The following is a 288,358-nucleotide window of genomic DNA, read 5'->3' as shown; positions in this document are numbered from 1 at the left end:
TTGATATCTCACTAGAAATAGTGTTGTAGAGACAGTGACAGTTACATCTTCACCCAAACTCTCTCACACAGTGTTGTGATGCTGAGCCTCTTCAGATGGGTAACTTGGAGATATGACATAGATTAGATTGCGAGGGAGGAGCCGAGGGCTGTAATGTTAGGCCCTGGGGGTGTTTCAGTGAATTCATTCATTGTTCCTGATTTCTGTCTTTGTCCTCTCCTCTCAGGTTGCTGCTCTTGTTGTCCTGCAGGATGCACGAACTGCGCCAATGGCTGTGTGTGTAAAGGGAATCACTCGGAAAAATGTAGCTGCTGTTCTTGAACAACAGGCCCTTCAGGGACAATACATGAAATATTATCCATATGTACTGTATTCCACAAGCTGCATGTCCTCAGTGTCTATATCCTGATAAGTTGTGTGTGTATCTGAGCCAATGAAAATGAATACATTATTTCCGAAATGGTATATTTTTTTGTGTAAATAAAAAAGTTTCTTCAATTCCTGTGATAAAAGTCATTCTTTTCCTTAATGAAATGACATTTCCAATGACTCTTCAACATCTGGGGAATGAGTTAGTTTCTAAACAGACCACATTGCAGAAAATGATGCTTTGACGTATATTACCATCTGGAGCAGTATGGTGGAAGAGGTTAAACAAAGTGACGATGGAGCAGCATGGGGAATGGTGAAGTGAATGATGTGATAGTTTTGTTGTTCAGTCGTAAGATTCATGTCATTGGGAGGATACTTAAATCTCCAACACCAAACCAGCAAATGATGGGAGATGAGATAATAAAGTGTCTGTCCCTATGTTGACAGAATAAATAATACCCCGGGGGCGCTGCTTACATCACTCACCTCGGTGAAGAGCAGTGGGAGAAGCGGACCTGCGGGAAGAGCAGTGGGAGAGGCGGACTTGCGGGAAGAGCAGTGGGAGAGACGGACCTGTCAGCTGCTCGGAATCGGCCCACGCCGAATTCGAAAGGAGACTGAAGAAAAACACGCTGTGACATCACAGGAAACCGGCAATTTGATTGGTTGAAGAAGAACCTAGCTGTTTGGTGAATATCTGGTGAGTATCTAATAAGTGTTTACGGTTTGGAATAAAGGAGGAATTGTCCTTTTTGGAAAGGTTTATTAAGTGGAATTTAAAAGTTTCATTGATTTTAAAAGTTTAAGGTTAAGTCATGTCAGGACAGCTCAGCCAAGCGGAATGCCCATCCTGTGGCATTTGGGGAGTCGTGGACACTTCTCGTGACTCAGACGAGCCCATGTGCAGGAAGTGTTGCCGGCTGCACAAGCTTGTGCTCTGCGTTTCAGAGCTTGAGCAGCGGCTGGAGTCATTGAGGTGCATCCATAAGGCAGAGAACTAGGTGAATAGCACATTGAGAGAGGTGGTCACACTGCAAGTTAGCTGCAATCAGGCAGATAGGGAATGGGTGACCGCCAGGCAGCCTAAGAGAGAGTGTAGGAGTCCCTAAGAGGTCCCGCTCACTAACCGGTTTTCCATTCTGGATATATAGGGGGGCGGGGTGATGGATCACTGAAGAAATGCAGCAAGAGCTAAGCCGTGGCACCATGAGTGGCCCAGCTGTACAGAAGGGGAGGAAGCAGAGTGAATGGGCAGTACCGATAGGGGATTCTTTAGTTAGGGAAGCAGATAGGTGTTTCTGTGGCCATCAAGTGAATCCAGGATGGTTTGTTGCCTCCCTGGTGCAAGGGTCAAGGATGTCACAAAATGGCTGTAGGACATTCTTGTTGGGGGGGGGGGGGGGGGGGGGAACAGTCAGAGGTCGTGGTCTATATTGATATGAACAACATAGGTAAGAAGGGGATGTGATCCTGCAATTGGAATTTAGGGAGCTAGGCAGAAAATTAGCAAGCAGGACCTCTAAAGTAGTAATCTCCAGATTATTCCCAGTGCCACATGCAAGTAAGTACAGAAATAGGAAGATAAGACAGATGAATGCATGGCTGCAAAGATGGTGCAGGAGGGAGGGCTTTAGGTTCCTGGGACACTGGGACGGGCTGTGGTGGAGATGGCAGCTGTACAAGCCAGACGGGCTGCATCTGAACAGAGCTGGGACTGAATTCCTTGCAGGTCGTTTTGCTAGTGCTGTTGGGGAGGGTTTAAACTAACTCAGCAGTGGTGTGGGAACCAGGAGAGAATATTAGAAAGTAATACGATGGCACACAGAATTTTGGGAGAGGCAGAGAGCACTTAAATAGAGAATAGTAAGTTAATAGGTGGAGTCAGAGTAAGGGAGCAATTAATGAAGTCTAAATGAGGATTACACAGCACACATGTGAATGCACAGAGACAGTTAATAAAATTGGCGAGTTACAGGCACAGATTGCCTTATGGGATTATGATGTTGTGGCGATAACAGAGGACTGGTTTAAGGACGCTCTGGGTGCAAAATATTTCTGGTTACAAAGCATTCAAAAATATAGGAAAGGGAAAGATGGTGGACGATGGTGTTTTTGGTTTAGGAGAGTATCGTAGTACTGGCGAAAGAGAATGTGTCAGAGGATTGAGGACAGAATCAATTTGGCTAGAGCTAAGGAATAAGAAGGGCGCAATTACACTGCTTGCAGTAATGGTTAGACCACCAGCTAGCGGGAAGGATATAGAGGAACAAATCTGCAAGGAAATTACAGAGAGGTGTAAACATCATTGAGTAGTCATAATGGGGGGTCTTTAATTATCCATATATAGACTGGATAGTTGTAGTGTAAGGGGCAGTGAGGGATAAGCGTTCCTAGATTGTGTTCAGGAGAATTTCCTACAGCAGTATGTGCCCAACAAGTCGGAGGCACTGCTCGACCTGGTTCTTGGAAATGAGGTGGGCCAAGTAGATCAAGTAATGGTAGGGGAACATTTAGGGTAAAGGGGCCATTGTATCATAAGGTTTAGGTTTAGGTGGAAAATGACATTGGCCAATCCAGAATAAGAATAATCAACTGGTACAGAGCGGACTTCAATGGAGCAGGAACGGAGCTGGGCCAGATAGACTGGAACCAAAGGTTGGCAGGAAAAATGGTAGCTGAACTATGGGCTACCTTCTCAGAGGAGATGGTTTGGGCACAGTCAAAGTATGTTCTCTCAAAGTGGAAGGATATGACAAACAAATCCAGAGCTCCCTGGATGACAAAGGACATAGAAATTAAGACAAAGAAGAAAATAGTGTGCTTACAACAGGTTTCAGGCAGCAATTGAGAAGCAAGCTGAATACAGAAGGGATGTGAAAAAGCAAATACAAGAAGCAAAGAGAGGTTATGAAGAAGGACTGGCAGCTAACATAAAAGGGAATTCCAAAGTATGCTATAAGCACCTCTATAGTAAAAGGGTGGTAAATGGAGTAGGGCTGATTACGTGCCAAAAAGAGGATTTGCACATAAAGGCAAGAGGCATAGCTGAGATGTTAAATTAATTCTTTGCATCTGTCTTTACCTACAAGGTAGATGCTGCACAGGCCATGGTGACCGAGGAGGAAACTCAGTCAATAGAAGGGTTTAAAATTGATAAGGAGGAAATATTGGATAAGCTGTCAATACTTAATGTTGATAAGACGCTGAGGCCAGATAAGATGCATCCAAGAATATTGAAGGAAGTGAGAGTGGAAATTGTAGAGACACTGGCAATAATCTTTCAATGTTCTCTGGATTTAGTGGAGGAGCCGGCAGACTGGAGAATTGCAAACATTATGTCTTTGTTCAAAATAGGTTGTAAAGATCCACCCTGCAATTACTGAACTTCGGTGGTGGGGTGACTTCCAGAAACAATTATTTGGGATAGAATTAATACTCACATGGAAAAATTTGGGCTGATTTGGAACAGTCAGCATGGATTCATTAAAGGAAAGTCCTGTCTAACTAATTTGCTGGAGTTTTTTGAAGAAGTAACAGAGATGGTTGGTGAGGGCAAGGCCATTGATGTGGTGTATATGGACTTCCAAAAGGCGCTCCATATGGTTCCACACAACAGACTTGTGAGGAAAGTTATTGGTCATGGAATAAGAGGGACAGTAGAAACGTGGAAACAAAAAGTTGCCTGAGGGATAGGAAAGAGAGAGTAATGGTTAATAGGTATTTTTCAGGCTGGAAGAAGGTTTGTAGTGGAGTTTCCTCAGGGGTCGGCATTGGGACCCTTAGTCTTCCTGATATATATAAATGATCTAGCTCTTGGTGTAACTAAATCATTAAAGGCGGCAGGACAGGGAAGGAGAGTTGTTTCTAAAGCATACAGTACTCTAGGCTTCAGTAATAGGGGCAGAGAGTACAAGAGCAAGGAAGTTATGATGAACTTATGTAAGACACTGATTAGATCTCAGTTGGAGTCTTGTTACAGTTTGGGGCAATATGAATGCATTGGAGAGAGTGCAGAAGAGATTTACAAGGTTTACAATGGATCAGACACTTCAGTTATGAGGAAAGATTGGAGAAGTTGGGACTGTTTTCCCTGGAGAGAAGAAGGCTGAGAGGAGACTTGGTAGAAGTTTTCAAAATAATGAAGGATGTAGACTGAGTATATAGAGAGAAACTGTTCCCGCTTGGAAACAAATTGAGAACCAGGGGGCACCGTTTTATTGTTTTGCAAAAGAAGCAAATGTGAGGGGAGAAAAACCTTTTTCACACAGTGAGTAGTTAGGGATGGAATGCACTGCCTGGATGTGTGATGGAGGCAGGTTCAATTGAGCCATTCAGGAGGGCATTAGATGATTATTTAAATATAAACAATGTGCAGGGTTACAGGGAAAAGGCAGGAGATATGCACTAAGATAAAATGCTCAGAGAGCCGGTGCAGACACGATGGGCTGAATGGCCTCCTTCTACACTGTAAGAATTCTGTGATTCTGTGAAATATCAATTTGAATATACCGGTCCCTCAACATCCAGGAGCTATGACTCTGTAATGGCTATCAGATCATGCATATTTATTAATATTTCTTCATCTGTTTCATTACAAATGCTACATGTATTCAGATACAGAACCTTTAGTTCTTTATTTTGAAACCTCAAGCCTTCTCTGCTGGTGCACTCTTCAGTTTATACATTCTGTCCCTTCCTGCCAAGTGCTCCTGCCATTATCTTGCTCTACTGCCTTGTCTTGTCTATTAAATGTATCACATCTTCCCAAATTTGATCCATTGCCCACACTACTTTGTTTAAAGCCCTCTCCACTGCCCTAGTTATACGACTCACCAGAACACTTGTCCCAGCTTGGTTCAGGTGAAAACTGTCCCAATGTTACAGCTCCCACCTTCTGCAGTACTGGTGCCAGTGCTCCATGAATCAAAACCCTTTTCTCCCACACCAAACTTTCAGCTATGCTTTTCACTCCCTAATCTGATTTGACCTATGTCAATTTGCTCGTGGCTTAGGTAGTAATACAGAGATTAGTACCTTTCAGGTTCTGCTTTTTAATTTAGCTCCTAGCTGCTCATACTCCCTCAGCAGGAACCACGACCACTGCAACCTACCCCTCTAACTGCTAGTTCCTTTCCAGCCCAGAGCAGTGGCCCAAACCCTGACACCAGGCAGGCTACACAGCTGCATGAACTCCGAGTCTGGGCTGAGGAGAATTGTGTCAAACCCCTGACTATACTATCCCCAGTTACCACTACATTCCCATTAACTCCCTTTGCATGAATGTCTTCTGTACCATGGTGCCATGGTCAGTTTGCTCATCCACACTGCAGCCACCATTTTCATCCATACAGGCTGCAAGAACACTGAACCTGTTGGACAATTGCAAAGGTGAATCTCCACCACTTTTACCTTCTGGGACCCCCATTGCTGCCTCATTCGCAGTCACACCCTCCTCTCCCTGCCACTGACCAAATCAGAAGACCCTAGGCTAACGGCCTGACTGCCTCCTGGTACGAAGTGTCCCTTTCTCCCTCCCAGAAAAAAGATACATTTACGTTTCATGTCCAAAATATTCGGGTGCACACATCTGGGAGATGTTCACATATCTTTCAGTCCTTGGGTGCATTATGATCGCAGTTCCCCAGAATGTAGATTTTCCCCATTAAACACATCAGTGATGAAAGAGTAGTCAATGCAGAATGTGGGGCTGATTAGGAACTGAAAAGCTAACCTTTTGCCTGGAGCCAGAGGACACGGTTAAGGTACAAGGTGTATTTTTGCCTCTTTGTTCTCTGTAGAGAAAGATGTTCTCAATGTAGCAGTAACAGAGAAGTTAAGATTGGATAGGAGAAAATTGGATAACAAGAATGAAAGGTTTGGCCTTCCTCAAGTTAGAAACCTTGAAGGGTGTAGAGGGGATGTAGTAGTCAACAATGAGGAGGATAATTACAGGCTCAAGGAAACAGAGTGGTAAAATGATCAGACATCTGAAAGATGAAATTTAAGGTACGGAAATGTGATTTGATAGACTTTAAACAAAGAATGTGGAGATACAATGTGAAATAAATGATTCAACTTTAGAGAGAGTGCACAAACAGCAAGCCCTGGGGGAGCAAGTTCGCAAATCTCTGAAGGAGTCTGCATTTCTGCAAATACTTCCAAAGAATATTTTAAAATTAACCTTAGGATGCACAGTCAACAGGTAGATGTGACTGGCTTACAATCAATTTCTGGTATATTTGACAGTAGCATGCTGCCACACTCGTGGATGAGAGGGTCAGCAGAACTGCCATTCATTCATTCACTCCAGCATTTCCAACACTGGTCTATCATCACATTGTTTAACCTCATTGACCAGACTGTGACAGATGTTAATGTGATTTATGTTATGCCATAGGTTTTAATGGTAGTGTTAGACTCAACACATTTCCTAGATCTTGTGCTGTTATTAGTACTATAAGATCAGTGTAAGTAACAGAATAACACTTATGACTGGACTTGAAATACTGAAAATTTATTTAACTCTTGATAGAAGATTCAGAATTTCAACAATATTCAGATATTTTTCGTTACTTTGTGTAAACAAATAATTCATCAGGATATAGACACTGAGGACATGCAGCTTGTGGAATACAGTACATATGGACAATATTTCATGTATTGTCCCTGAAGGGCCTGTTTTTCAGGAACAGCAGCTACATTTGTCAGAGGGATTCCCTTTACACACACAGCCATTGGCGCAGTTCGTGCATCCTGCAGGACAGCAAGAGCAGCAACCTGAGAGGAGAGGACAAAGACAGAAATCAGGAACAATGAATGAATTCACGGAAACACCCTCTATACCTTCCATTACAGCGCTCAGCTCATCCCTCGCAAACTAACCTGTTATCTCCAAGTTACCCATCTGAAGACGCTCAGTATCACAACACTGTATAAGAGAGTTTGGGTGAAGATGTAACTGTCACTGTCTCTACAACACTATTTCTAGTGTGATGTCGATAATATCAACACTTCCTGATGTAAAAGTAAGAAACTTGTTTAACCAGCAGTGGTCTTGTCTCCAGATTCTTGCGATTGGACATTGAATAAATCTGATGGGAATTAAATCAGGTGAAATCTTGGATCTTGTACGTTTCTATCGTGGTCCCCTCTGAATTCTGCCCAGAACTATCTGTCACATAAACACAATGTGAGGAGTTTTAAACTCTCCCACAGTTACTCACTTTTCCGGCAGCATCCAGCTTTGCTGCTGGGACATCGACAGTCGGAGCACCTGCAGGTGTTTTCACAGGAGCAGGATCCTGAAAACAGGAAAAACAAAGACACTGAGTTGTGGGAATAACCTGAAAAATGCCACCGCCAACCCCCGCACCCCGTGTGGAGGAGGTCCGGCTCTTCGTCACATTCTCTTCTCCAGTGACTTTCAGAAACAGCCTCCCCTACCTAAATAGCCAAGTGGTTATGGTACTGGGTTTGTAACCCCAAGATCAAGAGTTCAAATCTCACAATGGCAAACTATGAAACAATGTAACTTCATCTGAAACAGATGGAAACAGGTTTACTCAAAAGAGTATCAAGAGTTCAATTCTCACAATGGCAAACTATGAAACAATATAACTTCATCTGAAACAGATGGAAACAGGTTTGTACTCGAAAGAGTTACAATGCTGCAGCTCCTCAGTGAGACTGAGCCGGGACACTGTGCTGAAAGGACTGATACCAGTCACCACTCATCATCCAGGCACACACAGGGCTTCGAGTCAGACATTTCAGGAACGTCTTCAGCTTCGAACCGTCACCCAATCAGCGCTTCTCGATCTTGTGCCGTTTGCTGAATCGGAGCTGAGTTTTTAGCGGCTATCGTCAGAGAGCCGCTGCTCAGGAATCCGCCCCTCCGTCCTTTTCAGTGGTTGGCGGAGAGGAGGGCTGTGGCCGCAGGGGTGACCAGGATCGGGGACGTGCTGGGTGGCGGAGGACTGGGCTGGATGCTCCCGCAGGAGTTGGCGCGACGCGCGTCTGTGAGTGTCCAGGTCGCAGCCGATGCCATCCAAGACCTGAGAACGGTCGTGCTCGGACCCGACGTTATTTTGGGTCTTGAGGCGGCCCAGGTGCGCGGTGGTCTTCCGTCTGAGCGTTCCCCTGTTCGGACAGAATTCCACATTGGCCCCAAGCCCCGAACCCTCCCTCGGGTGCTGGTGCCCCGCAATATGAGCCGCCTCGGGGACATGCCCTCTGTGCCTTTTGGCACGGCAAAGAGGGGCTTTTTGTACGGACTGCTGCTGCACACCTTCCATTTTCTCGCCCTTGTCCGTCGCCCGGACACGCCTTGGCGTGCCTTGTTGCCGTCCGGCGGCGGAGGCCCCCGATGGGAGGCCCTCTACGGAGGTGTCCTCCCCCTTTCTATCGGGGACCTGGGTTGGAGGGTGTTGCATGCAGCAGTCCCTTATAATAAGAGGATGCATAGGTTCACGGACTCTCAGGACACGTGCCCTTTTTGCGGTCTTGTGGAGTCCGTGGACCATGTATACATAGGGTGTTGTAGGCTGCACTCCCTTTTTAGTTATTTGAAAAACCTTTTATTGATGTTTTGTTTGCACTTCAGCCCCACGCTCCTGATCTATGGGCACCCGGTGCGGAAGGGGGTCGGGAAGGAGGAGGACCTCCTCGTGAACCTGCTCCTGGGCCTGGCCAAGTTGGCCATTAACAGGTCCAGGCAGCGGGCGATCGACGGGGGAGTCCCGCCCGATTGTTTGTCCCTCTTCCGTGGCTACGTTCACTGCCGGATGTCCCTGGAGAAGGAGCACGCGGTGTCTGCTGGCACTCTCGAGGCCTTCCGTGCTCGGTGGGCACCGCGGGGACTGGGGTGTTTTGTTGACCCCTTTAATCACATTTTGATTTAAAGTTTGTAAGTTTCCTTTAAACTTTGTTCTTGGTTTTACAGCTGACCTGAATTAGGGGCTGTGCCTGATTTATCCCAATTTTGTTGATTTGGTTTTCATTTAAAAGATTATCAAGAGTTCAAATCTCACAATGGCAAACTATGAAACAATATAACTTCATCTGAAACAGATGGAAACAGGTTTGTACTCGAAAGAGTTACAATGCTGCAGCTCCTCAGTGAGACTGAGCCGGGACACTGTGCTGAAAGGACTGATACCAGTCACCACTCATCATCCAGGCACACACAGGGCTTCGAGTCAGACATTTCAGGAACGTCTTCAGCTTCGAACCGTCACCCAATCAGCGCTTCTCGATCTTGTGCCGTTTGCTGAATCAGAGCCAAGTTTTATGGGCTTGTGATCGTTGGGGAACCGGCTGCAAAATCAGGGAATGGGCGGGTCTCCTTCACTCACAACACGGCCCAAAAAGATTTCTTAGTGACACCAATTTCAATCGGGTCTTCTGTTTTTGTAAATATTTCCAGTGTGACTAAAATCAGACTTCCATCTATAAGGTGGACATATGGTCCTCTCCATTTACCCGGATCCACCCTGATCTCAGCAATGGGTATGACAGACAATTGGTTTCACCACTCACCGCCACATCTAGCTGCTCCAGATTACACATCATCCGCCTCTCCCCTGCTCCCTCAACACTGCTCACCATTCTAGAATCATCCTGAATACAAGAATAAGCCTTAGTGTATTTTTCTCCCAATAACATTCATCTTGGAGAACACACCAAGATATTTCCTTTCTTATTCATCCAAGAGATGTGGGCACCGGTGACAATGCCAACATTTGTTGCCCATCTCTAATTGCCTTGAGAAATTGGTGGTGAACTGCCTTCGTGAACATGTGCAGTCAATATGATGTAGGAACACCCACAGTGTTGTTAGGGAGGGAGTTCCAGGATTTGCCCAGTGAAACCCAACCTGAACATCAGTGAGCAGCTGATTGGTGAATAAGTGACCCATGATAGCACTGTCCATGTCACCTCCCATTACTTTGTTCATAATGAAGAACAGGCTGCTGGCACAGTGCTTAGCAGGATGGGATTTTTCCTGCTTTTAGCGTATTGGCCATTCTTGGACAGTTTTCTATGTTAACAGCTTGATGCCAGTATTGTAGCTGTACTGTAACTGAGCATTCATTATATGGTGAAAGTTTGGGAAATTTGGTGTCCAAATAAACTTGGGTGTCCTTGTTCATGACTTACTAAAAGCTAGCATCCAGGTGAAGCAAATAATTAGGAAAGCAAATGGTATGTTGGCCTTCATCTCAAGGGAATTCATGTACAGGAGTAAAGATGTCTTGCTGCAATTGTACCGGGCCTTGGTGAGACCTCACCTGGAGTATTGTGCACTGTTTTGGTCTCCTTATCTATGGAAGGATATACTTGTCTTAGAGAGAGTGCAATGGAGGTTCACCAGACTGATCCCTGGGATGGCAGGATTGTGTTATGTGGAGAGTTTGAGGAAATTGGGCCTGTATTCTTTAGAGTTTTGAAGAATGAGAGGTGATCTCATTAAAACTTACAAAATTCTTACCAGGTGTAACAGGGATGAAGTGGATAGTATGTTTCCCCTGGCTGGTGAGTCTAGATCCAGGGGACACTGTCTCAGAATAAGGGGCAGGGCAATTAACACTGAGATGAGAAGGAATTTCTTTACTCAGAGGGTGGTGAATCTTTGGAATTCTGTACCCCAGGGGACTGTGGAATCTCAATCATTGACCATTTTCAAGACAGAAATCAATAGATTTCTGGAGACAAATAACATCAGGGGAGATGGACACAGCAGGAAAAATGATGATGAGGTAGATGATCAGCCAGGATCTGTTTGAATGTCAGTGCAGGCTCGATGGATTGAATAGCCCACTCCTGCTCCAATTTCCCATGTTCCTATTCCCTGTGATCCTGTGTAATAGCATGGCTAGGGTTGTGATTGGATACAGAGCATAAGTCTTAGTGCTGCTGCTGAGATGTCATAGACTTTACTGTATGCAGTGTCTTTAACCATTTCATCATACTACGTGAACCAAATCAAATTGGCTTCAAATTGGCTTCTGTGATACTGCGGACTACAGAAGGAAGCTGAGATATATTATCTATTCAGCACCTCTGGTTGAAGATGGTTCAGCCTTGTCTTTTGCAGTAATGTGCTGGGCTCCCCAATCTTTGAGCATGGGGTCATTTATGCAGCCTCATGCTCCTGTTAGCTGTTAAATAGCCCCAGACCAGTAATGACTGGCTGTGGCAGGACTGCGGAAATTGAATCTGACCCATTATTTATGACATTGCTTTACTCTGTCCATAGAATTCACTAATTTTCTCCCTCAGCCACTTCACCGAGGGTCCTGAGTGATTTCAACCTCCATCTTGATTAATCATGTTCTCTCCTCTCAGTTCACTGACCTCTGATCCTCCCATAATCTCTCCCTCCATGTCAAATCCTCAATCCATGTTCACAGACACCGCCTTGACCTCACCATCTCAAAGGGCCTCAATACTTCCACCGCATCAATCCAAGACCATATCTGATCACTTGTTCAGCCCACTCCCCACCAATGTCCCCCTTCCCTGTTCCCCATCTTTACTTTCTGCTGTACCTGCCTCTGAAAAAATCTATCCAACAATTTCTTTAAGGCTGAAATTTCAAAATTCCAACTCTCCAGCCTTTGACCCTCCACTCGCCATGATAATGCTTCAGGGGCTGATTTGCTCACCTGCACTCTCACCTGCACCATTGATGCCTGATTCCCAAAAATTCCATGATGCACTCTCACTTTAGCTATTCCACCCAATAAGGACCTCACCTCTGTTCCTTTAAGCTCAAGGCACAGAGAGCTGAATGGGCAGGTGGGTAGCTGGTTTACCCATTCACCTCCTGATATTGCTGCAGGAAATTACACAATAATGAGTCTGTTAAAACTGTTCACTACTCCAGGGTCACCCCGGAATGTAAAGTTAACCCCTAACACCTGTTCTCTACCGCAAACCATATTTCTAAATCCCTCCACCTTGTCGACTCCACCCTCACCTCCAACAATCAGTGCCAAGAGCCCACTGACTTCTTTGTCTCAGAATGAGTGGGCCGAATGGCCTCCATCGCACTCTCTGAGTTATCTCATTAGATGCCTCTGCAGCTTCAACCCGTTCCACCAGCCCACCAGGCTAAAATACATCTCACTTATCCCCCTGCCCTCGCCCTCAACTCACATCATTTAAAAATCACATCCTACTTTTCACAATTGTTGCCTTATAAATTTCCGGTGAAGTGTCTTCGGAAATTTTTATGATACTAATAGCGCGATATAAATTGTTATTACCCAAGTTGTTGTTGTTGTCGTGTGCAGAAATTCAGCCTTTAAACTGACTGGAGGGTGCACACGGTCCAAAGATCCCCTGTACTCCTGGTTCCTCACACTGATCTGACAAAACTGATCAGTTCTCATCTCTCCAAACACTGGGGCTTTGAAACGTGCTGCCCATTGAATGCACAACATCAATGTAAACTCTATTAGACATCAAAACAGGTGAGAAACTCTCTGGGACACAGGATCTGGCAGAATAATGAGAAACCAGCATATATGCGGAGTGAATAGAGCAAATCAACCTTCAAACAGAGGGTGCAATCCTGGACTCCCCAACACTGTGGGGGTTAAACGTGTTGCAGACGCTCAGACACACGCTGATTCCACAGGAAATGTTGGGAAATTGCTGTCATTGATAAACCTTTTTGGGTCGTGTTGTGAGTAAAGGAGCCGGGTGCAATTCAAACTTTCAGCCGCTGTCTCACTTCGGTGCTCCGTGTGCATTCAGCCCGGACCGACCCGCCCCTTCCACGCTTCACTCACAACACGGTCCAGAAAGATTTCTCAATGACAGCAATTTCCACACATTTCCTGTGGAGTCAGCGTGTGTCTGAGCATCTGCCACACGTTTTACCCCCACCGTGCGGGTGAGTCCAGGACTGCACTCTGTTTGGAGTTTGATTCCCTGTTTTCACTATGGATATTTGCTGCTTTCTCATTTTCTGCCAGATCCTGTGTCCCAGAGAATTTCTCACCTGTTTTGATGTCTAACAGAGTTTACCTTGATAAAAGCAAAAAAACTGCGGATGCTGGAAATCTAAAATATACAAAAATACCTGGAAAAACTCAGAAGGTCTGGCAGCATCTGTGCAAAGGAGCACAGTTAACGTTTCGAGTCCGCATGACTCTTCAACAGAACTAAGTAAAAATAGAAAAGGGTGAAATATAAGCTGGTTTAAGCGGTGGGGGGTAGGGTGGGGGTGGGACAAGAAGAGCTGGATAGAGGGCCACTGGTAGGTGGAGATAACCAAAGATGTCACAGACAAAAGGACAAAGAGGTGTTGAAGGTGGTGATATTATCTAAAGGAATGTGCTAATTAAGGGTAGAAAGCAGGACAAGCAAGGTACAGATAGCCCTAGTGGGGGTGAGGTGGGTGAAGGAATAGAAAAAGGCTGAAATGTAGAGATAAAACAAGGGATGGAAATACATTTAAAAATAATGGAAATAGGTGTGAAAAGAAAAATCTATATAAATTATTGGAAAAAACAAAAAGGAGGGGGAAAATCGGAAAGGGGGTGGGGATGGAGGAGAGAGTTCATGATCTAAAATTGTTGAACTCATTATTAAGTCTGGAAGGCTGTAAAGTGAGGTGCTGTTCCTCCAGTTTGCGTTGAGCTTCACTGGAACAATGCAGCAAGCCAATGACGGACATGGGGGCATGAGAGCAGGATGGAGTGTTGAAATGGCAAGCGACAGGGAGGTCTGGGTAATGCTTGCAGACAGACCAAAGTTGTTCTGCAAAGTGGTCACCCAGTCTGCGTTTGGTCTCTCCAATGGAGAGGAAACTGCATTGGGACCAACAAATGCAGTAGACTAAGTTGAGGGAAGTGCAAGTGAAATGCTGCTTCACTTGAAATGAGTGTTTGGGCCTTTGGACGGTGAGGAGAGGGGAAGTGAAGGGGCAGGTGTTGCATCTTCTGCAGTTGCATGGGATGGTGCTGTGGGAGGGGGTTGAGGTGTAGAGGGTGATGGAGGAGTGGACCAGGGTGTAATGGAGGGAATGATCCCTATGGAATGCTGCCAGGGGGGTGAAGGGAAGATGAGTTTGGTGGTGGCATCATGCTGGAGTTGATGGAAATGGTAGAGGATGATCCTTTGAATGTGGAGGCTGTTGGGGTGATAAGTGAGAACAAGGGGGACCCTATCATGTTTCTGGGAGGGAGAAGAAGGTGTGAGGGCGGATGTGCCGGAGATGGGCTGGACACGGTTGAGGGCCCTGTCAATCAGTGGGTGGAAAACCACGGTTAAGGAAGAAGGAAGACATGTCAGAGGAACTGTTTTTGAAAGTGGCATCATCAGAACAGATGCGATGGAGGCAAAGTAATTGAGAGAATAGGATGGAGTCCTTACAGGAAGTGGGCTGTGAGGAGCTGTAGTTGAGGTAGCTGTGGGAGTCGGTAGGCTTGTAATAGATATTGGTGGATAGTCTATCACCAGAAATTGAGGCAGAGAGGTCAAGGAAGGGAGGGGAAGTGTCAGAGAGGGACCATGTGAAAATGATGGAGGAGTGGAAATTGGAAGCAAAATTAATAAAGCTTTCCCGGTCCAGACAAGAGCATGAAGCAGCACCAAAGTAATCATCGATGTACCGGAGAAAGAATTGTGGGAGGGGGTCGGAGTAGGACTGGAACAAGGAATGTTACACTGAACAATTGAACAATTTCCCCTTAAACTCCTCTCACTTCCTCCAGATAAAATGTGTAGCTATGGGTACCCGCATTGGCCCCGGCTATGCCTGTCTCTTTATGGGGTATGTGGAACATTCCTTGTAGATTCAGCAGCCAGGGGAAACATCCTATCCACATCGTCCCTGTTACACCTGATAACAATTTTGTAAGTTTTATTGAGATCACCTCTCTGGAGATTAATGAGATCAAAACTCTGGAGAGTACAGGCCCAGTTTCCTCAATCTCTCCACATAACACAGTCCTGCCATCCCAGGGATCAGTCTGGAGGACCTGCATTGCACTCTCTCTAAGGCAAGTAAAATCTTCATTAGATAAGGGGACCAAAACCAAAAGATGTACACAATACTCCAGGTGAGGTTTCACCAAGGCTCTGAACAATTGCAGCAAGATATCTTTCCTCCTATACACAAATCCCCTTGCAATGAAGGCCAAAGTACTATTTGCCTTCATATTTGCTGCATCTGTATGCTAGCTTTTAGTAACTCATGAACAAGGACACCCAGGTCTCTTTGGACACCAAATTTCCCAATCTCTCACCATTTAAGGAATGCTCTGTTACAGTACAGCTACAATACTGGCATCGAGCTGGTAATGTAGAAAACTCTCCAAAACGCTAAAAGCAGGAAAAATCCAATCCTGCAAAGCACTGAGCCAGCAGCCTAATCTTCATTATGAACAAAATGATGGGAAGTGACATAGGCAGTGCTATCATGGGTCACTTATTCACCAATCAGCCGCTCACTGATGTTCAGGTTTGGTTCCACTGGGCAAATCCAGGAACTCCCTCCTTACAGCACTGTGGGTGTTCCTACACCACATGGACTGCAAATGTTCAAGAAGGCAGCTCAGCATCACCTTCTCAAGGGCAATTAGAGATGGGCAACAAATGTTGGCATTGTCAATGGTGCCCACATGTCTTGGACGAATAAGAAAGAAAATATCTTGGGGTGTTCTCCAAGATGATGGTTAGTGAGAGAAAAAAGACACCAAGTGTTATTCTTGTATTCCAGGGTGATTCTGGGCTGGTGAGCAGTGTTGAGGGAGCGGGGGCGAAGCAGATAATGTGTAATCTGGAGCAGCCAGATGTGGCGGTGACTGGTGAAACCAGTTGTCTATCATACCCATTGCTGAGATCGGGGTGGACCCGGGGGAATGGAGAGGACCCTTTGTCCACCTTGTGGACTGAAGTGAGGTTTTAGTTACTCTGGAAATATTTACAAACACAAAGGAGCCGATTGAAATTGCTGTCATTGAGAAATCTTTTTGGGCCGTGTTGTGAGTGAAGGAGCTGGGTGCAATTCAAACTTTCAGCCGCTGAAACACTTACAGTGCCCCGTGTGCATTCAGCCCGGAGCGACCCGCACCTTCCCCGCTCCTGCAGCCAGTTCCCCAACGATCACAAGCCCATGAAACTCGGCTCCGATTCAGCAAACGGCACAAGATCGAGAAGCGCTGATTGGGTGACGGCTCGAAGCTGAAGAAGTTCCTGAAATGTCTGACTCGAAGCCCTGTGTGTGCCTGGATGGTGAGTGGTGACTGGTGTCAGTCCTTTCAGCACAGTGTCCTGGCTCAGTCTCACTGAGGGGCTGCAGCATTGTAGGGGAGGCTGTTTCTGAAAGTCACTGGAGAAGTGAATGTGACAAAGAGCCGGGTCCCCTCCACACGGGGGGCATTTCTCAGGGTTTTCTCACAACTCAGTGTCTTTGTTTTTCCTGTTTTCAGGATCTTGCTCCTGTGAAAACACTTGCAGGTGCTCCGACTGCCGATGTCCCAGCAGCAAAGCTGGACGCCGCCGGAAAAGTGAGTAACTGTGGGAGAGTTTAAACCTCTTCACATTGTGTTTATGTGACAGATAGTTCTGGGCAGAACTCAGACGGGAACACGATAGAAAAGTACAAGATCCATGATTTCACCTGATTTATTTCCCATCAGATTTATTCAATGTCCAATCGCAAGAATCTGGAGACAAGCATCCTGCTGGTTAAAGAAGTGTCTTAGTTTGACAACAAGAAGTGTTGATATTATAGACTTCACACTAGAAATATTGTAGAGACAGTGACAGTTAAATCTTCACCCAAACTCTCTCACACACAGTGTTGTGATGCTGAGCCTCTTCAGATGGGTAACTTGGAGATATGACACAGATTAGCTTGTGAGTAAGGAGCTGAGGGCTGTAATGTTAGGCCCTGGGGGTATTTCAGTGAATTCATTCATTGTTCCTGATTTCTGTCTTTGTCCTCTCCTCTCAGGTTGCTGCTCTTGTTGTCCTGCAGGATGCACGAACTGCGCCAATGGCTGTGTGTGTAAAGGGAATCCCTCTGACAAATGTAGCTACTGTTCTTGAACAACAGGCCCTTCAGGCACAATAGATGAAATACTGTCCGTATGTACTGTATTCCACAAGCTGCATGTCCTCAGTTTCTCTTTCGTAATGAGTTGTGTGCACTTATATGAACTAATGAAAGTTAATGAATTTTCTGTGAAATGATCATTTTTCTATGTGTAAATAAAGAAAAGTGTTCCAATTCCTGTGATAAGAGTCATTCTCTTCCTTATCAAATGACATTTCTAATGACAGTGCTGCATGTACAGAATGAATTAGACCACATTGCAGAAAATGATACCTTAACCATAATGGCCATATTACTATTGTGTGCAGTGTGGTGGTAGAACATAAACCATGTTGTGATGGATCAGTGTGGTGACCGGTGGAGTGAATGATTTGATTGTGTAATTGCTTCAGTATTAGGATTCACATTGGCCAGTTTGGTACTTCCAGTTTCAGTATTAAGCCTGCCAATGATGGGAGTTGGGAGAATAGTGCCATTCTTCCTATGTTTTGACTTGGGTGCTTCTCTGTCACATTAAGACATATCCCCACAGAAAGGGACAATAAAAAAGGAAAGTAAAGACTTGCAATTATCCAGGGCTTTTCATGATTGCTGGATATTTCAAAGCACTTTATACCTAATGAAGTACTTTTGTTGTAATGTATGAAATGCTCAGCCAATTTGTGCACAGCAAGGTCCCACAAACAACAATGTGATCATTACCAAATAATCTGTTTCGTGGTTTTGACTGAGGCATAAACATTGGCCAGGCCACAAAGCATAATTCCCCTGCTCTTAATTGAAATAGTGATCTTTTATATCCTCCCAAGTAGGCATATGAGGCCTCGGTTGAACAGCTTATCCAAAAGACATCTCCTCTGACAGTGCAATCTTCCCTCAGTATTGCACTCGAGTGTCAGCCTTGACTTTGTACTCAAGCCCTGGAGTGGGTCTTGAATACAAAATCTTGTGACTCAGAGGCTAGCGGGCTACCAACTGAACTACAATAAATGCAAACGTAACATAAATTCAAACTCTTGAATGTATTACAGCAAATAATTCAAATAACCCAGCCAATTTTTTTCAAAAAATATGTTTAATTCATAAGTCTTGTAGAAGTACATTACATAACAGTTCAAATTTGACAATACATAAAGTGCAATACAATTCAATTTCTTTCAATACAATACTTGTAATGTTGTGGTGCCACACTATACTCACAACTGCATGTTACATTTATGAGATAAATTGACATTTCATGCCAAATATTCTCTGGTGCTCACAGTTCAAGGTGCTTTTCCCTGAGTTCCAGACCCTCAGTGTATTATGGCAAGAGGCCTTAGACTGTGACCTTTCCCCATTGAGCCTTTGTGGCAGCTGCTCCAAGCTTTAGTGCATCCTTCTGCATATCATTCTAGACATTGAAATATGCTAGTCTGCAACACTCAATTGTAAACAGCTCTGTGGACTGGAAGACTGATGACTTTTGGCAGACCCTAGAGCATCTTTCATTGTGTTGATGGTTCTCCAGCAGTTGTTGATGTGCATCTCAGTGTGCATCCTAGGAACAGTGCATACAGTATGACTTGATTTTGAAATGATAATTTTTGTATCAGAAAATAAACTATTTCAATTGCTATGATAAGAGACATTCTTTTTGTTAAATAATGATATTTCTAATGAGAATTGAGATGCTGGGAATGATTAAAAGCCAAATTGCATAAAATGATGCTTAAAACCTTATAGCCATCTGGTGCAGTTTGGTGGGAGAGGTGCTTTGTGGTGCATGAACAGTGTGGGGAATGGCGGAGTGAATGATTTGATGGTGCCATTGTTTCAGCATTAGGATTAATATGGGTTGGGATAATTCATAGAGCTTCAACATCAAGCAAGAAAATAACAGAAGAGTTGGGTCCTAGTGTCTATTTTGTGATTCAGGGGAAGCTGTTCTTCCACATGATAGAGGGAGCCCCCATGGAGCAATGGACAATATATTCAAATTCTGAGACGTAGTAAAGTTCCGCAAATGTTGTAGCTCTTTCAAATTGGAGTGAGCTTTGCAGTAATAATCTTAATTACCAATGCCTGTAGAGCAGGGAAGCCAAACCCCTTTCTCTGCGGACCACTCCACTGGGGATCCTGGTTTCCTGTGAGCCGCATATCGACAAATACAATGACAAATATCAAAATTATCACAAATATCATATGCTTGTCTAAATTTTCTTTAAATGCATTGGTACTATTCAACTTGTGTGCAATGAAACATCTTCATATGTGACATAGTCCATATATAGTATGCTTATTCAATCACAGTGAAAGCTGCCAAATCTGCAAAGAAATTGACTATAAATAGCTTAATATTCAGACATAACATAGAAATTGTGTGTTAGTTTTGTGTGCATGTGTCTGTAGCGGTGTTGAGATAGTCACTACTAGCTATCGCAGTTTATATTCAACACATCACTAGTAAATACTGAGTTTTGAATATTGAGACTATCCCTCTGAGAGGGGCACACAGTTTTGATACTTGATGCAATGATGTTATTACTTTCTCTGGGCTACTCAGCTTCGCCTTGTAGCTTGTTTCTGTCTAATCATTGTTTTCCTATGGCAGTAGTCTCTTTATTCAATATTAACTAAAACTGCATGTTTGTCATTCTCTAGATCATGACTTTTTTTTTGACTCCCGCACTGAAAGACATTAGCAGTTAATAAGACCTGTGGTACATTTCACTAGTTTATTTCTGTTATGTTAATTTTCCATCTTTCAGTTTTGGCACTTTCTCTGCCTTACAGGCCTTCCTCTAAGATAATTTCATTTGCTATATTCTTATACCAATTCTCAAAACTTCCCAATTTGGGCAAGCAAAACATTACCTCTCATGTTTATTTTGGAAATCAAATTCAGCTTGGGCATACATGACTAATATTGACCAGCTGAGGTTTCAGCATGTTGATGTAGTCAGAGGCATCTCTCAAAATCACAGCAGAATCATTGAACTCATGTAAACCATCAATGGCAGGATTTAATATAAAGGGCAATATAAGTAAGATTGGCAGCTTTTGATAAATTTTGGGCCTGTATCCACTGGGAACTAAGATAAAGTTCCCTCTCCCTGCAGTTTATTTCATGTGAAACCCTTGGTTTATTGGCACTGTTACACATAGTGTAGAAGCATCTGATGCTTTGTCCTCCTTCAGCACCTCAGCACTTCAGAAGCACAGCATCAGTGGTCACAGATGCTGCAGAGATGGGGGCCAACCCCACCTTAAAGGTGCTGAGAGCACACAGAGAATATGAGAGAACTCTGCGGCACCTGCCCACTACATTCTGGCACCAATGACCAGCACTGCCGAGATTCAGGAATCAGTAATGTTTCGAGGGAGTTTGAGGCCAGACCATCACTTTGATCTAAAGGCTTCACAAAGCACAGGGAAGAGGCCCTGGACTGAGACACCTGCCTTTATCTTGTGCAGAAAGGTTTCACATCTGAGTGACAAGAACACTGCTCATCAGAACAAGGAGCCATTGGCAGGGAGATACTCTTGGGAGTTTATTGACAATAGTGAACAGTATGTACAAGTGATTAATACCAGTGCTCAGGGTGTGCAACTAATTCTTCTTAACTTTCCTAACTCTGCCGCTATGTCTTGTTGCTCCACGGACATCCACAGCAGACATGACCACGATGCCCTGTCTGTGATTACTTTGGCGGACGTCCTATGGGGGGCCGAGAATTGGAGGGCCCCAGCCTGCTTTTGGGGCAACGTTGTGCGGCAGTGGCACTCTCCTCAGCCTGTGGAGCTGGAGCTTCTGAGGTCACAGGAAGAGGGGATTCAGATGGGTTGGTTGTCACATTATAGGAAGGATGTGATTGCACTGGAGAGGGTGCAGAGGAGATTCACCAGGATGTTGCCTGGGATGAAATGTTTAAGTTATGAAGAGAGCTTGGATAGACTTGGGTTGTTTTCGTTGGAGCAGAGAAGACTAAGGGGTGACCTGATCGAGGTGTACTAGATTATGAGGGTCATGGACAGGGTGGATATGGAGCAGCTGTTCCCCTTAGTTGAAGGGTCAGTCACGAGGGGGCATAAGTTCAAAGTGAGGAGCAGGAGGTTTAGGGGGGATGTGAGGAAAAACCATTTTACCCAGAGGGTGGTGACGGTCTAGAATGCACTGTCTGGGAGGATGGCGGAGGGTTGCCTCACATCCTTTAAAAAGTACCTGGATGAGCACGTGGCATGTCATAGCATTTAAGGCTATGGGCCAAGTGCTGGTAAGTGGGATTTGATAGGCAGGTCAGGTTTTTCTCACGTGTTGGTGCAGACTCAATGGGCCGAAGGGCCTCTTCTGCACTGTGTGATTCTGTGATTCTGTGATAACAGACAATGTGCCAAAACAATGAATATAGTCCATATCAATGATTTCCATTTCTGATTGTGTTTTCTGAGAAGAGATGTGATATTAATCTACTGATTTCAGCAGCATCAACAACTTGCATCCATATAACACCTTTAATATATTAAAATATCCTGAGGCACTTCACAGGAGGGTTATCAAACAAAATTTGACACCAAACCACAAAAGGAGATATTAGGACAGGGAAAAATAGGAAGATTTTAACAAGTGTCTTAAAGGAGGCGACAGAGATAGAGAGGTGGAGAGGGTTAGGGAGGGAATTCCAGAATTTAGGGTTTGGCAGCTATAGGTATGATTGCCAACAGTGGAGAAACCTAAGGGAACAGAAATTGAGAAGCACAGAGATCTCAGACAGAAGTAGGGCTGAAGGAGGCTACAGGGCAGTGAGGGTCAAGATTAGAGAGGAATTTGAAAATAAGAGTGAAAATTGAGAATTTTAGTAGCCTAAATATAGTATCAAAATATCCAAAGTAATAATTTTGCTCAGGGTGTAACTTAAATACAGCACTTAGTATTGAAAGTGGATATTTGCAGGGTGTTGCATTATCACTGTGACTGACAGAAATTGCAGTTTAACTACAGGGCTGGGTTTTGGATCAGCAAAAACAGCTTGCATTTCTGGCATAGTAATCCTTTTTCAGGTAATTACCCTGCCAATGCGCATCTTCCTGCTGCGGGTTAATATGAAAATACATGCCAATTGAACAAAAGGGAACAAGAGCCAAATGCAGCCAGTAACCCTGCTTGTTGTAATGCTGACCAGAAATGGGAAGCATCATGCACCAGAGCAGAGATCAGAGCACACCACCTTGACTGACCCAAGGCAGACTCATATCAAGAAAACTTTCTAAAACCACTATATTACATTTTAAAACAATAAAGCGACTCTCTATGGTGACTAGGTTGGCATCTTTATGATCCAGTGTGGGATTAAACCAACACAGATTAAAAATGGTCTTTTATTCAATCGTTAGTGTTTGATGAGTCAGCTCATTTTGGCTAAGGGAGTAGTAGAAATGCCTTTAGGCCTTGGGCCAAGGAAGTAAAGAAAATCAGTCAGGATTCAAATCCTGATGGCTACAAGAGACCTTTATTGGGAAGTCTGTGTGTATAGCTGGGGGAAGACAGGGTGGAATTTGCCTGTGAGATTTCACAAGATAGTTATGGATGAGGAAGGCCATTTGACTCATTGAACTTCTTTCATCCAGAAAAATTCTACCATTCCCTCATTGCCACATCCAATTGTCTCTTAAATCTTTCCAGGATTTTCAATGCAATAATCAATTCCACCACTCTCTGTGAAGAAGAACGTTACATAGGATTGCATAGGATATATGCCACAGAAACAAGCCATTCGGCCCAACCAGTCCATGCTGGTGTTAATGCTCCATGCAAGACTCCTCCCATCATTCCTCATCTAAATCTATCATTGGAACCCTCTATTCCCTTCTCCATCATACACTTGCCTAGCTTCCCCTTAAATGCATCTATACTATTCACTTCGACAACTCTCTGTGATAGCAACTTCCACATTGTTACCACACATTGAGTAAAGAAGTTGCTCCTGAATTCCCTATTGGATTTCTTGGTGACTATCTTATATTGTTGGCCTTTAGTTATGCTCTTCCCCACAAGAGAAAATATTCTGTCTGTATCCACTCTATCAAAACCTTTCATATTTTAAAGATCTTCATTAAGTCACCGCTCAGCCTTCTTTTTTCATGAAAAAAAGAGACCCAGGCTGTCAATCCTTTCCTGATGGCGATACCCACATGCTTCCAGGATCATCCTTGTAAAGATACTCTGTGGTCTCTCCAGTGCCTCTTTTACCTCTTTATAATATGGTGACCAGAACTGTGCACAGCACTCTCTGATATCAGTCTTAAATTTATCATTACTGATTTGAACCTGTGTCTCATTGTCCTATTTTCCAAATTTAATTTAAAATTGTAATCCATATTTACCTCTCTCATACCCTTAACTATCTCATGTTTCTCTATAAGATCAGCTTGGGGATGTTTCCTTTCCAAAATGCACAGGACATGTCTTCCCTTATAACTTAGACCCTAACTCTGACAATCAGCTTTGTGATCCCTCCCTTCTCGGGCTTTAGTGCTTGAACGTCTCTCTTGCATCTCGTGACCAGCACTGGACACACATGGTGTGGTCTGATTGAGGCACTGCACAAATTCCTCTCATTCATGCTCTACAGTGCAGCATTCAGTGGGCTTTGTTGATTGCTGCTCTGGGTTGGTTAGGCTTGTTGAGATATGAGTCTATTATGACTCCTTCATTCAGCTTAACTTTTAGCTACTTTAACACCAGTCTTGGCGTATGTGCCCATTCAGATGATTTTCGTTACACTTGTCTGCATCAAATTCCATCTGCCATCATTCTGCCCACCCACATATTGGCCCAGGTATTGGGATAGAAAAAATAGTGACACTGTCCCCACTTACTGTTATTTAACTGCAAGATGGCTAGCAGTTAAACACAAAAATTGGGAAATTGCTGTCTAAGATGTCCTGCTCCTCCAGGAGCTGCACAATAATGGTGTCTCACTGGGAGATTCAACATTGAACCACATAGACAGCACAAAATTGCTGTGCATATGTGATGGATACACACTAAAGTCATCAGAGAAAGTTAACCTTGTCCATTCCAGTGTTAGTAATTTTTTAAAATGGCATGATAAGTCTTAATTACTTATGAGAAACCTCTCTGGTACTGAAAATTAACTTTCACAGCTGTAGAATGGAGATCTTGTGGCACAGTGGGTATCACCCCTGCTTCTGAGCCACAAGCTCTGGATTCCAGCCCTACTACAGGACTTGAAGGCCAAGAAAGGTGTGTTCATAATGTGGCTAAACAGGTTGCATATCAACCTGCAAATTCTTCCAACAAAGGCCAATGGCAGGTGATAAAAGTGGGAGAGATTCCTGGTCAGCCATGTGATGGAAAGAAAATTGTAGCCTCTGCCATTACTATTCATGGCTCTGGACTATAACATGCATGTAAAACTGTATGTTGCCACAGCAACTTGCACTCCTTGGGCAGCCAGTGTGGATCAGATAGATGCCAACAGCATGGAGTTCAATTCCTGTTTCAGCTGGTGTGGCTTTGGGACTTGCTCCTTGCCCTACTCGTGGTGGAGGTCTTGACACTGTTGGGGGGGGGGGGGGGGGGGGGGGGGGGGGGTGGTTTGCGTGGGGGGACCTGCCTTTGGGCAGAGAACTGAAGAAGCAGCTGTATAATCTCCTTCCTTCGGATTGTAATTTTTGTTGGAGATATAAAAGATTGAAAAATTCAAATTTTATGTTTACTTTTTTCTTTGTCACTTGTTTCTTCAGTCTTTCATTCTCTCACTTTATTTCACCTTCTGTCCATAATTTGGCATTGAATTAAATATTATAACTTACAGTTGTGTAGAAGAAAGCAGATCCCAAGACATAGGGTAAATATTATTGTTATTCAGTAATGTTTGTTTAATGTCACATTTTCATTCTTTTCAAAGAAGTGAGTGTGGAAAGTAAATAGAGAGCTAGGGAAAGGAAGAAGAACTGATGGTGACAGAAGGAGCCATTTGAACCAGTCAATAGCTAACTTGGATTGAGAGAGTGAAATCTTTAGGCACACTTTCAGCTTCAGTTATAAAGCACTTCACATGAGGACTAGCAGGATCACAACATGTGATTACAGTTTGAAAGCCAAATTTCTGATAGAAAGCAGGTCACACCCTATCTCTCTGTGCCAAGCACATTGAACCCACTTTGTGGGTGCGGTTTCCTGCTTCCCACACTAATGTGGGTGAATTGCAATATATTATTCCCTGCACGGGCCTGTTCATTGCACACAATGTGGGTGCACCCATAAGGTGCTCCCAACATTATATATGCTGTAACATGTTGAACATTTTCCTGACCTACACTGTCAAGCTTCACACAAGAAGAGTAGCCATTTAGGCGTGAGGGCTGAGATTTGCTATTTGTGGGACCTTGCTGGATACAAAATGGCTGCCGCATTTCCTTACAGTACAACAGCGACAACACTTTACGCTGTGAAGCCTTTTGAATGTCCTGAAGCTGTGAAAGGAAGTAACTAAATGCAAACTCTTTGTAAACTTTGCATCACAATCTACATTCCCAACTAGTATTAGTTATCGAACCAAGTCAACCTAAAATGTGAGTGAACCTAAGTTCTTGCTGTGTCCAACTAGTGACTAGATAGTGACTAGACATAGCAACTATCCTCTTCGGGATGAAAGGAGGAGACCCACTGCCCTGAATAATAACCCTGCCATGACAGACAAAAGAGGGTTGTGGGGGTTAAAGAGTTGAATATCGAGAATGCACCCATGCATCTGTTGGGCTCCTTTTTAACAATGGCGAATAACACTGTGTCCAAGTGACCTGCAATGGAGAGGTGGGATACTTTATTGAAGTATTTAAATCAGGCTGTCACAGTGCAATTGGGTATCTGATTTAAATTTCACAGCTGCTGCATGGATTTCCTAGTGATCAGGAAACCTGGCAATGAAAATAAGGTAGGAGCTGATGGTTCCTTTCTCAGCATTTCCTGTGGGCCAGGAGAAGCCCCCCTCAACGCCTCAAGAAAGCCTTTGGCAACCTCAACCATGAATGCCAGTCTTAAGTTTGTTAATTTGAGCAGAACATCTGTAGGGTCTGTGCAGGAAACGGGTTGCGCGTGGGTGAGATGACTATCAATGAAAGGATAGATCAAAATCACCCCTTTGTGGCAGACTTGGTAATATGCAAGCTAAGTCTGGCAGATTTGCAGGCATTGCTGCCCAACCTCGTTCATTCATTTACGTAGCCCCATTAACATAATGAAACATCCCAAGGCACTTCACATGAGCATCATCAAACAAAATTGGACACCGAGTTGCAAAAAGATATTGGGGTAGGTGTCCAAAAACCTGATCAAAATGGTAGGTCTTATGGTGTGCCTTAAGACAGGAAAGGGAGAGGGAAAGGTGCAGAGATTCAGAGAGGGAATTCCAGAGCTTAGGACCTCGGCAAGAAAAGGCATGGCTGTCAATGGTGGAGTGATTAAAGTTAGGAATGCCAAAGGGGTCAAGGAACACAGATACCTTGGAGGGTTTTGGGCCTGGAAGAGCTTATAGAGATAGGGACGGGCAAAATCATAGACGGATTGAAAACAAGGATGAGAATTTTAAGATTGAGGCATTGCCTGAATGGGAGCCAATGTGGGCCATTAAGCACAAGAGGAGAGGTAAATGAACAGGACTTGCTTTGAGTTATGATAAGACCAGTAGATATTCGTTTAAGAAGGTTTCCTGCACTACAACTGTGACTGAACTTTTACAAAAAACACTTCATTGGCTGTAAAGTGCTTTGAGAAATCTAATGTTTGTGGAAAGCAGTGTATTTTTTTCTTTTTTTTTCTTTTTTTTTTGAAAGTTGAGAGACCATCCCAGAGTGCCCTGGCATTGTCAACTTTAGAGGCAACAAAGGTTTGGATAAGCGTTTCTGCAGTGGATAAACTGAGGCAGGAGCATGGTGAGTGTTGTCATGGAGAAGGAAATAAGTGGCTTTGGTAAAGGCGAGGGTGTGAAGTTGGAAGCTCAGCTCAGGGTCAAATAAGATGCTAAGGCTGTAATGGGTTAGCTTCAGCCTTAGACCAGTGGCTAGGGAGCGGGAGGATGAAGGATAAACAAAAAAGTAGATTAAAATGAATCAATAAATTGTACAACTGGAAAAAAATACTGGAAAAGGTCTATTAGACTAGTATGAGGAGTGCTTACGCATTCTATTTTCTCATTGTTCTGCTCAGTGCAGATTAAAATTATTCATCAGAGCTGAAGTACAGCGAGGTCAAGCATTAGATACATTTTGACACCCCCTGGGGGCCAGTAGGACTAAATCTGGATACGCTTTAGTTAAGCTTCAGCCAGTGAAGTGCAAGTGTTTATGAGGAACAAATGGTATTTGGGTAACCATCAGTAAAGTACATAGGGCTGCGGTCTGTCCAGGTTTGGGTTTTGAGTGAACTGTCTGGAAATCTCATTAACATAAAGCGGATGTCAAAGTTCAAATGGTTTTAGTCCACATCAGAGTGGAGACAAAAAGCAAAATTCTGTGGATGCAGAAAAAGTTACCAGTTGACTTTCTGATGTGCTCTGGCACCAGTGAGATGGGTGTCAATCTGCACAAAAATGTACACCTGATAAGCTTTGGGGGTTGGGGGATAGGGTTATTTAAAATATACAAGTTGTTTTTAAAAATTGCTTCTTTGTTTTCTGACGTGGGGTCATTAGTTACTGACATTGTTAAAATCGTCAAGAAAGTTTCAGCAGCTGAGCAAGAAACAGAAGCTAAGCTATGGCCCCACCACCTGCCCCTGTCTCCAATCCACATTGGATTTGCATCTTTTGAAGATAAGATGAGAATGAAACACAGCCAAGCAGGCAGCTGAAGCTCCCCCACTTACCCTGATCCTGTTTGGAAACACACTTAAAGATCCGTATTCAGGTTTAGGACATTGATGTGTTATCAATTACAAGGAATTACATATCTATCGATCTCTGTTTTGATCATATTAGCCTTCACAGTCCCTTGGGGTAGAGAATTCCAAAGATTTACCACCCTATGACTGAAGAAATTCCTCCTCATCTTGGCCCTAAATGGCTTAGGTCTTATTTTGGGATTGTGTCCCCTGGTTATAGACCTCCCACCTAGGGGAAACAACCTCCCTGCATCTACCCTGTCGAGCCCCCTCATTCTTCTAAATATAAAGTCAGTCTCCTCAATCTCTCCTCATAGGACAATCCCGCTAACACAGGGATTAATCTGGTGAACCTTTGTTGCACTCCCTCTTTGGTCTGAGGTGCCATCCTGCAATAAGATGGTAAACAGAGGTCCTGTCTGCTGGTGATACAGATCTAATGACATATTAAAGAAATATATTCATTTGTATAGCATCTTTTGCAACCACAGGACATTCCAAAGCGCTTTATAGCCAATGAAGTTTTTTGAAGTGTAGTCTGCGTTGTAATGTAGGAAACACAGCAGTCAATTTGCGCAAGCAAGCGTCCAAAAAAAAGTGTGAGAATAGCCTGAAAATTTGCTTTTGTGGTGTCAAGGGATCAATATTAACCAAGACACTGGGTATAACTCCACTGTTCTTCTTCAAAGTAGGATTGTCCACATCCGCCTGAGAGAACTGGCAGAATCTCAATTTAACATCACATCTTGAAGTCAGCACCTTTGACTATGCAGCACACTTTATGCTGCACAGATTTTTGTACTGAAGTCTTGGAGTGGGATTTGAACTCACTATCTCTTGACTCAGCTTCAAATTAAAGCACCACCCATATCATTACACATTGCCTTAGAAACGAGTGACTTAGAGGCAAGAGTGCTACCAACTGAGCCACATCTGATACAATCACAAGTACTTATCCCCTATCCTTGTCAACATTCTTCCATAAATCATTCAGCTGGCCCATACATGCTAGTGAATTCATTCCTTGATCATCGACTCCTATGGGGCCTTCGCTGCAAGGAAGGTCTAGAAGACAAATTTAAATTACTAACTGATTTAAAATTCTCCCAATATCTTGAATTAATTGCAATGCCTGTAACAAAATTTTGGGGCACTAGAGATTGATGTGGGTAGTGCTTTCATTTGAAGCGGATCTAAATGAACGTTCTGTTGTCAGCATAGGTCAGTTGGTCCTGTGTTTGTGATGGTTCAAGTCCCACTCCACAACACTGGAACATTTCTGATAGAGGAAGAGTACTGATCGTTGGAGGAGAGATTAAGCCAAAGCCTGTCTGCCAATTCTGCTGATTTAAAATATCCCATGTCATTACTTAAAGGACCATTAGCTCTCCTGCTGTCCTGGCCCACAACAACCCTCCCTCAGCAAAACAGATGAACTGCTCAATTAAATTATCTGCTCTATATATCTACATAAAAATAATTTACAGATCAAAATTGGCAACGGAGTACCAAGAAAATCCTTGTAAAAATCCTAAAAATAATGACGCTATATTAAATGCAACTTATGTATTCTATGTCTGTATGACAAGAACTGGCCACGGAAAGTGCCTGAGCAGCTGGGATCAGGCGAGTGGCTCTGGGGAGGTTGTTTAGTGTTTGAAGCGCCCGGGACCCAGTTGTGTGGTGCGCAGGTCCGGCCGGAACATACAGACTGTGGCACCTGGGTCCAAGATGGCGGCAGTTGCACAGCAACGGATGTGAAAGTGCCCTGCTCTGGGATGTTTCTGGTTAATTACAGCAGCAGCTCGGAGGAGGAGGAGGTGGGCCCAGCCGGAGCGGGGCCTCGGCTCCGAGCAGAGGGAGCAGTTGGCGGGGCCGAGTGAGTAACTGAGGCCGGGATTAACAGAGGGAGAGCCGGTGTGTGCGCCGTTAGGAGATTTCCCCTGAGCCAAGACTGAATCAACATTACGCAGAATATAGAACACAAAAACTGACCATTCGGCCCAACCAATCGATCCTAGTGTTTATTCTCTACTCGATCTTCCCGCATCCAATTCCATTAACATATCACTGTAACTGAACAAGGCCCAGGTAGAGTCCCATGAGGGGAAAAAGTAGGACGACCAAATCCAAAGCTCCCTAGATGGCAAAAGAGATAGAGCGAACAGCGAAGCAGGGAAAGGGGTGACAGATATTAGGTGGATAATTCAAGCGAGAACCAGACTAAACATAGAAAGTTTGGAGGTGAAATGAAAATACTCTTGTCGGCGAAGTTGAGCCCCATGGAACGAAATAAACTGATGGCGTGGATACAAAGTTGGCTGAGTGACAGAGAACGTAGAACAATAGTAGGTAATTATAGGCCAGTTAGCTCAACATCTGTCATTGGGGAAATGTTAGAGTCTATTATAAAGGATGTAATAGCAGAAATACATAATATGATCAGACAGAGTCAGCATGGCTTCATGAAGGGGAAATCAAGCCTGACAAATTTATTAGAATTCTTTAAGGAGGTATCAAGCAAGATAGATAAAGGGGAACCAGTAGATGTAATATATTTGAATTTCCAAAAGGTGTCTGATAAGATACAGCACGTGAGGCTACTTAATAAGTTAAGAGCCCATAGTGTTGGGGGTAGTATGTTATCATGGATAGAGGATTGGCTAACTAATAGAAGACAGAGTTGAGATAAAGGGGGCGTTTTCAGGATGGCAACCTGTAACAAGTGGAGTGTCACAAGGATCAGTGCTGGGGACACAATTATTTACAATATATATTAATGACTTGGATGAGGGCATTGAATGTACTATCGCCACAAGTTTGCAGATGACACAAAAATAGGTGGGAAGGCAAGTGGTGAGAATGACACAAAGAGTCTACAGAGGGAAAAAGACAGGTTAAGTGAGTGGGCAAAATCTTGGCAGATGGAATATAATGTGGGAAAATGTGAGGTTATGCACTTTGGCAGGAAGGATAAAGGAGCTGAATATTATTTAAATGGAGAAAGACTACAGAAAGCTGCAGCACAGAGGGGTTTGGAAGTCCTCATGCATGAATCATAAAAAGCTACCATACAAGTTCAACAGGTAATAGGGAAGGCAAATTGACTGTTGGCCTTTATTTCATTGGGAATGGAGTATAAAAATAGGGAAGTCTTGCTAAAAGTATACAAGACACTGGTTAGACCACACCTAGAATACTGTGAACAGTTTTGGTCCCCTTATCTATTATACTGGCATTGGAGGTGGTCCAGAGAAGGTTCACTAGGTTGATCCTGGGTATGGAGGGATTTTCTATGAGAGTTTGAGTAGGTTGGGCCTATACTCATTGGTGTTTAAAAGAATGAGAGGTGACCTCATTGAAATGTATAAGATTCTTACAGGGCTTAACAGGGTAGATGCTGAGAGGTTGTTGCCCCTTGTGGGAGAGTCTAGGACCAGAGGGCATAATCTCAAAGTAAAGGGTCACCCATTTAAGACAGAGATGAGGAGGAATTTCTTCTGAGGGTAGTGAATCTGTGGAATTCTTTACCGCAGGAGGCTGTAGAGACTGGGTCGTTAAGTATATTCAAAGCTGAGATAGATTTTTAATCAGTAAGGGAATCAAGGGTTATGGGAAAAGGCAGGAAAGTGGAATTGAGGATTATCGGATAGCCATGATCTCATTCAATGGCAGAGCAGACTCGATGGGCTGAATGGCCTACTTCTGCTCCTATGTCTTATAGCCTTATAGTGAACAGTTGTTTCTCGGACAGGAGGAAGGTATCACCAGTGTTCCCTAGGAGTCAATATTAGAACCACTGCTTTTCTTCGTATCCATTAATGACTTAGACTTGTTTGTACAGGACTTTGCAAATGGCCAAAACTTTGAACTATTGTGATCTGTGAGGGAAATAGTGAGAGACCTTAAGAGAACGTATACCTGCTGTTGGATTGCACCGACACATGGCAGATGAAATTTAATGTGCAGACTGTGAAGTGATATGTTTTGTTAGGAAGAGTGAGGTGAGGGAATATAAACTAAACGGTACAATTCCAAAGTGGTTGCAGGAACCGAGAAACCTGGGGATAAATGTGCACAAATCATCGATGATGGTAGGGCATGTTGAGAATATGGTTAAAAAGGCATATGGGATCCAGGGCAAGGACTTTTATTAAACACTGTTTCGGCCTCAACTGGAGTGTGGTGTCCAATTCTGAGAAAGCTTTAGAGAGGGTGCAGAAAAGATTCATGAGAATGAGGGACTTGAGTTACATGAATAGATTGGAAAAGTTGGGATTGTTATTCTTTAGAGAAGGTAGGGAGGAGATTTGATGGAGGTGTTCATAAATCATAAGCAGTTTAGACAGGGTAGATAGGGAGAAACTGTTCCCATTGGAGGAAAGTTGAGAACCAGAGGACACTGACTTAAGGCAAAAAAAAGCAACGGTGACATGAGGAAAATCTTTTTTACGCAGTGAGTGGTTAGGATTTGGAATGCACTGCCTGAGAGAGTGGTGGAGGAAGATTCAATTGTGGCTTTCAAAAGTGAATTCAATAAGCACTCGTGAAGACAAAAAAATAATTGAATGGTTATGGAGCCAGGGCGGGGGAGTGGGATTAGCTGAGTTGCTCTTTTTTTATTCATTCACGGGATGTGGACTTCAGTGGCTGGGCTAGCATTTATTGCCCAACCCTATTTGCCCTTGAGCAAGTGGGGGTGAGCTGCCTTCTTGAACCGCTGCAGTCCATGTGGTACAGTGCTGTTAGGACGCAAGCTCCCGGATTTTGACCCAGCGACAGTGAAGGAAAGGCGATATATTTCCAAGTCAGGATGGTGAGTGACATTGAGGGGAACATCCAGGTCATGGTTCTCCCACCAATGTGTTGTCCTTGTCCTTCTAGATGGTTGTGGATTTGGAAGGTGCTGCCTAAGGAGCCTTGGTGAATTCCTGCAATGCATCTTGTAGATGGTACATGCTGCTGCAACTATGTGTCGGTGTTGGAGAGAGTGAGTGTTTGTAGATGTGGTGCCAGTCAAGCAGGCTGCTTTTTCTTGGATGGTGTCAAGCTTCTTTGTTATTGGAGCTGCACTTATCCAGGCAAGTGGGGCATATTCCATCACACTCCTGACTTGTGCCTTGTAGATGGTAGGCAGGCTTTGGGAAGTCAGGAGGTGAGTTACTAGCCGCAGGATTCCGAGCCTCTGACCTGCTCTTCTAGCCACAGTATTTATACGGCTAGTCCAGTTTGGTTTCTGGTCAATGGTAATCCCCAGGATGTTTATAGTGGGGTATTCAGCGATAGCGGTGCCATTGCACATCAAGGGGCAATGGTTAGATTTGCTTTCGTTGGAGATGGTCATTGCCTAGCACTTGTCTGGTGCAAATGTTACCTGCCAGTTGTTGGCTCAAGCCTGGATATTGTCCAGGTTTTGTTGCATTTGAACATGGACTGCTTCAGTATCTGGAGAGCTGTGAATGGTGCTGAACATTGTGCAATCATCAGCGAACATCCCTACTTCCGACCTTATGATGGAAGGAAGATCATTGATGAAGCAGCTTGATGGTTGATTGATGGTTGGGCCTAGGACACTACCCTGAGGAACTCCTGCAATGATGCCCTGGATCTGAGATGACTGACCTCCAACAACCATTTTCTTTTGCGCTAGTTATGACTCCAACCATTGGAGAGTTTTCCCCTCGATTTCCATTGGCTGCAGTTTTGCTAGGGCTCCTTGGTGCCACACTTGGTCAAAGGCGGCTTTGATGTCAAGGGCAGTCACTCTCACCTCACTTTGGGAATTCAGCTCTTTTGTCCAAGGCTGTAATGAGGTCAGGAGCTGAGTGGCCCTGGCAGAACCCAAACTGGGCTTCAGTGAGCAGGTTATTGCTAAGCAAGTGCCGCTTGATAGAACTGTTGATGACCCCTTCCATTACTTTACTGATGATCGAGAGTAGACTGATGAGGTGGAAATTGGCTGGATTGGATTTGTCCTGCATTTTTTTGACTGTACAGTACATACTTGGGCAATTTTCCACGTTGCCGGGTAGATGCCAGTATTCTCGCTGTGCTGGAACAGCTTGGCAAGGGGCTTGGCATGTCCTGGAGTACAAGTCGTCAGTACTATTGCCGGAATATTGTCAGGGCTCATAGACTTTGCAGTATCCAGTACCTTTAGCCGTTTCTTGATATCATGTGGAGTGAATCAAATTGGCTGAAGACTGGCTTGCGTGATGCTGGGGACCTCCGGAGGAGGCCGAGATGGATCATCCACTCGGCACTTCTAGCTGAAGATTGTAGCAAAGGCTTAAGCCTTATCTTTTGCACTGATGTGCTGGGCTCCCCCATCATCGAGGATGGTGATATTTGTGGCGCCTCCTCTTCCACTGAGTTGTTAAATTGTCCACCGCCATTCACGACTGGATCTGGCAGGAGTACAGAGCTTAGATCTGATCCGTTGGTTATTGGATCGCTTAGCTCTATCCATCACTTGCTGCTTATGCTGTTTGGCACGCAAGTAGTCCTGTGTTGTAGCTTCACCAGGTTGACACCTCATTTTTAGGTATCCCAGGTGCTGCTCCTGGATCCTCTCCTGCACTCTTCATTGAACCAGGGTTGATCCCCTGGTTTGATGGTAATGGTGGAGTGGGGGATATGCCGGGCCATGAGGTTACTGATTGCATTCGAGTACAATTCTGCTGTTGCTGATGGCTCACAGCGCCTCATGGATGCCCTGTCTTGGATTGCTAGATCTGTTCGAAATCTATCCCATTTAGCACAGTGGTAGTGCCACACAACACAATGGAGGGTATCCTCAAAGTGAAGGCGGGACTTTGTCTCTACAACGATTGTGTGGTGGTCACTCCTACCGATGCTGTCTTGGACAAATGCATCTGTTGTAGGCAGGTTGGTGAAAATGAGGCCAAGTGTGTTTTTCCCTCTTGTTGGCTCCCTCACCACCTGCTGCAGACTCCGTCTAGCAGCTATGTCCTTTAGGACTCGGCCAGCTCGGTCAGTAGTGGTGCTACTGAGCCACTCTTGGTGATGGACATTGAAGTCCCCCACCCAGAGTACATTCTGCGCCCTAGCACCCTCAGTGCTTCCTCCAAGAGGCGCTCAACATGGTGGAGCACTGATTCATCAGCTGAGGTACGGCGGTACAGAGGTTCCCTTGCCCAGGTTTGACCTGATGCCATGAGACTTCATGGGATCCGGAGTTGATGTTGAGGACTCAAGGGTTACTCCCCCACAACTGTATACCACTGTGCTGCCACCTCTGCTGTGCCACAGGACAGAACCAGGGATGGTTATGGTGGTGTCTGGGACATTATCTGTAAGATATGATTCCGTGAGGATGACTATGTCAGGCTGTTGCTTGACCAGTCTGTGAGACAGCTCTCCCAATTTTGACACTAGCCCCCAGATATAAGTAAGGAGGACTTTGCAGGGTCAACAGGGTTGAGATTGCTGTTGTGGTTTCCGGTGCCTAGGCCGATACCAGTGGTCCATCTGGTTTCATTCCTTTTTTGAGGTATTGTAGCGGTTTGATACAACTGAGTGGCTTGCTAGGCCATTTCAGAGGGCATTTTAAAAAGTCAACCACACTACTTTGGGCCTGAAGCCACATGGCCAAACCAGCTAAGGACAGCAGATTTCCTTCCCTAAAGCAGTCATTGGGGCAGTCTGAATTGGGGTGACTGTTGAAGGCATTCAGAATCTATGTTCCCAATAGAGAGGAACTGAAATCCCTCAGGAGGAAGGCAGAGTTTTTAATTAATTTTTGTGACTCACTGACTTCTGGGTGGGTTGCTGAGAAAATTCACGAGACCTGTCTTGGTAGTGTCTGCTATTTAACGTGTGGTTCGTGGCGTGTTCGACCAAAATTTGCCTGTTAATTCATTTTTACCTCATGCTAATTCTGGATGTTGGAGTATAGCATAGATAGTGTTGACATACGAACTAAAAGTAGGCCACTCGGCCCCTCGAGCCTGCTCTGCCATTCAATAAGATCATGGCTGATCTGATTGTAACCTTGGCTCCACAGTCGCGCCTACCCCCGATAACCTTTCACCCCTTTGCTTATCAAGAATCTATCCAGCTCTGCCTTAAAAGTATTCAAAGACTTGGCTTCCACCGCCTTTTGAGGAGGAGAGTTCCAAAGACTCACTTTCCTCTGACAGAAAAAAATTACCCTCTGTCTCAAATGGGCAACTCCTTATTTTTAAGCAGTGACCCCTAGTTCTAGACTGTTTGCTTTGCTGGTTTTTGTATAGTAAAATTTCTTTTCGTTTAAAACTGTGGATTCTTACGGCTTTATCATCTTAGTAAGCAACTGGGATTTCAAGTTTTGTCTACAACAAAAGTTACTGCTCCCCAACTGGATTTTAGCAAAATTTGGGGGTCTGAGACCTTAACAGGCAGTAGTTCTCTGCACTCCCTACTGCAAACCGGAGGATAGATAGAGAGCACATTGAGGGAAGCATATGTGTGTGAGAGAGAAAAAGAGATTACAGAATGAGTAAAACAAAGACGTGTATTTAAAAAAAAAATGTAGTGTAAAAGCAAGCAGTCAATTTTTATTTGAATCCTGTCTGGATTTTGCTTAGCACAATGCTCTACCGGTTGCAATTGATACGTGGCGTCTCCCAGCGATGATGCTTTGTTTTTAATTGGTGATACACAGAGTGAAATCCCAACAGTTGCCTGTCCCAGAGAGCGTAATGGGGATGTTCAAGGAATTGGAAGAGGAGCTGGATGACAGTATTAAACATGATGGCCGCATACGCAGTTTCCCGCACCAGCGAGGCAACTGGTCGACACTTGTGTACTTGGAATGTGAGTCATTGATCTTAAACTTCAGCAAATTTGGACACTGAAATCGGAAAACTATTAACGTAATTTATTGTGATGCCACTACAAAGTCTGAAAGGAAAGAAAGAACTGATTTACGTACTATATTATCACACCTTCAGGTTGTTCCAAGGTGCTTCACTGCAAACAAATTGCCTTTGAAGTGTAATCAGTGTTGTTATGCTAGCAAACATACCACAGTGAATTTGAACAGAGCAGGATTCCACAAACAGTAATGAACTGCATCGCTAGTGTCTTGTTTCTTTTTGCTGGCATTGATTGACAAAGAAATGCTGGCTAGGCCAAGAAAAGATTAGATTTTGGTTTGTCTTATTGTTAATGGACTGTGGATTCTTGCACATTGGGTAGTAGTACCTTTCTGAGCTGAGCAAGGAGAGATTTGATGTGCAAGTGGCTTTATGGTTAGTTGTCATTACTCACAAGGTAAAAATGGAGTGCAACTGAATCATCACAAAGAGAATATTGCTTCAGTATGCACAACATTATCTCAGTTATATCTATCATATACATTCTATCACATGATAAAACTATTCTAATGTCCTTTTCTCTGATATTCATATCAGGTCAATTTTAAACTTAACCACTAAAATCTCCCCGGTATTGAAAAAAAACTTGTATTAATATGCAGATTAGATAGAGAGAGCTCCAGAAGTAATGCTGCGAAGTTACGATTATTGAATATTTTATCTGTATTAACTTCATATTCATACTGTCCAAGGTAGGGTAAAAATTACATTTTGAGCAGCTAATATGACGAGTAGAGTTCACTTTCCTGAAATTATTTTCCACTAAAATAAAAGAAATAAACTAAAAGAAATATTGCCGCTCCTGTGTAAGTAATTCCATATTCCAAGGCTGATGAACGGATATTCTGCAGAACAGCCACAATGGAGAGTCTTAACCTATTTGCAGTGAATAGGTCAGGCTTTCAAAGAATCTGAGTTTTGAAAGAATTGTCAGATTTTAAAGTAGTGATGGTGTGATATGCTTACTGGTTTTACATACAAATGTGGTGACACTGTAACCTCTAACCGCCTGTAATCATGCTTAACTGAATCAAACTAAAACTATTTCGTGAAGTTTAAGATTTAAAATAAAAATATATGAATATCTTTTTGAAGGCGATGTTGCTTTTCCATGTTGAAACATTTATTTTTTATGACCTTAGCTATGTGTGGTAAATTGTTCGGGAAATAATTAGTCCAGGTAAAAGCTGTCTTTCGAAGAAGGAAGACTTTTTAGACTTTGTTTTAAGGCCCATGACCTGTTTTCTTGGCTCTTATTCAGCAGGATGTTCTCTTTATTGCCTTATGTTAAGTTGTTGGTGTGTCTGATTTCAGCCACTGGCAGGAGCTCTAACAAATGTCTGTTGTTTTAGCTTGATGCTGAATCATTAAGTTAAAGAGGAAGGAAACATAGAAAATAGGAGCAGGAGTAGGCCATTCGGCCCTTTGAACCTGCTCCGCCATTCATCATGATCATGGCCGATCATCTAACTCAATAGCCTGCTCCTGCTTTCTCCCCAGATCCTTTGATCCCTTTCGCTCCAAGAGCTATATCTAACTCCTTCTTGAAAACATACAATGTTTTGGCCTCAACTACTTTCTGTGGTAGGGAATTCCACAGGCTCACCGCTCTCTGGGTGAAGAAATTTCTCCTCATCTCAGTCCTAAATAGTCTACCCCATATCCTCAGACTGTGACCCCTGGTTCTGGACTTCCCCACCATCGGGAACATCCTTCCCGCATCTACCTTGTCTAGTCCTGCTAGAATTTTATAGGTTTCTATGAGATCCCCCCTCATTCTTCTGAACTCCAGCGAATATAATCCTAACCAACTCAATCTCTCCTCATATGCCAGTCCCGCCATCCCAGGAATCAGTCTGGTAAACCTTTGCTGCGCTCCCTCTATAGCAAGAACATACTTCCTCAGAAAAGGAGACCAAAACTGCACACACTATTCCAGGCGTGGTCTCACCAAGGCCTTGTATAATTGCAGGAAGACATCCCTGCTCCTGTACTCAAATCTTCTCGCTATGAAGACCAACATACCATTTGCCAAGGACCATTGTGCAGAAAAACACAACTGTATTTTCAAAATGTGTACAAAATTTCAATTTTATCACTGCTGAGGCCCATGAAGAAGATTCTCCTCCCTATTTGGCAGCTTGCGTGATCTCAGTTATAGAGAGCCCTCTCTTGTGCCTCCATTGGAAACAGTGAGTTGTGCAACTTCAGAATTGTTTAGAGGACAGCTCCATGGTGGCCCATGTTACAGTTTGTTCCAAAATTGTATCGAGAGAAAGAGAAGCTATTTGAAGGGTTCCATTGGCAACAATCACACTGGTGGTTTAAATAAGATGAAGAAATCTTTGGTGGGACAATTGTTTTTATTTTAAACCAAAATTACAGCACCTAGTCTTACCCTCACCTGCAACAAATGGATGAAATCTTATAGTGTTCATAGTGCGCCATGGTCAGTTGAATACCTTTTCAAGTCCACCCAGGTGATTCCTGAACGATAGCCACAAGGATTATTGTCATAAGAAGAGAATTATATATTTGCTGTGATCTGTGATGATATTTGATTATTTTCAACTAAGGAAAAATATATTAACTTCACAAGTTAAAACTGCTGTGGATTGCAATATATTTTAGGGCTGGTACAGGATTGTAATAACATTGAATGAGGAAGTTAATTACTGTGCAATAGCAGTTATAGCCATAACCCCCTCTGTTAGTAAAAGATTAATAGTAAAAGTGCTCCAAGCATTCTGATAGATGTATGACTCTGATTTTCCTATTGTTGCAATCCCATGGAGACCAATAATTTTTAAAGGAGATATGAATTTCCCAGTGAGCAAAGCAAAGAATCACACAAAAAGATTTCATGTTTTAAGACTTCTACTGTAACAAACAAACTAAAAACATCATTGACTAAAACATTACTTAATAGGCAATTAATGCACTAATCTACAGAAGAGGTATTCTCTATTAACTTCTTAATGGAACTGAAAACCTCATGCTACATTTATACATTACACCGCACACTTAAGTAGAAGTGTAACCTTGTGTTTAAAGTCCCCAAGCTCCTCCCAGCTTTAAAAAGATCTCTTCTCCCTGTCTCACCAAAAGGAAAATATTTTATACACTTGTTGCTGTGCGTGATGGTGGTAGAATTGGTTGAAACAGGGCTGCGACGTGAACGCTTCTACTTTGGCCCCAGACTATGCAACATCTCCTGCAATGCCTATCGCTAGAGGAACCCTGCACTGTTGCAGATCTTGCCGAATTCAACAACAAGGCGCACAAATGTGTCCAGCTCTGGCTGGGCCATGTATAGACCGTCCATAGACACGATAAGAAGACGACCAAGGTGAATCTTCCAGTGCCCTTTTTAACAAAGTCCTCTTTTGCTCAATCTTCTGTGCATCCTTGAATGGATTTCTAGTAGCAATGCTCCTACTGATGACTCTTTGGTCTTTAGCTCTGTACAAGATTTGTTTCTTTGAACAGGGGATTTGTCCTTGTCAACACCTGCTTGGAAGTTAACCCAAAAACAGCCCTTTCCTCCTCTGCGTGGCATAGCACCACCTGTTGTGGGTCTTCTTCCCCAAATCTCTGACTTTGAGAGTTGAGAGTCTATACGCAGCAAGGATAGTTGTCTCTCCTTTTGTGTTTGAGGTTAAACTTGCATCTTACTTTCAATAAGTTTTGACCTGAGCCCCTGTCCCCATGGCAACTAGTTCATGTGGACTTGCCTTCAGGCAGATTTTGTAGGAGGTCATACCCCCTTCTCCAAACTACTACATATTACTTTGAATTAAAGGAGATAGTTTAAAATATAACCATCTTATAAATTCCAACCTTCATTCTCTATGCAATGACTTCCTCATGTTGCTATTGGGGAAGGGGCCATGTACAATTCCCAGATATTCCCAGACAGAGAAAAAGAAGCCTATGGGAACCATCTCACACACCACCAGTGAAAGAGTACCAATATCAAATGCCTTTGGAAGAAGAGATGCTATGAGAAGAGTGTGAAATAAAAAGTCTCAAACAAGTTAAGGAGCCAGAAGGCAATGATTCCAATAGAAACAATCTGTGTTTTAGTTATGATTGTCTGGTTTAATGACAGGGCTAATTGCCCATGAATAATTTTGATTTCACTATTCTAAAAATATCTTGCGGTAAACTAACTTGCGTGATAGAGCATGCGGCTAATGAAAAACCGCAAGGCACTTGAGAAGCTGGTGCTTGTAACATATTTTTTAAAGGCTGCAAGACACTGCTTTTAAAGTCTATATTATTCTGGCTTCTTTCAGATTACCCTGAAGAGGAGTTTATGGAACTTATTGATCTGCTGCTGACCCATTTGCAGGTGCATAAGCTGCCGATGGCTCGGCTAGCAGAGTTTCATATCAGTCTGTCACAGACTGTGGTGCTGCGCTATCATTGGATAAACATCTTTGTGGAGTCCTTAAAGGAAAAGATGTCCTTCTTTGATAGGTAAGATTGAAGTTACTGTGCTATTGGTGCATCAACATACCTGTCTGAGGCAATGGATGGAATATGTTTGTTCTTTAGTAGTTATAACTGGTTAGATAATATCCATATGTTTGTTGTATTAATAACATGGTTAAAATACTGTTTGTGGTATTTTTAGTACCATCTTTTGGTTTCTGGTATGGTTTGTATAGTCCCTTCATGCAGGTCCTTGGTGGTTTAGTGGTTAGGATGTGTTGCCCTCACTGCTGCAGTCCAGATTCAATTCATGGCCAGGGAATTGCTTTACAAAGCTGTCTGATACTTAGAAATGTAGCAAACAGTGAGGAGGATAGTGACAAAGTTCAGAATGACATGGACAGACTGGTGAAATGGGCAGACAGGTGACAGATAAAATTTAAGACAGAGAAACATGAAGTAATTAATTTTTGGCAGGAAGAATGAGGCAAGACTAAATCATACAAAAGTGGGTGCAGGAACAGAGCAGAGCAAAAGTGGTGCATGACCACAAATCTTTGGAGATAGCCGGACAAATTGAGAAGGCTGTTTGAAAAAATACATACAGGGTGCTTGGCTTTATAAATCGAGAAACAGAATACAAAAGCAAATAAGTTACCCAGAGTGTGGTCAGAATGTGGAACTCACTACTGCAAAGAGTAGCTGAAGCAAATAGCGTAGATGTATTCAGGGGAAACTAGAGAAACACGAGGGAGAAAGGAATAGAATATGTTGATGGGATTAAATGAGGATGGGTGAGAGGTCACCCTTTTGAAGCCTAAATATCGTCATGGACCTGTTGGACCAAATAGCCAGTTTCTGTGCTGCAAATACTATGTAAGTTATGCTCAATCTTTATAAAGTACTGGTTAGGCCCCAGTTGGAGTATTGTGTTCAATTCTGGCACCACAATTGGAGAGGGACAGATATATTTACCAGAATGGTACCAAGGATGGGAGGATTTCAGTTACACGGAGAGACTGGAAGAGAGAAGTTTAAGGGGAGATTTGATAGAGATATTTAAAATCATGAAGGGTTTTGAAGAGTAAATAAGGAGCAAGTGTTTCCAGTTGCAGAAGGGTTGGTAACCAGAGAGCATAGAGCTAAAGTAATTGGCAAAAACACCAATGATGACATGAGGGAAATAAATTTTATCCCAAGTGTTGCTATGATCTAGAATGCATTGCCTGAGAGAGTGGTGGAAGCAGATTTAGTAATAATTTACAAAAGAGAACTGGGTAAATACTAGAAAGGAAAAATGCTGAGCTATGGGGCACGAACAGGGGAATGGGATCAATTGAATAGCTCTACCAAAGGCATAGGCACAGTAGGTTGAACAGCAGCCTCCTGTGCTGTATCATTCTATGATTCTCTTGTGTTTTCCCTTTCTTCATTTCTTTATAACTGCAGGAGAGGTGATCTCTATATGTTTAGAACTTTCTTGCAGTAATGTATGAATCTCTAAAGCTGGACTAAAGTGTCCAACTTGGCAACTGCTTCAAGAGCTTCCATTTATAAAGCGTCTTTCAAGTCCTCACATCCCAAAATGCTTCAGAGCCGACTAAATACTTTACTTGTGTAGTCACTGTTGTAATGTAGCTTAATAACATTCATGCATGGAATTTTTCCATTAAACTGCAGGTTCTACTGTGTTTCAGATAAAGTGAAGATCTATGTTAATCAAGAGAAGACCAGGTACGATGTCCTGTTATAACAGTGGTATAACTACACCATGCACAGACCATGCTCCCAGGAGTGCCTTTATATCTGTGAAAATCTACAACAGTCTTTGAGATTTGTTAAAATAACTAAACACCCTCCCAGTGACTATAACAGATTCTTTGGAGTCTTTTATTCTGAAGAGTTGTCCCTCTGATAAAATATTCCCTATGATAATTACAGAATTCCAACAGTGAAGTGTATTGTAGCTGAATACCATTAATGTATGGAACACTTCTGAAACTAGCTCTGTTTTCCTCTGAGAAATACACTCAACACAATTGTCCTGTTATCAGTTGAGTTACACAGCGCTCTTAAAGAACCCTGGCATAAAATTGCAAAGGACTGTCTGTGACCTGTTACAAAAGGCAGGGACTTTTGTCATGTAGTTATAATTTATATACAGTAAAAATAATTCTTCCCACCTTATTTTTCAGACACACGTGATTCTGATTCCTCATCGTTCTCAGTTTGAAAATGCATCTGTTCTTCAAACTCAAAATTGGTTTTAAAAAAAAAACTCAATATTAAACATTTTGTATCAAACCATTAATCTGAGGTTCTTGCACTTAGGCTCTGTTAATGGGAATGCCAAGATGTAATATGGTTGCCCTTGACGCACTGTAATTTATAAAATCACCGTTTGGGATGTTCTCAATACTAGATTAACCATCTCATGGTGGCCATGCCTCTTAATCAGCATTCCTAAGTGATTTTTAAAAATTCTTTCACGGATCATGGGCATCACTGGCTAGGCCAGCATTTTTATTGCCCATTCCTCATTGCCCTTGAGAATGTGGTGATGAGCTGTGTTCTTGAACTGCTGCAGTCCAAGTGGAGTAGGTACATCACAGTGCTGTAGTGTAGTCAAGTTTCCATGGTTAAAAATATTTAATTGAGCCAACTAATTTTGTTTGTGGTCCATGTGTGTGCCTGAGTGGAGGATGACACATTTTTCTGTGCGTCATCATCCAAAATGAGTCAGACATCCTATGAGGTATTGAAGAATTAGTCTGCGGTAGCTGCTGATTCTGGAAGATTATCGGATTGTAATGATGCCAGCCAGCTGTGCTTTTACTGAAATCGGGCTTTCACTGCTCAGTACCCAGATGTTCATATTACAAGACTGTGTCGGAGTTCAGAAGGTACAGCAGATCACAAGAACTAAACTCAATTAAACTAGGCTCATCTGAGATCGTCCATAAGACTGAAGTATGCTGAGGGATTTGGGGATTATGGTCTCCAGGTATTGGGAGATCTATAGCAGCTGTGGGCCTTTCCTATCCTATCACATGACAGCAAGGGCCAATATTGAAAGGCTTTTCATTTTGATCCTTCAGTAGGCCCCACCAATATTGTTTTTGAAGTTATAAAAGTTTTTCTAATTCTTACACAGGACCTTCCTCGGTTTAGAGGTTTCAGCTGGCAGCAACTATTTACTGGAAATGGTCAACGAGGTGGATAAATCTATGAAGGAGTTCAATCTGAAAACTTACCATAAGGTTTGAACACTTTATAATCCACGCTGTGTCTCAGAGTAAATCACCAATGACCTATTATACAATACACTAACTACTTTGCAAGATTTCTGGCATTTTAGAGCCACATTTCATAATAAGTTTTATTTGCTTTAGAGTGAATTCTCTGTTTGTACAACTTAAAATATTAGGATGCCGAAAATACTTGATCTTTCTTCCTAAGCTCACTTTTTTCTAAGATCTAGCCATCAGGGACCTGATAGGCCGAATAGTCTCCTTCTATGTCATAATGACTCTATGATTATACCCTCCTGCTAAACAAAATAGTGCCTTAGACCAAAAAAGTAAAGTACCTCATCGCATACTGAGTCTTGGTATGAATCAGATGCAAATGTTAACTGGAGTTTCACTAGCAGCTATTAATTCAATTACATCAAGGAGCAGGTTAGCACAGTGTCCTTTCACTTCTGGAATCATGACTTCACAAGATTCTATGATGATCACAGATGAGAAATGGCATTCAGTCTAATTTCTTTCATCCATAAAAAAATTCCTTTTTCACCATTGTAGCACTTAATTGTTTCTTAAACTATTCCATGGTTTTTTCCCCTCCATTTCTCTACATGGAAGTAAACCAGCACAACTTGCATTTATATAGTCACTTTAACATAAAGAAAGTTTCCGAGCTATTTCACAGAAATGTAATCAAAGAAAAAATGACAGAGCCAAGGAAGATCATATTAAGGGTGACAAAAAGCTTGATCAAACTTAAAGGAGGAGGGAGAGTGGAGAGACAGAGTCCATTCTATGTGTTCATTCAACATGTTTTGTTTACCTCTATAAGATCACCCCTCATACACCTTTCCAGGCTGAACTGCCTGTTTCTCCAGTTTTTCCTCATAACCCGGGACATTTTTCATTAGGGTCAGCCCCATGGTTCTTTCCTGCATCACCCTCCAGCACTTGATGTCTTCTGTGTGTCTCAGCAGCCAGAATTGGACTTGACACCCAAGGTGTTAGCTGACCAGAGCACTGCACATTTTGACCACAACTTCCTCTGACTGTTGTTTTAACTATGTAGTTAATTGATCTTGAAATCCTGACTGCTGGGATAAACGTGTTCTCTATCTCCTAATTGTAAGGGCTAATCCTTTGTGGATTAAGCTAGTGCAGACTCAGCTATTTGGCACAGATTGACAGTCTCTGAGGCATGTGGAAAGGAAATTCACAGTGGTGCAGTTGACGATGTTCCTCCTAGTTTGGAGTTGAGGCATGTTTAGACAATGTGAAAAAAATTACTTTTTATCTGATACAGGCACCTGACTACATCTGCGATGCCTGATGCTCATAGAGGTAAACAGTTCTTTCCTGATGCTAGTACCCTCATTTGTTATAAGCACAAAATATTCACTAAGGATGCAAAATGAAAATCCTAGTTACTAGCCTAATTCTATTGTGTGGTTGTATTGTGTGACTGTTTTCTCCAAGTACCCTCATTGTAGAACGCTGTGCCTTTTCTTCTGGTTTGCTTGTATCCCCATCTGAATTATCCCATGAGTGCTCAATTCTTACCATGTGGTAATTATTAGTTCTTGAAGGGTGCTGGTTGCTTTGGATTATATGACTAATGTTACAAATATTTTTGGTGGATTGCCCTGCTTCAGTAAAGAGCATAACAGATCAAATATAGAACAATCATGATCTAATTGAATAACAGAACAGACTTGACAGCCTAACGAGCACCTACAGAATCCATCTATAAAAAACACTTAAGTCTTGCATATGTCTCAGACACATCAAATTCATCTTTTGTAAATAATGCAAAGGAAGTTCTGCTTTTAATGGTTTCACATAGTAATGCTGTCTCTCATCTGTATAATAACTACCTCCTGAATTTTGACAGAAACCTTCCTTTCACATTAGTGTGGCCTGGTGCTTGGGGGATGCTACTGCTGAACTTGAAAAACACCAACAGGAGCTGCAGGTAGGTACTGAAGTACAAGAACATTAAGCCATATCTAATGTCAAAATTAAATTGTTTGCTGATTTTACTGAGGACAAGCATGTGATTCAAAATCACCAGTAGAATGCAACTCAAAGTTTCAGATTACCACAGCAAACTAGTGCGTTACTTTTATTGAATTCATAATTTCAACACATTTTTAAAGCCAGTTGTAATGAAACTATACTGGAATATACATAAGACGCAGGAATTCACCAAGGCTCCTTTGACAGCACCTTCCATACCCACGACCACTACCGTCTAGAAGGACAAGGGCAGCAAATAGATGGGAACATCACCACTTAGAAGTTCCCCTCCAAGTCATTCACCATCCTGACTTGGAAATATATCGCTGCTCCTTCACTGTCGGTGGGTCAAAATCCTGAAACTCCCTTCCTAACAGCATTGTGGGTGTACACACTCCACATGGACTGCAGTGGTTCAAGAATGCAGGTCACCCCCACCTTCTCAAGGGCAACTAGGGATGGGCAATAAATGCTGGCCCAGCCAGCGAAGCCCACATCACGTGAATGAATTAAAAAAAAATACACTCATCTGCTTCAGTGCCTGGGTATATTTATTGGATTGCCAGCAAATGCAGGAAAACTGGGCGGGGCATGGGAGCAGGTATCTGATCTGTCCATTTAAATTGACAAACAGGTGATTGGCATTACTTAGCTAGGACCCAGCATCCTCCCACACATCTATTGCTGGGTCTTGGTGTCCTAGTAGCCTTGGGAGTAGGAGTAGGATTAGGCAAATCTAGCAGAAAACAACTTAAGCTCAATTTTGAAGGCATTGTGGCATAGCCTTGAAGTGGGTGACTGATCTGTTCATAATGCCGCTGTTCCTGTCTATTGCCTTTGGCTTTTTAATGTGATTCTTTGAAATAATTCTAAATCTGACCTGCTAGAACATTGGATGTGCTGTGGTGGTTGTGTGATTTTTTTTTAAAGTTAATATCACTGGCGTTTTTTCGATCAGGGCATAGCGATAAATAACAAACTGTTAGAGTCTAAACCATATCTGACCTTTATAGACTGGAATTACACTAACTGGGAATGGATGTGCAAGTGTACAAGGGGTTATGTAATCTAGAAGTGGCAAGTCCTTGATATTTCAAAGTTATTTTTTTGTTTAAAAAAAAGTATGTATGGGGCTCATTCATGTGTGCACTGGGCATGTTCAATTTAAATTTTACTGAATGAAAATCTTCACATTTGTAAAAGCACACCCACATGTGCATTGTGTGCTACATCAGAACATAAGAAATAGGTGCAGGAGCAGGCCATATGACCCCTCGAACCTGTGCTGCGCTCTGTAAACATTGGCTGATCTTTAACCTCAATTCCGGTTCTCAAACAGTCCCCTTATCTCTTAATTCCTTTAGAACCCAAAAAAAACTGTCTATCTCAGTCTTGAATATACTCAACAACTGTACAGAATTAGAGACTTCTGTGATGGTGGATGCAAACTCAACATCGTTAGTTTTGTCAGAATGCATTAACTGATATTGGTCAAATTTATGTTACATTTTTAGATATTTTATTCACCAATTTCCCCGCTGCAAAACTATCAGTGCTTAAATTGGAAATGTTTCTTAATTGGAAAAGTTTGAAGTGTTGAATTAATATGAGAGCCTCAGTAATGTATTGTACTGTCACAGTGCCTAGTCCTCCCATAAGTGGCGTTGACCAGCTTGCATTACAACTTGACAAGAATTTTGTACAAGAATAGATATCTCTTATGAAATGGACTAGCAGTTTCATGCTGTTAGTAGTTCAATTATGAACGTTATTCCCACAGAGGTTTCAAGTACCTTAGCCCATTGAAATTGTGTTTTATTTATCTTTTCCTGAAAGCTCTTTGAATTGCAGAAATCATAGAATTATCATTAGATTTTATTCGAGCTGCGAATGCTGATAATAGGCTTGGAGCACATGGTTCTAACAAAGAGAGAGAATGTAACAAACCTATAAGAAATTCACTGATTTGGGGGAATATTTGAGCCTCAGTTGCCTCTGTCCATCAAAATGCCAGTCTTCGTAACTCCAGCAACACCCCCCCACCCCCCCCGCCCGAAGTAATTGATTGTTATCTGGGCTAAGGTTCCATAGGCAGCAGTTGCCACCTACTACTTTGTTCAATTGGCCAGTTTTCATACCTGAGTCTTCATGGCAAGGTGTTTGGTTGCAGCTGTGCATCACACTTGAGATTGATGCTATCCTCACCTAGTGCCTAGCTTGCCACTTACATGACAAGCGTTGCCAGACAGTATCAAGTAATGGCTCATTTTCCCTGTCCTATCCTAGAATGCAGAGGGCAGTTGTAGCAATTTTACTAAGACTAAGCACAACCTTGTGATTGAAATCGGGCCTTGTGTGACGGTTACACGTGACACTTTCTAAGGAATAAAAACAGAAATGCTGGAAATACTCAGCAAGTCTGGCAGGGTCTATGGAAAGAGAAACACTGTTAATGTTTCAGGTCTAAGACCTTTCACCGGAACAATCACCAGGTTGCGAACCTTTTTTTTTAAATGCAGTAGCTTTTTTTAAAAAAATTATTTCTTTTACCCTTGATCTGTTGCATGGAGAAGTTAGATAATCTTTTGTTGCCATGCATGCTGTTGATGCTATTTCATTGGGCAGCACAAATGATGTTGCTGCTTTGGGTCAGGAATCTTCCCTGTAGATTTCCCACCCTACAGCTCAAGAGCACAGAACAAGAATAGGGTGTTTTCCACTTCCACATGTAAACTACCCTTCCATGGACTTCACTGCATCCATTTAATCCGTTGAAAAAATTTTTTCAATCTGTGACCTAAAGGTTATTGCAAAACCTTCATAATTTAAAAGAAGCAAGAGGAGGTTTGCTGGACTTCAGCTGAGGAGAGGTTGGAAAAGTTAGGACTGTTCTCCTTGGAACAGTGAAAGTTTAGAGGTGACCTGCTAGAGGTTTTCACGATGATGAGAGGTTTTGATAGAGTAGCTAGAGAAAAATTATTCCCTTGGGTAAGTTTGTCACCAACTAGAGACCATAGATTTCAAATCATTGAAAGATTTAGAGGGGAGTTGAAGGGCAATTTTTTCATTCCGTGTTTCAGGATCTGGATGCCTGACCTGAAAAGGTGCAGAAACTGAATCCATAAATAATTTTAAAAGGGAGTTGAACAGCTACTTGAGGATGAGGAACTTACAGGGTTACAGACAAATAGTGAAATTGTGGGATTGAGGAGACCAGCACAGGCACAAGAAGTTAATTAGCGGCTTCCTGTGTTATAAGTTCCTATAATTCTATAAAGACTACAAATGTTCTTTTATCATCAAGTCCTGGTTCTTTAATCTATTCCTTGTGTCCAAAAAAAATAAAATTTGTTGGAAATACAATGCAGGAGAAATTTGTGAACCAATTGTTGCCCAATATGTATAAAGCAGACAAAATTGAAGAATTAAAGTTATTTTATCATGTGATGTTAGTAAATCAGACTTGATGTCGTCTTTAAACTTCATGCTGTATGTTGATGTTGTTTGCAGGCTATAGTGGATAGATTTGAAGACAGTGCCAGAATCCTCCAAATGTTTGCAGATCAAGTGCGGTGCAAAACTGGAAACAAGATTTTTTCCTTTCAGTTGCGATAGCAGCAGTTGCTGTTTTATTGAGGACTCACTAGAAGCTACAGCTCAAGCCAGGAGTATGACTGAGCAACCTTGGGAAGAGACTCATTCTTTCCCAGATTTCTGCTCCAGTTATGGAGAGGCAGTGTAACCTCTTGCTTGTAATGAATCATGCATTAAGGCTAATTCATCATTGCAGTGAGCAATTACTTTTTCAGAATAAAAAAACTGTACTTTTTAATGGAAAAGGATTTGAAGCATGGAAATAGGAACTTTGCTTTAAATCCACATCCAGAGAATGACTTTTAAATGGATGCACAGCAGCAGAACTTTCTCCATGTCAGTGGGGTGACTGAGCCTGTTACATTTACCACATGGACAAGAAGAAGGCTCTCCACCACCTTCTCAAGGGCAACTAGGAGTGGCCACTAAACCCTGTTATTGCTAGCGATGCCCAGGTCATGAGAGAGAATCAAAAAACCTTCAAAATAGTTGAACTTTACAACTTGTTTCTTTTTTTTCCATTTTTGTTTATTTCTGGCTTTTGTTTAGCAATTTTTTTTGGATTTTAATATTGAACTAAAAACGGAAATTATTAAGAATTTGGATCTGCAGTTTTTTCAGTATTGTGCTCCTTGCATATTTAAAATGCCTTGTTCCATATGGAAGCTTCGACTTGAAACTATAAAATTCCTGCTCAGCTTTTGTAATCTGGATATATAGCATTTTCTATTTTTCCCGTGATTATTTCTTTAAAAGTAGTGGGAATTTTGGTTTAAAATTAGTACTCTACATATGTGAAAGTGCCATATAAATTAGATCAGGGATTCATCTAAAAATGTAATATCAAAGCTGTATTTACACACTTAAAAACTGGGAATGTGACAATGCTGATAATTTGAATTGAAAGTTTGGCAGAGTTAAGGTTTGAGAATTGCAGTAGTTTTTTTTAGCGTATTTGTTGGTGGATGTATTTTGAAGAACTGTAGGCTATCAGTTCGGTGAGATCATTGCACAATACCGGCCCTGAATTTATGGGAAAATAACAGTGAGTTTAATATGCAGCATTGTTAGTTTGGTTTTAGAAGAAACAGCAATTTGTGGTGAGGGGGATGTGCTGGATGGAATTTTCCGGCCCCATTGGCGTTGGGTATCATGGCAGGTGAGGTGGGGGGGTGTGGGGGAGCAATATGGCGAGAAGGCCAAAACTTGTTTTACGCCGTTGTGAAACCAGTTTGAGATCATCCGCTCCACCCGTCACTGGCCAGCCACATTTCCTGCCGCCGCACATCGGGAATGTCATTTTAACATATTTGCATCTAATTATAAGTCCTGCCCGTCGGAATCATCTCCCCACATCAAATTTACCATCCATGTTGGCATCCTTGTTCTGTCACAGTGGATGGTATATGCTGAGCTGTTCAAATCCCAGAGGGAAACTTGAAACAACTGCCACAACTATTTTACAATAGTTTCGTGATTCATGCCCTGGATTCAGTAGTAATAAGACCACCGAGTCTTATGGGTTTCTTACAAAACTAAATTAAACCTTTATTAATTAAAAAAAATTATTTTAAGCACATATATATGTTTGCAAATTACTACTATGATAACTCCTAGCTCCCCTAGTTAATCTAACTCCTGGTTACACTTCTGTTAAGGCAACAGTAAAAACAAAGTAGATTTTAACAGACCTAGGCAAAGCACCACAATACCCTGGACAGGGATGTTCAAAGTGAGTTTTCTTAACTTCAGTTCTTGCAGACAGCAATTTGGCCACAGCGGCTGGAGGCTTTTCACACTTGTTAGATCTTAGAATGCCTTCCTTGCACAGAGCCTTCTCTCCTTTATGCATATTTTCCCCTTTGAATGCAAATTCCCATTGTTTCGCTATGTCTTTGGACTTTACCTCTCTAATAATAAATTCTATCACAGTACCAATTTTACCAGTAGTCTTTGGGAAAGATAAACACACTGTTTCTTAACTTCTCCTGGCTAGGTGAAACATTTCACCCCCTCTTTTGAAATCAAGCTACTCTGGTTTATTTAAAAATGCAAATGTTCCCTTTACACCTCAAATTCTAAAACTTCACCCATGTTTACCTATTTAACATTTCAAACCTAGCTCTCTTCTGATACACTAAAGCCTTCAGGCCAGCTGCTTTTAATTCAATTAATTCTCTTCCACCCACACACCCATAGACACAGACCCCACTATTACTCTACAATAAATTCCAATAACATTATGAAAATTATTATGTCTTCTTGACAGTGCTTCATGACTGCCTTTAAAAGGCCTGTGCATGGCAACCTGAACTTTGAGGGTACTCGGAGGTGAGTGCACACAACCTTGGGCAATGCTCATGAGCATCGCCTGTAGGAGAATGAGGAAGAGGCGCTGCACATTCGCGGGGGGCACAGGCAAGTCACTTTTTCCTGGCTGGCGTTCGGTGCGGTGCCGGGGTAAGGACTCCAGTGCGGGTCAGACCACGAGAGGCGGGGTGGGAGGTTGGAGGCAAGGCAGCACAGACAGACTGAAAGGAATACTCAAGCACATGCCAGAGGAGTGGGATAAGACGGGGGAGGTGAGGGAAGTGGCCATGTACTTGGAAAAGCTTGCCAAAAGTGAGCATCCTTCCACAGCTGAGACCATTCATGTGCAGCTCCATTTACATGCTTGGAGTCGGGCCTCTGCAGCTTTTCTGCCCACTCAAGCAACGCAAAAACATGTAAGTGCCACCAAATGCTCCTGAACTTTTCACCCCTCGGGCACAGGCTGCAAATTAACATATGTTTTAGGAGGCAGCAGAGCAATTGGCTGACTGGGCAAGTTGTACAATCCCCTTGCAAAAGGTGGCCAAGGGACACAGCCACTTATGGAGGTGCTCACAGCCCCTTGCAATGTCTTTATTACGGTTTGGACCAGTTTGGCCTGAGCTGAGAGCACAGCATGCAGTCCAGTGGCCAAAGCTACCACCAGTCGGCCAAATGGAGTGGGGCAGAGATGGATGGCGTTTCAGACAGCCAATGAACTCACTACACATTGGTCAACCAAATGGTGGTCAGCACACTCCTGCATGCTTGAAAGGGCCTTCAGACTTAACCAAGAGAGGTTCTTAGTAAGCCCATGCAAATCTATGTGTATCTCTCTTAGATCCTGCAGGAGAACATCAGGATCATGGAGTCTGGTCATTTAGTAGTATTCCCCTTGGGCCTACAGACCAGAAAAGAAGCAGAGAGTGGCAGAGGTGCCTGGCTCAGCAAAGGGAGGAGCATTTCCCTCAAGATGAAGGGGCAGCAGGGCCTGCTGAGCACATGGCTGAAGATCCACAGTGAGCCGTCGCTCATAGGTGCCTTACTAGATCCTGGGTCTATAGATAGCGCTAGTCATTCCTGCAGATAACTGAGAACCATTGTCACTGAAGACTGCATATCTAGGGAACTGGTCGGTCATATATGTTACCCGCTGCAGAATTTGGCACCATGGGAACATGGAGGGCATCCACTGCCAATGGCTGTGAAACTGATGGCAGCACTCAATTTTTATGCCATTGGTTCCTTCCAGGGCTCCACACAGGTGACCTGTGTGGGATTTCACAAGCCTCTACACACAAGTGTATCCAGGAGGTCAAGGATGCTATCTTCGTGAAGGCACAGAACTTTGTACATTTTGCCCAGGATCAGGAAACAAGAGCGTTGGGATTTGCGCAGATCTCAGGTTTTCCACAAGGGCAGAGTGCCATCGACTGCACTTGCGTGGCTCTTACAACGAGGCTCATGCCACAACCTATACTTTGAAGGAGCAAATGATAGGCATTTTGAAAATGAGGTTCTGCTGCCTCGACAGGTCAAGTGGAGCACTGCATTACAGTTGCCGGAGGGCGTCGCGCAGCATCGTGCTTGCTGCGCGTTCCACAATCTGTTGCTGCAATGGGGGAGGACCTGACCAAGGAGGAGGTGGAGGAGCTGCATGTACTGTCCGATGAGGATGTGGAATGGGATGATGATGTCTTTGAAGGCGAGGATGCCAGCGATGAGATTATCACACTGGCCAGATGAGGCTGGTGCACTTGGGAGGCCTTCATAGACACAAGATTTATGAAGGATGATAATGAGATGCAGTGAGGACAATTCTGTGAATGTTTGACTCCTGTGTGGCTAATGACAGCACACACCCTCAGTGCTCAGCTTATGTCATGGCGATGCAGCGGAGGCCCTAATAGTCACTAGATTCCAAGAAGATGATGCGACATGCAGTGAGGGCACTCCATAGGTCTTCACATTGCGGCCGGTGGGTAAAACGATCTTTTTCATTCCCGCTACTGCACTTTGTGCAAACCTGAACAATCCTGTCCACTGAGTTCAGAATTGCCATGAATATTAGCTTTGTGAATATGGGGATCGTGCCATCAATCTCCCTGTGTGTTTCAAGAAGCTGTTGGGTTTGCTATGTAAATACCAATGGTACTCACCACAGAAAGTTGGGGCCGGTATTTCACAATGTTATGATATTGTTACTGAGGAGATTTTTTTTCTGCAATGATATGCAGAACCCCAGGAAAGGAACAGTTAAAAGCAGTGGAGTTTCACTCATCAGTCGTAATTTAAAAACATTTTAATCTTTTTTCCTTGCTTTTGCTTTCTTTTTCCACTCCCTATCAAATCTTTCTTTCTCTCTCTCTATTTCTGTCTCTTTTTACCTGAACACAGCTTCCTAACTCCAAGAAATGACTCTACACTTACCTGTGTTAAATATCTGCCATATGTGGGTAATTCATCCAAATACACTTACAACCTTTTGTCTAAACCCCATGATTATTTTTGTATCACTTACAAATTAAGGATGGCTCCACTGTTGAAATTTAACAATTTCTATTTTTACAAAAGCAAATTTGGGACCTTTGAAACAAGTCAATAGTTTTCCATTAAACATTCTCCCTTTCCAATGGAACTTTCAAAGTATATCTAATGCAGTCATTACACTGGAGTTGTTGTTCCATTCCCGCAAACTTCAGAGTTTCTAGCAATAAGGTGATGAGGCAATCAAAACCTCCCATTCCCAGTCACAGGCTACCATTTTGAGTTGCTTGTGCTTTTGCATGCAATCCAACTGTGTGATTTCAAACAATCGGGTAATCAAGCAACAAATCTACTGTAAACCAGAGAGGACTCTATAATCATGCTAGGCAATGTATATCCAATTTGTTTACATAAGTTATCAGCAAGTGAAACACATTTTCTGGAAAGAAACAGTTCCTCAGTCCCATTTCTATTCAAATACAAGTGCTCTATATACGTCTAAATATAACTAATTAAAAGTGATGACAGGAACAAGGGGCCAGAATTTGCTGGCATGTGCCCAGTGAGTTGAATGTTTTTTCTTCACCCTTCATCTTGAAAAATCTTGGTGCCACAAATTGGTAGTGACATCAATGGGCTCTCTGGTACCAGCTGTCTGTCTCCTTAACCAATGTAATAAGGATAGAGAAACAGAGCAAACAATAAAAAAGGGTGAATGAGAGTCAAATCAGGTAAAGAAAAACAAAAATAAAGAGAGCGAAAGAATTGATTGAGAGTGGGAAAAAAATTAAAATGTCGTTTAAATTACGACTGATAAGAGTGAAACTCCACTGTTTTCAACTGTTCCTTTTCTGGGTGTTCCGAAGTTGCATGGTATTGCAGAAACAAAAATCTCCTCAGTAAAAATACCTTAACAGCTTGTTTCACAATGTTAACTAATCTGTGGGACAGCTCTCCCAATTTTGGCACAAGTACCCAGTGAGGAGGACATTGCAGGGTTGACTTGTGCCTATTTGTAAGATACAACTGAGTGGTTTGCTAGGGCAGTTAGGAACCAACCATATTTTTGAGTCTGGATTCACATATAGGCCAGGCTGGGTAAGGATTGCAGGTTTCCTTTGCTACACGACATGGTGAACCAGTGTGTTTTTATAACAATCCAGTTGTTTCATTTATGGTCACCATTACTGATGTTAGTTTCTTGTTCCAGATTTATTCAATTGACTGGGTTCACGTTTATACTGCCATGGTGGAATTTGAACTCATGTCTCCACATTATTAGTTCAGTCCTTTAGATCCAGTAACATTAATACTGTTACAATTTGATCATCCTGGGTAGATCATGATTTTAAATAAAATACAGTACATTTTGACAAGGTATTAATCAGATTTATTAAGGTTTTTTTCTGTGCTTTGGGAATGTTGAGCACAGTGACAGATTTGAATAATATCAGTGACTGGATAATTTCAATGAAATCACCAGGAGCTGCGATCACAAGGTAGTAGCTGAGTTTACTTATCTGGTTATGGGTTGGGCAGGGGGGCTCTTGACAGGATCTTCCCACTGTGAATGCATAAAATGTTTGTTCCATGAATATGTCAATAGTTAGCATTCAGTTGACCAAACAGTTATTCTGCGTGTTGCATTTTAGCTAAATAGCTGACCTTTTGCCATTGCTGCCATCTTAAATGGTTGGTTGATGCCTCGCGGCTATAGTAGCAGCATTCTCACTTCTTGAGTCAGAAGGTCATGGGTTCAAGCTCCACTCTAGAGACTTGAGGGCTATATCTAGGCTGATACTCCAGAGCCATATTGAAGGAATGCAAAAGAGTGCAATCTTTCAAATGAGTCATTAAACTCACTTGCTACCCTCTCAGGTGGCCTTAAAGGATTGCATAGTACTCTTCCAAGAAGAGGAATTAGTTCATCAAGGTGTCCTGGCCAATATTTATCCATCAGTTAACATTGTAAAATAAATGCTCTGCTCATTATCACATTGCTGTATTTGGGACCATGTGCAAATTGAATGCTATGTTTCCTATATTAGAATAGTGACCACATGTGGGTAGGAGGTGGGAGGGAAGAAACAACTTCATTAACTTTAAAGGGCTGTGGATGTCCTGAGGTCATGAAAAGATGCTGAACAAATGCAGGTCTTTTTATAGAAGCACACCAAGTAAAATACTTCAAATGGATGGAATAGAAAATGATTGAAATTAAAAATGTATGGAAAAAGTGGCAAGATTACATATTTTAAGCACTTGTTTTATGCTTTGTTTGTTTTGATGTTTCTTTATATAGGCTTAATCTCAAATCTGCTTCTCTGGCAGGTTTACAGCAAGGGTTTATTTCATTGTTTACTCATAAGTTTCATGTCATGGGTAATAACAGTGGTAACTTTTATGTTTGAAAATTTAAATTTTAAACAATTGGGCCAGGGCCAATTGCACTCCATGGACATTTGGCACTTAAGTTGCAGGAGAGCATTCCTCTCATAGGACGTTAGAATCTTATACCAAAATAAATCAGCCAGATTCAGTAACGTAAATGTGGTTAATTGGCACACAGCTGTCTTTCTCCCACAGTCTGAACCACACAAACTCCCAACTGTAGAAATGCTAGTGGGAATGGGCATTCCATAAGCTTGGACTGGCTGTATTGCAACTGATTACTGTGAGCATTCTGTGAGCTGAAGAAGAAGAGATGCAGAAATGAAAGGTCAGCTGAGATTAGAGGGAAAATAAATTGGATACAATATATGGGAACAATAAAAACCACAATTTATTATGAACTTGGATTTGGGTCATTCCATTCATAAACTCTCCAAAATATCACAATGCTCAACAGATATCTATCCTTCTGTTCACTGGTTGTTCTGACGTGCTTTATTTTAAACAATCTTTCACAGGAGCATAATTGGAAAAAATTTAACACTGAACCAAAGATGATTTTTGGCTATTGAGACACATGGCTAAGAACGGGAACATAGAGTTACAGTTTAAGAGGAAGGAGGTTCTTAAATGCCTTCACCTCTCTCTCTACTCCTCTAATAGGTAAATGCCAGCGATTAGAGCCTTAATTACTGAAGGCAAATAGGTGATGCACATGAGTCCAGGAGGGGGTTAGAGGTAGGGACAAGGCCACAAAGGGATTTTAACACTAGAATGAGCATTTTAAAATGAAGGTTTTAATCAATCCAGAGCCTATACAGATCAGCAAGCAAAGGGGTGATGAGGGAAACAGAACTTGGTGTGAGTCAGGCTTTAGGTAGCAGCGTTTTGCTTGAGCTCATGTTTATGGAAAGTACAAGATGGAAGGCAAGCCAGCAGCATTGGAATATTCAAATATAAGAATGAAAGTTCAACAGTAAATGGACTGAGGCAAAGACGGGTGATATTACAGAGGTGGGAGCAGGCAGTCTTTGTGATGGAGAGGATATTAGGGGACTGAAGTTGTGAATAGTTTGGCTCAGCTTGAGACAATGACCAGTGAGAGGCTGAATAAAAGTGTAGGTTAACAAGTACCAATAATGGCAGCAGTTAGCTTGATATAAGTGGCCTCAATTGCTCTGGGCTGAGGAGGAGAAATATTAATGACTTCTGTTGGATACTCCTGGAGTCTACATGTTTACACATGCATGTGAACTTAAGAAATAGGATCAGGCGTAGGCCATACTGCCCATAGTCTACTTGACCATTCATAAAATCATGGCTGAACTATTGCATCAATTCCATTTTCCCACCCCATCCCTATATCCCTTGATTTCCCTGGTGCCCAAAAACCTAATGATCTCACCATAAAAGCAAAATACTGTGGATGTTGGAAATCTAAAATAAGCGCAGAAAATGCTGGAAAAACTCAGCAGGTCTGTTAGAATCTGTGAAGGGAGAAACAGAGTTAACATTTCAAGTACGTATAAATCTTCTTCAGAGCCAACTAATCTAGTGATCTCTATCTTGAATATACTCAAAGGCTGAGGATTCACAGTCTTCTGATGAAGAAATTTATTTTCTCAGTCCTAAATGACTGACGTCTTATCCTGAGACTATGCCCCCTAGTTCAAGGATCCCATCTGGCTGCAAGAACCCCCCACACCCCACTCAAAAACCCTTTCACTTACTAAACTCACCTATGCCTACTTGGATAAGGCACTGGAAATGTGTTTGATGAGTCGGTGACTTAATTGGAATGGAGAAGCAAAAACAAAACACCCTATGGTTGAGCTAAACTCAACAGCAAAAGATAACTGAGCTCCTGTTGCAGTTTGGTGTGGGATGGTTGACAAACTCTTAATTCTTGTAGATACTCTAGCACCACCTATACAGTAGGTGCAATATTTCAGTTCCTGTAGTTCACCTCTTGAAAAACTTGCAAACTTAAGAGTCCACAGCAAAAGACCTGGGATTTACTGGAATTTCTTTTCATCTGAAATGAGTTTGGTGCATGTTCAGCTGGGCTGGTGTCTCAGTAATATGAGAATTTGGTCAGTGGCGTGTTAACTACAAGGTGTCACCATATTGTTTACACAAATGAGAACAGACATGTCATGGGTTAAGGTTTCATAGGATTGTCTGGGCGAAAAGCCAGTATTGGCTACCTGTTATCGATACTGCCATATTTTAGCTTGTTTGCTCCATGTCAGTTTTATGCAAGGCAGCAAGTTGGAAAACTAGCCCAAATTCTTTGGTTTTCTGAACAATTCTCTAATCCAAAAACCAAAGACGGACAACATCTCTAGCAAAGTTCACAGGCCCTTTAATTCCACCTAGGAAAAGTATGTCGGTAACTAATTTTAAATTAAAATTTTGAACAAATATATGTTTGAGTCGAGAAGTAAAGTCAATCCCGTCTTCCCACCAAACTTAGTTTTGTTAAGTGATATATAATTTATATCTTGGATCTATGCAGAGATGACACTTGTTTCTAAATGTGCAGCAACTTTATTTAGAGTTTTATACAATGCTTTAAAATGTCTACGCTATGCTTCAACTCAGCTTCTGTTGTCTGTTTACTTATGAGTCAACACCCAGGCTTAATCAATCAAGCAGTGAACACTACCACCTATTAAGGTTTATTGGTGAGGTATTCAACTCAAAATATATTTTCTTGAATTAAAAAGTAACCAGAGAGAATTTTAAAAATTACACATTAAGCCTTTCCAAATGTTTCAAAGCTGTGGGTAAATTATTTAATTTGACAGAATATCAGTGTTTCAGGATGGGGAGGGGAAAGATGAGAGAGATTGCAGAGCAGAGGCCATTCTGAACCTCTTATTCTGTGGATATTAGACAATTAGATTGGACAATCAATTTAGGTGGAAGTAGCACAGTTGGCCTCAGCCAAAGCTGTAAATCCTTGTAGTAGGCAGCTGGGGTTGCAGATGCTGCTCCCAAAATGGCATAAGGTTGCAATACTACCAGTTATAGCAGGATTACTCCAGCTTCCAGTGCTGACTGTACCAGAGGTTACAGGGTCAGTGCGAGGACATCACATATTCATGGGCCAGATGCATGTTGGAACCTGCCAGCCCACATAAGCTGCAAAGTCCAGTTCCCTGTGGTTGTCTTTTGCAGGCAGAGTGGGGTGGAGGTAGAGTGGTACCTGGTTCTTCCTTCACTGCCACCCAACCAGCAGAAAATTTTTGTTCCCCTTTAATTGGCACCATTTAAAAGGTTATTAAAAAAATTTAACAGTTTTTTAGCATTCCAGGCCGCTTCACTGCCTTTGCCCCCTCCTTGCAGTGGGGCCCACTTGCATCCTTCTAGAGGCTATTACGTCTCCTGTCACTGGGTACTCTGACTTCCAACTTTAGGCCATGTCACAGTAAGGTTAGGGAAGCAGGCAGTCAGGGTAGGGAGTTCCCACCTCTTCTGGTGATCGTGTATGAGGCAGATGGAGTTTCCATTGCAGACAAGACCTCCCAACTTCCCGCCGACTACACACCCAGAACCTCCAAGCACCAAGTTTATGTTGGATTACAGCCCATTTCCAGGTTCTTCCACTCTAATCCCTCCAGAATGGATTGGACGATGTGTGCAATTTTGGAACCATTTAGTTTGAAGTTAGCTGCTGTTACTCCCAATTAGAGATCGCTTCAAGGCTCCAAAGGTCATACAATTACCTCTGTGCTTGACCACACCAAATATATTAAGATTTTGCTTGTGCCATGGATTAACGCACTATCAAGTGATCAACTGTGTGAGGTTGGTGGAAAGTAAAGACCAGAGCAGATTTCCCTGTACTGGTCCACAAATACCATTGCCAGTCTCAGCTTGGTATTGTAAGCCTGAGTACTTTCAGGTCTTGGAAGCAGGTACCATGTGTTGCTGCCATGTCTCCTACAGATCTTCTCCCTGACCACACTCAGTTGTTACTGCAAAAAATCAGAAACCAGGCACACATATCCTCAGTGTGTTAAATCAAATTTATTATCCAGTGAAAAATATAACACTCTAGTAGAAACAGACACAGTGGTTTTTAGTGAAGCAATATTGGTATTTGTCAATGAGACATTAGATATTACCAGCACATTATCAGCAACAGAAACTAGGTATATAACTGTATAGGTAAAGGCAACAGCATTAACACACAATATAGTTACCAGCCTCTGAGGCACCAAACTAACCATCAACTCTTGCCATCACAAATTAATATTTGATTTTCCAACCCCCATCTTCTCAAACCACACACCACTTGCTTGCAGAAGGAATGGGGGTGTGAGGGAAGGGAAGGGGCAAGACAAGCTACCAATCAGCTTGAAAGTCTCTGCCCATTCACGAGGCACTCAATGGTTCTGCTCATTGGCTTTCCTCTGACATTTCCCACATCTCTTGCAGTACAGCTTCCATTGGGAACAGCAAGTACAGGGAATGGAGTGCTGCTGGGGTATGCATCAATAGGTTGTGAAGGTTACAACCAGTATTACCAATGGTCATTAGGAGTATTGCGTTGCAACCTTGAAGACTTCAGGAATCACACCATCAGAGTGGAGGACAAGGAACCAGCGATTGTGGAAATAGTTCATATCTGTAGCAGCTTGCGTTATGGCTGCATCCAGACTTGGCACAAAGTGGAATGTGCCACATATCAAAAATATAACCACATTAAGAAAATATTCATATCCATAAATAATCACTGGTCAAATCTGCTGACCAAATGTTTGGAATATTCCACGTTTACAATAATTGCACTATATATCAAAATATACCATTCAAATATTATATTTAGACTTATGAAACTGTTAACACCCAACATTTATAACAAACTTTCACACACGCCAGTCTAGGTTTTGAATCATCAGAACCTTTTTGAAAATGTAAACTAGACACCAAAGGCTTTTTTAAAAAAAGCGCAACTATTTCTTCAACCCCAGCCTGCCTTCACCTCTTTAGAGTGGACACACTACTCCTGCTTTTTAATGAATTGTCATTTAGGAACCAAGAAACTATCAAAGTTGAAGCCTGGATCTTGGTCCCTATCCCATTCTGGTCTTGGTAAATGTTGTCAACTCTACTTTCAAATTGTTCTTTGAGGATCATCTATACATGTCTAAGAACGGTGGGAGCAGGCAAAAGAAAGGAAGGAGCTTTGGTAACGCAAATCGCTCATCCTAGCTGAATGCTAACAGAGCAATCAATATCCTTTCACACTTTTCCGCCATCTCAAAATGGAGGATGTGCCTCATATATAATGCTAATCCTATTTTATGTTCTTTTTACAAATATGTACATGAGTCGGTTATTTTTCTAAATCCAGATGCAATTTTACTGCTGTCAGACCGTAACATGTGTCCCTTCCTCCTAATGCCACATCCCTGTAATTGTAAGTATAAAGCCACCCAGTTTTAACTACCTAGACTGTTGTCATAAACAAACCATGTAGGATTACCTCACTTACAATTTCATCTAATGAGCCAGAAAAGAGAAGGTGAGTGGTCAGCAGTTTTATAGAATGGGATAAAAGGATGGGGCATGAAGTGGGAAAGGAGAGAAAGTGGATAAAGATGTGCATTCAGGATTTGGGCAAAGGAGAGCTGGCAGGCAGAAGGCTTTGTGGGGAGGGGAAAAGGGGGAGGGGAAACAGTGGGAGGGGGGTGGGGAGTGGGGGGTAAGCAGAAGAAACTAAACAGATGGCCTCAACTTCAGTGACACAATCCACAAGTGAAAAAAGGCACAGATGTACACAAATCATTTATCAATATCTAGCACTAACAGAAACAAAATATTGCACAACCATACTCTAATATTTCTGGCTGGAAGTTGTGTAAAAAAAAAAAACAACTCTAACCACAGAAGCTATAAAGGTCAAAAGGACAAGATTTGATTTTCATAACCAATTGCGATTTTGCCCTCAGAAAACAAGGGACATAAAGTTCTGGGGAAAAGGTATTATTTTCCTCTATTTTGAATAGTGTTAACTCCAAATAGGTCCAGAAGAGGAGCATTCAATTTAGTGGAAAGCAAGCTCAAAATTAATGGCATAATCTGTCAAATAAGCTAATAAAGTAAAACAAAAATAGGGATATTCAAAACACAGTTTAGTTGCTAAAATGAGAGGGGTTATGGTACTAGTGAGATTGGCTTTAATGGGCTGAATGTCATCCTTAACTTTGCTTTAGTATTTAGCTCCACACAATTCCCATTGTCAGAACTGTTCCCTACATTTCTCTTGCTAATGTACCTGAATCCTGGTTTAAGAAAAGCACACCAATGTATTTAATCACACTATGCTTTTTGGTTCATACAGGATTGACCAAGGAAGTGCGTAGTGAACCTATGCTCTTTAACATGGTCTCAAACCAGGAAATGCAAAGAGAGTCTGCAAAATAATGTGCAAGTGCCTACTGAGCATGGCCAGCCTTATGATTGGTGACCACCAGGGTGCCATGGTCAGGGTGGGGAAGGCATCACAGTCAAGAGTAAGTGCATGAGTGATGGGATGTGTGTCAGGAGGTAGGGGCAGAATGGGGCAAACATCACAGATATCGGATGGACAGACTCTGCAGGGAAAACAGGCACAACCATTTAATTGATATCCATAAGTAAATACTTGCTTTTTTGACAAAGCATATCAAAACATTCCTTACATGTAAGATGATGGGAAAGGGGTGTGAAAAAAGGGGTTCTTCACAAAAACAGTTTGAGAACTATTGTCCTTTCAGAAGCAGAGATTGCTGATGTTTATCTTACTTTACTATCCATTAGCTTAAGGCTGCAGCCAAGTCCACTTTTAAGGAAGTGATGGACACAGTCAGACTGTAATCCTTAAATAGTTGCGAAGAATAAACACGGTTTGCTTCTGTTTAACGTCTCAAACTATATTTATGATGAATTATTGCTGTAAACCACCCCTGCAAATGCACCCCTCCCCCCCACCCCACCAACTAGAGGCTGAGTCAAGGTGTGCAATTGTTTTGATTTGAAGGGGTTTTGTTATTCTATATGTTGGTTACCGTACTCCCATTCCTATGTTCCTGCCTGATGCCAGGTCAAAACTGGAAAGACCCAAATCAAACAGCATTAACCCCATAAATGTGGAAAACAGATTACTTAGCATCTGTCTAGATGATATGTGCATGGTCCAGACTGACATGAGTGAGGGTTTCACTACTTGTAGCACCTCGGTTAGAGAAGGGAAATTAGTTGTACTGCTACACTCTTTTATGCTCCAATAAAACCAGATGTCAACGATTGTTCAAAATAGCTTCATTACACAGAATTCATTATGAATGCTCTGCCTCAGATCACCATAAAAATGTGGCAAGACTCAAAATGTGTTCTCTCGCTTTCAGGACAACTAAGGTGAATTCATAACAGAGGTAAATCAAATAGGACCTTTTTAATGTAGGATATTGTGGTGAAGTTGGACAGCATATTGATATGTTCATTTGAAGGCAGTTCCTTCATATAGACTTTGCCTTTCTGCTTCCCTGCCCATGTTTGGCACTGAAGAGCACTCACTAGGTTGACAGTCCCATCACCCTTTCCATATTGGACTTTGGGTTCCTGGTCAGGAAAAACGTCATAATAAAAGGACTCGGGTGTTTGCACTCCAGTTCCATATAGGCAGTGTATTGTTACCCCAGGGGCAGTCAAGTTGTACACCAGTGATTCAGTGTTTTGCCGCAAGAGCCAGCCATCTTTAAAGTTGATGTCCTGGTAGAACTTCGGGTAGTCCTTCATGGTATAATTGTATGTTGGTGTGGTGACGAATATTTTGTCCATTGACCAGGTGTTGTTGTAAGGAAGGAGCCAGTTTGTGGAGACGGCAGTCCGCTGCTGTTCGCGAATCTTCAGTGGGCTGATGACAGGAATTCGATCATTGTCTCCTATGAGGTGAAGCAGAGTTTAAACCTTTGCTTTAGTGCTCATCAAATTTTATAGCACAGAAACAGCCCATTTGACCCAAATGGGTCTATGCCAATACTTATGTTCCATAGGAATTTTCTCCCGTTCTACTCCATCCCACCCCATCAACATATCCTTCTATTCTTTTCTTCCTCAGTTGGTTATTTGGTTTCTCCTTAAATCCATCTATACCATTTTCCTCAACCTCTCAATGTAATAGCATGTTCCACATTCTAACCACTCTTGAGCAAAAGGCCTGAGATAACAATGTTTTGAAAAAAAATCAGATTCTCCTTGAATATAAAATAGAACTACTGAAGTTTATAACATAGAATGATGCCATTTGACCCAGGGTGTCTGTACTGGCTATTTGTTAGATTTGACCAATTCAAAACTAATCTTACGGCTCTTCCCTCTCCATAACAATTTCGGAATCAAATGCTTACCTATTCTTAATGGGCTCTGCCTCAATTATTTCCTACCACTTAGTGCCATCATTCCACCCCCATTACACAAGCGAAAGCAAGACAACTACATGTATGCTTCATTTGTAATGTTGTCAGTGAAGATCACCCTAGAGGTTTTTTACATTGTTGCGCTTGATGTGCCCCATGACCTACCTGTTGCCAACACTCGCAAAGTCTTTGACACGCCTCCCCAAGGAGCCCCCAGTGCAATGTAGCATCTAATATACTTGTCTTTCCACTCCTGGGGCTGATGGTTGAGGAAGTAGAGTGTGTAAAGATTTCCCATACTGTGCGCTATCAGAGCAATAGGGCTGCCATACTGTTTGTACATGGATTCAATCATCATCTGTAGATCTTTAAAAAATTGGCCATTTTCATCTGGAGAGAAAAACATAGGAGAGAACTCACTTGAGTTGTTCAAAAGGAAAATGAGATCGACATTTTCTTCACATGGCCCAACTGAAGAATCATTCGGCCCATTGTGTCTGCACTGGCTCTCCAAATGAGCAGCATGACTTAGTGTCATTGCCCTGCTTTCCCCCTGTACCCTTGTTTCTATTCAAATAATCATTTAATGCCCTCTTCAATGCATCCATTGAACCTGCCTCCATCACACTTCTGAGCAGTGCATTCAGACTCTTAAGCACTCATGTGAAAAAGTTTTTTCTCACGTTTGCTTCTTTTGCAAATCACTTTAAATCAGTGCCCTCTCGTTCTCGATTCCTTAATGAATGGGAATAGTTTCTCCCCATCTATTCTATCCAGTCCCCTCAAGGTTTTGAGCACATGTGTCAAATATCCTCTTAGCCTTCTCCTCTCCAAGGAGAACAGTCCCAGCCTCTCCAATCTCCCTTCATAACTGAAGTTTCTTATTCCTGGAATCATTCTTGTAAACTTCTTCTGCAATCTCTCCAATGCGATCACATCCTTCCTATAGTGTGGCACCCAAAACTGTACACAATACTCCAGCTGAGGTCTAATTAGTACCTAATATAAGCTCAGCATAACTTCCCTGCTCTGGTACTCTCTGCCCCTATTAATAAAGTCCAGAATACTGTATGCTTTGTTAACCACTCTCTTCACTTGTACTGCTACCTTCAATGACCAATGCACGTATACACCCAGGTCTCGGTTTCTGCACACCCTTAAGAATTGTACCCCTTATTTTATATTGTCTGTCCAAGTTCTTCCTACCAAAATGAATCACCTCATACTTCTCTGCATTGAACTTCACCTGCCACCTATTTGCCCAATCCACCAGCTCGTCTTTTGAAGTGCTATGCTGTTCTCCTCACAATTTGCAATGTTTCCAAGTTTTGTATCATCTGCAAACTTTAAAATTGTCCCCTGAACACCAAGATCTAGATCATTAATATATATCAGGAAAAGCAAGGGTCCCATTACCGACCCCTGGGGAACTCGACTACAAACCTTCTCCAGCCCGAAAAATATCTATTGACCATTACTCTGTTTCCTATTATGCAGCCAATTTTGTATTCACCTTGCTACTGTCCCTTTTATTCCAAGAGCTATAACTTTTCTCACAAGTCTGTTGTGTGGCGATGTGTAAAATTTTGAAAGACCATGTATAAAAAAAACACAAAATATGCTTTCTTAAAAATGTTTTCATTTATTCTTAGCACAGTAAAGATTAAATTGTTACTGTTGCAAATGATGTTAGCTCCACTGCTCTATAAAAATATGCCAGGCCAAATTTATACCGACAATATTTGAACAGTAACTTTAACATAGGATACATCCCATTGGTATTTCACTGTGGAGAAGGGGAGAAAATAGATTGAATGTTGAACTAGTTGAGATAGTTAGGAATGTTACCAAAAGCTTAGTCAGAAAGAGGAGTTGAGAAGATTTTTTAAAAGTGCAAAGGGAAAGGGTCTTTTAACTATGGTGGAATGAAGGGAAGCGGGTTTGTATGGTTTGGGGTGGGGGGGGGGTTGGTGGTGGGGGGTAGTGAGGGCAATGGAATTGAAGAGAAACCATTGCTGGAAATATACATGTAAGCTGTCACTGTACGAAGAATTGGGATCTTAGTACAATTTTTTAAGAAATGAAAGGCAGAGCAATGTTTCCATAAGAGTCAGGAGCTTGGTTTTTGTCAGGTTGAGAGCTGCATGTAGGGATTTCTCACTCAGAGAAAGGCTGGCGTAATGAATATGCTGACAGGGTTACAGGCCCTGAGTAAGCAGCAGGCAGAGGACGCACGCTAGAGAGAGAGACATGGGTTGGGGGAAGAGAGAGAAAAAGAGAGGGGGGTGCATCAGCAGGGGTGTGTTGAGTTTTGACCGTGGCAGAGGAAGGTACTGCGCTCCTGACCCTGATGGAAACACTGATCTGCCTTTCATTTCTTAAAAAATTGTATGAAGGTCCCAATTCATACAGTGACAGCTGACACATATATTTCCAGCTGTCCACAAACATGACCCAGACCTCCCTGTCGCTTGCCATTTCAACACCCCACCCTGCTCTCATGCCCACATGTCTGTCCTTGGCCTGCTGCATTGTTCCAGTGAAGCTCAACGCAAACTGGAGAAACAGCACCTCATCTTCCGACAAGGCACTCTACAGCCTTCTGGATTGAATACTGAGTTCAACAATTTTAGATCATGAACTCTCTCCTCCATCCTCACCCTTTTTTTCCCCAATAATTTATATAGATTTTTCTTTTCCCACCTATTGCCATTATTTTTAAATGTATTTCTATCCATTGTTTTATCGCTACCTTTTAGCCTATTTTGATCCCTTCACCACCCCACCCCCACTAGGGCTATCTGTACCTTGCTTGTCCTGCTTTCTACCCTTAATTAGCACATTCCTTAGATAATATCACCACCTTCAACACCTCTTTGTCCTTTTGTCTATGACATCTTTTGGCTATCTCCACCTATCACTGGCCCTCTATCCAGCTCTACCTGTCCCACCCCCTCCTTAAACCAGCTTATATTTCACCTCTTTTCTATTTTTACTTAGTTCTGTTGAAGAGTCATACGGACTCGAAACGTTAACTGTGTTCCTCTCCGCAGATGCTGCCAAACCTGCTGAGTTTTTCCAGGTATTTTTATTTTGTTTTGGATTTCCAGCATCCGCAGTTTTTTGCTTTTATCTATATATTTCCAGCAATGGCTTCTCTTCAATTCCATTGCCCGCACCACCCCCCACCATACAAACCCACCTTGAGAATCTTCTGAGGATTTATCTTCAGCACCCTCCCTTTTACTTTCTGCTGCTAAAGTGACAATCTGCTGGGGTCTAGGCATTTTGCAAAGGTACACCTGAGGATACAGAGATCCATCCCTCCCCCACTTGCCCATACTCCATGACTACAGCTCTGTTGCTGGATTGTTTTTCTGAGTGTTGAGCCTCACCCTATTTTCCATTTCAAAATACAGTAAGCCACATTTGAAGCAAAAGCCAGAATGAACCTCGTCCTCTATATAAAATGAGTCTGACCCATATATAACACAACATCTATAGGAATAACATGACCAACAACACTGATCTTATCTAACTGCCTTTGGACCATGCCAATATAATGGAAAAATCTTCATAATTAAAACATTCCATTATTTTGAACATTTGTAGCGGGAAAAAAAAATTTTGAATGGTTACCTCCGCCAAAATAGCCAAACTCAAGCTTAACATTACTCATTTATTATAAAATAATTGCCAGTTACAAATGTTTCTCATAAGGAATCTGTAAAGCATTCTAAATGGAGACCTTTCCATCATATCAGCATGGTTCAAAGGTCAGCCCACTAGGAAACTAGCACTGCAGAACAATGTAATATGTGAGAAATGTGGAGGTCGTGATGGTAAGAAAGGGTCAGTAGAGTGCTGCCCTGTCTATCGTGGATCAGGAATACAAGTACGCATCCACCAAATTGGACCAGGCTTGGTTCAGCAAATTCAGTCTGTGTGCCAAGAGTGTCATGGCCAAGGAGAGCGCATCAGTCCCAAGGTAGGTGTAAAAACTGTAGTGAAAGAAAAATTGTTATGGAAAAGACCCTGGAAGTTCACATTGATAAAGGGATGAAGGATGGCCAGAAACTAACATTCCATGGTGAAGGTGACCAGGTACTTGGCTTAGAACCTGGAGATATCATCACTGTGCTCGATCAAAAAGACCACAGTGTCTTCACAAGGCAAGGGGAGGACCTTGTTGTGCATATGGAACTGGTGGAGGCTTTCTGTGGCGTCCATCGCCTGATCACAACTTTGGATAAAAGAACTATAATCTTTACATCACACCCTGGTCACATTGTTAAACATGAAGATATCAAGTGTGTGCTGAATGAGGGTATGCCTATTTATCTCAGGCCATATGAAAACGGTCATCTAATCAGGAGGTCCTCAGGGGCTGCTATGCATGGCTGAGGTCTCTCTGCTCCTCACTCACTTTCACTGCAATAGAGAGGCATCAAGGGAGAGACTAACTTAGAAAGAAGCTGAAAAATTTGAGAGCTTTTCCTGCCATGAATTATATCCCAATTTACTTCTCCCACAGTTTACGCTGTCTCTCCACCAAATTCCATCAACTAATGAAAAAGGAAACCTGTTCCCAGATCTCTTCCAGTACACACATACCATCCAGATGTCTCACTGTCAGTCCCTACCTGTAGGCAAGTCTCTGCCTTTGCTCAGCCCCTTCCTCAATGACACAGTCAAAGCTCAACACATATAGTTTGGACAAATCACAGTCGCAAACCTGGGCTGAATCACCAACCTGCAACATATCCATTGCTTTATGTTCAGACTTGGCCATAAAAGGAACTCACTCTTCCTTTCAGAAACATCAATAAACTTGAGATCCCACATTTCTTTACTTAAGCTTCACTTACTGGGTGCCCGGCGCCAGTCATATGGAGCACCACGGACATCTTCGTCTCTTGAGTAGCCCCATTCCACCAGAGATTTCACCAAAGTGTAGAAGTAAATCCCTGTAGAAATAAGGTGAAAAGAGTGATGAAAGTGGGAGCCAGTCAGGTTGAGTGGAAAAAAGGAAAGTATTTCCTTGGTCATCAAGGCAGCTCACCACCACCTTCTCAAGGACAATTAGGGATGGACAATAAATGCTGGTCTAGCCAGTGTCACCCACATCCCATGAATGAATAAAAATAAACTTCCCCCTCTCAACTTCAACCCTTCATTGTGTCTTTCTCCAACACGAAACAGAAAATTTGAGAGAAGACAAATTGTGGAACACTCAGGGCATGGAGGGGTGGTCAGGATTATTTCTATTGGAGTTTAGAGAGGTTGTCACTGTGAAGGCCTGGACAGTTCCTTGGTGGAGATCAGTTTCTGGATTTGTGCACACGCTGCTATTGGCAGGAATCCAGGGTCAAACAGCAGAGATCAGCAGCAAATGTAGTTAAACCATACCTCACCTATAGAAAAAATAAAGTTGCTTGGTATGGAGCTGTAGCAGCAGAGCCCTTGCAGCAGTAACTTCTGAGCCAAGAATTTACACATTGGGCACAAAATACACTCACTTTACAAAGTGAACTCTTAAACTCATGTTTCCGCTCAAAATTGCTTGCATTTCATTGAACTTAAAATCTGCTGTGAAGCAACACAATCAGGCAGTGTTTTAGAATGTAATTGAAAAAACTTTTTGCATTACAAAATATTTCTCATGTTATTTAAGTTGTAACTTGGTGCAGTTTGATTAATGCAGCTGAAAATGGGTTTATTATAAAAAAATTCATTTTTCAAATCAGGGAGTCCAGTCAACACAAGTAACCCAATTTTAAATAACTAAAAGTGACTTAAAAAAAACCTATAGAGCACCATTTAACAGTTACATTGGTATAGAGCAGTCAGTATTAATCAGCACACTTCAGCTTTCTCTGACCTCCACTGCGCTGGGCATATTTTCAGCTTGAAATTCTTTGGTCTTTTGCACTGGTTTAGCCAATCTGATCAGTACAATGTAGCAGTAACTCCAGGCCCTGCACTTAAGCTTCATGGATACAATCTCAAGCACATGGGGCAAAGTCCACTACACTTAGTTGCTTATATTAGGTAGTTTGTTTCGCTTGTGTTAACTGTTGAAAGTGCAAATATGTCTTGAACTCTCTGCAACAAATTTTTTTTTCTGGATTTCAGTAATAATTCACTCTGTAAACCTACACCCCTAACAGTATCAAGTGCCAATACAATGGCCCACGACCATCGACCTGAAACATTAACTTGGTTACTCACCCCACAGATGTTGCTAGACTGGCTGAGTGTTTGAAAGATTCTGTTTCTCATCCCATCCCCGTGCACCCCCCCCCCCCCCCCCCCCCCCACCGAATACAATGAGGTTTGGTGCTGAGGATAAAGCAGTGAAATAACTCAATGGCCCAGATTTTGCTGGAAGAATAATGGTGAGACATCAGTGCTCACGGTTATTATGGAGTAACTCGGAGAGTAAACTCTGAACACACATGCAGTTAATCTTCAGAAATCAGGAAGTTGATGTTCGATCCATCCAGCTCCTTCATGAGCTTCATTAATGGGCACCTCACTGATTCAGCACACCTGAATTCAACATACATGAAGGAAGGGTGTGAAATTGCAATACTTAACCCACTACATATCCCACTAAACACTTATCCATTCAAGTGAATTTTAACAGCATAAGTCTCAATTTCTGCCAAATAATCTCACTGATGCTGAAAATTTACATTTACAAATGTAGAGTCTCATCCCTTCAGATTTTAATTATTGAGGATAATGTTTGGCAGCCAGCTGATTTATTTAAATGGAAAATTTGACAGGGGGAGGGATAGAGGATTGAAATATTACTCATTGCTCACTATTTTCATCTGTATTTTTCTATTGGGCCTCAGTTCCTTATGGAGTGTGTACATTGGGCAAAATCACTCTCACCTGGGCTGGGTGGGGGGCGGGGGAGGGCATGGGGAGAAAGGAGCTGGGGGGCTGCTATCATCTGGGCAGCTCATTGCTTCCCATTTCTGGTGTGTGCAAGAGGGTGTATACATTTATAACTTGAACATGGGTCACTAGTTTCAAACAATTTAATTCAAGTACTTTCTTAAATAAAAAGTTCCAAATTTTCATTTGGGTTATGAATGCAGAAACACCAAAAGTTAATTTGCTAATTACGCATCCACCAACTGCAGAGTTAATACTTGTTAAAAGGAGACCAGCAGCCACACTGTTAAAGTTATTAGTGCCTCTTGCATGTAATGAATAATTAAACGACTTTGCATTTTTAATTTTTTTATTTGCTTAACTAAAAGATTCATTGTGTTAAAAACTATTAGGAGTTTTGATAGAGCAGATAGGAAAGACTAATTCCACTGGTAAGTTGATCGACAAAACAGGGGACACAGATTTAAAATAAACTGGCAAAAAAGCCAGGAGGGAAATGAGCAGAAATTCTTCTTACTCAGCAAGTTATGATGGTCTGAATGCACTGCCTGAAAGGGCAGTGGAAGCAGATTCAATACTTTTCAAAAGGGAATGAATCCTTGAGGAAAGAAAAAAAATTGCACAGCTATGGAACTAATTGGCTAGCTATTTCAAAGAGCCAGTATTAGCACAATGGGTTGATTGGCCTCTTCCGTGCATTATGATTTGATGGCCGAGGGCTGCAGATTAGCTTGCGAGCTCCTGTAGTTTGGACGCATTCAACTGGAAGCCATGTCTGTAATGCATTTTGACAAGAATTATCTCCAGGCTCCTCCTGATGTTAATCTGTGGTTTGATGGAACTCTGGGATACAGCTACAAAAAGTTTTATTAGTCACAAGCTCATGATTTCTTCCACACCATGACACACCAGACATACTGGGAAGGAATTTATTTAAACAGAGCAACATCTGCTCTGGAAACATACAAAAGTGCTTCTCAAATAGACCCTTCCTATATCATTGGCCCAGTTGTTAATATATTTTTAAATAAAAAATCATACATTAACACAGCAGCACTAACATAGCAAAAACACCCCAAAGACACTTCACCAGAGTATGTTATTAGACCAATTCAGATACCAAACTACACAAGGATCTATTAGAACATGTGACCAAAAGTTTGGTCAGAGAGATTGGTTTTAAGGAGTGTCTTGAAGGCAAGAAAGGTAGAGAGCTGGAGAGCTTTCGGGGGGAACGCCAGGGCTTAGGGCCTTAGCAGTTGAAGGCATGGCTGCCAATGGTGGAGTGATTAAAACTGGGGGATGTACAAGAGGGCAGAATTAGAGAAGTGCAGATAATCTTGGAGGATCGTATGATTGAAGGGGTGAGGCCATGAAGTGTTTTGATAACCAAAAGATTAAAATTTTAAAATCAAAGTCATCTAGGTCAGTGAGCAGAAATGGTGATAAGTGAGCAGGACCTGGAATAAGTTACAAAACAAACAGCATTGTTTTGGGGCTCTACAAGGAAAGGGGAAATGAAGCTTTTTTTATATGGGGTTTAATGCCATGTTAGGGTATTTGCTCCCCACATCTGAGTTGGCAGCGGTCTGCACTAATTTACCTGGATGTGTACAGGCCTGGTCTCTTTAAACTGCATATACATGGTGGTTGACCTTGGTGAATTTGGTAAAGGTATCATGGGCCTGCTGCCATTGTGCAAGCACCAGGATTTGGCACCAATGAATGCAACATCAAAACTAAAACTTGCTTTTCTTAGAACATCATGTTGGCCACTGGGTAAGGCATGCCACACGGACAGAGTTGGATTAGAGTCTGTGCTGGGTTAGCATTCCTCAGTTGGGTTGTGGCTGGGAGTGCAGGGAAGGCAATGGGGTTGGGATCAGCCATGATCAAATTGAATGGCAAAACAGCCTTGAGAGGTAGAATGGCCTACTGTTCCTATCCTCCTACACAATGCAAAACCGTCCAACATAATCATAGAATCTTACAACAGAGAAGGTGCTCACTGGGCCCAACATGCGTGTGCTCAAACTCTGATATGGATAAAGTAATTTTTTTTTTTTAAATACAGGATGCAGCCATGGTTGTGTTGAGGGACAAGAGTTAATATGTGGTGCTAGGGCAGAGTTACTCTGTATCTGTACATGTTCCTTAGAGATGGAAGCGGTTGATAAAAAAAAAAGAAAAATTGTTAGATTTTTTTGTTCTGTTACGTTCGTGACCACAAAAGCATCCAACAGAAGAGGAAGCGAGATAACACCTAAAGTAGCCTCTCTGACAACAATGACAGAATTAGAACAGAGGGTCAAGCTTACAGATTCTCACGGGGAAAATTGCAGGGAATCTTACTCATATGTACAGTGGGCTGGTTAAACTCCATGTGGTGTTAAAAGCTTAACAAAAATGAGGGGAACTAAACTTACAACCATGTTTCAAAGTAAGGTTATTCCAATAAACAGCTGCTATTTTCAACATGTGAGAATGGATCTACTCAATTCTGACAGGGCATAAGGAACTTTAATAGCAATGACACTCTCAGGCAAACCATAGGTGTACATTTATTTCCATAATTATAATTGACTGAGAGAAATAGGTTTAAAATGCATTGAGGCACATGCAGAAAATGAAACTGAAATATATGAGTGCATGATGCAGATAAACAACAACACCATTTCTATCTGTGTAAGTAACTAGGTCAATCAATGCAGTACATAACACTGGAAATCTAGAGTTACAGCACAAAGCTCTTGTATTAGTGGTGCGATGGTGCTTTCAATATGTTTCTAACTGCCAATGTAGCTCTTTATATGATCCCTCTCAATTCCTTTCCTATCTGTTTCTCTAAGTCAGTCACCATCAATTCCATCTGAATCAGCTTTTATTTTTCTGGCATTGCTGTATTTAAGTCCCTCTATTCTGATTGCTTGTGTCCTTTTTCCCACAACTTGGTTTTGGTGGCAGCCTTGGCTCAGCAGTCACCGCTCAGTCAGAAGTTCATAGGTTCAAAGCCCACCTAGGGAACTGAGCCAAAAAATCTTCACTGCCACTTCAGTGCAGAACTGAGGGAGTGCTACCCTGTTGGAGATATTGTCTTTCAGATGAAATGTTAAACCAAGGCTCTATCTGCCCTCTCAGATGGACACAAAAGATCCTGTGGCACTATTGGGAAGTAAACACTGAAATTTGCTGGGTGTCATAGCCAATAATAACCCCACAACCAACTCTTGTGATTCTCTAAAATACAGTGCCTTGCATTCAAAAGTATTATTTTAGTGGCTGTGAAGTGTTTGAGATGCCATGAAAGGTGCTATTTATAAATTCAAGCTCTGATTAGCTCCTTTGGTTTCCCCTCCTCCTTGGTTCTTCTCCTTGAACCTTCATTCTTTGATAATGACCTTGGTCATTATCCCTTAGTCTCTGAACCCTGCCTCCACTCGTCCTTTGTCTTATACAAAATAAAACTAAGATAAACAAGAACTATGTGAAACCATTTCAGGGACCTCTGCAGTCAACACAAAAAATATTGAAGGGTGTCACACTTTGCTAAAGCAGCAGTAATCAGACAGAATTAAAAAAAACAAATGGAAGATTTCAAAGCTATAGGCCCTTTTCCAAAAAAAAAGGTCTTGCCCCATGTTAAGATTTTGCCAACTACGATACCTTTTACCCATGCCCAACACACAAGTCCATTGTCATTGGCAAACACTCACTCCTTATGAATGAAGACGTGAATTTATGAGAGAGGTAGCTTGGATTCTACCAGACAAACAATGGTCACCTTTATTGTCAGTGGTTCATAACAGAAATAGTCCTGGATCCTTTAGATCTCTTGACTAAATGGCATCAGATTCAAAGTGGCTCAGCCTGAAAACTATAACCTCAATAAAAGAAACTTTTACCACAAAAGTTTGTTTTAGCCCAGCGTGGTCCAAATCCAAGTAAATTGAGTTCTTCACCAGTATGTTCCAAATGGAGAACTTCAAACCACCATAGATGTCCCACAAAGATTTACACCTTAAATTACAAATTCGTATTGACAAAACTTACCAACAGTTCTTTTGCTGGGATCCAGGAATTCCAGTGGGTAGGTTTTGCCAAATCCAGGGACTCTCACATCAACTCCAGGTGGTGTTTCTGTTGTTTTAGTTGTTGTGTTGTAGATTAGCCTTCAAATGAAAAACACAAATATATAACCAAATTCTTATAGTTACTAGTTCCTTCTAATGCTTTTCTTAATTCATTCACTGAATGGGAGCATCATTGGTAAGGTCAGCATTTACTACCCATTCCCAATTGGCCTCGAGAAGGTGATGGTGAGCCATCTTCTTGATTATAACTGAATGGCTTGCTAGGCCATTTCAGAGACCAGTTAAGTCAACCACATTGTTGCGGGTTTGGAATCACATGAAGGCCAGACCATGTAAGGATGACAGATTTCTTTCCCTAAATGACATTAATGACTCAGGTGGATTTAAACAGCAATCGATAATAGTTTCATGGTCACCACTATTATCAACTTTCTATTCCAAATTTATTCCAAATTAACTGTGGTAAAGTGAGGTACCCTGTCCTTTTAAGAGAAGGCAAATGTACTGATGATGTGACAGCACTGATAAATCATATACATTGCGGGCAACTGGGAACTGTAGGTCTAGTTCTGGAGGTTTCTGAGTGAGCACGTATGATCTGGTGCTCTGCCCTATGACTCAATAAACCTTCACTGTTTATTCTTATATCAGTCTCTCCTTGTCATCAATTGCTGCTTGCAATCAATGAGAACATAGCAAGGCCTGCAAATAGAGTTACTTAGCCAACTAACTCATTTACCCAAAACACAAAATTAACTGAATTTAAAAACCCCAGTTGTCATTCTGGGATTCGTACTGTTATCTCCAGATCATTAATCGGGGCCTCTGGATTACTAGTCCAGTAACATTACTGGATTGTTACTGTACCCCAATGGGGTCACGAGCTCAGAGGCAGCAATGGCTGCCCTGGAGCTCGGACTGGACGCTAACAGCTCAGAGGCCCCTTTAAATCCTCGCGTCTTTTTCCTAATGATGGGCCTGACAGACAGATCTTTGAGGCCTCGTTGTTGCTGCAACAAAAAAAAGCCAGTGAAAAGATAAGTGTTTGTTATTTTTTAAAAACCCTACAGTTTAAACAATTCCCACCACACTAAATTTCCCCTGATCAGGAGCTAAAATACTCCCCCGGGGGTCACACAAAGTCTGAGGCATTAAAATAGAGTCACACTGTGAAGTAGTTTTGGAAGCACTGCCCTAGCATGTCCTTCTACTTGCTCCTTCACTCCAAGCTCTTGTTTCCTGCACAATTCTAAAGTCTGCAGATGTCTTTAGTCATCTGTGGGCAGATCAGATTGTCAAAGCAGAGTTGAATCTTTATCCTATGTAAAAATGAAAAGCCTGTCAACAGAGTGTTGCAGCCTAAGCTGTAAGTTTCTCGAGGGCATCTGCTCTCTTATTTTCGAAGGAAGTTGCACCATCGTACTTAACAAACCAACTTGGTTAACAGTCCATCGTAACCATTAAATGGGACCGCCTGTTCTGTAAGTCACATCCCACTTCAAAGTCATCTTCAGTCTCACTTGGTGCAAAGAGCTTCAAGAGTGCACTTTGGTTGGAGTCATGTCATCTGCTTATCCTTTATTAGGAACGTTCTAAAATCACTCCATAACCTAAAAATATAATTTTGATTGAAAATGTTATGCCTGGGAAGAGAGCTCTTGTATAAAATGCCACTGTTGAGGACAGCCCAGTTGCATTTATTCAGCCGCGATGTACAGCAACATTTCTCGGAGCAGTAAAGCCCCGCGTTTCGGGGGGCGGGGGGTGGGGGGGGTTATGTTCCCGCGAATTTTCGCAAAGGACAAATGGCGAACATGCTTTATAATGGGAGTGATTAGATAGGGCTCCAGCCATCCCAAAATTGAACTTTTAAAATTTTTTAAAATCATGTTTTCGAGTAAATTCAAGACAAAATCTTACTGGAGAAATTATTTGACAAAGCAAGAAAAAAAAGCAAGAACACATTTTTATTAAAGTGCAGTACTGTATCTGTACTGTAAAAATAGTCAGGAGTTGCTGTATCCTGTAAATCACAGCACGTACAGTTACCGACTACTCTTTTAAATGCTGGTTTTTCTTTATGTCAGAGCCAGTATATGTCCATGATGGTTAAATCGTGGATAGGTGAAAATTTGGGACCGCAACGGGCTATACTGTATACAAGGACTTTATGTGCAGGTAAACACATTTGTGAAAGTCGTCTCGAATGGTGTGACTTTACTGTACTTTAAAAAGGGGGAGAAAGGATGTGACCATTTAGGACATCAGCAAGTTCTTCGTCAGTATAAAGATGTTTCGGGCAGTCCTCCCAATTAGTGACATTACTCAAGAGGACGGCAGCACTGGAGGGTACAAAAAATTCCTACAGAAAATGCCCCCCTTTGTCAGCTCCCTATTATAATATAAAGGGTATTTAAGTTCAAAATGATGGCGCACAGCAGCGGGGTGGAAGAAAAGGAAAGAAACATTAATTAGGAACTACATCTCTGTCGATCAAAAATTCCAAAGCTAAGTCAGCAGGAGCTGACGACATAAGCCAAAACGCCATTGCTAATGATGCATTTAACGCATTTAACATTAAGCGCAGTTTACAGGGATGCAGATGTCAAATGAAAGATAAAATGACCTTATTTGTAATGTTCTACGCTGAGGAGAAATTCTTAGAGGATCTTGTCAGCGAACTGATTTGAGTTTAGAGGATCATTTATCAGGGCAAGGTTCAAGTGCAGTAATTTGGTGCAAGAAGACTAGACAACTTGCCGTGAAAAGAATTCAAACCACCTCGAAGTTCATAGAGTTGAACTAGTAAAAGTCTTTTCCAGGGCCTCATTGGTCCCTTCAATTGACGGGTGACAAAGAAGTTGGTCAGTGTTTTCTAGGTAAAGCCAGGTCAGGGTCTTGTACAACAATGTAGTATTTTTTGTTTTCTATTTGATCATTCTGGCAGTTCACCTGAACTCTCTACTTGCTTTTGTGATAGCCTCGTGGCTTGAATCGTGAATTTTCAGACATTCGTGCTCTATGAAACCCGGGTCTTTATGCCTTAGTCATGAGCCTTAGGTTTTATACCTTGCTTTGTATACACTTGGTTTGGCATTCGCCCTGCCCACCTGCATAACACAGATTTATCTTTATAAATGACGACTGCCAGAAATGGGCTCGTTTTCCCATCACATCTAATCCTGCCTGTAACCTATTCTGTTTATATAAAGGTCCTAGTACCAGCACAAATCCTCTGAATAATTCTGTACAGCTTTGTGCTTTTAATTTGTGACAATTTTATATTGACATCCAACACATAGAATATAGTTTTAAAAACCCACATAACAAATACACTGCACTGAAAAAAAATCATAATTTGACATTTTCAACTGATTTTAACAAGAGTATCTCAGCTCTGTTGCTCATAAAAGAACAGTTTCTATAATTACTTATCATCTCTTCTGATCTCTCAATTTGAGAACTTGACCTCCCCCCAACCCCCCCCCCCCCATTTCTTGAGAGTACACTCGGGTGATCATAGATCATGCGGTAATAAAAAAAAGCCCCTTGATAGGCCACAAATGGGACTCCAGTAACACAATGAGTCAGCTGTCTCTTTCTCAGGAAACTCAACCACTAACATCTCCTATGACTAGACAACTAATGAGAGTAAGCCAGACAGCACAGAGAACCAGAACAGAAAATGGAAATCTCTTAAATCAATTTTTAAGTGTCTCAATGTATCTTTTCAGTGCGAAACACAGAATTTGATGGTCCCAGAGACAGTTTCTTCCTTCCCCCAGTCATTGTTATAATTTCCATTGGTTTGTTCTGGATTCTCACTAGGCTTCAGTGGGTGTACTCTGCAGTCTTAATTCAGGAACTGATCTTAACCTCTCATTACAGGTTGTAGAACTATGGAAGCTTACAGCGTAAAAGGAAGCAATATGACCCAATTCGTCGTGCCAGCTTTTGCTAGATCAGTCTAAAACTAACATTATAATCCTGCTCTCTCCCCACAGTCCTGCATCTTCTGCTGCTTCAAGTATCTCTTTATCCACCCCCCAGAAAGATACGATGGTTTCTGCCCCACTCGCTTCACACACATGCACACACAATGATTAAATCGTTTCATCTTGAGCCCTTCCAAGCCTTTCATGAAGCAACAAAAGCCTGATTTTGCCCAATTCTTTGCAGACACCAGTTTCTTCATATCTCTTGCAAACCCAGTGACTCCAGCCTTAGTTCTTCCTTTGACATTTTTGCCTTCATCATTTCCTCTCAACTCAAACACAACACCTTTATTTGCTCAATTGTTGGATCTGCTTACAAGAAGTTCTTTCGTGTTCAAGTGCAATCATGTCCATTCAAACATACGAAATAGGAACAGGAGTAGGCCATTTGGCCCCTTGAGCCTGCTCCACCATTCAATAGGATCATGACTGATATATTTGTGTTTCGAATTCCACATTCCCATCTACCTCCGATAACCTTTGATTCCCTTGCCTAACAGGAATCGGTCTACCTCTGCCTTAAAAATATTCAATGATCCTGCCTTCACCACCTTCTGAGGCAGAGGGTTCCAAAGTCGCACAACGCTCAGAAAAAAAATCTCTTCATCTGTCTTATAAGGGCAACCCCTAATTTTAAAACAGTGCTCCACTCAACAAGACTCAACTCTAAAATCTTAGCATGTTCAAGACTGAATTGTTGCTACTGGCTCCTCAAGCATGTAAAGTGCACAGCTAGTTTGAGCAGTATTCATTATTGATGTACCATATATCAGCAAGTTATCCAATCACTCCAGTCAAGCCCTGTAGTAACTATCTATATCCATCTGCACTAAATTCTGTTCACCTGTTAGCACTGGTTTCACTGATTAACATTGGCTCTTAAACCCCCAATGCATCAACATTCAAAATTCTCACCCTTGTGTTTAAATATCTGCATAGCCTCAGCACCCCTTCCCACCCATCTAATCTCCTTCACCACTGTACCCAGCTCTGAACTCTACATTTTGGACTCTGGTCCCTTTTACATCCCCCACTTTCTTTGCAGTTTTGAGAGCTGTATATTAAAACTCCTAAGTCCCACACTCCCCCAAAACTCACCCACCTCTCCAGTCAAGTATTTGATCACCCCTCCCAATAACTTCCTTCATTAAATCATTCATTGAATGTGTGTGTCACTGGCAGGGCCAGCATTTGATGCCCATCTCTAATTTCCCTTAGGGTGTTCAACAGCCTTCTTCAACTGCTGAAATCTGTTTGGTGTAAGTTCTCTCATAGTGCTGTTGAGGAAGTTCCAAGATGTTGACCCAGCGATGGTATATTTCCAAGTCAGAATGGTGGGTAACTTGGAGGTTATGGTGCTCCCAAGTGCCTACTGCCCTTGGCCTTCCAGATGGTAGAGGACATGGGAATGGAAGGTGCTGTCAAAAGAGTCTTGGTGAGTTGCTGCAGTGCATCTTGTAGATGGTGCACACTGCTGCTACTGTGCAGTGAAGGGAGTGAACGTTTAAGGTGGTGGATGGCAAGCCAATCAAGTGGGCTGCTTTGTCCTGGATGGTGTTGAGCTTCAAGTGTTGTTGAAGCTGCAAGCACTCAGGCAAGTGAAGAGTATTCCATCACACTCCTGACTTGTACCTTTTAGATGGTGGACAGGCTTTGTGGAGTCAGGTAGTGAGTTATTCACTACAGAATTCCCAATCTCTTTCCTGCTCTTGTAGCCACAGTATTTATGCAGCTGGTCCAGTGCAGTTTCTGGTTAATAGTGACCCCTAAGATGGTGATGATAGGGGTTTTGATGCTAGCAATGCCAATTAATGTGAAGAGGAGTTGGTCATACCTTCCCAAGTTTCTTGCCACTTGACAGTCTAAACCTGGAAGTTGTTACAGGCAGGTAAAGACAGCTTCATTACTTAAGGTATTGCAAATGGAACTGAAAACTATGCAATCATCAGTAAACATCCCCACTGCTGACCTTGGGCCTCTATAAAACACTATGGGAAGCAAACGAGATGACTTTCTTCATTAGAGTGCTTTATAAAGGAAAACTTTTGTTTCAGGATCGTCCATGGGATGTTATGGTTCCCCAGCCCATGTCCACTATCCCAGGAAAATGTAGCCTGTCCAGCACTGCCTCAGATGAAAAAAAAATCATCCAAGCACAGACTAGTGACCCAACCTAGGAATAATCTATTAGGAAAACCCTTCCGTTAATAGTCATATAATTTCAATGACCTGCACTTTTTATTTTATTGCACAAATAATGGTTACTTGCTTTGTGCATGACCCAGTGAAAACCACAATTTACCCTCTTCCCAGAAGAGAGTTAATATTGAGGCACAAGACCAGCTATATGATAATTATGTTTTTGTAAGGCGAGGTCCATTGGATCAATAAACAGTGTCTTTAATATCCTTACACTGGCTTAACTTATAATAATGTAATATTCTACCTAGCACAATTACCGTACTAGCTTTGGCTAAAAGGCCCCTATCTATCTATAGAGGCATTAACAAGTCAAGTAGTTAGAGCTGAAGGAGAAGGAAACCTCAGGGAATCAAGTGTTGTAAGGCAGCTCCCCACTGAGCCCAATTCAATTATGAATATTGCAACAGCAAAATATAAATATCAGGGAGATGTTTCACATCCAGCTTCTCTCCTCTGAAGAATAATCCTTTATTCCAGTTTCTATGGTGACAGAATTTTTCCATGTGCCAAAGAGAGCTATTTGATAAAAATATCACTCATTGGTGATTATTAATGAGGGAAACAGGCTTTCATCTAATAAGGACGGAAAACTGACTATGGTAATCACTCCTGGACACCCAGTGTATTTTTACACCCAAAATGCTTCAACAAACATATTTTAGATGATTTTCCATTGAGCAGTTTTTATACTGTTTATTTAAGATTACATTTGAGACATGGATACACTCGGTGACTACATCTGTAATTCAGGCATAGATCTCTAGATACCTAACTGTATTGTGGAATCAGCAACTTGACAACATTTACCATTAGCAACATACAATAGCAAAGGTGTGTTCTAACATTATAGTGATGAAAAATGCCATTTGTTAGTTAGAAATTCCTCACCTTCAGTTAAATTGCTCTCCCCAACCTGTGGTGACTGAGCAATCAGCCCACACCACAGGGTCTCAAACTATTTATCCCTCACCCAACACCAGTAGAACAGATTATCTGGTCATTGTCACATTGCTGTTTATGGGATCCTGCTGTGTGCAAACTTGGTCATCACATTTCCTACATTAAAACAACGACCACACTTCAGAAGTATTTCATTGACTATAATACACTCTGGGTCATCCTGAGGTCATGAAAGGCACTACATAAATGCAAATGTGTGTTTTCTTTTTCTCTTGTTCCTTCTGCCAGCTGACTGAAGTGCTGCATTGGGGCAGCCCTGGGGGCAGATCAGAGGCCCAACCTAGAGTGATTGAAACAGGAAGGAAAAGGCCACTGCTCATTTCCTGGAAGACAAAAAGAAGCAAAACTAACTTTTTAAAAAAAAAAAAATTCTTTCACAGGATATGGGAGTCGCTGGTTAGCCCAGCATTTATTGCCCATCCCAACTTGCCCTCAAGGTGCTGGTGAGCTGCCTTCTTGAACCACTGCAGTCCCTGTGGTGTAGGTACACCCACAGTGCTGTTAGGGAGGGAGTTCAAGGGTTTTGACTGAGCAACAGTGAACGAACAGTGATACATTTCCAAGTCAGGATGGTGTGTGCCTTGGAGGGGAACTTGCAAGCTGTGGTGTTCCCATGTAACTGCTGCCCTTGTCCTTCAAGGTGGTAGAGGTTGTGGGTTTGGAAAGTGCTATCTAAGGAGCCTTGGTGAGTTTCTGTAGTGCAGATGATACATACTGCTGCCACTGTGCGTCAGTGGTGGAGGGGCTGAATATTTCAGGTGATAGATGGGTTGTGGATCAAGGGGGCTGCTTTGTCCTGGATGGTTGGAGCTGGTCCAGTTCAGTTTCTGGTCAATGGTAACGTCCAGGATTTTGATAGTGGGGTATTCAGTGATGGTACTGCCATTGAATGTCATGGGGAGATGGTATGTTTCTTTCTTGTTGGAGATGGTCACTGCCTGGCACTTAAGTAGCAGATAACATATCATACCACATATCAGCGAAAGCCTGAATATTGTCCAGGTCTTGCTGCGTACAGACATGTACTGCTTCGGTATTTGAAGAATCACGAATGGTGTTGAACATTGTGCAATCATCAGTGAACGTCCCCACTTCTGACCTTAAAGTGGAAGGAAGGTCAATGATGAAGCAGCTGAAGATGGTTGGGCCTAGGACATTATCTGAGGAACTCCTGTCGCAATGTCCTGGGACCGAGATCATTGACCACCAACAACCACAACCATCTTCCTTTGTGCTATGTATGATTCCAACAGTGGAGAAATTTCCCACTGATTCCCATTGACTGCAGTTTTGCTAGGGCTCCTTGATGCCACACTTGGTCAAATGCTACCTTGTAATCAAGGGCATGAATTCTCACCTTATCTCAAGTTCCAACTCTTTTGCCCATGTTGAACCAAGGTTGTAATTATGTTAAGAGCTGAGTGGCCCTGGCATATCCCAAACTGAGTCAGTGAGCAGGTTATTGCTGAGTAAGTGCCACTTGATAGCACCAAAAACACCTTGCATCACTTTGCTGATGATCGAATGTAGGCTGATGGGACAGTAATTGGCCGGGTTGGATTTGTCCTGCTTTTTGTGGATAGAATATAACAGGACAATTTTCCACATTGCTGGGTATATTCCAGTGTTGCAGCTGCAATGGAATACCTTAGCTTGGGGTGTGGCTAGTTCTGGAGTAGAAGTCTTCAGTACTATTTCTGGAATATTGCTGGGGCCTGGTAGCCTTTGCAGTATCCAGTATCTTCAGCTATTTCTTGATATCACATGGAGTGGAGTGAATTGAATTGGCTGAAAACAGGCACGTGATGCTGGGAACCTCCGGAGATGACCGAGATGAATCATCCACTTGACCCATCTGGCTGAAGTTTGTTACAAATGCTTCAGCCTTATCTTTTGCAATGATGTGCTGGGATCCCCCATCACAGAGTACCGGAATACTCATGTAGCCTCCTCCTCCTGTTAGATTTTAATTGTCCACCACCATTCACGACTGGATATGGCAGGACTGCAGAGCTTAGATCTGATTCATTGGTTGTGGGATCGCTTAGCTCTATCACATGCTGGTTTTGCTGTTTGGCATCCAAGTAGTCCTGTGTTGTAGCTTCATGAGGTTGACACCTCATTTTTATGTATGCCTGGTGCTGCTCCTGGCATGTCCTCCTGTACTCTTCATTGAACCAGGGTTGATCCCCTGGCTTGGTGGTGATGGTAGAGTGGGGGATATGCCGGGCCATGAGGCTACAGATTGTGGTCGAGTTCTGCTGCTGCTGATGGCCCACAGCGCCTCATGGATACCCAGTTTTGAGTTGCTAGATCTGTTCAAAATCTATCCCATTTAGCACAAGGGTAGTGTCACACAGCACGGTGGAGGGTATCCTCACCATGAAGATGGGACTTTGCCAACACATCAACCTGAAAGTGGTCACTCCTACTGATACTGTCATCAACAGATGCAGCTATGACAGGTAGATTGGGGAGGATGAGGGCAAGTAGTTTTACCTTCACAATCTGCTGCAGACTCAGTCTAGTAGCTATGTCCTATAGGACTCAGCCAGCTCAGTCAGTAGTGGTGCTACTGAGCCACTCATGGCGATGGACATTGAAGTCCCCCACCCAGTGTACATTCTGCACCATTGCCACCCTCAGTGCTTCCTCCAAGTGGTGTTCAACATGGAGGAGCACTGATTCATCAGCTTGGGTGGGGTTGGGGGGTTGGGTGGTGTGTGTGTGTGTTAGGTAATCAGCAGGAAGTTTCCTTGACCATGTTTGACTTGATGCCTCCCTCCCGACTGGAGACCAGTGTGCTGCCACCCTTCATCTCTTTTGCCATTTTCTCACACCTGCCTTCCACCCTGTCATAGACCATCCCCCCCACCTCCAACCGTTACCGGTCTCTTTACTTGCTTAAAACTTGCTACATCTCTAACTTCTTCCAGTTTTGACCGAAGGTCATAAACCTGAAAAGGTAACTTTGTTTCTCTTTCCACAGGTGCTGCCTGACCTGAGTATTTCCAACATTTTGTGTTGTTATTTCATGTAGTCCTGTCACACGTACCAAGCATCGCTCATGTCACATGTACCTAATGCAGTTCATGCCATACCTGATGTTGTCAATCCAGCAGTCAATGACAAGAGGCAGAAGCAGTTCAAGATTCAGCCAGAGGGTGAAATAATCCACAGTTTTCTTGGTGCACAGATAGTGCACCACATGAGGTTTGTTTAGCTTAGCTTCCAGCTGGTTCCCCAGGTCACCTGGAACTGTCAATTTAAAAAAAACAAAGTTACGACTAGGACTCAAATTAGTTGACAGCTGCTCACTATGTCCACACACAAACAAGTCAACTGTGATGAAGGTGGGAGGAAGAGAAAAAGCCTCATAGCTCCTGACTGCATCTTATATTTCACTCATCTCCTTTTCTGGAACTTTCTCCACAAAGCACTTGTTTACAAACTTTCTGAACAGTTTCTTCCCCATCTATCCTCACCCCTCCAGCAAGGTGTTGACTCCTCCCTAGTGTCCAACGCTACAGGGACCAGTTGCCTCCTAGATCTACATATCATCACAAGCCTACAGCAAGTGCTGGAAGGCATTGAGCTGGGAGCTACAATATACGGGGGGGGGGGGGGGGGGGGGGGGGGTAAAAGGTCCTGTCCCTGACTGATGTCCATTCACAAAAGCAGGCATCGCCAGGCAACATCCAGAAGTGTTAAACCTGGCTGGTCGTTTTCCTGACCATTCAATTCCAGCATGCCCACTGCCACCCAGTCAGTAATACATTAACTCAGCAAAGAGCCGGGGATTGAACTGTGGACCTCCCAGGCCTGTACAACCCAGCTGATTATTCTATGATCCTGCTTACTCATGGGATAAACATGGTCAGCCATTGAAGACGGGTACACCAGCTGGTTTACAGATACCCCTCTACTGGAAAGACAAAAGTATGTTAAGTATATTAAGGCCAGTCATCACTCCAGCAACAAGCCTGTATCCAGAAGGGCTGATGGGTAAGAATTGGTTTGCAAGTTTGAATTCCATTTTCTTTGTAAATCTAAAATTAAAAGCTGGCATCAGTGAAAACGACCATGAAACTTTTGGATTGTTGTAAAAACTCAACTGGTTCACTAATGTCCTTTAGGAAAGGAAACCTGCTATCCATACCATGTCTGTCCTGTACACAATTTCACCCCCACACCATAGTTGGCAGGATGGGCAATAAAAGCGAGCCTTGTTGGTGATGCCCTAAGCCGGAGATCAAATTTAAAAAGTACTCTGTCCTGTTTAGCACTTTAACATTTACGCATCAAGGATGCTAAAGATATGCACTAGATGCAAGACTTATATGTATAGATAATAGAAACAATGAAACTATTTCTACCAGAAACCAATAAGAATAGCAGTGGTGCCAGCTATCATCCAATTTGCTTATGGCAGGGAAACCATGTCAACAGACAAATGGATGTGAAGCAAATGAGAATCTTATGAGGAGCTTGGAGTCCACCCATTTGCTAAGAGTTGGCTGGAAGCCAAGAGAACATTTAATCTGTGAACCAGCAACTTAACCCATTTATTGCTCCAAAGCACTGAGCCTGTGTCAAGAACAATACACAAAATAAAAAGGTAAAAACAAAACTGCAATTGAGAAAAGTAAATTAAACCAGAATGCTCACTGATATATCTATACTTCCCTACGCACTACCTCCACTCCTAGCTAATAAACACATTATCCTTTATCAATGCATCAACCACGCAACCAGAATCCACACAAAAGCACTTTCTAGCTGGTTAGTGGACTCCCCAGTTTTTGCTCATGCTTGTCGGTGGATTTCATAATGTGATGACTGGGTAACGCACTGAACCAGACTTGGAGTATGTACTGTAACTTGCAGCACCAAATCAGGTGAATCTGGTTACCTACAACATATCTGTCTGTACTACTAGCTCAGATCTTGTGTGGCATTCCTCCATTGGCCAAGGATACTAAAATTGCTGCAGTAATACAGAAAGCAGTCAGAGCGAGAAAGAGAAAGCTCCTGGTTAAGCTGAGGGTTGTGTCAAGACTATTTGTGTGTTCTGCCCCTTGTATTAATCTCCATTACTACTGAACAAAGAACAAAGTACAGCACAGGAACAGGCCCTTTGGCCCTTCAAGCCTGCGCTGATCATATTGTCCGTCAACTAAAACATTTGCACTTGTGGTCCGTATCCATCTATTCCCATCCTATTCATGTATCTGTTAAGCTGCCTTTTAAACACCACTATCTACCTGCTTCCACCACCTCCTCTGGCAGCGAACTCCAGATACTCATTACCCTCTGTGTATAAAACTTGCCCCGCACATCTCCTCTAAAGTTTTCTCCTCTCACCTTAAATCTATGTCCCTTAGTAATTGACTCTTCCACTCTGAGAAAAAGCTTCTGACTATCCTCTTCACAAAACCATGCTGCCTCTCACTAATATGCCACTCATAATTTTGTAAGCTTCTATCAAGTCACCCCTCAATCTCCGTTGCTCTAGTAAGAACAATCCGAGTTTCTCCAATCTCTCCTCATGGCTAATAACCTCCAGACCAGGCAGCATCCTAGTAAACCTCCTCTGCACCCTCTCCAATGCCTCCATATCCTTCTGGTAATGTGGCAACCAGAATTGCACACAATATTCCAAGTGTGGCCTAACCAAGGTTCTATACAGCTGCAGCATGACTTCCCAGCTTTTATGCTCAATATCCCTGTCAATGAAGGCAAGCATGCCATATGCCTTCCTGACTACCTTATCCACCTGCGATGCCACTTTCAGTGACCGGTAGACCTGTACACCCAGATCCCTCTGCCTGTCGATTCATTTAAGGGTTCTACCATTTACTGTATAATTCCTGCCTGTATTAGACCTTCCAAAATGTGTTACCTCGCATTTGTCTGGATTAAACTCCATCTGCCATTTCTCCGCCCAAGTCTCCAACCGATCTATATCCCGTTGTATCCTTTGACAATCCTCTTCACTATCTGCAACTCCTCCAACCTTAGTGTTGTCTGCAAACTTACTAATTAGCCCAGTTAAATTTTCCTCCAAATCATTTATGTATACTACAAACAGAAAAGTCCCAGCACTGATCCCTGCAGAACTCCACTAGTCACAGCTCTCCATTCAGAAAAGCACCCTTCCACTGCTACCCTCTGTCTTCTATGACCAATCCAATTCTGTATCCATTTTGCCAGCTCACCTCTGATCCCATGCGACTTTACCTTCTGTACCAGTCTGCCATGGGGGAACTTGTCAAAGGCCTTACTGAAATCCATGTATATAACATCCACTGCCCTTCCATCATCGATCATCTTTGTCACTTCCTCGAAAAACTCGATCAAGTTAGTGAGACACGACCTCCTCTTCACAAAACCATGCTGCCTCTCACTAATATGCCCATTTGTTTCCAAATGGTAGTAAATTCTGTCACGAAGAATCTTCTCCAATAATTTCCCTACCACGGACACAAGGCTCACCGGCCTGTAATTTCCTGGATTATCCCTGCTACCCTTCTTAAACACTGGGACAACATTGGCCTTTCTCCGGTCCTTTGGGACCTCACCCGTAGCCAGTGAGGATACAAAGATTTCTGTCAAGGCCCCAGCAATCTCCTCCCTTGCCTCCCTCAGTACTCTGGGGTAGATTCCATTTGGCCCTGGGAGCTTATCCACCTTAATATTCTTCAAAACGCCTAACACCTCCTCTTTTTTTGATCGCAACATGATCCAGGCTATCTACACACTCTTCCCTAGACATATTGGCTACTAAGTCCTTCTCTTTGGTGAATACTGATGAGAAGTATTCATTTAGTATCTCTCCCATTTCTTCTGGCTCCACACACAGATTCTCACCTCTGTCCCTGAGTGGGCCTACCCTTTCCCTGGCTACCCTCTTGCTTGAAGTATGAATGCCCCAGAGCAAACATTAGAGGCCATTTCAACAGCCCAAATTGTTTAACTTACTTACTCTGTCTTAAAACAACCTTTCAGGACTTTGACCTGATACAGACAATAACATTCAGCAGCTACAGAGTGCTGTTCATTTGCCAAAGATTGATCATTTCAGTGACTCCTTTTAAATTCCTTAATATTAAACCACAAAACCACCAGAAACATTTCAAGGTTGGTCAGCTAAAAATGGAAATAAATCAAAACAGCAGAAAACATTAAACTTCTTCAATTGGAAAAACTCAGCAGGTCTGGCAGCATCGGCGGAGAAGAAAAGAGTTGACGTTTCGAGTCCTCATGACCCTTAGACAGAACTAGGGTCATGAGGACTCGAAACGTCAACTCTTTTCTTCTCCGCCGATGCTGTCAGACCTGCTGAGTTTTTCCAGGTAATTCTGTTTTTGTTTTGGATTTCCAGCATCCGCAGTTTTTTTGTTTTTAACTTCTTCAATTGACCATCCTATTCTTAGTCCTCTCCTATTTTTTGTTTACATGCTGCTCCTCAGTGACATCACAAAACACATCAGATTCCACATGTACACTGACAACACCACCCCGAGATCAGCTGCCGACCACATACCCCATACCATCACCAAGAGCACCTGATTTCCACCTCTATAATCCGAATGCATTCCAGTCTAAGTTTATCTGCTACTGTAACCCTCATCTATGCCTTTGTTATCTCAAGATAGGACTATTCTACCACACTCCTGGTCAGCCTCCCTTACGCCCTCTATAAACTTGAGCTCATCCAAAACTCGGATTTGGTGTCAGTTAGGACATGAGCAGCATTTAGCTGGTGTTCAGTGACCTACATTGATTCCCGGTTAAGCAACACCTCAAATCTAAAAGCATTATCCTCGTTCTCAAATGCCTCAACCTCCTCCAGCCCTACTATCCTCCAGGATATCTGCAACTTCTCCTTTGCTGGCCTCTCGCACAACCCTAGTTTCAATTGCTCCACCATTGCTGACTATGTCTTCAACTATCGAAACAGTAGCTCTGGAATTCCCTTCTTAAGCCTCTCTGTCTTTCTTTGCTTAAGATGCTGTTTAATATTGACCTCATTGATCAAGCTTTCGGTCATCTGCACAAACATATTATGCGGCTCAGTGCCATATTTTGTTTGATAATGTTCATGTGAAGCACCTTAGTGCCTTTAATGGAGTAAAATGTCCAATGTAAATGTAATAGTTGCTGTCTCCAGCATCCAAGCAAAAAGTTGCCAAGTATAGGATATGCAATCTCTAACTTGTTTTTCAGAAATCAATGGTACATTTCATGCAGGAAGCCTTACCATAGTTTATCAAATGCAGCTATAGACTTTCCATGTTGCATTTGAGTTTATGGATGGAATATCCTCTTCATAAAACCACCTCTAACATTATTTTGCCTCATTCAACTCTCTGAGCTTCTAACCCTGTTATAAATTAACTTCTATATCATCTACCACTTCCCCAAATTCTATAATTTGATTTGTGTCAATCTCATAGCTTTATAACACACTCGATGTTGTTAAATGAACATACATACAGACATACAAATTAGGAGGAGTAGGCCACTTGGCCATTTGAGCCTACTCTGCCAATCAATAAGATCATGGTTGATCGAATTGTAACCTCAACTCCACATCCCTGCCTACACCCGATAAACTTTCACCCCCTTGTTAATCAAGAATCTATCTAGCTCTGCCTTAAGAATATTCAAAGACTCTGCTTCCACCTCCTTTTGAGGAAGGGTTCCAAAGACACTCAATCCTCAGAAAAAAATTCTCATCTGTCTTAAATGAGCGACCCCTTATTTTAAATAAATGACCCCTAGTTCTAGATTGTCCCACAAGGGGAAACATCCTCTCCACGTTCACCTTGTCAAGACTCCTCAGGATCTTAAAGGTTTAAATCAAGTCACCTCTTACTCTTCTAAATCCAGTGGATACAAGCTTAACCTGTCCAACCTTTCCTCATAAGACAACCTGCCCATTCCTGGTATTAGTCCAGTAAACCTTCTCTGTACTGCTTCTAATGCATTCACATCCTTCCTTAAATAAGGAGACCAATACTGTACACAGCACTCCTGATAGGGTCTCAACTGTACAACTAAAGTATAACCTACATACTTTTGTAATCAATTCACAACACAATAAGTGATAACATTCTATTAGCTTTCCTAATTATTTGCGGTACTTACAAACTAACCTTTTGTGATTCATGCCCTTGGACATGAGATCCCTCTGAATCTTAGAGCTCTGCAATCTCTCACCCATTTAGATAATTAGTTTATTTTTTATTCTTCCTGCCAAAATGGACCATTTCACATTTGCCCACATTATACTCCATTTGTCAGATCTTTGCCCGCTCAATTAACCTGTGTCTCTTTGTAGCCTCCATGTCCTCTTCACAGTTTACTTTCCTACCTTTTTGTCAGCCAATTTTACAATCATATCCTCAGTGCCTTCGTCCAAGACATTTATATAAATTGTAAAAAGTTGAGGCCCCAGCACTGATCCGTGTGGCACCACTCATTATATCCTGCCAACCAGAAAAAGACCCATTTATGCCAACTGTTTCCTGTTAGCTAGCCAATCTTCTATCCATGCCATATATGTTACCCCCTACACCATAAGCTTTTATTTTCCGCAATAGCCTTTGATGTAGCACCTTATCAAATCAAGCATGTTTTACATGCCAAGTATCATGTGTGGGCATAATTATGCTAAAGATCACCACCTGCCTCATTGTTTGCTGTACAGTACTTCAAAACAGTGAAAGATCTTTCTTCCCTTAGCTTTCCCCTCCTCCGGCTGACTTTTAAAACCCAAGCTTGGCATTGCCTGGCCACCACTTCTACATTCACATCTTACCCCTTATTTTCTACGTTGCTGTTGTGCTGCATTTAGTAGCCTTTTAGATTTCTCAAGCGTTGCAGCTGTCACATAACCTTGGAGAAGTTACCCAACCCTCCAGTGTAACAGCCCCTTTGAAATGTCCTTGAATACATTCTGTTCAGTACGACAATATAATAGGGAGTGTGACAGTAATGTTCAGTTTTGAGAGAGAGCAAAACAGGAGTCCAACTCTTTAACTTACTACGGAGTGATATTGGGTGTGCAGTTGAGACAAAGACTACTTCCTGACCCAAGAGAGATTTTTTGTAATTGAGCTGAGAGAAGTTGAGACCTCTTACTGCGACTGTGCTTTCCATGTGGATTAATACGTGGAAATGATTATGCGATAGTGGGGTGGATACTCCAAGACTGGGCATAAGTAAAGACTGGGATCAGACTGATCCCACAGGTCACTTTGGAGAACAGTCATATTGGACTCAAAACGTTAACTCTGTTTCTCTCTCCACAGATGCTGCCAGACTTGCTGAGTTTTTTCAGCATTTTCTGTTTTTATTTCAGATTTCCAGCATCCACAGTATTTTGCTTTTATTTTAAAGTCACTTAGACATTTTATCAAGATGAAACACATATTTGTCTGGGCTTGCCAACTGAAATATAATATTCAGTGACTAGAATTGTCCCATCTACTTTTAGGCAAAATGGCTACAGAATTTGGACCACTCAAGAAATATGTACAGTTAAGAATGAGGTAGCTTCTTGCAATATATCTGCATCTGATGAAAATATTAGCAGATTGAGGCAACATTACGAAATCCTGCTCTAACAAAGGTAATTTGACTAATAGCAGCATTACAATCAAACATCTGCAATATGCTGAACATACGAAATAGGAGAAGTAGGCCATTTTGGCCCCTAGAGCCTGCTCCACCAATCATTAAGATCATGGCTGATCTGTTTGTTTCGAATTCCATATCCCCATTTACCTCCAAAAACTTTTGACTCCCTTGCCTAACAAGAATCTATCTACCTTTGCCTTAAAAATATTCAATGACCCCACCTCCACAGCCTTCTGAGGCAGAGTTCCAAAGTCGCACAACCCGCAAAATTTCGCCTCATCTCTGTCCTAAAAGGGCAACCCCCAATTTTAAAAGTGCCCCCCTAGTTATGGACTCACCCACAAGAGGTAACATCCTTTCCAGGTCCACCTTGTCAATACCGTTGAGGATCTTACATACTTCAATCAAGTCACCCCTCACTCTCCTAAACTCCATTGGAAACAAGCCCAGCCTGTCCAACCTTTCCTCATAACACAAACCACTCAATCTAGGTATCAATCTAGTAAACCTCCTTTGAACCGCCTCCAATGCATTTACATCCTTCCTTAAATAAGGAGGCCGAAACCTCTCACATTATTCGAGATGTGGTTTCACCAATGCCCTATATGCTGTTTGTAGTGTACATTAATCATCTAGGCATGAATGGAGGAGGTATGATCAGTAAGTTCGCAGATGACACGAAAATTGGCGGTGTGGCAAATAGTGAGGAGGAAAGCCTTAGATTACACGACAATATAGACGGGTTGGTTAGATGGGCAGAACAGAGGCAAATGAATTTAATCCTGAAAAGTGTTAGGTGAAGCATTTGGGAGGATGAACAAGGCAAGGGAGTACACAATGAATGGTAGGACCCTAGGAAGCACAGAGGATCAGAGGGTGTGCATGTCCATAGATCCTTGAAGGTAGCAGGACAGGTAGCTAAGGTAGTTAAGGCAGCATATGGGATACTTGCCTTTGTTAGCTAAGGCATTAGCCGAGGCATTGAATACAAGAACAAGGAGGTTATGTTGGAGCTGTATAAAGCGTTAATTAGGCCACATGTGGAGTAGTATGTGCAGTTCTGGTCACCACACTAGGAAGGATGTGATTGCACTGGAGAGGGTGCAGAAATTTACCAGGATGCTACCCAGGCTGAAGTGTTTCCACTATGAAGAGAGACTAGATAGGCTGGGGTAGTTGGTAGTTTTCCTTAGAGCAAAGATGGCTGAGGGGGACCGGATTTGAGGTGTACAAAATTATGAAGGGCATGGATAGGTTATATAGAAAGAAACATTTCCTCTTAGTGGAGTGGTCAATAACCAGGGACATTGATTTAAGGTAAGGGGCAGGAAGTTTAGAGGGGATTTGAGGAAAGTTTTTAATCACTCAGAGGATGGGAATATCTGGAACTTTCTGTCTGAAAGGACGGTAGAGGCAGGGACCCTCACAACATTTAAGAAGTATTTAGATGAACACTTGAAACGCCATAGCATACAAGACTACGGGCCAAGTGCTGGAAAATGGGATTAGAGTAGATAGGGGCTTGATGACCAGCACGGACATGATGGACCGAAGGGCTCTTTCTGTGCTGCAAAACTCTATGACTTATAGAAGCTTTTACAATCCTCTTTTATGTCCCTTGCAAGTTTACTCTCAGACTCTATTTTTCCCCTTTTAATCAATCTCCTGGTCCTCCTTTGCTGAATTCTAAACTGCTCCCAACCCTCAGGCTTGCTACTTTTTCGAGCAACTTTATATGACCCCTCTTTGGATCAAATACTATCACTAATTTTTTTTGTTAGTCATGGTTGGGCTGCTTTTCCTTTTGTGTTCTTGTGCCAGAAAGTAATGTATAACTTCTGCAATACATACTTTCCTTCCTTAAATTTTAGCCATTTCCTAACCACTGTCATGACTTTTAATCAAGTTCCCCAATCTACCTTAGCCAACTGACACCTCATATCTTCAGTTTCCTTTGCTTAGGACCCTAGTTTTTGACCGGACCACTTCAATTTCCATCCCAATGAAGGATTCTATCGCACTTTGATCACTGTTCCCCAAAGGACCCCGCATAACAAGATTATTAATTAACACGTTCTCATTGCACAATACCAAATCTAGGATGGCTGGTTCCTAATTGGTTCCTTGATATACTGGTCTAAGAAACCATCTCATACATACTCCAAGAATTCATCTGCCACAGTATTATTGCTAATTTAGTTTGCCCAGTAGATATGTAATTAAAGCCACCCACGATTACTATAGCACCCTTGTTACAAGCACCTCTAACTTCCTGTTTAATGTCATCCCTGACCTTACCACTACTGTTTGGAGGTCTATGGACAACTCCCATTATCTTCTGGCCCTTGTTGCTTCTTGGACCCAGACTGATTCTACATCTAGATTTTCTGAGCCAATATCCTCTCTCATTATTGCACTAATTTTATCCTTAACTAACAATGCCATGCCACCTCTTTTTCCCTGTCCTTCCTAAATATTGAGTACCCTTGGATATTTAGTTCTCAGCTTTGGTCACACTGCAGCTATATCTCCGTAATTGAAATCATATCATACCCATTTACATATATTAGTTTGTTAATTTGTTTACCTTATTGGGAATGCTCCACGTGGGAGGATGCGAGGAATGGGTGATAAACAGAGAAACTGTTACAGGAAGACACACAAATTTTGTGTGCACACGCACGTGTGTGTTTGTGATACTAAAGCAAGACAAATCCTTACATAAAAAATAATGATACGTTTGATAGCTTCAAGAAACCAGCTTCCTTGACTTATTGTTTAAACAAAGACAGGTTTAAAGAGCAACCACCTCTCTGATTTTGGGGCTGCCCTTTTCCACTTCTGAAAACCAAGACAGTTAATGATTCAGTTTTCAACCTTGTAAAGACAGAGGACCTACTATCACTGGCCTCTCATGGTCAGGGCATGGAAGCCCTTTGTAGCACTTTGAAAGCATCTGACGGAGATCAGATAGTCCTATATTGGGCGTGCATCAGGCCCGGGGCCTTTCCTATCCGGATGGGAATCAGGCCCGGGACCTTTCCCATCTGGATGGCTGAGCTGAGCCATTGAGGCAGTTGTGAAAAAATAATTTTAAAGAAACTGATGCTACAAGTGGCTGAGAATGTGGCATCAGTTTCCTGATCATAACAGGAATTTGGATTTATAGATTTGGACTTCATAGGTTCAATAAGTCTCTCTCTCTCTGCTTTACTTGGAACAACCCCACCTACGTCAATTCAGTCTTTAAAATACCCACTCAATTCTCCCAATCCCCTTCAATAGCTTGCATTCATAACTTATTTCACAATTCTATCACCCATTGGGTTAAAAGGCTTTGCCCAAGTTCTGTTCTTGCTCCTAACCTCCCAATCATGTCTTGAGGTTTCTGATATTTCAACCGCTTTACATCAGCCTTAATTGAATTCCTAGTGGGCATCAGACTACAGCACAGAATTGGGCATACCGATTCCTAATCTCATCCAGCAAGGACACGAAGTGGCTGGAAAAAGAGAGACTGACACAGTGGGAAGGCTCTTCATTAGAGGTTTAAGGTACATTATAGGAGCGTAAGTACAGGGGCAGGGCATTCAGTCGCTCGAGCTGGTTCCATGATTCAATGAGATTATGGCTGTATCCTATCTCGATCTACCCACATTGGCTCCCTATAATCCCCAATACCCTCTTCTAATAAAATTCTGTCACAATTCTGAAATTTTCTAATTGACCTAGCCCTTTTTGGAACAGAGATTTGTAAATTTCCACTACCCTTTGAGTGAAGGAATGCAGAATGAGTTTTATCTGGTGTATAATGCAGGAGTGATTGATACTGCTAACAGACGCCATGTAGAAAAAATATTTTAACTACAAGCACTGACATTCCTCAACCTGCTGACTGCAGAGTTAAGCAAAGCATAACATTTTCAAACAATAGCAAATATTAGGAAACATCAGTAAAGCAGAAAGGCAAATGAAGCTAGTTAATAATAAAATCAACAGCAAAAATAAACAGCCTTTCCCACTGCTTACTGGCACTTAAATATAGCACATGGCAATACAAATAACAGCACATCACATGAAGCGTAGTCACAAGCTCCAACAGCTTCACCTGACAAGGCTTTTCCAACAGTTCCTGGAAACAGTTCAGTTCCAAAGCTAAGGCACTGATACCAGACTGAACATTATTCCACCTTGCAACTATATATATTAGGGGTCAGGAATGAATTAATTGATCAACACAAACCATTGCAACTGCCCTTCCTCAGTTACCCCCATTAAATCTGTGCAAAGAACTTCCAATTTATTTAATTATTCATCACATTCTGAGGACATGACAGAGTGTTGTACAACCAATGAACTACTTCTGAAGTGTAGTTACTCCTGCATCATAGGCAAGTCAGGCAGTCAGTGTGTGCTCCAGGTCCCACAAACAGGAGCTTTGATGATTGATCAGGTACTCTTTTCTCTATGGCACGAACTGAAGGAGGAATTTTGCCTACACAACCAGCAGAACTCATTGCTGTTCCCTGAAAAGTGTCAACATCTATCTGAACAAATAATTAAGGCGGCAAAAGGAATATTGGTCTTTATTGCAAGGGAGATGGAGAATAAAAGTGGGGAAGTTTTGCTACAGCTGTACAGAGCTTTGGTTAGACTGCACGTAGAGTCCTGTGCACAGTTTTGGTCTTCTTACTTAAGGACAGACATACTTGCATTGGAAGCAGTTCAGAGCAGGTTCACGTAGGCTTATTTCTGGAGTGAGGGGGCTTGTCTTATAAAGGAAAGGTTGAGCAGGTTGGGCCTATATTCTTTGGAGATTAGAAGAATGAGAGATGATCTTATTGAAACATAAGATTCTGAGGGGGCTTGGCAGAGTAGATGCTGAGACAATGTTTCTCCTCATTGTGGGAGTCTGGAACTAGGGAGCACAGTTTAAAAATAAGGCATCTCCCATTTAAGACAGATGAGGATGATTTTTCCTTTCTCTCAGAGGGTCGTTAAGTCTTTGGAATTCTCTTCCTCAGAGCAGTGGAGGCTGGTTCATTGAATATATTCAAGGCTGCGTTAGACAGATTTTTGATCTACAAGGAAGTCAAGGTTATGGGGGCCAAGCAGTAAAGGGGAGTTGAGGCCACAATCAGATCAACCATGTTGCTGCTGAATGGTGAAGCAGACTCAAGGGCCCAAATAGCCTACTCCTGTTCCTATTTCTTATGATCTTTTGAGCCACCAGGGCTGACAATTTAACAAAAACAGAATTACCTGGAAAAACTCAGCAAGTCTGGCAGCATCGGCGGAGAAGAAGAGAGTTGACGTTTCGAGTCCTCATGACCCTTTTCCAGTTCTGTTGAAGGGTCTTGAGGACTCGAAACGTCAACTCTTTTCTTCTCCGCCGATGCTGCCAGACCTGCTGAGTTTTTCCAGGTAATTCTGTTTTTGTTTTGGATTTCCAGCATCCGCAGTTTTTTGTTTTTATCTGACAATTTAACATCTCGTCTGAAAAGTGGCTCATGTATCAATGCAGCACCACCTCAGTCCTGTACTGAAGTACCGATACTAGATTACATAGTCCTGAGGGGTCATTTTGATGTTTCAGAAAGTGTAAAGTGTGCGATATAAATTCCTTTGGATTTGGATTTACATTGATGTCTGGGAATGAAAAGGGGGGAAGGTGTTTAACGGACAGTTGAACAGCAGATAGATGGGAACACCACCACCTGGAAGTTCCCCTCCAAGTCACTCACCATCCTGACTTGGAAATATATTGCCGTTCCTTCATGTCACTGGGTCAAAATCCTGGAACTCCCTCCCTAACAGCGGTGTGTGTGTGTGTGTGTGTGTGTGTGTGTACCTACACCACATGGACTGCAGCGGTTCAAGAAGGTGGCTCACCACCGCCTTCTCAAGGGCAACTAGGGATGGGCAATAAATGCTGGCCCAGCCAGCAAAGCCCACATCCGATGAATGAATTTTTAAAAAATTTGCAAATTTTACACTATCACCTTAGACTGCAAATTCAACCCACAACCTTCTTCCTCTTTCAATCATCATCCACTTCTCTTTTGAAAGCTATGAATGAACCTGCCTCCACCACACTCAGGCAGTGTATTCCAGAGATAAAAACAAAAAAACTGTGGATGCTGGAAATCCAAAACAAAAACAAAATTACCTGGAAAAACTCAGCAGGTCTGGCAGCATCGTCGGAGAAGAAAAGAGTTGACGTTTCGAGTCCTCATGACCCTTCGACAGAACTTGAGATGAAATATAAGCTGGTTTAAGGTGTGTGTGTGGGGGGCGGAGAGAGAGAGAGAGAGAGAGAAGTGGAGTGGGGGTGTGGTTGTAGGGACAAACAAGCAGTGATAGAAGCAGATCATCAAAAGTTGTCAACAACAATAGAACAAAAGAACACAAAGGTGTTAAAGTTAGTTGGTGATATTATCTAAACGAATGTGCTAATTAAGAATGGATGGTAGGGCACTAAGGTACAGCTCTAGTGGGGGTGGGGAGAGCATAAAAGATTAAAAAAAATTTTTTTTTTTTTAAAATAATGGAAATAGGTAGGAAAAGGAAAATCTATATAACTTATTGAAAAAAAAAGGAAGGGGGAAACAGAAAGGGGGTGGGGATGGGGGAGGGAGCTCACGACCTAAAGTTGTTGAATTCAATATTCAGTCCGGAAGGCTGTAAAGTGCCTAGTCGGAAGATGAGGTGTTGTTCCTCCAGTTTGCGTTGGGCTTCACTGGAACAATGCAGCAAGCCAAGGACAGACATGTGGGCAAGAGAGCAGGGTGGAGTGTTAAAATGGCAAGCGACAGGGAGGTTTGGGTCATTCTTGCAGACAGACTGCAGGTCCGACTTACCCCACGTGGATTTCAACTGAAATTCCACCCCTCATGTTTCGAACCCACCCAGGATTACAGATATCTCCGGGACATAAAACGTTTCTCGGATTGCTGTTCCCGTCACATTCTGAAATCCACACTCAGTGCCATGCGCCGCCATATGAACACACTCGACCTCTCCCTCCAGCAGCACCGCCGTACCCTTTTTCAAAGCTGCGCGTGCCCCCAGTTTCATTTTATCCTTCGGCTCATCCGACGCCTCAACAAGAAACTTTTTCTCTTTCTCTCAAGTGCTAAGGAACGCAAGCTCCAACAACTCATCGACACCAACACCCATCTAGGACCCTCCACCCCTGCCTGTCCCTCCGTCCCCACTCCATCTTCCAATCCCAACCCCAGCCGTGTATTCACTATACCCCCTGACTTTCCCCTCTCCAATGCTGAACGTTCAGTGCTCAGCAAAGGACTTAGTTTCATACCCTTACGCCCTCACCTCAATGAATTTCGGGCTTGGCATGATGCGGAACTCTTCTTCCGCCGTCTTCGTCTCCGGGCTCACTTCTTTGGGCAGGAGTCCTCTCCCAGTTCAACGGATCCTTTTACCCATCTCCAATATTCTCCCTCCACCTGGACCCCTCCCTCTGGATTCTTACCTTCTCTTGATCTTTTCATTGAGAACTGTCGGCGCGACATTAGTCGTCTCAATTTCTCTGCTCCTCTAACCCATTCTAACCTGTCTCTCTCTCAACTTACTGCACTCCATTCTCTCAGGTCCAACCCTGACATTGTCATCAAACCCGCTGACAAGGGTGGTGCTGTTGTTGTCTGGCGCACTGACCTCTACCTCGCGGAGGCTGAGCGTCAACTCGCAGACACTTCCTCCTACCTCTCCCTGAACCATGACCCCACCACTGAACATCAAGCCATTGTTTCCAGGACTGTCACTGACCTCATCTCCTCTGGGGATTTCCCTCCCACAGCTTCCAACCTGATAGTCGCCCAACCTCGGACGGCCCGCTTCTATCTCCTACCCAAAATCCACAAACAGAACTGCCCCGGTAGACCGATCGTCTCAGCTTGCTCCTGCCCCACAGAACTCATTTCTCGTTATCTTGACTCCCTTCTCTCTCCTCTTGTCCAGTCCCTTCCCACCTACATCCATGATTCCTCTGACACCTTACGTCACATCAACAATTTCCAGTTCCCTGGCCCCAACTGCTTCCTCTTCACCATGGACGTCCAATCCCTCTACACCTCCATCCCCCACCAGGATGGTCTGAGGGCCCTTAGCTTCTTCCTCGAACAGAGGCCCGAACAATCCCCATCCACCACTACTCTCCTCCGTCTGGCTGAACTTGTTCTCACGCTGAACAATTTCTCCTTCAACTCCTCTCACTTCCTCCAAATAAAAGGTGTGGCTATGGGTACCCGCATGGGCCCCAGCTATGCCTGTCTCTTTATGGGGTATGTGGAACATTCCTTGTTCCAGTCCTACTCCGGCCCCCTTCCACAACTCTTTCTCCGGTACATCGATGATTACTTCGGTGCCGCTTCATGCTCTCGTCGGGACTTGGAAAAATTTATTAATTTTGCTTCCAATCTCCACCCCTCCATCATTTTCACATGGTCCATCTCTGACACTTCCCTTCCCTTCCTTGACCTCTCTGTCTCAATCTCTGGTGATAGACTGTCCACCAATATCCATTACAAACCCACCGACTCCCACAGCTATCTCGACTATAGCTCCTCACACCCCGCTTCCTGTAAGGACTCCATCCCATTCTCTCAGTTCCTTCGCCTCCGTCGCATCTGTTCCGATGATGCTACCTTCAAAAACAGTTCCTCTGACATGTCCTCCTTCTTCCTTAACCGAGGTTTTCCACCCACGGTCGTTGACAGGGCCCTCAACCGTGTCCGGCCCATCTCCCGCGCATCTGCCCTCACGCCTTCTCCTCCCTCCCAGAAACATGATAGGGTCCCCCTTGTCCTTACTTATCACCCCACCAGCCTCCGCATTCAAAGGATTATCCTCCGCCATTTCCGCCAACTCCAGCATGATGCCACCACCAAACACATCTTCCCTTCACCTCCCCTATCGACATTCCGTAGGGATCGCTCCCTCCGGGACACCCTGGTCCACTCCTCCATCACCCCCTACTCCTCAACCCCCTCCTATGGCACCACCCGATGTCCACGCAAAAGATGCAACACCTGCCCCTTCACTTCCTCTCTCCTCACCGTCCAAGGACCCAAACACTCCTTTCAAGTGAAGCAGCATTTCACTTGCATTTCCCCCAACTTAGTCTACTGCATTTGTTGCTCCCAATGTGGTCTCCTCTACATTGGAGAGACCAAACGTAAACTGGGTGACCGCTTTGCAGAACACCTGCGGTCTGTCCACAAGAATGACCCAAACCTCCCTGTCGCTTGCCATTTTAACACTCCACCCTGCTCTCTTGCCCACATGTCTGTCCTTGGCTTGCTGCATTGTTCCAGTGAAGCCCAACGCAAACTGGAGGGACAACACCTCATCTTCCGACTAAGCACTTTACAGCCTTCCGGACTGAATATTGAATTCAACAACTTTAGGTCGTGAGCTCCCTCCCCCATCCCCACCCCCTTTCTGTTTCCCAATAAATTATATAGATTTTCCTTTTCCCACCTATTTCCATTATTTTAAAAAAAAAAAAATTCAATCTTTTATGCTCTCCCCACCCCCACTAGAGCTATACCTTGAGTGCCCTACCATCCATTCTTAATTAGCACATTCGTTTAGATATCACCAACTTTAACACCTATGTGTTCTTTTGTTCTATTGTTGTTGACATCTTTTGATGATCTGCTTCTATCACTGCTTGTTTGTCCCTACAACCACACCCCCCCTCCACCTCCCTCTCTCCCCGCCCCCCACACACACCTTAAATCAGCTTATATTTCAACTCTTTCTTGGACTCGAACTTAAGTTCTGTCAAAGGGTCATGAGGACTCAAAACGTCAACTCTTTTCTTCTCCGCCGATGCTGCCAGACCTGCTGAGTTTTTCCAGGTAATTCTGTTTTTGCAGTGTATTCCAGACCCTAATCACTTGCTGGGTAAAAAAGTTTTTCCTCTGTTTCCATTACTTCTTTTGCAAATTACCTTAATCATCTTCTGACCGTTGTGTTTTCCTACAACAGTGACTGCACTTCATGGCAGAAAGTCTGTGAAAGAGGTTATACAAGTTCTTTCTTAATGCCAGCCAAAACTACAGTAAAACGATCAGTACTGGTGTTAAACTACCACTATGGAAGGGTTAACATGGGCATCATAAGTCCAGGGGCATCATAAATATATGGAGAAGGTGAGGAACACAAATACCTATCTGTGGAAAGTATAAACTCAAACATCCTGGCCTCTTCTCGGTGCAAGGCTCCCCCTCTCCTCGACCACTGCATATTCTTAATCGAAATGAAAACTCGCGAACAGCACAGGCCGGTGAAGTACCATAAACATAGCACCCAGCTTATTCTCAGCTGTTTACTAGAGTCCGGTGGATTCGCTGAAGGAAAAGCGTTTGACCAACAGTAAGGAGTGATACGACTACCGAAAGAGTCGCTTCACATTATTAGCCGAATCTATGTGGATGTTAAAAGAAGCAGCGTTCAGGCAGAGAACAGTTCATTGTTAAAATGTCAGGCGGAGGCTGTCAAAAGTCCTATAAAAAAGATTTTTTTTTCACACTGTACTGTTAAAAGGAAACCATAGTCGAAGGAGAGAAGATTCCTTCAACAGCAGGCCCGGCACTTAAAAAAATAAACTAATCACAGTAGCCAGCAATGGACTTATTAAAAACAAATGTACCGCTGCACACCTTAAATAAACAAAACCAAGCCTCCTCCGCTCGTTCACTCACCCAGCACGACAGGAGGTCTCGTCACATTGAAGCAACCCGGTGAAGATGGCTTTTCCGTGCAGGCGGAAGAGAGTGTGCCGGAGCAGGGGACGGCGAGGAGAGACAGAAGGAGGGAGAGAGAGGAGAGGCCAGTTCTGGAAATCATTTCCCAGGTCTCATAACTTGGGGGGTGGGGGGAAAGTGCAGCAGCGAGAGAGACGGAGAGGGAGCTGGCCAGAGCTCAGGGAGGCAATGGAACGCGGCGAGTACAATGTAATAGTCCAGCGGATACAATGTAACTAAGGCCGAGTTCCAAAGGAGAATGGACATGAAACAGACGCAGCCGCGCTGGAATTCGGCCCATCCATAGCGAGCAGCAAACCCGCACAGCAAGGCGCAATAACACACCAGACTCTCTCAATCGAAACCAGAGGGATGCAAAACGCCACGCTCGGGATTCTTTCTGTTGGTACGTCTTTGCCCAGTAAACCAATAAGGAGAGGAGGCAGGATTAGTCAGAGGAAAAACAAGGGGCAGGATTAAGAACTAATCAGAGGAAACGTATGAAATGATTTTTTTAAAGTGATGGGTACCCGCTACTCCCAAAAGGAAAAAAAAGTCAAACTTGTCCGAACTGGTCTTGTCAACCCTGAAATGCAACTCCAGTTTTATTGGTGCCAGTATAACTGATTTTTACTGCCATTTGACAATTTTGAACTACTATTCCCAGCTGAGTAGTAAGTATTCTGTTGGTATATAGAACTACAACAGGCTGAGTTATTACTGGTTCCAGTGTAAATGATTTGCCCCTGTTTACTTTCCAGTCTTTCTTCGTTCTAAAACTTATTTTTGTAACAATGAGTTGGATTTTACAGTTTTTCGTGGGGTGAGGGAGGTGGAATGGAAAGTGAGTGACCCGTTCACTCCCTCACGGCGAAATCAAGCGTCGGACAGCGGGAAGGTGGCCAATTAGCAAGTGCGAAAGCGGGGCCTCTGCACCCAATCAGGAGTCGAGGCCGGGAGGTGATGCGGTAGAGGGTGATGCCCTGAACAGGGAGTTGGTCATGGTTACAAATGTAAGGCCCCTGCCCTCTCAGCCACTCCTTGCTACTTCTGTCAGGCTCAAAACCCCGGGGCAGGCCTTTTTTTCTGTCCTTTTGCCATCTCCTCATCCCTGCCGTAAAGCACTGCCACACATTTTTCCCATCCAGCGGCCAAAAAATGCAGTGGGCAATGAAAAATTGCAGACTATTGGCTCTTTACCAAACTCAATAGCTCTGAAGAAGAGTCATACAGGCTTGAAACGTTAGCTCTGTTTCTCCCTCCACACAAGCTGCCAGACTTGCTGAGTTTTTCCGGCATTTTCTGTTTTCATTTCAGATTTCCAGCATCCGCAGTATTTTGCTTTAATCAATAACTTGTTAATTGGTTAATTCAAAATGGGGGTGGGCTTCCGATTTCTGCTTCCGCTCGGCTTCCATAATATCTGAGACTGGCATGATGACATCATATGGCCAATTGGATGTCATCACAAGGTATTTCATCATAGCCAGGGGTGGCGGGAACATGCCCAGTCTGCATCTGTAACATCCAGCCCAATATCCCTCTTAGCTCCATCTTAAGGCGACATAAAAGGCTGACTTCAGAATTGGGAGGAGCAAAATGGAGGTCGTCTTGGGCCCCTTTTACATCTGATATGTGAGCCATTCAACCAGTGACACTGCAGCCTTGAGCTCCCCTTACTTCCCACAGGTCCTGATTTCCACGTCAGGCCAAAGTAATTTGGGAGCCATCAGTCATTATAGAAAGACTGCACATATTATAATAGACAACAGTGATTTAAAAATGAAGATCTTACTAATGATTACTACAACTTCCAAGAGTTGCTGTTAATACTTTTTAATTCAGCTTGGTGGTGAAGAATATAATCTTTCCAACTGCAATATATTTTTAAAAAGACGAAATGAAGTGTCAAAACAAAAAATATTCTGGGTGGGGTCGTGCCCCAAGACCCCCATGGTGTACCATCTAACTGCTGATAAAATTGCTCTACCAGCTCTTTTCATTGCCCAGGCATTCACTTGCAGCAACTCACTTGCCTTTGCCTGCTTTGCTCATACAATAAGATCATCACTATAAAAATAACAAGATCTACATCAGCAACAAACCTTCCTGAAATTCAGCAAAGCACTGATTTAATTTCACAAGCAACTATATGTTTCCTGTTACTTGGCAATTTCAAGTCAGTTTCAGCAAAAATAAATGCAAAACCTGCTGAATTGAACCTATTTTATTTGAATCCATAATTACATACGTGTCCTGTTCTGTTGCATAAGATTCAGGTCCTTGATTTTTTTTTTGCTATCCACAGCTAACCTGCACTGACCGACTCCTTCCCTTATCATCGTCAGTTGACAACATTGCAGAATTTGTGAAATTTTGGAAAGGTAAAAATGCCTTTAATTTGTAGTTGTAATCCTGGGAATGAGGGTGACATTTTTTATAAACCAGAAGCCAACTATAGACAGGGAACAAACTCATCAGGGGCTATAAGGTAGAACTGGTCACCTATTCTTTGTTGACCATTTAGTTGCATACCCGATTTACGTCCACATTCTGACCTGATGACCTGTGAACAGGAAGGATTTGAGGTGGGCTTTGACAGGGCAATGACAGGGACAGAGTGAAAATCTCACCATCATTTCAGGTGCTGGGTATTTTCACCACTGCACCACAAAAATAGTACATTTTTTATTATATTGTATAGCTCTCCACATCTGATAAATGAGCAGAACATGAAGCAATGCTAAATGAGATCCAAAAGTATCTGTAACACTTCCTATCATCACGCTTCAATGTCACACTATATATGTAAAATTCTTGCTGACTGCCTCATATAAGCAGCAATAAATCTCAATCGAGCAGGTAGGCATCATTCTAATAACAACTGAAAGCCATCATGCTAAATTTAAGCTGGGAAAGAAACCCACAAAACAAAAAGGGCGATCAGAAACAGCCACCACTAATTAAAGTTGAATCAGTAAAATTATTGCAGAAGCTTTTTAATGTTAGGTGGAGCTGCCATTACCATCTTGAGTTTTTCCCAGTTGAACATTTAGAGGTGGAAGTAACAATCCTAATGTAAGAAAGCAATAAAACAACCCAAACCCACACCCGTTGGGATTACCTGTACATAGTTTTAAATCCATGGGAATTGTCTTAGGGAGGGGGCCCGATCCTTTGTTAGGTGCCTCTGTCAAATTGGAGTACATGGGTGGGATCATGTATTAGTGAAATAAAAGCAGAAAACTGCGGATGCTGGAAACCCAAAACAAAAACAAAAATACCTGGAAAAACTCAGCAGGTCTGGCAGCATCTGCGGAGAGGAACACAGTTAATGTTTCGAGTCCGAATGACCCTTCAACAGAACTAAGTAAAAATAAGTACGCTTCTACCTCCTACCCAAAATCCACAAACAGAACTGTCCCGGCAGACCAATTGTGTTAGCCTGTTCCTGCCCCACGGAACTCATTTCTCATTATCTTGACTCCCTTCTCTCTCCCCTTGCCCAGTCCCTTCCCACCTACATCCATGATTCCTCTGACACTTTACGTCACATCAACAATTTCTAGTTCCCTGGCCCCAACCGCTTCCTCTTCACCATGGACGTCCAATCCCTCTACACCTCCATCCCCCAACAGGATGGTCTGAGGGCCCTTAGCTTCTTCCTCGAACAGAGGCCTGAACAATCCCCATCCACCACTACTCTCCTCCGTCTGGCTGAACTTGTTCTCACACTGAACAATTTCTCCTTTAACTCCTCTCACTTCCTCCAAATAAAAGGTGTGGCTATGGGTACCCGCATGGGCCCCAGCTATGCCTGACTCTTTATGGGGTATGTGGAACATTCCTTGTTCCAGTCCTACTCCGGCCCCTTCCCACAACTCTTTCTCCAGTACATCGATGATTACTTCGGTGCTGCTTCATGCTCTCGTCGGGACTTGGAAAAATTTATTAATTTTGCTTCCAATTTCCACCCCTCCATTATTTTCACATGATCCATCTCTGACACTTCCCTTCCTTGACCTCTCTGTCCCAATTTCTGGTGATAAACTGTCAACCAATACCCATTACAAGCCTACCGACTCCCACAGCTACCTCGACTACAGCTCCTCACACCCTGCTTCCTGTAATGACTCCATCCCATTCTCTCAGTTCCTTCGCCTCCGTCGCATCTGTTCTGATGATGCTACCTTCAAAAACAGTTCCTCTGACATGTCCTCCTTCTTCCTTAACCGAGGTTTTCCACCCACGGTCGTTGACAGGGCTGTCAACCGGGTCCGGCCCATCTCCCGCGCATCCGCCATCACGCCTTCTCCTCCCTCCCAGAAACATGATAGGGTCCCCCTTGTCCTCACTTATCACCCCACCAGCCTCCGCATTCAAAGGATCATCCTCCGCCATTTCCGCCAACTCCAGCATGATGCCACCACCGAACACATCTTCCCTTCACCCCCCCTGTCGGCATTCCGTAGGGATCGTTCCCTCCAGGACACCCTGATCCACTCCTCCATCATCCCCTACTCCTCAACCCCCACCTATGGCACCTCCCCATGCCCACACAAAAGATGCAACACCTGCCCCTTCACTTCCTCTCTCCTCACTGTCCAAGGGCCCAAACACTCCTTTCAAGTGAAACAGCATTTCACTTGCATTTCCCCTAACTTAGTCTACTGCATTCGTTGCTCCCAATGCAGTCTCCTCTACATTGGAGAGACCAAACGTAAACTGGGCGTCCGCTTTGCAGAACACCTGCGGTCTGTCCGCAAGAATGACCCAAACCTCCCTGTCGCTTGCCATTTTAACACTCCACCTTGCTCTCTTGCCCACATGTCTGTCCTTGGCTTGCTGCATTGTTCCAGTGAAGCCCAACGCAAACTGGAGGAACAGCACCTCATCTTCCAACTAGGCACTTTACAGCCTTCCGGACTGAATATTGAATTCAGCAACTTTAGATCTTGAACTCCCTCCTCCATCCCCATCCCCTTTCCGTTTCTTCACCATTCCTTTTGTTTTTTCCAATAATTTATATAGATTTTTCTTTTCCCATCTATTTCCATTATTTTTACTTTATACCTTTTACACTCTGTTAGCCTTTCCACCCCACCCCCACTAGTGTTGTACCTTGGGTGTCCTCCCATTCATTCTTAATTAGCACATTTGTTTAGATAATATCACCACCTTCAACACCTCTTTGTTATTTTGTCTGTGCCATCTTCTGATTATCTGCTCCTATCACTGCTTGCTTGTCCTACAACATCACACAACATCCCCCCCCCCCCCCACACAACCTTAAACCAGCTTATATTTCACCCCCTCCTACTATCACTCAGTTCTGCTGAAGGGTCATGAGGACTCGAAATGTCAACTCTTTTCTTCTCCACCGATGCTGCCAGACCTGCTGAGTTTTTCCAGGTAATTCTGTTTTTGTTAAAAATACGTAAATTTTCTTCTATTACTTTTACTTTTACTTAGTTGAAGCGTCATTCAGACTCGAAACGTTTACTGTGTTCCTCTCCGCAGATGCTGCCAGACCTGCTGAGTTTTTCCAGATATTTTTGTTTTTGTCATGTATTAGTGAGTTGGGCTTGGCTGATCATTTTTCTTCCCTGTAAGTTCTTTGCCTCATCCTACATAGCTGTTTTCAATGTCAATCAAAGAAAACACCATCCTTCTTAATTTTGGCTCCAAACTGTAGCTAAATATTCTTCGCAGCTGAACCCATTGAGCATTCACAGAAAAGGCCAAGACTTGTGGTTTGTAAGTCCCATGACTTCCAATCCAATGAAGCCTAATCTTGTTTCGTATAAAAATTGGCAAAAACATGAACCATGACATTTTGTACTTTAAGTAAGTTAAGCGTAACTCTGTACAAAGATGTGTTTGTGTATGCATTTTATGTAAAGTATGCACTTTTCTGAAGTAATTTTCTTGAAAGAAGTTATAGGTTATGGGCGGAATTTTCCCAGATTTGCTCTAAGTGCAGGAGCAGGTAGGCAAAATGGCCTCCTACCCGCTGGCGGCGATGGCGGATTTCCACACCGTATTGTCCCAGACCCACCTCATTATTTATGCATTCTTGGGGAACACGCCATTTCCATGGTGGGTAGGCTCTTATTCACCCTCTGCCATCACCCCGCCATTGCATCAAGCCAGTCGCCATGTTTAAAAGGCAGCTGCCAGCACAGTGTTCATCGCTACCAGCTCACCACCGCTGCCCATGAGACATGGCCAGCAAAGGAAAAAAGACCGCAGCCGCCAGCTTCAATGACGGGTCCCTCAAGCGACTGCTGGATGCCATGGAGGCACGCCAGAATGTCCCATATCCCTGCTCTGGCCACAGGATGGGCAGCAACGTGACCAACACAGCTTGGGAGGAGGTGGCAGCAGTGGTTAGAGCATGCACACTTCAGAAGACGACAGCCACCCAATGCCACAAGAAGATAAATGATCTCCTCCATTCCACCAGGGTAAGTTACTCTTTTCATCATTCCCAATTCACACATTCACAAACCCTTCACACATCCACAGGGGCCTCACTCATTGCCAGTTCAAGGGACATCACCATTCACTCTCTCACACACACTTTCATTGGCCTCATCCTGTCCATGGGACCACTCACCACCCACACAGGCCAGGCATACTTATTATCTGGCCTGGCAGATATCCTGCTTACACTTGCTCCATCCCTATTCATGCAGGACAAGCTGGCACACAAGAGGGAGAGGTCACAGACTGGTGGAGGAATGACAGAAATCAAGGTCCTCATGGACTTTGTAAACAGAGCCATCCAGCTGGCTCCTGACAACCTGGACCAGTCCTGTGCTGACAGTGAGGTCGGCGCTGCTCTACCAAGTGAGGATCGAGCAGTGCAACATCCATCAGACAACCATGCTGTGAGTGATGTGTCCTCTTTCACAGGCCATTGCCATGCACTAATTATCTCCCCTTGCTTCTGAAGGTCCAACACTCCAAGAGTTGTTGGGGTCCATGACCCAGAGCCTCCAAGCCAGTTTGGAAGGGACACCCCAAGGGGAACCGGAATGCACCCCACTACAAGTCCCATCACAGCGCTCAACCCCACCCTCTGCAGCGACACACAGCTCGGTGAGACCTAGCTCTAAATAGGCATGGGATCACATACTGGACTCGGTCATGTCTCAGTTGTTGGAGCTGCAAAGTTAAGCTTGGGAACATCAGGAAGGGATGTCCACTGCAATTCTCAGATTGCAAGGCACGATGGAGGAGTCCATCCGACTTCAGGCTGAGGTGATAGCGCCGACATTGCAATGCACCGAGGTCAACACTGGCAGGATGTCACTTCTGCACTGCTGTACGTGGGCTTAACTTCATTGCTGAAGCCGTAGTTGGCCTCCAACAGTGTGTATGTGAGAGGGGTGCCGGGCAGCTCATGGAGTCAGCTGGGGTCCTCGGGTGCCCATAGGGAGGAGGATCAGCAGGTGCACACCCCATAGTCATCCACCCAGGTGACTCTGGGAGTAACTAGCCCATCTGAATACCCTCTTCCTGTGACCTTCACAGCCCCTGCTCCACAAGCCTAGGATGGTGTCACTGCCACATAGCAGGATCCCGAAAGCAAGCCGGGGCCCTCCAAGCCTCAGCCCTCCAGAGGATGCCTGCCAAAGTCATCACAGACAGGGCGCGCAGTCAGCAGGTTGCCTTCACCTCCGCTGTGGATGTCCGGGGAGCACCAAGATGTAGCAGCAGGGTTAGGACAGTTAAGGAAAAGTAGTTGCATAGCCTTGGCACGGGTGTTAATCACTTGTACATATTGTTCACTATTGTCAATAAATTCCTAAGAATGTCCGCCTGCCTTTGACTCCTTGTTCTGATGAGCCGTGTCTGTGTCACTCAGATGTGAAACCTTTCTGCACAAGATAAAGGCAGGTGTCTCAGTCTAGGGCCTCTTCCCTGTGCTCTGTGCAGCCTTCAGAACTCAGTGATGGTCCAGCCTCACACTCCCTGGAAACATTACTGATGCCTGCACCTCGGCAGTGCTGATCATTGCTGCCAGAATGTAGTGGGCAGGCACCACAGAATTTTCTCATACTGTCTGTGTGCTCTCAGAACATTTAAATTGAGCTGGCCCCCATCACACCAGCATCTGTGACCAGTGATGCTGTGCATCTGCTCCTGAGAGGCTGAGGTGCTGAAGGTGGACAGAGTATCAGATGCGTCTAAAGTTTCATGGCTGCGTCTCAGAGATGGCCCTGATCATGGAGTGTAAGCGAGCTACCCTAGGCCAGACAGGAGTCAGACATTCTCAGACGCTGTGTGAAGATTCATGGAGTGTCCTCACTGCATGTTGTCATCACCCTCCTGGGATCAGGCGACTATTAGGGCTTCCACTAAATCTCCATGATAGGAGCATTCTCACAGAGACTTTTGGCGTTGCCATAAACCAGACTGGAGTCAAATGTTCACAACTGCGAAGTGAGGATCTTTGGGGTCACCTCACTGCATGTCGTCATCATCCTCCACAAATCTGGCAGCTATGAGGGCCTCCCGAGCGCGCCTGCCTTGTCTAGCCAAGTAAGAGCCTTATCCCCGTCATCGTCACCACTGAGGACCTCCTCACCCTCGTCCCCACTGCCACCCTCCTTACCTGAGGAGACCTCCATCTCCTCCTCAGTCAGCTCCTCACCCCTTTGCAGCGCCAGGTTGTAAAGGGCGCTGCAGATGAAGATGATGTGTGACACCCTCTGCGGACTATATTGCAGGTTTCCACCAGACTGATCCAAGCACTGGAACCGCATCTTCAGCATCCCGATGGTCTGCTCTACCAAGTTGGGAGCTGCTGCACGAGCCTCGTTATATCGTTGCTGTGCTGCAGTTTGAAGCCGCCACATGGGTGTCGTCAGACACGTCCTCTGCGGGTAGCCCTTGTCCCCAAAGGAGCCATCCCTGCAGCCTCTGTGGACCCTGGGAGACTGCAGGGATCTGAGACTGAATCAGGATGTAGGCATCGTGTACACTCCCTGGAAACCATGCGCAACCTACAAGATATGTTTCTGGTGGTCGCACACCAGCAAATGGAAGCCCTTGTGGTTGATGTAGTCCACCGTGTGTAGCGACGGAGACCTGAGCGCCACATGAGTGCAGCCAATCACACCCTGCATCTGTGGGAATCCCGAGATCTGGATGAATCCTATGGCCCTTGCATCCTGGCTGTTCCAGCCCCGGGTGAAATGCACAAGGTTGTGTGCCATGGAGAAGATGACATCCAAGACCTCATGGTTGCATTTATGGGTGGCTGATTGTGAAATCCCACAGAGGTCACCTGGGATCCCAGAAAGGAGCCACTGGCATTGAAATTGAGTACTGTGATCACTTTCACAGCCACTGGCAGTGGATGTCCTCCATGTCCCCTTGGCCCCAACTCCTGCAGTAAGTGGAAGATGTGAGCAACCAGGTCCCTAGATATGCACATTCGTCTACGACACTAGTTCTCAGTCATCTGCAGGAATGGCAGGCGGCGTCTATAGCCCCTGGGTGCCGACCAGTCACGGCTCGCTGTTGCTCCTGGGCAATGTGTGCGGGAGCCCTGGCTGTCCCTTCTTCATGAGGTTGCTGCTCCTGCCTTTGCGCAGTCAGGAGCCTCAGTCACTCTCTCCTCCATCTTCTTCGCTCTCTGTAGGCCATCAGGCATACAGCTAGGTCACCAGGATCCATGATCCTGATGTCCTCTTGCAGCATGAAAGAGAGAAAGAGACGTGGTTATCATGGCTGTACTTAGCACCTTTCCTGGCCCTGTGTGACCGCCCCTTAATGCTTCCCGGAGAGTGCTGGTCACCCCTCGGATGGCCAGAGATGAGTGTGCTGCATGGCTGCCCTGTCAACCTGTGACATGGGGGACACTTGTCCAAACTGGGATGCTGAGGTTGCAAGGGGCTGTGAGGCACCTCCAGCAGTGACTGCTACATGGCCAGTGTTGGCGAGGAGATTGTACAACTCGTGCAATCCAAGTGCGCTGACCATTAAAGTGGTCGCAACCTCGCAGTCTGTGCTGGGGTGATGGGGAGTAAGGTCTGGAGGGCTTGGTGGCACATTGGTGCCTCCACGTTCCTTGCATGGACGGGCAGGCGAGGAGCCCGACTCCAATCATATCACTGTGGCTGCGCCTGAACTGTCTCAGTTGCAGAGGAATGGTCAGTTTATACAGGTGTCCCTATTGTTTGGCCACTTCCCTCGCCTACCCTGCCCCCACCTCGATATCTTATACGTGGGACCCAACGCCATGGCAGCAGTTGTCTTCCCCCCAACCCCGCCCCGCCCCCCGACAACAGCAACAGTCACCTCCGAGGCTGACAGGAGTTGCCCCCGAACATCACCACCCCCCGAAAACAGTCACCTCCATGGCAGGGCAGCAGTTGCCCCTGGACACCACCACCTGAAAACAGTCACCTTTATGGCAGGGCAGCAGTTGCCCCTGAACACCACCTCCCGAAAACAGTTGCCTCCGAGGTAGGGCGGCACTTCACCCAGACCCCCCAGCGCCCCTGAAGCCTGCAAAGCAACAGGCGACCCTGGCGAGCTGTGGAAAATGACGCTGTTCTCTCACCTCAGTTCCCCCCAAAGTGAAGGTCGCCAAGTGCACATCGCCCGTGTGCTATTGTGAAACACGTCATGTGCTTTCCTGCCGACATGGGCGGATAATCTGGCGGGGGTCCAGAGCTTGGCAGGATGGCCTTTTAATGAGATGCTGATGTATTACAATGAGTTCCCCGCCAACCATTGGCGGGAAATACAGATGATCGTGACCTGCCTTCGTGCCGTCGTGAACCAGATCATGCCATATTGTCTGCGCTCACCACCTATCATCCCCACTGCTAGCAGGCACAGGAAATTCTGCCCTAGACCGATAACTTGTTAAAAAAGTGATGAATTTCCCAAATAGCTAAAGGAAATAAAATGGTGAACAAGATTTCACTTTACAATGCATTTACTGTAACAAGCAAACTAAAATCAACAGAGATCTAACATTAATTAATAGGCAAATAATACACCAAACTAAAGAAAAAGGTAAGTTTTGCATTCACTGACTAACACAGCCAAAATATATAATTGAAACACTTTTATGCAATGCCATGCTTCTGGCTGATATGTAGCATCACATGAAAGCTCCCACATTCGCTCCCAGCTCCCCAGTGAAGGTTCAATTCTCCCCACCACACCAGGTTGAAACTTGCAGTTTCCTTTGACCAATGTTCCACTTAGCCCAAGCTTTCCTGGATACAATTACCACCACCGAGGCACACATTGGTGACTCTCCATCCCTTAAATCTCTAAGAGTCCTGTCTTTGTTACCTTTCTTTTGAACAGAAGCTGAACTCTCCCCAGCATCCTGCTTGGTTGTTAACAAAAAAACATCTCCACTTGCTTCTCCACAGAGGTAGCTTCTCGTTGTGCCTCAAACAGCAGCTGTCCATTTTCTGTGAGATACCATGAAAGTTGTGAAAACAGAGACCCCCACTTCAATGGTTTCCTGTTTGAATTGCTCTCCCTTTGGCAACTGGATCACATGAGCATTACTTCAAGCTGAGGTATTTATTGAGTTAAAGGTGCATTTCAAAACATAACTGTCTTATCAAATTCAGTGTTCATGATAGTTTTTATGCTGAAATGGTTATTTACAGCAGGTTAATTTGTTATAAACCTTTAAACAGCACCAAGTTTTGATGTATCATACTTACATTTTTTGTGATGTAAGACTTTAAGACCATAAGACGTAGGAGCAGAAGTAGGCCATTCGGCCCATTGAGTCTGCTCTGCCATTCAATGAGATCATGGTTGATCTGATAAACCTCAACTCCACTTTCCTGCCTTTCCCCCATAACCTTTGATTCCCTTACTGATTAAAAATCTGTCCATCTCAACCTTGAATATACTTAACGACCCAGCCCCTACAGCCCAACAGAAGGAATTCCTCCTCATCACTGTTTTAAATGGGCGCCCCCGACATCTGAGATTATGCCCTCTGTTCCTAGACTGTCCCACAAGGGGAGCAACCTCTCAGCATCTACCATGTCGAGCCCCCTAAGAATCTTATATGTTTCAATAAGGTCGCCTCTCATTCTTCTAAACTCCAATGACTACAGGCCCAACCTACTCAACCTCTCCTCATAAGAAAATCCCTCCATATCCAGGATCAACCTAGTGAACCTTCTCTGGACTGCCTCCAATGCCAGTACATCTTTCCTAAGATAAGGGGACCAATACTCCAAAACTGTTCACAGTATTCTAGGTGTTGTCTAACTAGTGCCTTGTATAGTTTTAGCAAAACATCTCTATTTTTATACTCCATTCCCTTCGAAATAAAGGCCAACATTCCATTTGCCTTCCCTATTACCTGCTGAATTTGTCTGCTAGCTTTTTGTGATTCATGAACAAGGACCCCCAAATCCCTCTGTGCTGCAGCTTTCTGCAGTCTTGCTCCATTTAAATAATATTCATTCTTCCTGCCAAAGTGCATAGCCTCACATTTTCCCACATTATATTCCATCTGCCAAGTTTTTTCCCACTCACTTAATCTGTCTACATCCCTCTGTAGGCTCTTTGTGTCATCCTCACTACTTGCCTTCCCACCTATTTTTGTATCATCCGCAAACTTGGTGATAGTACATTCACCTCCCTTATCTAAGTCATTAATGTATATTGCAAATAATTGTGGCCCCAGCACTGATCCTTTTGCACTCCAGGTTGCCACCCTGAAAATGCCTCCCTTATCCCAACTCTCTGTCACCTATTAGTTAGCCAATCCTCTATCCATGCTAATATACTACCCCTAACACCATGGGCTCTTACCTTCTTAAGTGGCCTTATGTGTGGTACCTATTTAATGTCTTTTGAGAATCCAAATATATTACATCTACTGGTTCCATTTTATCTATCCTTCTTATTACCTCCTCAAAGAATTCTAATAAATTTATCAGGCATGATTTCCCTTCATGAAGTCATGCTGACTCTGTTTAATTATGTTATGCATTTCTAAATGCTCTGCTATTATATCCTTTATAATAGATGGATGTTAAGCTAACTGGCCTATAGATACCTGTTTTTGGCCTCCCTCCCTTTTTGAATAAAGGCGTTACATTGGCAGTTTTCTAATCCTTTGGGACTTTTCCAGAACCTAAGGATTCTTGAAAGATGACAATCAGCACATCCACTATCTATGAAGCTACTTCCTTTAATACCCTAGGAAACCATCAGGTCCAGGGCCCTTATTGGCCTTTAGCCCCATTAGCTTCCCTAGTATTTTTTCTCCAGTGATAGTTACTGCATTTATTTCCTCCACCCCTTTTGCCCCTTGATTATTTATCATTTTTTGGAATGCTATTAGTGTCTTCTATCGTGAAGACTGATGCAATGTATTTATTCAACTCCTCTGCTATTTCCTGGTTCCCCATTATTATTTCCCCAGCCTTTTTCTCTAAGGGGCCTATGTTCACTTTGGCCTCTCTCTTCCTTTTTATATATTTAGAGAAGCTCTTACTGTCCATTTTTATATTAATTTCTAGTTTATATTCAATGTTTATTTTTCCCCTCTTTATTTTTTTTTGGTAATCTTTTGTTGGTTTTTAAAACTTTCCCAATCCTCTGGCTTACCACTAATCTTTGCCACATTGTATGTTTTTTCTTTCATTTTGATACTATCCTTAACTTCCTTGGTTAACCATGGCTGGTTTATCCTGTTCCTAGAATCCTTCTTCCTCACTGGGATATATCTTTGTTGTGAGTCATGAACTATTTTCTTAAACATCTGCCATTGTTCTTTTCTGCTAAACTCCTTTCCCAGTCCACTCCAGCCAATTCTGCCCTCATTCTTTTGTAATTATCCTTATTTAAGTTTAGCACAGTTGTTTCCGACCCAAATTTCTCACTTTCAAACTGAATGCTAAATTCAGTCATGTTATGGTCACTGTTTCCCAGGGGATCTTTTACTCTGAGATCATTTATTAAACCTGCCTCATTACACATTACCAGATCCAAAACAACAAGACCCCTGGTTGGATCCATAACATATTGTTCTAGGAATCTGTCCTGAATACACTCTATGAATTCTTGCTCTTGTTTACCTCTACCAATTTGATTTTCCCAATCTACATGAGGATTAAAGTCACCCATGATTAATGTACTGCCTTTTTTACAAGCCCTCATTATCTCCTGATTTATTCTCTGTCCTACAGTATAGCTACTATTAGGGGGCCTATAGACTACTCCCACCAGTGTCTTCTTCCCCTTGTTATTTCTTACCTTCACCAATATGGATTCTACATCTTCCAATCCAAGATCATTTCTTGCTTTCGTAAATATTCCATCTCGTACTAACAAAGCTATCCCACCACCCTTTCCATCCTGTCTGTCCTTTCGAAAAGACACATACCCCTGAATATTTAGTTCCCAGCTTTGTTCTCCTTGTACCCATGGCCATGATTTCCCCCTGTCGGGGGCGAAGTTGAAGGGTGGACGTGCACAGGCGCGCTTCTGGTCGGCGTCAGCCTTTGGGGGCGCGGCGCCATTTTACGTGGGCAGGCACATTAAGGCCCGCCCAGCATGATGCCTATACAGAAGCGCTGTGTGCTCCCTGTGCGGGCGGTGGGGGGAATCTCAAAATCGAGAGTGCGCTCTTTTGCGCAAGCGCACGAAAGAGTGCACTCATCTACCTGAGGCTAAGTGCAGCCTCGGAGATCGGCTCTAAATGTAAAAAAGCTAAAAATAGAATAATAAAATTTTCCTAACATGCCCCCTCATTTGACATTGTCACATGAGTTGGGACATGTCTATAATTTTTACAAAAATTTCATTAAAATTTTTAAAAACCTACACGAAACATCATCCCACCCGTGGATGAGGTTTCATGCTTTTTCTAATTCGAGCCTTAAGTTTGGATGGGCAGATCCACTAATTAGTTAAATGACTCTGTCAATGGCCTCAATTGGCCATTGACAGGTCGGCGGGCACGCAGCTGATTTTGCTGCGCTCCCGCCTACTGGAAAATTTAAATGGGGCGCCGTGATGTCAGGAGTTCCACCCGATGTCATTGCACATCATTTTACATGTCAGTGAGTGGGCCCTGCCCCCGCTCGCCGATGGGAAAATCCTGCCCCATGTCTCTGTATTGGCGATAAGATCATACCCATTAACCTCTATTTGTGCTGCTAATTCGTTTATTTTGTTCCGAATACTATGTGCAATTAAGTAAAGAGCCATTAATTTTGCCTTTTTACCATTTTTCCCCCTTTGATCCTATGTGCTATTGTTTTTATGTTTGTCCACTCTATCTCTTCCTGTCACACTCTGGGTATCATTACCTAAATAACTGCCCTGCAATGCCGCCATATTCTTTTGCTTTGTAAGCTTACATACCCCCTCTCCAGAACCCTCCCCCCCACCGTCTATTTAGTTTAAAGCCATCTCTACAACCTAGTTATTCAGTTTGCTAGGACACTGTCCCAGCATGGTTCAAGTGAAACCTGTCCCACCGGAACAGCTCCCATCTACCTCAATACTGATACCAGTACCCCATGAACTGAAACTCATTCCTCCCACACCAATCTTTGAGCCACGCATTTAACTCCTTGACTTGATATACCCTATGCCAGTTTGCCTGTGGTTCAGGTAGTAATCCTGAGATTATTACCCTGGGTTTCTGCTTTTTGATTTAGCTCCTAACTGTTCAAATTCTTTCAGCAGAACGTCCTTTCTAATCCTATCAATGTCATTTGTACCAACGTGGATGATGACAACTGGATCCCTCCCCTCCCGCTCCAAGTTCCTCTCCAACCCTGAGGAGATGTCCTTAATGCTGGCACCGGGCAGGCAACACAGCCTTTGGGAGTCACGCTCACAGCTGCAGAGAACAGTATCTGTCCCCCTAATTATACTGTCCCCTACCACTACTACGTTCCTACTTCTTACCCCCGACTTGAATGGCTCCCTGTCCCATGGTGCCGTGGTCAGTTTGCTCATCCTCTCTGCAGCCCCCACTCTCGTCCACACAGCTTGCAAGAACCTTGCAGTTGCAGCAGCCGAGAATCCTCGAATGCTACCCTCTGGGTCCTCACGCATGCCTCACCTGCAGTCATACCCTCCTGTCCCTGATCACAGATCAAATTTGAATTACCTAACCTGAAGGGTGTGACCGCCTCCTGTAGCAAAGTGTCCAGGTAACTTTCCCCCTTCCTGATGGGGCACAATATCTGCAGCCCGGACTGCAGCTCCTCAATTCCGAGGTTCCTCAAGCTTCAAACACTTACTACATATGTGTTTGCTCTGGATCACCTTGGTGTGCACCAGGTCCCACATGCTGCAGCAGCAATTCATCGCCCATCCTGGCATCGCTATCATATAGTCGTAAGTAATAAGACTTAGTTTTTTTTTACAAAACTAAATTAAACATTTATTAATAAAATAAAAGATTTTAAGTATGTACATAGATCTAGAAATTACTACTATAATAACTTCTACATCCCCTAATTAATCTGGCTCCCAGTTAACCTCCATTAAGGCAACAGTAAAAACAAATGGAGTTAAACAGCCCCAGGCAAAGCACACAATACCCTGGACAGTAATATTTGAAAGAGTTTTCTTAGCTTCGATTCCTGTAGATAGCAACTTGATACATAGGGGCTGGAGACTTTTCACACTTGTGTTAGATCTTAGAATTCCTTCCTCCTTACACATAACCTCATCTCCTTTATACATGTTTCTCGCTTTTAATGCAAGTTCCATTGTTCCCATACATTTTTGCAACTTTACTTTTCTCATAATACAAATCTTTTCATAGTACTAATTTTATCAGTAACCTTTGGTAAAAATAAACTCACTGTTTGGCTTAGCTTCTTCTGGCTAAGTGTAACATATTACCATCTGTTTGAAATTCAAATTACTCCGGTTTATCTAAAAATGCAGATTTTCCATACAACTCACATTCACCTACCTTTACAATAAATCACAATAATATTATGAAAAGTATTATATTTTCATGACAGTGGGTGAGGTGGGTAAGTGGGTAGTTAGGTAAGTGGATAGGTGGGGGGTAGTTGGGTTGGTTCAGGAGGGGAATCAGGTTGGGGGAATAGCCAAGTCATGGTGGTAGTCAGGTCAGAGGGTAGTTGGGTCAGGGGGTGGGCTGGCCTGGTTGGGGGTGGTTCGGTGGTTGGGTGGTGGTAGTTGGGGGAGTAAGTCAGGAGGCTGTGGGGTGGGGGGGGCGGTGTGCATTCAGGTAATTAAGGGGGTTAGTCTGGTTTGGTGTTGGTCAGGTCTGGTTGACAGGGTAGTAAGGCAGGTTGGGGGTGTAGAAGTATGGTGGGGGTATATTCAGGTGATGGGGGCATTTGGTTGTGGAGTTACCCAGCTGTTAGACTAGGTGTTAACCTGTCTAATATTTCCTGGGGACGTATTCTGGTGAATGCTGTGGAACTGTCCGAAGTCTCTGACTGTAACTCAGAGTCAGACACATTCACGGAGGGTTCCGGGGGAGCGGGCAAATTGCCCATCAGAAGTTCAAACTTCCCAGGCAATTCCCACATAGGTCTGTGCGTCAGGACTTCCATAGGATCCCGACATGCATTATGAATCACACACCTGGCCTCTGACAATCCAGAGATTGGAAGATTTAGCCTGTGAATATGCAAAACAAAACAATTTTTCTACATTTTTTGGTTCTCACTACAAAAGACTTAAACAGGTAATAGTAAATGTAATGAACTGCTTGCCCATATTACAGGCAGATATTTATTAATGTAGCTTCATATTTATATAAGTGAATCTGGACTCTTATGATTATCTGCTTCCTTTGGTTCAGCATTGATGGCTGTGTCTTCAATGTTTAGACCCCGAGATCTGGAATTCTATCTCTAAACCTCTCTGCTTCTCTCCCTTGCTCCCCTCCTTTAATATCCTCCTTATAACTTACCTTTTTGGCCAAGAAGGAGCTGGAAGGACACAAGAAATATTTTCAACGAAGATACCCACAGCATCACAGTATCTTTACAGTGCAGAAGAAAGCCATTTGGCCCATCGAGTCTGCACCAGCTCTCTGAAAGAGCATTCCACCTAGTCCAACTCCCCTGCCTTATCCTCATAACCTTGCACATTCTTTCTTTTCAGATAGGAATCCAATTCCCTTGGATCGAACCTGCCTCCACCACCCTTTCAGGAAGTTTGTTCTACCTCTGGGTGAAAGCATTTTTCTCACATCACATTTACTCCTTTAGTCAATTATTTTGAATCTATGCCCTCTTGTTCTTGATGTTCTCTTTAATGGGAACAGTTTCTCACTATTTACCCTGCCCATACCCCTCAGGATCTTGAATACCTCTATCACATTTCCTCTCAGCCTTCTTTCCTCCAGGGAAAACAGCCCCAACCTCCCCAACCTCTATCCTCATAGCTACAGTTCTTCATCCCAGGAATCATTCTTGTGAATCTCCTCTGTATTCTCTCCAATCCTTCACATCCTTCCTCAAGTATGGCGCTCAGAATTGATGCAGTACTCTAGATGAGACCTAATTAGTGTCTTATATAAGTTCAACATGACCTCCTTACTTTTGCATTCAATGCCCCTATTAATAAAGCTTATGATATTGTATGCTTTATTAATTGCTCTCTCAACATGTCCTGCCATCTTCAATGAGCAATGTTACATATACCTTGAGGTCCCCCTGTTTCTGCACATCCTTTAGAGGCTCTCTTTTTATTTTATACTGTCTCACCATACCTTTCCTGCCAAAATGAATCATCTCACATTTCTCTGCATTTAACTTCATCTTCCACTTGTCTGCCCAATCCACCAACATATCCATGTCCTTTTGAAGTTCAAGACTATCCCCATCACAGTTGACAGCATTTCCACTCTTGATATCATCTGTACATTTTGAAATCATTTCCTGCACACCACAGTCTAGGTCATTAATATATATCAGGAAGAGCAAGGTCCCAACACTGACTCCTGAGGAACTCCACTACAAACCTTCCTCCAATCTGAAAAACAACCGTTTATCACTACTCTGTTTCCTGTCACTCAGCCAATTTCTTATCCAAGTGCCTACTTTCCCTTTTATTCCATGAACTAGAATTTTGCTCACAAGTCCGTGGCACTTTATCAAATGCCTTTTGAAAATCCATATACACCACCTCAACAGCGTTTCCTTTATTAACCTTCTCTGTTACTTCTTCAAAAAGCTCAAGCAAGTTAGTTAACCCTTAATTATCCTGCACTTATCTAAGTGATTATTGATTTTATCCCATACTATAGTTCCAGAAGGTTTCCTACCACTGAAGTCAAACTGACTGGCATGTAGTTGCCAGCTTTATCCTTGCAACACTTTTTGAGCAAGGGTGTGACATTCGCAGTTCTTCAGCCCTCAGTTACCTTCCCTGTGTCTAAAGAAGACTGGAAGATTATTGCTAGTCCCTCTGCAATTTCCACTTTCACTTCTCTCAGTATCCTTGGATGCATCCCATCCAGCCCTGGTACCTAAACAAAAACAGAATTATCTGGAAAAACTCAGCAGGTCTGGCAGCATCGGCAGAGAAGAAAAGAGTTGACATTTTGAGTCCTCATGACCCTTCAACAGAACTTGAGTGCTGAGTCACTCAAGTTCTGGCGAAGGGTCATGAGGACTCGAAACATCAACTCTTTTCTTCTCTGCCGATGCTGCCAGACCTGCTGAGTTTTTCCAGGTAATTCTGTTTTTGTTTTGGATTTCCAGCATCCGCAGTTTTTTTGTTTTTATTTTTTTTTCAGCCCTGGTACCTATCTACTTTAATAAAGATAGCCCTTCCAACACCTCCTTTCTCTTTTGAGTTCTGTTGAAGGGTCATGAGGACTCGAAACGTCAACTCTTTTCTTCTCCGCCGATGCTGCCAGACCTGCTGAGTTTTTCCAGGTAATTCTGTTTTTGTTTTGGATTTCCAGCATCCGCAGTTTTTTGTTTTTATCTCCTTTCTCTCGATTGTAAATTCTTCAAGTGTACCAGTTACCTCCTCTCTCACCTCCACCTGGGTAGTAAGTTCTTCCTTTGTAAAGACAGATGCAAAATACTCATTCAACACCTTTGCTATTTCTCCAACCTCCACATGCATGTCCCCTTTTTTGTCCCTAGTCAGCCCTACTCTTTCTTTTGCCACCCTTTATTATTTACATGCTTTTGGAGGTCCTTGGCATTCCTTTTTATATTCACTGCCAGCCTCTTTTCATGCTCTCTCCCTGCTTTTCTTATTAGTTTCTTTGCTTCCCCTCTGGTCCCCCTATATTCAGCTTGATTCTCATTGTATTTTCAACTTGACATTTGTTGTACATTTGTCCTATTTTTCCTTAGGTCTGTTGAAGAGTCATATGGACTTGAAATGTTAACTATGTTCCTCTCCGCAGATGCTGTCAGACCTGCTGAGTTTTTCCAGATATTTTTGTTTTTGTTTTGGATTTCCAGCATCTGCAGTTTTTTGCTTTTATCTATTTGTTGTACAAGCACTTCTTCCTTTTCATCTTTACCTCCATCTCTCTCCTCATCCAAGGCACTATGGATTTATTTGTCCTACCTTTCCCCTTTGAGGGAATATTCCTTGCCATTGCCTGCAATGATTTTTCTCTGAAGGTGGTCCATTGTTCAGCCACTATCTTTTCTGCCAACATTTGATTCCAACTCACTCGACTTAGATGCTCTGGATTGTTCTCTGTCCTTTTCCATGATTAATCTAAACCTTATGATACAGTGGTCACTGTCCTACTGATACTTGATCCACTTGGGCCAACTCATTCCCCAGAACTGGATCCAAAAGTTCATTTCCTCTCATTAGACTGGAAACATACTGCTGTAGAAAATTATCTTGAACACATTCCAGGAACTCTTACCCCTCTTGTCCATTTGCACTATTCCTATCCCAGTCTATATTTGGATAATTGAAGTCCCCATTTTGATTACCCTGTAACTCTTGCACCTCTCTGTAATTTTTTTGCAAATTTGTTCCCACACATCTCTTCCACTGGTTGGTGGTCTGTATACTACATTAATCAATGTTATTGCACTTTTCCCATTTCTTGCCTATAGCCAGAGAGATTCTGTCCTTCACCCCTCTGGAACATCCTCTCTCTCTGATACTGTAATGCCATCTTTGACCAATAGTGCCACTCCTCCCCCTCCCTTTCTTCCTTTCCTGTCTCAACAATCCAGCAATAACCTTCCCCACCCTCCACTTGTTACTTGAACAATCCAAAAAAAATGTAGCTTATTCAGTCAATCACAAATCCTGTCCCAGGAACATCCATTATGACCAGAAAGTCCCATGGGATCCATAAAAGCAGCAACTAATTTAGTAGGCTTGTTTACCTGCTTTGCTGCCCAGCTTTATTTACTACCTTTAGCAGTAGAAGTTTCAAAATTTGATGAAGTTGGACTTTGTAAAACTCCCAACTTTATTTATTTACCCACTGAAGCATTGTAGAATAAGGTTTTGCCCATGTCAGCATCAAGTACTTCCATATGTCAGGCATAGCACAGCCGGGTAGCAAAATGGTGCAGTGCGCTGCCTCAACTGCTTGCCGAAATCTCAACTCAGGAAATGGCTCTACTACACCAATTTCACACCTGGCATCCTCTGATCTCTCCAAGTGAGAGTGACTGTCAGTGCTGAATAAGGGACAGTTCTGCTCAGTGGGCAATCAGGTCTATTGTGCAAACTCCAGAAGTACCTATGTAGCCAACAAACTAAAGAGGTTGAGAGAGAACTGAACCCAAGTGTCAGAGGCCAAAGGTAAGTGTCTAACTCTAACTTGTTGCATGCTTTTCTTTTAATTTTACTGAAATGTGACACCTCTGCAAGTTATGGTGTGATGGGCATGTGCTAGATGAATTACTTTTAATTTTATAAATCATTTAACATTAACACAAAATACTTTTAGTTTTCAGTTCCAATTTGGACCCACAGTAAAGGAATCCCACAGCTGTTAAATCACAGATGTGTGTTCACATTTCAACTTTTAGAATGGGGAAAGGATGTAGTATACCTTAGATTCCCTTCTGTTCAGCAGCTTCAATTTTTACAGATTAAATCTTTCATAAAATATAATAATTAAATTTTTTTCTTTAAATACAGTTAAATCCGCAGATTTTAATGTTGCACATTTAAAAATGTCAAGTTCCTTTTCCATACACGACTTACATCAGCTTACTCCCTCGAGAGGTTTTTTTTCAAAGTATGTTCTCTCGTGGTTTGTCTAAGAACTGACAATGTTTACCCAGGCTGGCAAAGTCGAAAGCTTGTCTGTAAACTCATTTATGTTCCTCAAGATGGGAACTTTTCTTTAATTAAAAACAATAAAAGAAAATTACAATTAAGCGAAATAGCCTTTCTTTGAATTAAGACATCCATTGATGCTGCAGCCTTTAGAACATTCTCTAAGTTGCCTTTGGTGATATTAGCAGATGAACATTTGACTTGCTTGTATGGCTTACCTCTGGAATTTTCAAGAGGTGTTAATTTGAGGTATTATTTTTAATGGGTTAATGCCTCAGTATAAGGTAACATACAGAGGGCATCGATATGAATTTGTTAAACTTTGCTAAGATCCTTGCTGCTGATTTCTAGGCTCAGATTTCTTAAATAAAAGCACACCTCATGTAAATCCCACAAGCCTGGCCATAAGTAATTTGTAGCTTGGAAGTTCATAATTCCTCTATATAAACAACCAAGGATAGCAGTGAATCTCTCAACAGATGTTGTTATTACAATAAAAAGCCCTATAGATATCTTTGAACCCTTTCAGAGAAGCCTATTCCAGTTTAAAGACATAGGTCGGAAATCTAAGATTATTTGTTCCTGAATCAGGAGCATCCAATCACCAAGCAAATCACATCTAGTTTCTGGAATTGACTTGGTGTTCGGAATAATTTCCTAACAATATATCTTGAATGATCCCTAAAGCTTGAATGTCATAAATTGTATCAAAATGATGTTTGCCAGGAAGTTTTATAACATGAATTTTCTGCTTTTGTTGGTCCTTCCATTCTCTGCACAGAGACAAGCTTTTCAGGCTAACAGTGTTGTCACCATCACCATAGACAATCTGTACTGGCTGGTTGGAAGGAAAGCTTTCATCATATATATAAGTCATTGGTGTTGAGATTTCTGCTCCATACATACAGTACACGTCCACCCCTGGTGGAGGCAAGTCAGTCAGAAAACCCTTGCTATGTTGCCACTTGAACCAGCCATCTTCATATCCTATATCAGTGAAGAACTTTCTGTAGTCATTGTATGTGTAGTTGTAGGTTGGCGTGGAGATGAAGACATGGTCTGCTGGCCAGGCCCGCCTGGTAGGCAGTAGCCAAGGGTTGGTTGTTGTTGTTCGTTGTTGCTTCCGTATCTTCAGGAGATCAAGAGCGAGGCCATAGTTGTCTCCTGGAAAGAAGAATTGAAGAAAGAAAAACACAAATGTGAAATCTCCTTTCTCTTTTATGATAAAAGATACTGTATAATGGGGCTGGGAGAGGGTATAAGGAGAGAAAATAGCCCTTTTCAATAGAAAGTATTGCTCCACTTGTATTCCCTTTCCTCTTAGGTTTTTATGTTTATGAAATTTGACTTCTTGGGAAGTACAAAGTGATGGTTGCACTTGTCAGCAAAAGGAGATGATAAACTAAAGACCAGTTTCCAATGTTCAGGTGGATGTAGATGATCCAAATACACTATTCAAAGGGCAGCAGGGACTGCACCCAGTCAACATTCACCAACTACTTATCAATCTAATACCTGTTTGTAGGAGCCTTGCTATATGGAAATTGGCTGACAAAATAAAATAAACTACTGTTCAAAAATAATTGTTAGGGAAGCACTTTGGAATGTGTGGAGAATGTAAAAAACATTTCATAAAAGTTCTTCTTACCAAGCCAGTTCATAAGGATATCTCTTTTTTTCATTATCATGATTCAACATGAAAACTGCTCTGGATTTATCTTTTCCACTTCACTTAATCTTATATCCATACAATATCTCTTCACATTTGTTTCCTTTCAGTACTGGGTGGGCTGAGCTTTCCCAGATTGTCTCTGCTGATAGGGATTAGGCTCATGGCTCTTTTGCAGTGCGTTCAGATGTTTCCATTGGGTCTCAATGATGATCACTGAACACAGTATTAAGGCTTAGCCTGACCACAGAATGCCACATTTTTATCATGCTAACCTTAGACTTATACTGTAATGATCTAGCTTTATTCTGTTAGCTTCATTCAACACTAAGCTACGGTGAAAGGACAAACTATGCAGCAACCATATTCCCATATCTTGTAACGTCTCACTTAGACAGGGTTCCTGATTTCTTCATCCTAATTCCTTCCACTTATCTGTTCTGACTTTCAATTTCCATAGTGTTGCCTATTTATGGAATCTCATCGCCAAATATTTTGTTGTTCCATCTACCTTTCCCACACTGTGATAACAGCACAACTAGGCACTCTTCCCTTATGAATGTTTCATCCCCAAACAACACATGAACAGGTAACTTGTTCCAAAAGTCAATGACCAACTACAAAAAGAAAAGCCTCCTGACGTCAAATCTAGTTCTATGTTTATATAACGTACACACATGTCCTCTCGACCTCCATAACCCATTTAGTTCAAATACTTGATCCACGTGGACTGAGTTGCGTTATTTTAAATACCTCAATCAAGTTCATTTTGTTGTTGTGATGTTATGCTACTAACAGGGAGAGATTGGAGTTTATTCTGGAGGGGGCAAAGATTACCAAAGGGAAGAGACAGAGGAAGCTATTAAGGACAGGTACTCGGCCACTCTTAGATCCTATTAACCACCCCTATATACAGCTCCTCTCCTCCATACTATCCTACAAATGAACAAATAAAATAGGAGCAGGAATAGGCCACCCAGCCCCTCAAACCTGCTCTGCCATTCAATAAGATCATCGCTGATCTGATTGAAACCTCAACCCCACTTTCCTGCTTACCCGTGATAACCTTTCATCCCCTTGTTAATCAAGAATCTATCTAGATCCACCTTAAAATCATTTAAAGACTCTGCTTCCACCACCTTTTGAGGAAGAGAGTTCCAAAGACTCATGATACTCTGAGAGAAAAAAATTCTTCTCGTACTCTGTCTTAAATGAACAACTTTTTTTTAAACATTGACCCATAGATCTAGATTCTCCCATAAGAGGAAACATCCTCTCCACATTCACCCTGTCAAGAGCCCTCAGGATCTTAAAGGTTTCATTCAAGTTGCCTCTTATCCTTCTAGACTCCAGTGAATACCAGTCCAATCTTTCCTCATAAGACAACCTGCCCAATCCTGGTATTAGTCCAGTAAACCTTCTCTGAACTGCTTCTAATGCATTTACATCTTTCTTTAAATAAGGAAACCAGTGCTGTACACAATATTCCAGATGTGGTCTCACCAGTGCCCTGTACAACTGAAGCATAACCTACATACTTTTGTAATCAATTCCCCTCGCAATAAATGAGAATGTTCTATTAGCTTTCCTAATTACATGCTCTACCTGTGATTCGCACACTAGGACACCCAGATCCCTCTGAATCTCAAAGCTCTGCAATCTCTCACCATTTAGATAATAAGCTTTTTTCTTCTTCTTGCCAAAATGAACAATTTCACATTTGCCCACATTATACTCCATTTGTCAGATCACTTAATCTATCTATGTCACTTTGTGGCCTCCCTATGTCCTCTTCACAATTTCCTTTCCTACCTATCTTTGTGTCATCAGCAAATTTAGTAACCATTCCCTTGGTCCCTTCATCCAAGTCATTTATATAAATTGTAAAAAGTTGAGGCTACAGCACTGACCCCTGTGGCACACCACTCATCACATCCTGCCAACCAGAAGAAGACCCATTTTTGCTAACTCTCTGCTTCCTGTTAGCTAGCCAATCTTCTATCCATGCCAATATGTTACCCCTTATACCATGAGTTTTTATTTTCTGCAATAACATTTGATGTGGCCCCTAATCAAATGCCTTCTGGAAATCATGACCCATTATGACCCAGCATGCAATAGTGATAGGGGATTCATTAGTTAGGGAGTCAGACAGACATTTCTGCGGAAGTAAACATGTATTGGTGATCATCTTCCAAAATTCTATCGATTGTGGAATGGTTCCTGCAGATTGGAAAGTAGCAAATGACACCCCACTATTTAAGAAGGGAGGGAGAGAGAAAACAGGGAACTACAGATCTGTTAGCTTTACATCAGTAGTAGGGAAAATGCTAGGATCTGTTATAAAGGATGTGATAAATGGACACTTGGATAATAATGATCTGATTGGGCATTGTCAACATGGATTTATGAATGGGAAATCATGTTTAATGAATCTATTGGAGTTTTTTGAGGATGTTACTAACAGAATTGATAAAGGGTTGGTAGACATAGTATACTTGGATTTTCAGAAGGCTTTTCAGAAGCCTCCACAGGAGATTGGTTAGTAAAATTAAAGCACATGGGACAGGAGGTAATATACCGGCATGGATTAAGGATTGGTTAACAGACAGAAAACAGAGAGTAGGAATCAATGGGTCATTCGCACATTGGCAGGCTGTGACTAGCAGATCAGAACTTGGGCCCCAGCTGTTCACAATATATGTTAATGATTTGGATGTGGGGATCAATCGTAATATTTCCAAGTTCGCAGATGACACAAAGCTAAGTGGGAATGTGTGTTGTGTGTAAGATGCAAAGCGGCTTGAAGGGGATTTAGTCAGATTTAGTGAGTGGGCAAAAACATGGCAGATGGAATATAATGTGGAAAAATATGAGGTTATCCACTTTGGTAGGGGGAATGGATGTGCAGGGTATTCCTTAAATACTATGAGATTAAAAAGTGTAGATGTACAAAAGGTGTCCTCATCAATAAGTCACTGAAAGCTACCATGCAGGTGCAGCAAGCAATTAAGAAGGCTAATGGTATGTTAGCCTTTATTGCAAGAGGAATAATGAAGTCTTGCTTCAATTGTAAATAACCTTGGTTAGATTGCACTTGGAGCACTGTGTGCAGTTTTGGTCCCCTTACATTAGGAAGAATATTATTGCCATTGAGAGAATGCAACAAAGGTTCACTAGACTTGTTCCCGAATGGCTGGACTGACCTATGAAGAGAGATTTGGGAAACTGGGCCTGTATTCTCTAGAGTTTCAAAGAATGAGAGATGATCTCATTGAAACCTACAAAATCCTTAAAGGATAGGCAGGGTAGATGCAGGTAAGATGTTTTCCTGGCTGGGGAGCCCAGAACCAGGAGACACTATTTCAGAATAAGGGGGAAGCCACTTAGGACCGAGATGAGGAGAAATTTTTTTACTCAGAGGGTTGTGAGTCTTTGGAATTCTCTACCCCAGAGGGCTGTGGAAGCCCAGTTATTCAGTGTGCTCAAAGCAGAGATTGACAGATTTCTAAACAACAATGACATAAAGGGATATGCGGATAGTGTGGGAAAAAGGCACTGAAATGGATAATCAGCCGTGATCATATTGCAGAGTATTCCTTAAATACTACGAGATTAGAAAGTGTAGATGTACAAAAGGTGTCCTCATCAATAAGTCACTGAAAGCTAACATGCAGGTGCAACAAGCAATTAAGAAGGCTAATGGTATGTTAGCCTTTATCGCAAGAGGAATAATGAAATCTTGCTTCAATTGTAAATAACCTTGGTTAGAATACACTTGGAGCACTGTATGCAGTTTTGGCCCCCTTACCTTAGGAAGAATATTATTGCCATTGAGGGAATGCAACAAAGGTTCACTAGACTTGTTCCCGAATGGCTGGACTGACCTATGAAGAGAGCAGGCTCGATGGGCTGAATGGCCTACTCCTGCTCCTATGCACCTATGTTCCTATGACCCATTTTGATTCTCCCCTGCCCCACCACACACCATGACCCACTCCTAAATCCACCTCCTCGCCAGATGCCATGAACACCTTCTTCATTGAAAGTTCTGGAAGATGAGTAACTCTCTTGCATCTGCCAATATTATACAGTTATTGGATGCTTACTGTGCATGGAGCACCTCCAGTTTGCTAATCCTCCAACTCTCTTTGGGTGGTTGAAGGCTCTCTCTTGTTTTGGGACTAACCTTCAAGTGGCTGAGCTGACATCACGTACTCCTCAAATGGAAAATTACTGGTCTGAATTCAACACATCAAATTGTGTGCAAGTACCATAAAGCAACACTTCAAAATATTTTAAATGGCACCCTTCAGAGTGACAGCCAAGTTGATAATTATTATTCTATAATTCAGTTAGTCACTTCCACAATCATCCTACAGCTATATTCCATTAACATATTAATTTCTTCTGTGCAGCACAATCATGAACGGATCCTTTACAAACAGGTTTATAATTTTCGCTTGATGCCACAGAAGTTGAACACTGCTGAAAAGAGAGACATATTGCTAAAGTTTTTCATCTTGCACTCATAAGGACAAATGCAAGAATGTCAAATTTCAAACAATCACAACAATTTATACAACAGGAGCAAAAGGTGCTGATTGTTTGGCAAGTTGACTCTGATTGGCTGAGGCATTGTCATGGAGAAAGCTATCCTGCAGGACAATGACAATCCTGATCAGATCATTGTTCACTGTGTATTACGCAAACTCACAAATGGGCCAATGGCCGCCATTTTCAGACCTGACAAGTGCCTGATCTACCTAAAATTACCCTGGAAAGGCAAAGTATTTTAAAAATTTGAACGACAGTTTAAGGAAGTCGCTTCACCCTGCTACTATGCAGTGGCTATGCGAATGTTATTTTCCACTAACAGGATGCTGTCGTCAGTCCAAAAAGATGTTCTGCCTACCACACAATTGAGCAACATCGTATATGAATTTCAGTGCTGGTGTAATGCCAGGTATGAATGTCATACATCCCAATGATTGGTTGATCAAATCGAACAGCATGTTCCTTTGGATATTTGTAATAAACAGAGTACAGAGCGTTTTCAACCAGCCAACATGTGCAAAAACCCAAAACAAAACTTCAACTGTTAGATATGATTCTGTGATTGGGCAGCACTTGCTGAAGGGTGATAATAGCTGCATTAACAACCAATTTCAGTTAATCAGTTGAACTTATATTGTGGCTCATTTATGCTTGCTAGAAGTGACATACATTCAAATGCAAGGACCCATTCTTTGTAAAGAAGAGGAATATGTTCAAGCTTTACACCATTTTTGAATTACCCAGAAGCTTGGGGAGCCTATAGTTCCCCATTGCTTTTTCCATGACAATGCCTAGCTCAACCGGAGTCAACTTGCCAAACAATCAGCACCTTTTGCTCCTGTTGTATAAATTGTTTGAAATTTGGCATTCTTGTGTTTATAAGTGCAAGATGAAAAGCTACAGCAACATGTCCCTCTTTTCAACAATGCTTTTAATCATGTTATCCAGAGTACAGGTGAAGTGTTCTTCCAGTGAGAGCAATATTAAACCATAATTTGTTTGAAACTAAGACTGTTTATTAACATGATAATCCCCTTAAAAGATAAAACTCATTTCACTGAGACACTAAAGTTGAAAGCTCTTCTATTGAGTTGTTCTACTGAGTTCTCAGTTCAGGCCAGCAACAGTGAGGTGAATACTTTGAATGTCAGAGAACAGACCAAGTTCAAAGTTCGTTAAACATATAAAGTTCTAGATTTCGACAGACTGTGGGAGGACACCAATAAAGTAAACACTGTTGCAAACAGTTGCTTTGAAGCTTCTGTTTTGAACAGAGATGAAAAGGCTGATCTGCAACATTAGTCCTGGGCACCAAATAGAAAATCTGACTCCTCCCATCCATGTTTTCCCCTCTCTCTCCCACCCTCCCAGAAAAAATGTGCAGTGTCTACCTGAATATTGTTTAATACTTGCTGCATTCTGAAGAATGTTCAGTGACTAGAGCTCCACACAACTCAAAGACTGCACCAGAATTTCCCTACCGAAGGGAAAGGAATAACAAAAGTTAGCAAGCAATAGCAGAAGATTGGATGATGAGCATTTACTACACCAGTCCGTAACACTCTCTCTCATTACACAATTCTATTCTAACTGGTGGAGAAGGATGGGGGCAAGAGAATTAGTGAAGTATATCCAAATCCTAGTTCCCTATACTTTGTTATTCTCTTTATTCTAACTTTATTCTAAATTAATAAATTTGGTTTTTGAGATTAGCTTGTCAAATTTCTGGAGCTGAATGTTATGCCACACAGGTGGGTGTGCGCCCGCCCGACCTGATCAGACCTAAAATTGCACGAGAAGACATCGGGCGAGTGTCCTGACGTCATCAGGCACTCACATGATATTTTGCTCGGAGGGTATGTGTAAAAATCGGAAGTGTGCCCGCCGGCAATTAAGAGGGCAATTAAGCCCATTAATGGCGCAAGTGTCTCCAATTTTTTGTGGCCTGTCCAACATTGCATTTGGCAGACAGGTGAATTGGCCAAGTGGCCTTTACATTTTTGATCAAACCTCATCCAAAGGCATGATGCGATTTCTGTTGTGAAGTAAAGAAAAATACGAACCTGTGGACAGCATTTTTATTAGATATATTTTCACGTGCCTGATTGTGATGCATGGACATTTGTTTTCCGGTTTTTAAAAATTTATTTGATGATTTTCAGATCCGAAGCTCCCTGAGGCAGCTGTCTGCCTTCAGGGAGCTTTCTTGCAGTGCTCACCCATGCCCACAGAAACATCATCGCCTGCCCTCTTCCCCCACCCTGGTAGCTTTTCAGCGAAAGTTTCAGGCTGGCTGGCCATTAATTGGCCAGCCAACCTGAAATTGCAGTCGGAGACCGATTGTGGTCGGAGGTCTGTTCCCCAACCGCTCCCAGGTCTGCTGATTGCGCGTGTCCGGCAAGGGTAAAATTCAGGGCCTGGTGTTTGTGCACACAATTCCTCTTTATATGAAGCAATGCAGCTGCAGCCTTTGCTGTCATCAGCAACATTCTATCATATTGGAACAGTTTCATTTCAAGCCGTGAAAGACACCAGGAATGAATATTCAATTTGTTGCCCCGGATGGGTGGTGGCAAGGGGGTGGCACAGGTGGTAAAACTGGCATAAACCTGGTGCATGTTATAGAATCTGTCCAATGTCATTGATGTCAAAGAAAATGAGGATCAGGCAGTTTTCATGACCACAAAGTGATGATCTTATGATCTGCAAAGCTAGTTTAACATTTGGGTGGCAAGTTGAAAGTCTACCCTAACATTAGTCATTATCACATTACTTTTTGTGGGAGTTTGCTGTGTACAAATTGGCTACTGTATTTCCTACATTGCAATAGTGACTACACTTCAAAAGTACATCATTGGTTGTAAAGCTACAAGAGCAGTTCAGAGGCTGGGACTTGTGCGGAGACTAACTCACCTCCTGACTCCCTAAAGCCTGTCCACCAACTGTAAGGCACAAGTCAGGAGTGTGACGGAATATTCTCCGCTTGTCTGAAGCAAGAAGCTCAACAACAGGACAAAGCAATTCGCTTGATTTGCAGCCCATCTACCATCTTAAACATTCACTCCTCCCACCACCGATGCACAGTGGCAGCAATGGGTACCATCTACAAGATGCACTGCAGCAACTTACCAAGGCTCTTTTGACAGCACCTTCCAAACTCGTGACCTCTACCATCTCGAGGGACAAGTGCAGCAGATGCATGGGAGCACCACTGCCTGCAAGCTCCCCTCCAAGTCACACACCATCCTGACAATCCTTCACTGTTGCTGGGTCAAAATCTTGGAACTCCCCTCCTAACACCACATGGACTGCAGCAGTTAAAGAAGGCAGCTCACCACCAGCTTCTCAAGGGCAATTAGGGATGGGCAACAAATGCTGGCCTCGCCAGCAACACCCAGATCCCATGAACAAATTTTAAAAAAGCACTTTGGGACATCATATGATTGTGAAAAATGTGATCTAAATGCAAGTCTTTCTTTTAAAAACAGCATTGGATTTTCAGAATTTTACCATATTTTCCAACTGCATGATGACAGAGAATAAGTTGTCACCTTTTATAACTTCATTTTCAGCTCCAGAAGTTACATGGGACAATAATAGGAGAATAAATATACATACATAAATGATTGGTACCTGAAGCAAGCACAGCAAGAGATTTAACTGTTCCTCCCCATGGAGCTCCGAGTGATATGAATCCATGAATAAATTTGTCTTTCCATTCCTGGGGCTGCTGTTTTAGGAAGTACAAGATGTACAGATTCCCCATGCTGTGGCCCAGCAGGTAGACAGGTTTGCTGTACGCCCTGTGCATTTCCTCAATTAGTTTCTTCAATTTGTCAAAATATTCTTCTTGCTCATCTGTCAAACAGAAAGGAGCCAAGTGTTACAATCGCCAACAGCATTGCACACGAGTGCTACAGTGTACTGTGTGAGGGCATGAAAAAGATGGGGGTTACGTCTATGGCTCTTTACCCTATGAGTTCCCACTCGCAGCTTTACTGCTATGCACAGACTAGGGGTTAGTTCCGTCATTAATTTGAATAAATTAGACTGTAAACCAGTTTCCCTTTTTGCACTTGGGTTAATTTTTGCTTTTTAGTAAAGTTAATTGACAGAAACAGAATCATCTTTTGGGTGCTTCCCCAGAGAAAAGGTCACCCAGTTTCATTCTGACATAATCCTCATGGCAATGCTATCGGTGGAGGTTTGCAAATAGGAGACTGTTTTGATAGTGATGGAAGGTTTGTGGCGGGGAGATCACAGAGGATGGGAAGATAAAAATTATTACAGAAGGTTTACATCAGCATTCTTTTAAATTCAAACCTGGTAGGAGGAAGGAAGCAAGTTGTTGATTACTTTTGATAATACAAGGGGAAACTGTTTCCATTGACGGGAGAGTTGGTAGCCAGAGGACACAGTTTAAAATAGTTGGTAAAAGAAACGGAGGTGAAATGAAATGAACATTTTTTAACACTGTTATCATCTGGGATACACTACCTGAAAGACTGGTGGAAGCAGATTCAATAGTAGCTTTAAAAAAGGGAATTGGATAAATATTTGGAACAGGAAAAGATTGTATGGTTTTGGGCAAAGTGTGGGATGTGGGACTAATTGGATGGCTGAATCAAAGAGTTAGCACAAGCACAATGAGTTGAATGGCCTCATTCTGTGTTGTCAGATTATGTACTGAGCTGTCACTGAAATCTATGTTCAGAATTCAGTGTGAATATTTTTCACCTGGTTAGCATTTTTGTCAGAACAATAATGGCTTGATGATGTGTCCATTGTCTGTACTCACATGCTGCCACTCTCCAGTCATAAGGGGCTGCTCGCACAGTCTCATCACGAACATAGCCTGAGTTAACCAAGAACTGCACCAACGTGTGCAAATATCCTGTCAAAACAAAATAGCAGTTCCTACACACAGTAAATTGTTCAACATGGCTGCAAAATACCTGGTTACTAAAGGGTTTGAAGCTGGACCTGACCCACTGGGCCATAAGATTGGCATTGTGGGTTACACTGGAAGCAATTGAGGCTGGGCCAATTGAAAATTTCAAACCCAAGATTGATAGATTTTTTTAGGTAGGGGTATTAAGCGGTAGAGAAACAAATAGGGAAATGAAGTCAGGATACAGATCAGCCATGATCTAATTCAATAGCAGAACAAGCTTAAGGGGCTGAATGGCCTATTGTTGTTCCTATGTTCTGAAGAGATCAGTATACAATGGGGACATGATCAGTGGGGAGTTTGCTAAGGGACATATACATATACTGTGCTTGCATCATATACATTATGGTGAGGAGATCAGAATACTTAGTTGCAGTCTTATCTATTACAATGAGGATGAGTACAGAATACCAAATGTTCGAGAAGAGCTGACCAATGAGGAAGAATGTTGGTCACATGAGTAAATACTGACCCTGTGAAAGAAGCAGAAATATGACTCTGGAGTTTTTCTTTATTCATTCATGGGATGTGGGCATCACTGGCTAGGCCAGCATTTATTGTCCATCCCTAATTGCCCTTGTTCAGAGGGCATTTAAGGGTCAACCAGATTATTGTGGGTCTGGAATCACATGTAGGCCAGGCAAGGTAAGGACAGCAGATTTCCTCCGCTAAAGGACATTTGTGAACCAGAAGGGTTTTTGCGATAAGTGACAATGGTTTCATGGTCATCATCAGACTTTTAATTCCAGATTTTTTATTGAATTCAAAATCCACCATCTGCCCGTGGTGGGATTCTGCAGAGCATTATCCTAGGTCTCTAGATTACCAGTCCAGTGACAATACTGCTACACCACTGCCTTGCCTGAGTGAGATGAGGAATAGAAAAATCTGATTTAAACAAAGAATCAAGAATTAACAAGTGCACACGAGTTATCGTCCTCATCACATAACTGTTGGTGGGAGCCTGCTGTATACAAAATGGCTACCGGGTTTCCTGCATTACAACAGTGTCTACATTTTAATAAATGCTTCATTGGCTGTAATGTGCTTTGGGATATCCTGAGCTTGTGGAAGGCATTATGTAAATCCAAGGCTTGCCTTTTGTACAGTTTATCTGTTATTCTGCTACATACTGTATAACTCTAAACTTGTAGAATTCAGGGAACACTAGTCACTGGAGGAAGGTTTGTTAGCTTTCCCAAACAAACCTGTTAGTTTCAATGGATCCAGATATTCCACGGAGTAGGTCTTCCCAAAGCCAGGAACTCGGGTCACCACCCCAGGTGAATTAGAACTTCTCTTTGTTGTTCGGTTGTAAACAAGTCTAAGAAAGATTCAATTGTGTCAAATGCTAATTTAAAAAAATGTTAAGCAAACAGTACAAAATGCTTGACAGAAGTGACCATTCTGATCCTTCATTTGCATTGGGTACAGTGTGCTAGATTTTCAAGTTGCCAGCTGGCAATAAAACTGGCATTGACGGGAATAAAAACCCAGCAGTTTCTATAATGGCTGCCCAGTCCATAACACCAGCTCCAACCCTGTGCAGTAAGTTGAAAAGACACTTCTCAGTACCCAGCGCTTTCACGGTTCTGTTTTCACCTCCTCTATTTCTGTTTAGTCCTGATTAACATGAGGGAATTTGCATGGGAGTTTCATTCCTATTCTGGTGAATTCCAGTCTCAGCTTTGCAGCTGTCGGGACAAGCCAGGTAGAACTTAAGTGGTTACCTATTAGGAAGAAGAGAAACGTTTCTAGCCCACACCAGCAGCTACTGGTATCAGTAAAACATTGGCATAACTAAGAAGGCCATTCACTCTGCTGAGGGAGCTGAGAAGACAAAAGAGACTTTGGGGAACTGGGAAACACCACCAAGAAAATAATAATGAAAATAAAGGGTCAAGCCTTTTCATTAAGGCTGAACTTTGACCTTTATATAGCATTCATATCCTATTTTGATATCTACAGAGAAAACCTGTAAAAAATTATAACTTGAATGTAAATAGAAGAAGGCTTTTTTTTTTACAGCTGTCTTGTACATCTGTGTACAGTATTGGTCTCCTTATTTAAGAAAAGATGTAAATGCTTTACAAGCAGTTCAGGGAAGGTTCACTAGATTAATCCTGGAATGAGCTGGTCATTTTATGAGGAAAGACTGGACTGGTTAGGCTTGTATCCACTGGAGTTTAGAAGAGTAAGAGGCGATCTGATTGAAACATATAAGATCCTGAGGGGTCTTGACAGGGTGGATGTAGAAAAGATGTTTCCTCTTGTGGGAGAATCTAGAACTGGGGTCATAGTTTCAAAATAAAGGATCACCCATTTTAGACAGAGATGAGGAGAAATCTTTTCTCTCAGAGGGTCGTCAGACTTTGGAATTCTCTTTCTCAAAAGACGGTTGAGGCAGAGTCCTTGAATGGCGGTTAAGGCAGAGGTAGATATATTCTTGATAAGCAAGGGTATGAAAAGTTTTCAGGGGTAGATAGGAATATGAGGTTCAGATCAGATCAGCCATGATTTCATTAAATGGCGGAGCAGGCTTGAGTGGCTGAATGGCCTACTCCTACTCCTAATTCGTATGTTTGTATGTATGTTCGTATGATAATTTACAGCTCCCCCAAGCCGGCATATTTGCAGCTGTGGGTGGGGTGGGGAGGGACTACGGCATGAAAAATAGGATGGGTGGCCAGCCCACTGCCTTCCAGTCCACTCCAGAGTTGTCCCCCCCTAATACTGTGGGTGGATAAGGCTTCAGCTGGCTTCCCCGCCCTTAAGTCTATTACTGTTTCCGCCCACACTACAATAATACATGTGGCTGCAAAGGAGGACAGTCATTACTTCACCATCTCAGGTGAAAAGGCAGGAACAAAGGGACAGTACCTCCTTTGGGAGGGTGCCCTGTGCCCATCAGGGGCAGCCCCTTGAGCTGGTATCCCTCCCCCTTTGTGCATCCTTCTCTAGTCTTCAGAACCCAACCTCCCCTCCCCTCTTACCACCTTTCCCCCCAAGCCCTAGGGGCCCCGATCCCTCTCCAACCAAAAATCCCAGACTCAGCTATGTCCGGTATCTATTCTTCCTTCTCAGGACTGCTTGTAGTCCCAGGAGTGGTCATAACTGAGTCCTGGCATTGCTGAGACTATGCAGCTGCTGGCCAATTAGCTTGGTTGGTAGCTTTCAAATGCAGGACTCCCTGTCCTTGAGGGCCAGATGTTCCACAATTACCCCGTTATGGCCAGCCCCAGTATATTATCATTGCGCAGCAGCCTTTTTTAAACACGGTTCGCTCAGTACTATCTTTGGGGGGTGAGCAATACACCTCTCCCCCTCCCTGTAAAATTCAGCCTGACTTCTCAGTGGTTGAGAGATAGTCACTGAATCAAATGGAATACATGGAACATTGGTAACATTGGTGGCAATGGAGCCTGAGTTAAATGGCAAGGATTTCCTTGGAGATTCCTCCATTGGCCACCATAATGTTGTCTTAAGATTGGCGGAAAACTTGTTTACTTATCTATCTAGAGTTCCTGCCAAAGCTACACCAGCAAATGGACTCCAGATTGACCCCAGCCAGTAATGAAGGAGCTGCCATTCAAATGAATCTCTGATGCCCCTATGTCCCTGAAACTCATTCTGAAATCTGTGCTCAGGAAAATCCCCTATTCGGACAGTTTACAATCAGCTTCTGAGGTAAAAGGTCATACAATGAAGAGACAGATTAATAAGGTCCAGGCTGGCAGCATCATAACAAGATTGCAACACCTGATATTGTCTATCCAGCAGTCAATTCCAATGGGCAGGAACATATTCAGATTGAGCCACAATGTGAAGTATTGACTGCTCCTCCTCATGCATAGCCAGTGGACTACAGCAGGTTTGTTCAGCTTTGCTTCCAGACGATTTCCAATATGACCAGGCACTTTCAGAACAGAAAAAACACAGAATTATTGTGAGTCATTTATCTAAAAATACTATTTGGTAGATTTTCAATTCGATGCCCTGGTGTAAACTGGCATTGCCCATTTACAGGAACCTTTTTTTCATTTCCTTTAACATCGATGAAGTCAGGAGCATGATAGAATACCCTCCACTTGCCTGGATGAGTGCAGTTCCAACAATATTCAAGAAGCTCGACATCATCCAAGACAAAACAGCCCGCTGAATCGACATCCCATCCACCATCTTAAATATTTACTTCCTCCACCTCTGGCACACAGTAGCTGAAGTGTACCACCTACAAGGTGCTCTGCAGCAACTCACCATTGATAGCACCTACCAAACCTCTAACACCTCAAAAGCTCTCCTCTAATCACACACCATCCTGACTTGGAAATATATCGCTGTTCCTTCACTGTGGCTGGGTCAAAATCCTGAACTTTCTTCCTAACTGCTCTGTCGATGTACCTATACAAGATGGGCTGCAGTGGTTCAAGAAGGTGACTCCCCATCCCCTTAAGGGCAATTAGGGATTGACAACAAATAATAGCCTTGCCAGTGACACTCACATCCAATGAAAGAAGAAAGGAAATTGAACTTCAGGTGGTTCCTGTGATGCACCGACCAATCTCTCACACCATTTTATGCTTGGGAAGCATGTTGGTAACCTAAAATAAAAATAGAAAATACACAAACTACTCAGCAGCAGAGGTGGCATCCATGGAGGGTGAAAGAGAGTTAATGATTCAGGTTGATGATCTTTTGTCAGAACTGGCCATTATTGTACTTTTGGGATTGAGGAAACACTACACCTCCTTGTATAAGAATATCAGGTATGTGTCCAACCTGTAGTGACCACGTATCATAACGCTAGGCTATGTTACAATGATTTAATGTGTGAAGGTCTGTTAAGATGTGAGTTGCTGATTATTTGTCCTGTAGGAGTGTACACATGCATGGTAAGCAATGAAAGAACTATAAGCTTGGCATTGGCCAGTGTTGACTGAAAGGCAACAAATTGTGGCAGGCTTACTTGTATCATCTATCTGGAAATGTTGGGCAGCCTTATCTTGCCAGTATCCGTGATGGCAATTTCTTTTGTACTAAATAGATGCATTTAAACTAATTCAGCAGGGAGAGAGAAACCAAAGAATAGCAGCGAGGAGCAGAAATGAGGTCAGAGGTCAGAGAACTATAAACATAATATTTAGAAATAACTCAAAAATTGCAGGGATCAAACTGAGGAAAATAGCAAAAGTTACAATGGAGATATTAAATTGTGTAAACAATAATGTTGATGAGCTGCAGGCTTAAATTTGTCACATGGGATGAGATGGTTGCAATAACAAAGATACGGCTCAAACAAGGCCAGAAACAGGTGATTAATATTTCTAGTTGCTAAGCATTCAGGAATGACAGAGAAAGCAATAAAAGGAATGGATGTGACAGTATTGATTAAGGATAATGTTAACAGTTCTAAACAGAATTTAGGACTGAGTCTATTTGGCTTGAACTTTTTTCTAATAGATTTACAAACATTGAGGAGGAGGCAGGTGAAAAAACTTATGGCAAATTTCAATGGCATGTAACAAAAAATGGAATAGTAATAATAGGAGCCATGGGAAAAACAAGATGCTGAGGGTAAGGAAGGAGAGGAAGTTCTGATATGCATACAGGAGAACTTTCTTGATCAAACTGTCTCCAGTCTAACAAGGTAGCTCAGAGGCTGGGAATTCTGCAGTGAGTAACCCACCTCCTGACTCCCCAAAGGCTGTCCACAATTTTCAAGGCACAATTCAGGAGTGTGATGGAATACTCTCCACCTGCCCGGATGAGTGCAGCTCCAACAACATTCAAGAAACTCAACACCATCCAAGACAAAGCAGCACATATAATCAGCACACCATCAACTACCTTAAACTTTCACTCCCTCCAGCACTTGCACACTGTTGCAGCAGTGTGTACCATCTACAAGATACACTGCAGCAACTTGCCATGCTGCCTGTGATGGCACCTTTTACACCTGCGAGCTCTACCATCTAGAAGGACAACGGCAGCAGACGCATGGGAACAAGACAACCAGCAAGTTCCCCTCCAAGCTACACAACATCCTGACTTGGAACTATATCACCATTCCTTCACTGTCACTGGATGAAAATCATGGAACTCCCCCCGCTAACATCATGGTAGACTGCAGAGATTCTAGAAGGCGGCTCACCAGCACATTCTCAAATACAGTTAGGGATGGAAATAAATGCTGGCCTAGCCAGAGACAACACATACCATGAAAAGAATTTTTAAAAAATCTGCCTTCACAAAGGCAGTGTATGATGTGAAGGTCACACTAAAAGAGCAGAGGAAAGTTATACTATGTACAGGATAGTAATAGATGGAGAAGTATGAGGTCTATTGGTGCAGTGGTAATGTCCCTACTGCTGGGCCAGAAACTCTAGGTACAAGTCCCACTTAAGGACTTGATGGTCATGGAATGCCTGTTCATAACATGGACAAACAGAGTAGTTATCATCCCATAAACCCTTTGCCTGATGGCAGGTGATAAAAATGGGGAGTTTCCTGGTTAGCCATACAGCAGACAGCAATGGCAAACCACTGCAGTACTTTGCCAAGCATAATCATGGACCAATCCAATGGAAGTCCATGGTCACCAATGCCCTCTTTGGGCATGGTACCTAAAGGAAGAAATAAATAGAGAGAGATAGAGGTAAAGATGAAAAGGAAGAAGTGCGCGTATGACAGATGTCATGTAGAAAATACAATGGAGAATCAGGCTGAATATAGAAGGACCACAGGGGAAATGAAGAAACTAATAAGAAAAGCAAGGAGAGAGCATGAAAAGAGGCTGGCAGCAAACATAAAAGGAAATCCCAAGTTCTTCTATAAGCATGTAAATAATAAAAGGGTGGTAAAAGAAAGAGTAGGGACCAAAAAGAGGACTTGTATGTGGAGGCTGGAAAAATAGTGGAGGTGTTGAAGGAGTACTTTGTCTTTACAAAGGAAGAACCTGCTATGCAGGTGGCGGTGAGAGAGGAGATAACTGGTACACTAGAAGATCTTACAATTGTGGGGAAGTGAGAGTGGAAATTGCAGAGGCACTAGTCAATCAGTCTTCATTAGACACAGGGGAGGTGCCGGAGGACTGGAGAACTGCAAATGTTACAACCTTGTTCAAAAAGGGGTGCAAGGATAAAACTGCCAACTATAGGCCAGTCAGTTTGACCTCAATGGAAGGGAAACTTCTGGAAGTTGTAGTACGGGGAAAAGTCAACAATCACTTAGACAATTGTAGGATAATTAAGGAAAGCCAGCATGGATTCATTAGGAGAAAATCATATTTAACTAACTTGCTGGCGTTTTTTGAGGAGTTAACAGAGAAGGAAGTGCTGTTGATGTGGTGTATATGGATTTTCGAAAGGCATTCTAGGTCATGGAATAAAGGGAAAGTAGGCACTTGGACAAGAAATTGGTTTTTTTTAGAAATGTGAGGTGATTCGTTTTGGCAGGGAAGTTATGGTGAGACAGTATAAAACAAAGAGAGGGCCTCTAAAGGATGTGCAGGAACAGGGGGACTTCGGTTTATACATATATAGCTCATTGAAGATGGCAGAGCATGTTGAGAGAGCAGTTAGTAAAGCATATAGTAGTTTAGGTTTTATTAATAGGGGCATTGAGTACAAGAGTAAGGAGGTCATGTTGAACTTATATAAGACAATAGTTAGGCCTCATCTGGAGTACTGTGTCCAGTTGTGGGCATCATACTTGAGGAAGGATGTGAAGGCATTGGAGAGAATACAGAGCAGATTCATGAAAATGATTGCTGGGATGAAGAACTGTAGCTATGAGGATAGATTGGAGAGGTTGGAACTGTTTTCCCTGGAGAAAAGAAGGCTGAGAGGAGACTTGATAGAGGTATTCATGATTCTGAGGGTAGTGGACAGGGTAAATAGTGATAAGCTGTTCCCACTCAAGAGAACATCAAGAACTAGAGGGCACAGATTCAAAATAATTGGCAAAAGGAGTAAATGTGATGTGAAGAAAAATGTTTTCACCCAGAGGGTTGCTGGAGTCTGGAACAAAGTTCCTGAAAGGGCGGTGGAGGTAGGCCCAATTGAGGCATTCAAAAGGGAATTGGATTGCTACCTGAAAAGGGAGAACATGCAAGGTTACGGGGATAAGGCAGGGGAGTGGGACCAGGTGGAATGCTCTTTCAGAGAGCCAGTGCAGACTTGATGGGCCAAATGGCCTCCAAGACACTTTGATACTGTGATACATACTAAAAAGATTAGCATTACTGAAAGTTGGTAAGTCACTTGGTCCAGAGGGACTGCATCCTCAGTTACTGAAAGAAATGAAGGTCAGAGTTGCAGAGGCATTGGTCACAATCTTTCAATCCCCATTGAGTACAGAAGAAATGCAGGAGGACTGAAGGGTTGCAAAAACTATGCCATTATCCAAGAAAGGAAATAGATAAACCTGGAAATTATAGGACAGTTGGTCTAACGTTGATGTTGTGGAAATTATTGAACCTATTATCAGGAACGAAATAAACTTTCCTTTGGAAAGGCATGAGCTTATCAAGGAGAGTCAATATATACTTGTTAAAGGTAATTTGTGATTGACTAACTTAGTTGAATTCTTTGATGAGGTAACAGAATGTTGATCAAGGTTGTGTACTAGATATGGACTTTCAGAATGTATTTGACAAAGTACCATGCAGGATGCTTAGTAAGAAGATGGAAGCCTATGGAATTAAGAAGAAAGTGGCAGTACAGATACAAAATTGGTTCAGCGACAGGAAATAAAGTATGATGATGGATGGATGTTTTTCAAATTGCGAACAGTCACATCTGTTTTGAATCCAATACTTTTTGCCGTTTTTATAGATGGTGTAGACTAGAATGTGGGAGCAACAATTTAGAGTTAACAGATGATTTGAAACTTAGCAAAGTACTGTAGTAGATCATGATGAGTATAGATATAGGTTTCAGGACTACAGGGACAGGATGGTGAAAGGAGCAGGAGTGTGGCAAATGGAGTTCAGTGCAGACGAGTGTGAAGTGATGAACTTTGGGAGAACTAATACTCAAAGACAGTATACCATAAATGGCCTGGATTTTGAAAAGTGTAGATTTTTTTTTAAAGTCCTATCATGGGACGTGGGCCTTGCTGGCTGGACCAGCATTTATTGCCGATCCAAACTGCCCTTGAGAAGGTGGTGGTGAGCTGCCTTCTTAAACCGCTGCAGTCCATGTGGTGTAGGTACACCCACAGTGCTGTTAGGAAGGGAGTTCCAGGATTTTGACCCAGCGACAGTGAAGGCACGGCGATATATTTCCAAGTCAGGATGGTGAGTGACTTGGAGGAGAACTTCCAGGTGGTGGTGCTCCCATGTATCTACTGCCCTTGTCCTTCTAGATGGTAACGGTTGAGGGTTTGGAAGGTGCTGTCTAAGGAGACTTGGTGAGTTGATGCAGTGCATCTAGTAGATGGTACACGCTGCTGTTACTGTGCGTCATTGGTGGAGGGAGTGAATATTTGTGGATGTGGTGCCAATCAAGTGGGCTGTTTTTCCCTGGATGGTGCCAAGCTTCATGAGTGTTATTGGAGCTGCGCTCATCCAGGCAAGTGGAGAATATTCCATCACACTCCTGACTTGTGCCTTGTAGATGGTGGACAAGCTTTGGGGAGTCAGGAGGTGAGTTACTCACCGCAGGATTCCTAGCCTCTGACCTGCTATTCTAGCCACAAATTTATATAGATAGTCCAGTTCTGTTTCTGGTCAATTGATAGTGGGGGATTCAGCAATGGTAATGCCACTGAATGTCAAGGGACGATGGTTAGATTCTCTCTTGTTGGACATGGTCATTGCTTGGCACTTGTGTAATGTGAATGTTACTTGCCACTTGTCAGCCCAAGCCTAGATATTGTCCAGGTCTTGCTGCATTTGGACATGGACTGCTTCAGTATTTGAGGATTCGTGAATGGTGCTGAACATTGTGCAATCATCAGTGAGGATCCCTGCTTCTGATCTTATGACATAAGGAAGGTCATTGATGAAGCAGCTGAAGATGGTTGGGCCGAAGACACTACCCTGAGGAACTCCTGTAGTCCTGGAACTGAGATGATTGACCTCCAACAGCCACACCCATCTTCCTTTGTGCTAGATAGGTTTTAAGTCGTTGTGAAACCAGCTTGCGATCATCCGCTCCACGTCATTAGTGGACCGCAGTTCCTGCCAGGGCATGGCGAGAACATCGTTTTAATACATTTGCATTTCATTGTAAGCCCTACTGGAATCACCTCCCAATCAGGCCGCGCGGTGTGAAATTAAAATGATGTGTTTCACAGCAGGATATTAGCTACATGCACCTGGCAACCTGTGCTTCGCTTGTCACTTCGAGGTTAGTTCACCTACCTTACATCGCACAGCACTCACAGGAATCATGCCAGGCTTCACAGGCAGCACCACTTTGCTTTCAGTGGAGCGTCAGGGGCAAGTCTCTACCAGTGGTAAGGCAGGGGTGGTTTTTAAGGGTTAAGGCTGCTTGGGGAAGTGGGGGAATCTGCCCTGAGGAATGGGGAGGGGCTGCAGGCTTAGAGCTGCAGTAGGGAAGGAGAGAAACGGGCCTCTGACTGGAGAAGTGGCTGGAGGGTTAGGCCTGTACTGGGGGTTACAATTGGTGAAGGTTGTACTCAGACAGATGACTTGGGGAAGGTCAGTTGGGGGTATATGTTGAACATTGTAAGTGACCTCAAGATGGGGATGGGTGAGGTCCACTCAGTCTGTAGGTACATCCACTTCAAAATGTCCAGGGGTTAATAAATGGACATGCAGCAGAGGCACAATGGGATCAATAAGTACAATACGTGGATGGGGAGGTCTGTGAGGGAGGGAAACCTGAACATGAAACTCCTCTGGGATGTTGGGAGAGGTTTCTATACTCACAAAGGGAGGGTCCAAGCTGGTCTAGCAGTGCGAGTTCTGCACCATCATCTCCCAACCTGCAGCATTGGTGCAGAGCAAAATGAAAATGAGGAGATACTATGCTGGTGAGACCTCTGTGGACAGCTTGGAGGGCAGCTGCATGCACTGGGTGGGCTGGGGGGTGCTGATTCCATTGGCGCGCAACTGAACTGTGCATTCCTTAATGAGGAGAGAGTCACAGCTGAGACATATTAGGAACATTTCAATGACAGTGCAGTGAATCAGGCAAGTGAAGCAATGATGCCCATTCATATGAGACTACCCTGAGGAACTCCTGTAGTCCTGGAACTGAGATGATTGACCTCCAACAGCCACACCCATCTTCCTTTGTGCTAGATAGGTTTTAAGTCGTTGTGAAACCAGCTTGCGATCATCCGCTCCATGTCATTAGTGGACCGCAGTTCCTGCCAGGGCATGGCAAGAACATCGTTTTAATACATTTGCATTTCATTGTAAGCCCTACTGGAATCCTGCAAAGTGGCACTAATTGATCTTGTTTTCACCTCTTGTTTGCAGCATGGAAATTCTCCAGAGTGATAACGAACTCCATAGCAATTGGGCAAACGGACAAGCTCCAGAAGCCAGTTAGAAAGTTGGCACTGGATTGTTCACAGAAGAGAAGCCTCAGGCCTCCCCTCAAATAATCTCATTCCCTGAATGAACATTACCCTCATGTTTATTCCCAAGAGTGTTGTATTAGAGTGCAGTGAAAGGAGCCCCAGCACTAAGGCTAAAAGCAGCACATCCAAGCACTTGACAAAAGCAATGTCATAGCAGTCGGTCATGTTGGGAAGGACCATGATACGGACCCCGCACTGGTCTTCATTTCAGGCTAAGTACTCTCGACATGGGAACAAAGCTCTTGAACCCACATTCACTGATGAGTCATTGACAGAAAGAGGATCCTTGGAGACTAATGCTGTCACTTGTTTCTTTCTCATTGATACTGCAGAGAGGAGACCATCAGGAAGATGGAGGCTGGATTTATTGCTGTCTGCATTATCGCTTACAGGCAGGAGATAAGAAGGAGAAGATTGCAATGGAGGTGCTTGGATCGCCAAAGAGAAGAGCAATACCATCAAGACCCATGGCCAGCAGGGTCTCCTCCGGATGCAGGGGATGAGGCTCACAGAAACATTGTGCCTAAGTGGCTCTCAAGACCCAGGGAGTACAGAACTTGCATCTTTATCTGCAGATGAGCAAGAGCCAGTGTCACTGATGGCCCTACATGTCCAGGGATCTGGTGACTCACATTTGCCACATCCTCTATGAATTGGTGCCACAGGGACTGGAAGGGCATCCATTGCTAGTGGTTGTGAAAGTAACGGCTGCTCTGAACTTCTATGTGAGTAGCTCCTCTCAGGGCTCTACTGGGGACCTCTGTGGGATCACTCAAGTGTCCATGCACCAATGAAGTCACAAACGCCCATTTTGCCAAGGCTCACAATTATATCAACTTCGACAGAGACCAAGCAAGCCAGGATGCCTGAGCACTGGGCTTTGCTGAGATTTCCGGTTTCCCACAGGTTCTGGAAGCCATCAACTGCACTCATGTGGTTATAAAAGCTCCCTGGCAACAGGCACTACAATACATAAACCAGAAAGGATTCTGCTCACTCAACGTACAGCTGGCCTGCGACCACAAGAAGGTTTGTGCCAGATACCCAGGAATTGTCCACGACTCATACATCTTGAGTATATCACAGATCCCAGACACCTTCAAGGGCCTAAGCAGGATGCAGGCTGGCTCCTAGGTGACAAAGGGTACCCGTAACGGACATGGCTGATGACACCCATGCGGCAGTCTCAGACTCCTGCAGAGCGAAGGTACAACGAGGCTCATGGCGCTAGTTGAGCATTGGTGGAGCACAGCATAGGGATTCTAGAGATGTGATTAGGATGCATGGACAGATCTGGCGCAGCACACCAATACAGTCCCTAGGGGGCCTCACAGAGCATCTTGGCTTGCTCCTTGCTGCACAACCTGACGATGCAGAGTGGGGAGGACTTGCCAGATGACAAAATGGAGGAGCTGCATATCTCCTGTAATGAGGAGGACCTCATACGGAATTCAGAACGATGAGTTTGAGGAAGATGAGGCTGCGGGGAAAGACGCCATTGCACAGGCCAGAAGAGACAGGCGTATGCATAAGGCTCCGATAGCCACCAGGTTCCATCAGGAATCCTTTGATGAGAGGCCCATGATAGCAACATGTGCAATAAGTGGGGGGGAGGGGGGGGGTAGGAGGTGTGGGGTGGTGGGTCCATGGTATCAACCTGATTGACAGCAGCGCAGCTCATCATAAAAAGGAGACATACACAAGAGGAGATGTGAAATGGGTATGATTCTATTTACATTTGTGTATTTTATGTACATGTTATGAAAATCTGTGCCACCGTTGTGCTCCTAGGTCTTTGTAACTTTCCTAACCCTGCCGCTACATTTTGGTACTTGCCCGACATCCACAACAGAGGTGGATTCAGCCCCACTGACTGCTGCACCCTGTTGTCTGTGATGACCTTAGCAGGCATTCTCTGGAGAATTGAGACCTAGAGGGCCCCGGCCTGCTTTGGGTGTCCTGCTGTGGGGCAGGTGCACCTTCCTCGGCCTGTGGAGCCGGAGATGCTGGACTCACAGGAAGATGGGATTTGGATCAGCCAGAGAGTCCAGGAGTCATCTGGTGGGTGGTCCTAGGTTGTTGAGCTGCTGGTCTTCCTCTCTGTGGGTGCCTGAGGGCCCCTGACTGACTCCTTGAGGATAAGAGGCAGCTGGAGTGAGATCTAGTTGCCCCACCCCGTTCTCACTTAGCCACTGATGGATGCCACCAAGGGCTACAGCAATGGAGTGCAGTTCCTGCAGGAGTGCAGGAATGATGTCCTGGACCAAGGTCTCCATGGTGGCCATCATCCTGCCAGTGTTGACCTCAGTGCGTTGGCCTGCTGGCATTATCACCTCAGATTGAATGCGGATGAACTCCTCCATCATACATTGCAATCTGAGGAACGCAGCTGACACCCCTTCCCGATGTTCCTGTGAATATCGCTGCAGCTCCAGCAACTGATTTAGAACTGAATCCTGAGGCTCGGCATCAGATTCGGACTCAGCAGAATCCTGGCCTCAAATAGTTCTCTGAGTGCCAGAAACCTCCAGTGTCCCTGCTATGGATCAGGTTGTGCAATGTGCTCACCAGATTGTGAGCCTGATGCTGCTCAAGAACCAGGTCCCACTGAGGTGAGTTCTCTGCGCTGGTGGAGGGTGTGTGTGAGTGCTGTAGTGGGTCTTCAAAGGTGCTGTCCTCAGGTTCCTCATCTAAGGTGTCCTCGGGGTTGGAGCTAAGCACCTGGCTGGTTGGGCGCTTTGGGTTTTTGGCAGAAGTGCCTATGAAAAAAGTAAAGATAATTAGTGCATGGCATCCAAATAAAAAACAGGACAGTGCAGTGACAGTAGTGTTGGGTGAGGGATGAGCTGGTGCAGGACCCTAATGCGGGTTTTGCCGCCAACCTCACTGTTGCTGCAGGCACAGTCCACATCCTCTCCGGCCAGCTCAATGGTGCGATTGTCAAAGAAAGTGAGAACCTTGAGTTCAGGCACTCCACTCCCAGTCTGGGGCCTTTCAATTTTATTGTGTGTAAGCTTGTCCTTGCCAGAAAGATATAATAACTTTCATAATGTTATTGGAATTTATTGTAGAGTGTTAGTGGTGTGTGTGTGTGTGTGTGAATTAATTGAATTAAAAGCAGCTGGTCTGAAGGCTTTGATGAATCAGAAGATAAGTTTGAAATGTTAAGTAGGTAAACATGGGGGAAGTTTTAGAATGTAAGAGGTAAAGGGAATATTTGCATTTTAAATAAACCAAACGAGTTTGAATTCAAAGGAGGGGAAGTTAAGAAAACTCACTTTGAATTCGACTGTTCAGGGTATTATGTATTACTTTGCCTGGGTCTTTAAAAATCTATGTTTCTTACTGTTGCCTTAACAAAAATGTAACTGGGAGTTAAATTAACCTTGCAATTTGAGATGGGAATCCTGCTCTGCTGCAATTTAGACATCCTGAAGAGGATTTAGTGGAATTTCTCCATTTTAATATTTTATACCTGGCATCCTTCCGTCTCAGGAGACGGTGGACTGTGCCCAGGCTGTGTGTCACCATTGTATTGAACATGTCTGCTGTGGGGACTGTAGAGGTTGATTCATGAATGGCAGTCCCTTCTGCAGCTGACACAGATGAATAGCATTGGCCCAAGGTTGCCTGATGTCTGTTCCTTCTGGCAGCCTCTCTTTTCTGCCATCTGGTCATTACTTTTGTTCTCTGCTGTTTCCATGACCTTCCTCCAGGCAATTCTAATTCTAATTAATTTAATTAATTCTAAATTACCATCTAAACAAACTATAATCATGGGCAGGATTTTTCCCTTGTAGATCTATATGTGTGCTTAAAATCATTTGTTCTATTAATAAAGGTTTAATTTAGTTTTGTAAGAAACCTATAAGACTCACTGGTCTTATTACTACTGAATTCAAGGCACACCACTCAAAATTTATACAAATTGCAAAACAGTTGTGGCAGTTGTTTCAAATTTCCCTTTGGGATTTGAGCAGCTCAGCATTTACCACCGGCTGTGCCATAACAGTCCTGCAAGACACATGCTAAGGTTGATGATAAGGATGCCTGACATGTGTGGGTGGTGACATGGACTGGATGAGGATGTGATGTCCAAAGGAGATGATGCCAGATGGAGATCGGAAGATGTGTTTGAGAGTGAGTGGTGATGTCCCTTGAGCTGTGATGTCCCTTGAGCTGGCATTGAGTGGGAGCCCTGTGATTGTATGATGGGCTTATGAGTTTGTGAGCTGAGAGTAATGAGATGATTGACTTACCCTGGTGGCATGGATGAGATCATTCATTCTCTTCTGTACTGGGTGGTTGACCTCTTGTCCAATACATTGTGCATCCAAACCTAAAACCACACAAGCTACAGGCGGATGAAAATTATTTCTGGTTTTTAAAAAAATGCTATACTTCCCTTCAGCCACATTGTTAAATATTACATAGCTGAGCATTTCACAAACAGGACAAACAATCTGAGATTGCTTTACAATGGGGCTGCTGCAGCCCAACTCACTAGTTCAACAGATTAAACCCGAATAATTAATTCAATTTAAACAGCATGGTTTATCAAGCAGGAGTGTGGAAAAAGACCTCAGTCATCAAGGATAGGTGCTGTATGTACCTGTCTCATACGTCCAGTCTTACACAGGCAAGAGAAGTTTGGGGCTTCCACTCTCTGAGTGGTTGGGAGTTGCTCTGCGTGTCTTGTGGCACAGTAGGTAGGTATCACTGCCGTGCTGCTATAGGATCTAGACCACTGCCTCAATTATTCATATGAACCTGCCCTCGCAATTTGAGATGGGAACTCGGGATTGTCAAAATGCAGAGTGGGAATCCTGCTCTGCTGCAATTTAGACATCCTGAAGAGGATTTAGTGGAATTTCTCCATTTTAATATTTTATACCTGGCATCCTTCCGTCTCAGGAGACGGTGGACTGTGCCCAGGCTGTGTGTCACCATTGTATTGAACATGTCTGTTGTGGGGACTGTAGAGGTTGATTCATGAGTGGCAGTCCCTTCTGCAGCTGACACAGATGAATAGCATTGGCCCAAGGTTGCCTGATGTCTTTTCCTTTTGGCAGCCTCTCTTTTCTGCCATCTGGTCATTACTTTTGTCCTCTGCTGTTTCCATGACCAGGCAATTCTAATTCTAATTAATTTAATTAATTCTAAATTACCAACTAAACAAATATAACCATGGGCAGGATTTTTCCCTTGGTGGGGGTGCACGGCAGGGGCAGGCAGGGGTGGTCAGGAAGCCGACCGCTGCCCACAATCGGCTCCGCACCGCCAATTAAGGTCCGCCCTACGTGGATCGTGAGCAGCAATGCTGAGACCTACCTGTTGCAGTGGGGGGAGGAGGACAAGCATGCATGAGAAAGAGCACTTCAATCTCCCTGAGGCATGAGATGGGACATGATTTTAATTCTGAAATAAAGCTTTTATTTAATGTTTATTTGCTTTAGGAAAACTCATCCCGCTTGTGGATGAGTTTTCCTAAAAAATGTAAAGGCTGCTTGGCCTTTTTGCCTGCCTGCCAACCATAAGGTTGGAAAGGCAGTGTAGATTTGAATTTAATTAGATTGCTAATGGCCTTAATAGGCCTTTTAATTATCAGTGGGCATGCAGACAACTCCGGTGCGCGCCGCCAAATGAAATATCGTGCGAGTGTGCGATGACGTCGGGGTGCACGCCCGACATCATCGCACGTCATTTCATGCTCGGGCATGTCGGGCGCACACCCGCATGCTGAGCATAATATTCTGCCATATGAAAAGGGCATAAATTCAACTCATATTTGTGGGTGGCACATGGTGGGGTGGGGGGGGGGGGAAGGGGGGGTAATTTTGAACTTAACTCTGGTCCTAAAAGTGGCATTGCAGATCAGCTGCACATTATAAACTCAGCCCAATGATTTGAAATGAAATGAAAACCATGTGGTTTCTATAACAGGTGACCAATCTGGTGGCAAGTTGGCAATTTAAGCCAAGGTCACTGCTATTGACTTCTTTTTTCTCATTACATTTCCTGTTGAGTGTTATATTTCTTTATGGCTTAATTGGCAAAATTAATATTCAGGGTAGACCTCTTTTGAAATTCCTGTTATACTCTTCCTTCTGTAACCCTGCTGGCATATGCCTCGCTATACCTTTTGAAATTCTGGCAGCAGAGGTGCAGCAATGTCAAGGCTGACATTCTCTTCCTGGGCCTGAGTGGATAGATTGTTTTGGATTTATTTTTCATTTCCTGAACACTAGAAAGCGTCTATACAGTCTTTATCCAAAAAATCCAGCACAATTGACCACCATCACTTGCCCCCACCATTGCAACCCTCACCGCCGTCACAACCCCTCCCATCCCACCACACTACAACACTCACTAGCTTTGCTTACCAATGACCAGAGGTGGAAATTCGCTGTGCTTTAAGTTTGCATCTTCAGGGCCTACTGGTGGAAATAAAACATTGACAAGCCAATTTGTCATTGGTGTTTCGGATGCTGACAGCTGGATAGAGAGAGCCACCAAGATCAGGGAGACAGCAACACTCAGTTGAGGGAGATCTCTCATTTTTAACTGCTCCTTCTCACAGTCTGAGATGATCTCACTGTGAACTAGCAAAGCTTTCAAAGTCCTGACTCTAGCAAGTCTGATAGTTCAGGCTGGGTAAACACTTAATGGGCTGATACCCAGTCTTCTGCCAACAATGGATTTCAACTCTAATCTCAGACAGAGCAGTTCTGCAAATGGTGAAGGACAAAAATAAACAAACCAAGTACTTCCCAATTAATGAGTGCAGGAGTTCTGGAAGAGGGAAAAAAAAATTTCCTGCCTGTACTGTAGCATTTTCATTTATAGACTTGAATTTTGTATGAGGCATTTCACAAACTCAGGACATCTCAAGATCAGTGAAGTACTCCTGAAGTGTAGATACTGTTGTAATGTAGGAAATTTTTATTTAAGCTAGACCTGCATCACCTGCCCATTGTTAACTTCTTCCAAAAGTGTCACTGCAGCTTGTTCTCTCTCTTTGAGCTGCAGGTGTGCCACCCCTCATTTATCTATGGCAGCACTGCCATAGATAATAAAACAGACATCAAGGAATTAAACAGACATTAATCCTTTTGCATGTGCAAGGGACCTAACGCCTATTTGAAATCCCATCTGCAATATTGCTTTACCTTGAGACAGCCAGTGCCAGTTGCATTCAGTAAAATCACATCTAAATGCAAGCTCACAGGCAGTCCTTAATGGGTTACCAACAAAAAAGATAAGTTTGTTAAAAATACTTACTTGACTGTGGAGCAGGAGGATCATGGGAACATAAGAAATAGGAGCAGAAATAGATCATATGACCCCTCAATCCTGCTTCACCTTTCAATAAGATTATGGCTGATCTGATCTTGTCCTTAACTCCACTTTCCTGCCGGTTCCCCATTCCTTTGATTCCCCTATGGTTCAAGAATCTGTCTAACTCAGCCTTGAATATATCCAATAGGCTGGACTGTACGCTCCCCCGCCGGCAAGGTTGAAGGTGGGGGCCTTGTAAAATCCAGCATGTGGCCTGCCTACCACCCACCCACCCATTCCTCAAGTGGCCACTTAAGGGCATCATCCCGCCCTGCCACTTACCTACAGCAGGGGAGGTCCAAAGAATGGGGGCAGCCCAGCAGCTTTAGCTGTTCCCTGTGCCAATCGGAGGCACCCACCCTCAAATCACACTTCCCTTTTTACTCTTTCCCCCAGCATCTCAAACCTGGCACCCCTCCACCCCATTGCTCCCTTCACCAGCCCAGCCCCGGTGATTCACTGGATTCTGCCCCTCTGCCCCTCCCCCTCCCCACCCCACCCCAAGAAGCAGCCTCAATAAAGATAGGCTGGAAGCAGGAAAGCCAGTACACTGTTTGTGGTACCACATTGCGTACATGTCCATCTCCAAACTCACCACCTTCTCTTTCCTTTGCTACTTTTGTATCATTGACAAATTTGATTAAAATACACTCAATCCCTTCATCCAAGTCATTAACGTAAATCGTAAATAGTTGAGGCTCCGACACTGGTAGCCTAATTATTGCAGGTTGTCAACCTGAAATGATCCATAAATCCCTACTCCCTGTTTCCTGTTAGTTAGCCTCTCCTTTATCTGTGCTGTTACATTACCTCCAATACAATGAGCTTGTGCAGTGACTTTTTATGTGACATCTGAACAAATGCCTTTTGGAGATACAGGAAGAATTGCAGTATTATATCACCTGGCAATGTGGAAAATTGCTCAAGTATGTCCTGTACACAAAAAGAAGGACAAATCCAACTCAGCCAATTACTGCCCTATCAGTCTACTCTCGATCATCAGCAAAGTAATGGAAGGGGTCATCAACAGTGCTATTAATGGTACTTGCTTAGCAATAACCTGCTCACTGATGCTCAGTTTGGGTTTTGCCAGGGCCACTCAGCTCCTGACCTCATTACAGCCTTGATTCAAACATGGACAAAAGAACTGAACTCTCAAAGTGAGGTGAGTGTGACAGCCCTTGAGGTCAAGGCAGCATTTGACCGAGTGTGGAATCAAGTAGACCTAGCAAAACTGGAGTCAATGGGAATTGGGGGGAAAACCCTCCGTTGATTGGAGTCATACCTAGCACAAAGGAAGATGGTTGTGGTTACTGGGGTCAATGATCTCAGGTCCAGGACATCACTGCAGGAGTTCCTCAAGGTAGTGTCCTTGGCACAACCATCTTCAGCTGCTTCATCAATGGCCTTCCTGCTATCATCAGGTCAGAAGTGGGGATGTTCACTGGTGATTGCACAGTGTTCAGTACCTTTCCCCAGATCCTGAAGTAATGCAGTAAGACCCTGACAATATCCAGGCTTGGGCTGATAAGTAGCGGGTAACATTCGTGCCACACAAGTGCCAGGCAATGACCATCTCCAACAAGAGAGAATCTAACCTTCATCCCTTGACATTTAATGGCATTACCATTACTGAATTGCCCGCTATCAATATCCTGGGCATTACCATTGACCAGAAACTGAACTGGACCAGCCTTTTAAATACTGTGGCTACAAGACCAGGTCATGGGCTGGAAATCATGTGTAACTCACCTCCTGACTCCCCAAAGCCTGTCCACCATCTACAAGGCATAAGTCAGTGATGGAATACTCTCCACTTGCCTGGATGAGTGCAGCTCCAACTACACTCAAGAAGCTTGACACCATCCAGGGCAAAGCAGTCCACTTGATTGGCATCCCATCTACAAACATTCACTCCCTCCACCACCGATGCACAGTAGCACTGTGTACCATGTACAAGATGCACTGCAGGAATTCACCAAGGCTCCTTCGACAGCACATTCCAAACCCATGGCCACTACCTTCTAGAAGGACAAGGGCAGCAGATACATTGGAACACCTCCTAGAAGTTCCCCTCCAAGGCATTCACCATCCTGAGTTAGAAATATATCGCCATTCCTTCACTGTTGCTGGGTTAAAATTCTGGAACTCCCTCCCTAACGGCACTGTGGGTGCCACATGGACTGCAGCGATTCATGAAGGCAGCTCATCACCACCTTCTCAAGATCAATTAGGGATTGGCAATAAATGGTGGCTCAACCAGCGATGCCCACATTCAATAAATGGATAAAAAAAATTAAAACTTTTCAAAAAAATTCAATTTCCCTTTTTTCCATACAAGTAACAATTCCTCCAAGGAAAGTAGAATAATCTGCCCACACATTTTCCTACAGTCACCAAGTCGGCTCCATGATCAAGTGACCAGCTTGGTGCTGTTCCTGCTTCTACGGGAGAGTCAGATCCATAAGTCAGCGATAAAGAATTGAAGGAGTTCAGGCCATACATCCACATTTCTGTGTACATAGGCCAGGATTTTCTGCTCCTGATTTTGACGGGCATCATACCAGGCGTGAGAGCTAAATCTCGGGAAAAGGCCCAAAACGGGTTTTACGACGACATAAAATGAGGAAGCGATTGTGCACTTCAGCCGCCACTGGCAGGCCACATTTCCCACTGCCGAATGTCATGAATGTCATTACATAAATCAACGTCTCATTATGACAGCTGCTCGCTGGAATCATCCCTCCATGCCCACATCGGCGTGCAGTCAGAATGATGGCTTTCACTACAGGGTTTAAACGATGGGCAGCTGGCGACCTGCGCTTCCCCTCTGACCCCTAGGTGAATTTGCATACTTTGCATCGCGCAGTGCTCACGGGGGTCAGCGCCAGGCTTCGCAGGCTGCACCGCATCAGTTTCACGGGAGGTCTCAAAGCAAGTCTCTACAGGTGCCACAGTGAGGTTAAGGCGGGGGGTGGCCTTTATTGTGCTGCAGGGCAAGGACTGTACTGGGGGAAGGGGCCAGGTGGGATGGAGGGAAGGGAAGGGGCTGCAGGGCAAGGGCTCCACTGGGGCAACATGCAGGGAAGGTTGCACTGAGACACATGGCTGGGAGGGTGAGGGTGGCACTAAAGAGCCACCTGACAGAATTGATAGTTCCAAAATGAGGACAGAGGCACAGCTGAGACAGGTTAGCAGCTGTTCAATTGACATGCAGGGAGTCAGCAAAGTGAAGCAATGATGCCCATTCACGTAACACTGATCCCTCAAAGAGGTAACACTTGTTCCCCCAGTTTTAACCCAGGCTTGTCCAACGTTTTTGGTCGGAGGGGGCCACATTTGCATTTTTTCTCACTCAAATAAATGTCGGAAAGCTGAGGTTTGGCACAACAATAAACTGAATTTCAAAAACAAGTTGCGGTTTTAAGGAAAGAAACAATTGCTGAGCAAAAGTACAGCAATGTCATAGCAATAAATTGTTATGTTGAAAAAAAACCATTGATAAAAATGACCAGAGTGTGAGAGGCTCCACTGGGAACCCCTGCAGCATCTCGCAAGTGTCTACCCACAAATGCATCCAGGAGATCACTGACACCCTTTTTTCCAAGGCCCACAATTTTGTCCATTTTGACAGAGATCAAGCAAGCCAGGTCACAAGAGCAGTGGGTTTTGCAGAGCATTCTGGTTTCCTACAGATGCAGGGTGCCATCGACTGCCCTCATGTGGCTATAAAAGCTCCCTGGCAACAGGCAATCCAGTACATCAAGCGCAAAAACTCCCACTTGCCCAATGTGCAGTTGGTGTGCAACCATAACAACCTTATCATGCAGGTGTGCACCAGATTCCCAGGTAGCATCCATGACTTGTACATGCTGAGTACCTCGCTGATCCCAGACACCTTCAAGGGACCACACAGGATGCAGGTTGGCTGTTGGGGACAAGGGTTACCTGCGAAGGATGTGGCTGGTGAAGCCCGTGCGGCTGCCTCAGACTCCTGCTGAGAGAAGATATAATGAGGCTCAAGCCGCAACTCGGGCATTGCTGGAACACATCATGGAGATTCTGAAAATGTGATTCCGATGCCTGGACAGATCTGGTGGAGCACTCCAGTACACTCCCCAGGGGGCCTCACACATCATCATGGCTTGCTAGGTGCTGCACAACCTGGCGCTATAAAGCAGGGAGGACTTGGAAAATGACGAGATGGAGGAACTGCACACCTCTACCGAAGAAGAGAACATTGAAGGGGATAATGGTGCTGAGGTCTTAAAAGCCAAGGATGCAGGCAAAGGTGCCATTGCACGGGCCAGACAAAGCAGGCTTGCCTGTGAGGCCCTCATTGCAAGCAGATTTCAAGAGGAGGATGAGAGGCACTGAGGATCCTTCTGCATCGTCATGCACCAGCATATCTACTCCTCTAATTCACCTATGAACTTCCAGATGATAGTGCATCATTGCACCGAACGTTCACATAACCCTGATGCTGTGTAGGATGACCAAGCTTCGAGGGCATGTGTACGTGCTGAGATGAGGTGCTACTGGCAGGAGGGTGTTCCGGCATCAGACATCAGAAAGTGCTCCCTTTCCACACATCCATCCAGCATCCCATTCACATCAGCACCCTACAAGACACGGGGGCACTTGCACAATCCTCAGTGGCCTAGGGCCTGCATGCCTTCAATCTGGCAAGGCTCCTCATGGAGATTCATCAGAACCAACGCAGTGACACATGATGTGGTGCATCGATGGTGAAACAGAAACATAACGCTTGGGACAAGCAGCTGATGAAATACCACTGCTGTGACTGCATTTGGAGATTACTCAGCCAGCTGTGATACACTTCCTGAAATGACAGTGACATCAGGCAGTTAAAGTTAGGGATCCTGAGCTCCATTTCTCCTAACCCTAATGTGGACGTGGAGCACCTGAGCATGCCAAGGTCAGACTCTTGGCTGCCTGATGTTGAGATGCTTCCTCTTACACACAATCAGTGTGCCCTAATGGCCAGCCCTGGCTCTTATGAAGTCCAACATGATCAGAGAGCAAGAAGCCCCCAAAGGCACCCGCCATTGTTAATAAGTAACACGGTTCTGCTTCATTACATACTCACTCCCATCCCATTGCACCCCTCTACCTTATCTGAAGCAACGATGTGCGATTCCAGAGCATGCTTAAAGGATGTTGTGGTCTCCAGAAATCACCATTTGGAAGTAGCATCATTAACCCCTTGGAGTGTCAAGGTGATGGGACGCTCACCAGTGACTACCAACTTTGTGACCAGACCCTTCTCCCTGCAATAGTCGCAACTACAGGGTGAGAGACCCTTAAGGTTGGACATCTCAGTGCCTGCACACTAATGTGCCATTGCTTCATCACCTTGATATGGCAAAGTTGTCCTAGTTTTTGCTGAGCTCAGCAGATTGACACAGAGAACATCTGAAACCTGCTTGGTTGAGGGAAGCGCACATAAGCTCTGAGCATAGGCCCATATCATTATAACCCTGCCAAGAGATAGCGGGCAGATGGAGTTGGACGGTAGAGGAGCCTTCTTTATGTGTGAGCACATCTCTCCTTAAACACCACACCTTCACCTGTCAAGAATGCAGACGAGAGAGGGGCACACACCTGCCTCAATCATTAAGAGTCAAGAATGCACATGACGGGACCCTACGAGGCATGGGAACGAGGTTTGTTCCACAAACACATTTAACATGAAAGTGCAGGCATTACTGATATGGGGAATTATGTTGAAACGGGTCACTCACTGTGGTGAGTTGGTAGCACACTGCACAGAAAAGAGGCCCGGGATAGTGAGCATTGCCGTAAGTGGGGGCAGGAACCAAGGTGTCACACATGATTAACAGTAACACAGCTCATCATAAGAAGGAGGCACAGAGAAGAGGAGATATGAAATGATTGCGAGTCTGCTTACATCTGTGAATATTAAATGCATGTGGTTAGCACCCGTGCCAACATTGTGCAACTATATCTTCTTAACTTTCCTAACCCTGCCGCTACGTCTCGGTACTCCCCCAACATCCACAGCAGAGGTGGAGGCAGCCTGCTGACTGCAAAACCCTGTTGCCTGTGATGATCTAAGTGGGCGTCCTCAAGAGGGCTGAGAACTGGATGGCCCTGGCCTGCTTTGGGTGTCCTGCTTTGGGGCAGGTGTAGCCTTCTTGGTCTGTGGAGTTGGAGCTGATGGGGTCACAGGAAGAGGGGGTTTGGATCGGCCGGACTTTCCCAGAGTCACCTGGGTGCATTGCCCTGAGTTGTTGAGCTGCTGGTCCTCCTCCCTATAGGTGGCCAAGAGACCCTGGCTGACTCCTTGAGGAGAAGGGAAAGCTGGAGTGAGATCCAGGTGCCCAGCAGCCCTCTTGTGTTGACACTGATGGATGCCACCAATGGCTACAGCGATGGAGTGCAGCTCCTGCAGCAGTGTAGAACCAATATCCTGGACCAAGGTCTCCATGATGGCCATCATCTACCAGTGTTGATTTTGGTGCATTGGCATGCCAGTGCTATCACCTTATACTGAAGGCCTCCAACAGTCCTCCAAGTTTTTTTTAATTCATTCACGGGATGTGGGCATCACTGGCTGGGCCAGTATTTATTGCCCATCCATAATTGCCCTTGAGAAGGTGGTGGTGAGCTGCCTTCTTGAACCGCTGCAGTCCATGTGGTGTAGGTATACCCACAGTGCTGTCAGGGAGGGAGTTCCAGGATTTTGACCCAGTGACAGTGAAGGAATGGCGATATATTTCCAAGTCAGATGGTGAGTGACTTGGAGGAGAACTTCCAGGCGGTGGTGTTCCCAACTATCTGCTGCCCTTGTCCTTCTAGATGGTAGTGGTTGTGGACTTGTAAGGTGCTATCTAAGGAGCCTTGGTGAATTCCTGCACTGCAACTTGTAACAGAAGGTACCAACTGCTGCCACTGTTGCGTCAGTGGTTGAGGGAGTGAACATGGATGCTGTGCCAATCAAGTGGGCTGCTTTGTGCTGGATGTTGTCAAGCTTCTTGAGAGTTGTAGGAGCTGCACTCATCCTGGCAAGTAGAGAGTATTCCATCACACTCCTGACTTGTGCCTTGTAGATGGTGTACAGGTTTTGAGGAGTCAGGAGTTGAGTTACTCGTCACACGATTCCTAGCCTCTGACCTGCTCTTGTAGCCACAGTATTTATATGGCTAGCCCAGTTCAGTTTCTGGTCAATGGTAACCCCTAGGATGTTGATAATGAGGGATTCAGTGATGGTAATGCCATTGAACATCAAGGGGCGATGGTTGGATTCTCTCCTGTTGGAGATGGTCATTGCCCAACACTTGTGTGGCGTGAATGTTACTTGCCATCTGTCAGCCCATGCCTGGATCTTATCCAGGTCTTGCTACAATTGGATATGGACTGCTTCAGTATCTGAGGAGTCACAAATGGTGCTGCACATTGTGCAATCATCAGCAAACATCCCCACTTCTGATCTTTTGATGAAAGGAAGGTCATTGATGAAGCAGCTGAAGATGGTTGGGCCGAGAACACTACCCTGAGGAACCCTGGAGCTAAGATGACTGACCTCCAACAACCACAACCGTCTTCCTTTGTGCTAGGTATGACTCCAACCAGCAGAGAATTTTCGCCCTGATTCCCATTGACTCCAATTTTGACTGGGCTCATTGATGCCACACTCTGTCAAATGCAGCCTTGATGTCAAGGGCAGTCACTCTCACCTCACCTCGAGAGTTCAGCTCTTTTGTCCATGTTTGAACCAAGGCTGTAATAAGGTCAGGAGCTGAGTGGCCCTGGCAGAACCTAAACTAGGTTTTAGTGAGCAGGTTATTGCTAAGCAAGTGCCGCTTGATGACTTGCATGTGTCTTGTTGATGACCCCTTACATTAATTTACTGATGATCAAGTGTAGACTGATGGGACGGGAATTGGCTGGGTTGGATTTGTCCTGCTTTTTGAGCACAGGACATACCCGAGCAATTTTTCACATAACTGGGTAGATGCCATTGTTGCAGCTGTACTGGAACAGCTTGGCTAGGGAGTGTCAGCGACACTGATGTCCCTGCCTCTGCCTGCTGTGGAGCAGATTGTGCACTGTGCTCACCAGATTGACATCCTGAGGCCAATCTAGAACTAGGTCCCACCAAGGTGTGTACCTCTGAGCTGGTGGAGGGTGTGGATTTGCGCTGTGACAGGACTTCAAAAGTGCTGTCCTCTGGCTATCATCTGAGGTGTCATTGGGCCTGGAGTTGAGGCCCTGGCTTGTGGATGCCCTCAGCAGCTTCCCAGAGGTGCCTATGAAAGAAAGGAGGCACAATTAGTTTGTGGCAGGTGATTCTGAAACAGGAGAAATCACTCGCAGTATTGTTGTCTGATGGATGCTCTAGTGCAGGATCACACTTGCGTGTGTGCCGCCCAACTCACTGTTAGTGCAGGCACGGTCTATGCCCTCTGCATCCCGCTGTATGATTCTGTTCTCAAAGTCCATGAGAATCTTGATCCTGGGAACTCCACCCCCCCAGTATGGGACCTTCCTTCTTATTGTGAGCCAACTTGTTCTGCATGAAGACAGATAGAGAGAGTGTGAGCAAGACGCATGTGAGGGCAGATGATAAGGATGTCTGGCAAGTGGAGCCCTGGACAGGATTAGGACGCAAACTCCAGCGGAAATGAGGCCAGATGGAGATGTGAGGGTGAATGAGAGTGAATGGTGATATCCCTTGGGGTGGCAGCGAGTGAGATGGGCTTGACAGTGTGTTAGTTGAGAGTGATGTGTTGGTGGTGGAACAGAGGAGATCGTTCATCCTCTCCCTGTACTGGGTGGCTGACCACCGGTGCAGCTGCCTCCCAAGCCGGATTGGTCACGTTGGTGGAACTCCTGTGGGCAGAACGGGGGTAGAGAACATCACAGTGGGCCTCAACTGCATTCAACAGGTGCTCCAGTGAGGCGTCACTAAATTTTGGCACAGCATGCTTTCTGCCTTTGGCAGCCAGGCCTTCGCTGGAGCTGCTGCAGGGAATGCGAATGCTGTGCAGCGGTGCTATTTTGATATGGCGCCTGGAGTTAGGGAGTGCTAAGGTCACGGCAGGGAGGGCAAATCAGATGCTGCCTGCCAACGGAACGGTATGTTCCCCATGGATGAATAATGAATCAGCTGCGATGCGGACAATTCGCCACAAAAAGCTGCCACTGCGGCTAGTGGGTGGAACGCCGTTTTTCCCACCCGCTAACGGACTTTGCGCACTTCAGGGAAAATCCTGGCCACTCTTTAGAAGTAGTGAAATGGGGATTATTTTCTGATAATCCACTGATTTCAAGGTGAAAATAAAACAATCTTCATTCAAGCAAACATTGAATTAATTGCTGTCTGAAGCTTTACTATGCCTTTCATTAATTCATGTCATTCTAAGTGAATTAAAACTAGAAAATAAAAGCTTACAGAGGAGGCAGGGTTTTGGTGCCAATGTGGGGGCGGGAATGGAGGCGGGGAGGTGCGGAATTTCCTGGCACTGGCTGGCGTGCCAGTTCCTCGACCTGGTCCCGAATCCTGGGCATTTTTCTGGAGGCTGAGTTAGGCGTGGAATGGTTACCTACTTGCAAGTAGTAGGTAGCTTGTTAACTCAATTAAAGGGCCAATTAAGGCATTTGGTGCCCAGCAAATGCCTGGAGACACCCTCCCCATGCAGACCAGGAGGCCTGGTACTCTGGGGTCACCTTGAGGCCATCCCAGCACCCTCCATACCTACCTGGTCACAGCTGCAACCACAGGCCAACCTGTGGAGAATTTCCAGTTCTACAGTGGTGGACTGGCAGTGGTGACTATTTTTTTCTTCAATTTTGTAAATCGCCTATTGGCCCTCCAATCTGTTGTCCTTATTTGGTCAGTGAGCGCGCCCTCCAGGTATTGGCCAAGCCTTCCAAAATCCTGTCGGTCAACCTGGTTCCTGACCGGAACATGGATTTGATCCCAATATTGGGGTCATGGCCCCGGAAGGGAAATTCTGCCTCGAATTGTCAATCTCTCCCCTCCCCCACCCCCTGCCATCACTTCTCCATTCAATGAATACTCTGTAAGGCAGTAGGTGTCCTAGTTCTTACAATTTCTCCCAGGTTACTGGAAGGTCAATGCTCCATTGGCTATTGTCCTCCTGCTGATACTGTTGCGAGACACTTGGAGCTTTCAGGACTGAAATCGATAGATGTTTGTTGGATAAAGGTAACGAGGGTGCAAAGGTGGATAGGGCTGAGGTACAGAGCAGCAAACAGAACCTCTGAAAAAGGTGCCTCTGGCATTGCAGCACTCATTCAGTATTGCACCAGAATGTCAGCTTAGATTTTCTGCTTAGATCTCTGGATTTGCACATGAACCCACAACCTTGAGACTCAGAGGTGAGAGTGGTACCCATTGAGCCAACGCTGACTCTGCAAAAACATTTGATTCTTTCTGACGTAGATACACACCAAATATTAAAGATATGTTACCTTTAATGAAGTTAACACTTTGGCTCTTAATCCATCTCACACTGACTGCCACCTTACCACCACTCTGAGAAACATCTCTGAGTGCTTCACAGAAAAAGACTTTGAAGTGCTGTTAATGTGCGTCAGTGGGCAAATTGCCTGGGCAATCTCCCGACTGGTAACAACAGTGAGATAAATGACCAGTTAATATCTGTCTTTTTTGCTGGTGGTGTTACTTGAGTGGAGATTATTACCCAGGATACAGGAAGACTCCCACGGGATCATTAACATTCCATCTGAAAGATAGGTATTGGGATTCTATAATTCTCTGCCTTGGACATGATAACTTCAGTGGGAGATTGGCAGAAACTCATTCCCCCAAGGTTTCTGGCAATCCTCTACTGAGTTATGTGGGCCAATCGTGAAGATTGCCTGAGGAACTTGGGGGTAAAACACCTCTGGCAATGTAGCACTCCCTCAGTATTGTGCTGGAGTTTCAGCCTAGGCTGGGACTTAAACCCAGCACTTTCTGGCTCAGAGGACAGGGTATGACCATTGAGCTAGGCTGACAGCAGTAAATCCTTGTCAAAAAAAAACGACTTCAGCTGTCGTGCAATGGAACTTTCCTGGTCTGCAGTTGTGGAAACACTACAGCATATTAAATCGTAAGCTTCATGTAAACAAACCCATAATGTTTGACTAATTCAGTTGCAAAGATCAATTTAGTTTACCATTTGCAGACAATGTCATGCACTCGCGATTGCAAACAAATGTTCTTCATAATTACCATCAGCTATTGATTATTTTTCCAGTGCCGGGAGTTACAGCTGTGTCACCAATGAACTGTCACTGCTTATTATAGTAATGGAGAGAACTGCACAGGAGTCAAAGCTTCATCAGGTTGGCCTTGCATTGGTAAACAAAAGTGATTGAAAACTCACTGAACACAGAGTGACAGCAGTAGGCCATTCAGCCCCTTGAACCTGCTCCACCATTCAATTAGATCATGACTGATTGGCACTTCAATTCCATTTAACTACTTTAGCTCCAAATCTCTTGATAACTTTACCCAATGAGGCATTAATGCCCTCATGGAAATTTCCAGGTCCTTTGTACCTTGTTAACATTGGTGATCAGAGAACACTTTTGTTGAATAATTTCACACATTTGCACATTCGCTGGGGGTAGATGATCTGAGGAACATTATAAATTAGACTGTTATAAAGTTTTCAATGCCATTTCCCCTATGAAGCAGCATCATTTCTCTCCTCAGGGCATGTAACAGATTAAAAACTGAGACATACAATGAACAAATGAACATATGACTTAGGAGCAGGGGTAGGCCACTCGGCCCTTTGAGCTTGCTCCGTCATTCAATAAGATGATGGCTGATCTGAACGTAACCTCAATCACACATTCCTGTCTACACCTGATAACCTTTCACCTCCTTGTTAATCAAGAATCTATCTAGGTCTGCCTTAAAAATATTCAAATACTCTGTTTCCACTGCTTTTTGAGGAAGAGAGTTCCAAAGACTCACAACCCTTTGAGAGAAAAAAATTCTCCTCATCTCTGTCTTAAATGAGTGACCCCTTATTTTTAAACAGTGACCCCCTCGTTCTAGATTCTCTCACAAGAGGAAATGTCCTCTCCACATCCGCACTGTCAACAGCCCTCAGGATCTTAAATGTTTCAATCAAGTTGCTTCTTCCTCTCTAAATTCCAGTGGATACAAGCTTAACCTGTCCAACCTTTCCTCATAAGAAAATCCACCCGTTCCTGGTATTAGTTTAGTAAACCTTCTCTGAACTGCTTCTAACGCATTTACATCTTTCCTTAAATATGGAGACCAGTACTGTACACAGTACTCCAGCTGTGGTCTCACCAGTGCTCTGTACAACTGAAGCATAACCTACCTACTTTTGTATTCAATTCCCCTCACAATGAACAATAAGACTCTATTAGCTTTCCTAATTACTTGCTATACCTGTATACTAACCTTTTGTGATTCATGCACTAGGACACCCTGATCCCTCTGAATCTCAGAACTCTGCAATCTCTCACCATTTAGATAATAAGCTTCTTTTTTATTCTTCCTGCCAAAATGGACAATTTCACATTTGCCCACATTATACTCCATTTGCCAGATCTTTACCCACTTACTTAACCTATCTATGTCACTTTGTAACCTCCTCATGCCCTCTTTGCAATTTACTTTCCTACCTATCTTTATGTCTTCAGCAAATTTAGCAACCATTCCTTTGGTTCCTTCATCCATGTTATTTATATAAGTTGTAAAAAGTTGAGGTCCCAGCACTGACCCCTGTGGCACACTACTCGTCACATTCTGCCAACCAGAAAGAGGCCCATTTATGCCAACTATTTCCTGTTAGCTAGCCAATCTTCTATCCATGCCATTATGTTACCCCCTACACCCCCTGAGCTTTTGTGAATTTATTTGATTGCACAAGTGGTGAAGCATTGCAATTTTGTAAATCTGGTTTCACTGGGGCTAAGACAGACTAATGTTTAACGTTATACACTGAGGGGATTGATCACAGTAAAAATTCCAACAACATTTTAATCAAAACTGTGACGACAATTGTCAGCCAAATAGCTTCTGATACTCCACTTATCATATAGGTGGCAAACAAACCATTTCCAGGCAGCCCCCAGCACAAATGATCCATATCCTTTGGTAGACTGGGCACCTGATTAGTTGTGAATGGGAAAGTAATTCCTCACAACAGAAAATTAATATGAATCCTGTTCTTGAACCCTGCCTGAGTACTTCCAACCTTAGATGAAAGCAAAATACTGCGGATGCTCGAAATCGGAAACAAAAACAGAAAATGCTGGAAAAGCTCAGCAGGTCTGACAGCGTCTATGGGGAGAGAGAAAAACAAAAGTTAATGTTTTGAGTCCTTATGACCCTTCTTCAGAGCCTCCAACCTTAGCGCTGGGTATGCACAGGGCTATCTGCTCAAAGCCTTTCTCCCACACAGCCCTGAAATTTGACTACACAGAAATGCAGTATTCATATGGGGTTTGATAGCTGGGGACTTACAAGGGTGTTCCTGAGCGGATGTAAGGCAATCTGCGAGAGGATGGGGGCAGCCAGAAGTTGTGGCCCATGTTGGAACTAAGGATCAAGGTAGAAAAAGTGATGAGCTCCTTCAGGCAGAGTATCAGGAGCTAGGAAATAGACTTTAAAAAGGACCTCAAGGGTCATGATCTCAGGAGTAAGTAAATAGGGGAGGGATAGTCGATGGTTTCATGGGGGCGGGTGTCCCTGTAAGTCATAGTGCATATAGCCTCAAGATGTGGTGGGCTGAGGTTGACATGGGGCATAGGGACATTGACAGAAAATGGTTCAGTGGGGAGCTCAGGAATATTGACTACAATGACACTGGGATCCAGGGTTTAAGTGTGAGGCAGGAGAGTGATCGGAGAAATGGAAATTTGGACATGGTGAGTATCGAAGACGATACGAGGGACTTGGATGATATCAGGAGCTGGTCTCAAAGTAGAATCTGAGCAGCAGCATTTCAACAGCCCGATGCAATGATGCAGTAGAAAAATAACTTCGGAAAAAATCGCCAGCCGAAGCATCTGAGGGCATATGGGAGGAGTCGACTGCTGCACTTTGGGCCAATTGAAGGGCACCCTAATAAGTACCGCTTCAGGACATGGAGAGTAAGGCTCAGCTGGATGATGTTTGGAAGAGTCAAATGCCAATTGAAGGATTTAAGCACCCAAACTCATGGTGCTCATTCTTGTGACAATCCATTAGGTCTTGGGGCAACACTTGATTTGGTCTGATTGACCATTGGTCTGTCACAGAGGAATGTGAAAAGGACATAAAGATCAAACTACTAAGTGGCCACAGCTGAAGTACATATGCAACATGCTCCAGACAAACCTACAGATTATAGTTGGGATGTTCAGGGTTTACAGGGCTCAATGCTTGTTGCCATTAAATTAGTGCAAGGCTGGGCTATAGTCCAGGCAAAAGGAGGCAGCCTGACAGTGCCCTGACTCAGATTGATGGCACATGGCTGCACTCACCCAGATCCAAGCCTTTATGTGAATGCACTGCCCTGTCGGGGGTCTGGGGTGAGGTGGGGCAGGGATTCTCAGCTACCTCTGGTTCTTCAGGATATACTTCAGCTGCAAGGGCAGATCTGGGGATGTCATGTATGGAATGAGGAATGAGGGCATCCAAGAACTTCACAATGGCTTCCTAGCTCGGCGATGAAAGGTGATCTTTGCGGGATAAGGTGCAGTCATGTCTCTAATCTATTCGTCCACAAAAACAAGGAGTGCAGAATGCAGTCTGCAGCCAATGCTGCCTTCTTGATGGCTTGGACGTGACTGAGGAGAAGAAGGGCCCATCACCATCTGGTAGGTCTCAGGGAAAAGCCTCGCCCTGGGAAACATGGGCCAACAGGATCCCATGATGATCCAGATGCTGAGATGCTGAGGACGAGAGACCAATTCCATGGAGCTGTTTGGCACAACCCAGGGTCTACAGAAGACATCCCTCATACGTGGAGATGAGCGAGAGACAGTGCCACAGACACCTTCTTTTGTCAAGGGATGTGGTGTCTCACACCTGCTACATTCTTCAGGAGGGTCTGATGCCGCACAAACTGGGAGGCCATCCATTGCCAGAGGCTGTAAAGGTGACCGCCACACTCAAATTTTTTGCAAGTGGCTTGTTTCAGGGCTCCACTGGAAACCTCTGTGGAATATCACAGTCCTGCACTTATAAATGAATAAGGGAGGCCACTGCTGCCCTTTCCAATGAGAACACAATTACATTCAGTTCTCCATGGATGAAGCCAATCAGGCAGCCAGAGAGTGAGGTTTTCAATGATCTTCAGCTTCCCACAGGTGCAGGGTGCCATCAATTGCACACATATGGCCTTAAGAGTTCCCTGGCAACAGCCAGTAAGATTTATCAATAGAAAAGGCTTCCACACTCTCAATGTGCAGCTGATCTTTGATCACCAAAAGCAGATTATGCAGGTCTGTACGAGGTACCCTTGGAGCTTGCGCGACTCTTACATCTTGAGCCATTTGCAGGTGCCACAGATTTCAGGGCCCTCGGTGCATTCAGAGTTGGCTCATCGGTGACAAAGGCTACTCTGAAAAGATGTGGCTAATGACACCCATTCAGCAGCCAGAGAGTGCTTCAGAGGAGGGGTACAATGTGGCTCATTCCACAACATGCTCCTTGACTGAGCAGACCATTGGCATGTTGAAGATGCGTTTCAGATGTCTGGGCCAGTTAGGCAGCACTCTCCAGTATTCTCCCTAGAGGGTGTTCTGCATCAGCATGGTTTGCTGCACCCTACACAACCTGGTGCTGCAAAGGGAGATTGGGTTGCCACATGGAGAGATGGAGGAGCTGCATGATTCCTTGGACATGGAGGACTCGAAAGGGATGACATCAAAGAAGGCAAGGATGATGAAGCCCCACGGGAAGAGGCCATTATATGGGCCAGACACAGCAGACGTGCCCATGAGATGTTTATAGCGACAAGGTTCAAGGGCGATTAAGGTTAAGACCAACTCATACTAGCGCTTCTCCCCTGTCCCTTCGATGCAGGGTAAACATTAACACCATGTTTGTGATCCTCCACATCTCAGTGAAGGACATAAATTTCAGAATGAATAGTCACAATCTTGCGTAACAATGGACTCATCCTTGGAAGGCTGAAAACAGCCTATGGAGCATGTGGTCATTCTGTAATGGGATAAGAACTCCACCAGAGCTCAACCTGAACCAAGTAGACCTGTTGCTTTCCTTTCAAGCATCACGCCAGCAGTTCACTGGCTATGGCAGCCTTCAAGAGGCAGGAGCAGCACTGCAAACCTCAGTGCACTCAGTGCAGTATGCCTGGAGCATGGCAAGGCATCAATCACTGGTTCTCACGTGAACGTCTGAGGACTGACCTGAATCTGGACACCTGCATCTCTCCAAATGTCATCTCTCATGCACAATTAATGTTCAGGCCTCATCCTGACCCTGAGCCTGCAGGACAACATCGCTCTTCAGGATGCTGTGATCTGTTACTCTACAGCATGGATGTGAGTCTGCGAGCCAGGTTACCTTTGTATGCACAGTGATCATTGATAAGTACTCATGAACCTGCCTTTGTCAGGAGCTCCCCAAGTTCACATCCTGCATTGCCTTGGCATCTGAGAGAAATGTGATCCAGTCAATCTTCACACAGCATTTAAGGATAAATTAGTACCATCGTTAAAACTAAAGGTCACTCAGGAAATGCACAGGAGCTTCGCTGTCATCCCGTTACAGTCCTCCATATTTTCATTCCACCACATTGCGATTTGTACAAGGAAGACTAAGACACTGATGGCACTGTCACCATCAGAGAACCATGTCAATTGTCCTAATGAGAGCCAGCACAGGGATTCTGTCATGCCACACCAGCCAGACCTTCAGGTGCAAACCAAAATCCTTACATATAATAGTCTGGCATCGTGAGGCTAGGCGCATACCTGTAACATTGCAGAATCATAATCGTCTAGCAGACATTTCAAGAATCACCAAATGGAAGCTACGTCCATTGCTCTGCATCATGCATGTTGACAGTGGGAACTAATAAAGGAGTAAGGTTCAGCCGTAAAGGTGGTAATGAGTTAACGCGCCAGGCAGCCAAGAAAGGCTAAGGCCCTGAACAATTAATTAGACTGTAATCCTAACCTGATAGTCATTACATGGAGGCCATTGGTTGGAATGACTCTAAGGTAGGTCTCAATAAATGCCTATAACATACAAAGAGAACAGAGTTCAGTGCAGCTGCTTCAGCATTATAAATAACCTTCCAAAATCTAAACTCATGAGGCCACACTATATGATCCTCTGATGCAAGGCTTACATACACATTGTCCAATAACAATGATGAGAGAGGAACTGACTTTGTTCATCTCGTTTATGTGGACATTGATGGAGCTGACTGAGCTGAGATTTAGTGAGACAACATAGGCCTCTGGGCCATGATGGGAGCTATTTGAGTGGTGGGGAGGGGGGGAGGGGGCATCTGTTACCCATGGATGACCACAAAACATTGTATCAAATGGAAGGCATTTATGGAGAGAAGCAAAATATATTTACAAAGGAGCAAAGTATATAATGGGCCGTAACTGCTGAGCTCCCCAGTGTCAGATTTCGGAGGTATCCCAAAGAAGTGCTGGGCAACTCCGCTGGGAAGTTCCCAGGTAAGGGAATGGTGGTTGCCGAGAAGTGCACACTTTCTTTGGACAAATGCGCTGCGCTGGGATACATCCGAAAATGCTGTTTAAATCGTAAACTTTGAATGGTTCCAGCTGTGTTACACCAACAATTACTCAAAAAAGGTTAGAAGAATTAAAACCTCTTCTAACTTCTGAGTAACTATTGGAAAGACCCAGACCGACCCCATGGGACTGCCCCCAACCCCGACTTTTGCAACTGGACTCCCACCGCACCCCAACCCCCCCCGACGGGGCTCCCCCCACCCCTCACCGCCCCCCCATCCCCGCCGATCCCCCCAAAACCCGACCATCAACCTCTGACACCGCCCACAACCCAACCTCCAATCCCTGATCTGATAGCCCCTGACATCCAAACCCCCAACCCCACGACCTCGGAAGCCCACCCCCACCCCCCAGAACTTGTATCCCACCACTACCCCCTGGACCTCGGACCCCGCCCACCCTACCCCATCCCAGACCTCAGACACTCTCCACCACATGCCCAGATTTTGGACCTCCCTCACCACTCCCCCCCGTACCTCGGAGCCCCTCCCGTTCCCCATGGACCTTGGACCCCCCCCCCTCCATCAACCCCACATGCAGGGACGTCCGACTGAACTGCCCCGCCCCTACCCGGACTTCGGCCCCTGCCCCACCCAGCCCACCCCCCCCCCCCCCCACCAGTCCTCCAACTCCCCCCCCACCCCTCTGGATCCCGGACACCCTACTCTGCACGGACTTCCAACACCACCCCCCCCACCACCACCCCCAGACCTCCAATCGGCCTCCCCCAAGACCTTAGACCTCCTCCACCACGACCCATCACCCCCGACCTCAGACCCCCGCACCCACCCCCCCAGACCTTGGACTGTCTCCAACAACTCCGCCCCCAGACTTCGGACCCCCCCACTCCCCATGGACTTGCGAAATCAACCCCACTCCCCATGGACCTCTGACCTTTCTTCCCCCTACTGGACCTCCGACTGATATCCCCCCCACCGCCCCAGACTTCCGACCAACCCCTCCCCCCAATCACCGCCCCACTGGACAACCCCTGGACACCCCCACCTCCCAAATCCCATCCACTTACCTTAGACACGTACCTTCTCCCTGGCCTGTTAATTTCTCTGGCCCTTTCAACTTATCTTCTTTACGGCTGCAAGTGCTGTTAAAATAGGGGGCGTGGTCTCCTTGAATCCGCCAGACCTGCACTTTGCCTGGCCTGGGAGGAGCCTTTTGATGCAGGCCTGAAGAATCTCCAGTGAACTGAAGGGTCAGTGTTACTATTGGAAAAGCCCAGATCGACCCCATGGGACTGCTGCCACATCCATACCATGAGGAGGAATTTCTTCAGAGGATAGTGAATTTGTGGAATTCTCTGCCACAGAGGGCTGTAGAGGCTGGACCGTTTACTATAGTCATGGCTGGGATAGACAGATTTTTTATCGGAATCAAGGGTTATGGAGAAAAGGCAGGAAAATGGAGCTGAGGATTAACAGTTCAGCCACCACCTCATTGAATGGTGGAGCAGACTCGATGGGCCGAATGGCCTACTTCTGCTCCTACATCTTATGGTCTTATGGTCTCAATAGAGATAAGAGATAATTAGCCATTGGGTTGACAGGCGCCTACATGATAGGTCACTCACAGTCATTGTCCGCGGTTGGTCAATGTCTGCTGCATGGATCGTCACTGACTTGTTGGGGGACACCAAACTTGCCTTCTGCTGAGGACCAGTCCCTGTCCTCTCTGGCCAAATCTGCCACCTGGTCCTCATAGGGGGAGAGTGGCCTCAATTCCGGCACTCCCCCCCCCCAGTTTGAGGTCTCTCCCTGTTGTTTTTACAGATGGATTGATTGTGAGCACCATGGATGAAAGAGTAGATCAGAAGCAGGCATGCCTGCTGTGTGTGCTGAATCCTCCCCAGTAAGGGCTGAAGATGCCATTTGCGCAGGATGTTACATAAGATGGTGATGTTAATGTGTTTGTCAGACAATCAGCGATAATGTCCCTTCTGCTGATAGTGTGTGAGATCCCTGTGGACTGTAACCTTTAGACTGCCAAATGATCTGATGAGGTTGTGAGTTCGGAGTGAAGAGAAGGTTGACTTACCCTGGCAGAATAAATGAGAACATTCACCCCTTTCCTGCACTGCAGGGCCGTCCTCTGGTGACCTCCTCCCAGGCCACCGTGGTGGGTTTGGTGGACCTCCAGCTCCCATCCCAAGGGTAGAGGACCTCCCACCGCTCCTGGACTGCCTGGGGATTCTCTCCAGGGAGGTGTTGCTGAGCTTGGATGCAGAGTGTTTGTGTCTTCTGGAGGCTAATGATTCACTTGCCACAACAATCCCTGGCCTGCAGAGTGAATGTGTGTGTGGGTGCTGTTGGTGCCAGGACCTTTGACTCCATCAGGTGGCGACAGGGTAGATGAATCCCAGCCTACCCTGCCATGATAGTTGATGAGCTTCTTGCTGATGCATAATTAATTAACTGAAAAGTGGATGATCTGGCCTGCAAACCTGCCCTGTCACCCAACGGGAATGATGCTGAGTTTCCCACCCAGTGGTGCACTTAGCCTTCGGAATGGAAAATTCAGCCCATTGAGTGGGGAAGTCAAAGTGCTAAGGGTAAGGAAAGAGGGGAATTTCTGACATGTATACAGGAGAACTTTTGTCGTTCTCCACTCCAACAAGGAAGGAAACAGTGTTGGCTCTTGTTCTGGGAAATGAAGTAGGGCAAATGGAGTGTGTTCCAGCAGGAGATTATCAATATAATTTGGTTTAAAGTTATTAAGGAATGAGAGCAGAACATATCAAAAGTTAAAATGCTCACTTGGGGAAGAACTAATTTTAGTGATTTACAAAGGAACCTGGTGCAGGTAGTTGGGAAAAGGGAAAGCAGTAACAGAGCAATAGAGGGTTCTCCAGAAAGAGATGGTTTATGAAAAAGCTAGACATATTCCTGTGAAGGGAAAAGCATAGCACATCCAAAAATTATGGCCCCTGGATGGCAAAGGAAATAAAGTTATAATGAAACAGGAAAATGTCAGGAGCAGGATTCTGTTAATAACTGGGAAGATTATTGAAAGGACAGGAAGGTATTGAACAAGTTAATACAGGAGACAAAGAGAGGTTATGAGAAAAGGTTAGCAGGCAATATGAAATTGAACTCTAAAACATTTTAGAAACATGCAGGGTATAAGAGATTTGCTAGAGGAAACTGTTGGGTTTGTTAAGGAACCAATGTAGAAGCAGAGGAAATGGCTAAAGCATTAAATGAGTCTTTTGCATCAGCCTTCAGAAAGAAAATGGTTGATGTGAAGGTGAGACTGAAAGAGGAGATGAAAGATAAAGTTGGCTATGAATAGATAGGAAAGATGTACGAATTAGGTAAGCATTAATGAAAATTGATAAGTCACCTGGTTCAGATGGAATACATCCTGGGTTGCTGAACGAAGCAAAGGTAGAAATTATAGAGACATTGATCACCATCCTTCATCCTCATAAGATGCAGAAGTGATGCCACAGAACTGGAAAGCTGCTAATGTTACATAAATGTTCAAGAAAGAGGAGAGGGATAAAATAAGAAACTATAGGCCAATCACCTAACATTGGTGATGGTGAAGTTGGCAGAAACTATTACCAATGACAAAATGAACTTTCATTTGGAAAGGAATGGGTTAATCAAGAAGAGCCTATGTGGATTTATTTAACACAAATCATGTCTGATTAGTTTGATTGAATTCTTTGATGAGTTAGCAGAGCAGATTGATCAAGCTGGTGTAGTAGATGTTGTATACATAGGTTTCATAAGGCATTCGACGAAGTGCCACAAAGGAGGTTTATGAAGAAGATGGAAGCCCATGGAATTAAGCTGAAAGTAATGGTATGGTTACAGAATTATCTCAGTGACAAGAAGCAGAGGGGGTAAATGTTTTTCAGACTGGGAGGTGGTTTGCTATCATGTTACCCAAGGGCTGAATTTTACCATGGGTTATGGAACTCTGACATTGGGACCAAATGGGGATCTTGAGCCCGCACTTGCTAGGAGGCAGACTGGCCGAGCTATTTTCCTGGAGGTGGCCTCTTAATTACAACATCTGAGCTCATTGTGCAGGTTGGGCTCCTGTTTCTCTGATCCAATCAGAGAGTCAGCAGTTCTGAAGCCTCAGCAGCCCCACTGGCAGAGTTGGGTGCTACTGAAGCAGGTTGGGGATCGAAAGGGCATGTCAATCTGGAGTTCAGTTAAAAATAAACATTCTGAGGGGGCAGGTGTCACAGGGCCTTCCCAGCACATGGACCCCTCTTTGTTTGAGGGGACTCTGACTCCAAGGACCGCCCCCACCCTCCCCCACTCTGGACTGCTGCTGTGAGACCACCTCTATGAAGCTTGAAGACTCTGCCCATGGTATGGGGCCGCTACACTGACAAGCATGAAAAATCACTCCTAATGGGGCCTTAACTGGCTGCCTGCCACTGTCAGCTTATCCACCCATTGACCCGCCTCTGGAAAACATTCCTGGTGGCAGAAATGCATTGAGAAGTCATCCTGACACAGCTCCCAACTATTTTCTCACAAAATTACCCTCAGTGGGTGCAAAGATGCAGAGTTAGTTTTGAACTCATTCTTGGGATTTAGCTATTTAGCGCCTATCCTTTGATATCCTGAAAAGGTGATGTCACTGTTGCATACAACTGAGTGGTTTCCTGGGTGAAGTCAGAGGGCATTTAAGAGTCAACCACATTGGTTTGAGACTGGAGTCATGTATAGGCCAGATGGAGTGAGAACTCCATATTACCTTCTCTGTAGGATACTAGTGAACCAACTGGATTTTACTGGCAATCCAACAGCTTCATCATCACTATTACTAATATTAGCCTCTGGGTCACTCATCCATTGACATACCACTGCACTACCAGGCTTCCTAGTTTGGTATTAGGGTGTCAATAAACAAGATTTTTTTTTTTCGTTCATGGGATGTGGGCATTTCTGGCTAGATCAGCATTTATTGCCCATCCCTAATTGCCCTTGAGAAGGTGCTGGTGAGTTGTCTTTTTGAACCATTGCAGTCCATGTGGTGTAGGTACACCCATAGTGCTGTTAGGAAGGGAGTTCCAGGATTTTGACCCAGATATATTTTCATATCAGGATAGTGCGTGGCTTGGAGGGGAACTTGCAAGTGGTGGTGTTTTCGTGCATCTACTGCCCTTGTCCTTGGCGATAGAGGTCGTGGGTTTGGAAAGTGTTCCAAGTGTTTCAAAGGTTGTTTGGTGTTTTATGGAGAGGTCTGGAGGCTTGTATGTTTGAACTTAACTGTTTATTTGTAACTCTTATCTATGTACATTTCCAAGATACTACTGTGCATGGGTGCAGTCTCCATGTTAGCTCCTTTCAGACTCTACTCACAGACAGCCTACTATCATGCGACTCTCTACATCACTATTGTGGGTGGTACTGTTCTCCAGTCCCACATTAACCGTTACTCTGCCAAACACCCTTATCCCACACCTCCCCCCAAGGCCAAATACATTCACAATATTATCTTTATTTTACTTGCTATCCCTTCTCTCCCCCTCAAGTCTCTCACTTTAGAAATTCAGTTCTCTAGTCCCACATGAACCCTTACTCTGCCAAACACCCTTATCTAGTAAAAGCCTTGGAGAGTCCTGGGCACTGCTGGGCACTGTGCGTCGGTGGTGGAGAGAATGAGTGTTTAAGGTGGTGGATGGGGTATCAATCAAGCAGGCTGCTTTTTTTTTGATACCTTAATGCTTGTTCCTGCAAAACCTAGTGCAGTGAGCTGTGGTTATGGTAAACTGTTACAGGAAAACATTCTCGGCGGGATTTTCTGATCTTTGTTCTATATTTGAGGTACGTGTTAATGTCACTTCTGCTGACTGTGCAGAATAAGATATCATGCAATGATTCTTCTGGGAAATGCAATGTAGAGATCAGGGGTCAGGTTAAATCAATCATATGATGGACTGACATCCAAATACACAAGCAGTCTATTTCTCTCAATGTTTCTCCTCTGTATGCTCTGCAACATTGAGGATCAGCTAACAAGTTTGACATCCTTAATTACCCCTGTATATAGTCCATTATATACATTCCCCTGTGCTCACACTTCACCAATGACTTTCCATGACCAGATACCAATAATGGAATCACAGAAGGTTAAGGCATAGGAATAGTCCAGTTTGCTCATCACGTCTTTATTGATATTTTTCTCCACATGAACCGTCTACTCTAATTCCACTGTCTTGTTTGCTCCCCGTACTCTTCAATATTTGTTTTTCAAGCAGCTATTAAAACCTCTTTTGAAAGAATTTATGAACCATGCTTTTACAATAGTTTTTGGGAAGAATTCCACATAGAACAGAATTCTACAATTCTCACCATGCTCTGCATTTATAATTTTCCTTTGACCCCTTCTTTAGACCATAAAATCTTATACCATTGGCCCATTGTGTCTGTGCTGGCACTTTGAAAGAGATATCCAAACAGTCCCAGTCATCTACTTTTTCCTCATTGCCCTGCAATTTTCTCCTTTTCAAGTATTTATCCAATTCCTTTTTGAAAGTTACAATTGATTCTGCTTCCACCACCTTTTCAGGCAGCGCATTTCATATCTCATCAAGAACATAAAGAATTGTCTTCTCATCTCCTCCTCAGACTGTTTTGCCAATTATCCTAACTCTGTGTCCTTTGGTTATTGTCTCTCCTCCACCCACCCACCTCCCACACCAGTAGGTATGGTTTCTTCATATTTACCCTATCAAATCCCTTCACAATTTTGAACATAACTATCATACTTACATTTAATCTCCCCTACTCTAAGGAGAATAATCCCAGCTTCTTTAGTCTCTCCACATAACTGAAATCCCTCATTCGTGGTACCATTCTCATAAATCTCTGCACCCTTTCCAAGACCTTGACAGAGGAGACCACTAAAGCTTGCACCACTGCCTTTTATAGAGTCCAAAACAATATTTTTCAAGGGCTGTCCATGGTGCAAGTTTGGTGCATAATTGAAGATTTCTGTCTATATAAAAATCACAACATATCAAAGGCATTAATTTTATGTGAAGCACATTAACCTGATCATGAGAAATGTGGTAAAGCACTGCATAAACACAAGCTTTTCATTCTTTCCCATGTTCTTATGTTGCATTTAATTAACACTTCATTGACCAAAGTAGTTGTGAGTCCACATAGAAAATGAAAAGTACTGAAAAAGCACCTGGGTCTGAAGTGGTTAAATACCACACAAGGGCGAGGGGATCAGTAACTGGTTTCCCTGGAAGAATGGGTGTAGTCAGTTTATGCATCAGGAAGTTCAGCACTGGATTTGCATTGTGTCTGAAAGTATCTCGCTACCTCCCTTGAAGTCGATATATATGTTTGTCTCTGCAACATTCTGCTTCACCTATGTAACCTGTGCATATGCCTGTGCCTGGGTTCATAGCCTTGCAGCCTCCCCATTGAGCACGGCTCATGATTGAGCAAAACAAGAGTAGTTTTTTTAGTACACAGGAAGGGGATTTGGTGCAGCTGGTCACTTGCCAGAATCACATTTGGCAAAACAAGTATCAGCCTGTATTAACAGGCTCCACTCTGAATACAGCAGAGCAAGGTGACTAAACATAACACCAACACATTTCATGCACAATATTTGATAGTGGGAGTGAAAATGAGTTAAAGTGGCTGCATTTTATTCCTACATCAACATGTGCTGTAGACTGTCAATCTGGACCTTTTCAGCCTGAGGAAAATGTGCTGCCACTAGCTTTACATGGAGTGGAAATTGTCAAAAGCATGTGATAAATCCAAATGTCCCTGGACACGAGAGGATGCTACAAAACCTAAATCCTTGTGGCAATGCCAAACTTTACACTCATTCTAAATTGTTAAAAAAAATACAAGAAATTGAATAGTGAGGTATATTTAAAAAAACAGATGATTGTTCAAATCGAGCATTTGTGGGTCTGTGCCAACAGATCTGACAGGCAATTTTTATCTGAATAGTTTATTCTCATGCAGTCCATTCTTATTTTTCTTTTGGTCTTTCAACCTAAGTCTGTCTTTTCTCTCACGCTAACTCCAAGTCCATCCCTAATCTGTCACGTCAGATCCCCTCAATGCATGTGAAGTATGTGGTATCAGTACTCCGATTGCAGTGATAGGATCCAACAATACAAGCAATTTCAATCCAACAAGCGCAGATAATACCACATTCAGATATTTCCAGAAAGCGCGCACACATACACACACGCACATTCATGCACGCAGGCATGCACACACACAGACACACACACAGGTTCAAATATTTTATTCCCAATTTATTTGCAGTTCATGAGTGGAAATAAACCATTCCAAACATACCAAATGGAAATTGTGGGGCAAGGGTACAGTGTATTGAAGTAGGATTAGAGTTGACAGTTCCAATATAACAGCATAGGTACAATTGGCCCAGTCCCGCCAAAAGTCAATTTGGCTGAGCCGCCAAATCTCCCATGTTGGGTCCCTGCCACTCCAGGACTTGAGCACAAAAGTCAAAACTGACATTCCAGTGCAGTACTGAAGGAGTGCTGCATTGTTGTAAATACTGACTTTTAAAAAATTCATTCATGGGATGTGGGCTTCAATGGCTGGGCCAGCATTTATTGCCCTTTCCTAGTTGCCCTTGAGAAGGTGGTGGTGAGCTGCCTTCTTGAACTGCTGAGTCCATGTTATGTAGGTACACCCACAGTACTGTTAGGAAGGGAGTTCCAGGCTTTTGACCCAGCGACAGTGAAGAAAAGGTGATATATTTCCAAGTTAGGATGGTGAATGACTTGGAGGGGAACTTCCAGGTGGTGGTGTTCCCATCTATCTGCTGCCCTTGTCCTTCTAGGCGGTAGCGGTCATGGGCTGGGAAGGTGCTGTCTAAGGAGCCTTGATGAATTCCTGCAGTGCATCTTGTAGATGGTACATCCTGCTGTTACTGTGCATCGGTGGTGGAGGGAGTGAATGTTTGTGGATGTGATGCCAGTCAAGCGGATGAGATGTTAAACAGAGGCTCTCTCAGGTGATCATAAAAGTTCCCACAGAATATTGTTGAAGATCAAGGGAGTCATCCCCAGTGAGCTGGCCAATATCTATCCCTCAATTAGCATCACAGAGAAAAGATTATCTGATCATTATCACATTGCTGTTGGTGGGACTTTGCTGTGTGCAAATTGGCTGCCATGTTTCCTACCTTACAACAAAGACTACACTTCAAAAGTACCTCATTTGTTGTAAAGTGCTTTGAGATGTCCTGAGGTTGTAAAAGGCACTGTATAAATGCAAATATTTTAATTTTTATTGCATTGATGTTTATTCAAATAAAGAAATGCTACTTATGTTTAATCAGATAGCTGGTGAATGGGGTAAGACTCGAGTGGCAGCATCATCTATTGAAATCAGCAGGTTTAGGAACTCTTGGGTGGATCAGCTCCCTAGACAATGGGCAATTAAATCAATTCATTTTATAGTAAACTTGAACATGTTGTGGCACTAAGCTTGTCTGAGGAAGGCAAGGAACATCTTAACATAAATTAATGCCAAGGGGAATCATACCTGAACTGAGGATGAATAGGAAGGTCTGTCAATCAAGGTATAGCAAGGCACCATCTCCACTTTTCAGATGCCTTCAGCTTGAGAGGGTGGATGCTATGGCGGTCAGGTGACCACATTTAAGTGCCAATCTTCATTCCTTTCCCATTCCTAGTGGCACATGAGACAGACAAAATATGTGCTTATGTCTGTTTCCATAGCTAGTTTTTCCTGGAAGCAGTCACCACTCTGCATTAAGCATGGCTGCCCAGGAGACTCTCCTGCTCTTACCATAGGCATATCAGAAAGATTTATAGGTTGACAATAAACCTGACTGACTGTTATGAACATACTTTCTGTGGCCATAAAGTCCTGAAGTGGGACTTGAACCCAGGGCTTCTGGATCAGAGATAAGGGGTGCTACCCACTGCTCCTCAAGGCCTCCCCACCTAAGTGTCAATGGTTCCTTCTGAATTGTCTCATGATCTTATTCCAGGCAATATGCAAAAAAGAAATACCCTGCATTGATATAGTGTTATGGCACAACAGATGGTAAATGCCGAGCTGCTCAAATCCCAGAGAGAAACTTGAAGCAGCTGCCCCAACTGTTTTGCACTTTGTATTTTATTTTGAGATGCATGCCTTGATAGTAGCAATACATCCGCTGACACTTAGAGTTTTTTTTACATAACTAAATTAAACATTTATTAATAGAATAAAAGATTTTAAGCATATACATAGGCCTACAAATTGCTACTATAATAACTCCTAAATCCCCTAATTAATCTGGCTCCCAATTACACCTCCATTAAGACAACAGTAAAACAAAATAAATTTCAACAGATCCAGGCAAAGCACACAATACCCATGCTTAATGCAGAGTGGTGACTGGTTCCAGGAAAAACTAGCTATGGAAAGAGACATAAGCACATGTTTTGTCTGCCTCATGTGCCACTAGGAATGGGAAAGGAATGAAGATTGGCACTTGAATTCTCTTAGCTTCAGTTCCTGTAGACAGCAACTTAATTCACAGAGGCTGAAGGCTTTTTACGTTTGCCTTAGATCTTGGAATGCTTTCTCCTTTACACATAACCTCATCTCCTTCATATATGTTTCTCCCTTTTTAATGTAAATTCTATTGTACCAATATGTCTTTGCAACTTTACTTTTTTCATAATATAAATATTTCATAGCACTCATATTGTCAGTAACCTTTGGGGAAAATGAACACACTGTTTGGCTTAACTTCTTATGGTAGGTGTAGCATCTTACCATCTCTTTGAAATTCAAAATAACCTAACTTATCCAAAAATGCAAATGTTCCTCACGCCTCACATTCTAAAACTTCAGCCATATTTACGTATTTAGCATTTCAAATATAGCTTCCCTTATGATAACTCAAAAGCTCCAGACCAGATGTCTCCAATTCAATTAAAACCCCCTCACACATATCCAGACAAAGAAACTAATCCAAACCCCACTATTAACCTACTTTTACAATAAATCACAATAAAATTATGAAAATTATTATATTTTTATGGCAATTGTGCCTTTCACAACCTCAGGGGGCTTCCCAATGAAGTAGTCACTGTTGTAATGTAAGAAACACAGTGGCCAACTTGCGCATAGTGAATTGATATGATCATGATCAAATAATCTGTTTCAATAATATTGTTCGTAGGATAAATGTTGGTCAGGACACCGGAGAGATCTCCCCAGCTTTTCTTCAAATTGTGCCAAGGGGCAGCATTTTCCCCCCATTGGGGGGGTTGTGTGGGAGCAGGCGCAAGTGCGCAGGTTCCCGATTGGCGACCCCCCCGGTTGGGGGCGTGCCGCCATTTTACATGGGCGGGCCAATTAAGGCCTGTCCAGCATGATGTGCGCCAGAAAGCGCTATGCCCTCCCTGTGCGGCCGGAGTGGGAGGGGTATTCCTTGAGCAGGAGTGCACTCTTTCGCACATGCATGTTAAAGAGCGCACAGATCTCCCTGAGAAAAACTTTTTTGGCATGTCTCCTCATGTGACACTGTCATATGAGCTGGGACATGTTAATTACTTTTATTAAAAATGTAATACAAATTTTAAATCCCTCATGAAACCTCATCCTGCCCGTGGATGAGGTTTCATGATTTTTCTGAAGGCCGCCTGGGCTCTTCACCTGCCCACCATCCTTAAGGTTGAAAGACCAGGTCCATTAATCATTTTAATTACTTTTCAAAAGGCCTTAATAGGCCTTTGACAGTTCGACAGGCGCATAGCCAACTGAAAATCTAAATGATGTGCAATGACGTCGGGACGCCCACCCAACATCACTGCATGTCATTTGACGCGTCGGCGAGCGGGCCCCGCCCCCATTCGCTGAAGGGAGAATTCTGCCCATAGAATTGTTTACAAACACTCAAGAGGATAGATGTCCCAGGTGAAGAGATGCCTCAGATACCTCTGCCATTTCTGACAGTTTCTTTCTTACAGATATTTGATGTTTGCAATCTGACATTTCTGACATACTTCCAGTCAACTAAAATCATAGTTATTTTCCTCTTATTCCTCTTCCTTCCTTCCCCTACTGTAGATCTTATCATGGTGCATTTACATTGCAAGCGCCAATTCGATTTAAATGTGATTTGGTTACCAATACTTCTGCAACCCATCCCGGTTTCAGTGTCATTGGCAATGAGGAACTGACTGCAAATGATCAACTCTCTACTGGTGAAGTTGTTGAAAACTTCCAGTTGCAGCTTTAGTTTTCTGGGCACAGATGTCTCATAAGATGGACTAGAAGGATGCAAACTGGAGGAACAGCACCTCATCTTCCAACTAGGCACTTTACAGCCTTCCGGACTGAAAATTGAATTCAACAACTTTAGGTCTTGAACTCCCTCCTCCATCCCCACCCACTTTCTGTTTCTTCCCCCTTCCTTTTGTTTTTTCCAATAATTTATATAGATTTTTCTTTCCCACCTATTTCCATTATGTTTAAATCTTTTATGCCCTGCTAGTCTTTCCACCCCACCCCCACTAGAGCTGTACCTTGAGTGCCCTACCATCCATTCTTAATTAGCACATTCATTTAGATAATATCACCACCTTCAACACCTCTGTGTTCTTTTGTTCTTTTGTCTGTGACATCTTTTGATTATCTGCTCCTATCACTGCTTGCTTGTCCCTACAACCACCCCACCCCACCACCCCACCCCCCCAACCTTAAACCAACCTATATTTCACCCCTCTCCTTATATTCACTCAATTCTGTGGAAGGGTCGTGAGGACTCGAAACGTCAACTCTTTTCTTCTCCACCGACGCTGCCAGACCTGCTGAGTTTTTCCAGGTAATTCTGTTTTTGTTTTGGATTTCCAGCATCCACAGTTTTTTGTTTTTATTCATTTAATCTGTCTCTCTATTGATTGTTAAACAAATAACCCAAAGAAAAGACAGCAAATAGTTATTTTGCGACCATGCTTCTACAGCCTGCTTAACAGCAGCAGTTCAGCATCCAGACCATACGAGCTGTACAGTTTAGATCCATCAGTCTGATGAATGGCAAAAAGACTTTTTCCTGACAATAGGTGCTTTAAATCAAGCCAGTAACCAGCGTGAAGATATTAGGTGAATTCAGGTGCCAATTCTCCGTTCGTTGAATGAGCAAGACAATTGGCCCCCCACAGAAGACAAGTAGGTGTTAAAAAGTGCCCAGCAAACACTGAGGACATTAGTTGTTAGAATAAATGTTCAATTAAATCTTCTAACTTTTCTCTCTTATTCAGTTAGGTTCTTTACTGATCCTGGACTCTGACAGGAAGATGGGTGGGTCTTAAAGTGTAGCAACATTCTAAGAAGCTTGTCAAACTTGTTGGTGTTGGTTCAGTGACTTTTCAGCTCTGTGTTACAAGGAAAAAAACTAGTTGTGTAGTTCAACACAGGGATAGGTCACAGGCTACACTCCTGTGTCTCTGCAGTGCTGTGATTAGGACCCTGCCTTAAATGCTAATTTGTGCAGGTAAGTCTCAGTCATTTAGTAGAAGCTGGGTAGAACGCACATCTACATCCTGTTTAACATTTATGTACCTACATTTTGTCTTTTCGGTTAAAAGGAATTTATAGTTAATTGAGGTTGTATTCTACCATGGATTTGCAAGCAAACTAACGCTTACTTGATATTTTTAACAGCCATCTAGTGTGGTATGTCACTCTTTTCAGTGACTGGAAGATCCAGTTTCCCTATCTTGTTGAAGTATCGTTTGCCCATGCGCTATGCTAATAACATTTCTATGTACCAGGTGTATTTTTGGTTTTTGCTGCCTGGTTAACGTTCTCCTGCCAATTCCAGATATCAAGAATTTATCACTCAGGTTCATGGCTACTTATGACATATATTATTCTATCAAGCTTTAGAAGAAGATTCTGCTCCGTCCCTATCCCCACCCCACCCCGCCCCACCTCACCCCACCCCACCCTGCTCACCAAGGCATTCTTCCTCATTAAATCTATGATATGAGTGGACTATTGGTGGGGGCAGAGAAGAAAAGCTGATGAGCAAGTCAAAGTCTACAGTGTCCTCCATTCTCTTCACATTCCTACAATGGTTTAAAGCAACACCGTTGTTAGGGCACGAATGAGTGAATGGTATGCATTCTGCAGTGCTGTGATTAGGACCCTGCCTTAAATGCTCATTTGTGCAGGAAAGTCTCAGTCATTTAGTAGCAGCTAGGTAGAATGCACATCCTTCGATGGAATCTTCTGCTCTCGCTGGCGGCAAGTTTGGAGATGGGAAGGGCAGTTAGTTCGGTGGGATGGTGGTGTACCTGAACCCTGTCGCTTTTCCGTCTCTGCCAGAATTAAGGTCTGGGCGGGGAGGCCCATGACTGACCTTCTCACCCCACCACCTACTGAGGCCCTTAAGTGGACAATTAAGGACTATTCAAAAGCCTCATCCTGCCCTGCAACAGCTACAGCAGTGCAGCCAACTTGTTAGCTCCTGGATAGGGTACCCTTGATCAAAGATGCCCAGTGTCTGATCGAGGGACTCGACATCAGGAAAAGGAGACCCACTGAGAGCCACCCCCCTGCACTTGTTGCCAGCCCATCTGCATCCCTCACTCCGTGACCCCACCCCATGAACTCCACTGCAATCAACCCCCGCCCCGCACCCACATTACTTACCTGTGGCCTGGGTCCTCTGCTGATTGGCCAGCAGCTCTGGGTAGGTGAGCTTTCCACCCGGTCCCGGGGTCTTGATTGCAGAGGAAGGCCTGCCACTGGCCTCACCACTGCCTGATTAGCTTGGGGTTTGGCGGGCCTTCCTGAAAAGAGGCAGTATGCATCTCTTGCTGGGTCTCCAGCCGGCAGGCAAGACCCCCAAAACCTCACCAAGATTTTGGCCATCTTGTCAGCAGGGCAGAATGATGCTGCCAGAGAAATGTATCTTCTCCACATCAACTGCTAATTGGAAATTTGATCTATCTGTACCTGACACTCAGGCAGTTGTGAAAACTAACAGACTTTTAACTGTAATTCATCATTTCAGTATGAGAACTGCCATGACCCCCCTGAGGCTTCCTTATTACCAGAGTGACAGCTGCATCGGTAGCCTTTAATTCAATTTATCGTCAGGTTCAAGGAGGAAGAAGGATTAGGTCAATTCCACAACGACGTTGGGGGAAGCAGCAGTGTGACATCAACAGGCGATACCAAAGGCAAATTGTATTGGTGCAACCTCTATCCCCCTGCATCGCGAAACTATTCATCAGGACAGTCTTAGGGTCAAATTTACAATAGACTACATGATTGATGTTAGCCTCACTTTACAAGTGCAGACAAAATAATGCTTTCAAATAGCAGAAGCCTGCCTATCATTAAAACAACATGTGATGTTAACTTATGAACCATTTAGATTAATTAAGAGGTCATTATTTTGTGATTATAAATTCTTTTTGTTTAGCACTTTATGTTCTTCTTCAAGTACCCCAAGGAGCCAGCAGCCATGGGATCTTGGACCAAGCCTACCTGTAAGTGTTGTATTTCCAGTGCCGTGCAGCCTCTGGTCACCTTGGAACTGACTGAGAACATCAACATGGAAACCAAGCAATGGTTGATGGCCCGAATCCAGGAAGAGAAGATAGTTGGTGGTATGCCAATTAACTGACTGTGCCCAGTTTTAAAGAAATACTAATCCTAAAATTAAACAGGGATTGGGCCCATTTATGCCCTACAGCACTAAACACCACTAAATTTCCTGGGCCAATGGGAGGGAAGCATATTTACATGGGGCTATAAGTGTACATGTTTGGCATTCACCTGCTCCATGCTTCCTGACATTGCTCCAATTGGCCTAATCCAGGGTTAACTTTTTAAATATCCTTCATCAACACCCCAGGCAGAGTTTCTAAGACTGATTTTCACTGGTGGACCTACTTCTGTCCATGTGGATTTTGATACACCTCACCACACTCAGTTTACTGGTCATCACTACTACAATGGGTCCCCTACCATAGTAAGGCATGGGATTTGAGCTGTACTCGCCTGTTACTCACTTTGTAAGGAATGGACAGAGATTCTGTTCCTTGGAAGGGTGATTGGTAAATGGCAGAAACAGTGGAAACCCAAAAGAACTGGATCTCCCCCTACTTGTGAAAGTTGATCCTGTACAGTAAGAGATTGAGGGTCCCCAGTGCTGCTGCATTTTGAATAATGATATAGCATTTTCTTCACCTCATTTCCGTGTAGAACTTTTGCCTCCTCCTCTTCCTTAATACTCTCTTGGGGTTAATATTATGGTCTTTTACTTGGTACTTGTGGTTGCTCTGCTTTTCATCCTTACCTAGGGGTTCCATCTGATCCTTTTCCTGCATGTTGTACTCTCATTTCATCTCATTCAACTGCCCTTTGGAGCTCTCTTTTGCTTTGCTTTTCTCTTGCTTTGTAAAATTTTATTTTCCTCTTCTAAATACCCTTTTTATTTTGCTCTCTCTGTTATTTCTGCATTTTTCCTCTATCGCACATCTCTTTTGAAAATTTCTCACAGGATCTGTTCAGTCATCTAGCACTTTTAATTTCTCTCATTACTCTTCTCTTTCATCATTTTCTCCCGCTATGTCTCCCTTTCGTTCTTTCTTTCTCAACGTAAGATTCACTCTGTTTCTTTCTCACTCTGGCTTCTGTTTTCCCCGTCAGTCTTTCAATCACTGTGTTTTTCTTTCCACCTCTTTCCAAATACTTTATGGATACACGAGTATCACGTATTTCACTCCCCTTGTTTCACTCTACTTTACTTTGCCTCTTCCTTTCCCTTCATTTCTCACTGTTTGTTTCTCAGATCTTTCAGTCACAACTTCTACAGATACTGTATGGATAACTGGGAGGGCTGGTATTCTGGAAGGATGAGGTCAACTAGACCAAAGGGCTTTCTTCATTTGAACCAATCTGTGATCTTAATTGTTAATTCCTCCTCTTTGTCCAGGCACTGAGCTAATGGTCCACCCTGGTGAAGATGATGATGGCAACATGCTTCTCGTTTCTGCATCTCATCATGTTCTCCTGAGGGCAGCTGAGGTTCTGGGACTTTATAAACTGTACAAAGATGGGTCCATGATCTCATTTTCCTACAGGGACAGGAGAAATTTTCAAAACTCAGGTATTGCAGCCTCTCTGAACGAAAAAAATCACCTTGGCTTTCTTTGTTCTGCTAACTTGTCCAACTATTTCATTATTTGTGTTTCCTTCTAGATAACATAAATGAATTTCTGACGCTAGCTGAGCGTCAGTTCATCATTTTGCACACACTAGAGAATATAAAGGCAGTAGATGAGAAGTATATTCCAGGATATCCCACCATAACCCTCTACCCAGGAGAAGCAATTTGTAAGTTCTTGTCAGTAGATTGTGAAACAGCGATACACCAGCACTGGTGTTTTTACTCTTTAAAGTATGAGAAACATCAAAATTATTTCCTTTTTTAAAAATTAGACATGTGAGTTAAGTGTTGGAAACTTAACGGTGGTCCATGGAATGCAATTTTCATTCTCACAGCGGATTGATCGCACAATGTAACTCACCAGTGAAATATTCAGCAGGGTGGTGCCCATATAATGAAGTAATGTCATCACAAGTCTCTCACCATCCCGACTAGGAAATATATCGCCGTTCCTTCACTGTCGCTGGGTCAAATCCTCCCTCCCCAACAGCTGTGTGAGTGTACCTACCCCACATGGACTGCAGTGGTTCAAGAAGGTAGCTCACCAGCACCTTTTCAAGGGAAATTAGGGATGGGCAATAAGTACTGACCTAGCCATAAATGAAAGGAAAGTGCTTCATGTCATACCCAGTTCGAGAATAAAACTGTCAAAAGTTATTCTGTTTGTAAAACCTGCGGGCAAGTTTTCCCATAAAGCAACATAGTGAGTAATTTAATACCATTTGTATGCCCACTAGATAGTGCGTTCAGGGATATATTGATCTGAAAATGATAGTATAATACAAAATTATTCAGTCTTGTTTTAATCCAAACTCCAGGGGCCAGACTCCATGGGCTACTGCCAGTTTTTCCTGTGGGCATATCCATATGCTATTGGGATAAACAAGCTGGATTTAGCATTGAAAACAGCATGAGCTGCGCCTCAAGGATCCCCATCTCCCCAGAAAGCCAGGCAGAAACAACAATAGCAGCCGCTTACCTTGGCAGTCAGGCCCCTGGGCATACCAGCATTGTGAAGCTGGGTTCCCCTGGGTACTCTTTAAATGTATTTTCCAATGCTTTTTCTGCTATGAGGAAATGGAAGTTTCGAATTTGCAACAAAGAATTGGATCCAGAAAACCAATACAAATTTAGCCAAGTGAGATGACACCAAACTAGTAGGGACAGTAGAATCAGAAGATGCTGCTCAGTTGGGCAAAATATTTAAGTGGGCCTAACAATGGCAATCGGACATTAATAAAAGCTATGATTCTTCCCCTTGGAGCACAGAAAGTTATGGTGTGATTTCATAGAGGTGTTCACGAAGGATGTTGATACAGTAAATAAGGAGAAACTGTTTCCACTGGTGAGAGGGTGGGTTAAAAGTGGATACAGATTTATGGTAATTGTCAAAGGAAAAAGAGGGTGATATGAAGAATACTTTTTAGGCAGCAGGATATGACACTCTGGAATTCACTGCCTGAAATAATAAGCAGATTCGGTTATAACTTTCAAAAGGGAATTAGATACCTGCATTTTTAAAATTCTTTCATGGGGTGTGTGTGCTGGCAAGGCCAGCATTTGTTGCCCATTCCTAATGGCCCTTCAGAAGATGGTAGTGAACTGCCTTCTTGAACTGCCACAGTCCACAGTGCTATTAGGAAGGGAGTTCCAGGATTTTGACCCAGCGACAATGAAGGAACGCTGATATATTTCCAAGCCAGGATGTGAGTGACTTGGAGGGGAACTTGCAGATGGTTGTGTTCCCATCTATCTGCTGCCCTCATCATTCTCGATGATAGAGGTTGTGGGATTGGAAAGCACTGTTGAAGGAGCTTTGGTGCGTTGCTGCAATGCAACTTGTACACTGCTGCCACTGTGCGTCGGTGGTGGAGGGAATGAATGTTTAAGGCACCAGTAGTGTGCCAATCAAATGGGCTGTTTTGTGTTGGATAGCGTTGAGCTTTTTTGAGTGCTGTTGGAGCTGCACTCATCCAGACAAGTGGAGAGTATTCCATCACAATCCTGACTTGTGCCTTGTAAATGGTGGACAGGTTTTGGGGAGTCAGGAGGTGAGTTACTCGCTGCAGGATTCCTAGCCTCTGACGTGCTCTTGTAGCTACAGTATTTATATGGCTAGTCCAGTTCAGTTTCTGGTCAATGGTAATCCCCAGGATGTTGATAGTGGGGGATTCAGTGATGGTAATGCCATTGAACATCAAGGGGAGATGGTTAGATACCCATCCAACCAACAAAGGGTGATGGTTGGATACTCTTTTCGGAGATGATCATTGCCTGGCACTTGTCTGGTGCAAAGTTATTTGCCACTTATCAGCCCAAGACGGAATATGCCCTGCTGCATATTGCACAGACTGCTTCAGTAGCTGAGGAGTTGTGAATAATACTGAACATTGTGCAATCATCAGTGAACATCCCCACTTCTGACCTTATGATGGCAGGAAGGTCATTGATGAAGCAGCTGAAGATGCTTGGGCATAGGACTCTACTCTGAGGAACTGCTGCAGAAATGCCCTGGGACGGAGATGATTGACTTCCAACAACCACAATGACTTTGTGCTAGGTGTGGCTCCAATCAGTGGAGAATTTGCACCCTGATTCCCATTGACTTCAATTTTGCTAGGGCTCCTTGATGCCACACATGGTCAAAATGTCAAGAGCAGTCACTCTAACCTCTGCTCTTGAGTTCAGCTCTATTGTCTATGTTTTGATCAAAGCTATAATGAGGTCAGGAGCTGATTGGCCCTGGCTGAACCCGGTGAGCAAGTTATTGCTATATAAATGCTGCCTGATAGCACTGTTAATGACACCATCCAGCAGTTTGCTGATAGTCAAGTAGAGGATAAAGGGGTGGTAAATGGTCGGATTGGATTTATCCTGCTTTTTGTGGACAGCACACACCTGGGAAATTTTCCACATAGACGAGTAGGTGCCAGTGTTGTAGCTGTACTGGAACAGCTTGGCTAGGGGTGCGGCCAGTTCTGGAGCACAAGTCTTCACTACTATTGTGGGAATGTTGTCAGGCCCATAGCCTTTGTTGTATCCAGTGCCTTCAACCATTTCTTCATATCATGTGGAGCGAATTGAATCCTGATGCTGGGGACCTCAGGAGGAGGTTGAGATGGATCATCCACTCAGAAATTCTGGCTGAAGATGGCTGCAAATACTTCAACCTTGTCTTTTGCATTGCTGGGCTCCACTACCATTGATGATGGGGATATTTGTGGGGCCTCCTCCACCTGTTAGCTGTTTAACTATCCCCAAACCATTCAGGTTCGGATGTGGCAGCACTGCAGACCTTTGATCTGAACCATTATTGTGGGAGCGCTTAGTTCAGTCTGTCGCTTGCTACTTCCACTGTTTGGCAAGCAAGTATGTGTTGTAGGTTCACCAGGCTGACATCTCATTTTCAGGTATGCCTGGTGCTGATCCTAGCATGCCCTCTGGCACTCTTCATTGAACCAGGGTTGATGCCCCCAGCTAGATGGTAGTGGTAGCTTGAAGGGGGAAATGAATTTCAGGGCAATGGGAAAAGTACAGAGGAGTGGGATAAATTGGATAGGTTTTTCAAAGAGTTGAGAGAGGCATGATGGGCTGAATGGCTTTCATCTGTGCTCTATTGTTCTATGGTTCATAACATAGAAAAATGTAATGTACTGCACCTGGGAAGGAAAAATAGGAAACATGCATTCTCCTTGAATGATGTTGGAATAAATGGGTATCAAGTTAAAAAAGACCTAGGAGTCTCAGAAGATCCAGCCAATGCAGAGCAACAACCAACAATGTCAATAGAATGTTGATTTATTGCTGAAAAAAGAGACTTGCTAAGCTTGCTGAAATAGGGCCTATCAAAGGCACCTTGCAGGAAAAGGGCTGCCCTGATCAGATCATTTCTTGCTGTGTATCATGCAAGTTTCTGAACGGGCCTAAGACCATCACTTTTGGCCTTGAAAAGTGCCCAGTCTACCTCAGATTACCCTGGAAGGGCAAGGTTTCTCAAAAATCTGAGCAACAGGTGAAGCTAGCTGTTTCACACTGTTACTATGCAGTAGCAACATGAATGGTATTCGCCACTAACAGGATGCTGCCGTCAAGCCAAAAAGACATTCTGCCTATCACACAAATGAGTAATGTGGTATATGAATTTCAGTGGCAGTGTGATGTTGTACGTCCCAAAGATTGGTGGGCGGATCGGATCAAACAGCATGTCCTAGCCGCTGTTCACAAAGGGCAAGGTACAGCCCAAACCCAACCAGTCCGTGCTTGCAAAACACAAAACACAGTGTCCAACATTAGAAGTGATTCCATGATTGGACAACATTTGCCAAATAATCCTCAATGTGCTGAGAATTATGCTGACAACCAATTTAAGATTGTCAGTCAGACTCGCAGTGTGGCACATTTGCATGTACTGGAAGCTCCATATATTAATACACAGGACCCTGTTCTTTGCAGACAGAAAGAATATTTATATACATTGTGTCTATTTCAGCTAAACAAAATAAATAACAGCCATTCGTTGATTCATTCCTCAGGGAAATGCCTTGACTAATCAGGGTCAAGCTGCCTGGTTTAAATTTCAAACAATGCTTGGCAGTTAACTATCAGTCACCATCAGTGGTGCATTCTCTATGGCAGTGCCACTTGCCAACCAATCAGCACTCTCCTCACATACAGTATAAATTATTGTCTTCCTCTTATATTCGTATTCTTGTGAGCGTCCTGATGAGTGCAAGACAAAAAGCTTAGACTCAGCAATACTCAAGCTCTGTATTACCAAATTACTAAATGTTGATTTATGTAACACAAAAGGTGGAAATAAGTCAGGATCAAACTGTGTAGTGCTTTGATCCGGTCACACACACCTTGAGTACTGTGTCCATTTCTGGCCCTGGCAAATATTCAAACATTGGAAGCAGCTCAAAGAAGAGCTGAGCCCTAGAGCAGGATATCCTGTGGGCTTCAGGGCCCTGTCATCAGGCTCACATGGAGGTTGGAATCCTGCACACTGTGTGGGAACAGTCATTCATCTGTGATTCCCTCTAAATTGGCCAATTAGCGGCAAGAAGGCAGGTATGCCATCCGATTAAGGAGGGCGGTTGGGCTCTCAAAACTGGAGGGCTAATAGGAGCCTCTGCAGTTCGAAAATAGCAGCAGGATGTGCCATGGCAGGTAAGTGAGAGAGAGAGAGATGATGTCCCAAAATGTTTTAAATGTAAAGTAAAAAGTCGATTCAGCAGGCTGGCCACCAGTGTTGAGGAGAAACCTCATAGAGGGCCTCTAAGCCTGCCTGGCGTGCGGGCCCTTCCAGTCTGCTACTAGGAGGCCACTCCCAGGCAGCTAAACAATCCCCTGTCCTCTCTGGGGCCAAGAGCCAGTAGGCCATAAACTTGATGAATTGGCTGCACCCCTCTCCCACCTTGTGGACAGGTAGTTCTGCTGACCACCCCTCCCATCTGCCTCTAGGAACATGGCCCGGAGCTGGGGAACAGCCACGTAGGCCATCGGTGCAAAGCTTGGCACCCACCTATTCGCCCACCTCCATTCCTGCCCCCGACCAGGGTTAAAAATCTAGCCCCCAGTCTTAGGCAACTGAGTTCCATGGAAATACAGGAGCAACTTGAGGTTTTTAACCTCTTTGGGAGACATCTGAGAGATGATCGTACTGCTGTTGTAAATGGCATGGGAAAGGTAAATCTGAATTAAATTGCAACCGATTAAGGAGTCACAGGCACAAAGTAGTAAAAAGCAACTTTAATGTTGAGAGCAGGAAGTTTTTCTTTACAGAAAGAACGATCAACAATGGACTATGCATCTGTAGTAATGCTGGGATTAAAAACCTTGGAATCAGTTAAGAATCAACTGGATGCTATAATGGGTCCAAGTGTAGGATCGTTCTGCATGGATGAATTGAGATGCCCAAGAGGCCTTTCTCATCAATAAATATCTTGTGGTCTTGCAACGGGTGGGAAGGGGGGTGGGGGGGACATTTCTGCACGTGTCAAAACACACAAGTCCAGTATGTTCCTCTGTCACTGGCTTTCATTTCAATCTGCAGTAAGGAGCATCTGATGACATAGTTTCGACCTGCCTTGGCAGATGCCAGTCTGAGGCTGTAACTGCATTATAACTATTGGTTTTAGGTTAGACTTGTCTGCCTTGATTCTATTGCTCTTGTTAAAACCACTGTTAAAATGGCAGAAGCTGATTCTAACAAAAACTGCCTGGTAATTATTCAAGAACTGCCTGAAAACCGTTTTATTTTCTCTGAAACAGCCAGGTAGCAGTAGGATGGGTGGGAACATATGAGGCAGTAGGTGTGACCATCAAGTCTGTAAACTTTATAGAAAATTGGAATGAATTCCTAAGATTTGCTGGTGGAATCATAGATTAAAATAAATAGGAGCTGATGTAAATCAATTGCTTTTCCCCTGCCAACCCTGATCAAACTACTTACTGAAGGATAATATCCTAGGAGGGAGGTAACTGTATAAAACTTGCACTGTTAGTGTCGAATATAAAACTGGTCACAGAGTTATCAAAAGCTTGGAGCTCCACGGCTAAATATTGCCTTAAAAGTTTAGAAATAGCCAATGCAATCAAATGTTGCAGTTAAGAGTGTTGAACTAAGATGGGTACTTTCATTATTCAGAAACAGATATGGTAGCCTTGTTCATATTGTACTGGACGAACAGCCTGTATATTCTGAGCTCAAATCCAACCGTTGCAAGATATGATCACAGAGTTCAGTAAATGTAGCAATATGTGGGATGGCACCAGATGATAATGATACTTACTAAACTGTTGTAAAAATCCAACAATTTCACTAATGTTCCTCAGGAAAGGAACCAAATCAATCTGTATATGAAGTCCCACATTATATGGTTAATAAATACTTAATTCCCTCTGGTTGGGTAATAAAAACAGTGTTAACCATTTCCCTAGAATATTTAAAATGTGCAGTCTGAAAATTTATCCCATCATTAACTCCATTTTAAATGTTGGGTTACGGATAATCTGTCTCTTTGAGATAAGTTCAATGCTGTTTAAAAAAGGCCTGAAGAATCTCAAACCTATAACTTTGACAGAATGATGCATAAGGTAACTGTCCTTAGTGTCTACAACCTCAATTCTTATGTGCCTTGATTTCAGTTAACAGGCTGCGGAAAAGCAAGATTCTACATACATTCTATCCACTGCATGATGAGGAATTGCTGACTGAGCTGGGAAATCACTGGCAGTCTCATAGGAATCTGAGCTTACAACCCATTGGTAAGCAGACCGAATTTTGAACGTCGCTTGTGGTTCACATTTTGTGTGAACTATTTTATAAGGGACAGGGCCGCCCAAGCATCTATTACAATATCCATCCCTTCCATTCCCTGTGTGATGGTCAGTTGTATGTCCCAAATGTTGTTTGGTTCCTTCCTTCAGAACCGCAAAAACCATGTCCAGAACCTTTCAAAAAATGAATTCCATGATGTACTGTATTGGCCCCAAACCATCTTTTACGAATGTCAAACCTGAATGGCTTTTATAGTTACCATTGGCTTAGTCTTAAGACTCTTATCGTAATGCCCCTCATCTCAGTTTATACAATCTCTTGATGTTCATTGTCTTAACCCTACCTTGGTTTTTTTAACTGTTACTCCCATGTGTCCAAGTTTATTACTTGCACTACTTTCACTTGGCTTATATAGTGTGATGTTGACCTCTTCCTTTTCTGTAATTGTTTATTGCTTTATTTACATTCTTGTTTGTGTTTTCTCCAACCACACATGTGCCTATTGATAAATAATTAAAACAAAAGTAACACGTTAAACCACATTATACATGGTAAGAGTCCTCCACATTTGGCGAAGGTGTGTGTCAAGGGACGTTTGTGTTGCATTAAAGGAGGTGAAGGGATACTACACCTGGCAAAATGAAATATGATAGTGAACATGCACATGAAACAGGGCTTTTTCATGTTGCATCATACCGTGTATTAAGAGATTTCAGCTCTTCATTGTGATGAGAGTTTAATATATCACATCAGCTGGCTCTCATCTCTAAGTCAAAACGTTCTGGGTTCAAGTCACACTCTAGGGCCTGAGCACAGAAATCAAGGCTGATGCTCCAGTGCTGCACTGGATGTGCTGTCTTTTGGATGAGCTGTTAAGGCCTTGCCTGCCCTCTCAGGTGGAGGATCCCATGGCACTATTTTGAAGAAGAGCAGGGGAGTTAGCCCCACTGTCCTGGCCAATATTTATCCCTCAATTAATATCACAAAAGCAGATTATCTGAGCATTATCACATTGTTGTTTGTGGGATTTGCTGCATGCAAATTGTCTGCTGTGTTTCCTACATTACAACAGGGCTACATTTCAAAGTATTTCATTAGTTTTAAAGCACTTTCATAAAATCCAGTGATCATGAGAAGTGCTATATAAATGCAAGTCTTTCTTTTAGCATTGAATATGAATGGAGTGTAGCATTGCAACATTATGAGATTTCAACATAACACACCATGCTTTTCAACCATGCCTCCCCACTCAGTGAGTCTGGTTCTTGGCCTAATGTCACAGCAAGGCCCCAAGCCTTCTCATAGAAAGTCAGGGTGCCAAAATGGAAGGAAAATCACAAGTTGAGGGGAGGAGGGACTGCCAAAAGGTGGGTAAAGAAAATTGCCTCAGTTTCCTAATAGCAAGGCAGTTACCTAGGATCTAGGTGGGTCAACAGTATATGGCAGAGCAGTTCAGCTTTATCATTTTATTTTTGTGTGTTTTTTTTTACAGATTCAATTTATAGATATTTTGGTGGTTCTGTTGCCATGTACTTCAGTTTTCTTGAATATTTCACCTGTTCTCTGATGCCGATGGCAATCTTTGGTATCATACTGGTCTCTCTATCGATGGACACAATAGACAAATGCATCCTCTTTTCTTGTCTCAACATGATCTGGTCAACTGTAGTCATGGAGTTATGGAAGCGCCAAAGTTTTGTTCTGGCCTACACTTGGGGAACCATGCAGATGAACAGCCAGTTTGAGGAGCCCCGTGCGGATTACAAAGGCTTGATGGGAACAAATCCTATCACCCATCGCTATCAGCCCTATTATCCTGCATGGAAACGCAAAGTGAAGATCTGGCTTGTTTCTGTGCCGATACTGTGTTTATTCCTGGGCTTTTCTCTCTATGGGATGTTTGTTTTCTTCAGAGCAGAAGCATGGGTCAAGGCCTATCACAGCGAAAATGATGGCTGCTGGGCCTGTGCATTATATTTACCAAGTGTTCTTCACTCTCTCTATGTTACCAGCATGAACATCCTGTACAAAATGGTCGCCAAAATGCTCACTGAATGGGGTAAGTGCATATTGAGAACAGTCAACAGCAAACAATTATCTGGCCTGTGGCAATATTGCCCAGAAGCCCCACTTTTACAGGAAACAGTCAGTCAGGTGATTTCATGGTTACATGTGTCCTCTTGGCATAGTTCCCCACTGATTAAGCTAAATTTGTCAGCCCATCAGAAATCTCTAGGATGGGCTGAAATCTCTAGGAATTAAAGATCAATCACCTGGTCAATGCTGAGAGTAATCCAGGAGAAAAGAAAATCATGGAAAAAAATTTTGATTTATTTTTACATTGTCTATTAGCTAGAACAATATTGAAGATGGAGAAAAATGGATGGGGCAGTTGTACTCACAGGAATATGTCAAATCAGCCCCCCAGACAATGCAGTCTGCTGGCCTACACTATCTGCCTGAATCATCTTAACTACTTGATGGATTTTCTCCTAAATTTTATTCCAACTCAAATCCCTCCACTGAGAGAGCACCATGTGAGGTGCTCTAATAACTATGTTATGTAGATGTCAGCTCTGTGGGAGCACTCTCTCCTCTGGGTCTGAAGTTTGTGGGTTCTAGCACCACTTGAGACTTGAGTGCCCAATCCTGGCTAACACTTCAGTGCAGCACTGAGGGAGACCTGCATCATCATCGTCTTGTGATGCTAAACCTTTGCCCTCGCGGGGGGGGGGGGGGGGGGGGGGGGGGGCTAAGGGGGAGTGTGTACATTTACAATTCCATGAAGCCCCTCAAGATATTTTTCTACATTAGAAGTGCTAGATAAATGACAATATTTAAGATAAAAATATTTATAGAAAAACAGCTGTAGTACTGTTTCACGGCTTGGTGTAGACTAAGGATAACAGTGAAGATACAGGTAAAGAATGGGGGTGGGTGATGCAAGAGAAAGCATGGGGAAATTAAAATAAGGCAAACAAGGGTTGTAGATGCAGCTGCAATGCTTTCTAAAATTTGTTACAACTTTATTCCAGAAAATCATCGACTACAAACTTCTTTCCAAAACCATTTGACAATAAAGGTGTTAGTGGTGAGTACACACAAGCACTCACTGCACTTTCAAACCAGCCATCATTTTTAAATGAATACACTTTCAGCTTTGAGTGATTACATAGCATCCTGGCAAAGGAGGCAGGAAAGCTGATTCCCTGGCATTCTGCACCAGGAGGGGGCACCATACCAGGCTTGTCCAAACTTTTTGCTCAGGGGGTGGGCGGCACATCTGCATTTTCTCTCACTCGAGGGGCTGATGAGCAAATTTCGGAAAGATAAGGTTTGGCTCAACAATAAACTGAATTTCAAAAAAAATGTTGAGGTATTGAGAAAGGAAACAATTCCTGAGCAAAAGTAATGTCATATCAATAAATTGTTACATTAAAAAAGAGTAATTAATAAAAATGACCAGAGTGTGAAAGGATGTGTGTGTCAGTGTGTGTGTCCGGCTCACTCCCTGTCTCAGGGTGCTCACTCACTCACCCTCGCCCACTGTGCTTGGCCATATGTGTTGGTGTGTGGTGGTGACAGTGAGTGAGAAACCTGAGACTGGGAATAAGCCAGACACTCACTCTCTCATAAATATAAAAGCAAAATAATGCAGATGCTGGAAATCCACTTCTGGGCCTGCTGATCAGGCGTGTCCGATGAATGTAAGATTCAGGCCACACACACGCACACACACACACAGACACACACACTCTCTCTCTCTCACTTTCATAAACACACACTCTCACTCCCACACATACATACACAACACTCTCCCATACACATACTTGCTCTCACTCTCACTCCCACACACACATACATACATGGCAAATTTTTATGCCCCGCGGACGGGCACGAGCCCGACCCAATTGGGAGTAAAATAATGCGTGATGACGTCAGGAGAGCATCCCATCGTCATCGCGCATTCATGTGATATTTTGGTCAGCGGGCACACTGCCGACTCTCACAACAATTAAGAGGCTTATTAAGACCAGTAATCAATTAATTTAATCCTATTTTTCACTTACAGTTGGCGGGTGGGTGAATAGGCCAGGCGGCCTTTGCATTTTTGAGGAAACCTCATCCAGTAGTACTTAAAAAAATAAATTTGAAACATCATTTTTAATATATCCCTGTTCATGTAACTGAGTCACATATGAGGACATGTTTCCCTTATTTTTAAAATCTTTATTTTTCATTTTAAAATTCTTCAGCTCCCTGAGGCAGCTCTGTGCCTTCAGAGAGCTTTCAGTGAGCGCGCACAGGAAGACTTCAGCACTCGCAATCCTCCCACCCCCACCCTGGCAGTGCTGAGGTTGTCAGCACACGTTTCCCACTGGCTGGCCGTTAATTGGCCAGCCGGCATGGAATCACGGTCGGACCCTGATTGCAGGTGGCAGTCCATTTTGTGGCTGTTCCTGGGCCCACCCACCACGCATGCCTGACGGAGGGAAAATCCTGCCCGTAGACTCTCACTCCCACACCGCTCCCACTCCCACACCGCTCCCACTCCCACACTGCTCCCACACCACTCTCACTCCCACACCGCTCTCACTCCCACACCGCTCTCACTCCCACACCGCTCTCACTCCCACACCCCTCCCATACCACTCTCACTCCCAAGTCACTCTCACTCCCACACCACTCTCACTCCCACACCACTCTCACTCCCATACCGCTCTCACTCCCAAACCGCTCTCACTCCCACACCGCTCTCACTCCCACACCGCTCTCACTCCCACATCACTCTCACTCCCACACCGCTCTCACTCCCACATCGCTCTCATTCCCACACCGCTCTTACTCCCACACCGCTCTTACTCCCATACCGCTCTCACTCCCACATCGCTCTCACTTCCACACCGCTCTCACTCCCACACCACTCCCACACCACTCTCACTCCCACACCACTCTTACTCCCACACCGCTCTCACTCCCACATCGCTCTCACTCCCACACCGCTCTCACTCCCACACCGCTCTCACTCCCACACCACTCCCACTCCCACACCACTCTCACTCCCACACCACTCTCAAACTACTCTCACGCTCACACCACTCTCACTCCCACACCACCCTCACACCACTGTCACTCCACCACTCTCACATCACTCTCACCCTCACACCACTCTCACCTTCACACTACTCTCACCCCAAACCACTCTCACTCCCACACCGCTCCCACACCACTCTCACCCGCACACCGCTCTCACTCCCACACCGCTCTCATTCCCACACCACTCTTACTCCCACACTACTCTCACTCCCATACAGAAACACTCTCTCACTCCCACGTACACAAACACTCTTTTTTACCCCCACATACATACACACACACAAACTCTCACTCCATATGGTGGGGAGGTGATGGCGTAGTGATATTGCTGCTGGGCTAGTAATCTAGAAACCCAGGGTAATGCTCCAGAGTCCCAGGTTCAAAACCTGCCACGGCAGATGGTGAAATTTGAATTCAATAAAAGTCTGGATTTAAAAGTCTGATGATGACTATGTAAAAACCCATCTGGTTCACTAATGTCCTTTAGGGAAGGAAATCTGTCGTCCTTACCTGGTCGGCCTACACATGGTTGACTCTGAAATGGCCTAGCAAGCCACTCAGTTGTATCAAAACCATCACAAAGTCACAAAAAAGGAATGAAATGGAACAGACCACGTGGCATCAATGGCAATCCTGTTGACCCTGCAACGTCCTTCTTACTAATATCTGGGGGCTAGTGTCAAAATTGGGAGAGCTGTCTCACAGACTAATCAAGCAACAGCCTGACATAGTCATCATCACCAAATCATACCATACAGATAATGTTCTATACACCACCATCACCATCCCTGCGTATGTCCTGTCCCGCCAGCAGGACAGACCCAGCAGAGGTAGCAGCACAGTGGCATACAGTTCGGAGGGAGTTGCCCTGGGAGTCCTCACCATCGATTCCGGACCACCTGAAGTCTCATGACATCAGGTCAAAGGTGGGCAAGGAAACCTCCTGCTGATTACCATGTGCCTTCCTCTCTCAGCTGATGAATCAATGCTCCTCCATGTTGAACACCACTTGGAGGAAGCGCTCAGGGTGGCAAGGGTGCAGAATGTACTCTGGGTGGGGGACTTCAATATCCAGCACCAAGAGTGGCTTGGAAGCACCACTACTGACTGAGTCCTAAATGACATATCCGCTAGACTGGGTCTGCAGCAGGTGGTGAGGGAACCAACAAGGGGGACAAACATACTTGACCTCATCCTCACTAAACTGCCTGTCACAGATACATTTGTCCATGACAGTGTCAGTAGGAGTGACCACCGCACAGTTATTGTGGGGATGAAGTCCTGCCTTCACACTAAAGATACCTTCCATGGTGTTGTGTGGCACTACCACCGTGCTAAATGGGATAGATTTCGAACAGATCTAGCAACTCAAGACTGGGCATCCATGAGGTGCTGTGGGCCATTAGCAGCAGCAGAATTTTATACCACCGTAATCTGTAACCTCATGACCCGGCATATCCCCCACTCTACCATTACCATCAAACCAGGGGATCAACCTTGGTTCAATGAAGTGTGCAGGAGGGCATGCCAAGAGCAGCACCAGGCATACCTAAAAATGATGTGGCAACCTGGTGAATCTATAACATAGGACTACTTGCATAAGCAGTGAGTGATAGACAGAGCTAAACGATCCCACAACCAACGGATCAGATTTAAGCTCTGCAGTCCTGCCACATCCAGTAGTGAATAGTGGTGGACAATTAAAGAACTCATTGGAGGAGGAGGCTCCACAAATATCCCCATCCTCAATGATGGAGGAGCCCAGCACATCAGTGCAAAAGATAAGGCTGAAGCATTCTCAACAATCTTCAGCCAGAAGTGCTGATTGGATGATCCATCTCAGCCTCCTCCGGAGGTCCCCAGCATCATAGATGCCAGTCTTCAGCTAATTCAATTCACTCCACGTGATATCTAGAAATGGCTGAAGGCACTGGATACTGCAAAGGCTATGGGCCCTGACAATATTCCGGCAATAGTACTGAAGACTTGTGCTGCAGAACTTGCTGAGCCTCTAGCCTGGTTGTTCCAGAACAATACATGTTGTTCTGGCTATGTGGAAAATTGTCCAGGTATGTCCTGTGCACAAAAAGCAGGACAAATCCAACCCAGCCAATTATCACCCCCATCAGTCTACTCTCCATCAATAAAGTAATGGAAGGGGTCATCAACAGTGCTATCAAGCGGCACTTGCTTTGCAATAACCTGCTCACTGACACCCAGTTTGGGTTCCGCCAAAGTCTCTCAGCTCCTGACCTCATTACAGCCTTTGTTCAAGCATGGACAAAAGAGCTGAACAACCGAGGTAAGGTGAGAGTGACTGTCCTTGACATCAAGGCTGTATTTGACCAAGTGTGGCATCAAGGAGCCCTAGCAAAACTGAAGTTGATGGGAATCAGGGGGAAAACTCTCCGCTGGTTGGAGTCATACTTAGCACAAAGCAAGATGGTTGTGGTTGTTGGAAGTCAGTCATCTCAGCTCCAGGATATCACCGCAGGAGTTCCTCAAGGTAGTGTCCTAGGCCCAACCATCTTCAGCTGCTTCATCAATGACTTTCCTTCCATCAAAAGGTCAGAAGTGGGGATGTTCACTGATGATTGCACAATGTTCAGCACCATTCACAACTCCTCAGATACTGAAGCAGTCCATGTCCAAATGCAGCAAGACCTGAACAATATCCAGGCTTGGGCTGACAAGTGGCAAGTAAGATTCATGCCACACAAGTGCCAGGCAATGACCATTTCCAACAAGAGAGAATCCAACCATCACCCCTTGATGTCCAATGGCATTACCATCACTGAATCCCCCACTATCCACAACCTGGGAGTTACCATTGACCAGAAACTGAACTGGGCTAGCCATATAAACACTGTAGCTACAAGAACAGGAATCCTGCAACGAGTAACCCACCTCCTGACTCCCCAAAGCCTGTCCAGCATCTACAATGCACAAGTCAGGATTGTGATGGAATACTCCCTACTTGCCCACACAAGAAGCTTGACACCGTGCAGGATAAAGCAGCCCGCTTGATTGGCACCACATCCACAAACATTCATTCCCTCCACCATTGATGCACAGTAGCAGCAGTGTGTACCAGCTACAAGATGCATTGCAGGAATTCACCAAGGTTCCGTCAACAGCATCTTCCAAACCCACAGCCACTACTATCTAGAAGGACAAGGGCAGCAGATAGATGGGAACACCACCAACTGGAGGTTACTCTCCAAGTCACTCACCATTCTGATTTGGAAATATATCGCCGTTCCTTCACTGTCACTGGGTCAAAATTTTGGAACTCCCTTCCTAACAGCACTTGGATATACCTACACCACATGGACTGCAGCTCAGCACCACCTTCTCAAGGGCAATTAGGGATGGGCAATAAATGCTGGCCCAGCCAGCGAAGCCAAGAACCCATGAATGAATAAAAAAAAAATCACATATTCTCACTCCCAGATGGGCAGACACACACTCTCGCTCCCACACACACACTCCCACACGCACACTCTCTCACTCCCACACACACTTACCCTCTCTCGCTCCCACACACACACAAACACACTCTCTCACTCAGACACACACACAGACTCTCTCACTCACACACACTTGTTCTTTCACTCCCACACATTTGTTCACTCACTCCCACACAACACACTCTCTCACTCCCACACACGTACACACGCACACATACTCTCACTCCCAAACACACACACACACTCTCTCACTCCCACACACACACACACACACACAAACACACTCACTCCCAAACACTCGTTCTCTCACTCTCACACACACACACTCCCTCACTCCCACACAAACACTCTCTTGTTCCCACACACTCAGTCTCTCACTCCCACACATACACACACACTCTCACTCCCACACACACACAAACACACTCTCTCACTCCCCCCCACACACACATACACACACATCCACTCATTCCCACACACTCATTCTCTCACTCCCACAAACTCACTCTCTCACTCCCACACACACACACTCCCCCTCACTCCCATATACTCACCATGGCACTGTCTCCTTCTGGGTCCCGCTGCAACTTTGGCCTGCGCAGGCTCTAGCCCTGCCATATCTTGGCTACCCGGGCTCCAATCCCGCCATACTTTAGGTCCCCCGGGCTCCAGCTTCGCTGATCTTTGGTTCCCTTGGGCCAGGCAGTCCTCAGCACACTCATGGCCACCGGTGTTTGCTGCCCACAGATCAGAGACTGCTTCTCTCCCTTATTTACTGCTAATAGGCTCACTACTGAGCCTATCAGCAGCAAACATGGGAAAGGAGTGGCCTGTAATTGGAGGAACAGCCCCGTATAAAACCCTGAAATACGCTTACCTGCATTTTAAACTTACAAGCCAGTCTTACCGGGTTTTGAACAGCGGCTCCACAGGCTGCATTGAGGTGTTTCGTGGGCTGCAATGCAGCCTGTGGGCCACCAGTTGGACAAGCCTGTGCTAGAGTGTTGTGAGGCAGCGCATCCCCTTCAACTTTCACACTGGAGTAGATTCCTGCCTTTCCTTAGGCTTCTTCCTACAGTCTACTCCTTCAGGATCATGGCTTGACTGCACCTGATCATCCATGGTGTATTGTGTTAGTACCCCAATGTAATGTGCCTGAATGAATGCAGTAAATGCCGCAGCTTAGAAGTCAATTGTGCTGCAGCCATTTACAGTCTTTAAAATGGGGCACTAAATGTCTAACATGGCAGGCGGGTGATTATTCCACACTGGAAGTGCACCCAACTCAATGTTGGTTAGGGAGCCCTGTAGCTCTCCAGGGCACCTGCGTAAAACTGGAGTTTGAACCAATGCATGTAAATCAGGGCCACTGTTTAACCCTTTTGTAAAATGGGCTTGTGGATCACCACGGCATGTACTGCCTCACAGACATTTTGGGAGCAACTTTACCCTCTCACTGATACTTTGGGAGTAATTTCACCCCCTCATTGACACTTTGGGAGTAATTTCACCCTCTCACTGATACTTTGGGAGTAATTTCACCCCTTCATTGACACTTTGGGAGTAATTTCACCCTCTCACTGATACTTTGGGAGTAATTTCACCCTCTCATTGATACTTTGGGAGTAATTTCACCCCTCACTGACACCTTGGGAGTAATTTCACCCTCTCATTGATACTTTGGAGTAATTTCAACCCCTCACTGACACTTTGGGAGTAATTTCACTCCCTCACTAATACTTTGGGAGTAATTTCAGCCTCTCACTGACACTTTGGGAGTAATTTCATCGCCTAGCAGACACTTTGGGAGTAATTTCACTCCCTCACTGACACCTTGGGAGTAATTTCACTCTCTCATTGATACTTTGGAGTAATTTCAACCCCTCACTGACACTTTGGGAGTAATTTCACTCCCTCACTGACACCTTGGGAGTAATTTCACCCTCACATTGATACTTTGGAGTAATTTCAACCCCTCACTGACACTTTGGGAGTAATTTCACTCCCTCACTGATACTTTGGGAGTAATTTCAGCCTCTCACTGATACTTTGAGAGTAATTTCACCCCTCACTGACACCTTGGGAGTAATTTCAGCCTCTCACTGACACTTTGGGAGTAATTTCACCCTCTCACTGACACTTTGGGAGTAATTTTACCCTCTCGCTGACACTTTGGGAGGAATTTCAAACTCTCACTGACACTTTGGGAGTAATTTCACCACCTCACTGCACTTTGGGAGTAATTTCACCGCCTCACTGACACTTTGGGAGTAATTTCACTTCCTCACTGAACTTTGGGAGTAGTTTCATCCCCTTACTGACACTTTGGGAGTAATTTCACCCCCTCACTGACACCTTGGGAGTAATTTTACCCTCTCATTGACACTTTGGGATAATTTCCCCCCCTCACTGACCCTTTGCGAGTTGTTTCACCCTTGTTGCTGACACTGCAGGTAATTCATTCCCACAGACTGCCAGATAAAAGAATCAGATAGGATTATTTTTGAAGAAAAATTCTAAATGGAAGTTTCTTTAAGGTTTCACATGAGATGACTTCCTTAATAATTATGCAGCTGCAGTACAATATTTTAAATCTGAAGACAATTATTAATTTCACCTTTCATTTTCAGTTTCGCTTTGTCAATTGTTTTGCTGCCCTGTTTTACATCTCATTCTACCTCCAGGATCTGGAGCTTCTCAGAAAGGTAGGCATTTCCAAATCTGTCCATCTACTGAGCACCTTTTGTATTTAATTTTAACCATACTTAATACTGCAGGCTGATTGGCTTGTAGGAACAGTCAGTTGGTCAATTGTGATCTATTGGGGGCACCAATGTGATGTCATTGATATCACAACTGGTCTTTTTTGTTCAGACTGAGAAAGCTTTTGATGTAAAAGTCCATATACACTGAAGCCCAGTGACATATTGAGACTAACAACAAACATGAATGCATTTATTTAGAGCAGCAGATAATGGCGATGGATCTCCCTCTGCATCCATGTCATGAAAATATAATGATTCTCATAATATTATTGTGATTTATTGTAAAAGATGGTTAATAATGGGGTCTGTATAGTTTCTCTGTGGCCAGAATTTTCCTGTTGGCATGAGGTGATGGGCCCTGCATACCTGTGTGTAAAATGATGCATGTTGACGTCAGGCGAGCGTCCTGAATTCACTGTGCACCATCGTGATATTTGGGAAGGTGGGCGTGCTATACGTTTGGATGCATGCCTGCCATCAATTAACGTGCGTGATTGGGGTAGCGAATGTGATGTTTGAAGGATTTAAGTGTGAAAGTAACTTATACTTGGCTGAGTGAACAGGAAGACTTCAAAACTCATACCAGCTGCTAGGACAGGAGTAAAAGCCTTGGTCAGGGCTCTACAGTAGAAATCATTTCTGGGGCCTGCAGCTTTCAGGAAGCCTTCCCTTAGCCTGGGAATGGGAGTTGTGCACTCCACTGGAGACACCTCCTCTGAGGAGGAAGGGAGGGCCAGAAGGCAGAGGAGGCCAGGAGTCTACATTCAGCCTCCAGGGGAGCGACCTTTGGGAGGAGAGGCATAGGCACAAGGGGCGCAGGGCCAACAGGTAGTCCAAGGCGGAAGGGGCTGCAGAAGATGCCACTATCCTGCTGCCAGGGTTTACAGGTGGTGAAGCAACTACCTCAATATGTCTGAGGTACAGTGCCGAAGGAGGCTCCATTTTTCAAGGGAGACAGTCACCTACATTTGTCAGATGATAGGCCCTGAGATCTCTGCAAACTGTGTGGGTGGACACCCATGTCAGTGGCTCTAAAGGTCACAGCTGCCCTCAGATTCTATGCCTCCGGCTCTTTCCAGGGGTCGGTGGGTGATCTTTGTGGTGTCTCCCAATCAGCTGTCCACACTTGTGTCAAGCAGGTTACAGACGCTCTGTTCAGGTGTGCATTGACTTTCATTCACTACCGTTGGGACGGGGCCAGCCAGGCAGAACAAGCCAGAGGCTTCACGGCCATTGCTGGCTTCCCCTGCATCCAGGGTACTATAGACAGCACACATGTGGCCAGCGATGCACCAGCAGGTGAGCCCGGTGCCTTCGTCAACAGGAAGGGCTTTCTCTCCATGAACGTGCAGATAGTGTGTGATCACAGGATGCAGATTCAACAAGTCTGTGCAAGGTACCCAGGCAGCTCCCACGACGCTTACATCCTCAGACACTCCCAAGTGCCGGGGCTCTTCAGTACTCCAGCCAGCCTGGATGGATGGCTGCTGGGGGACAAGGGCTATCCCCTTAAAAGGTGACTCATGACACCTCTCCACCATCCAAGAACAGAAGCTGAGCAGCGGTACAATAGGAGCCATGTCTCCAAAAGGGCTGTGGTGGAGAGAGCCATCGGTCTTCTCAAGATGCGCCTCCGATGCCTGGACTGCTAAGGGGCGCATTCCAATACCCCCCAGATCATGTGTCGCTGATAGTGGTTGCATGCTGCACCCTCCACAATTTGGCGCTGGAAAGGGGCGGCACAGTGGATGAGGAAGACGTGGACACAGTTGCTCCGGATGCACACGATGAGTCCAGCAGTGAGTCAGAGGATCAGCACGCACAGGGAAATGCTGAGGGGGTAGACACTGACCCGGTCAACCTCCAGGGAGGCAGGGACACCCAAGAGGATTTAATCCAAAGAACCTTCAGCTAGCCCACCACAGATGGACCTTCAACACACGCCAGGGCTTGAGACCTGAGTGCTAAATCAGCCTGGATAGTAACATTAACTAAGGCCCTTGTTAATAAAGCTCAATGTCAGACAACTCACTCATAATATCATGACTTCCCTTCCACTTACAGAAGTAATGAATCACCCTGAGGCATGGCAACATGTCAAGATTTATTGAGTAAATAAAAGTAAATTCATAAAGCAAAACAAAAACGGTGTTGGACATCACACCAAGTCTTCAACCAAGCACCAGTGAGAAACCCGTGGTGTGCCTACGGTGCCTTAAATTTACACTTATGGGTGCTATAGCTAGGCGCTGTCCCCTCACTGGCACTGGCATCTGAGACAGCCTGCTCACTGTGCTGTCCTGTTGGCCTTGATGACCTTGGCGGGCGTCCTCTGGCCCATGGAGCCTGTGCTGGCCCCACTTGGGAGGGAGTGGCCAGTTCCACAGCTGGTTTCTCCCCAGTCATCGCAGCCTCATCAGATGCCACGGTCACTGGCAGAGGGACAGAGGGGCTGCCGCCCTCATCCAGATCACCCTGAGAGGAGCCCACAGAGACGACAGGCAGCTGCTGCGCCGATGTGAGGTTGCTTCGGACCTCCCTGCTCACTTGGTGCCCAGACCATCTCCCACACTGGCACTGGCCAGCTATGGCCAATGCTGCTGTGAGGGCTTGCAGGTCCGATTGTTCTCCTAGAGGTGCCTCTTCACGAGAGTCGCCACTCTCTCCGTGGAGGATGCATGGCGCTCAGCCAGAGGCTCATTGTATTGGTGATGCTCCACATGGACTCCTCCGGCACAGACACCATGCCATGTATAGTCCCATGTATCTCTGCCAGGTTGTCCTGCATACCCTACTACATTTCCAGTGTTCGCTGCCTCACGGACAACTCCAGAGGCACATCATCAACCACCGTCCAAGCATGTGCCTGGACCCCAGCACTCCTCCAACTGCCGGTGCCCATTTGCACTCTCTGTCTCTGCCTGCACCTCAAGCGATTGTGACGTGCCCTCACCGCTGTGCCCCAGGACACTAGCCGAAGATCTAATTCCCACTGAGGTGCTAGTATCTACGCTAGTGCCTGCCTGGCTGAGATTGTGTGACGCTGGTGAGTGCATTTGCTCAGGAGCTTCAGGTGTGAGAGGTGGACCCTCTGTCTCCTCCTCCTGGCCCCGCTCCGGTGATGCTGAAAGGAAGAAAAAGGACATTTGATTAGTCACAGTGCAGATAATGTCAACTTGCATGCTGCTCCCCCGGATCATTATGCGCTCATCCTTCCATAAGCAATGGTCAACCCATGTTGCTAAATTCAATCATTGAACATTTAGCAGTGCCATGGCTTTTGGGACACACATGGTGACCTGAGTTTTTGCCAAACATACCTCCCTGTGGCACCCCAGCCTCACCACCACTGGTGGACCTGGGGACATGGCACCTCTCCAGATCCGTGGCCTGCTGCTCAAAAGCCGTTATGATGACCAACTGGGCCTGCCCTCCGCCAGTCCACATTCGTTCTGCACAATTGTGTGCAGTCTTTTCCTGAAAAGGAGGGAGGAGCATCGATTAGTCCAGCATGTACGTGAATTCCCATCTCATCCCTGCCAACCGAACCAGAGTGAGACATCGCAGGACTCCAGTTCTTTGTCGCCCCACAGCTGCCGAGCACTCACGCAAAGAAGCCAGGGCTGACCCCCAGCCCCTGTCTTTGGCCAAATGCTGCCTCCTTCACATGTGGCACCACAAGGTGTCACTTTGCTAAGCAAGGAGGCACAAGCATGTGGAGCACAAAGACCAGCAGATAGATTGGTGCCCCACCAACTGGAAGCTCCCCTCCCAGCATTTTAGCACCCTGACTTCGGCATGCTTCACAGTTCCAGCTCTCTGCCTAGGTGCAGATCCTTGACTTTCCACTCCATTCTATACTCTGGGTGTCAGTGTCACACATGCTGCGGAGGCAGAACGCACCCTAGCTCAACTTTCTCAGGGTGAACTGGGCATGGGCAATCTCTGCTGTCACACCCAGCGAGGAGTCCATGCCGTGAAGGAATCAATAATGTTACTGTACTTAGAGTTGGCGGGTGTGTTGGGGTTGGGGTAGTTTGAGGGAAAGGATGACGGCTGCATTAAGTGCCTTGAGGCAACATAGTACCCACCCTTCCCGAGTGCAGGAGATCATTAAACCTTTTGTGGCACTGAGGCCATGTGCACCTCACCACATCGTGGGAGCTAACACTCTCAGCCACTTCATCCCACACATGTTTGGTCAGGTGGGAGGGCCTTTGCCTCCTATCTCTTGGAAGAAGGACCTCCCGCCGCGCTGCCACCTCCTCCAGGAGGGCTGCTAGGCACTCAGGGAAATGAGGGGCACACTGCCCCATTGGTCTGTTCTCCAGCCTGGCTTGCTCCGATGGCCTACCCTTCGGCCTGGCCTGCTCCGAAGGTCTACCCTCCAGACTTGCGTCACCAACATTGCCCCTCTTCAGAGCCCTTTGCCTAGCCATTGCGAGAAGCCTTTCCAAGGCTGTCAGGCCTTCCTTTATACTGGCCGCCGGGTCGCCATTGGACCCGGTGGGCTGAGCGCGCCCGCCACCACCTGTCAACTCCCGCTATGCACTGGAGCCATGAAGTATGCTGGGTGGGCCTTAATTGGCCCACACGTGTAAAATGTGATCACGGGTAGCGATCGGGTCTGCGCCCGCCTGTGTCCACTCCCGACTGGCCGCCTGACATGGGGAAAATCCTCCCCCATGTGTATTTTTGGGATTTAAATGAATTGGAGACAGCTGGTCAGGCAGCTTTGAGTTATCAAAAAGAAGCTAGGTTTGAAATGTTAAATACATAAACATGGCTGAAGTTTTAGAATGTGAGGTGTAAGGAAAATTTGCATTTTTAGATAAACCAGGTTAGTTTAAGTTTCAAAGAGATGGTAAGATGCTAAACCTAGCCAGAAGAAGCTAAGCCAAACAGTGCATTTATTTTTCCCATTGGTTACTGATAAAATTAGTGCTATGAAAAGATTTATATTATTAGAAAAGTAAAGTTCCAAAGACATATCGGAACAATGAAATTTGCATTAAAAAGGGAGAGACATGTATAAAGTGGATGAGGAGAAGGTATTCTAAGATCTAACACAAGTGTGAAAAGCCTCCAGCCTTTGTGCATCAAGTTGCTGTCTACAGGAACCGAAGCTAAGAAAACTCACTTTGAATCCCACTGTCCAGGGTATTGTGTTGCTTTGCCTGTGTCTGTTTAAATCTATCTTTTTTTTACTGTTGCCTAACGGAGGTGTAACTGGGAGCCAGATTAATTATGGGTTTTAGGAGTTATTATAATACTAATTTGTGGACCTATGTATGTGCTTGAAATCTTTTCTTTTGTTAATAAATGTTTAATTTAGTTTTCTAAAACCCTCTGAAGTCCTAGTAGTTTTATTATTTCTGAATTCAGGGCACACATCTCAAACTAAAATACAAATTGCAAAATAGTTGTGACCGCGTGATCAAGTTTCTCTCGTGGATTTGATCTGCCTGGCACATATCATCTGTCACGTCATAACAATCCATTAAATCACTGGAATTATTTTTGAATGTCAAGTGGAAATCTGTGACCGAGTTACAATTAGTATTTCTTGTAACTCATGTTTTTGAGTTGATGTGTTCTGTGGAGACACCCACCGTAAAAATAAAATAAATCAAATTTAAGAAAGGAAGGAAAGGCAGGATGAGAATATTGAAAAGGCATAAATTGCCATGTGTATGCAGGCACACTTTTGACAGACATCACCAGCAAAGCAGAAGTGTTCAGCTTGCAATCATTGTATAAACTCTAAATTCTGGATTCCCTGAAGCCTGGTGAGGCCATATAAGTGATTATATTATCAAGTATATCCCACTCCTCCCTGATCTAGATTTTGAAGAGCCTCTACACTCCCCCACCACTACCACCACCACCACCACTTACTGTTAATTTTAGAAGATGAATGCTCAACTGGCTTCTGTGACATTCCAACTGTCCATTGGCTTAACCCCATTTATCAAAACGGGCTAATGGCTTCACTAAAATAACAGATCAAGGAATATCTTACAAATGCATTGCTCATTGACTATGATCACTGATCTTTATTAATCTTTAGACCTATAACTTTTAAAAGAAAGCTTTCAATTTTTAGGTCTCATTGTTGTTCCTTGCACCCTAGGAACTTGCATCACTGCTCGTTCTGACTCAGATCATCAATCAGCTCATAGAGACACTAGTGCCGTATCTCCACAAGACATTTATTGGAAAAGGGGCAGGTCTGAAGAAAGCCACAATGGAAAATGCACCAGACATCGACAAAATAAAATTGCAGGGTCAGATGCCACCATTTCCTGTAAGTAGTATCATACTCATTATTGTTCTTGGCCTTGTTCTACTCCAATATTTAGAACTATCTCCTCTCAGGATAAATGCTTTTAGAAGAATGTCTGTGATGTTTTTACATTTGAGCTGCGACAGAACTCAGTCTGCCTGGGATTCTGTTGAGGTATATAAAGTGTATGGGAGGAAGATTCAGGAGATCTGATTTTTTTTATCCCTTGACTGTTCTAGACACCTAACTGGTAAGAAAATTGTGAATGAAAAACAAAACATACTCATGGGGCAGAATTTTCTGGATGATGTGCAGGCGGCAGGCCCCGCACATCAGCGCTTAAAATGGTGTGCACTGACATCGGGCAAGCATCCCGATGTCGCCGAGTGCCATTGTGATGTTTAGCTGGGCAGGCGCGAAATGAAGCGTGACACGCGCCCGCCATTAATTAAAGTGCTTGTTAAGGCCCTTAACTCGGCAGTCAACACCGATTTTGAGGGGCCCGGGTGGTCTTCGGCTCGGCGCACGGCCGCAACAGGCAGGCGGGTAAGAGACTTTTTAACAAAGCTCATCCACAGGCGGGATATGTAGGCTCAGTGGGATTGTCAATGTTTTTTGTGAAGTATTTATTGCAGCAAGTGTTTTAAACTTGCCTGTGTGATCTGTAGCTGTTCAGATTGAATTCCAGCAGCTTTTTCTGTACTTTGAAGCTTCAGCTCAGCACTCTGTAGACAGTAATCTTTATCGGGACTGCAGCTTTCCAGAGGCCTCCATTTAGCCTGAGTTCTGACATCTCCACTGGAGGCAGCTCCTCTGAGGATGAAGGGAGGACTAGAATAAGGAGGAGGCCAAGATTGGACAATCGGCCAGAGGAGCCACCTATAGGAGGCCAGGCGCAGGTACAAGGGGAGCAGGGCCAAGAGGCAGTCCAAGGTGAAAGGGGCTGCAGAAGACGCCACTATCCTGCTGCCAGGGTACACTAGTGGCGGAGCAGCTACCTCAATATGAATGAGGTGCGGTGCCGAAGGAGGCTCCGACTGTCAAGGGAAACAGTCAACTACATCTGTCAGGTGATTGGCCCTGAGTTATCTCCTAACTGTGTGGGCGGACACCCCATGCCAGCGGCTCTGAAGCTCACAGTTGCCCTCTACTTCTATGCAACTGGCTCCTTCCAGGGTTCAGTGGATGATCTTTGCAGTGTCTCCCAATCAGCTGTCCACATTTGTGTCAAGCAGGTTACAGACGCATTGTTCAGATATGCATTGACCTTTATCCATTTTCGCTCTGACCAGGCAAGTCAGGCACAGCGAGCCAGAGGTTTTGCGGCCATTGCTGGCTTCCCCCGCGTCCAAGGTGCTATAGACTGCACATGTGGCCAGCAAGGCACCAACAGGTCAGCCCAGCGGCTTCGTCAACAGGAAGGGCTTTCAGTCCATGAACATGCAGATAGTGTGTGATCACTGTAAGTTTGTGCAAGGTACCCAGGCAGCTCCTACGACGCTTACATCCTCAGGGACTCCCAGGTGCCAGGGCTCTTCAGTGCTCCAGCTCAGCTGGATGGGTGGCTGGTGGGTGACAAGGGCTATCCCCGCAGAAGGTGGCTCATGACGCCTCTCTGTTTTCCAAGAACAGAAACTGAGGTTACAATAGGAGCCATGGCTCCACAAGGGCTGTGTTGGAGAGAACCATCAGTCTTTTCAAGATGGGCTTCCGATGACTGGATCGCTCAGGGGGCGCACTCCAGAACCCCCTAGATCGCGTCTCTCTGATCGTGGTAGTCTGCTGCACAATCTTGCTCTGGAAAGGGGGGATGCAATTGATGATGAAGACCTTAACACAATGGATGCGGCTGCACATAATGAATCCAGCAGTGGTTCAGGGGATGAGGAAGCACAGGGCGATGATGAGGGGCAGCACGCCAACCCGTAACTACAGCAAGGAGGCAGGGACATCCGGGAGACTTTAATCCAACGACCCTTCAGGTAGCTGCACACAAATGGATCTGCAGGACCAGCATTGCCTGACACATCCATATGCGGTACTTAAGTGCTACATCTTCCACCTCATCAGCTGCAACTAAGGGCTTAGTACATAAACCTCAATGTCCACTCAAACACATGATATATCTGTGAAACAGACAAATGCAGCACAAAGGAGACACCCTCGGCCATGGTCACAAATTTGGTGCCACCAAAAACAAAACAAAACGTTGCTCCGACGTTCAAAAAAATAAATTCCCTAATCTCGGGGGAACAGAAAAGCACCAGTGAGAAACTCGTGGTGTGCCTATCGTGCCTTATGCTTACATTTGCGGGTGCCTCGTCTTGCTGTCGCCCCATTACTCGGAGTGGCTCGTGAGACAGCCTGCTGACTCTGCTGTCCTGTTGGCCTCGATGACCTTGGCGGACGTCCTCTGGCCCGTGGAACCTGTGCTGGCCCCGCCAGGGAGGGAGTGGCCAGTTTCTGAACTGGCACCTCCCCAGTTGTCGCAGCCTCAACAGATGCAACGGTCACTGGCAGAAGGGTGGAGGAGCTGCTGCCCTCATCCAGAGCGCCCTGAGAGGAGCTCGCAGCAATGACAGGCAGCTGCTGCGCGGACGTGAGGTCATATTGGACCTCCCTGCTCACCGCAGATGGATGGGCACCGAGCTGGGACACTTGGTGCCCAGAACACCTCCCAAATTGCCAATGATCACCTGTGGCCATTAGTGCTGTGAGGGCTTGCAGGTCTGAGAGTAACCCAGTCAGATGCTGATCAATCTGTTGGAAGCCCCTCTCCATGAGAGTCGCCAATCTCTCAATGCAGGAAGCCTGATGCTCTGTCTTGAGGTTCATGCCATCACTGACACTCTGCCTGGACTCTTCCACCACAGAGACCAAGTGAAGCACACTCTCATGCAACCCTGCCAGGTGGTCCCGCGCACCCGGCCGCTTGTTCTGCAGCTGCTGCATGGCAGATCATCACCGCCCGTCTCAGCATGTGCCTGGGTCCCTGCAGTCCTCCGTATGCTGGCGCCATTGACACTCTCTGTCCGTCTCATCTCCTCCAGCGATTGTGAAGTGCCTTCTCCACTGTGCCCCTGGACACGAGCCGATGTTACATTCCCCACTGATGTGGTAGTCGCTGCGCTGCGCTGACTCGCTGAAATGATCTGACGCTCGTGCCAATTGACGCCCTTCAGGTGTAGAAGGGGGGGCTCTGGAGGTCTTCTTGGCGGCCATGCGGTGGTGATGCTGAAATTAACAAGGACAGTGGATCAGTTAGCGTTTAGTCAGTAACACAATTCATCCCTTTTCCCCCCAGACACTCAACCTTCAAGAACCTAAGGAGACGAACATTGGTGGTGTGTAACTAGTTAAGAGGAGACCCAAACATTACAGGCAGATACAGACAGGCTGGTCAGACGGCCTAAGGAATGCCACATGGAATGTTATGTGGATAAGTGTGAGGTTAAGCACTTGGGCAAGACAAACAAGGTACGGGAATACAGGATAAATGGTAGGACCGTTGAAAGTAAGGATGATTACAGGGACCTTGCTTGGCAGACCCATTAAGGTAGCAGAACAGGAACGTAAGGCGTTTAACAAGGTAAAAGCCAGATTTGCCTTTATTAGCCGAGGAATAGAATGTAGGAAAAGGGAGGTCATGTTGCAAGTGCAGAAAACGCTGTAGAGGCCATAGCTACACTTCTGCGTTCAGTTGTGACCTGCGCTTCATGGGAGGGATGGCATTGGAGTGGGGAGAGTGCAGAGGTTCCTGACCAGGATGCATGCTGGCCTGGAGAGTTGGAATTATGAAGAAACATTGCATACACTTGTGACATTTGCTGTGGAGCACAGGAGATTGACAGATCACATTACTGATCTTCATACTGTTATGAGGGGCATAGACTGGGTGGACAGAAAGCAACATTTCTCCTTGGCAGAGGGATGACTAACATGGTGGCAGTTATTTAAGTTGAGTGCCATGAGGTTGACAGGTGAGGTGCTGAGGACCTTTTGGACAGAGTAATGTGGGATGTACTGGCTGAAAGGGTGGTGGAGGTACAAACCCTCCTAAGATGTAATAAGTACTTGGATGTGCAGCAGTGATGCCAAGGCATGTTAGGCCATGAGGATAGTGGTCAGAAATGGGGTAAGGTGACTTTGGAAGGTGCTGGAGATGTGCATCCTCAAGGGGCTGAGGGACCTTTGTGTATGACCCACACGTCTGACTGTATCAGTCTGTGAATGAGCAGTGTTGCTGCATTGATGATTGCAGCAATCATCAGTGCTTTGGATAGTGGGAAGACAGAGTGGATGGGACTGTAGGCCTCAAATACCTGGCTGCTGCACCCCAGACTCACCGACACCTGCCAACCTGGCCGCTTGACTTCTTCCTAGCTCCATGGCCTGTTCTTCAAAGTGGGTCACTGTGTGCAGCATGGCCTAGCCACCACCAGTGCGTAAACGCTCATGGGTGTTGTGTTCAGTTTTGGCCTGCAGAACAGAGAACACCATTTATTGGGGCTGATCGCTAATGTACTCTGCACACACACGCCGCACCCCAACCACAGTGGCCCACCTGAGGCCTCCAGTGGCTCCTGTCCACACTACTGGTGATCAGTCACCAGAAGATAGTACGGCTGCTCCCAACCCCCTCCCCCAACGGCCACCTTGGACACATTCGGCGTCCATCACTTTCAATATCACATGGGTCTTAGTGCCCATGGTAAGGAGGCGCAACTAGGTGCGGCGCCGAGGCCAGCAGATGGCTCTTGGCCACGACACCTTGAGGCTCCCCTTCCACCATCTCATCACCATCAATAAGACCTGTGTTGGAGTTCTGAGTATGTGTCTAGCTGCCTATCCTGCAGGTTGCCCCCAGACTACTCAAACGCGACAAACACCAACATATGCTGCAGGGAAAACCCATCTTCTCATCAACCACTAAGTCTGATGTAAGCATGGTCACTATCTGTTTGCCCACCCAGCGTGCACCAAATGCCCAATGCAGTAACGACACTAAGACATGGTGGGGGGGGGGGGGTTGGTTGGGGGGCTGCTCAGAGGCTAAGGCTACCTGCTGGGTTAAATGGCCAAGGCCAACATGGTACTCTCTCTTCCAGAGCGCAACAAATCATTGAAGCGCTTGTGGCACTGGGTCCCTGTGCGACGGACAGCATCTAGGGAGCTGACAACCTCCGCCACCTCCTGCTAGGCCGCTTTGTGACATGGGGGGCCCTCCTCCTCCCATCCTTGGGAAACAGGACCTCTTGCCGTGCTGCCACCTCCTCAAGAAGGGCAACAAGGCAGGCATCAGAGAAGTGAGGGGCACCCCCTGCTGGCCTACCCTGCAGCCTGCCCTCGTCCTCTGGCCTGCGCTCCTCCTCTGGCCTTCCATCTACCGGAGCCTGCTTTGCAGACCCCCTGCACCTGTGGCTGGCCATGGTGATCAGCCTAAAGGAGGCTGCCTGGCCTTTCTTTATAGAGACTGCTGGTTCCCCATTGGAACTGACGGTCTGTACACGCCTGCTGCAATTTTAAAAATCCCGCTTTCCATGGGAGTGTGAAATGCGCCTGCACAAAATGGCAGCATGGCCCGGTTCGCTGGTGGCAATCAGCTCTGCGCCCACCCGCGATTGGGTCAGCCCCTCCCGCCCGACGAACGGAAAATTCAGCCCATGATGTTTTATTGTACTCACTCACTTTTCCAGGACTGCTTCATCCAATTCAGGGTCTCAGGGAGTCTATATTTGGTAAATATTTAAAAGTAGTGAAGTTAAAGAAAGATGCTTTCTTTACATTTGAACTATGTTACTGGGTGGGCTGTGGACTGGTCATATAGGGACATCACTGGCTTTCTCTCTAGTGCTGTGTGATCCCTATTTCAAGACATTCAAACCAAAATAATTCAATACTTGATCTTTGAGATGCCTTGGTTCTTTCTGGATGCAATTTAACTTCATCTGCTACTTTTCTCCACATGAGGGCAATGTTGCTTCATTGACCCTGACAGCACTGAGCCCTGCCATGCTCGTGATTTGATTTTCACTTTTATTTCTATCCTCGTTTTCCTCTGTCCACACTTTGAATGAGGTACTAGCATAACTCTCACATGGCATTTCTGACCATGAATTGGAGGTTGTAGCATTACCAGAGATATTGGGGCCAAAAACAAAAATACCTGGAAAAACTCAGCAGGTCTGGCAGCATCTGTGGAAGGGAGCACAGTTAAGATTTCGAGTCCCCATGACTCTTCAACAGAACTAAGGAAAAATAGAAAAGGGGTGAAATATAAGCTGGTTTAAGGGGGGGGTGGTGGTGGTGGTGGTTGGGAGAAGAGAGCTGGATAGAGGGCCAGTGATAGGTGGAGATAACCAAAACATGTCATAGACAAAAGGACAAAGAGGTGCTGAAGGTGGTGATATTATCTAAGGAGTGTGCTAATTAAGGGTAGAAAGCAGGACAAGCAAAGTACAGATAGCCCTGGTGGGGGTGGAGTGGGGCGAAGGAATCGGAAAAGGCTAAAAGTTAGAGATAAAACAATGGATGGAAATACATTTAAAAGTAATGCAAATAGGTGGAAAAAGAAAAATCTATATAAATTATTGGAAAAAACAAAAAGGAGGGGGAAAAATCAGAAAGGGGGTGGGGATGGAGGAGAGGGTTCATGATCTAAAATTGTTGAACCCAATATTCAGTCCGGAAGGCTGTAAAGTGCCTAGTCGGAAGATGAGGTGCTGTTCCTCCAGTTTGTGTTGAGCTTCACTGGAACAATGCAGCAGGCCAAGGACGGACATGTGGGCATGAGAGCAGGGTGGAGTGTTGAAATGGCAAGCGACAGGGAGGTCTGGGTAATGCTTGCGGACAGATCGTAGGTGTTCTGCAAAGTGATCACCCAATCTGCGTTTTGTCTCTCCAATGTGGAGGAAACCACATTGGGAGCAACAAATTAATTAGCATATTCCTTTAGATAATATCACCACCTTCAACACCTCTTTGTCCTTTTGTCTGTGACATCATTTGGTTATCTCTACCTATCACTGGCCCTCTATCCAGCTCTCTTGTCCTAATCCCCACCCCGTGAAACCAGCCTATATTTCACCCCTTTTGTATTTTTCCTGTTGAAGAGTCATGGGGACTCGAAATGTTAACTCTGCTCCCTTCCACAGATGCTGCCAGACCTGCTGAGTTTTTCCAGGTATTTTTGTTTTTGTTTTCGATTTCCAGCATCTGCAGTTTTTTGCTTTTATATTGGGGGCCACATTGGGATCTGGGAGCAAGGAGGCCTTGTCCCCTAGCAGTCCTGGGAAAGCGTTCAGATTTATGAACTGGCTGGCGTGAAATAGTTCGAACTGCAGCATTACCCGCCAGTCAAACTCAGTCAACTCTACTCTGAATTTTATCAGTTCTCAGTCAGGTTGGGGAAATGAAGTACCTTGTGAAAAGGAGCCATTTCATCTCATTGGGACCGGAAAAACATTGCTTTTTTTCTGACGTGCTGCGTATCTCTTATATTTTTGAAATGGTTCCCTAGTGGTGATTCCTGTTTTTTTGGCCTCTCTGATTTGCCCCTTGATTTGATAGGCGCCGTTCTTTGTGCCACATGTCCAAACATCATATAGTCTGGAAGCCTGTGGCTGGGAAACATCTCAGTGGGAGCATGTTCCTTAGTAGAATGATTCCAAAAGCCTTAAAAGGGATAACTGGGCAGCCTGGACTGTACCGTGCAAATCATTGTGTTAATGGTTTTACTGTAGTGTAACTCAGCACCACCATAGGGCTTCTTTTAATTGACTCTGCAATATTGTAGAAAATAATTTGAGACGGGGCTAGGAGGAATAAACAATTCCTTCTTCAAAAGGGCCAGGTTGAACATGAAGAATTCCCCAAAACTGTTTGATTGACAAAGAGGGAACTCTAAATCAAATGGATGCTGGGCACATTTTCCTCCCCTTCCTTGAGACAGGCCAATTTCAAGGTCACAACCTGAATGAGATCTGGCACAGTTCACCACACTGATGTGGAGTGGGTGTCATGCCTTTGAATCTTCTAATCAGCGAACTGTTACTGTAATACTTGTACTAGAGGCCTGCTGAAAATCCTCCCGCAATCATTGTCATTTTTTTTGTCTGCCTAGGGAATGTTTGATGAGTACATGGAGCTGTTTGTTCAGTTCGGTTACATCAGCCTTTTCTCCTGCATTTACCCTTTGACAGCAATGCTGATTGTTGTGAACAACATCATGGAAATCCGAGTGGATGGCCTGAAGCTTTGTCATCTCTTTAGGAAACCATTCAACTCTCCAGCAGCAAATATAGGAGTGTGGCAGGTGAGAAAGTGTATTGATCAGACTGTCCCTAGAAGCACGATGGGTACAGTTTTAATTGAACAGTCATTGCTTTTCTCATAGAAGGTATCTTTATGTGGTGAGTAAAAAGACCTTTGCCACTTTGTGCAAAAAACATGAAGAAGAACCTACGAATGAGATATCTGATAAGCTGTTATTTTGGTGATGTTAGTTGAAGGATATTGGTCTAGGACACCAAGGAGAACAACCCTCTTTTTCTTTGAATAGCGCCTTGAGATATTTTATATCCATCTGAGATGGAAGATGGTTTAATGTCTCCCCTGAAATACAGCATTTCTGAGATTAGCATGTTCACTCAATTTCAGCCTAGGGATACCTGATGTCCTAGTGAATCTGTGTGTTTGCTTTGCCTGCTCGTCTCTGGTGTTATGATCACATGAGGAGGGATAAAAAAATGACTCCCCTAGTTTACCACTCCAGGCCTGACCGTAACAAAGTTTTTTCTGGGAATTTAGCGAGGATGAAAGTATTTACTCAATGTCTGTGCTTAACCATTTACAAGCTGGTTGCAAAGAAACTAGTCTGGTAGAATTCTTTGAGTTAAAACAAAAAAGGGTTCGCTTTTATTGAGTTGAAAACCTGCCCAGCTAAAGATATAAAAATGGTTAAAAATGTAAACCCACGTCGGACCTTCACAACACACACCCACACAAGCATGCAGAATTACAAGATATATAGTAGGAAGTTGTTTTCTTGGTCAAAGTAAAGTTCAATGCTAAAAGGTAAGAAAATAAGAGTTCACTGTTTATGAGTCCTTTGCTGGTATCTGTGGCTGCGGCAGATTTTTCTCCAAGGTGATCTTGAAATTCCAGGAGTTGAAGCTTATGTGAAACTGCAATTGCTGGAGACAATTTATTTTTACATTGTAATCTGTCTTTTCCAGCAGTTGATGATTTTTGCACCTGAGTTCCTTTCAATGGAAATTCATTATCTCTATGCTAGATTTTTAAACTGTAACAGAGATAGGGTCTTAACTTGGTAGAGAAGAGGAGAGGGGGAATATTACTGCCCCATAGGCATGGTCTTCCAGACTACTGTTTTAGCAGCTTGCATGCTATATTAAAAGAGATTTCAAAAATGGTTACTCCAGTCCCATGACTCTCCCCCCATAATGATTTCAGAAGGTAATTGCTTAGCTGATGTCTGAACCAACTGTGGCTATTGTGCTATGGCCTATAATGTCCCAGCCATTAGCTTCTGAATGATTCACTATCCATCTTGCTGAGATAGGAAAAACACCTTTCCATATAGCTATTGTCCTGGTAGACATTCTGTCTCCGCTTGAGAGGCAGCCTTATAGAAACGCAAATGTGCGATCAGTACAGTTTCAGTAAATCTTTCTGAAGTAGTTCTTGGTATGAAGTGACTTGTGGCAATCATCTTAAGCCAGTGTCTTTGCTTGCTTTTTAAAAGTCCATTTTAAACAGTTCAACATATGTTTAATCAGCCAGTGAAATTAAAGATTAATGTCACTCATACATGTGTCACATCATCACGACAATGACAAGAGGTTGAAATGTATTTGCTCTCATTGAATAGTGAGCCTCACAAAGCAATGGATGTCAACTGTAAGATGTTGCAAATAACTCCAGTTCCAGCCAGGAAGGAGCCAGACACATTAAAATTGACCACCATGGTCACCTTCACAGCCACTGGCAATGTCATCCTTGCCCTGATCTGCAGGTTGCAGTTGTGGCTACAGCAGGTGGTAAATTTCAGTGAGGACGTCCTTACTGACGAGCAGATGTCTCACACACTGCTCCTTGCTGAGGCTCTGATAGAACTGCTCACTGAACACCCTCAGTGGATATGCACCCCTGCTGAGAACCCTTCTCCCCTCCTCCTCATCCAGCCATTTGTCCTGCTCTGTGTGACCTTTGTTCATTCTACCAGTCACGTGGTATTCCAAGTGAAATGCCCAGTAGTGTTTCCAAGTCTGGAAGCAACTGCTTTGCACAGCAGCTTTGAAGTCAAGAAAAAGTCCTTCAGCATCTGCCAGACTTTTGCAACTTGAAGCATCTACAGAAAGCACTGAACACTTGTGGAATTGTAACATCAGCTAGGAGAAATTAACTTGTAAATAGTTGATCATCCTTCTTTCTGCTGAATGCACATTCAACTGTGCTGGACTAAGACGGTGTATCGGCTGGTGTGGTGCTCCAAAATGGCACCACTGGCATCAAATCATCATTGCACACTGATTGACATTATAATCTGCCTGCTCTGCAAACTTGCAGCGGACGTTCATTGTAAGCATGTGCTAACAACCTCACCAATATAGCATCTACTATGGTTTGCCTCACAAGTGTGCGTGCATGTTGCCAATGCTACTTTGAAGTTCTAAGGGCACTTGTGATGTCCAAAACGTGGATGTTACCAAGCCTAATTTTCTCATCTATGATCTATTGAGACTGCAGCTAAAACACCTGTGCAGTGGACCAGGCAGCGTAGTTGGTTTAATGTACTTACATATGGCTTGGTTACCCTTGGTTGTCAGGGAAACATTTCACAAAGCTTTACCACATTAAAGCTAATCTGTGGGGTTAGTTAGCTTCCTTTCAGAGGATCGATTAGATTCAATTAAGGTCTATAATCAGGTCAACTTTTGACCTTTTCTTCATTGTTTTTTTTTGTTCTTAGAAAATTGACATCAGAAGCAGTTGTTCACAAATCTGTGACTAAATTAGGACCACAGAGTGGAACACTTTCAATTGGCTCTAGTGGAGTTCCAATCTTTTTTCCAAACCAATCGTTTCTCTCCAACCAGAATCTATTCTCCAATATCCTGGAAGTAGCTGCATATGAGGAATTCAATTTGGATTGTACTCTCTGTCAATAGAGGAGTACAGTATATAAGTTCGGTTTAAGCAGTTCCGTTAATTATCAAAGTAATTGGTTACAAGAAGATAAAAGGCACTTATAGCAAGCTAACATCTCTGTGTTTGTTTCCAAAGAGTTCCTATTTTGCTTTTAAAAACCAGTGAGCAGGTACTTACTCCATCATTTGTGGCTGGCGTAACAAAAACTTGTGTCAAACTCTTTTAACAGCACACAGGTCTCTCACTATATCCTCTTCTTCCACAGACTGCGTTTGAGCTGATAGGATTCTTGTCAGTCATCACCAACTGTTTTCTAATTAGCATGTCCCCTCAAGTAGAAGAGTACTGCACAGAAAATAATATAACACCTAAGAATGTGTTGATTTGGACAGTAGGAGTGGAGGTAAGTGAATGTTCTTAGTGTTCACTCCTCTGTAGTTTGCAAGACTCAATGACAAATGACAGTGGACACATGCACAGCACAACATCAGCTATGGCAAGGAGAGGAATACAATGGTTTCGTGTGTAATAGAGTTATGTATTGAATGTATTTTCCAAAACTTCATTCTGGTTTATTTGTTGGTTTTATAATTGGCACTCAAAGGGCGCATACAGTTCCTATTGTTTATAATGGGTGCATTGGTGCCAACATGATTTGCCCACTATGCAGAGTGGCTGACATAACTAAAACATTTTTTAAAACACACTTTAAAGATGTGAGTGAATAAAAGGTAAAGAAATTATATAAAGAGTAACACCTACACTGTGTGAAAGGACCATCCTCCAAATTGTTATGAAAAATGGCCCTTCTGTCCATCTTCAGGTACCTCAGGGCTGAAATCCTGAATCTGGCAGGCAACATAAGGCAGGGACTAAGAGAAGTCACACAGCTCACCATCCACAATGACGAGGAGCTGAGCAAGGCAGCAACAAGGACCTGCCAGCAGTGGCAATGGCATGGGATGTGGAGGGAAGTGGGTGACTAAAGGTGGCGGACTGACTAAGTCACGAAAACAGGGTGCAAAGAGCTGCTTGAACTGCCTGAAATATTTGGTCCACTTAATACGTTATAAACAATGCTGCATTAATTGATGCCTACAGAAATGACAAATGGTCAGCACCATTTTCCGAATCTAGGAAGTTGTCCAGGATAAGCTCAGGTAGTGTAAGCGATAGAAACTGTACTCATCTATTCTTTATATATGCCTTTCATCAAGCCTGTGTCTGTCACAGTACAGACAACACTGGGGAGATTTTGTCTTCACCAGAGCAGATCCACAGCCCCTTTATAGAACCAATTCAATTCTTATTTCATTCAAACAAACATAATGAAAACCAGGTAGCTTCTATAACGGATAAGTGGTCGACTCGTTCTGATTGCCTTACAGGTGGTGAATTCGAAAGTCGAAGCCACAACTTTGTTACATGTGCAAAACCATCTTGGCAATAGAAAACAAGTCAGATTTTCAAATTCCTTGAAGAACGAGACTGTGGGAGTGGAACATTCACCTTTGATGCACTCACCATTAATAAAATGTGAAAAGAACACATGTTCACACACTTCTAGTGTCACACTTCAGGATTTTATTGGGGCATTGAACTGTAAACAACCATACTGTTAGATATTAGCGAAGTTGAAGCTAAGGATCCATTCCGCTAATCCTACAAGCTGAGTATGAGCTCCCAAAGACTACCTTCTTTTCCTCAGTGTAGTACCAGTTATTGGGGGTGTACCCTTCAATCTATATCAGCTGAGAGATCAAGTGATATCAAGCACCTACACATGCCTAAGGAACATAATAGTCTTCTCCTCTCCTTCCACTCTGACTAATCAGACTGCTAATGCTGACAGAGGAAGTAGACTGAACTGAAACAATAAGAAACCTGGACATAACATGAGAGGTTGTGAGGATGGCCTCTCCTTGCAGTGCAACTGGGTCTAAGATTGAGTTCAATGCTTGGAAACTATTTGTCTGTCATGATGTTATGTGATAACGCCTATACCCAACATCAGTTTTATGCTGCAAATCTATATTGTTTTACCATTTTTCTCTCCATTCATCCTCCTTTCTCAATTGCCCACATCAAGGTGAGGGATCAGTGCTGGCAAATGGAATGCTCTTCCATGTTGGACACTCATTGCTAAGATCAGGCATGCTCTGTGCAATCATAGCACAGCTTGGCACAGAGTGAAACTTCCTATACCCTGCGCCAACAAGGTGCCTTTATGGCAGCCTTTTTTTTTCTATTTGTTCATGGGATGTGGGCACTGCTGGCTTGGCCAATGTTTATTGCCTATCCCCACTGGCCCTTGTTCAAAGGGCATTTAAGAGTCAACCACATTGCTGTGGGTCTGGAGTCACATGTAGTCCAGACCAGATAAAGACAGCAGATTTCCTTCCCTAATGGACATTAGTGAACCAGATTGGTTTTTATGACAATCAGCAATGGTCTCACGGTCATCATTAGACTGTTAATTCCAGATTTTTATTGCCACGGTGGGATTTGAACCCAAGACCCCAGAGCATTACTCCTGGGTTTCTGGATTACTGATCTAGTGCCAATACCACTACACCATCACCTCCATCTGTCATGTCAGATGCACTTAAAGCCACTCAGAGTTAGGCTGCCAATTTACTGTGTCAGCACACTTTAAAAATAATTATTTGCTCAGGGAATGTGGACGTCACTAGCGAGGCCAGCATATATTGCCCGTCCCTACTTGCCCACAATGAGGTGGTTCTGAGCTGCCTTTTTGAACCGCTGGAGTCCCTGTGGTGTAGGTACACCCACAGTGCTGTTAGGGAGGCAGTTCCAGGATTTTGACTCAGTGAAAGTGAAGGAATGATAATATAATTCTAAGTCAGGACGGTGTGTGGCCAAGCATCTGTTGCCCTCCTCCTTCTAGATGGTAGAGCTCACACTTCTGGAAGGTGCTGACAAAGGAACCTTGGTGAGTTGCTGCAGTGCATCTTGTAGATGGTATACACTGATGCCATTGTGTGTTGGTGGTGAAGGGACTGAATGTTTAAGGTGGTGAATAGGGTGACAATCAAGTGGGCTGCTTTGTTTTGGATGGTGTCAAGCTTGTTGAGTATTGTTAGAACTGCACTCATCCAGGAAAGTGGGGAGTATTCCATCACACTCCTGACTTGTGCCTTGTAGATGGACAGGCTTTGGGGAGTCAGACAGTGAGTTACCCTCCACAGGATCCTCAGCCTCTGACCTGTTCTTGTAGCCACAGTATTTATATGGCTAGTCCAGTTCAGTTTCTGGTCAATGGTAACCCCCAGAATGTTGATAGTAATTCTAAATGATTCTAAATGCTAAATTCTAAGCAGTTTTGGCTATGTGCTTGTTCTTATAATGAACAGGGTGGAAACTGCCCAGGACCCCTACAGCTGGACAAAGAGAAAACTTTTCCCCATCATCTGGGATAGATTGAAGAGAAATGACAGTATTCCCATCTCTTTTCTCTATTATCCACTCCCCAGGATTCTTAGTTATTCTATTTTGTCCATGCTCTTTCCCCCCATCTCCACACACACATACTCAGCACTGAAAGAAAATTGCTGTAACTGTAATTATACAAGGCTATATCCTGAATATGAATCTGTCATTATGTAAACAATAAAAATCCATATAACTGAAAAGAGCACTAACTCTCCGGTATCAGAAGACAAACACACACCCCCAGGGTGGACCAGGAGGTTGGCAAATATACTCAGTTATCTTGTGATCACAAAAGGAGCGCAGTCTGACTATCAGACTCACATGATTTAGACAGCAATGTCCCTTCGCTGTACCTAATTTTGCCATTCAGCTCTTTAATGAGCATAAGGGTTGTCTGTTCCTCACTCAATAAACTGTTTCATTAATGGAGAAGTGAAAACAGAATTAGCTTGAAATACATGCATGACCATCGGCGTCCAAAAAGAGAGCAGATAGGCTAACATTTCTGATAGAGGCACTCCTCTTTTCAGATGCCAACTGACCTTTCATCCTGAATTTCTGAACATTTAGACTACTTCTTGTTCTTGCTCCAGTCAACCTAACTGTTGTAATATGCTTTTAAGGGATATCATCATGATATCACTAAAAGGGAAATGTGTCATGTAATCCAGTTTCACTTTTGCTTTGAGCAGAGCACCCACACAGAGCTCTGATGTCTTCAACCTTTATACCTATGTATAACTGTTCTCATGTTCCTACTCTCAATAAATGAACCTACAACGTGTTTACCAAAACTCTTATGAGCAATTGATGCCTCGTGTCTTATACAGTAAATAAGCCCAAGAAATATATCATTATAGTGAGTTCCTCAGTTTGCAGGCTGACGCTGTTCCATTATTTCTATGTTTCAGCATGCCTTGCTGGCTATAAAGGTCATTTTAGCTTTTGTTATTCCTGACATTCCCCAGTGGGTGAAGCTGAGGATTGACAGAGTCGAATATCAGTCCATTCAAGCCCTCAAGCATAAGGTAAAGTATTAATTAACTATAAAGCATAAGAGAACCAAAGCATCCCTTTCATGCATTGATAGAGGAACTTCAGTGGAGAAAAATGTCCTCAGGTGCTCCAGGGAGGATCTTGGGCCTACATTTAGAAGCGTATGTTGATAAGGTTAGATGAAGTAGGGTCAGTGAATGCTCATATGGAACATAAACACCGGCATGGATCATGGGTCAAATGACCTATTTCTGTATAAAAACAAAAAACTGTGAATGCTGGAAATCCAAAACAAAAACAGAATTACCTGGAAAAACTCAGCAGGTCTGTTGTACGTGGTAAGTAATTCTATGGAAATACATTAATCATGAGAAATCCAGGTGCAAATCAGAAGCACAGTAGTCAATAAATCTGCAGTCTCATCGCCCTGTGTTAGCAGAGTCAGATGGTCCTGCTACTGGTTACTAGAGTCTGATCACTGATGTTTCAGATCAGATGGTAATCTATGCTCGACAAGTATATATACATGTCTCCCTGAGACAAGTGCAACTCTTACTTGCTGTTGTGGAGTGATCCCAAGCTCAAACCTTCCGGCTCTCCATGAACAATTTACAAACAGGTTTCTCATAATTCAACAACAGCTTCCATTGATGTAAGAACATAAGAAATGGAACGTGGACTTCGCCTTCAAACCTGCTTTGCCATTCAACAAGATCATGGAAGATCTTCTACCTAAAATTCACCTTCCTGTGCTATCCCCATAATCCCCTAATTTCCTTACTTTCTAACCATTTCTCAATCTGTGCATAATGCCCTCTATTTAAAAAAAAACAGCCATGATCTTATTGAATGGTGGAGCAGGCTCGATGGGCTGAATGGCCTACTCCTATTTCTTATAATCTTATGAATATATTTGAAAATTGAGCATCCAGAGTTCCCTGTGGTAGAGAATTTCAAAGATTCATAGCTCTTTGAGTGAAGAAATTTCTCCTAATCTTAGTCTTAAATGGCGGACCCCTTATTTTTGTATAGCAATTTTAATACGCTAAAACATCCAAAGCCCTTCACAGGAATGTAGCCAGGCAAAAGTTGACACCAAGCCCAAAAATGGGGAAATGAGGACAGGCTTGGCTAAAGAAGGAGTTTTTGAGGAGCATCTTAAAGTAGGAGAGAGATTTGGAGGCAGATATATTTAGGGAGGGAATTTGAGAGCTTGGGGCCTGGACAACTGAAACCATGGACAACAATGGTAGAACAAAGGCTGAAAAATGAGGCTCGTTTCTAAATGACCATCAGAATTTAAGTAGCTTGTTATTTTCTCCTTATTTTAGTTGGCTGAAGCAGATAAAGGTCACAGCCGAGAAACTGAGGAAAAAGGAACATGGCCTGATGGAATCACACAGTCTGATTCAAATGAGAGCTCGCTGCATATGAACAACAGGCAGCTGAATTTACTATAACCACCCTGTTACCATGTGATGTAAACATGCAGCAAGACAAATTCAACACACATCAGGCCTATGAACTTAGAACAATTTTACCTCAGAAACTATCTCTGTCCCTTCACTATTTATTTTAATGGAGCTGACATTGCTCTGTATAAAATAGGGTAGCTCCTTTGTTATTTTATAGTTTCTCACCAAATGCACAAATATACATCTAAACCAGTCACTGATAAACTACACTCCTCACAGCCAGGAACCATGGATTCTACCTTTATTTCCTGCTTTGTATTTTGATTAAACAACTGTAAATCAACACAGCCAGGAGCAACACACAGCAAGATCCTCGACAGAAAGGATGGCAGCATAATCGGTTTCTCTTTTACAAATATGATCCTGTTTATTTAAAGGGTCTGTCCAAAATCTTTATTATTTCTGGATGTCTGACATAAATACCAATCTCATTTACTGAAACCCTTTTCCAGTTGCCTTTCTATTTTGAGTGTTCCTCTGATGAAACACGAAAGCAGTTTTCAAAAAAATAAATTCCTTGCATGTGTTCCTCATGCAAATATATTCCAAATATTGAATGGGCTAATCAATGGTAGTTTGCCTGGCCCTCTCATCCACAGTTGGCATTGTTTAATAGTTGGGAGTCCTTACCATGTGGCCTTGACTGATTGTTAAGTCTTTACTCAACGACCCACTGATTGATGTTTCCATTGTTGGAACTGACTGATAACTGCAGTCCACACAATTTGGCAATCTGATTGTATTCTCTACCATGTGGCAATCTGACTGAGCGCTTGGGTTCTTTATCCATTGGTCCTCTGACCACTGGTAGCATTTAGCACTCTGTGGTACGTTATCGTTGCTTCAGCAGTAAAACTGATAAACATCCTGTCAGTAATGATAAAAGCAGATGCACCATGACATCCTTGTCATTTAATCTCTCTTTCTCAAGTGCAATTCGGGATGAGCAATAGCTGCTGACCCAGCTAGCGAAGCCCACATTCCATGAATTAATAAAAAAAAGACCTCCAACATAACCCTGACCTTCAGCTGTGTTCCACCTGCTTCATGTCCTCTTTTCAACAGCATAAAATCCATCACATTTCTACCTCTCTTAGCTCTGAAGATGAGTCATATGGACTCGAAATGGTAACTCTGGCTTCTCTCTCCACAGATGCTGCCAGGCTTGCTGAGTTTTCCCAGCACTTCTATGTTTCTGTCAGTAATGATTGTTGTCATTGGCCACAATTCTACCTTTTGCCTTTAAAATCTTCACAAACAACAACCATGTCATGACTTTGAGGAAATGTGAAAGTATTCCTATTTAGTGCTTTGTGAGTTCTAACACATCCTCTGCATGCCACAGAAAGTGTGTAGAAACTTTACAAAATTGATTGGGCATGAGAGGAAGGGATTCAATGTTGAAAGACTGAAAGAAATAAGAAGATTGATGTCCCTTCTATAACTTTGAGTGGAGTATAATGTAGTCCATGTAATGCATTGGTTGTTTGTTTATTCTTTTTCCAATACTATTATTGTGTATGTTGGGAAAGGCAATAGATTTTCTCATGGACAGTATTTCATGAAAAATAAAGTACAAAGTAATAAAGTCCCTTGTTTTCTCAGTCAATTTGAAAGTGCCTCCATGATGGGATGTTGACTTTTTGACTGGTGTCATCCTACACTTACAGGTTTCTGATCAGCTCATGTGAGGAGAGCTTATTTTTAATCTTATTGGTCAGGGTATAGTGTGCAGAACATGCCCAACTTTCCCATGCTTCTCACTGGGAAAACCTGCCAGAGGGCATGGGCTTGTAAAGTGACCTCCATGGAATACAATTTGCCACCAAGGGGACCCAAGTTACATTGCGGGTTGCTTTTCCAAACTCTTCCTAGGGATAAAGGAACAGTCTGGGTTTAGTATGTAAACAATGAGCTCTGCTCCCTTATTGGGTTCCATCTAAATCTCAGAAAAGTAAAATATGAGTCAATGCTAACTGCCAACAATGTAAATAGTGATTATGCAGATGTTAAAAGTTCCAACAAGATCCAATCACCACTGCAGTCAAGAGCTGGATCATCCACTTGACTTACATTTTGGCACCAATTACTGGGGAGTTACTGAGGGAGAAAAAACATACCGTGTAAAACATGAATTCTTAAGTTTTTTTTCCTGAGGTAATTTTCCTGAGAAAAAGCAAATTAAGTAATATTTCAAAGCCCAAAAACAACCATATATTCCTTAAAACAGCTTAATAGCAAGGAATTGATTTTCCTGTATTGCATACAGAGCATAAAGAAAGCATTAATTATTTATTTGCTGGGAACCAATTGCAAAATACTTGCTTCATCATTTCTGGCAAATTTAATTCCAAATGCTTTGACTGGAGACAATGGACATCTGGCCCCCTCACTTCTCTGCACACCCTGTTGCAAAGGTGTAGCCTTTGATCCACTAGGAGGAATACAGATGGTACATTCAGGTTGCGTTTGGTCCATGCTGTCTAAATATGAAGTCTGTGCCATGCATGAACATTATTAATTCAAATTTCAAATTTGTGAAATAGCAACAAATTACACCTGAACAGGTTGGGAACTCACCAATCAACACATGCAACAGCCATTAATGAAAACCACCATTTCAGTAAACTTCCAAACAGATTTCAGCTCTTGGTTGAAGATATCAGCACCTGATGTCAGCAACAAGAAGTGGAAGTGGAATCAGTCAAGGGGGTGCACTCTATACGTTGGCTTACCACTGCGTTTCCAATCCCCAGAGTTAATCAAGGTTTGAAGAACAGAAAAACCCCCATCTCAATAAACGCAGACATTCCACAACATCTGAAGCACCAGGAAAATGGCGTGTCCATAACCCTCACCTCAGCCATCATTGATTGTCAATGTAGTGGCAAGCCCTTACACGATACTGTCTGTCTGGAAACATCGCAACAACATGACCATTCAACACGTAGGGCTGGATTTTATGCTTCCCTCCCCCCGGCCCCCAGCCCCCCGGTGTATTTGATGGTAGGGGGCTCATAAAATAGAATGGGTGATCTGCCCACCACCTTTCCATTCACACCTGACCTGTCAGGTAACCTACCCACCCTTGGGCCAGTTGAGGCCCTCAAATGGCCAATTAATGGCCACTCAGGGCTGCCTCTGCTGCTACTTTATGTGGAACAGGGGAAGGTGGAGGCAAGGTGGGCAGCCAGCAACTTTTACTGCACGGGTCCCTGTCAGGCAGGAAGGGGAAAACCTCCTTTAGGGTGCTCCCTGTGCCCATCGGAATCAATCATGGTGGCTCCCATGGAGAACCAAGTCCAGTAGAATACTCAGTGGCTGCCTGGTATGCGCTCAGATCTGCATTCCACCTCTCTGGCTTTATACAAACCCCAAGATCAGACACCCCCTTAAACCCTCCGCCTCCCCCCCCACCCCCCCATCCCCGCCCCCGGCCTCTCTAATACGGAATCCCAGCCCTCGTATCTCCTCACAGGGTCTCTCAACCAGGCCCATCCCTAGACTTACCTCTGAGTCCGGCCCCCATGATTCTTTTCCTTTGGAGACTGTTGAAATACCCCCAGCAGTGGCCATTGTTTGATCCAGGCACCACTGGGACTACAGAGCTACTGGCCAATCAGATTGGTCAGCAGCTCTCGAGGGTGGGGCTTCCTCCCAGATGTTGGGGCAAGTCCCACTCTGACTCAATTAAGGCTGCTTCCAACATAATATCAATGTGGGCAGCCACCTTCTGAGTCAGCAGGCCAAAGACCAACTTTTCCTTCAGGCCTGTGGGGAATATGTATCCATGTAAAATCCAACCCGTATAAATGTGATCAAAATTATATATTTACACATTACAGCATCAATTGAATGGACACCCATGCAACTTTGTGCCATTAGGAATATTTACGCTTATGTTTACTACCGCTATGCCTTGGTCTAAGCCTGACATCTGCAGCTGAGTTGGAGGCAGCTTGCTGAGCTAGATCAGAAGAAGAGTTATACGGACTGAAAACGTTTCTCCCTCCACAGATGCTGCCAGACCTGCTGAGTTTTTCCAGCATTTTTTGTTTTTATTGCTCAGTGCTATGCCCTGTTGCCTGAGACGACCTTGGCGGCTGCCTTCTGGTGGTGCGAGGCCTAGAGGACTTCAGCCTGCTGAGGGTCTCCTACACAGGTGCAGAGGTATCCTCCTCAGCCTTACCTCCTGGAGGCACTGGGGTCACTGGCAGAGGGGATGAAGAATGCCAGCTCACCCATAGTGACTCTGAGAAGAAGCCCTCAAGTCAGCTGGCTGACACTCTTTGGTCCATGTCAGCGTGTGATGGCACCTCCCTGACTCCTAGAGGAGAAGAGGCATCTGAAGGGACATCAAAGTGCCCTGACCCCTTCTCACCTAGCTACCAGTGTATAGATCCCATGACAAGAGCAATGGAATGCAGGTCCAAGCGTCTATTCGGCAGCCACTGATTCTTCTCCTGCACTTGGTTTGCCATGGGGTTCACCAACCTCTCCATGAAGGAAGCCAAGCACTCATCTGCTGGAGCCAAGACTGAACTCATGACTTGTGTTACGGATGGGGGAGGAGAGATAAACTAAACCCTTCAATTCCCTTCTTTTTTGGAAAGGTAGATGTGTGTGTTTTTTAGCCCCCTTTTTAGCATGAGGTCAACTTAAGAAAACATCAACAGACTTTCACGGGTGTAAAAATAAATAAGGTGATTTATTCACATGCTCGCTCCAAGTCTAAATGCTACGCCAATCATGCAGCACTGGTGCACATGTACATTTGAGAAAAAAATACAGTTAAAGAGTCTAGAACACTTTTGAAAGTTGCATACAAAAGAATAGTTCATAGTTCACATGTCTAGCTCATTGTAAGAAAACTATCTTTGCTGGTCTGGTGAAGAAGGAAGTCTATTCCACTCTTAAATTGTAGTTTAGTTGAGTTCAAGATAGCCAGAGTTGGACATCAGAGTTTTTGTAGGATTCCCTCAAAGAAATGAGTATACAGCAGGCCATGAAGCTAGGCACTTGTGGCTTTCATTACTGGAGGTCCAATTTCTTTGCAGGTGGACTTGGAGAATTGAAATCAGGCTAGGAGGCTGATCCAGGTTCTTATCAGGCAAAGATGGCATAGCCTTTTTCTGTAGCTGCTGTCTTTTTGTGTTTTCTGCAGACTGCCCAGGCCTTTTCTTGAGTCATGGGATAATAAGGATTTCATTATCAGAGGACAGTTTTAGTCACATGATTAACAGCCATTGTCCACCTAGAATGGCTTAACGTTAAAAGGCCATTATATACAATAGGAGATAGATGGTGGTCTTTCGCATTTATTTTGTGGACAATTGGTCTCTTCAGCTCTCTTTTGTGAAACATTGGCCCTGGTGATGAGAAGTCTAGATGTTTATTGACTTTAGGTTGTGGGTAAATCACAGACAATTTCACTCTCCTGCAACTGGTGCAACTTTCACAGTATGAAGTGGCTCTACACATTCAGTCCATATATTCCAGCTGGTGCTGGGAATTAGAACCCAAATTCACGCTCGGCATACCTGTCCCCTTGCTTATTGCATTTACATTGCTTGATGCCATCATAAGTCTAACTTTGCAGTGACTGCTCCATACAACTTAACCTTGCAAAGCACATAAGGTAATTGACCATTTGCGGCATTGGACTCAGTTTCGCTTGCGGACCTCACGGCTGCTAGTCTCCATTGCAATCTCAGTCCATGCCGCCTTGGCCAGGTGGGAGGGCCTCCTACCGCGATCACTGGGAAATAGGACCTCCCACCATTCCTGGACAGCTGGAGGAGAATCTGTGGGGAAGCATTGATCAACTGTGGGGCCACTCATTCTGTTGTGCAGAGATATTACTCAAAAGCAGCAAGTGGTTGCAGCAGTGGTTGCAGTTTTCTGGGGGGGTCAGGGGGATGTCAGATCAGCAGTTTGCAGCAGCAGTTGGACTTTCAAAACATCCACTCACAGCCAGACTGATGCTGCCTGATTACAGAGACTGGATGCCTGTCTGGTGCCTTTTGAATATGGCACCTGGACCTCTGACCCCATGATGTAATGGAAGGGTAGTTGACCTCCTGCCTGACCCCATTGCCCAATTAACCATGTACCTCGCTTATGAATATCTAATTGGCTAGCCACCATGTGATTGCACATGGCCAGCATCCTGCCTCTGAGCTCACTTCCAGCCCAGCCATCAGGACATTTGACGTGACTACATGGTTCTCGCCGGTATTACCACTAATGCTTCAAACAGTAACAAATGCATAAAAAATACAGCAAAATAATTAAACTGATGTGACATTTGAAATTTCTCTTAGAACACTCTTTCTCTTTCAGGCACATGGTTGTTGAGCGAAAGCTTCTCAAAGTTATTACTATCAGCTGAATGAAGAGCACTGTAAATAAGCTGGGCTGGAACTTGCAGAATAAAACATGGTATTATTGATATGCAAGTTGGTCAGCAGCTTGTGGTGCGGAAAGGATATCCTGTGAATGGCAAATTGAACACAAGTTGTTTGTTTTATTCCACTGTTAGTCTTGTGAAAACAGGCATCTCACCCTTAACATTCCAGTGGGTTTGAAGAAGCTGATGTCTTTGCACACTAATTGTCTATTAAACTCAGCACAAAAGGTTAAGCTGAGCAATTAATACTATAAAATCACTTTTAAAGGTGTGATAATTGTTAAAGACAGCCAATTAACCGCAATGGCCCAAAACGTTCAGAACATAATAATAAGTGCAGAGCGTCATTATATCAGGTAGCAGATTGTTGTTAAAGATTTTAAAGGTCATATTCTTTACTTTTCTTTACGTCTTTCTCTTTGAATTCATTGATTTTCTCTCTATTCTCTGATTTGCCATTGGATTCGCCCAATTCAATTCACCTTCCATCCCACTCCTTACTCTGTAATTTCTCAAATCTTAAATCTTATTGGTTCCCATTGCTAACCAAGCTCCCAGATGCCCATTTGATCTTGTTATCAATTTAAATTACCGAGAAACAACAGGGCACAACAATTTTGGGTTGTAAGTTGTTGGGGAAAGTTTCCAATTAACAGGGCTGGCATGAGAAGTCACTACTCCAGCAAATTTAGTGCAGCGATGATAGTTATTAGGGAGACAGGACACAGATGCTCTCACTAGGTAAAGTTTCAGTTTTATTGCCAACAGCTATTGTCTCAGGCCCGGGAACATCTGCACTCACTGCCTCAGACTCCAGAAGTTCTGCACTCACTGCCTCAGACTCAGGAACATCTGCACTTGCTGCCTCAGACTCCGGAATATTGGCACTCACTGCCTCAGACTCCGGAACATTGGCACTCACTGCCTCAGACCCAGGAACATCTGCACTCACTGACTCAGACCTAGGACATCTGCACTCACTACCTCAGACCCCAGAACATCTGCATTCACTGCCTCAGGTGCAGGAAGATCTGCATTGAATGCCTCAGGCATAGGAATATCTGCACTCACTGCTTCAGACCCTATCACATCTGCACTCGCTGCCTCATAGCCCAGAACATTGGCACTCACTGCGTCAGACCCCAGAACATTGGCATTCACTGCCTCAGACCCAGGAACATCTGCACTCACTGCTTCGGACCCAGGTACATCTGCACTCATGGCCTCAGACACTGAAATTTCGGCACTCACTGTGTCAGAGCCCAGAATATTGGCATTCACTGCCTCAGACTCAGGAACATCTGCACTCACTGCCTCAGACCCAGGAAAATCTGCACTCACTGCCTCAGACTCCTAATCTTTGGCACTCACTGCCTCAGACCCAGGAACATCTGCACTCACTGCCTCAGACCCCAGAACATCTGCACTCACTGCCTCAGGTGCAGGAACATCTGCATTGAATGCCTCAGGCCTAGGAACATCTGCACTCACTGCTTCAGACCCTGGCACATCTGCAATCGCTGCCTCATACCCCAGAACATTGGCATTCACTGCCTCAGATACTGGAACCTCTGCACACTGCCTCAGATCTCAGAACATCTGCACTCACTGCTTGAGATCCTATAACATCCGCACTCACTGCCTCATACCCCAGAACATTGGCACTCACTGCCTCAGAATTGAAACATCTGCACTCGATGCCTCAGACCTCAGAACAGCTGCGCTCACTGCCTCAGACTCTGGAATGTCTGCACTCACTGCCTCAGACCTTGGAACATCTGCACTCAATGCCTCAGACTCCGGAACATCGGCACGCACTGCCTCAGACCCAGGAACATCTGCACTCACTACCTCAGATGCCAGAACATCTGCACTCACTGCCTCAGATGCAGGAACATTTGCATTCACTGCCTCAGGCATAGGAACATCTGCACTCACTGCTTCAGGCCCATAAAACATCTGCACTTGCTGCCTCATACCCCAGAACAACTGCACTCACTGCCTCAGACCCAAGAACATTGGCACTCACTACCTCAGACTCAGGAACATCTGCACTCGCTGCTTCAGTCCCTATAATATCTGCACTCGCTGCCTCAAAACCCAGAACATTGGCACTCACTACCCCAGATCCCAGAACATTGGCATTCACTGCCTCAGACCCAGGAATAACTGCATTCACTGCCTCAGACCCCAGAACATTGGCACTCAATGCCTCAGACTGAGGAACATCTGCAATCATTGCTTCAAATCCAGGAACAACTGCACTCATTGCCTCATACCCCGGAACATTGGCACTCACTGCCTCAGACCCTGGAACATCTGTACTCACTGCCTCAGACATCAGAACATCGGCACTCACTGCCTCATACCTCAGAACACTGGCACTCACTGCCCCAGAACCCAGAATATTGGCATTCACTGCCTCAGACTCAGGAACATCTGCACTCACTGCTTCAGACCCTATAACATCTGCACTCACTGCCTCATTCCTCAGAACATTGGCACTCACTGCCTCAGATTACAGAACATTGGCATTCACTGCCTCAGATCCCGGAACATTGGCACTTACGGCCTCGGACTCAGGAACATCTGCACTCGCTCCCTCAGAGTCCGGAACTTCGGGACTCACTGCCTCAGACCCAGAAAATCTGTACTCACTGCCTCAGACCCTGCAACCTCTGCACCCACTGCCTCAGACCTCAGAACATTTGCACTCACTGCCACAGACTCCGGAACATCTGCACTCACTGCCTCAGAGCCTGAAACCTCTGCACACTCTGCCTCAGACCTCATAACATCGGCACTCACTGCCTCAGACACAGGAACAACTGCACTCACTGCCTCAGACCACAGAACATTGACACTCACTGCCTCAGTATCAGGAACATCTGCACTCGTTGCCTCATACCCCGGAACATCTGAACTCACTGCTTCAGATCCAGGAACAACTGCACTTATTGCCTCAAACCCCAGAACATTGGCACTCACTGCCTCAGACCCTAGAACATCTGCACTCACTGCTACAGACCCTATAACATCTGCACTCGATGCCACATACCCCAGAACATTGGCACTCACTGCCGCAGACCCCAGAACATTGGCATTCACTGCCTCAGACTCAGGAACATCTGCACTCACTGCTTCTGACCCTATAACATCTGCACTCGCTGCCTCATACCTCAGAAAATTGGCACTCACTGCCTCAGATTCCAGAACATTGGCATTCACTGCCTCAGACCCAGGAACAACTGCATGCACTGCCTCAGACCACAGAACATTGATACTCACTGCCTCAGACTAAGGAACATCTGCACTCGCTGCCTCAGGTACAGGAACATCGGCACTCACTGCCTCAGACCCAGGAACATTTGCACTCACTGCCTCAGACTCCGGAACATTGGCACTCACTGCCTCAGACCCAGGAACATCTGCAGTCTACCTCAGGTGCAGGAACATCTGCATTCATTGCCTCAGGCCCAGGAACATCTGAACTCACTGCTTCAGATCCAGGAACAACTGCACTCATTGACTCAAACCTCAGAACATTGGCACTCACTGCCTCAGACCCTGGAACATCTGTACACACTGCCTCAGATACCAGAACATTGGCATTCACTGCCTCAGACCCTGGAACCTCTGCACTCACTGCCTCAAATCCAGGAAGAACTGCACACACTGCATCAGAACCCAGAACATTGGCATTCAATACCTCAGAACCAGGAACAACTGCACTCGCTCCCTCAGGCTCCGGAATATTGCCACTCACTGCCTCTGACCCAGGAACATCTGCACTCACTGCTACAGACCCTATAACATCTGCACTCGATGCCTCATACCCCAGAATACTGGCACTCACTGTCTCAGAGCCCGGAACATTGGCACTCACTGCCTCAGACCCCGGAACAACTGCACTCACTGCCTCAGACCCCAGAACCTTGGCATTCACTGTCTTAGACTCAGAAACATCTGCACTCACTGCCTCAGACCCAGGAACATCTGCACTCACTGCCTCAGACCCTGGAATGTTGGTACTCAATGCCTCAGACTCAGGAACATCCGCAGTCGCTGCCTCAGACGCCGGAACATCTGCACTCACTGCCTCAGGCCCAGGAACATTTGCACTCACTGCCTCAGGCTCCGGAACATTGGCACTCACTGCCTCAGACTCAGGAACATCTGCACTCATGACTCAGACCCAGGAACATCTGCATTCACTACCTCAGACCCCAGAAAATCTGCACTCACTGTCTCAGGTGCAGGAACATCTGCATTCATTGACATAGGCCCAGGAACATCTGCACTTACAGCTTCAGACCCAGGAACATCTGCACTCACTACCTCAGACCTAGGAACATCTGCACTCACTGCCTCAGGTGCAGAAACATGTGCATTCATTGCCTCAGTCCCAGGAACATCTGCACTCACTCCTTCAGATCCAGGAACAACTGCACTCATTGCCTCAAACCCCAGAACATTGGGACGCACTGCCTCAGACCCCGGAACATCTGTACTCACTGCCTGAGATTCCAGAACATTAGCATTCGCTGCCTCAGACCCAGGAATCTCTGCAACCACTGCCTCAGACCCCAGAACATTGCATTCAATTCTTCAGACTCCAGAACATCTGCACTCACTGCCTCAGACCCAGGAACATCTGCACTCACTGCAACAGACCCTATAACATCTGCACTCGATGCCTCAGACCCCAGAACATTGGCATTCACTGCCTCAGACTCAGGAACATCTGCACTCACTGCTTCATACCTCAGAAAATTGGCACTCACTGCCTCAGATTCCAGAACATTGGCATTCACTGCCTCAGACCCAGGAACAATTGCACGCACTGCCTCAGACCACAGAACATTGACATTCACTGCCTCAGACTAGGGAACATTTGCACTCACTGCCTCAGACTCCGGAACATCGGCACTCACTGCCTCGGACCCAGGAACATTTGCACTCACTGCCTCAGACCCAGGAACATCTGCACGCTACCTCAGGTGCAGGAACATCTGCATTCATTGCCTCAGGCCCAGGAACATCTGAACTCACTTCTTCAGATCCGGGAACAACTGCACTCATTGCTTCAAACCCCAGAACATTGGCACTCACTGCCTCAGACCCTGGAACATCTCTACACACTGCCCCAGATACCAGAACATTGGCATTCACTGCCTCAGACCCTGGAACCTCTGCACTCACTGCCTCAGACCCAGGAAGAATTGCACACACTGCATCAGACCCCAGAACATTGTCATTCAATACCTCAGAACCAGGAACAACTGCACTAACTCCCTCAGGCTCCAGAACATTGCCACTCACTGCCTCAGACCAAGGAACATCTGCACTCACTGCTTCTGACCCTATAACATCTGCACTCGCTGCCTCATACCTCAGAAAATTGGCACTCACTGCCTCAGATTCCAGAACATTGGCATTCACTGCCTCAGATCCCGGAACATTGGCACTTACGGCCTCAGACTAAGGAACATCTGCACTCGCTGCCTCAGGTGCAGGAACATCGGCACTCACTGCCTCAGACCCAGGAACATTTGCACTCACTGCCTCAGACTCCGGAACATTGGCACTCACTGCCTCAGACCCAGGAACATCTGCAGTCTACCTCAGGTGCAGGAACATCTGCATTCATTGCCTCAGGCACTGGAACCTCTGCACTCACTGGCTCAGATCCAGGAAGGACTGCACACACTGCATCAGAACCCAGAACATTGTCATTCAATACCTCAGAACCAGGAACAACTGCACTCGCTCCCTCAGGCTCTGGAACATTGCCACTCACTGCCTCAGAGCCAGGAACATCAGCACTCACTGCTACAGACCCTATAACATCTGCACTCGATGCCTCATACACCAGAGTACTGGCACTAACTGTCTCAGAGCACAGAACATCTGCACTCACTGCCTCAGACCCCGGAACAACTGCACTCACTGCCTCAGACCCCAGAACCTTGGCATTCACTGCCATAGACTCAGGAACCTCTGCACTCGCTGCCTTAGACGCCGGAACATCGGCACTCACTGCCTCAGACTCAGGAACATTTGCACTCACTGCCTCAGGCTCCGGAACATTGGCACTCACTGCCTCAGACCCAGGAACATCTGCACTCACTGCTTCGGACCCAGGTACATCTGCACTCATGGCCTCAGACACTGAAATTTCGGCACTCACTGTGTCAGAGCCCAGAATATTGGCATTCACTGCCTCAGACTCAGGAACATCTGCACTCACTGCCTCAGACCCAGGAAAATCTGCACTCACTGCCTCAGACTCCTAATCTTTGGCACTCACTGCCTCAGACCCAGGAACATCTGCACTCACTGCCTCAGACCCCAGAACATCTGCACTCACTGCCTCAGGTGCAGGAACATCTGCATTGAATGCCTCAGGCCTAGGAACATCTGCACTCACTGCTTCAGACCCTGGCACATCTGCAATCGCTGCCTCATACCCCAGAACATTGGCATTCACTGCCTCAGATACTGGAACCTCTGCACACTGCCTCAGATCTCAGAACATCTGCACTCACTGCTTGAGATCCTATAACATCCGCACTCACTGCCTCATACCCCAGAACATTGGCACTCACTGCCTCAGAATTGAAACATCTGCACTCGATGCCTCAGACCTCAGAACAGCTGCGCTCACTGCCTCAGACTCTGGAATGTCTGCACTCACTGCCTCAGACCTTGGAACATCTGCACTCAATGCCTCAGACTCCGGAACATCGGCACGCACTGCCTCAGACCCAGGAACATCTGCACTCACTACCTCAGATGCCAGAACATCTGCACTCACTGCCTCAGATGCAGGAACATTTGCATTCACTGCCTCAGGCATAGGAACATCTGCACTCACTGCTTCAGGCCCATAAAACATCTGCACTTGCTGCCTCATACCCCAGAACAACTGCACTCACTGCCTCAGACCCAAGAACATTGGCACTCACTACCTCAGACTCAGGAACATCTGCACTCGCTGCTTCAGTCCCTATAATATCTGCACTCGCTGCCTCAAAACCCAGAACATTGGCACTCACTACCCCAGATCCCAGAACATTGGCATTCACTGCCTCAGACCCAGGAATAACTGCATTCACTGCCTCAGACCCCAGAACATTGGCACTCAATGCCTCAGACTGAGGAACATCTGCAATCATTGCTTCAAATCCAGGAACAACTGCACTCATTGCCTCATACCCCGGAACATTGGCACTCACTGCCTCAGACCCTGGAACATCTGTACTCACTGCCTCAGACATCAGAACATCGGCACTCACTGCCTCATACCTCAGAACACTGGCACTCACTGCCCCAGAACCCAGAATATTGGCATTCACTGCCTCAGACTCAGGAACATCTGCACTCACTGCTTCAGACCCTATAACATCTGCACTCACTGCCTCATTCCTCAGAACATTGGCACTCACTGCCTCAGATTACAGAACATTGGCATTCACTGCCTCAGATCCCGGAACATTGGCACTTACGGCCTCGGACTCAGGAACATCTGCACTCGCTCCCTCAGAGTCCGGAACTTCGGGACTCACTGCCTCAGACCCAGAAAATCTGTACTCACTGCCTCAGACCCTGCAACCTCTGCACCCACTGCCTCAGACCTCAGAACATTTGCACTCACTGCCACAGACTCCGGAACATCTGCACTCACTGCCTCAGAGCCTGAAACCTCTGCACACTCTGCCTCAGACCTCATAACATCGGCACTCACTGCCTCAGACACAGGAACAACTGCACTCACTGCCTCAGACCACAGAACATTGACACTCACTGCCTCAGTATCAGGAACATCTGCACTCGTTGCCTCATACCCCGGAACATCTGAACTCACTGCTTCAGATCCAGGAACAACTGCACTTATTGCCTCAAACCCCAGAACATTGGCACTCACTGCCTCAGACCCTAGAACATCTGCACTCACTGCTACAGACCCTATAACATCTGCACTCGATGCCACATACCCCAGAACATTGGCACTCACTGCCGCAGACCCCAGAACATTGGCATTCACTGCCTCAGACTCAGGAACATCTGCACTCACTGCTTCTGACCCTATAACATCTGCACTCGCTGCCTCATACCTCAGAAAATTGGCACTCACTGCCTCAGATTCCAGAACATTGGCATTCACTGCCTCAGACCCAGGAACAACTGCATGCACTGCCTCAGACCACAGAACATTGACACTCACTGCCTCAGACTAAGGAACATCTGCACTCGCTGCCTCAGGTACAGGAACATCGGCACTCACTGCCTCAGACCCAGGAACATTTGCACTCACTGCCTCAGACTCCGGAACATTGGCACTCACTGCCTCAGACCCAGGAACATCTGCAGTCTACCTCAGGTGCAGGAACATCTGCATTCATTGCCTCAGGCCCAGGAACATCTGAACTCACTGCTTCAGATCCAGGAACAACTGCACTCATTGACTCAAACCTCAGAACATTGGCACTCACTGCCTCAGACCCTGGAACATCTGTACACACTGCCTCAGATACCAGAACATTGGCATTCACTGCCTCAGACCCTGGAACCTCTGCACTCACTGCCTCAAATCCAGGAAGAACTGCACACACTGCATCAGAACCCAGAACATTGGCATTCAATACCTCAGAACCAGGAACAACTGCACTCGCTCCCTCAGGCTCCGGAATATTGCCACTCACTGCCTCTGACCCAGGAACATCTGCACTCACTGCTACAGACCCTATAACATCTGCACTCGATGCCTCATACCCCAGAATACTGGCACTCACTGTCTCAGAGCCCGGAACATTGGCACTCACTGCCTCAGACCCCGGAACAACTGCACTCACTGCCTCAGACCCCAGAACCTTGGCATTCACTGTCTTAGACTCAGAAACATCTGCACTCACTGCCTCAGACCCAGGAACATCTGCACTCACTGCCTCAGACCCTGGAATGTTGGTACTCAATGCCTCAGACTCAGGAACATCCGCAGTCGCTGCCTCAGACGCCGGAACATCTGCACTCACTGCCTCAGGCCCAGGAACATTTGCACTCACTGCCTCAGGCTCCGGAACATTGGCACTCACTGCCTCAGACTCAGGAACATCTGCACTCATGACTCAGACCCAGGAACATCTGCATTCACTACCTCAGACCCCAGAAAATCTGCACTCACTGTCTCAGGTGCAGGAACATCTGCATTCATTGACATAGGCCCAGGAACATCTGCACTTACAGCTTCAGACCCAGGAACATCTGCACTCACTACCTCAGACCTAGGAACATCTGCACTCACTGCCTCAGGTGCAGAAACATGTGCATTCATTGCCTCAGTCCCAGGAACATCTGCACTCACTCCTTCAGATCCAGGAACAACTGCACTCATTGCCTCAAACCCCAGAACATTGGGACGCACTGCCTCAGACCCCGGAACATCTGTACTCACTGCCTGAGATTCCAGAACATTAGCATTCGCTGCCTCAGACCCAGGAATCTCTGCAACCACTGCCTCAGACCCCAGAACATTGCATTCAATTCTTCAGACTCCAGAACATCTGCACTCACTGCCTCAGACCCAGGAACATCTGCACTCACTGCAACAGACCCTATAACATCTGCACTCGATGCCTCAGACCCCAGAACATTGGCATTCACTGCCTCAGACTCAGGAACATCTGCACTCACTGCTTCATACCTCAGAAAATTGGCACTCACTGCCTCAGATTCCAGAACATTGGCATTCACTGCCTCAGACCCAGGAACAATTGCACGCACTGCCTCAGACCACAGAACATTGACATTCACTGCCTCAGACTAGGGAACATTTGCACTCACTGCCTCAGACTCCGGAACATCGGCACTCACTGCCTCGGACCCAGGAACATTTGCACTCACTGCCTCAGACCCAGGAACATCTGCACGCTACCTCAGGTGCAGGAACATCTGCATTCATTGCCTCAGGCCCAGGAACATCTGAACTCACTTCTTCAGATCCGGGAACAACTGCACTCATTGCTTCAAACCCCAGAACATTGGCACTCACTGCCTCAGACCCTGGAACATCTCTACACACTGCCCCAGATACCAGAACATTGGCATTCACTGCCTCAGACCCTGGAACCTCTGCACTCACTGCCTCAGACCCAGGAAGAATTGCACACACTGCATCAGACCCCAGAACATTGTCATTCAATACCTCAGAACCAGGAACAACTGCACTAACTCCCTCAGGCTCCAGAACATTGCCACTCACTGCCTCAGACCAAGGAACATCTGCACTCACTGCTTCTGACCCTATAACATCTGCACTCGCTGCCTCATACCTCAGAAAATTGGCACTCACTGCCTCAGATTCCAGAACATTGGCATTCACTGCCTCAGATCCCGGAACATTGGCACTTACGGCCTCAGACTAAGGAACATCTGCACTCGCTGCCTCAGGTGCAGGAACATCGGCACTCACTGCCTCAGACCCAGGAACATTTGCACTCACTGCCTCAGACTCCGGAACATTGGCACTCACTGCCTCAGACCCAGGAACATCTGCAGTCTACCTCAGGTGCAGGAACATCTGCATTCATTGCCTCAGGCACTGGAACCTCTGCACTCACTGGCTCAGATCCAGGAAGGACTGCACACACTGCATCAGAACCCAGAACATTGTCATTCAATACCTCAGAACCAGGAACAACTGCACTCGCTCCCTCAGGCTCTGGAACATTGCCACTCACTGCCTCAGAGCCAGGAACATCAGCACTCACTGCTACAGACCCTATAACATCTGCACTCGATGCCTCATACACCAGAGTACTGGCACTAACTGTCTCAGAGCACAGAACATCTGCACTCACTGCCTCAGACCCCGGAACAACTGCACTCACTGCCTCAGACCCCAGAACCTTGGCATTCACTGCCATAGACTCAGGAACCTCTGCACTCGCTGCCTTAGACGCCGGAACATCGGCACTCACTGCCTCAGACTCAGGAACATTTGCACTCACTGCCTCAGGCTCCGGAACATTGGCACTCACTGCCTCAGACTCAGGAACATCTGCACTCATGACTCAGACCCAGGAACATCTGCACTCACTACCTCAGACCCAGGAACATCTGCACTCACTGCCTCAGGTGCAGAAACATGTGCATTCATTGCCTCGGTCCCAGGAACATCTGCACTCACTCCTTCAGATCCAGGAACAACTGCACTCATTGCCTCAAACCCCAGAACATTGGGACGCACTGCCTCAGACCCCGGAACATCTGTACTCACTGCCTGAGATTCCAGAACATTAGCATTCGCTGCCTCAGACCCAGGAACCTCTCCACCCACTGCCTCAGACCCCAGAACATTGCATTCAATTCTTCAGACTCCGGATCATCTGCACTCACTGCCATAGACCCAGGAACATCTGCACTCACTGCAACAGACCCTATAACATCTGCACTCGATGCCTCAGACCCCAGAACATTGGCATTCACTGCCTCAGACTCAGGAACATCTGCACTCACTGCTTCTGAACTTATAACCTCTGCACTCGCTGCCTCATACCTCAGAAAATTGGCATTCACTGCCTCAGATTCCAGAACATTGGCATTCACTGCCTCAGACCCAGGAACAATTGCACGCACTGCCTCAGACCACAGAACATTGACATTCACTGCCTCAGACTAAGGAACATTTGCACTCACTGCCTCAGGCTGCAGAACCTCGGCACTCACTGCCTCAGACCCAGGAACATTTGCACTCACTGCCTCAGACCCAAGAACATCTGCACACTACCTCAGGCCCAGGAACATCTGAACTCACTGCTTCAGATCCAGGAACAACAGCACTCATTGCTTCAAACCCCAGAACATTGGCACTCACTGCCTCAGACCCTGGAACATCTGTACACACTGTCTCAGATACCAGAACATTGGCATTCACTGCCTCAGACCCTGGAACCTCTGCACTCACTGCCTCAGACCCAGGAAGAATTGCACACACTGCATCAGACCCCAGAACATTGGCATTCAATACCTCAGAACCAGGAACAACTGCACTAACTCCCTCAGGCTCTGGAACATTGCCACTCACTGCCTCAGACCCAGGAACATCTGCACTCACTGCTACAGACCCTATAACATCTGCACTCGATGCCTCATACCCCAGAATACTGGCATTCACTGTCTCAGAGCCCAGAACATTGGCACTAACTGCCTCAGACCCCGGAACAACTGCACTCACAGCTTCAGAACCCATAACCTTGGCATTCACTAGCTTAGACTCAGGAACATCTGCACTTACTGCTTCAGACCCAGGAACATCTGCACTCAGTAACTCAGACCCAGGAACATCTGCACGCACTGCCTCAGGTGCAGAAACATGTGCATTCATTGCCTCAGGCCCAGGAACATCTGCATTCACTCCTTCAGATCCAGGAACAACTACACGCATTGCCTCAAACCCCAGAACATTGGCACTCACTGCCTCAGACCCCGGACCATCTGTACTCACGGCCTGAGATTCCAGAACATTAGCATTCGCTTCCTCAGATCCTGGAACCTCTGCACCCACTGCCTCAGACCCCGGAACATTGCATTCAATGCTTCAGACCCAGGAACATCTGCACTCACTGCATCAGTCTCCGGAACAATGGCTCTCACTGCCTCAGACCCAGGAACATCTGCACTCACTGCAACAGACCCTATAACATCTGCATTCGATGCCTCATACCCCAGAACATTGGCACTCACTGCCTCAGACCCCAGAACATTGGCATTCACTGCCTCAGACTCAGGAACATCTGCACTCACTGCTTCTGACCCTATAACATCTGCACTCGCTGCCTCATACCTCAGAAAATTGGCACTTACAGCCTCAGATTCCGGAACATTGGCATTCACTGCCTCAGACCCAGGAACAACTGCACGCACTGCCTCAGACCACAGAACATCGACACTCACTGCCTCAGAAAAGGAACATCTACACTCGCTGCCTCAGACTCTGGAACATTGGCACTCACTGCCTCAGACCCAGGAACATTTGCACTCACTGCCTCAGACCCGGAACAACTGCACTCACTGACTCAGACTCCAGAACATGTGCATTCACTACCTACGACTCCAGAACATCTGCACTCACTGCCTCAGTTTCAGGAACATCTGCATTCATTGCCTTAGGCCCAGGAACATCTGCACTCACTGCTTCAGACCCAAAAACATCTGCACTCACGGCCTCAGGTGCAGGAATATGTACATTCATTGCCTCAGGCCCAATAACCTCTGCACAGATTGCTTCAGATCCAGGAACAACTGCACTCATTGCCTCATCCCCAGAACAATGGCACTCACTCCCTCACCCCGGAACATCTGCACTCACTGCCTCAGATTCCAGAACATCGGCATTCACTGCCTCAGAGCCTGAAACATCTGCACCCCCTGCCTCAGACCTCATAACATCGGCACTCACTGCCTCAGACACAGGAACAACCGCACCCACTGCCTCAGACCCCAGAACATTGACACTCACTGCCTCAGACTCAGGACCATCTGCACTCGCTGCCTCAGAGTACGGAAAATCGGCACTCACTGCCTCAGAGCCAGAACTTCTGCACTCACTGCTTCAGACCCTATAACATCTGCACTCAATACCTCATACCTCAGAACATTGGCACTCACTGCCTCAGATTCCAGAACATTGGCATTCACTGCCACAGACCCAGGAACAACTGCACTCATTGCCTCAGACCCCAGAACATTGGCACTCACTGCCTCAGACTCAGGAACATCTGCATTCGCTTCCACAGACTCCGGAACTTCGGGACTCACTGCCTCAGACTCAGAACATCTGCACTCACTGCCTCTGACCCAGGAACATTTGCACTCACTGCCTCGGACCCTGGAATGTTGGTACTCAATGCCTCAGACTCCGGAACATTGGCACTCACTGCCTCAGACCCAGGAACATTTGCACTCACTGCCTCAGGCTCCAGAACATTGGCACTCACTGCCTCAGAACCCAGGAACATCTGCACTCATGACTCAGACCAGGAACATCTGCATTCACTACCCCAGACCCCAGAAAATGTGCACTTACTGCCTCAGGTGCAGGAACATCTGCATTCATTGTCATAGGCCCAGGAATCTCTGCACTTACTGCTTCAGACCCAGGAACATCTGCACTCACTACCTCAGACCCAGGAACATCTGTACACACTGCCTCAGGTGCAGAAACATGTGCATTCATTGCCTCAGGCCCAGGAATATCTGCATTCACTCCTTCAGATCCAGGAACAACTACACTCATTGCCTCAAACCCCAGAACATTGGCATTCATTGCATCAGACCCAAGAACATCTGTACTCACAGCCTGAGATTCCAGAACATTAGCATACGCTGCCTCAGACCCTGGAACCTCTGCACTCACTGCAACAGACCCTATAAGATCTGTACTCGATGCCTCATACCCCAGAACATTGGCATTCACTGCCTCAGACTCAGGAACATCTGCACTCACTGCTTCTGACCCTATAACATCTGCACTTGCTGCCTCATACCTCAGAAAATTGGCACTCACTGCCTCAGATTCCAGAACATTGGCATTCACTGCCTCAGACCCAGGAACAATTGCACGCACTGCCTCAGACCACAGAACATTGACACTCACTGCCTCAGACTAAGGAACATCGGCACTCACTGCCTCAGACCCAGGAACATCTGCACTCTACCTCAGGTGCAGGAAAATCTGCATTCATTGCCTCAGGCCCAGGAACATCTGAACTCACTTCTTCAGATCCAGGAACAACTGCACTCATTGCTTCAAACCCCAGAACATTGGCACTCACTGCCTCAGACCCTGGAACATCTCTACGCACTGTCTCAGAACCAGAACATTGGCATTCACTGCCTCAGACCCTGGAACCTCTGCACTCACTGCCTCAGACTCAGGAAGAACTGCCCACGCTGCATCAGACCCCAGAACATTGGCAGAAACATGTGCATTCATTGCCTCAGGCCCAGGAACATCTGCACTCACTGCTACAGACCCTATAACATTTGCACTCGATGCCTCGTACACCAGAATACTGGTACTCAGTGTCTCAGAGCCCAGAACATTGGCACTCACTGCCTCAGACCCAGGAACAACTGCACTCACTGCCTCAGACCCCAGAACCTTGGCATTTACTGTCTTAGACTCAGGAACATCTGCACTCACTGCCTCAGGCTCCGGAACATTGGCACTCACTGCCACAGACCAAGGAACATCTGCACTCACTGCTACAGACCCTATAACATTTGCACTCGATGCCTCGTACACCAGAATACTGGTACTCACTGTCTCAGAGCCCAGAACATTGGCACTCACTGCCTCAGACCACGGAACAACTGCACTCACTGCCTCAGACACCAGAACCTTGGCATTTACTGTCTTAGACTCAGGAACATCTGCACTCACTGCCTCAGACCCAGGAACATCTGCACTCACTGCCTCAGACCCTGGAATGTTGGTACTCAATGCTCAGACTCAGGAACATCTGCACTCGCTGCCTCAGACTCCGGAACATCGGCACTCACTGCCTCAGACCCAGGAACATTTGCATTCACTTCCTTCAGCTCCGGAACATTGGCACTCACTGCCTCAGACTCAGGAACATTGGCTCTCATGTCTCAGACCCAGGAACATCTGCATTCACTACCTCAGACCCCAGAAAATCTGCACTCACTGCCTCAGGTGCAGGAACATCTGCATTCATTGTCATAGGCCCAGGAACATCTGCACTTACTGCTTCAGACCCAACAACATCTGCACTCACTACCTCAGACCCAGGGACATCTGCACTCCCTGCCTCAGGTGCAGAAACATGTGCATTCATTGCCTCAGGCCCAGGAACATCTGCATTCACTCCTTCAGATCCAGGAACATCTACACTCATTGCCTCAAACCACAGAACATTGGCACTCACTGCCTCAGACCCCGGAACATCTGTACTCACTGCCTGAGATTCCAGATCATTGGCATTCGCTGCCTCAGACCCTGGAACCTCTGCACCCACTGCCTCAGTCCCCGGAACATTGCATTCAATGCTTCAGACCCAGGAACATCTGCACGCACTGCATCAGTCTCTGGATCAATGGCACTCACTGCCTCAGACCCAGGAACATCTGCACTCACTGCTACAGACCCTATAACATCTGTATTCGATGCCTCATACACCAGAACATTGGCACTCACTGCCTCAGACCCCAGAACATTGGCATTCACTGCCTCAGACCCAGGAACAACTGCACACACTGCCTCAGACCACAAAACATTGACACTCACTGCCTGAGACTAAGGAACATTTGCACTCGCTGCCTCAGACTCCGGAACATTGGCACTCACTGCCTCAGACCCAGGAACATCTGCACTCATTGACTCAGACCCAGGAACATCTGCACACACTAACTCCGACCCCAGAACATCTGCACTCACTGCCTCAGGTGCAGGAACATCTGCATTCATTGCCTTAGGACCAGGAACATCTGCACTCACTGCTTCAGACCCAAAAACATCTGCACTCACTACCTCAGACCCCAGAATTTCTGCACTCACTGCCTCAGGTGCAGGAATATGTGCATTCAGTGCCTCAGGCCCAATAACCTCTGCACTCACTGCTTCAGATCCAGGAACGACTGCACTCATTGCCTCATACCCCAGAACATTGGCACTCACTGCCTCACACCGGAACATCTGCACCCACTGCCTCAGATTCCAGAACATCGGCACTCACTGCCTCAGACACAGGAACAACTGCACCCCATGCCTCAGACTCCAGAACATTGACACTCACTGCCTCAGACTCAAGAACATCTGCACTCGCTGCCTCAGACTCCGGAACATCGGCACTCACTGACTCAGACCCAGGAACATCTGCACTCACTGCTACAGACCCTATAACATCTGCATTCGAAGCCTCATACCCCAGAACATCTGTACTCACTGCCTCAGATTCCAGAGCATCGGCATTCACTGCCTCAGAGCCTGAAACCTCTGCACACCCTACCTTAGACTCCAGAACATTGACACTCACTGCCTCAGACTCAGGAAGATCTGCACTCACTGCCTCAGGCTCTGGAACATTGGCACTCACTGCCTCAGACCCAGGAACATCTGCACTCACTGCTACAGACCCTATAACATCTGCACTCGAAGCCTCATACCCCGGAACATCTGCACTCACTGCCTCGGATTCCAGAACATTGGCATTCACTGCCTCAGACCCAGGAACAACTGCACTCATTGCCTCATACGCCAGAACATTGGCACTCACTGCCTCAGACCCTGGAACATCTCTACGCACTGCCTCAGATACCAGAACATTGGCATTCACTGCCTCAGACCCAGGAACAACTGCACTCATTGCCTCATACGCCAGAACATTGGCACTCACTGCCTCAGACCCTGGAACATCTCTACGCACTGCCTCAGATACCAGAACATTGGTATTCACTGCCTCAGACCCTGGAACCTCTGCACTCACTGCCTCAGACCCAGGAAGAACTGCACACACTGCATCAGAACCCAGAACATTGGCATTCAATACCTCAGAACCAGGAAAAACGGCACTCGCTCCCTCAGGTACTGGAACATTGCCACTCACAGCCCCAGGTGCGGGAACATCTGCATTCATTGCCTCAGGCCCAATAACCTCTGCACTCACTGCTTCAGATCCAGGAACAATTGCGCTCATTGCCTCATACCCCAGAACATTGGCACTCACTGCCTCACCCTGGAACATCTGTACTCACTGCCTCAGATTCCAGAGCATCGGCATTCACTGCCTCAGAGCCTGAAACCTCTGCACCCCCTGCCTCAGACTCCAGAACATTGACACTCACTGCCTCAGACTCAGGAACATCTGCACTCACTGCCTCAGGCTCCGGAACATTGGCACTCACTGCCTCAGACCCAGGAACATCTGCACTCACTGCTACAGACCCTATAACATCTGCACTCAAAGCCTCATACCCCAGAACATCTGCACTCACTGCCTCATACGCCAGAACATTGGCACTCACTGCCTCAGACTCAGGAACATCTGCACTCGCTTCCTCACACCTCAGAACATTGGCAGTCACTGCCTCAGGCCCAGGAACAACTGCACTCACTGCCTCAGACGCCAGAACACTGGCACTCATTAGCTCAGACTCAGGAACATCTGCACTCGCTGCTCCAGTCCCTATAACATCTGCACTCTCTGCACCATACCCCAAAACTTTGGCACTCACTGCCTCAGATTCAGGAACATCTGCACTCGCTACATCAGACTCCGGAACATCGACACTCACTGCCTCAGACCCAGGAACATTTGCACTCACTGCCTCAGACCCGGAACAACTGCACTCACTGACTCAGACTCCAGAACATGTGCATTCACTACCTACGACTCCAGAACATCTGCACTCACTGCCTCAGTTTCAGGAACATCTGCATTCATTGCCTTAGGCCCAGGAACATCTGCACTCACTGCTTCAGACCCAAAAACATCTGCACTCACGGCCTCAGGTGCAGGAATATGTACATTCATTGCCTCAGGCCCAATAACCTCTGCACAGATTGCTTCAGATCCAGGAACAACTGCACTCATTGCCTCATCCCCAGAACAATGGCACTCACTCCCTCACCCCGGAACATCTGCACTCACTGCCTCAGATTCCAGAACATCGGCATTCACTGCCTCAGAGCCTGAAACATCTGCACCCCCTGCCTCAGACCTCATAACATCGGCACTCACTGCCTCAGACACAGGAACAACCGCACCCACTGCCTCAGACCCCAGAACATTGACACTCACTGCCTCAGACTCAGGACCATCTGCACTCGCTGCCTCAGAGTACGGAAAATCGGCACTCACTGCCTCAGAGCCAGAACATCTGCACTCACTGCTTCAGACCCTATAACATCTGCACTCAATACCTCATACCTCAGAACATTGGCACTCACTGCCTCAGATTCCAGAACATTGGCATTCACTGCCACAGACCCAGGAACAACTGCACTCATTGCCTCAGACCCCAGAACATTGGCACTCACTGCCTCAGACTCAGGAACATCTGCATTCGCTTCCACAGACTCCGGAACTTCGGGACTCACTGCCTCAGACTCAGAACATCTGCACTCACTGCCTCTGACCCAGGAACATTTGCACTCACTGCCTCGGACCCTGGAATGTTGGTACTCAATGCCTCAGACTCCGGAACATTGGCACTCACTGCCTCAGACCCAGGAACATTTGCACTCACTGCCTCAGGCTCCAGAACATTGGCACTCACTGCCTCAGAACCCAGGAACATCTGCACTCATGACTCAGACCAGGAACATCTGCATTCACTACCCCAGACCCCAGAAAATGTGCACTTACTGCCTCAGGTGCAGGAACATCTGCATTCATTGTCATAGGCCCAGGAATCTCTGCACTTACTGCTTCAGACCCAGGAACATCTGCACTCACTACCTCAGACCCAGGAACATCTGTACACACTGCCTCAGGTGCAGAAACATGTGCATTCATTGCCTCAGGCCCAGGAATATCTGCATTCACTCCTTCAGATCCAGGAACAACTACACTCATTGCCTCAAACCCCAGAACATTGGCATTCATTGCATCAGACCCAAGAACATCTGTACTCACAGCCTGAGATTCCAGAACATTAGCATACGCTGCCTCAGACCCTGGAACCTCTGCACTCACTGCAACAGACCCTATAAGATCTGTACTCGATGCCTCATACCCCAGAACATTGGCATTCACTGCCTCAGACTCAGGAACATCTGCACTCACTGCTTCTGACCCTATAACATCTGCACTTGCTGCCTCATACCTCAGAAAATTGGCACTCACTGCCTCAGATTCCAGAACATTGGCATTCACTGCCTCAGACCCAGGAACAATTGCACGCACTGCCTCAGACCACAGAACATTGACACTCACTGCCTCAGACTAAGGAACATCGGCACTCACTGCCTCAGACCCAGGAACATCTGCACTCTACCTCAGGTGCAGGAAAATCTGCATTCATTGCCTCAGGCCCAGGAACATCTGAACTCACTTCTTCAGATCCAGGAACAACTGCACTCATTGCTTCAAACCCCAGAACATTGGCACTCACTGCCTCAGACCCTGGAACATCTCTACGCACTGTCTCAGAACCAGAACATTGGCATTCACTGCCTCAGACCCTGGAACCTCTGCACTCACTGCCTCAGACTCAGGAAGAACTGCCCACGCTGCATCAGACCCCAGAACATTGGCAGAAACATGTGCATTCATTGCCTCAGGCCCAGGAACATCTGCACTCACTGCTACAGACCCTATAACATTTGCACTCGATGCCTCGTACACCAGAATACTGGTACTCAGTGTCTCAGAGCCCAGAACATTGGCACTCACTGCCTCAGACCCAGGAACAACTGCACTCACTGCCTCAGACCCCAGAACCTTGGCATTTACTGTCTTAGACTCAGGAACATCTGCACTCACTGCCTCAGGCTCCGGAACATTGGCACTCACTGCCACAGACCAAGGAACATCTGCACTCACTGCTACAGACCCTATAACATTTGCACTCGATGCCTCGTACACCAGAATACTGGTACTCACTGTCTCAGAGCCCAGAACATTGGCACTCACTGCCTCAGACCACGGAACAACTGCACTCACTGCCTCAGACACCAGAACCTTGGCATTTACTGTCTTAGACTCAGGAACATCTGCACTCACTGCCTCAGACCCAGGAACATCTGCACTCACTGCCTCAGACCCTGGAATGTTGGTACTCAATGCTCAGACTCAGGAACATCTGCACTCGCTGCCTCAGACTCCGGAACATCGGCACTCACTGCCTCAGACCCAGGAACATTTGCATTCACTTCCTTCAGCTCCGGAACATTGGCACTCACTGCCTCAGACTCAGGAACATTGGCTCTCATGTCTCAGACCCAGGAACATCTGCATTCACTACCTCAGACCCCAGAAAATCTGCACTCACTGCCTCAGGTGCAGGAACATCTGCATTCATTGTCATAGGCCCAGGAACATCTGCACTTACTGCTTCAGACCCAACAACATCTGCACTCACTACCTCAGACCCAGGGACATCTGCACTCCCTGCCTCAGGTGCAGAAACATGTGCATTCATTGCCTCAGGCCCAGGAACATCTGCATTCACTCCTTCAGATCCAGGAACATCTACACTCATTGCCTCAAACCACAGAACATTGGCACTCACTGCCTCAGACCCCGGAACATCTGTACTCACTGCCTGAGATTCCAGATCATTGGCATTCGCTGCCTCAGACCCTGGAACCTCTGCACCCACTGCCTCAGTCCCCGGAACATTGCATTCAATGCTTCAGACCCAGGAACATCTGCACGCACTGCATCAGTCTCTGGATCAATGGCACTCACTGCCTCAGACCCAGGAACATCTGCACTCACTGCTACAGACCCTATAACATCTGTATTCGATGCCTCATACACCAGAACATTGGCACTCACTGCCTCAGACCCCAGAACATTGGCATTCACTGCCTCAGACCCAGGAACAACTGCACACACTGCCTCAGACCACAAAACATTGACACTCACTGCCTGAGACTAAGGAACATTTGCACTCGCTGCCTCAGACTCCGGAACATTGGCACTCACTGCCTCAGACCCAGGAACATCTGCACTCATTGACTCAGACCCAGGAACATCTGCACACACTAACTCCGACCCCAGAACATCTGCACTCACTGCCTCAGGTGCAGGAACATCTGCATTCATTGCCTTAGGACCAGGAACATCTGCACTCACTGCTTCAGACCCAAAAACATCTGCACTCACTACCTCAGACCCCAGAATTTCTGCACTCACTGCCTCAGGTGCAGGAATATGTGCATTCAGTGCCTCAGGCCCAATAACCTCTGCACTCACTGCTTCAGATCCAGGAACGACTGCACTCATTGCCTCATACCCCAGAACATTGGCACTCACTGCCTCACACCGGAACATCTGCACCCACTGCCTCAGATTCCAGAACATCGGCACTCACTGCCTCAGACACAGGAACAACTGCACCCCATGCCTCAGACTCCAGAACATTGACACTCACTGCCTCAGACTCAAGAACATCTGCACTCGCTGCCTCAGACTCCGGAACATCGGCACTCACTGACTCAGACCCAGGAACATCTGCACTCACTGCTACAGACCCTATAACATCTGCATTCGAAGCCTCATACCCCAGAACATCTGTACTCACTGCCTCAGATTCCAGAGCATCGGCATTCACTGCCTCAGAGCCTGAAACCTCTGCACACCCTACCTTAGACTCCAGAACATTGACACTCACTGCCTCAGACTCAGGAAGATCTGCACTCACTGCCTCAGGCTCTGGAACATTGGCACTCACTGCCTCAGACCCAGGAACATCTGCACTCACTGCTACAGACCCTATAACATCTGCACTCGAAGCCTCATACCCCGGAACATCTGCACTCACTGCCTCGGATTCCAGAACATTGGCATTCACTGCCTCAGACCCAGGAACAACTGCACTCATTGCCTCATACGCCAGAACATTGGCACTCACTGCCTCAGACCCTGGAACATCTCTACGCACTGCCTCAGATACCAGAACATTGGCATTCACTGCCTCAGACCCAGGAACAACTGCACTCATTGCCTCATACGCCAGAACATTGGCACTCACTGCCTCAGACCCTGGAACATCTCTACGCACTGCCTCAGATACCAGAACATTGGTATTCACTGCCTCAGACCCTGGAACCTCTGCACTCACTGCCTCAGACCCAGGAAGAACTGCACACACTGCATCAGAACCCAGAACATTGGCATTCAATACCTCAGAACCAGGAAAAACTGCACTCGCTCCCTCAGGTACCGGAACATTGCCACTCACTGACTCAGACCCAGGAACATCAGCACTCACTGCTACAGATCCTATAACATCTGCACTCGATGCCTCATACCCCAGAATGCTGGCACTCACTGTATCAGAGCCAAGAACATTGGCACTCACTGCCTCAGACCCCGGAACAACTGCACTCACTGCCTCAGACCCCAGAACTTTGGCATTCACTGCCATAGACTCAGGAACATCAGCACTCACTGCCTCAGACCCAGGAACATCTGCACTCACTGCCTCAGACCCTGGAACATTGGTACTCAATGCCTCAGACTCAGGAACATCTGCACTCACTGCTTCTGACCCTATAACATCTGCACTTGCTGCCTCATACCTCAGAAAATTGGCACTCACTGCCTCAGATTCCAGAACATTGGCATTCACTGCCTCAGACCCAGGAACAATTGCACGCACTGCCTCAGACCACAGAACATTGACACTCACTGCCTCAGACTAAGGAACATTTGCACTCGCTGCCTCAGACTCCGGAACATCGGCACTCACTGCCTCAGACCCAGGAACATCTGCACTCTACCTCAGGTGCAGGAAAATCTGCATTCATTGCCTCAGGCCCAGGAACATCTGAACTCACTTCTTCAGATCCAGGAACAACTGCACTCATTGCTTCAAACCCCAGAACATTGGCACTCACTGCCTCAGACCCTGGAACATCTCTACGCACTGTCTCAGAACCAGAACATTGGCATTCACTGCCTCAGACCCTGGAACCTCTGCACTCACTGCCTCAGACCCAGGAAGAACTGCACACGCTGCATCAGACCCCAGAACATTGGCAGAAACATGTGCATTCATTGCCTCAGGCCCAGGAGCATCTGCACTCACTGCTACAGACCCTATAACATTTGCACTCGATGCCTCGTACACCAGAATACTGGTACTCAGTGTCTCAGAGCCCAGAACATTGGCACTCACTGCCTCAGACCCAGGAACAACTGCACTCACTGCCTCAGACCCCAGAACCTTGGCATTTACTGTCTTAGACTCAGGAACATCTGCACTCACTGCCTCAGGCTCCGGAACATTGGCACTCACTGCCACAGACCAAGGAACATCTGCACTCACTGCTACAGACCCTATAACATTTGCACTCGATGCCTCGTACACCAGAATACTGGTACTCACTGTCTCAGAGCCCGGAACATTGGCACTCACTGCCTCAGACCACGGAACAACTGCACTCACTGCCTCAGACACCAGAACCTTGGCATTTACTGTCTTAGACTCAGGAACATCTGCACTCACTGCCTCAGACCCAGGAACATCTGCACTCACTGCCTCAGACCCTGGAATGTTGGTACTCAATGCCTCAGACTCAGGAACATCTGCACTCGCTGCCTCAGACTCCGGAACATCGGCACTCACTGCCTTAGACCCAGGAACATTTGCATTCACTTCCTTCAGCTCCGGAACATTGGCACTCACTGCCTCAGACTCAGGAACATTGGCTCTCATGTCTCAGACCCAGGAACATCTGCATTCACTACCTCAGACCCCAGAAAATCTGCACTCACTGCCTCAGGTGCAGGAACATCTGCATTCATTGTCATAGGCCCAGGAACATCTGCACTTACTGCTTCAGACCCAACAACATCTGCACTCACTACCTCAGACCCAGGGACATCTGCACTCCCTGCCTCAGGTGCAGAAACATGTGCATTCATTGCCTCAGGCCCAGGAACATCTGCATTCACTCCTTCAGATCCAGGAACATCTACACTCATTGCCTCAAACCACAGAACATTGGCACTCACTGCCTCAGACCCCGGAACATCTGTACTCACTGCCTCAGATTCCAGAGCATTGGCATTCGCTGCCTCAGACCCTGGAACCTCTGCACCCACTGCCTCAGTCCCCGGAACATTGCATTCAATGCTCCAGACCCAGGAACATCTGCACTCGCTGCCTCAGACTCCGGAACATTGGCACTCACTGCCTCAGACCCAGGAACATCTGCACTCATTGACTCAGACCCAGGAACATCTGCACACACTAACTCCGACCCCAGAACATCTGCACTCACTACCTCAGGTGCAGGAACATCTGCATTCATTGCCTTAGGACCAGGAACATCTGCACTCACTGCTTCAGACCCAAAAACATCTGCACTCACTACCTCAGACCCCAGAATTTCTGTACTCACTGCCTCAGGTGCAGGAATATGTGCATTCAGTGCCTCAGGCCCAATAACCTCTGCACTCACTGCTTCAGATCCAGGAACGACTGCACTCATTGCCTCATACCCCAGAACATTGGCACTCACTGCCTCACACCGGAACATCTGCACCCACTGCCTCAGATTCCAGAACATCGGCACTCACTGCCTCAGACACAGGAACAACTGCACCCCATGCCTCAGACTCCAGAACATTGACACTCACTGCCTCAGACTCAAGAACATCTGCACTCACTGCCTCAGACTCCGGAACATCGGCACTCACTGACTCAGACCCAGGAACATCTGCACTCACTGCTACAGACCCTATAACATCTGCATTCGAAGCCTCATACCCCGGAACATCTGTACTCACTGCCTCAGATTCCAGAGCATCGGCATTCACTGCCTCAGAGCCTGAAACCTCTGCACACCCTACCTTAGACTCCAGAACATTGACACTCACTGCCTCAGACTCAGGAAGATCTGCACTCACTGCCTCAGGCTCTGGAACATTGGCACTCACTGCCTCAGACCCAGGAACATCTGCACTCACTGCTACAGACCCTATAACATCTGCACTCGAAGCCTCATACCCCGGAACATCTGCACTCACTGCCTCGGATTCCAGAACATTGGCATTCACTGCCTCAGACCCAGGAACAACTGCACTCATTGCCTCATACGCCAGAACATTGGCACTCACTGCCTCAGACCCTGGAACATCTCTACGCACTGCCTCAGATACCAGAACATTGGCATTCACTGCCTCAGACCCAGGAACAACTGCACTCATTGCCTCATACGCCAGAACATTGGCACTCACTGCCTCAGACCCTGGAACATCTCTACGCACTGCCTCAGATACCAGAACATTGGTATTCACTGCCTCAGACCCTGGAACCTCTGCACTCACTGCCTCAGACCCAGGAAGAACTGCACACACTGCATCAGAACCCAGAACATTGGCATTCAATACCTCAGAACCAGGAAAAACGGCACTCGCTCCCTCAGGTACTGGAACATTGCCACTCACAGCCCCAGGTGCGGGAACATCTGCATTCATTGCCTCAGGCCCAATAACCTCTGCACTCACTGCTTCAGATCCAGGAACAATTGCGCTCATTGCCTCATACCCCAGAACATTGGCACTCACTGCCTCACCCTGGAACATCTGTACTCACTGCCTCAGATTCCAGAGCATCGGCATTCACTGCCTCAGAGCCTGAAACCTCTGCACCCCCTGCCTCAGACTCCAGAACATTGACACTCACTGCCTCAGACTCAGGAACATCTGCACTCACTGCCTCAGGCTCCGGAACATTGGCACTCACTGCCTCAGACCCAGGAACATCTGCACTCACTGCTACAGACCCTATAACATCTGCACTCAAAGCCTCATACCCCAGAACATCTGCACTCACTGCCTCATACGCCAGAACATTGGCACTCACTGCCTCAGACTCAGGAACATCTGCACTCGCTTCCTCACACCTCAGAACATTGGCAGTCACTGCCTCAGGCCCAGGAACAACTGCACTCACTGCCTCAGACGCCAGAACACTGGCACTCATTAGCTCAGACTCAGGAACATCTGCACTCGCTGCTCCAGTCCCTATAACATCTGCACTCTCTGCACCATACCCCAAAACTTTGGCACTCACTGCCTCAGATTCAGGAACATCTGCACTCGCTACATCAGACTCCGGAACATCGACACTCAATGCCTCAGACCCCAGAACATTGGCACTCACTGCCTCACCCCGGAACATCTGTACTCACTGCCTCAGATTCCAGAGCATCGGCATTCACTGCCTCAGAGCCTGAAACCTCTGCACCCCCTGCCTCAGACTCCAGAACATTGACACTCACTGCCTCAGACTCAGGAACATCTGCACTCACTGCCTCAGGCTCTGGAACATTGGCACTCACTGCCTCAGACCCAGGAACATCTGCACTCACTGCTACAGACCCCATAACATCTGCACACGAAGCCTCATACCCCGGAACATCTGTACTCACTGCCTCAGATTCCAGAGCATCAGCATTCACTGCCTCAGAGCCTGAAACCTCTGCACCCCCTGCCTCAGACTCCAGAACATTGACACTCACTGCCTCAGACTCAGGAACATCTGCACTCACTGCCTCAGGCTCTGGAACATTGGCACTCACTGCCTCAGACCCAGGAACATTTGCACTCACTGCTACAGACCCTATAACATCTGCACACGAAGCCTCATACCCCGGAACATCTGTACTCACTGCCTCAGATTCCAGAGTATCGGCATTCACTGCCTCAGAGCCTGAAACCTCTGCACCCCCCTGCCTCAGACTCCAGAACATTGACACTCACTGCCTCAGACTCAGGAAAATCTGCACTCACTGCCTCAGGCTCTGGAACATTGGCACTCACTGCCTCAGACCCAGGAACATCTGCACTCACTGCTACAGACCCTATAACATCTGCACTCGAAGCCTCATACCCCAGAACATCTGCACTCACTGCCTCGGATTCCAGAACATTTGCATTCACTGCCTCAGACCCAGGAACAACTGCACTCATTGCCTCATACGCCAGAACATTGGCACTCACTGCCTCAGACTCAGGAACATCTGCACTCGCTGCCTCACACCTCAGAACATTGGCAGTCACTGCCTCAGGCACAGGAACAACGGCACTCACTACCTCAGATGCCAGAACATTGGCACTCATCAGCTCAGACTCAGGAACATTTGCACTCGCTGCTCCATTCCCTATAACATCTGCACTCTCTGCACCATACCCCAGAACTTTGGCACTCACGGCCTCAGATTCAGGAACATCTGCACTCGCTTCATCAGACTCTGGAACATCGGCACTCACTGCCTCAGACCCCAGAACATCTGCACACACTGCCTCACACCCAGGAACATCTGCACTCACTACCTCAGGTGCAGAAAAATCTGTGCCTATTGCCTCAAACCCCAGAACATTGTCACTCACTGCCTCAGACCCTGGAACATCTCTACGCACTGCCTCAGATACCAGAACATTGGCATTCACTGTCTCAGACCCTGGAACCTCTGCACTCACTGCCTCAGACCCAGGAAGAACTGCACACACTGCATCAGAACCCCGAACATTGGCATTCAATACCTCAGAACCAGGAAAAACTGCACTCGCTCCCTCAGGTACCGGAACATTGCCACTCACTGACTCAGACCCAGGAACATCAGCACTCACTGCTACAGATCCTATAACATCTGCACTCGATGCCTCATACCCCAGAATGCTGGCACTCACTGTATCAGAGCCCAGAACATTGGCACTCACTGCCTCAGACCCCGGAACAACTGCACTCACTGCCTCAGACCCCAGAACTTTGGCATTCACTGCCATAGACTCAGGAACATCAGCACTCACTGCCTCAGACCCAGGAACATCTGCACTCACTGCCTCAGACCCTGGAACATTGGTACTCAATGCCTCAGACTCAGGAACATCTGCACTCACTGCTTCTGACCCTATAACATCTGCACTTGCTGCCTCATACCTCAGAAAATTGGCACTCACTGCCTCAGATTCCAGAACATTGGCATTCACTGCCTCAGACCCAGGAACAATTGCACGCACTGCCTCAGACCACAGAACATTGACACTCACTGCCTCAGACTAAGGAACATTTGCACTCGCTGCCTCAGACTCCGGAACATCGGCACTCACTGCCTCAGACCCAGGAACATCTGCACTCTACCTCAGGTGCAGGAAAATCTGCATTCATTGCCTCAGGCCCAGGAACATCTGAACTCACTTCTTCAGATCCAGGAACAACTGCACTCATTGCTTCAAACCCCAGAACATTGGCACTCACTGCCTCAGACCCTGGAACATCTCTACGCACTGTCTCAGAACCAGAACATTGGCATTCACTGCCTCAGACCCTGGAACCTCTGCACTCACTGCCTCAGACCCAGGAAGAACTGCACACGCTGCATCAGACCCCAGAACATTGGCAGAAACATGTGCATTCATTGCCTCAGGCCCAGGAACATCTGCACTCACTGCTACAGACCCTATAACATTTGCACTCGATGCCTCGTACACCAGAATACTGGTACTCAGTGTCTCAGAGCCCAGAACATTGGCACTCACTGCCTCAGACCCAGGAACAACTGCACTCACTGCCTCAGACCCCAGAACCTTGGCATTTACTGTCTTAGACTCAGGAACATCTGCACTCACTGCCTCAGGCTCCGGAACATTGGCACTCACTGCCACAGACCAAGGAACATCTGCACTCACTGCTACAGACCCTATAACATTTGCACTCGATGCCTCGTACACCAGAATACTGGTACTCACTGTCTCAGAGCCCGGAACATTGGCACTCACTGCCTCAGACCACGGAACAACTGCACTCACTGCCTCAGACACCAGAACCTTGGCATTTACTGTCTTAGACTCAGGAACATCTGCACTCACTGCCTCAGACCCAGGAACATCTGCACTCACTGCCTCAGACCCTGGAATGTTGGTACTCAATGCCTCAGACTCAGGAACATCTGCACTCGCTGCCTCAGACTCCGGAACATCGGCACTCACTGCCTCAGACCCAGGAACATTTGCATTCACTTCCTTCAGCTCCGGAACATTGGCACTCACTGCCTCAGACTCAGAAACATTGGCTCTCATGTCTCAGACCCAGGAACATCTGCATTCACTACCTCAGACCCCAGAAAATCTGCACTCACTGCCTCAGGTGCAGGAACATCTGCATTCATTGTCATAGGCCCAGGAACATCTGCACTTACTGCTTCAGACCCAACAACATCTGCACTCACTACCTCAGACCCAGGGACATCTGCACTCCCTGCCTCAGGTGCAGAAACATGTGCATTCATTGCCTCAGGCCCAGGAACATCTGCATTCACTCCTTCAGATCCAGGAACATCTACACTCATTGCCTCAAACCACAGAACATTGGCACTCACTGCCTCAGACCCCGGAACATCTGTACTCACTGCCTGAGATTCCAGATCATTGGCATTCGCTGCCTCAGACCCTGGAACCTCTGCACCCACTGCCTCAGTCCCCGGAACATTGCATTCAATGCTTCAGACCCAGGAACATCTGCACGCACTGCATCAGTCTCTGGATCAATGGCACTCACTGCCTCAGACCCAGGAACATCTGCACTCACTGCTACAGACCCTATAACATCTGTATTCGATGCCTCATACACCAGAACATTGGCACTCACTGCCTCAGACCCAGGAACAACTGCACACACTGCCTCAGACCACAAAACATTGACACTCACTGCCTGAGACTAAGGAACATTTGCACTCGCTGCCTCAGACTCCGGAACATTGGCACTCACTGCCTCAGACCCAGGAACATCTGCACTCATTGACTCAGACCCAGGAACATCTGCACACACTAACTCCGACCCCAGAACATCTGCACTCACTACCTCAGGTGCAGGAACATCTGCATTCATTGCCTTAGGACCAGGAACATCTGCACTCACTGCTTCAGACCCAAAAACATCTGCACTCACTACCTCAGACCCCAGAATTTCTGTACTCACTGCCTCAGGTGCAGGAATATGTGCATTCAGTGCCTCAGGCCCAATAACCTCTGCACTCACTGCTTCAGATCCAGGAACAACTGCACTCATTGCCTCATACCCCAGAACATTGGCACTCACTGCCTCACACCGGAACATCTGCACCCACTGCCTCAGATTCCAGAACATCGGCACTCACTGCCTCAGACACAGGAACAACTGCACCCCATGCCTCAGACTCCAGAACATTGACACTCACTGCCTCAGACTCAAGAACATCTGCACTCGCTGCCTCAGACTCCGGAACATCGGCACTCACTGCCTCAGACCCAGGAACATCTGCACTCACTGCTACAGACCCTATAACATCTGCATTCGAAGCCTCATACCCCAGAACATCTGTACTCACTGCCTCAGATTCCAGAGCATCGGCATTCACTGCCTCAGAGCCTGAAACCTCTGCACACCCTACCTTAGACTCCAGAACATTGACACTCACTGCCTCAGACTCAGGAAGATCTGCACTCACTGCCTCAGGCTCTGGAACATTGGCACTCACTGCCTCAGACCCAGGAACATCTGCACTCACTGCTACAGACCCTATAACATCTGCACTCGAAGCCTCATACCCCGGAACATCTGCACTCACTGCCTCGGATTCCAGAACATTGGCATTCACTGCCTCAGACCCAGGAACAACTGCACTCATTGCCTCATACGCCAGAACATTGGCACTCACTGCCTCAGACCCTGGAACATCTCTACGCACTGCCTCAGATACCAGAACATTGGCATTCACTGCCTCAGACCCAGGAACAACTGCACTCATTGCCTCATACGCCAGAACATTGGCACTCACTGCCTCAGACCCTGGAACATCTCTACGCACTGCCTCAGATACCAGAACATTGGTATTCACTGCCTCAGACCCTGGAACCTCTGCACTCACTGCCTCAGACCCAGGAAGAACTGCACACACTGCATCAGAACCCAGAACATTGGCATTCAATACCTCAGAACCAGGAAAAACGGCACTCGCTCCCTCAGGTACTGGAACATTGCCACTCACAGCCCCAGGTGCGGGAACATCTGCATTCATTGCCTCAGGCCCAATAACCTCTGCACTCACTGCTTCAGATCCAGGAACAATTGCGCTCATTGCCTCATACCCCAGAACATTGGCACTCACTGCCTCACCCTGGAACATCTGTACTCACTGCCTCAGATTCCAGAGCATCGGCATTCACTGCCTCAGAGCCTGAAACCTCTGCACCCCCTGCCTCAGACTCCAGAACATTGACACTCACTGCCTCAGACTCAGGAACATCTGCACTCACTGCCTCAGGCTCCGGAACATTGGCACTCACTGCCTCAGACCCAGGAACATCTGCACTCACTGCTACAGACCCTATAACATCTGCACTCAAAGCCTCATACCCCAGAACATCTGCACTCACTGCCTCATACGCCAGAACATTGGCACTCACTGCCTCAGACTCAGGAACATCTGCACTCGCTTCCTCACACCTCAGAACATTGGCAGTCACTGCCTCAGGCCCAGGAACAACTGCACTCACTGCCTCAGATGCCAGAACACTGGCACTCATTAGCTCAGACTCAGGAACATCTGCACTCGCTGCTCCAGTCCCTATAACATCTGCACTCTCTGCACCATACCCCAAAACTTTGGCACTCACTGCCTCAGATTCAGGAACATCTGCACTCGCTACATCAGACTCCGGAACATCGACACTCAATGCCTCAGACCCCAGAACATTGGCACTCACTGCCTCACCCCGGAACATCTGTACTCACTGCCTCAGACCCAGGAACATTGGCACTCACTGACTCAGACCCAGGAACATCTGCACTCACTGCCCCAGGTGCGGGAACATCTGCATTCATTGCCTCAGGCCCAATAAACTCTGCACTCACTGCTTCAGATCCAGGAACAACTGCACTCATTGCCTCATACCCCAGAACATTGGCACTCACTGCCTCACCGCGGAACATCTGTACTCACTGCCTCAGATTCCAGAGCATCGGCATTCACTGCCTCAGAGCCTGAAACCTCTGCACCCCCTGCCTCAGACTCCAGAACTTTGGCACTCACTGCCTCAGACCCCAGAACATCTGCACACACTACCTCACACCCAGGAACATCTGCACTCACTATCTCAGGTGCAGGAAAATCTGCGCCCATTGCCTCAAACCCCAGAACATTGTCACTCACTGCCTCACCCTGGAACATCTGTACTCACTGCCTCAGATTCCAGAGCATCGGCATTCACTGCCTCAGAGCCTGAAACCTCTGCACCCCCTGCCTCAGACTCCAGAACATTGACACTCACTGCCTCAGACTCAGGAACATCTGCACTCACTGCCTCAGGCTCCGGAACATTGGCACTCACTGCCTCAGACCCAGGAACATCTGCACTCACTGCTACAGACCCTATAACATCTGCACTCAAAGCCTCATACTCCAGAACATCTGCACTCACTGCCTCGGATTCCAGAAAATTGGCATTCACTTCCTCATACCCAGGAACATCTGCACTCATTGCCTCATACGCCAGAACATTGGCACTCACTGCCTCAGACCCTGGAACATCTCTACGCACTGCCTCAGATACCAGAACATTGGTATTCACTGCCTCAGACCCTGGAACCTCTGCACTCACTGCCTCAGACCCAGGAAGAACTGCACACACTGCATCAGAACCCAGAACATTGGCATTCAATACCTCAGAACCAGGAAAAACGGCACTCGCTCCCTCAGGTACTGGAACATTGCCACTCACAGCCCCAGGTGCGGGAACATCTGCATTCATTGCCTCAGGCCCAATAACCTCTGCACTCACTGCTTCAGATCCAGGAACAATTGCGCTCATTGCCTCATACCCCAGAACATTGGCACTCACTGCCTCACCCTGGAACATCTGTACTCACTGCCTCAGATTCCAGAGCATCGGCATTCACTGCCTCAGAGCCTGAAACCTCTGCACCCCCTGCCTCAGACTCCAGAACTTTGGCACTCACTGCCTCAGACCCCAGAACATCTGCACACACTGCCTCACACCCAGGAACATCTGCACTCACTATCTCAGGTGCAGGAAAATCTGCGCCCATTGCCTCAAACCCCAGAACATTGTCACTCACTGCCTCACCCTGGAACATCTGTACTCACTGCCTCAGATTCCAGAGCATCGGCATTCACTGCCTCAGAGCCTGAAACCTCTGCACCCCCTGCCTCAGACCCCAGAACATTGACACTCACTGCCTCAGACTCAGGAACATCTTCAGTCACTGCCTCAGGCTCCGGAACATTGGCACTCACTGCCTCAGACCCAGGAACATCTGCACTCACTGCTACAGACCCTATAACATCTGCACTCGAAGCCTCATACTCCAGAACATCTGCACTCACTGCCTCGGATTCCAGAAAATTGGCATTCACTTCCTCATACCCAGGAACATCTGCACTCATTGCCTCATACGCCAGAACATTGGCACTCACTGCCTCAGACTCAGGAACATCTGCACTCGCTTCCTCACACCTCAGAACATTGGCAGTCACTGCCTCAGTCCCAGGAACAACTGCACTCACTGCCTCAGACGCCAGAACATTGGCACTCATTAGCTCAGACTCAGGAACATCTGCACTCGCTGCTCCAGTCCCTATAACATCTGCACTCTCTGCCCCATACCCCAGAACTTTGGCACTCACTGCCTCAGATTCAGGAACATCTGCAGTCGCTACATCAGACTCCGGAACATCGGCACTCACTGCCTCAGACCCCAGAACATCTGCACTCACTATCTCAGTTGCAGGAAAATCTGCACCCATTGCCTCAAACCCCAGAACATTGTCACTCACTGCCTCAGACCCTGGAACATCTCTATGCACTGCCTCAGATACCAGAACATTGGCATTCACTGCCTCAGACCCAGGAAGAACTGCACACACTGCATCAGACCCCAGAACATTGGCATTCTATACGTCAGAACCAGGAAAAACTGCACTCGCTCCCTCAGGTACCGGAACATTGCCACTCACTGACTCAGACCCAGGAACATCAGCACTCACTGCTACAGACACTATAACATCTGCACTCGATGCCTCATACCCCAGAATACTGGCACTCACTGTATCAGAGCCCAGAGCTTTGGCACTCACTGCCTCATACCCCGGAACAACTGCACTCACTGCCCCAGACCCCAGAACTTTGGCATTCACTGCCATAGACTCAGGAACATCTGCACTCACTGCCTCAGACCCAGGAACATCTGCACTCACTGCCTCAGACCCTGGAACATTGGTACTCAATGCCTCAGACTCAGGAACATCTGCACTCGCTGCCTGAGATTCCAGATCATTAGCATTCGCTGCCTCAGACCCAGGAACTTCTGCACCCACTGCCTCTGACCTCGAAACATTGCATTCAATGCTTCAGACCCAGGAATATCTGCACTCACTGCATCAGTCTCCGGAACAATGGCACTCATTGCCTCAGACCCAGGAACATCTGCACTCATTGCTACAGACCCTATAACATCTGCACTCGAAGACTCATACCCCAGAACATTGGCACTCACTGCCTCAGATCCCAGGACATTGGCATTCACTGCTTCAGACTCAGGAACATCTGCACTCACTGCTTCTGACCCTATAACATCTGCACTTGCTGCCTCATACCTCAGAAAATTGGCACTCACTGCCTCAGATTCAGGAACATCTGCACTCGCTACATCAGACTCCGGAACATCGGCACTCACTGCCTCAGACCCCAGAACATCTGCACTCACTGCCTCACACCCAGGAACATCTGCACTCACTACCTCAGGTGCAGGAAAATCTGCATTCATGGCCTCAGGCCCAGGAACATCTGAACTTACTTCTTCAGATCCAGGAACAACTGCACCCATTGCCTCAAATCCCAGAACATTGTCACTCACTGCCTCAGACCCTGCAACATCTCTACGCAATGCCTCAGATACCAGAACATTGGCATTCACTGCCTCAGAACCTGGAACCACTGCACTCACTGCCTCAGAACCAGGAAGAACTGCACACACTGCATCAGACCCCAGAACATTGGCATTCAATACCTCAGAACCAGGAACAACTGCACTCGCTCCCTCAGGTACCAGAACATTGCCACTCACTGCCTCAGACCCAGGAACATCAGCACTCACTGCTACAGACCCTATAACATCTGCACTCGTTGCCTCATGCCCCAGAATACTGGCACTCACTGTCTCAGAGCCCAGAATATTGGCACTCACTGCCTCAGACCCCGGAACAAATGCACTCACTGCCTCAGACCCCAGAACATTAGCATTCGCTGCCTCAGACCCTGCAACATCTCTACGCACTGCCTCAGATACCAGAACATTGGCATTCACTGCCTCAGAACCTGGAACCTCTGCCCTCACTGCCTCAGACCCAGGAAGAACTGCACACACTGCATCAGACCCCAGAACATTGGCATTCAATACCTCAGAACCAGGAACAACTGCACTCGCTCCCTCAGGTACCGGAACATAGCCACTCACTGCCTCAGACCCAGGAACATCAGCACTCACTGCTACAGACCTTATAACATCTGCACTCAATGCCTCATACCCCAGAATACTGGCACTCACTGTCTCAGAGCCCAGAACATTGGCACTCACTGCCTGAGAACCCGGAACAACGGCACTCACTTCATCAGACCCCAGAACATTAGCATTCGCTGCCTCAGACCCTGGAACCTCTGCTCCCACTGCCTCAGGCTCCGGAACATTGGCACTCACTGCCTCAGACCCAGGAACATCTGCACTCACTGCTACAGACCCTATAACATCTGCACTCGAAGCCTCATACCCCAGAACATCTGCACTCACTACCTCGGATTCCAGAAAATTGTCATTCACTGCCTCAGACCCAGGAACAACTGCACTCATTGCCTCATACCCCAGAACATTAGCACTCACTGCCTCAGACTCAGGAACATCTGCACTCGCTGCCTCACACCTCAGAACATTGGCAGTCACTGCCTCAGGCACAGGAACAACTGCACTCACTGCCTCAGATGCCAGAACATTGGCACTCATTAGCTCAGACTCAGGAACATCTGCATGCGCTGCTCCAGTCCCTATAACATCTGCACTCTCTGCCCCATACCCCAGAACTTTGGCACTCACTGCCTCAGATTCAGGAACATCTGCATTCGCTACATCAGACTCCGGAACATCGGCACTCACTGCCTCAGACCCCAGAACATCTGCACTCACTGCCTCACACCCAGGAACATCTGCACTCACTACCTCAGGTGCAGGAACATCTGCATTCATGGCCTCGGGCCCAGGAACATCTGAACTTACTTCTTCAGATCCAGGAACAACTGCACCCATTGCCTCAAATCCCAGAACATTGTCACTCACTGCCTCAGACCCTAGAACATCTCTACGCACCGCCTCAGATACCAGAACATTGGCATTCACTGCCTCAGAACCTGGAACCTCTGCACTCACTGCCTCAGACCCAGGAAGATCTGCACACACTGCATCAGACCCCAGAACATTGGCATTCAATACCTCAGAACCAGGAACAACTGCACTCGCTCCCTCAGGTACCGGAACATTGCCACTCACTGCCTCAGACCCAGGAACATCAGCACTCACTGCTACAGACCATATAACATCTGCACTCAATGCCTCATACCCCAGAATACTGGCACTCTCTGTTTCAGAGCCCAGAACATTGGCACTCACTGCCTGAGACCCCGGAACAACGGCACTCACTGCATCAGACCCCAGAACATTAGCATTCGCTGCCTCAGACCCTGGAACCTCTGCACCCACTGCCTCAGACCCCGGAACTTTGCAATCAATGCTTCAGACCCAGGAACATCTGCACTCACTGCCTCAGACCCTATAACATCTGCACTCGATGCCTCATACCCCAGAACATTGGCACTCACTGCCTCAGATCCCAGAACATTGGCATTCACTGCCTCAGACTCAGGAACATCTGCACTCACTGCTTCTGACCCTATAACATCTGCACTCGATGCCTCATACCCCAGAACATCTGCACTCACTGCCTCGGATTCCAGAACATTGGCATTTACTGCCTCAGACCCAGGAACAACTGCACTCATTGCCTCATACCCCAGAACATTGGCACTCACTGCCTCAGACTCAGGAACGTCTGCACTCGCTGCCTCACACCTCAGAACATTGGCAGTCACTGCCTCAGGCACAGGAACAACTGCACTCACTGCCTCAGACGCCAGAACATTGGCACTCATTAGCTCAGACTCAGGAACATCTGCACGCGCTGCTCCAGTCCCTATAACATCTGCACTCTCTGCACCATACCCCAGAACTTTGGCACTCACTGCCTCAGATTCAGGAACATCTGCATTCGCTACATCAGACTCCGGAACATCGGCACTCAATGCCTCAGACCCCAGAACATCTGCACTCACTGCCTCACACCCAGGAACATCTGCACTCACTACCTCAGGTGCAGGAAAATCTGCACCCATTGCCTCAAACCCCAGAACATTGTTACTCACTGCCTCAGACCCTGGAACATCGCTACGCACTGCCTCAGATACCAGAACATTGGCATTCACTGCCTCAGACCCTGGAACTTCTGCACTCACTGCCTCAGACCCAGGAAGAACTGCACACACTGCATCAGACCCCAGAACATTGGCATTCAATACCTCAGAACCGGGAAAAACGGCACTCGCTCCCTCAGGTACCGGAACATTGCCACTCACTGACTCAGACCCAGGAACATCAGCACTCACTGCCACAGACCCTATAACATCTGCACTCGATGCCTCATACCCCAGAATACTGGCACTCACTGTCTCAGAGCCCAGAACATTGGCACTCTCTGCCTCAGACCCCAGAACAACTGCACTCACTGCCTCAGACTCCAGAACTTTGGCATTCACTGCCATAGACTCAGGAACATCTGCCCTCACTGCCTCAGACCCAGGAACATCTGCACTCACTGCCTCAGACCCTGGAACATTGGTACTCAATGCCTCAGACTCAGGAACATCTGCACTCGCTGCCTGAGATTCCAGAACATTAGCATTCGCTTCCTCAGACCCTGGAACCTCTGCACCCACTGCCTCAGACCCCGGAACATTGCATTCAATGCTTCACACCCAGGAACATCTGCACTCACTTTCTCAGGCTCCGAAAAATTGCCACTCACTGCCTCAGACCCAGAAAAATCAGCAGTCACTGCTACAGACCCTATAACATCTGCACTCGATGCCTCATACCCCAGAACATTGGCACTCACTGCCTCATACGCCAGAACATTAGCATTCACTGCCTCAGACCCAGGAACGTTCTGTCGAAGGGTCATGAGGACTCGAAACGTCAACTCTTTTCTTCTCCACCGTTGCTGCCAGACCTGCTGAGTTTTTCCAGGTAATTCTGTTTTTGTTTAACATTCTACACTCACTGCTTCAGTCCCTATAACATCTGCACTCACTGCCTCATACCTCAGAAAATTGGCACTCACTGCCTCAGACCCAGGAACATCTGCACTCACTGACTCAGACCCAGGAACAACTGCACTCAGTGCCTCAGACCCAGGAAGCTCTGCACTCACTGCCTCAGACTGCGGAACATTGGTACTCACAGCCTCCGACCCAGAAACAACTACACTCACTGCCTCAGACCCCAGAACATTGGCACTCACTGCCTCAGACCCAGGTACATCTGCACTCACTGGCTCAGACCCCAGAACATTGGCATTCACTGCCTCAGACCCAGGAACTGCTGCACTCACTGCCTCAGACTCACGAATGCCTGCACTCACTGCCTCAGACTCTGAAACTTTGGCACTCACTGCCTCAGACCCAGAACATTGGTACCCACTGCCTCAGACCCTGGGATATCTGCACTCACTGCCTCAGACCCAGGAAAATCGGCATTCACTGCCTCAGACTCCGAAACTTTGGCACTCGCTGCCTCAGAACTTGGAACATCTGCACTCACTGCCTCAGACATTGGAACATCTGCACTCAATGCCTCAGACCTCAGAACCCCTGCGCTTACTGCCACAGATTCCGGAACATGTGCACTCACTGCCTCAGACATTGGAACATCTGCAGTCAATGCCTCAGACCTCAGAACACCTGCGCACACTGCCTCAGACTCCAGAACATCTGCACTCACTGCCTCAGACCTTGGAACATCTGCACTCACTGCCTCAGACTACAGAACATCGGCACTCACTGCCTCAGGCTCCAAAACGTCAGCAATCACTGCCTCAGAACCAGGAACATCTGCACTCACTACCTCAGACATCTGAACATCTGCATTCATTGCCTCAGGCCCAGGAACATCTACACTCACTGCTTCAGACTCCGGAACATTGGCACTCACTGCCTCAGACTCTGAAACTTTGGCACTCACAGCCTCAGACCCAGGAACATCTGCACTCACTGCCTTAGACACAGGAACATCTGCACACACTGCCTCAGGGGCAGGAACATCTCCGTTCATTGCCTGATGCCCAGGAACATCTGCAGTCACTTCTTCTGATCCAGGAACAACTGCACTCACTGCCTCAGAAATCAGAACATCAGCATTCACTGCCTCAGACACTGGGACAACTGTACTCACTGCGTCAGACCACAGAACATTGTCATTCGCTGCCTCAGACCCAGGAACAACTGCACTCACTGCCTCAGGCCCAGGAACATCGGCACTCACTGCCTCAGACCCAGGAAGCTCTGCACTCACTGCCTCAGACTCTGGAAAATCTGCACTCCCTGCCTCAGACCACTGAACATCTGTACTCACTGCCTCAGATTCCAAAACCTCGGCACTCTGCCTCAGATCCAGGAACATCTGCTCTCACTACCTCAGGTGCAGGAACATCTGCATTCATTGGCTCAGGCCCAGGAACATCTGCACTCACTGCTTCAGATCCAGGAACAACTGCACTCATTGCCTCATACCCCAGAACATTGGCACTCACTGCCTCAGACCCCAGAACATCTGTACTCACTGCCTCAGATTCCAGAACATTGGCATTCACTGCCTCAGACCCTGGAAGCTCTGCACACACTGCCTCAGACATCAAAACATCGGCACTCACTGCCTCGGACCCAGGAACAACTGCACTCACTGTACCAGACCCCAGAACATTGCCACTCACTGCCTCAGACTCAGGAACATCTGCACTCACTGCTACAGACCCTATACCATCTTCACTCGATGCCTCAAACCCCAGAAGATTGGCACTCACTGCCTCAGACCCCAGAATATTTGCATTCACTGCCTCAGACTCAGGAACATCTGCACTCACTTCTTCAGACCCTAGAACATCTGTACTCGCTGGCTCAAAGCTCAGAACATTGGCATTCACTGCCTCAGATTCCAGAACATTGGCATTCACAGCCTCAGACCCAGGAACAACTGCACTCACTACCTCAGATCCCAGAACAATGGCACTCACTGCCTCAGACCCAGGAACATCTGCACTCACTGACTCAGACCCAGGAACACCTGCACTCACTGCCTCAGAGCCTGAAACCTCTGCACCCCCTGCCTCAGAACTCATAACATCCGCACTCACTGCCTCAGACTCCGGAACATCGGCACTCATTGCCTAAGCCCCAGGAACATCTGCACTCACTGTCTCAGACTCCGAAACTTCGGCACTCACTGCCTCAGACCCAGGAACATCTGCACTCAGTGCCTCAGGTGCAGGAACATCTGCACTCATCGCCTCATACCCCAGAACATTGGCACTCACTGCCTCAGACCCCAGAACATCTGTACTCACTGCCTCAGATTCCAGAACATTGGCATTCACTGCCTCAGACCCCGGCACCTCTGCATCCACTGCCTCAGACCCCAGAACATTGGCATTCAATGGCCCAGACCCAGGAACATCTGCACTCACTTCCTCAGGCTCCGGAACATTGGCACTCACTGCCTCAGACCCAGGAAAATCTGCACTCACTGCTACAGACCCTATAACATCTGCACTCGATGCATCATACCCCAGAACATTAGCATTCACTGCCTCAGACCCAGGAACATTCTGCACTCACTGCTTCAGTCCCTATAACATCTGCACTCGCTGCCTCATACCTCAGAAAATTGGCACTCACTGCCTCAGATTCCAGAACAATGGCACTCAATGCCTGAGACCCAGGAACAACTGCACTCACTGCCTCAGACCCCAGAACAATGGCACTCACTGCCTCAGACCCAGGAATATCTGCACTAACTGACTCAGACCCAGGAACAACTGCACTCACTGCCTCAGGCCCAGGAACATCTGCACTCAGTGCCTCAGACCCAGGAACAACTGCACTCAATGCCACAGACCCCAGAACATTGGTATTCACTGCCGCAGCCCCTTGAACATCTGCACTCACTGCCTCAAATCCAGATACATTTGCACTCACTGCCTCAGACTCTGAAACATAGGCACTCACTGCCTCAGACCCAGGAACATCTGCACTCAGTACCTCAGACCCCAGAACATCTGCACTCACTGCCTCATGTGCAGGAATATCTGCATTCACTGCCTCAGGCCCAGGAACATCTCCACTCACTGCTTTAGACCGTATAACATCTGCACTTGCTGCCTCAGACCCAGGTACATCTGCACTCACTGACTCAGACCAGGAACAACTGCACTCACTGCCTCAGGCCCAGGAAGCTCTGCACTCACTGCCTCAGACTCTGGAAAAACTGCACTCCCTGCCTCAGACCACTGAACAACTGCACTCACTACCTCAGGTGCAGGAACATCTGCATTCATTGGCTCAGGCCCAGGAACATCTGCACTCACTGCTTCAGATCCAGGAACAACTGCACTCATTGCCTCATACCCCAGAACATTGGCACTCACTGCCTCAGACCCCAGAACATCTGTACTCACTGCCTCAGATACCAGAACATTGGCATTCACTGTCTCAGACCCTGGAACAACTGCACTCACTGCCTCAGACCCCAGAACATTGGCACTCACTGCCTTAGACCCCAGAAGATCTGCACTCAGTGCCTCAGATACCAGAACATCGGCATTCACTGCCTCAGACCCAGGAACATCTGCACTCACTGCCTCAGACTCCAGAATATTGGCACTCACTGCCTCAGACCCAGGAACATCTGCACTCACTGCCTGAGAACCTGAAACCTCTGCACCCATGGCCCAAGACCCCAGAACATTGGCACACAATGCCTTAGACCCCAGAACATTGGCACTCACTGCTTCAGACCCTGGAACATCTGCACGCATTGCCTCAGATCCCAGATCATTGGGCCTCACTGCCTCAGACCCTGGAACATCTGCACTCACTGCCTCAGACCCCAGAACATCTGCACTTGCTGCCTTAGAACCCAGAACATCTGCACTCACTGCCTTAGATTCTAGATCTTCTACACTCACTGCCTCAGACCCAGGAGCACTCAATGCCTGAGACTCCAGAACATGGGCACTCACTGCCTCAGACCCTGGAACCGCTGCACCCACAGCCTCAGACTCCAGAAAATCGACACTAACTGCCTCAGACCCCAGAATTTTGGCACACACTGCCTGAGACCCCAGAACATTGGCACTCACTGCCTCAGATCCTGGAACATTTGCATTCAATGCCTTTGACTTCAGAACATCTGCACTCACTGCTGTAGACCACAGGACATCTGCACTCACTGCCTCAGACCCCAGAACATTGGCACTCAGTGCCTTAGACCCAGGAGCATTTGTACTCAATGCCTCAGACCCCAGAACATTGGCACGCACTGCTTCAGACCCTGGAACCTCTGCACCCACTGCCTCAGACCTCAGAACACTGGCACTCACTGCCTCAGACCCAGGAACATCTGCACTCACTGCTTCAGACCCCAGAACATCTGCACTCAGTGCCTCAGACCCAGGAGCATCTGCACTCGCTGCCTCAGACCCCAGAACATTGGCACTCACTGCTTCATACCCTGGAACCTCTGCACTTACTGTCTCAGACCCCAGAACATTGCCACTCAATGTCTCAGTTCCTAGAACATCTGCACTCATTGCCTCAAACCCAGGAGCATCTGCACTCATTGCTTCAGACTCCAGAACATCGATACTCACTGCCTCAGACCCCAGAACATCTGCACTCACAGCCTCAGACCCCAGAACATCTCACTCACTGCCTCAGATCCTGGAACATCTGCACTCAATGCCTCAGACCTCAGAACATCTGAACTCACTGCCTTAGACTCAGAAACATTGGCACTCAATGCCTCAGACCCCAGAACATTGGCACTCACTGCCTCAGACCCAGGAACATCTGCACTCACTGCCTCAGAACCCAGAATATCTGCACACACTGCCTTAGATCCTGGAACATCTGCACTCACTGCCTCAGACCTCAGAACAACTGCACTCAATGCCTTAGACCCTAGGACATCTGCACTCACTGCCTCAGACCCCAGAACATCTGCACTCACTGCCTTAGACCTAGGAGCTTTTGCACTCACTGCCTCAGACCCCAGAACATTTGTACTCACTGCCTCAGTCCCTGGAACCTCTGCACCCACTGCCCAAGACCCCAGAACATTGGCACACAATGCCTCAGAACCCAGAACATTGGCACTCACTGCTTCAGACCCTGGAACGTCTGCACTCATTGCCTCAGATCCCAGATCATTGGCACTCACTGCCTCAGACCCTGGAACATCTGCACTCATTGCCTCAGATCACAGATCATTGGCACTCACTGCCTCAGACCCTGGAACATTTGCACTCACTGCCTCAGACCCCAGAACATGTGCACTTGCTGCCTTCGAACCCACAACATCTGCACTCACTGCCTTAGATTCCAGAGCTTCTGCACTCACGGCCTCAGACCCAGGAGCATCGGCATTCAATGCTTCAGACCCCAGAACATCGGCACTCACCGCTTCATACCCTGGAACCTCTGCACTCACTGTCTCAGACCCCAGAACATTGGCACTCAATGCCGCAGTTCCTAGAACATCTGCACTCATTGCCTCAAACCCAGGAGCATCTGCACTCATTGCTTCAGACTCCAGAACAACGATACTCACTGCCTCAGACCCCAGAACATTGGCACTCACTGCTTCACACCCTGGAACCTCTGCACTCACTGCCTCAGACCCCAGAACATTGGCACTCAATGCCTCAGTTCCCAGAACATCGGCACTCATTGCCTCAAACCCAGGAGCATCTGCACTCACTGCCTTAGACCCAGGGGCATCAGCACCCACTGCCTCAGACCCAATAACATTGGCACTCACTGCCTCAGACCCTGGAACCTCTGCACTCGCTGCCTCAGATCCTGGAACATCTGCATTCAATGCCTCAGATTCTGGAACATCTGCACTCAATGCCTCAGACCTCAGAACATCTGCACGCACTGCCTCAGACCCTGGAACCTCTGCACTCACTGCCTCAGATCCTGGAACAACTACACTCGATTCCTCAGACCTCAGAACATCTGCATTCACTGCCTCAGATCCTGGAATATCTGCACTCAATGCCTCAGATCCTGGAACATCTGCACTCAATGCCTCAGACCTCAGAACATCTGCACTCACTGGCTCAGACCCTGGAACCTCTGCACTCACTGCCTCAGATCCTGGAACATCTGCACTCACTGCCTCAGACCTCAGAACATATGCTCTCACTGCCTCAGACCCCAGAACATTGGTACTCACTGCCTCAGACCCTGGAACATCTGCACTCACTGCCTCAGACCCAGGTACATCTGCACTCACTGCCTCAGACTCCGAAACTTTGGCACTCACTGCCTCTGACCCCAGAACATTGGCAATCACTGTCTCAGACCCAGGAAAATCTGCACTCACTGCCTCAGACCCAGGAACATCTGCACTCACTACCGCAGACACCAGAACCTCTGCACTCACTGCCTCAGTTGCATTGAATGCCTCAGGCCTAGGAACATCTGCACGCACTGCTTCAGATGCTATAACATCTGCACTTGCTGCCTCATACCCCAGATGATTGGCAGTCATTGCCTCAGACCCCAAAACATTGGCATTCACTGACTCAGACACAGGAACATCTGCACTCATTATCTCGGACCCCAGAACATCTGCACTCACTGCCTCATGTGCAGGAACATCTGCACTCACTGCTTCGGACCCTATAACTTCTGCACTCATTGCCTCAGACCCCAAACATTGGCATTCACTGCCTCAGATCCTGGAACCTCTGAACACTGTCTCAGATCTCAGAACATCTGCACTCACTGCTTCAGACCCTATAACACCTGCCTCGCTGCCTCATACCCCAGAACATTGGCAGTCACTGCCTCAGAACTTAGAACATCTGCACTCACTGCCTCAGACACCCGAACATCTGCACTCACTGCCTCAGACCTTGGAACATAAGGCACTCACTGCCTCAGACCAAGGAACATCTGCACTCACTGCCTCAGACCCAGTAACATCTGCAATTACTACCTCAGACCTCAGAACATCTGCACTCACTGCCTCGGGTGCAGGAACATCTGCATTTACTGCCTCAGGCCCAGGAACATCTGCACTCACTGCCTCAGACCGCAGAACATTGGCACTCAGTACCTCAGACTTAGGAAAATCTGCACTCACTGCTTCAGACCCTATAACACCTGCACTCACTGCCTCATACCCCAGAACATTGGTACTTACTGCCTCAGTCCCTGGAACCTCTGCACCCACTGCCCAAGACCCCAGAACATTGGCACACAATGCCTCAGACCCAAGAACATTGGCACTCACTGCTTCAGACCCTGGAATATCTGCACTCACTGCCTCAGACCCCAGAACATCTGCACTTGCTGCTTTAGAACACAGAACATCTGCACCCACTGCCTTAGATTCCAGATCTTCTGCACTCACTGCCTCAGACCCAGGAACATCTGTACTCAGTGCCTCAGACCAAGTAACATCTGCAATCACTACCTCAGACCTCAGAACATCTGCACTGACTGCCTTGGGTGCAGGAACATCTGCATTTACTGCTTCAGGCCCAGCAACATCTGCTCTCACTGCCTCAGACCCCAGAACATTGGCACTCACTACCTCAGACTTAGGAAAATCCGCACTCACTGCTTCAGACCCTATAACATCTGCACTTGCTGCCTCATACCCCAGAACATTGGCACTCACTGCCTGAGATCCCAGAACATTGGCATTCACTGTCTCAGACCCTGGAACAACTGCACTCACTGCCTCAGACCCCAGAACATTGGCACTCACTGCCTTAGACCCCGGAAGATCTGCACTCAGTGC

At 45.4% G+C, this 288,358-nt stretch overlaps 5 protein-coding genes across 12 annotated transcripts; 3 read left to right on the top strand and 2 right to left on the bottom strand.

Moving 5' to 3' along the window:
- Positions 1-15,875: 15,875 nt before the first annotated feature.
- LOC121279616 (metallothionein-like) lies at positions 15,876-17,620 on the top strand. The gene is made up of 3 exons (XM_041190784.1): positions 15,876-16,060; positions 16,818-16,895; positions 17,345-17,620. The coding sequence occupies exons 1-3, from the start codon at positions 15,913-15,915 to the stop codon at positions 17,437-17,439; spliced, it is 321 nt and encodes a 106-aa protein (XP_041046718.1). The 5' UTR covers positions 15,876-15,912; the 3' UTR covers positions 17,440-17,620.
- Positions 17,621-30,028: 12,408 nt separating this feature from the next.
- Positions 30,029-51,100, top strand: usb1 (U6 snRNA biogenesis 1). Of its 3 annotated transcripts, none has more exons than XM_041190830.1 (7): positions 30,029-30,210; positions 36,997-37,148; positions 41,509-41,692; positions 43,328-43,381; positions 44,802-44,907; positions 46,787-46,867; positions 50,422-51,100. In XM_041190830.1, exons 1-7 carry the CDS (start codon positions 30,110-30,112, stop codon positions 50,524-50,526), a joined length of 783 nt encoding a protein of 260 aa, XP_041046764.1. In that variant the 5' UTR covers positions 30,029-30,109; the 3' UTR covers positions 50,527-51,100. The 3 variants fall into 3 exon arrangements, with proteins under 3 accessions (XP_041046764.1, XP_041046766.1, XP_041046765.1); XM_041190832.1 differs by having other exon boundaries at positions 30,188-30,248; XM_041190831.1 differs by lacking the exon at positions 30,029-30,210 and adding an exon at positions 30,349-30,683.
- Positions 51,101-64,990: 13,890 nt separating this feature from the next.
- On the bottom strand, positions 64,991-106,114 carry pla2g15 (phospholipase A2, group XV). Its single transcript, XM_041191745.1, has 6 exons — positions 105,642-106,114; positions 87,363-87,519; positions 77,064-77,182; positions 70,973-71,071; positions 66,270-66,494; positions 64,991-65,630 (listed from the first exon to the last, which is right to left on the bottom strand). Exons 1-6 carry the CDS (start codon positions 105,784-105,786, stop codon positions 65,110-65,112), a joined length of 1,266 nt encoding a protein of 421 aa, XP_041047679.1. The 5' UTR covers positions 105,787-106,114; the 3' UTR covers positions 64,991-65,109.
- Positions 106,115-106,175: 61 nt separating this feature from the next.
- On the top strand, positions 106,176-236,587 carry ano10b (anoctamin 10b). Of its 6 annotated transcripts, none has more exons than XM_041191739.1 (15): positions 106,177-106,357; positions 107,992-108,067; positions 117,092-117,244; positions 191,252-191,438; positions 192,770-192,943; positions 193,036-193,170; positions 200,153-200,272; positions 201,778-202,344; positions 203,321-203,376; positions 211,483-211,557; positions 217,751-217,924; positions 226,026-226,217; positions 229,341-229,478; positions 233,440-233,556; positions 234,856-236,587. In XM_041191739.1, the coding sequence occupies exons 4-15, from the start codon at positions 191,258-191,260 to the stop codon at positions 234,982-234,984; spliced, it is 2,058 nt and encodes a 685-aa protein (XP_041047673.1). In that variant the 5' UTR covers positions 106,177-106,357; positions 107,992-108,067; positions 117,092-117,244; positions 191,252-191,257; the 3' UTR covers positions 234,985-236,587. The 6 variants fall into 6 exon arrangements, with proteins under 6 accessions (XP_041047678.1, XP_041047673.1, XP_041047674.1 ...); XM_041191742.1 differs by having other exon boundaries at positions 106,178-106,357; positions 191,273-191,438; XM_041191744.1 differs by lacking the exon at positions 226,026-226,217 and having other exon boundaries at positions 106,176-106,357.
- lcat (lecithin-cholesterol acyltransferase) lies at positions 128,560-143,768 on the bottom strand. Its single transcript, XM_041191672.1, has 6 exons — positions 143,750-143,768; positions 142,877-143,033; positions 140,326-140,441; positions 138,965-139,060; positions 137,800-138,024; positions 128,560-129,104 (listed from the first exon to the last, which is right to left on the bottom strand). Exons 1-6 carry the CDS (start codon positions 143,766-143,768, stop codon positions 128,560-128,562), a joined length of 1,158 nt encoding a protein of 385 aa, XP_041047606.1.
- Positions 236,588-288,358: the final 51,771 nt, after the last annotated feature.

Source organism: Carcharodon carcharias, chromosome 7 (genome assembly GCF_017639515.1).
Source record: "Carcharodon carcharias isolate sCarCar2 chromosome 7, sCarCar2.pri, whole genome shotgun sequence".
Taxonomy (NCBI): Eukaryota; Metazoa; Chordata; class Chondrichthyes; order Lamniformes; family Lamnidae; genus Carcharodon; species Carcharodon carcharias.
The sequence above is the reverse complement of the archived record's forward strand: the minus strand, read 5'-3'. Positions and strand labels throughout refer to the sequence as shown.

What these genes read in the sequence shown, in the direction of transcription:
- usb1 (XM_041190830.1), top strand. Translation starts at nt 30,110, where the DNA reads ATGTTTCTGGTTAATTACAGCAGCAGCTCGGAGGAGGAGGAGGTGGGC. An exon ending in ATCTGAAAACTTACCATAAG is followed by an intron (nt 44,908 to 46,786) that starts GTTTGAACACTT and finishes GAATTTTGACAG; the next exon opens with AAACCTTCCTTTCACATTAG. An exon ending in AACACCAACAGGAGCTGCAG is followed by an intron (nt 46,868 to 50,421) that starts GTAGGTACTGAA and finishes TGTTGTTTGCAG; the next exon opens with GCTATAGTGGATAGATTTGA.
- ano10b (XM_041191740.1), top strand. Translation starts at nt 191,258, where the DNA reads ATGTTCTTCTTCAAGTACCCCAAGGAGCCAGCAGCCATGGGATCTTGG. An exon ending in CAAAATGCTCACTGAATGGG is followed by an intron (nt 202,345 to 203,320) that starts GTAAGTGCATAT and finishes ACTTTATTCCAG; the next exon opens with AAAATCATCGACTACAAACT. An exon ending in GTCAGATGCCACCATTTCCT is followed by an intron (nt 217,925 to 226,025) that starts GTAAGTAGTATC and finishes TTGTCTGCCTAG; the next exon opens with GGAATGTTTGATGAGTACAT.
- LOC121279616 (XM_041190784.1), top strand. Translation starts at nt 15,913, where the DNA reads ATGGACTGCAAATGTTCAAGAAGGCAGCTCAGCATCACCTTCTCAAGG. An exon ending in GGGTGTTCTCCAAGATGATG is followed by an intron (nt 16,061 to 16,817) that starts GTTAGTGAGAGA and finishes TCCTGTTTTCAG; the next exon opens with GATCTTGCTCCTGTGAAAAC. An exon ending in AGCTGGACGCCGCCGGAAAA is followed by an intron (nt 16,896 to 17,344) that starts GTGAGTAACTGT and finishes CTCTCCTCTCAG; the next exon opens with GTTGCTGCTCTTGTTGTCCT.
- pla2g15 (XM_041191745.1), bottom strand. Translation starts at nt 105,786, where the DNA reads ATGATTTCCAGAACTGGCCTCTCCTCTCTCTCCCTCCTTCTGTCTCTC. An exon ending in TGCTGGATTGACAACATCAG is followed by an intron (nt 77,183 to 87,362) that starts GTATGGCATGAA and finishes TTTCATTTGAAG; the next exon opens with GCTAATCTACAACACAACAA. An exon ending in TCCCAGCAAAAGAACTGTTG is followed by an intron (nt 71,072 to 77,063) that starts GTAAGTTTTGTC and finishes TTATTTCTACAG; the next exon opens with GGATTTACTTCTACACTTTG.
- lcat (XM_041191672.1), bottom strand. An exon ending in TGCTGGATAGACAATATCAG is followed by an intron (nt 140,442 to 142,876) that starts GTGTTGCAATCT and finishes AATCTTTCTTAG; the next exon opens with ACTTGTTTACAACCGAACAA. An exon ending in TGACTGGAGAGTGGCAGCAT is followed by an intron (nt 138,025 to 138,964) that starts GTGAGTACAGAC and finishes TCTGTTTGACAG; the next exon opens with ATGAGCAAGAAGAATATTTT.